The 288,358-nt window shown below is 42.7% G+C and overlaps 3 protein-coding genes and 3 long non-coding RNA genes across 26 annotated transcripts in view; 3 read left to right on the top strand and 3 right to left on the bottom strand.

Annotated features, from left to right (window-relative positions):
• The window catches only part of LOC310745362, a 409,990-nt gene extending 390,021 nt beyond the window's left edge, over positions 1 to 19,969 (top strand). For 2 of the 3 annotated variants that reach the window (XR_014540090.1, XR_014540092.1), the window contains one exon: positions 19,619 to 19,969. This is a non-coding gene — a long non-coding RNA (uncharacterized lncRNA). Of the gene's footprint in view, positions 1 to 4,104; positions 4,987 to 13,613; positions 13,676 to 19,618 lie in introns of all 3 variants that reach the window. The other variant, XR_014540091.1, reaches the window with a different exon arrangement.
• An 8,151-nt stretch (positions 19,970 to 28,120) lies between these two features.
• On the top strand, positions 28,121 to 33,366 carry LOC310745402. The gene is made up of 3 exons (XR_014540114.1): positions 28,121 to 28,184; positions 31,126 to 31,197; positions 33,053 to 33,366. It is a non-coding gene; the product is annotated as an uncharacterized lncRNA (long non-coding RNA).
• An 8,615-nt stretch (positions 33,367 to 41,981) lies between these two features.
• On the top strand, positions 41,982 to 44,105 carry LOC310749177. The gene is made up of 2 exons (XR_014541506.1): positions 41,982 to 42,056; positions 43,827 to 44,105. It is a non-coding gene; the product is annotated as an uncharacterized lncRNA (long non-coding RNA).
• Positions 44,106 to 93,029: 48,924 nt separating this feature from the next.
• GRB14 (growth factor receptor bound protein 14) lies at positions 93,030 to 143,884 on the bottom strand. Of its 4 annotated transcripts, none has more exons than XM_083577340.1 (14): positions 142,056 to 143,884; positions 135,530 to 135,662; positions 114,829 to 114,985; positions 104,879 to 105,000; positions 103,072 to 103,146; positions 101,052 to 101,189; positions 100,346 to 100,456; positions 100,020 to 100,115; positions 98,919 to 98,996; positions 97,160 to 97,276; positions 96,993 to 97,062; positions 96,803 to 96,890; positions 95,483 to 95,576; positions 93,030 to 93,469 (listed from the first exon to the last, which is right to left on the bottom strand). In XM_083577340.1, exons 1-14 carry the CDS (start codon positions 142,100 to 142,102, stop codon positions 93,323 to 93,325), a joined length of 1,473 nt encoding a protein of 490 aa, XP_083433466.1. In that variant the 5' UTR covers positions 142,103 to 143,884; the 3' UTR covers positions 93,030 to 93,322. The 4 variants fall into 4 exon arrangements, with proteins under 4 accessions (XP_083433466.1, XP_083433465.1, XP_083433467.1 ...); XM_083577339.1 differs by lacking the exon at positions 142,056 to 143,884 and adding an exon at positions 139,292 to 139,671; XM_083577341.1 differs by lacking the exons at positions 101,052 to 101,189; positions 142,056 to 143,884 and adding an exon at positions 139,292 to 139,696.
• Positions 143,885 to 151,015: 7,131 nt separating this feature from the next.
• On the bottom strand, positions 151,016 to 233,378 carry COBLL1 (cordon-bleu WH2 repeat protein like 1). 12 transcript variants are annotated; one of them, XM_083576870.1, is made up of 15 exons: positions 232,418 to 233,378; positions 178,253 to 178,438; positions 174,559 to 174,760; positions 173,661 to 173,889; positions 170,658 to 170,696; positions 169,374 to 169,471; positions 168,385 to 168,624; positions 162,655 to 162,805; positions 162,200 to 162,274; positions 160,928 to 161,086; positions 159,466 to 159,703; positions 158,442 to 158,527; positions 156,323 to 157,890; positions 155,951 to 156,130; positions 151,016 to 152,959 (listed from the first exon to the last, which is right to left on the bottom strand). In XM_083576870.1, exons 1-15 carry the CDS (start codon positions 232,462 to 232,464, stop codon positions 152,870 to 152,872), a joined length of 3,588 nt encoding a protein of 1,195 aa, XP_083432996.1. In that variant the 5' UTR covers positions 232,465 to 233,378; the 3' UTR covers positions 151,016 to 152,869. The 12 variants fall into 12 exon arrangements, with proteins under 12 accessions (XP_083432996.1, XP_083433001.1, XP_083432992.1 ...); XM_083576875.1 differs by having other exon boundaries at positions 232,900 to 233,022; XM_083576866.1 differs by lacking the exon at positions 232,418 to 233,378 and adding an exon at positions 223,621 to 223,832.
• Positions 233,379 to 261,416: 28,038 nt separating this feature from the next.
• SLC38A11 (solute carrier family 38 member 11) lies at positions 261,417 to 286,098 on the bottom strand. 5 transcript variants are annotated; one of them, XM_083577399.1, is made up of 12 exons: positions 286,069 to 286,098; positions 279,410 to 279,527; positions 278,886 to 278,960; positions 276,556 to 276,690; positions 275,625 to 275,690; positions 274,159 to 274,268; positions 273,326 to 273,405; positions 268,578 to 268,648; positions 266,047 to 266,208; positions 263,683 to 263,795; positions 262,315 to 262,446; positions 261,417 to 261,827 (listed from the first exon to the last, which is right to left on the bottom strand). In XM_083577399.1, the coding sequence occupies exons 1-12, from the start codon at positions 286,081 to 286,083 to the stop codon at positions 261,561 to 261,563; spliced, it is 1,344 nt and encodes a 447-aa protein (XP_083433525.1). In that variant the 5' UTR covers positions 286,084 to 286,098; the 3' UTR covers positions 261,417 to 261,560. The 5 variants fall into 5 exon arrangements, with proteins under 5 accessions (XP_083433525.1, XP_083433523.1, XP_083433524.1 ...); XM_083577397.1 differs by lacking the exon at positions 286,069 to 286,098 and adding an exon at positions 281,149 to 281,436; XM_083577398.1 differs by lacking the exon at positions 286,069 to 286,098 and adding an exon at positions 281,149 to 281,436 and having other exon boundaries at positions 274,159 to 274,265.
• Between the last annotated feature and the right edge of the window lie 2,260 nt (positions 286,099 to 288,358).

The following is a 288,358-nucleotide window of genomic DNA, read 5'->3' as shown; positions in this document are numbered from 1 at the left end:
CCCTTGAATGAAGGGTGTTACAGAGATGGACTGGTGCTTGATAACATTCAGCCTAAGGCTCCCACTTGGATGCCAGTGTTGGAGAATGGAAGGCAAACTTTTATAAAATGAATCAATCAGACCTGTATATTTCTGAGATCATGTATTCATCTACCCTGTCTGGTAAGAGCCCTCCAGGTAGGGGTGGACTTTGCTACTATTGGTGCCCTGAGCTGGGCCAAAAGTTGGTGCCTCCAACCCTTGTGCCGTGCGGGTCTTTGGGAAGGATGTGCGAGGCTCTGGCAGGGTCCTAGAGCCCTCCCTTCTCCTTCCCAGTGCTTCCCCCCCCCCAGAAAAAGAGATGCTGGAACTCACCATGAACACCACCCTTGTTCTTTTATAATGGCAATGGCGCCCACCTGAGAGGTCCCAGAATGGAGTTCCGATGAGTTCCGGGTGAAAAAAAAGCCCTGCTTCTTCCCAAAGTTGAGCAAGCACTAACCAGTTTTTGGAGAGAAGGAGGGAGAACTCTAAGACCCTCTCAGAGCCCTCACACCTCCTTCCTGTAGCCAGGCAAGTGCTTACCAGGTGCCCTCTCCACTCAGCACCCAGTGTGGGGAAACTGGTTACGCTGCCCTAAAACTGCCTCTGCTCCAGGGTTTCAAGAGACTTGGGGGTGAGTCTTGGTGCTACCTCCTTCTTGTGCCATACAATGTTTTATGATGGGTTGAGACATGTTGGATTGGACTGACAGGCAAACATGAAGCCCTGGGAAATGCAAACTCTCTCTTAAGAACGATGACTCTTCTCCCTGATGTAACATCAGTACTTTAATAGAAAATGGGGGTGGGAGGGACTGCCCCTTTATTATGCCATACAATTTTGCTTTAATGCTTTAGAATTAGTTTGCAGCTATTGCTATGATGAATGTGCTACCGAGATAGGCTTGATATAGTCCAAGTGGGAATAAGAACCTCAGGCACACTATATTAAACACACACTGTGGGAATTTTAAGCAACTTTGAGGGCATCCTTACACAAAGTCCACTGACATATTCAAACTGGAGATGCTTTATAAATAATTAACTTTTTAAAAATAAAAATATGAAATTATGTGCCCTTAGCTGGGACTATCTTTTAATGTGCTGAAGGTCTGATAATGTGTGGGTGTTATTTGGTTTTATTGTGATTTCATTGTCTATCTGTACTTTGTAACACGCGTCGGGTCCGTTAAGTCTGGGGGAAAATAGGCCATAAATTAATCTAGGTGAATAACTAAAACAAAACAGAATTCCTCATTTTGCCCCCAAACTTCAGCTTCCCCCCGTCACCTGCTGCCACCACCCCGATCATATCCCTGAAAGTCAGAAAAGCTTCAGAAATGCTAGTCTCAAGTTCCTCAATCTTCAGAGGAGGCCATTCATATAAATTTAGTAAAGACAGTAATGTGTGAATCTGATACCACCCTGACCCCACTCCACCTTCAAAAGCAACTCAGCAATCTTAAACAGTAAAATTCAAACAAAAAAAGACACCTCTGCGGCTGCCAAACAGATAGATAGCCTATGCCTGAACTCAATTTACAAAACAGGGACATCACTGTATGTTAGCCACTTTAATAGATTCAAGTTTATTTTCAGAATATACATCTACCATCAGCGGTCTGCAGAGTGGAAGCAGGGCTGAATAATGCTGACTGAGAAAAGTCACCAGAGAGAGGAATATAAAGGAAGCCAATTAACCCTTTCTAGATTTTTTTTAAGCCCCGCAAATTCCCTTAACATTCCTCCAAAAGGGGGGGGGGGAGAGTCTAGCTGTAACACACTACCATTTTGACCATTAAAATTATTTTGGACCCGAATATGCACTATGTATTGTGTGGCAATCGGACTATGTGTGTGTGTATATATATGCACACACAAACACACACTTAAATTCAATCCCATTACACAAGATGAAACAATGCAGGTTGCATGCGGCCGTTCGAACTACCTAACTGTTGTCAGGAAAAACGGAAAGTACCTGAGATGTCTGGCCCATGGTGGGGGTGGGGTGGGTGGGAAAGTGTTACTAGAACAGTAACAAGCTGCAAGCAATCTATGAATCTAGAAATGGCAGTAAATAGGATTGCTTTCAGTTTATGAGCTGGTAAGCCTCTTTCCGAGAGTAGCTCATGGTGACTGACAGTTAAAGCAGAGCTTGTGCTACATGCCAAGCGGCACAAGGCCATGAAGACGGATGGCACTAGAAGGAGCTGGGGGGGGCAGCAAACGCTCACCTGATGAAGCCACCTAGAGGGAAGATGAGCAAGCAGGAGATGGGGGGGGCAATTAGCTTTAGCTGAGTTTCCTACGTTGCAGGGGGTTGCATTAGAAAGATGACCATTCCAGCGCTATGATTCTATGTTTTTCTGCTTCAACAATATTTCATGATGATCCTATCCTTTTACGTGATTGTATTTTGTATAAACTATAAAAATTATAAATAAGACACGTTCTGTTTACAAACAAAACATTTTAATAGCTACCTTTCTACCAGCAGGACGGGGTGGGGCCACAAGAAGGAAACAAGGTTGGATGGGGGCCACTGTCAGAAAAAGGTTGGGAAACACTGGTGTAGACAATATGGCGCTAGGTAGATCAATTGTCTGACTCAGTATAAGGGAGTTTCCTAGGCTGAAGGAGTGTCTCCACCCCCATCATTCTGCCCCGACACGGAGATCCAGCGCCGAGGGCCTTCTGGCAGTTCCCTCATTGCGAGAAGCCAAGTTACAGGGAACCAGGCAGAGGGCCTTCTCGGTAGTGACGCCTGCCCTGTGGAACGCCCACCCACCAGATGTCAAAGAGAAAAATTACTACCAAACGTTTAGAAGACATCTGAAGGCAGCCCTGTTTAGGGAAGCTTTTAATATTTGATGTATTATTGCATTTTAATTTTTTGTTGGAAACCGCCCAGAGTGGCTGTGGAAACCCAGCCAGATGGGCGGGGTATAAATATTAGCTTTAAAGCTCTTTGGATCCAATTTTATTTTATGTTGTTTATTTTTCCCACCATTGAACATAAGGGCCCAGGGTGCGCTACAACAGTATAAAATTACAATTTTAAAATAATTTAAAACCAATTTTCAATCAGAAGAAAAGGGTAGGTATGTGTGTGCATCTTCAGCATGTGGCAAAAGCTTCGCAGGGAAGTGGCATGGGATTTCTGTTAAACTCCTTATCAGTAAGACCAGTGTCTCATATGCAACAGCATGGCCCAACCACAAACCTGGTAAGAACCTGTTAAGTGGCTCAAATGTTAAAGTGAAAAACAACTCCACATAAGGTACAAGGAAGCTTCTGATGCGTGCAGTAAAAATGGGTTGAGTAACTTGTCTTTCAGGGACTGTGGTTGGTTGAGAGATGCTGATGTGCTAGGATGGCAGAAGACATATTTTGCCTATATAGTGTGTGTCCTAATGCAAATGTTCTTGCAGACTCTTCAAACTCTGACCTGCAATGCATTACTGGATAAAGTCTGACTGGTTGGGAAATTGGTTTGAGCCTTGTACTTAAACCCCCAGGGGGAATTTCTCCCACAGAAGGTGCCAGACCCTCCTCTGTGAGGAAGGCGTTGGACAGCTTCTTCTCAGGCAGTAAAATATATTAGGTCAGCCCTGCCTACAGGCTTATGTCCACCCTAAGCAACCTTTGTAACTATCAGCCCAATACACTTTGCTGCCTCTTCTATTCCATGTCCAAGACTGGCTGGCTTGAAAGTTGAGCTTTTCTTCAACACTGAGGAGAGGAAATGTCCTCCATTGCACCTGAGGGCAGCAGGTTAACTCAGAGGGTGCAAAGCAGGGCATATGGTCACACAGCTCCATTCTGCAACAACTCACAGCGGCTCCCTGCCCTGATGTGGTCACTTCACTCTGCCCAATGGTAGAATCGGCCCAGTAATAAACTTTGGCTTAGTTATTAGCAAATAGTGATTCTATCCCCAGTATAATGAAACATGTACGTATTAAAGGATACGTGGGCCCACACAAGCCATCCCTGGCACCCACAGGGTGTCCTCTACTCAATGAAAATAGGCTTGAAATAATCATTATGCTGTAGGTAATAGATCTGTGCTCATTTGCAGGATGTGCAAGTGGTGGCCATAGCAGCTTTTCAAACGGACCCCAAAAGGTTGGCAATCCCTGGATTACACTGAGAGAAATCCATCTGATTTCAAGTGTGCTCCGCGGCAATAGCTTCTCACCTACCTTCTGGTTCCTGTTGGCCCAATGTGAGAGGCCTCTCTGATAATAGAAGCTGAAAGGATTTTTTCCTGTTCCCAGGCATCACTTGAAGGAAGATCCTGAAGAGAGCCACAGCTTGAATAGTTAGCAGAGCTTTTCATGTACTAACTGAAAATGTACTGTCTCAGTCTCGTGGCATTTGGCCAGAAAGCAGCAGGGTTCTAAATCAGCAACAATGAGAGTAAACTTCTCTTTTCAGTTTGGGCAGGGATGTCAAAATGTAAGCAGTTCTCCAGGATAAGGCAGATAATTTCAGTGGCATATGTCTCAGCTAATTCCGATCTCTCAAAATACCACTTGCATTTATGAGGCATTATCTGTAGAAATCTAACCTCTCAAGGACGTCAACCCAGGGAAACAGATGGCTTGCAACTGCATGTTTAATCCTCAAATCAAATAACAGAATCAGCACTTCAGAACGACTGCTTATATAGACACTTTTGTCAGGCAACGTGGCTTATAGCTGTCCATCTTGCGAAACGGGGCCCAAGCGAGTGTGTTGATGTGCAGCCAAAGAGCAAATTTGAAAAGCAATTGGCTTCAAAGTATGACTCATGCATTTCCTGTCAGAGCCCAGGCGAAATCATTTTGCCAAACCTCTTCAGCGTGAGCGCAGCACGCAGCTACCAGCTACCAGCTCATTGACTATTCCCCTTAATTGATTCTGAAACAATATGGAATATGCAAACACACAAAAGACTCCATGGAAAGGAAGGTGGTAAGTCCCCAGTTGATACCAGCGGGCTTTGCATTGTCATTTTTTGATAAGGGTGAGGAAACTGTGTGGCTAATGGGCATTCTGGAAATCACCAGAATTTAGTTATTATTTCTACATTTCATTTACTAAATTTATATCCCACAGTTCTTCCCAAAGGAGCCCAGAGCAGCACCATACAAGCAATATTGTAGAATAACTGAGATGCACACACATCACAAAAAAAATCAGATAGAATTACTCATGTGTAATAAAATAAACTGGACACTGAGGGCCTTCTGGCGGTTCCCTCCCTGCGAGAAGTGAGGTTACAGGGAACCAGGCAGAGGGCCTTCTTGGCAGTGGCACCCACGCTGTGGAACACCCTCCCATCAGATGTCAAGGAATTAAACAACTATATGACTTTTAGAAGACATTGGATGGCACGCCTGTATGGGGAAGTTTTTAATGTTTGATGTTTTATTGTGTTTTTAATATTCTGTTGGGAGCCACCCAGAGTGGCTGGGGAACCCAGCCAGATTGGCGAGGTATAAATAATAAAATCATTATTATTATTTGGTGTTCGAAGTTCCATAAATGGATGTGGGGGCTTTTTCCTGTTTCTCATTCACATGCAAGTAAATGTGTACTGCTAAGTAACCATGTTGCAGATAGCCTGTTAATCCATATCCTCTGACTGTTGAGGTTCATTGCAAATGGTCGATAAGATTACAAAGGTGGAGGGCAAGGTGCATGACACACAGCTCTATTCTCCAGCAGAAGGGTATGCTCAGGGAGCTCAGGAGGAAGAGCTGAAGGGCACCACCGCCTTGTAGCTTCCTCACTCTGCCTAATAGTAGGACTGGCCCTGATGCTATGGTTGGGACAAGCCTCAGGGCAGGTATGAACAGACCAGATGACCCTATGCACCAAAACTAAGACTTGACTTACCTAACCCTCAAGAGCTACTGTGGCTTCCTTGCCATACCTTCCAATTTATGCATGGTTTTCCTGTTGTCATTTCCTGAAAAGGGGCAAGTAAAGCAGAAAGAAAAGTTTCAATGTAGCTAAGAAAGAGAATCATCTTTGCAAGTGCCAGGAAAATTAAGCCGCGAAAGGAAATGCACTTAACTAGTGTGCTTATGAAACAAAGATGACACACCAAATAAAAAGTCTGAATTTGTTTGAAGAGCTTATGGGGTGTGTGTGTGTGGTGTTGTTATTTAATCCCCACTACTATTGAAATGAGCCCCTAGTCTCAAGTACTTTTCACATACCAGAGTGGTGAATTTCCACATAGCCTGCACTGATATTATGCATTTTCCTCCCAAGTGAAATGCTCTTCAATAAGTAAACATGAGTATTAGATTGTGCTGTAGCTGGAGACAATGAGAAAACCCTCCATTTCAAAATAAATCAGAAAGTAAATCATTTTTAAAAGCTTTGGATAATACTGAAGGGTTGAATCTCTCAAACCTGAGAACAGGCCCGGCGTGGTTTCCTTCTTTGCTTCTCATTTGCCTATTGTGCTTGATGGTACAAAACAAGTTATATATTGTATTACAATTGTGTTGCATATAATGTAGCAGGTACTTGAGTGCAACCTTCAAGAATTGCCCATAATTGTAAAGGCTATGTTCAGCATTTTGGTACAAAATTCCATTTGGAACACTTCGGAATGGATTTTATTTCTAGATCATTCAAACCACTCAGTGGTCCCTGCAATTGTTAATGGTCAGTGGCCAGGGGTGATAGGAGCTGTAGTCCGGCAAGGACCACAAGCTCCTCAGCCCTGCTTTATAGCATAGTAACTGCAACAGCTTGGTTGTTTTCACACTGTCCACTTTCGATTGCAAGGACCTCTCTGTGTTCCCTATGTAGCTCTGTAAGGTATCACATACACTGGTGGTGTGGCAATAATAATAACAGCAACATCAATCCAGTATTTGTCAACATAGGGCGTATACTCAGTATGAAATTACTGAATGAAACGTGTGACAAAGAGGCCATATATACAATGCAAACTGACTTAGCTGATGTGACCTTGTCTCCATTGCCCTGTTGGGTATCATGGCCCTTATGGCAAGCATAACTAGACTCCACTGGACAAAACAAAAGCAAAAAAACCACCCAGCTTGAAAATTTTTAAATTAAAGGTTTTAGCACAAAAGATAAAACTCATCCCATTTCCACCAAAATATTAACAAACCTGTGCACAGGCAAACGCAGAAGTCTAAAAGGCAGTATCTTCCGACTTCCCTAAATAAATAAATAAAACAGGTGTGTGATTTATTACCTATGCCAAGAAGTCATACATTGAATGGTTTAAAAAAGCAAACCAATTTTGCCATGTGGGGATTTATGAGTGCAAGAACATTTTATGGCATATCCAGATCAGTTTCTCATAGGGCAAATGTTTTCTTGTGGGGAAAACAAGGAGATGGATGTCTGTTTAATTCTAAGGATGCCTCCACAATACACACACACACACACACACACACACACACATACCCCAAAGGAGAAAATTCAGGGTGAGGTTATTTTTAAAGTCCTTGAGTTGCAGGATCCAAGCCAGGAGCATGGTCTCTTATTAAAACTGTTAACATTCTAAATACCTTCTCACGTTAAAAAAAGAAAGAAAGACTATTCACTTTAACCATGATGAGCTCTAGTTCCCAGATCATGCTCTGTCCCAAACTAGATGCAACACATCAGTCTTCCCTATATATTTTTTGGACAATAAGTCCCATTAGCTACTGCCCTTCAACATCCGGAGGGCACTGGGTTACAGAAGGCTGTAATACATCATGGTTGTATGTACCATTAAAATAAAATGAAAAGCAGAATCAGACACTTCCACTTTCAGGAGAGGAATGACAGGGGTGGGGATGCTTACCTATTTCCCCAGCTGCTTTTCTACTCATAGGAAGGGATGATGGGAGTTGTAGTTCAGCAATGTCTGGGGGATCAAATGTTCTCAGTCCCTGCTCTAATTTATTAAATGTTGCAGTTGCATTGAATTGGTAATATTCTAGGGGTGGTGGTTGTAACAGCATTTATAATTCAAGCCGCACAGTGTTTTATTTTATTGCATTGCTAGAAATATTGATATAATCCTTTCCCCGATTGTCTTAATATTACTTTTGCCAATAACTCACAGATTTCGGCTGCAGCCTTTTAACACTTACCTGGAAGAACGTCTCACTGAACCGGAAGGGGCTTTACTCCAAGTAGACATTAATAGGACCACACTGTTCAGGTCTGGATACTGTCCCCCGGAAGTAGCCCCTCAGCTGTAAGTAAAATAAAAAACAAAACAAATCCAAAACAGTTAAATGCACTTTGGCAGAAAATTGTTGAGTGGGTTTAACATACAGCAATAAACAATAAATAATATAGTCTCTCTCTCTGAACACTACAGAGGCACGTGCATTCTCTTCCATTGATTTTATCACTTCATCACACACAACAAATCTGAGTCAACATGAGTGGCAAGTCTCTGAGGTAAAAAACGAACAAGTCAAGGCCATGGAAGCAGATCACATGCTTAGGAATTTGTCTATTGTAACCATAATGAGGTGGCCTATTGACTCCAAGGAGACAATTCAGATATACAATGTGCCCAGTAAGGAGGTAGTGGATGTCTCTTTTTCTCCCCATCTCTCAATGCCCCCCCCCCGCCCCTGCCACATCCTCCTAGAGTAAAACATAAGTTGAAGAGGTGAGGAACATATTAGAGAGGCAGGTAAAATGATACATGCAGATACCACAGGCATCAGTGCACCCACCAGCACTTCCCATGGCACCCACAGAAAGTCCATCTCTTTTTTAAAAAGCATTTTTACAATTTATATACCCATCATTTATCTCTTGTCCTTGGGCTTCCCAATCCATCTCTCCATGGCAATTTAGATAGTCTTTTGTCGGCTGCATATTCTATTATTCCACCCATTTTTGTCTCAAATCTTCCTTTATTTAGTGTTCTCTGCTGCTCATATGTTCATTCCTACTTGTAGGTTAAATGGACTATTATACCCTCTAAGACACTTTTGTAGAATACCCACGGAAAGTCTCATTAAATATCCCCTCAAAAATCCGCAATGCAAGACAGAAAGCTTTTTCTCCCTCGTCAGTTCCTGTTTGCAGTGGCCTGGCCTATGAAACAGTGACCACGCCCGCTTAAAAATACTCAAATTTCACTGGATGCTAGGAGTAGACAGCCACCCACCCTCCTTTGTGTTTGGAACAGAGGAGACTATTTCTCTCCGTGAGAGAACACAGTCGTGGTTGATGTTATTGTCTTTTTTTCACTGGGGAGTGCTGATGGGGAACATGTTATGCCATAACATGCATGACAGCCATTTTGAGCTATGCCATGGTGTCATTGTCCATTATGCCACATCCCCATGACAACCATTTTGTGATTGGCATTATTATTATTATTATTATTACAGTCGTACCTTGGAAGTCGAATGGAATCCATTCTGGAAGTCCATTTGACTTCAAAAACATTTGAAAACCAAATTGCAGCTTCTGAATCAGAAGCCGCAGAAGCCCCATCGGCTGCACTGGCGGAGGAAGAGGAGTGCGGGGGGAGTGCGATCCCGGTAGGGTGCCATCGCGGCTGCCCCCCCCTGCCCACACTGGGCACCACGCCCCTGCAGGCAGCGTGCCCTGCCACCAGGATACGTGCCACGCCTCTGCAGGCGGCACGTCACACCCCCAGGAAGCGCGCCAACCCCGCCTACTCTCCGCCCCCCAGTTGCATGAAGCTCCGCAACTAATCGGACATTTGGGTTCCAAAAGAACATTTGCAAACCGGAACAATCATTGCCAGGTTTGTTGCATTTGGGAGCAAAATGTCTGAGTTCCAGGGCATTTGGGATCCAAGGTACGACTGTGGTGTTGGTGCTGTTGCTGCTGCTGCTGCTGTTCTACCACCCTTCATCTTTAGATCCCAGGGTGGATCACAACATAAAAATGTATAAATGTATAAAAAATTACAAAATACATAATAAACATAAGAACAAAAACAAACCAATACTCCCCCCTCCCACAACACACTTAAAAGCATATCGGATGTTAATCTGTCAAAGCAATTTATCAAAATGTAAAATGTGCCCACTTTGATACAACACCATTTCAGAGATTGTCTAGTTTGGTAGAAAAGAAATACTCATTGATGAAACTATTTGTTAAAACATTATGACAGCAATCGCTAATGTGGCGCCCTGAGATGTCATTGCACTACAGTTCCCACCAGTCAGTCCCAGCCAGCATGACCAACGGGCAAGGATGTTGGAAGTAGCAGTCCAACATTTGTCTAGCCCTGCATCACAAATACGCTTGAGGACATTTATTTACATTCCAATACATAGATTGCGTAAAATACATTATCCTTCAAGCAGCCAAACGTCTGTGCATTTTCAGATATCTAGTTTCACTGCTGACTTTATGCTCTGCTCAAGCACCACCACTAGTCCCAGTAAAATGAAACATCAGGCCAAATTTTCCTCTCAATTACACTTCTGCAACAGCATTTTAGTAGTCAAGGTTTTATTCCCACATAAATTCGATTTCATCGGCATTTGAAGAGAGCAACAGAGACAATGGCTGACTAGTTGATTTCAGATTTACATTCTCTAAATACAAGGGCATATGGTCTGACTTGGAGGGGGATATCAAGTGCTCACCAAAGCCAGACACAGTTCATGAAGAGGAGTGTAAAATAGCACATCAGTGGCTTGGTCACAGTCATTTAACATCTGCTACACTCATGTTAATTCAAGTTGGACGTCACACGAAAGGAAAAGGGGGGGATCACAAATGCAAGCTAAGGCAACTGCTCAGGAAATGATGTTGCATATGAGGCCTGTGTTTGACTGACACTGGAAACCCCACCCCCACTTTTTTAAAGGGGGGGTGTAACCTCTGTTGCATCTTCATTGGGTTGCACTGAACTTTCAACCAGGATCCCCCCCCCCCCCCAGTTTCAAAGGAGATGGTAAAGTGTCCCAAACATACACAAAAAGCTTGCATACCTTTTCGTGAAAGGTTTATATATATACAGCTGTCGTCTTCCTGGCCTCATCTGCTGTTTGGGCACCGTGTGTGTGTGTGTGTGTGTTAAAAAGGCAGCTTTCTTTCTGAAACCATCCCAGCCAATCATGGATCACAGAACAATGCAATGGCATTGTATCAACATTCAGCAATTCAGATTCCTCTGTATAATGAGATCACAAAGGCAAATCAGAGTGAGGATATTGTCTTAATTCCAAATGGCACTATGTTGTAGGACAGGCATCCCCAACCTGCGGCCCTCCAGATGTTTTGGCCTACAACTCCCATGATCCCTAGCTAACAGGACCAGTGGTCAGGGATGATGGGAATTGTAGTCTCAAAACATCTGAAGGGCCGAAGGGAAGCCTGCCCTAAAAGAGACTGAAAGCATCTCGTTGCTTAGCATAAATTGTGGCAACAGAGTCACCTGGTGGATTGGGGAGAGGACTCTGAATGACATCTCACTCCAGGATCCTCCCTCTTTTGCTGCCAGCCTCACCTTTTATAGTAGTAAGTCCATTGTTTGATATTATTCATGAGTTTCTGGATTCATCACTGATCATATTAGTGTGAACTGCTTTGAGAACCATTATACAAATGCTAGTCAAGACTCGCTTTATATCCAGTTCTAATTTAATTTTCATCAAGAAAAATCGTAACAGTTGGATATGCAAATTCTTGTATGTGCTGCCAAAGGAGGAGGGGGAGATGGTGCTGGATGTGCAACGCTGTAGAGTTTTGTGCCCAAAGCCTGCAAAGAGCACCAGGGGAAACTGACAAGGGAACACAGCAGCAACCACCCCTAACCCTCTCTCTCTATAGCTAGTGCTGAAAAATCTCTCTTCACCGTAAAAGTGAAAATGAAAAGGGATTTAAAACACCATGGCAGTTTCACCTCTAGACTGAAGGCATTTCTCCCAATGCAAACTTATCAGTTTCATCTTTCCTCCGAGTGAGGAGACCTCGCAAGGGCACAGTGCTTACCTAGGTTCCGTTCCCCTTGGAAGGAGGTCGCCAGAGGCTGACTGTCATTTTGTCATATTCAGCTGGTTTACAAATATGCAGGTTGAGCATGAGCTGGAGGCTCAGCTTCAGCATTCTAACAAACAGCCGCTGCTCCCCTATCAGATCTCCAAGGAAAACAGCTGGCAACCTAAGGATCTAACAGATGGGCGGGGACCCTCTGGACAAATGTGGCTCTGCAGGCTTCTCCGTCTGGCTCTTCAGACTCTGCCCACACGGACGGTTCCACTGGGCTGCAGCCTTCACTGGCCCTGATCTGTGCCCTGAGTGCTTTAAAGAACCATAAAATTGTAGAGTTGGAAAGGACCCAAGGGTCATCTAGCCCAACTCCTTGCAATGCAGCAATCTTTTGCCCAATGGGGGCTCGAACCCATGACCCTGAGGTTAAGAGTCTCTTGCTTTACCAGCTGAGCTATCCCTGTAGTGGAATGTGTTCCTGAAGTTCAGTAATGCTTTCCTGGATGGAGCATTGGGGTGGGGTGCAGAAACTAGCCTACTGTACAAACGTCACATTTACATTTGTTGCTCCACCCACATTTCCTTCTAGCCCCACCCACCACTAGCATGGGGCCTTCCGAATGTTGCCCAGAAGGGAACGTGGTCCTTTGGCTGGAAACATTTTCCCAAACCTTTGCTAAGAGAACACAACCTCAGCTCTCTATCTCTTTCCCTTTCTTCAACCCTGTCTGACTCAAACTGTTTATGCAGACACAATGCTTCCTTCTCCTGGCCAGAGGGCTGGCAAATCTCCTCTGACTCTCACCAACGCTCCTTGGACCATTTTATTCATGGAAAACACCTGCTGAATATTTCAGGCTATTGGACGCTCTTTTGTCAAGTCCCAGACTCTCACCCACTATTGCCCCCAGGCCAACCTACGCTCACAGAAAACCCGCTCACAGAAACCTGATAGGAAACACAAAACAACATAATTTTCTGAGTTCAAGCAAAACATTGGGCTTTGTTTAGTTCTCAGCGCAAAGATGAAACTGAGTAACTTGAGGTGGAGAAGCCCCTTCACTGTCGAGGCAATATTTGACAAGGGGGTTCAAATTTTTTGTCAGTTCCTCATCTATGGAAGGAAAAGGGCAAGCTGGGGTGGAAGAGCTTAATAACTGTGTCAGCAATGCAATGCCGGATTCACAGGAAGAAAACATAGGGACCAACAGCAACGGTACCACAGTTTGTTAATTTTTCCTGATTATAATATTCAGGGATTCCAGATAACACAACACATTCCACATTTCGTCCTATTTTCTTCTGTCAACGATTTAGGCAGAGCCGGCATCCATTCAAACCTTCACTCATTCATTCAGTTTGTTATCAATAATAATACGCTGGGAGACTTAAAACAGAAACAATAGATGCAATAAGGGTTGTTGGAAGCAGGGCTACAAGGCACTTGAAGCAGGTGAATACTTGAATACTTGAAGCTAATACTCTTTAAAGATATATGAATGCATGAGTACGTTATATACACAACCTTCATGAAGACTTGCATGACAAAGGTGTATAAAATTATGGTGTGAAGAAAGCAGAATATTTTCTCCTCTCATAATACTAAAATAGGAGTCATCAGATGAAGCTAAATGGTGGGAGATCAGAGCAGATAAAAGGCAGCACTTCTTCACATGGTGCGTAGTTAAACTGCGGAATTTGCTACCATATCATACAAAAATGCATTATGAGAAACTGCTTGAAAAGAAATGTGTACTAGGATAAATTCTCACTAAAATGCTGAAGGATTTTCATTGCTGCAGAAATTTGAAGAACTGAATTTAAGATTGTAAAAAATGCAGTAAGTTGGGGAATGGAAATGGGCAGATTTTTTTTCCCATCCCTCGCTATGGCTAAAGCCATTTTGCCATGCCCAATTACCCGTAGGGGTGAGTCAGCTCAGCTCGGAGCTAGAAGGAGCAGAGGATGCAATAACTGAGTTGTACTGGGCAGATCCATATAGAAGGGTCAATGCAGAGACAGAATCAATTTCAAACAGAGCTGTTTACACACTGTACATTGAAAATACCGGTACAGCCCCCCAGGTCTGTGTGCACACCATACATTTGTGTGCACAAAGCACATTTATAGTGCAATTTCCCCTCAAAAAATAAATAAATCCTGGAAACAGTAGTTTAAGGAGGCTGGGAACTGTCATTCTTTGAGGGGTAAACTGCAGTTCCCAAGATTCTTTGGAGGTGGGAATGTGCTCTAAGTGTGTGGTGCATGTGCAACCAAGGAAAGTCTGTCCAAATGGGAACTGGAATGAAGATACAGATAGGCAGGATGATGGGCAGGGAAATAGAGGTGCTGGAAAGCTGGGAAGGGAACAGGTAAGCAGAGCAACAGAAGACAAGCAAGCATGCAGCTGGCAGGTGGGAACAAGAAACAACCAGCGTTATAAGACACTTCCTTATCTGGTAACAACGGTCAGGTTGGGAACTTGAAAAGTATCCAGCATAAAAAATCAAATTCAGTAATCTTGTTATGATTGGTCAAATTCAGACCAAACAAAAGGAGTAAAGTATCTTTCCCTTAAGTAGCAACAAGTATTACTATAAGTTGGTCAACTCAATATACACATACACAACTTTAAAAATAATCAGATCTCATGAAAAGAAATGCATGCTCCTGGTGGACAGGGGAGCATTCAGTAGACTTTTAACTTTATTCGAGTAGACTATACAGCCTAAGCAGTTTAATAAATCTGCACACTTTCCACACACAGAGAAGTGGGATCATTTGATTTTAATATGTATTGCTAATTTGCTTCACCCTTAGCAGTAACAGCGCAATAAACAAATGAGCCCTTGGGTCTGCAAAGATGTGCTTGCAATAGTCTCCTAGATGGATGACATCGTTATTATATGGCACTGCTATGCCCCAAAAAGGTTCTTGCCCCTTTTTATATCTGTTTTATTACTGATGTGCTTTATGATCTCTGTGGCTGCTATTTTTCCTTTCCAGCCTCTCTGTGGTAGGCTTAACTGTATACAGTCTGCTTTATACCTAATTGTTGGCCTTCCTAATTCTTAAGATGTTGTGATTGCTGTAACTCATGTTTTACCTTGTATGGGTTGCTCATTTTTGCCTGTACCCAAGTTCAGCAGGTGAAACGCTGGCTCTGGGCATGGAAGGCAGCAATCTGAAAACTTAGTTACTAGTCATTTACTTAGGGCACATCACCTGTCTTACATGATGGAACTCAAGGCAGCATCCACAGAGTTCTCATGGGGCCTCCCATCTAAGCACTGGTCAAACGCAGACCTGCTTAGCTTCAGTAAGGTGGCTGTATCATTGTCTCCAGACCATGTTTTCAGACTATGCCCTGGAATTGATTTTGCAGTTTGTGAAAGCAAAGAAGGTATAGAAGGGTGTGGGGGTGGAGGACAATAGCCTGCTATTGGCCACAGCCTAGATCAGGGGTGGAAGGCAACTCCTATCATCAGCAGGGACTGATGGGATTTGGTAAAGGTAAAGGTACCCCTGCCCGTACGGGCCAGTCGTGACCGACTCTGGGGTTGCGCGCCCATCTCGCTTAAGAGGCTGGGGGCCAGCGCTGTCCGAAGACACTTCCGGGTCACGTGGCCAGCGTGACGAAGCTGCTCTGGCGAGCCTGCACCAGTGCAGCACACGGAAACGCTGTTTACCTTCCCGCTATAAAGCGGTACCTATTTATCTACTTGCACTTAGGGGTGCTTTCGAACTGCTAGGTGGGCAGGAGCTGGGACCAAACGACGGGAGCTCACCCCGCCGCGGGGATTCGAACCACCGACCATACAATCGGCAAGTCCTAGGCACTGAGGTTTTACCCACAGCGCCACCCGCGTCCCTTTTGATGGGATTTGGAGTCCAACTTATAATGGAAGCATGGACTAGAGGGATCACATGTATCAATATGCCAGGCAACACAGGGCTAGAAGGCTGGATATGGAAGACAAACAACTGGCTTGAATGGTGGTAAGACAGAGAAGCATGAGAGATGGCCTCTGGGACAGGAAAATTGGGATTGGTTTCATGTTTCCAGCAGCTCCTAGAAACTGAGAGAGGAACACTCACAAATGCAATGGAATAAATTGCATGGTGAGAATCTGGATTTTTCCATGGTATGTGGATATCTGGATCACCATTCAAGGTTATGTTTTTTGATTGCAGGCAAAGCAGCCTCTCAGTCATAGAATCATAGAATCATAGAATCATAGAGTTGGAAGAGACCACAAGGGCCATCGAGTCCAACCCCCTGCCAAGCAGGAAACACCATCAGAGCACTCCTGACATATGGTTGTCAAGCCTCTGCTTAAAGACCTCCAAAGAAGGAGACTCCACCACACTCCTTGGCAGCAAATTCCACTGTCGAACAGCTCTTACTGTCAGGAAGTTCTTCCTAATGTTTAGGTGGAATCTTCTTTCTTGTAGTTTGGATCCATTGCTCCGTGTCCGCTTCTCTGAGCAGCAGAAAACAACCTTTCTCCCTCCTCTATGTGACATCCTTTTATATATTTGAACATGGCTATCATATCACCCCTTAACCTCCTCTTCTCCAGGCTAAACATGCCCAGCTCCCTTAGCCGTTCCTCATAAGGCATCGTTTCCAGGCCTTTGACCATTTTGGTTGCCCTCCTCTGGACACGTTCCAGTTTGTCAGTGTCCTTCTTGAACTGTGGTGCCCAGAACTGGACACAGTACTCCAGGTGAGGTCTGACCAGAGCAGAATACAGTGGCACTATTACTTCCCTTGATCTAGATGCTATACTCCTATTGATGCAGCCCAGAATTGCATTGGCTTTTTTAGCTGCCGCGTTACACTGTTGGCTCATGTCAAGTTTGTGGTCAACCAAGACTCCTAGATCCTTTTCACATGTACTGCTCTCAAGCCAGGTGTCACCCATCTTGTATTTGTGCCTCTCATTTTTTTGCCCAAGTGAAATACTTTACATTTCTCCCTGTTAAAATTCATCTTGTTTGTTTTGGCCCAGTTCTCTAATCTGTCAAGGTCGTTTTGAAGTGTGATCCTGTCCTCTGGGGTGTTAGCCACCCCTCCCAGTTTGGTGTCATCTGCAAATTTGATCAGGATGCCCTTGAGTCCATCATCCAAGTCATTGATAAAGATGTTGAATAAGACTGGGCCCAAGACAGAAAGTCTTTCCAGGCCCAAGACAGAAGTCGTTCTGTAGTAATGGAGGTGTGAAGAGGACCCAGGAAGGGATGGCTCAAAGTCTGTCAGCAAAATCCCCCAGTGGCTCCTGCCTATATCTTTAGGCCCCAACAGGCTTACCTGGTGGTCTTACCTGGCAGAAGCAGTAGCAGCAGCGCTTGGTGGTTTGGAGCCACCTTTTATATTTCCCACAATGCCCCAGGGTGACACTAAGGCAGGGCACTGTAGGAAATTAAAATGGTGGCTCTAAGCTACACCATGTAAAGTGACCAGAGCAGGTATAGGAGTGGGCCTTCCCAGGATGCAGGGCCTTGGAAATTGTCCATGGGTGTCGCAGGCTGACGCCAGTCCCAGAAAACAATATGGTAGAAGTGGACTGTTTAGTCTACCCAAGGGACAGCAATAGATCGTAAAAATCCCTTGCAAGTTGCAAGTCAAAGTAGCAAGCTTAGTGTTTTTCCAATGATCATATTATCTGTCTCCTTTGAGCATTTCAGCAGCTTCCACACAGCATCCCTCATATTTTATCCCACATTTTGTGAGTCCCAAAGCTGCTATGAACAGAAGCATGCGTGATCTTTTTATATCGTTACTGAGTAGTTTATCATTTCACTGTTCCTCAATTTCAGGTTGCAATTCTCCTGTTCAATCATCCAATTACAGAACAAAAGCTCTATGAATCTGCTTACATTAACAGTTCCCCACTATGAATAATCAATATGCAATAGCTGCTACAGAATAGTTACAAACCCCACTGGTGGGGATAGGGGGGTGGGCACACAGAATAAAATTAAACAAAAATTACACACCCAAGCGATGCCATTAAATTGATCACCTATATCCTGTCTTAATAAATACTCTTTTCCCGTTAAGTGTTTTTATACTTTTTAGAGCTTTTTAATTGCGCTGTTGTTCACATCCTTGTGATTATCACAGTGCACAGGTGTTTTATAAATACAAATCATCATTAAACCTCTTATATTTTACAGCCCAATCCTTAAAAGCAGTCTGCCAATGTAAGCCCCGTTCCATTCAACCACATATGTGTGAACAGAATGCTTTGCCATTCAAGCTGTAAGTTATTTCCCCCCAAGGGCCCTCTGTGTGTTAGAAGCACAGTCTTGGTATAACTGATTTTCCAATTTTCACATTACAAAGTAATGGGAAGCAGAATGAGAGCTTTCATTTTGCTTCCCCATAAACGTGGACCTACACAGTTTCAAAATTGACTGTAAGCAGGAACTCCTGTAATTAAGCTTCCATTGCAGTTGCTCTGTTTCTTTTTCTTGCTGGTATCCTTGCCAGATCTCGGTGGGGAAAAGCCTGTAGTCAAATGATGAAGCCAACTTGCTGAAGCTAAGCTGGCCTTGGTCTGGGTCAGTGCCTGGATGGAAACTGGACATTTTTATTATTATTATTATTATTATTATTATTATTATTATTATGTGATTCCTCTGAGTGGCTTGCCCTAGCTCGGGTTGCCCTAGCTTCCGACAAAATTAAAAACAAAAAACCCTCAAACATTCAAAAACTTCCTTGAAACCTGGTCCACATTATGCATTTAAAGCACATGGCTTCCCCCCAAAGTATCCTGGGAATTGTAGCTTGGCCCTCACAGAGCTACAGTTCCCAGCACCCTTAACAAATCACAGTTCAGATGATTCTGCAGGGGGGAATCAAGGACTTTAAACACATGGCATAGATGTGAACCCCTTGGAGTTCTGTGAAGCAACAAAGTTGGAATAAAGTGTTGGTGCTGACCTTTAAAGCCCTAAATGGCCTTGGTCCAGTATACCTGAAGGAGCGTCTCCACCTCCATCGTTCTACCCGGACATTGAGGTCCAGCATTCCCTCACTGCGAGAAGCCAACTTACAGGGAAGCAGGGAAGGCGGAGGGCCTTCTCGGTAATGGCACCCGCCCTGTGGAATGCCCTCCCACCAGCTGTCAAAGAGAAAAATAACTACCAAACTTTTAGAAGACATCTGAAGGCAGCCCTGTTTAGGGAAGCTTTTAATGTTTAATACAGTGGCACCTCGGGTTACATACACTTCAGGTTACAGACGCTTCAGGTTACAGACTCCACTAACCCAGAAATAGTACCTCGGGTTAAGAACTTTGCTTCAGGATGAGAACAGAAATCGTGCTCCGGCAGCGCGGCGGCAGCAGGAGGCCCCATCAGCTAAAGTGGTGCTTCAGGTTAAGAACAGTTTCAGGTTAAGAACGGACCACCGGAACGAATTAAGTACTTAACCCGAGGTACCACTGTAGGTTATTGTATTTTAGTGTTCTGTTGGAAGCTGCCCAGAGTGGCTGGGGAAACCTAGCCAGATGGGTGGGGTATATATAATAAATTACTAACAACAACAACAACAACAACAACATGTACAATTGCATTTTAGAAATTTTTATTCTTCCTCCCTACAGGCTACACACCCGACTGTTCCTGCTCAGAGCCTCCCTTGCATGCTTTTGCTTTTTTTAAGATGAGCAAAATTCCTTATGTGGTGTTTACAAAGCAAAATGTTAACCATAGCCGTTGGGCTGTAAGTCAGAGCTGGAACTAAAACAACCTTTGCAAAGCTGATGGCCTCCAAATGTTTCAGACTACAACTCACATCAGTTCCAGGCAGCCAGATTATAAACCCACCAGCGACCAATCCAGTGAGGAGGACAAGGCTGAACCGCCCTGTGTTTTGCAGGAAGAAAAGCTATGAAATTTCACAAAAGAAATTTCATTTCTTCAAGGCTTCAATTAAATTTTCTGTGCTGGGCTGATATTATTTGTTACTATTCCCTTTTGTCTGGAGAGGGGAAAAAATATTCAACCAGTGTTTCCTACCTGTCAAAACATATAGCTCTGAAACATGCTTTTCTGACAACAAACATGGCTGAGAATCTCCAAACAGCCCAGTGTGCTTGGAGAAGATGCATGCTGAGCATCACAAATAAAAGTTGGAGAAGTGAGTGGGGAGGGAGGGGAGAGAGGGAGAGGGAGAATGAAAGGTTAGATGGAAAGACAAAAGCAGATGACACGCTGGAATTTTTTTGGAACAAATAAGAAGAATATAGTACAAATCACATAAACGTCTGATCAGAGATGGGCAAAAACAATATCTGAATAGATGTCCACAATCTAGATACGGAAGAAAAATACTCCTAATTTAGTTCAAATTTCAATATTTATCATAGACACACATTAGCGCTTACTAAGCTGCAATAAAAGGATCTTCGTCACCCAAAAGTGATCTCCAATCAAGATCAGAGGAGGGAATAGCTTGATGGTGGTGGAGATACAATTGGGCTTCCTACAGCCTAGCATAGAAACCAGAAGAGTGTCAGTCATGAGTAGGGGTGGGAAAGAAATTCAGTTCAGTTCACATTCAAATAAGGATTTACTTAATTTACACTTTCCGAACCAATATGCTGACTAAAACAGAGGCCTCCTTTCAAAATTTGCACTTCTCTGAATTTTGCAAAGCACTTCTCCAGATACATAAATTGTACAAAAATACACATACTAGGGGAAAGCGTTCATCAAAAATGTCTATAATAGGAAAAACTGCATATATTGGAAGAAATTTGCAGGAAAATATTGGTGCATTTTCATGAGGGCATTTTTTAAACAGATGTGGAAATGTGGAGAATTGGACTTGAGACTGGGGGAAAATGAGAAACTGATAGAAACCAAAATGGACAGATTCATTCACCCCTAGTTGCGAGTCCCTTCTGAAAAAAGCTGACCAGCTCCAGCTCTTATATACCTGGAATTTCTGCAAACCTCCACTTAACCTTCAGCCATTGCTCCCACTCCCTAAATTGCATGAGTTTGATGTCCCTCACTTCAGAATAATGCAGCCCTTACCTTGAGGAACTTGTAATCTATATTTAGCAGGGTGGTGGGAACCCTTTAGCTTAAAAAACCTAAAGGAGAACAAAAGCACTCCCCCCCCAAGCCCAATTTTAAAATTCATAGAATTGTAGAGTTGGAAGGGACCCTGAGGGTCATCTAGTCCAACCCCCAATGCAGGAATCTAAGCTGAAGCATCCATGACTGATGGCCACTCAACTTCTGCTTAAAAACCTTCAAGAGACCACAACCTCCCAAGTGAGTCCATTCCACTGTCAAACAGCTCTTGCTGTCAGAAAGTTCTTCCTGAAGTTTAGCCAGAATCTCCTTTCTTGTAAATTAAATCCATTGGTTTGAGTGCTACTCTCTGGAGCAGGAGAAAACAAGATTGCTCTATCCTCCATATGACCGCCCTTATGATATTTGAAGATGTCCATCATATCTCCTCTCAGTCTTTTCTTATCCAGGCTAAACATACCTCAGTACCTGTACACTGAGTTGGAATTACATTACTAAGAGCACACTAGGCACATCTAAACACACACACAGTCTTCCAGCACTTATTCCCATGAGCCTTTGCAGCCTGCTCTGCCACTTTGCAATGCAACTGAGTACTGTGAGTCGAGGACCCTCAGCTCGCTTAGGGATAAATAAGACACAAGGATGCATGTATTTTAGGTTAATGGGCTAAAGGCCACAACTTTATTGGTTACAGCATGTGAGAGGTATTGGCTTAGGCATTGGATCAAACAATCTATACATGACTCCACCCCGCTCAGTGGGGAGTCATTCGAAGGTTAACAACCAGTGGGAGGAGCTTGTTGATGCAAATACAACTGGAAGCTTCCCCTGATGTCACCAGGGGTCATGTCACGGCTCTAGCCACCAGCAGGGCATCAAACAGGATCCACGACCACCAGATTCCTTTAACGGAATACCAACAATGGGAGGGGTAGGTGATGGCGACAACCTGCCCTCCTCCCGATGACACATATTCCAATGCCTAACCGCCACTCGAGCCGAAGAGGCTTGCCACCAAATACCCTCATGGCTGCATCCAATCCCTAATGCTACTTGCAATGCAACTGAGTATTATGCGATGGGCAAATTCGTATTCTGAGCTAGACACAGTTGACTACTTCGACATGACTACTTCAATATAAATCACTTGCTTATGAAAACTGAATGCTCCTTATATCATTTCAACGTGCTGATTATTAATATCACCAAGTCTACACTTTGTAAGATTGTAAGATGTCACCTGCTGGATTCGTCCAAAGGCTCACCTAGTCATAGAATCATAGAACTGCAGAGTTGGGAGGGACCACAAGCACTATCTAGTCCAAACCCCTGCAAGTCAGGAATCTTTAGCCCAATGTGGGGCTTGAACCCATAACCCTGAGATTCAGGGTCTCATGCTCTACCACCTGAGCTATCCAACATCCTGTTCTCACAGTGGCTAACCAGATGCCTACAGCAAGCCCACAAGCCAAACCTGATCACAACAGTACTCTCCCCTGCATGTGATCCCCCTGCTGCTGGTATTCAGAAGCAAAGCTCCTCTGACAGTGGAGACACAGTATTTAGGTTCACTGGGTCTACTCTGAGTAAATGTTAGTTGAATACAACCCATTGTGTGCACACATACAAAAACACATACTGCACACATTGGGATACCAATGTCTCTTGTACCTTGAAATGAGGCTATACCAAGTTTTGGCCAGCCCTGTCTGTCTGGGAGGATGATATACTCTGGGTCTTTACACACCCATTGTCCTCCTCCTTCCTGTGCTCACCTCCTGGTGAAGCAGCCAATATACAGGCCATCTTCTCCTTGGCCATTTCCTCATTGTCTCTAAATAGAGCACAGCAACCCAGACGTGGTTCCTGAGGTCAGGAATGCCCATCACAGGACAACTGGGTCTCATCAATGAACTTACAGCAGCCCAGCTGCCTCAGTGACCCACCAAGAACAACTATTGCTAGCAGCCATGTCTTCATGTTCATGGCTGCCCCTGTGGGTGAATGTCAGATTGCTGCTTTGCCCAGATGGTTGCTGCAGGCTCAATGGGGCTTTCCTCGTGGGCAGGGACACTCCCTGAGAGAGGAAGTCTAGGAAGCTCCTCTGTTATCTATCAGTTCCAGTATTGTCTCGTATGACTGGAAGCAGCTCTCTGGAGTCTCAAGTAAATGAGATCCCTTTGCCTGAAGATGCCAGGACTGGACCTGGGATGCTTTACATGGCCCCATCTAGAAGAAGCCAGATGCAACTCCTTACTTTTACAACCTCTACACTATTTTAACTGGGAAAGCAATGAAGCAATTACGTTATTTATGGATAACAAATCATAGAAAACAAATTATCTGCAAGCTGGATGCTCACAGGGAATTTTCCTTGGCACACAAACACAAACAGATATATATGTATATATACAGAAACATTTTGAAAATGGATAATAAAATGCTTCAGTTTTTTGTTGTTGCATGCTGTCAAAAAGGTCTTAATGTGTGCTTGTTTCAAGAATTATTTTTCTCCCCTGCTCTTTGTTTGCTAAAGTAGCTTAGCAGCAGTAATAAAGAGTGGAAGTATCAGCTTCAGTGCACCAACAAAATGAGCATTCACAGAAACTATTTTCCTTCACAATATATAGAGAGCTCCTTTCCTTCTTCTTCTTTCCCTTCTCTCTGTCTCTCTCATGGTTGCTGGGCTATCTTTTTTTAGGGTATCTCTCTAATTTCATTGAGACTGCTCTGCTGAGGTATGGTACTATAGTTCAGTAGCAATAGGAAAGTTAGCCCGAAAGAGCCAGCTTGAAACTACCGCAAACTGTTTTCACTTCTTATGTTTAACATTTCATCTCAAAGGGCTCTTTGCTCTTTCTGTGAGTTACAAGGTATTACTTTGTCTCTATTGTGCTTTACTGTTCTAAGGTGCCTCATTGACGGCAGTGAAGTAGACTACAGTGTGCCAACTGGAGGCTGGCAAAAGTTTTTTAAAAATTTGGTTGAACTTAGCCTACACCCCTCAGGAGCGCTCACTGATACAGGCAGACAGTCTTTCCCTTATGCTGCCCTATTATGATTGATGTGGGGTGATAATATACATATGTCTATTTAACCAGACACAGTGTCATTAATCATGGCACCCCAGGTTGTACCTCTATATAGTTTCACCTTTGGCAATAAAAGGAATCCCAGAATGCTACATTGTTGTAGCTGGCAGGTTAAAAAATCTCACCTAACCTTTACCAGGGGGTCCCAGGGCAGGTTACAACAATTTTAAAATACGATATTGAAACAGTTAAAGACAATTACAGTCTAGAGCAGGGTTTCCCAAACTTGGGTCTCCAGCTGTTTTGGGGACTACAGTTCCCATTGTCCCTGACCACTGGTCCTGCTAGCTAGGGATGATGGGAGTTGTAGTCCAAAAACAACTGGAGACCCAAGTTTGGGAAACCCTGGTCTAGAGAATAGAGTGGGTGCTAAGATATAGGTCTCAGGTACCAAAGGGTAAAGAGGTGCAGCCTCAGCATCTGATGGAAACTACTTGATGAAGGTATAATAATAATGATAATTTTATTACTTGTACCCCGCCCATCTGACTGAGTTGCCCCAGCCACTCTGGGCGGCTTCCAGCAAAATATGAAAACACCATAAAACGTCAAACTTAAAAACTTCCGTATACAGGACTGCCTTCAGATGTCTTCTAAAAGTCATTTAGTTGTTTATCTCCTTGACATCTCGGTAGAGGGTGCTCCACAGGGCAGGCACCACTACCAAGAAGGGCCTCTCTCTGCCTGGCTCCTTGTAATCTCACTTCTCACAGTGAGGGAACCGCCAGAAGGCCCTCAGAGCTAGATCTCAGTGGAAGCATTCCTTTGGGAATATTATACACACCTCTGTGTTGGTGGGAACTCCAGAGTTTAAGGAATGCCACAGAGAATGTAACATCTACCCAGCACACATTGGAGCACGAAAAAAGTTTGTATAAAAAGGAGCCCAGGCCAGACAACATCAACAGGGGTCCTGCCACAGCGCTAGACCTCAACACCTGCCGAACCATATTGGCTACCAGTGCCAGGACATCCAGCTTTGATATGTAACCATATTTATCTCCAGTTTTTATTTTTAAAATATTTTTCTACTGTCTTTCAACTCCCCATTGTGTTTCCATGGAAGTAAAATACTCATTCTGCCCAGTCATGAGATGTCACCAAGTTGTCAAGTGACCTTTGCAGGGCAAAATAGGTCTTTTCAATTCTGTGCAGCACTTTTGAGGGCTCCTTTGAAGGTCTGACAATCACCTGACTGTCAGGTCTTCAGAAGCCACTTTCAAAGCACTGCCTGGCCTAGTGCTTTGCACAGGTTAGTGTATAGGTGCCTGCAAACCCCCTTTTACTGGCCTCACATGTGATATCATATATGACATCAGTTGGGTATGGGATGCCCAAAATTAGGGAGGCATGGTGGGCCAAATCAGGCCTGGGAGCCAGAGACCCACCACCCCAGCATAGAGTTTCTGACATAGGGGACCTGGTGTTCAAAGGAGTCCAAGCTGTGCCCATGTTGGAAGGAGACACCTGCAGTTAAAGGTGTAAAGGAGATCGCAAAGAGCTTTTCTCCAGTTATGCACCACTTGAGCAGTCGGCATGTGAAAAGGTCTTTCTGCCTTAAGCATTTCTTCCATATTGTTTTTATACCTATCTTGTCCTTTTGCACTGGTTTCAAAGCTATTTTTAGTTATTTTTAGGTGAATCGCCTTCAGACACACGTGGAAGGCGATTCTTAAATAAAATAAAGAAATAATAAAACAAGATGTTATTATTCCTATCTCTGCATACAGGACAGCTATAGCCAGGAAAGAAAGAAAGAAAGAAAGAAAGAAAGAAAGAAAGAAAGAAAGAAAGAAAGAAAGAAATCGATCATTTAAAGACCAATGAAAAATGCATACACTGGGTGATGGACAGTTATAGAAGCTATGTCAAACTAACACCAGCAAGCACAGATTTCTGAACATAATGGTATCCCAAAAAAGAAATGTCAAGGAGTCTTGGTTTTCTAAAATGATTGAGGACTCAGTGAGCTGGGAGGTAGGAACTAGACTTTTAGGGTGGTGGCACTCAAACTGCCATTGGCCATTTAATATTCAGAGTACTCAAAAGTTCCAGCTTCAGAAACATGTGAGCCTTTTCACTATAAAAAAGGCAAGGCCAGAACCAAAAGCTTCAGGGTCAGGGGGAGGTAGATTTCTGTCAACACAAAGGTATCATGCTGGTCCCCCAAAATAAGGATGTTTATATGCAGTTGTACATGAGCAACATACAAGTAATGGATTTAAGCCTGCCGGAGCACAGTCATATGCAAGAAAGTGCAGACTGATAGTATGGACATTTGGGAAATGGAATAGTCAGCTGGACAGCTTAAAAAACACACAACTATGGATGAGATTCAACTAAGCTGTTGCATGCACCAAATGAGGTCCACTCATGCAATGGGACTTTCTTCCTCACCCTGCCCTCCCATGCCCCCTAAATTTGTTCTGGCAGATTGGGAGGAGGGGAGGGGGAAGTCCCATTACACAGTGGACCTCGTATCATGCACACACACCACACTTTGTGCCACGTTAAATCCCACCCTTTGGATATACTTCCACCTTTGATTCCCCTCATCTAAGCAGGGAGGTGCCTACAGTGGTTTGTTCTACTTTCAGGGATTCTAGGTATAGAATATGAAAAACTCAAGACCGTATAAATTTTCATGATGCTAAATTGGGTCCTGTCGAGGTTTAGACTTGCAGCGGCTGGTCCCTGCTGCAAAGGGGAGGAACTCATTGGGGTGGCCAATCTCTGAAGGCTTATGGGATCCATTTGGATTGCAGAAGGTCCTTAGGAAGTTCCAGTCAGCTGGGCAGGTGGTTCTTGTTAATGCCCTGGTCACTTTGTGGAATGTAGGGATGACCCAGATGGTTGATATGGTTGCTCTCAAGCATCCTCTTCTACTGAGCCCAGTCAGCTCCTTGATATACTGGAGAGCTAAGCACCTAAGTCTGTGGAAATTTTTGCCCCAACGTTGACTGGAATCTAGTGTCTAATGCAACCAGAATAAGCTGTATTAAGCGCAGCACACATGAATAGAGAAAGAAGCAGTGGTGCCACTTGGCTCACTGGAAGAGATGATCTCTTTCAGATATAGCATGGTTCATGCAGCTGTGGCTTTCCATATGTTGCTGAACTCCATCACCCATCTGCCCCAGCTAGCACAGCCATTGGTCAAGGATGACAGGAGTTATAATCCAACAACACCTGGAGGGCCACAGGCCTCTCTGGATGGGCATTCCAGCTGTGCAGTTAGCTTATACAGTGGTACCTTGGTTTTCAAACGCCTTAGTACTCAACCAACTTGGAACCCAAACACTGCAAACCTGGATGTAAGTGTTCCAGTTTGCGAACTTTTTTTGGAAGCCGAACATGCTCCGTTTTGAGTGCCACGCTTCCGTTTTGAGATGAGGTCTGTCTGTTTTTGCTATTTATTTTGTGTTTTTGTGGCTTTTTTGTTTGTTTTTGTGACTATGTGGAACGCAGTTCATCTACTGATTGATTGATTGTGTGACTGCAGTACATTGTTTATTGCTTTCATTTTATGGCTCAATGGTCTCGTTAGATAGTAAAATTCATGTTAAATTGCTGTTTTAGGGGTTGTTCTGAAAAGTCTGGAACAGATTAATCCATTTTACATTACTTTCTATGGGAAAGCGTGCCTTGGTTTTGGAACACTTTGGTTTTGGAATGGATTTCCGGAATGGATTAAGTTTGAGAACCAAGGTACCACTGTATCTTGTGACTTGAGTGTTGTTTATTTCAGCAAGCAGAGCATGTGTCCTTAAGTTGCTTTGCCCATAAGAAACTTTCCCCTCTTCCTTCTTGTGCTTTTGCTTTGTTTTCTTTCAGACATCACATCGCCCTGGAGGAAGTGTTTTAAAAACATCCTAAGTCTCAGATCTGTCATTGGCAAACAGTAGCAGAACTACAACTGGTCAGGTTCAACAAGACATCTCTGGTAATAATAATAATAATAATAATAATAATAATAATAATAATAGCGTGGAGATGAAGAAACCATGACATGAATCTTCTGCCAAGCCTTGTGAGTCTTTATGTGTGTTTTGTAAACAGCAGTTCACCACATATCCATTCAAAGTCAAGCCACCTGCCCCCCCCATGAATCTTCTCTGATGTAAAAGAGAAGTCAAAACACATCCTCTTGGGAAGTAAAATGAATGAACCCAGGAGGAAGAATATTAAGTGGGTTGGTTTGTTTTGCATTATGGTGCTCATTCTTCTGATTCACTGTGATGTAACTTGGTTGGGAAATAATGCCAAAACCACAACATTCTTTATCTGTCTTTTTCCCCTTAGAGTGTTTGCCAAAATAGTCACACCAGTTCAACCCCAAAATGGAGGGAGCGCCTGATGTTGCCCACATTTTAACTGCATTGTCCCAGGAAAAAAAATATATCCAGTGTTGTTTCTTTTTTTAAAAAAATGTTGACCCATGGAACTTTTGGTGCACAATTAAATTACTCTTCACCTATTTTTAGCCTATAGAAAAAAATGTCCAGAATTATTATTCAATGCATATCCTTCTTCAGCTGAAATGAATTTCTGGGGTACCTTTAACATTTCAGCTTCCTTTAGCAAAAAAAAGAACACCACCATTTTAAGTAGGGTTGAAACAAACAAACAAACAAAAATCCTTCCAGTAGCACCTTAGAGACCAACTAAGTTTGTTATTGGTATGAGCTTTCGTGTGCATGCACACTTCTTCAGATAAGTAGGGTTGTAAGATTTCTGACCTGCATTCATCGCAAACAGCATTGCTTCCATTCCACTGCAGTTCGCTTACCACCAAATGCTACATTATTCATCTCCCTCATAATGTATTTTATGCATAACGATTTGTGTAACTTACCTAACTTCCTTTCATTCCAATCTAAAGGAAATGTCAATGTAAAACAAAAGTCATTAATTGTGTATCATTTGAGGACTTTAAAAAAATGTGGATGAATACTCATCCCATTCCTAACTCAAGACAAACATGGAATTGCCACAATCCTCAACCGACAACAACTGTCCAAAGAAGTGGGGGGGGGGGGAAACATATTGACAAGACTAGACTGGAACTGAGGAATAATCTACTGTAGGATAGATAGACAATAGAAAATGCCCACCACTTCTTGTTACATACAGATCTCAGTTAAAAGTGATGAAGGGACCGACCACAGCAGCAGACCCAGCATCTAGAAGGGGCTGAAATCTGATGCCACAATCAATCTGGTAGTTTTTAAGGTGCCACAAGACTCTCTGTTCTCTTCCTCATTGCAATTCTTGAATGGAGAATAATGGCACAGACCTTTGATCATCTTTACACGAACCTATCCTACCCCCAAGAGGTAGGCCAGGTCCTCTCAGGCAAGCACGCGCGCGATTGTGCAGGAGTTCATAAGGTTTCGAGGAAAAAAGAGCAGAAAGCCCATAAAACTTCTGCTGCAATTCACAGAAACTTTCAATGAGATTGGAAGCGTATTCATGTTGAAAATATTGAGTCGCTAAGCCTTCAGACTGCATTCCAAAAGTCTCCTAGAAACATTTCAATCAAGAGTGCGAGTGTGAGACAGCCAAGCCATTTGGGCAAAAAAGCACTGTGCAGAATTATGTTGGTGAATCTAGTGCCCTCCAAACGACCTCATATTAGAGCCACAGCATTAAGTCATGGAGAAACCTGTAAGTAAGATGAATATTTTTTTTTCTTAAAAAAAAGAGAGAGAGAGGAGAAAAGGAAAAACCTCCCGAGTTCCTAGTAAGAATGCTAAATTACCCCTTCTCCCAATGGAATGGTTCACTTTCATTTCCAAGTAGCAGTAAAGCCTATTGACCCCCTCAGTGTTATCCTTTTCACTGCTCATGCAGTACTTTCTTTAATCTCTCGGATCAAAGATTGGTCAATAAAAATCATCCCTGCTTTTGTGAGGAGCAAACAAACTACAGTCGGTCTTATGATAATTGTAAATCTACACTAAATTCTTTGAGAAAGAGAAAACCTTCCAAGTTAACCAGGCTGTTGGAAATTTGTCATTCTCTTCTGCTAAAAAAGCAAACTTTTCAAAGCTTGCTTGTTTAGAATGGTAGCAAATCTTTATTGCACACCCTAAACTCTTTTTCCTTTTTGTTTTGTTTTGTTATTGTTTTACAAATGTTTGCTGAACTTTCACTAGCCTTAGAATATTCAGCTACTGCATTATGCTAGTTTTGTAGCATATTGGCTATGATCTTGAGGAGTGGATGTGGGGGAATGAAATTAAGGAACAAATTCCTACCAGCAAAGGCTTCACACCAAGGTGGAAATGTTATCCGTGCTGATTTCTGGGTTTGCACTGCAACTGATTATTGGTGGAGAGATCTGTTTCTTTCCTTCTCCCTGTAACCCACCATCGGTTTCAACGGCACACATGCTAGAATTGTATATATTCTTCAGAGATAGAATATATTCCATGATTTTGTTCAGTAAAGTAGAAGTAGTAATTACACAAACATGGGTCAGTAAGAAAGGTCAAGGGGCTGGGCAATCTATTAATAATGGCACCTGCGTTCATCAAAAAGATACTATTTTAGGAAGCTGGTGACATCCTCGAGAGAGATATTGAGGTTAATAGGCCAATATAGTGAAGTGCCTGGTTGCACATGTAACAAAAATAAATCTGAAATTACTGGATTGAATATAAAAGATGAAGAAAGAAAAAAGTTTTTGGAATAAACTTTTTAAAAGATGAGAGAACTTGAAGTTATGACTGCTTGCCTGCCTGCCTGGATAATGTTTTTAAATGCAATTGTATGCAATGAGATGGGCAGGGGTGGGGGAGGGGAGAAGCATCTCAAGATGCCTGCAGCCAAAGAACTGGACAATAAAATAAAATCAGTGGGTTGGATCTAGAGATTCCCCTTTCCGTTTGCATTGGGGACCAGGATCTGATAAGGCCTCCCTGTTGAAACAAGGGGGTCATTTTCACTTGTTTGTCATTCCCCATCAGCTCCCAACACTATCTTCCATGCTATCTTGGAGGGGCCCCTAATCTCCTGAAGCAGGTTTTCATGGGACAGTGGTAAGTGGAGATTGGGGACAAACGTGGTTCAGTTTGCATTTACAGGTGAACTTTCATAATTCGCATTTTTCAAAACAGCACATGAACCAAAACCTTCAAAATTCACACTTCTCCAATTGTTTGCAATGCAGTTCTCCAGCAAAGAAATGTACAGTGGTGCCTTGGGTTACAGATGCTTCAGGTTACAGACTCCACTAACCCAGAAATAGTACCTCAGGTTAAGAACTTTGCTTCAGGATGAGAACAGAAATTGCACGGTGGCGGCAGGAGGCCCCATTAGCTAAAGTGGTACCTCAGGTTAAGAACAGTTTCAGGTTAAGAACGGACCTCCAAAACGAATTAAGTACTTAACCTGAGGTACCACTGTATACAGAAATGCATAACTGTATACAGAAATGCATACCGTAGGATAAAGTGTGCATATGCAAGTAAAAATAACATACAAAATGCATTATATCAGAGGAAATCCCTTCGCAAAAACTTATTTTCAATAGGTAACATTGCATACAAAACTGTGTATGCCAAGAGAAATTTGCACCAAAATGCAGATGAATTTTTATGAGAACTTGAAAAAGAATCACAAAAGATGAACCTCCAGCCTCAGCTAAAACTGGTTGATCATGCCAGTCTTCCTTGGACTGGAGTTCGTCTCTTTATAGCCAAATAACTTTCTATGAAACTGTAATGGATGAAGTACATTCCTGCTACTTATCTCCCTGTAACATGCGTGAACACACACACACACACACACACACACACACAGAAAATTTGCTTTCCTTTGAACACTACCAAAAATCGGTGAAATAAAGTGAAGCCTACTTTTGAATCGTGGCATATAGCATCATTTAAGTGTTGACAATCATCCATTCACCTGGGCTATTTCCACCTGACATTTCTTTGGCGACAAACAAGCTACACAACAGTAAAGCTTGTCTGAAAGTTGTCACTATCTAATTGTCAGGTTGCGTTCCCATCAAACCATGCCTGGGCTATGGGATGTCATTCCCAACTCAAGTGCTGGAAATTATGCTCTCAGTTTTATTGTTCTGAAATCAGTGGCTGGAACTGGGATCTTGAGATTGAAACAGAGAGCCTGAAATATGGTATAGCATGAAGGAGGTGTGACTCTGGACAGGGGCTGAAGCACTGGAGGCTTAAGGGAGATTGGGACACTGCCCTACCAGATTCATTCTGTCCCTAGTCAGTTCCCCTGCCCCGCCTGCTTTCATACTTGCAATCAGCCCAGGGGGTGGTGCTGGCTTAGGGTTGCCATATTTCATGAAGTGAAAATCCAGACACAAAAGTTGTTGAGCTGTTTTTAAGGAAAATCGGCAAAAACGACACTGCTGACATGGATTGCCATATGGCCAGATTTTCCCGATTTCCGCCCAGAAACTGCTTCCAACTGCAGTGTTTCGGGTATGTCCAGAAAATTCCGGACATATGGAAACCCTATCTAGCTGCTGGCTTCCTCCTCAGCCTCAGTGCCTTTGTAGACTTCAGCAGAGAGGAGGATAAGAACAAAACTAGAATCAGCTGGCTCAACTGGCATATCACTATTCCCTTCCTTATCTGAGGATAGCTCTTGGGACTAAGCACACACCATTCTATGGAGCTGACATGGATAGGTATCCAATGGCACCTGTTTTTGGTCCTCCCACTTGATCTATTCGGGCTTGGACTTACCAAGCAGGAGCAGTGGACAGTTGAGAAATTGCAGTTGGGGGCAGAATTAATGTCATAGGGGGCACAAAGAGAGCACATTGGATGGAACCCCCTAAAACTGGAGCCAACTTTACATGATGTTTCAAGTTCCTACTCCAGATTCCCTAATATCTTATTATCCCCCATCCAGGCAAGGGATCATGCCAAGTCCAACTTGAGTGCAAAGTAGCATGTCATAGAGGTCAACATTCATGCAAGAAACAACAACACAACCAATTGTTGCACCTTATGCCTTTCAGGACCAGCTGGAAACCATTGCTAAAGAAAGGTTGCAAGAGCAAACCAATAACTTGCAAGAACCTTTTGCTTATTTTTGTTCGTCAGTCCCTCCTTCCCATCTTGTTCAATAAGTAATATGAGCCTTAATGGCCTTTTCAACCTGTGCTCATGCATTGATCTCTCCTTTCCACTCAACTCACTCTGCATAAGACCTTCCCTGCTGAACAAGACAGCCAAACTTCCTTTTGTATTCAAACCTTCTCCAAAAGAGATTTCTTCTGTGGGGGAATAAAAAAAAAAATCTGCTTCTCACACAGTGACATGCCTTCTTATTGTGGCAAGAACCACGAATTCCAGTGAGCTAAAATTTTGTTACTTTCAGGATCAGGGCTGTCTTAAGCATATGCGGTGCCAGGGTGCAAAGGTCCGCCCAGCACACACACACACACCCCAGATTGCCCAGTCCCAGGCGCGCAGGAAGGCGGAGCCGGCCGGCCGGCCGGCTGCCTCAGTGTCTCACTGGCTTGGTCACCCCCGAACTCGCGACACAAAGCCACCCACAGCAGAAGAGCCCGTTGTGGCGCTCTGACCGATGGGCGGGCTCTTCCCTGGACTCTCAGCCTGGTGCCCCGGAGAGCCCGGCACCTGGGTGCCCTGCACCCCTAGCGCCTATGGGTAAGACGGCCCCGCAGGTGATAGTAGGACACATTTTGACAGGAGATCTCTTCATCTCACACTTTTATGCAATCCTCAAAAATATGTCATCCACAATCTTACTGAAGAACATTTCACCTCTATCGTCGGAATCATCAGGAAAAACCCAAACCCTTGCATAAACACATAATAGCTATAAAGTTATTTAAGAGCAGGTGTTAGAAAGGATGGGAAGCAGACATCTGGTTGGCCACTGTGAGCACAGGATGTTGGACAAGATGGGCCATTGGCCTGATCCAGCACAGCTTGTCTTGTACTTTTAACTAAAGAGACATGCTACAAAAGGAAAAAAGGAACGAGGAGAAAGGAAGCAAATGAACTTGTGTTCCAATTATTTCATACCATTACATAATGTAGTGACATCATCACCAGGTAGAATGGGAAGGAAAGAGCCCAATGGCAGGCCTTCCCAGGCAAGCCAATGGATGGAACCCCTCAGAGACAGCCATGAGAATATCATATGGAAGGATTTCATGGCCTGGACACTCCCAAACAGCCACCTTCTCTCCTTTTCACGTGCCATGGGCAAAATTAAATTGCGGGCACCTCGAGGCCAGAGGCCATGCTTCCCCATTTCTGCTAAGATGTGTCCAGCACACTTGTTGGATATAAAAATAATAACTAAGAGAAGGATGCAGCATCTGCTCCCTCCTCATAAATAAGGAACTATGATTATTTTCTATACACATTTATACTGCAAGGTTAATAGGCATTTTGCTGGCATACTTATTTTTAAAAACAGACTTTGGCTTCCAATGCCAGGTCAAGCACATCAAGACTCAAAGGTTGTGAGAATCTCTATATTATATGCACAACAGCCCAGTATTAATTTGCTGGTCGCTCAGGCTGCATATTTAAGTTTGGCTACTGAGCATCAAAGAAAGTGGAGATGCAGCAATCAGCTGTGCGTAGCCACTTGGTGAACGTTATTCAACTGCTTTAGCAGCACCACCATGCATTAATTACAGAAACAGAAAGATTAGCCCTGACATACTTCTCTGTCAGCCGGTGGTCAATAAAATGTTATCTGCCATCTTGACATAATCAAGCCATTCAGCTTTCCAGTGTGCATCAAACATACAGATTCTTGTTTTGCACACCCACCCACTCGCAACAACAGCAAAATCACTGCCCACAAGGGGTTTACTTCTCTGGCACAAGCCCCACTGAAATGAATGAAAGCTGTGCAGTGTGGTAACGATCCTTTACAAGAGTCTGCTCCCCATCCCTCAGCATCTGCCGTGTGAGGTGGCTGCCTCACTCTGCCTCAAGGGCAGGGTTGGCCCTGGCTGCAGTTGCTGAAATTCCCCCTTCTACAAAATACCCAGCGTTCAGGAGCATTGCCAGACCCTCCAAGTGTCCCTATTTTCAAGGGATAGTCCCAGATTTACAGAAGCTGTCCCAGTTTCTGATTTGATCCCAGAATGTCCCGCTTTTCCTTAGGATGTCCCTATTTTCTTTGGAGAAGTGTTGGAAGGTATGGTGAGATATCCCTATTTTCATCAGAGAAATGTTGGAGGGTGTGGAGTTATCTGACCCCTGAGCAGCCCTGTATATGGAAGTTATTTCAACATTTAATGCTTTATCATGTTTGTATATATTTTGGAAGCTACCCAGTGGGGTATGATTAGTAAAATAAATAATAATAATAATAATAATAATAATAATAATAATAATAATAATAATAATAATAGAATAAAACATCCCTATTTTCATAAGAGAGGGACGCAGGTGGTGCTGTGGGTTAAATCACAAGCCTAGGACTTGCCGATCAGAAGGTCGGCGGTTCGAATCCCCGTGACGGGGTGAGCTCCCGTTGCTCAGTCCCTGAACTGCTAGCTCCTGCCAACCTAGCAGTTCAAAAGCACATCAAAGTGCAAGTAGATAAATAGGTACCACTCCGGCGGGAAGGTAAATGGTGTTTCCGTGCGCTGCTCTGGTTCGCAAGAAGCGGCTTAGTCATGCTGTCCACATGACCCAGAAGCTGTACACAGGCTCCCTCGGCATAAAGCGAGATGAGCACCGCAGCCCCAGAGTCGGCCACGACTGGACCTAATGGTCAGGGGTCCCTTTACCTTTACCTTTATTTTCATAAGAGAAATGGAGAAATGTTGGACAGTAGGCACTGCCCTGCCCTGCCTCTGGGCACCCTATGCCTCATTGCTTTGCATATTTCTCTTGCGCATATAAACCTCTATTCTACACAAATGTCACATTCTCCAATATGCCCATGTGTGAGAGAGAGTAATATAGGACCCTGGCATATATTAGGCTTTTTTTCTGATTACACCAAAGTTAAACAAGCAGTGGCTGAGAGCCAAGAAAGAACCCTCTTGTCCGACAGATGCTTTTTCTATATAGCCGAGCACTCTTCCAACTGATAGGAACGATGGTGTCGTTGCAGAAAGAGGAGAGTTAACAAAAGGCAGGGATGCTGTCTGCTTCAACATGGGAAATAGGGCAAAATGCAAGGGCACGGGAAAAATCTAAAAGACAGTGAACTGAGTCCATTTCAAAACAGATAAAACATTAACAGAACAGCCGAACCTTTTGTGACAGATCACACACAAATGGTAAAACAGTAGGCATTTATTTTCATAGCCATCATATGTCCATGATAAAAGTCAAAATAAATCATAAATACTGGCATAAATATAGAGTATGGTATACATATAGCCATGGCTGCAATCTTGTGCCCAATTAAGTAGCTAAAATCCCAGTGGGTCAATAGGATGCCAGCCTTTTTTTAATTTGTAATGTATCCATCTATCAATTGATTACACTCACATACACATAAAGGTTGTGTATACCTGCATACAACTGTTATTCTCGAACGGCTTAAGATTTTTCACTACTGAGTTTTACAAACAGCAGCAAAACCACTTACAGCATTGTGGAGTGCTGCCTATCCATTTTAAACAAAGCATTCATATTGGAAAATAAAGTGAATACTTCAGACATGAAACAATATGCACCTTCTCTAAATTGTTTCTAATGATAGAGGGATATTAATAAAATCCATAAACCATTAGTACTGTTATGGCTGCTTTGTTCTGAATTACACACAGACCTTTTTATGTTTATTCCTCACAGAAAATGCATGAAAAAAATTGAAATCCTCTCTAATTGCACTCTCTGAAGATAGCTGGTAAAATCATTTCTAGCAGCTATAAATCAATTGCAGTATTTAAATGACCTGCCAGGTGCATCTTCTGGGTATCAGACTAATTAAGGGAATGTATTAATTGCAACTATTCATCAACACCACCAATGTTGTTAGGTAACGCTTTCAATGAATCTTTTCACCATATTATCCAGCAATAAAACTGCAGTTTGGCCAAGTGGTAGGGGGAGAGAAGGATGAATTTTAAAGAGGTAAACACATACCATACCTTGTTTCAAAAACTGTATTGGCGCTTGTCTCATATAATGCAACAGAATATGACTAAATACACCACTCCTGCATATAAAGAAGCAACAGCATAAGGTATGTAAAATATTTCGCTTGCAGCAGGAAAAAAAATCACAATAAGCTGGAAAAAAAATCACAATAAGCTGGAAAAAATAATTTAAAAACTAAAACAAAACAAGACTCTGGGTAATGGCTTTATTAATGTCCTTTATTTCCCCCTGATGATGAAGTTACGGATCAGTAATAGGATTTGGCAAGTGATTTGAGTACTTATATGTAGACTAGGGCACATGGGTGGCGCTGTGGGTTAAACCACAGAGCCTAGGACCTGCCGATCAAAAGGTTGGCGGTTCGAATCCCCGTGGCGGGGTGAGCTCCCATCGTTTGGTCCCAGCTCCTGCCTATCTAGCAGTTCGAAAGCACCCCAAAGTGCAAGGAGATAAATAGGGACCACTTTCTAGCGCGAAGGTAAACGGCATTTCCGTGTGCGGCGCTGGTGCTGGCTCGCCAGATGCAGCTTAGTCACACTGGCCACATGACCCGGAAGTGTCTTCGGACAGCGCCGGCTCCCGGCCTCTTGAGCGAGATGAGCGCGCAACCCTAGAGTCGGTTACGACTGGCCCTGATGGGCAGGGGTACCTTTATGTAGACTAGATGCAACTCAGTTCTAATCAGTGGAATCAACCACCTTTGGTTGTAATTCCCTGTAGATCTTAATTTTTTTAAGTGCCTGAACCAGCTTGTTCTGGCCCAGAAAATGCTTGCCAGACAGGATATTTCATCCAGGTGTCTCCCAAAACTTTTAACCCCCTTTTATGGAATCTAGTCTCTCCAGTTCCTTCAGCAAAAGTGCTGGGTCGTGGCATGTTCGAAGGCGGACTCTGGTGCCTTTAGAGACTGCAGAACCAAACAACACAAACACAAAAGGGTATGTTGAGTCCTTAGTCCATTTTTAAGGCATGATTGTCCCACAGTCGAAAATCACATTCAACACTCAAATTTCACCTGTAATTAAGTAACCTACTGAAATATCATTAACCAAAACTGGGATGCTCCTGTGGGAACAGTCACAGGCCTGGCTCATACCATTACTGTGGCCTAATTGGCAGCTTCCATATTAATGAGACCTGGGATATATACCTATAGCCAACAAGGAGCTATTTTCACACCCCACTCCCCCCCCCCATACCATCACAATGAGTGATGTCATCAAATTTCATAATTCCTTCATGCCAAATAGAACTCTTATTGATTCAGGTCCTAGCTTTATGTACTGTTAATGGCATGATTAACCATCATATAAAGGTTTTTAAATAAATAAATAAATACCAGGTATGGGTAGGGAGTTGTCATCAGTGCTACATGGGGAAGCAAGGTTTAAGATTTTCTCTCCAGCTACGATCTCAGTAAAAAATACTCCTCACCAATATAGCTTTTCCTAATGCTGTACGCTGTGTGGGGTTTGATTGTTTGTTCGTTATAAAGGTCACAACCATGTTGGGAAGCAGAAACTTGATGACAATCTCCCACCCCAACGCAACTGGTTTAAAAACTCAACAACGTGATTGCAAATCATGTCACTCATTTAGCATGTAGTCAGACCCTCGTAATGCGACATAATATGCACACATTACAGCCCCTCATATACGACGGAAACTATGTGGTGCAATGGGGTAAGAGCAGTGAAGCAGCAATGGGACCATCTATCTTGGACCTGGTCCTCACCAGCAGGGAGCAACTGATCAATGAAGAGGAAGTACTGGGAACCTTGGGAGGAAGTGATCGGGTCCTCTTGGGTTTCATGACACTGAGGTAAGAGGAAGCTGAGTGCAGTCGGACATGCACTATGGACTGTGGGGCTCTGAATACAGGTCAATAAAAATGGTGTGGCGGGGAGGATTTATTTATATTACAGAGTTTTAAATATATCCAATAGATGCATGAACTTTGGCTATGGTTGTAAACTTTGACTATGGGTTTCCTAGCAGTAAGTTCAACTGAAATCAGTGGATTTTACTTACCAAGTAAAAATGCATGCGATTAGGATCTATATCCACTGGATACTAATCAATGCTCATTAAAGTTTTACCTCTGTTTGTATTCCAGGCTTCCAGCTACTGCAACGTTTACAAGGCTTGCTGCGCTATATCCACTTTTTAATATTAAATTATTTTTTATATTTATAGGAAAGACCCTCTTTTCTTCAAGTATATGATTGTACACGCCTTGCACCATGGTTTGAAAATGGCTGTTAAGTGCTCACGGAATGGAACATTTAACTGTCATTTATATATTTAGTCATTGTTATTGCTATTTATTATTTCTACTGTGGGCACAGTGTTCCCAATCAAGGGTCAGGGCTCAATTGTCTAGTGGCTAGCACTAACAAATAACTGAAAAGACAGCTAGGCAAGTCCCCTGTCCCAGAGAGGTTACAGCCATAGACTCAGCAGAGTACTTATGTATTTCTAAAATGCAGACTTCAGCAAAAAAAGAAACATCTGGGAAATCTTTAAAGGGGGGAAAAAACTCTGAAGGGATTTAAACTCTAACAGGACTTTATCGCAAAGAAGTTTCCCCCTCTTGGTTTTTTTTTGGGGGGGAGTGGGCACTTTAAAAATTACAAATCTACAAGATAGGGCATACTTTTACCTGTGGAGGAGGAAAAGCAGACACTCACAGACCACCAGACATGGCTGACACACTTGCATACGCATACAATTTTGTGTTGTATGCGCTGAGAAGCCAAGGCCAATCACAGCTTCCCAGCAAAACAGAAGTGTGTGCGGTTGCTACAAGTGGCAATCGATGTGTGAATTACATATGCTCGTTCCTAAACAGAAGTGCAATCCATGTGGGAAACAAGATGTGCTTAAGGCAGCCCTTAAACATTCGTGTTCCTTAAGAAAAAAAGGCATATCCATCACTGGTCCTGCATAACCAAACAGGGTTGGTTGGTTGCTTGGTTGGTTGTTTTAAATAAGACTAGTTTTGAGAATTGTACCTGCAACAATCTGGGCATTCTAGTTTGGATCATTTTTATGTTCAACAGAAGCGATGCAACATTCCGCAAGCATTTTAAAATACCCAACTTCATGTTACAATGGTTAAAAACGAGTCTCCCGCCCACCTTTTTTTCTGTCTTAGGTGGATTGGGTTTATCTACCTCTTTGTAGTATACTGAATTGGGTATTTCTCACTTTTTTTTTTTTTTGTCTAAACTGCAGAAATAAAAGTTCACAATAAAAGTAAGATATTGCTCTCGGCTTCCCTTCTCTTTCCCTACTGCTGTATGATCTTCCTTTTGTCCTCGATCCCTCCTTTATCCTTTTCACCTTCTCTTTCTTACTCTCACACTGTCCCCTTGATCCATCAGACGCAGCCAAGCCATCTGATACGTATGCCTGAAAGTAATTTTGGACAGAATCAAAATGCCCTAGAATCCTTAGTAATCCTCCTCAGATCCCTATACTGAGCTCTGGTTAGGCCCTTATATATTCAGCGAACAGCCTTTCAGTCAACCGGTGAGGAAATTGAAAACCTTTTTACAGTAACACTGGAGAGAGATGGCAAGTCGTGAAACAAACCAGTCCGCTAGAAAGGGGGGGAGAGGGGGGGGAGGAGGGAAGGGTCTGTGCAGAATTAAAGTTATGATGGCCATAGAGCAGCAATTGGAAAGAGGGAAGCCATACTCAAGAAAGCAAGTTGTCCTATGCATGCTTCCATATTTCATAGATAATTACTTCAACTGCCTCAGAACACCTTGCATTTAAAGATTGCACTATAGTAATGGGACTTGTGTACCATATTTCTTTCAACAGCTGGCGAAGGAAGAGTGAGAAGTAAAGTGATAGAAGCAACACAGCTGGTGAAATATATAAAAAAGGAAGGGAAGCGGCAATGCTAATATGAGGCTAAAGAGGGAGCAACGTGGCTGGGCCTGTAAAGGCGCATAGAGGTTGGAAGGGCAGATTTGGGAAGATGCAGACAAGTGGGGTCAGGCAGTGGTAATGCATTGCCTACGGAGGGGTGTTACTTGCAGAAAGCTAAGGCTCCATGAGAACAGAGGCCTGAATTATCTCTGTGTGAAAAGGTCTCAGTGCAGCAGCCCATAGGGTGAGGCCATTTGCCTATCTGGGTGATGACCCTCGCTTCCAAATACAGTGGTACCTCAGGTTAAGTACTTAATTCGTTCCAGAGGTCCGTTCTTAACCTGAAACTGTTCTTAACCTGAAGCACCACTTTAACTAATGGGGCCTCCTGCTGCTGCCACGCCACCGGAGCACGATTTCTGTTCTTATCCTGAAGCAAAGTTCTTAACCGAAGCACTATTTCTGGGTTAGCGGAGTCTGTAACCTGAAGCGTATGTAACCTGAAGTGTATGTAACCCGAGGTACCACTGTAAAAAGAAGTCTGAGGCTGCAGTCCTATAGCCATGCACCTGGGAGCGGGCCCTATGGAATCCAATGGATCTTCCTTCCAAGTAGCCAGATACAGAAGAGTATGTGTAGGTCCCTGCATTTGACATTTCCCTCTAACTCTTACCTCAGACTTTCCTCCCTCTCCTCAGTCCTCTTGGGATTATATATATTACATACCATCCAACATTTCTACATCAAAAACCTGGATGGAGGTCTTCCGGAATGTACTCCCGGGGTGAGTCACATGACCTGTGCCATGATCTCGCCCCAAGCGTTTCTTATTTCTTTTTCAAGGCAAGATTACAACAAAATGGCCGCCTTGATCTCACGCAATAAAATGGGGTGTCGCTTTTTTTCTGGGACACTTGGTGGGTATTATATTGGCTTCCCCGACTCTGTCTCATTTTCCCTCTGTTTCCATTTTAATTTTTGAAGGGCTTTTAAGAGATGGCTCAACTTTTCTCCTCTTTCAGTTTTGTTTCTTCTTTTGCATATACTGCTTCAAATACATGTATCTGGTGCATATGATCAGCTCCTGGCTTAATAAGCCAGGGCATACATAAACTCAAGTCCTTTGCTCTTACTTTACTCTTTCTTTTCTGTGAGTGGGAAAGAAAGCCAGGAAGCAGCAGCTAACCATAGCTTCCTTACGTCTGAACTGGGAAATGATGGTTAATGACTTTCAAAAAAGCAAAAATAGAAACCAATGGGTCCCATAGCTTGGCTTGTTTGGAAGCCATTAACCACGGTTTCTTTGACATAATGAGAAGCTATGGTCAGCTGTGCATTCCTAACATTCTGATCACCCTGAAGCTCAATTATAACCACTATGTATCTTTGTTCTTGGACATCTTTTTATTAAAATACATGTACTGCTGTAAAGGTATTTATGCTTTTAATAACACTTAGTATTTATGCCAAGGGTGGCTAACAGTCCATGGACTGGATCCAACCCAACAAGCCACGGTAAGTGTCCCCACCAGCCAGAGATCATCCCTCTGATTAGGAGATAAAAGATCCTTCTAGCAACCCTGTAGAGAAAATCTCTAAAGAGCAGTCAGAGGGATCTTTCATCTCCAATCTGAGGGCTAAACACCACAGCACTGAGGTCAGAGATAAAAGGCAGCATTTGTTCCCACACCTTCACACCAGTAACAGAGGGATTATATCCTTGGGAAATGCATGGCGGAAGCACCTAGAACACCAAACCAGCAAACCACCAAGTTGGGAGACAGTAACAGGCTTTGGCTTGGTTATGAAGTCAAGCCAAAATTTGTGGAGCCCCATGACTAAGATAAACAGGATCAATATTGTTCATTCCACATGGAGAAGCTGAGAAATAGTGCCTTATTCAAGGCTACCTGGTGAGTTCATTGCCAAGGTGAGATTTTACCTGGATGCTTCGCACTCATTACCCCTTAAGTGCAGCAGCTGCCGTGTTGCCCTGGTTTGCTCCACAGCAGGGATGGTGAACTTGCAACCGTCCAAACTCCCACCATTCCTGAATGTTTGGCATGCTGGCTGTCGCTCTTAGGGCAGCAACATTTGGAGGGCCACAGGCTCCCCACCCCTGCCTGCAAATAAGAACGGAGGCATAAGATAAAATAAGTGAAAATGAGAATTTTGATGCTTTACACATTAAGAACTGGTTACTTTTATACCCCTGAATATCAGATATATTTCTCTAACATCTCTCTGTTTGCCTGGGTTAATATTTCACAGCTTAGGCACTCTCGTTCACTGCATTGTAGAATAGGTGAAGTGCCCAAGAACAACACATTTCCCCTGTTGCTGGAAACTCAATAAATATGATGGAAATGGGAAGGGAATTATATTCTCTCTCATTGTCTTCTTCTGCATGATTAAATCATTAATCATTCTAAACATTCTCCTCTCATGATTCATGAGACCATTCCTATAGTCTTATATATTCCTTTATGACTATATAGTCAGTCTGGTATCTCTGACCCTTTCTTTGCTTTCTCCGCCATCTGCCTTCCTCATGTTTCTTCTAATTAGGCCTCTTTCTCCATCCTTCCTCCAGGTATCATCCTACAGCTGTGAAAGTCTTTCTTTCTTTCATCCTTCATCAGATCCTACCCCATACATAAGCTTTTCCTTTCTCTCCTCTTTTAAAGGGTTTGGTCTCAGCTATATCTCAGATTCCTAAAGTTGGGTTGTTGGAGGCCATGGAGAATAGAGAGGAGGAGGAGGACGAAAAAGAGAAATATGGAATGATTAAATAAAACATCAGAGTTGTCCGAAACCAGTGTTGCTCATTTTGGACCCTGTGACCCTTCTATGCTGATGAAGATGTAGTCATTCCAACTGCATATAAATAATATTGTTTTATTTTAAGGATTCATTTATTCTAGGGATTTTGTATTTTGCCTTTCAATAAAATTCCAATGATGGCTTTATTTGTTTATTTATTAAACCACTAGGGTTAAATCAGGCAGAACAAATCTTGGCTTAACCATGAGTCCCAGCTCAGATGCTAAGACAACCTTTGGATTAGGTAAACTTGGCATGGAAGTGAAGATGACCAAGCTGGTAATCCGTAACATTACACTGAAATGCCAGAGCAAATAAAACAACTTAATGCATCTAAAAGAGGTGCTAGCATTCAAGGGGGTGGGAGGCCATCACAGAAAAGACTCCTCCATCTACTGCAAACAAAATCGTCACTATCTGTCTGACTAGATGGCTCCATGGCTGGATGACTAGAAGGTGTTGATGTGCTGTTTTATAGCTATAGCTATTTATATGTTATTATTTCTGCATGATAAGCATGAAAACTAATGCATACTAGGCTAAACCTCCTCCTCCCAGAAATTATCACTGGTGCTTAACTGATGGTGACATCTCTGTGAGCCTCAATTCAGGTGACAAATCTCTTTCCCCACACCTATCTATTTCACTTCCTCTGGAGCCTGCAGAACGAATGGTACGTGTATTATGACCACAAAGCAAGAGCCCTGCAGATAGTGACAGAGCTCAGTAAGGTTGCCAGAGACCTGAAGCCAAAAGGCGTCTTACTGAGTATGTCAGAGGAAGCAAGACAAAAGTCACCAACTGTGAGTCAAGCTAGAGGCATTGTGACAGTTCAAGACATTTAAGCACAGAACTGTCCAAACCACAGGAGTGGGAGGCCCTGATGTAAAAAACCAAACCTCCCCTTCTGCAGCTTGAAGGTGGAAGAGTTGCCAAGGCAACACGGTCAACAGATGAATCTTGAATCCTCAGGAGGCGGAAGGATTTAGACCTGGGGTGAAAACCGGTTGTCCAGGTTGGCTGGGGCTCAGGGGAGGAGTGTGGGGGGCTGCCGGGGCAATGGCCCCGCACACATTTGGGGGGGATTGCTGGCAGAGTGGTGTGAGGAGGATGAAACAGGCATTCATCTTTCCGATCAGTCCAATCAGACTGATTGGAAGGGCACACGCCTGCCCTGTTGCATCCTCCTCAAGTCGCCCTTCACACACCAGGTACCATAAAGACACACTTTGCCAATAACCTTTGGAACAAAATGTTCTAAGCCATAGATCACCCAGCCCCAATTTGGATCCTCTCACTCATATACACACTGTTGCTTTTAGACTTCTCCTTTTCTTCCTCTCCTCCTTAAAACACCTTTGTGTATCGGACATTGGAACTGCTGTGGTGTGGTGTGGTCCTAAGACTTTCCACAGAACTTCTGCTTCCTGCCTAGTTTTGACTGTATTTGCTGCTAAGTTTGACACTTCCCCTCCCGCAAGACTCCGGTACCTTTAAAAGTTGCATGATGACAGGCAGAAAATTCACAAGTACCCCATTTTCGGTTGCGGCCTTTCTGGGCTCAGAATAGTTGAAGCTGTTACCTTCACGCCTAAAGATATGAGGGGAGGGGTGTGCGGAAAGTCTACTTGCTGTAGCCCTCAAGTTTAAATAAATGGTTGCTGAAGTTGTAGATAAACCACTGAAAGGATTTGCTCTTGTAAGTTACAGCAGAGCAGCACGGGAGAAGGGGTTGTGGGGAGGATGAAAAATGGAAATTCTGTCTTAATAGGGAAAGGAGGGAAAGAGTTTGACAGCCCTGTGCTATTAGAAACTGAACCAATTCTTGTTCAGCGGCATGAATTTCAACCATAACAGCCTCGTGTTATAATTAATATGACAAAGAGCTTCCATTTTGTAAGTCCCGCAAGTTACCTCTCTAGATAAAAAATTATATTCTATTCTCTCTTTACGTTATGCAATCTCTTTACTGTAAATATTGCTGCGATAAGGAGAGGAACAAACGTCAGCACCAGCATTTTGTTCCAAAAACATCCTGCAGAAATCACACTATGCTAGTGATATTTAATTGTAACATAAAAATTAAACACCATGTACTCGAAATAAAATCAGGGTAGTATGTAAATTAAGTAAGTTTCAATTCATGTCTTCTTACTCACATCTGTTGGCAGTTTAAATAGTTTTAGTGTCATTAATTGTTATAAAAGTGCAAGATTTGCTGTATGCTTGCCACTTAGGACCAAAGGCACAAAAGTCTAATTGAACTAAGTAATTAGTAATTTGTCATTTCCTATTGTCAGCAATTACTTTCTATTGGAAATCCGCACTGAAAATTCTAATTTGAAGTGAGGTTTGCATTTTATTGCTGTCCATCCAAATTAGTTTTAAACTGACAGCTACATTTTCATTAAAAATGTAAAGATATTAAATATACCTGCAGAGACTGAAAGGGAAAGTCTGCTACACATGAGTTCAAACTATATTTTTGACACTTAATGAGGAAAGGTTGAAATCCAAAATACTTCTTGTTATTCCAATGCAAAAAAAAAAAAAAAAAAATCAGGGGGGGAAATCACATACATGAAGCAAGGCATTTTTTCTCCTTTTCAGTAGTTCCATTAAAATTCATGTGAGTAGCATTTTTTTAAAAAAATATCATCATAAATCATAAGATTTCACTTCTAGTTTTCATTTTGCTTAAGGAAACCATACTCCACAGATGCTTTTCCTGTTCCTCTGTAAGATTCTGAGTGCCAAAGAAGGATAGAACTAAGGATAAGGGGGGGGGGGAATGGGTCAGTTCAGATTTTAATCCAAACCTACCTAATTCACAATTCCTGAAAGAATATGCAAACTGAAAAGCAGTTGCCGTATGCACAATTTGCACTTGTTTGAATTTTGCATTCAGCCAAATGATGTGAACAAAAAATGCTTATTAGGAGAAAGTACGTTCAAGAATGCATACACTGCTGAAAACAACATACAATACGTGCACTGTTATATTAGGCAAAGTTGCATGCATAAATGCGTACAAAGCCAATTTTCACATAAAAACTGTATGTAGATTGTTACGTTTTGATTGTGTTTTTATCATTGATGTTCTGTAATGTGTTTTTAATGTTGTATACCACCCCGGGATCTTCTGATAAAAGGTGGTATATAAATTGAAATAATGATGATGATGATGATGATAAATAATAATAATACTGACAAATTTTCATGAAGTGAAAATTTTCATGAAGAGGCAAGTATGAAACTGAAACTGACAGATTTGTTTGACCCTAGATAGAAATATACAGTTTTGTGTGACTTGTCCCGTCAGCTTTTCCCCATGTGACGTTTGATACAAAAGTGCAAGAGTGATTTTTCTGGAGTGTGTTTTTTAGTCTCCATTTAAAAAACCACCAGTGATGGCTATTATGATACATAACTGGACTCACATGGTGGGCAACAGAATATTGTGCTGATTAGCAGGTGAGATAAATGAATTCTGCCAAATGGACATACATACCCCTTCCAGAGAGCAGGCTCCTGCATGGGGAGATATTTTCCTTGCCTGAAGCCAAATATCCAGGGCCTAGATGTTCAAAGCTAAATGGTACTATTGATTCTGGTTTACTTATAAAAGGGAAGGCATTAGTCCAAAATCTTTTTCTTTTTTTTTACCGCGGAGCTGTTATGAAATTATCTCCTTCACTCCCATTGAGCTCAAACCCTCAAACCATAAACTCCTTAAAGAAGAATATACTCTTTAAAGGGTAAATGCTTTTGAATAGTTAGGTTTCTAACCACTATATCTGCTTACTTATGTGAAACTGCTATTTCCACGTGCACTTTATAACACCTACTTCAACAGGTTTTTAGTATGTGTACATGTTTGACAGACTATAGAAGCACACAATCTCAAAAAAGAAAATCAACAAGGAAGTGAAGATCTCTCAGGGTGAGAGAGAAGAAAACTCCCAGGTGAGAGCTTGTAGGGTCCGCCATTTTCTGTGGTTGACAAGGGTTAAGAGCTACCTTTGAAAGAGGACTCTGTGTTTTCTTTTCTCCTTCTTTCTCTGTATTTGTTTTTATTTGGATTGGTTTCTTTTTATCTTATTGTATTATGAAAAAGGGTTAATAAAATCTTAGGGGGGGTGGGGAAACAAAAGCAAGGCCAAAACAATATGCTGAGTTCCTTCCTAACATGGAGCCTAATCCTGTCCACATTTACTTGGAAATAAGTCCCATGAATGGGAGTTACTTACAAGAAACCACATGTAGGATTGCAGCTTTGCTCTATGTTTTGAACTGTTCACATAAAAGTTTCTCACTTCATGAGAAACCTGAAACAATCCTGTTAATGGATCCTTCATCCAAAAGAATGATTTGATTACAATACAAGGTATCATTAAAAGCAAACAGTAAATGAGAACCAAAGTTAAATTGGTACCAGGAAGAGGGTCATTGATTGTTCTTCTGTTTTGTTTTGTTTTTGCTAAATTCAAACGTAAGAGAGCAAGCCCAGTTTTGGAAATCTGTTAATAGAAATGTAACAATTGATTTTTTTTTTTTTAAAAAGAATACTCATAGGGAAAAGACAATATCTGGGAGAACTTTCACTCTTATACAATGTTAAAGGAACATAACCTTGATCTGGGAAGGGCTGGCAAAACTGGTAGGGATAGTGCTCAATTATTAACTCACAAATCTAGAAATCTATTGGAGTTACTAAAAACTATGTAAATGCATAATTTGTGTTATTGATGTCTCAATAATTACTCACGATGGCACTGGGTCCAAATTGCGCTCTCTCTTTCTCTCTCTCTCTCTCTCTCTCTCTGTGTGTGTGTAAATTCAGGTGAAACTAGAATTAACTTCATCAATAAAGGCCATTTCTCTTTGTTGGAAACAGATTGTCTTAAACTATGTACACTGAAAGCATGTACATTTTCCACAGAAACCCATTCTGAGTGCTAACCATGATGTATATCTCAGCTCACTCTATTAAGTGGATATTAATTAACACTACTTTACAGCAGAATTCCTACGAAGTAGCACGTATTATATAGACATTAAACCCCAAAGAGCTCACCAAAGAGCTCCTTCTGATTAATGTTGTGACAAAGAAAAGTGAAGAATCGCAATGATTTATCACTAATTAGTGACAGATGTTGTCCACAGATCTTTAAACAGATGAAATGGCCTTAATATTACATCTCAAACACACACACACACACACACACACCATGTGGTACAAGCGTGGGAATCAATTATGTATCTATAAGGCGGTTTTTGTTGGATTCAAGAATCTAAATGCAAAGGGGTCAGATGGACTGCACATAAGTTGATATGACTGGTAATGCTTTATGCCACTGCAATCAGTTTTACTTATTACTGTATTAATGGGAGACTGATTATAATTAGATGCTTGATTTATGCTAAAATCTTCAAATAGATTGATGGGTTTGAAGATCTGGGAAACAAACAAACAAACCCCAAACCATGGCTTTGCTACAGTTCCAAACTCACTCACTCTCTCTCAACAATGTACATGCAAAGTGTATTTAAAAACTTCTATTCTGCCATTTATGCAATTGTGCTTAATTGCCAATAAGGCGCTGAGCAAAACAGAGAATTAAATTAAAAGTTCAATAAACACAGATCAATATTCTTGTAAATACCGAGTCTATAAAACGATCTCCTCCTTAAATGTAGTTATACTGCAGGTGCCGTGCCGTATCATCTCTGTTTGAATTTAGCTGATTGTTTTCCAGTCAAGCTAAATTCCTCTCTAATAAAAACATGCTGAAAAATCCAGGCACGATGCCAGCAAAGATTAGAAGCCGGCCCCTTATTCCTAAACTGTTGCAGTCTCCTGCCTCAGCATTAGCTCACAATCAGCTGAATAAAGAAGTCATCTTCCGTCTAACATGTAAATAAATCATCAGCTTCACTTACTTTACCACTGGCTGTTTGTCATTCAGGAAAATAATGGTTAATCAATGGTTAATCAATGAAGATGTGTAACGTATTAGTTTGCAGTCCTTCATCATCCTATTTTCTTCAATTGCCTGGGGGTTTGTGTTCAGTACTTACAGAATCGATTACAATTGGGAGTGATCATTCAGCTCATGTTGAGAGCTGTCAGCTGCGCTTTCTGTAAAGAGTTTTTACCCTTCTGTTTAATATAAGAAGGTAATATTTAGCTGCATCTGACAAGTGCTAGTAGGCATTCAGGGCATGAGTGGTGGAGGAAAAAAGATAGATACGGCAGAGAGATATATACTAAATAACTAAATGCAACACTATGCGGCACTTGGTGAAACTAAACTTTTCCTGACTCCACAATAATCATAAGCATTTCTGTGTTGTTGAAGAAAATTAAAAGAAAATAGCCGTCTGCTTATCATGCCTGCAGGGAAGGGCTGAGACAGACAAGTGACAATAACGTCTTTGTGTATAACCAAAGTGGGGGGGGGGGGAGAGACAGATAATTTGTCCATTTTCTTCTGAACAGACACCCAATTCTCCACTCTTTACATGTGGGTATGCCTGACAAGCCTTCTGCCAGAGTCAACAGAAAAGTTTAATATAAACATTTTGCAAAACAGCTTTCATGACCAGCAAAGATAGGCACAGCAACAGCTTGAAAAATCACTTTATTGTGTGAATTGCCTGCCTTTAACTTATTTTTCTTTTTAAAGGAAGTATAAGCATCCCTTGTCACCAATGTTAAGGTTGGGACAAGGCTGGCTGGGCTCCCTTAAAGGCCCCCTGCAAATATTGCAGTCAATGAATAGAGTTATTTGTGTTAATTATTGTTTTTGTCATTTTCTCTGCAAATCTGCACCACTGATAGTCATTGGGTGCGGGGATGGAGACTAATAATCATTAATGTCTTTCATTAAATATTTACAGCGCAACAGTATTGATTAAAGGGAGGTGCAGTATATAAAAATAGTGTCATCTATTAGCGTTTTAGTTCCAACACCACCCTCTTGTGGCTGAATGCCTGCAGAGATTTTTCTTTCCTCTGCGTGAAACGAAACACGCTGCTGTTATGCAGAATTTTCAAGTTCTCTTTATAGCTGCTTATTATGGAACTTTCAAAACGAAAAGGTATAATCAGAACCTAGGGTTAAACTAGAGGGGATTATGGGGGATTTTCTGCCCTATTTATTTTTAAAATGCAGGGGGAGGTGATTTTTTTTTTGAGCAAAAAGGTGCAAGATTGAACCCCTCCTGTACTCATTTATTGCCTCTCCCCTGTCCCTTGCAACACATTTCTCCTAGGTAAGCTCCTGTTTCACCTCAAGAGCTCAGCTTAAAGAATGCCTTGAGAAGGGGGCACAGACTGCAGAGAGAACTGTTGAGGGCAGTAAGGTAAAGGTAAAGGGACCCCTGACCATTAGGTCCAGTCTCGGACGACTCTCGGGTTGCAGCGCTCATCTCGCTTTACTGGCTGAGGGAGCCGGCGTACAGCTTCCAGGTCATGTGGCCAGCATGACTAAGCTTCTGGCAAACCAGAGCAGCGCATGGAAACACCATTTACCTTCCCGCCAGAGCGGTACCTATTTATCTACTTGCACTGTGTGCTTTCGAACTGCTAGGTTGCCAGGAGCAGGGACCGAGCAACGGGAGCTCACCCCGTCGCGGGGATTCAAACTGCCGACCTTCTGATCGGCAAGCCCTAGGCTCTGTGGTTTAGACCACAGTGCCACCCACGTCCCGTTGTGGGCAGTGGGAGGGCATAATTTCTCCAAATCTTGTCTTTTCCCCCTCACCCACAACTGAATGTGTCCTGGGTCAGAGCTAGTTTTAAACAAGCCATGCCTAGCTTAGCCCAAATCACCATTACATCTAGTTCAGCCCTAGCATGAGTCAAATGCAGTCATGGCCACGTGCAGGCCTGGGCAACTAGTGAATGCACATAAGCTAAATGCAGAGCACATGTGCAGAGAGCCAGCTGTCAGAGTGTTGGAGGGGGACGAGGGAGACCCAGGTTCAAATCCCGACTTAACCATGAAACCTGTGGATGGTCTTCAGCTAAACAATCACTTCCTCTCATTCTGCCTCACAGGATTAAAAGGAGGAGATGAATATATACCTCCCCGGGGGGGGGAGGAGAGAGGATATAAATACAATCAATAAAATAAATATGGAAGCTCATGGAGGGGAACGCTAAAACCTCTGGATGTCAGAGCTTCTCAGGCCTTTCAGAAATAGGTGGAGTGGGTCGCCAGGTATGAGATGGCCTGTAATACACAGTGGTGTCGACTTGCATTCTCCTCAACAAGTTCTCCAGGCTTAGGCATGTAAAACGTAAAACTTTTGCTATGATTAATATAGGTGTTTTATAAAAGCTGAGTCTTGACTTGCAAAGGTTTTCATCCAGTGTTTTAGAATTGTATAGATATATAAAATAATAAAATAAAATAAAATAACACCCTTCATCCAAGGATCACAGGGTGGTTTATAAGTATAAAAACACAAAAAAACACATAGCATAATAAGAAACGGACTCATAACCCTCCCCCCATTTCATTCAGAGATATATTTCATTGATGTGCATGTATGTAAATGAAATGGGGGGTTATTGGTTGGTTGGTTGGTTGGTTGGTTATTACATGCTTTTGTGTTTTTGTAGTGTGTGTGTGTGTGTGTGCTATATGCAGTGCTTTTTTCTAAAACAAATGTTTAGGGGTACAGTCATACCTCAGGTTACAGACGCTTCAGGTTGCATTTTTTTGGGTTGCGGACCGCCAAAACCCGGAAGTACTGGAACGGGTTACTTCCGGGTGTCGGCTGTTGCGCATGTGCAGGAGCACTAAATTGCGCTTTGTGCATGCGCAGAAGCACCAAATCGCAACCCGTGCGTGCACAGACATGCCGCTGCAGGTTGCGAACGTGCATCCCACACGGATCACGTTCGCAACCTGAGCTTCCACTGTATTCTCATTTTGACTGAAGAAAATCACCATTTTATAGTTCAAATTAGGAAAAATAAATACAATAAATGGACAAAAGTACAAAGATTCACATAATGCTTAGGGGTATGCATACCCCTGCATACCCACAGAAAAAAGCACTGACTATATGTATATACACAGTTGTCCCCAACAGCTGCAGATAGGCAGGGACATAAACACTGCTAACAGGGGTGTTTTCTGAAAGAAAAGGGGTAAAAGACTACTTAGGGATCAGAGAGTGCAAGGGAGAGGCTAAGAAATAAAACTGAAAGTGATCACATGTCATTAGATGGATTTGTACGATATGAAGAGAAACCAGAGTGATCATATGCTGTTATTCCAGTGACTTTTCTTTTTGCCCTTTAGTCAAAAATTAGTTGTTGTTTCTAACTGAAGTAGAACATAACTTAAGCAAAAAAAAAAAAAAAAAAGTTCATTGCTTCATTTGCAAGGTTTTTTGGTTTAGATGCAGACATTTCTGTTGCATCAAGAAACAGACACAGACAGACCATGGCTATATAGCAACAGACCATGGGGATGAATAAATGGTGTTGTGCAATTCAAATAGAGAAGAGAGAAGATGGGGGCAAATAAAGCAGCCACATTTCACCTTTGCAGAAAGGCGAATGAATACAGCTTTGGACAAAAAAAACCAACGAAGCACAAAGACCGCAGGAAAATGCCTGTGCTGAACTCTAGTCAGGCCACTGCAGTTTCCGCAGTGGTCAGTCCTGCAACCTTTGTTCTGTAAAGCCGCACAGACCAGAAAGCAGAATAATAGTTTAAGGATAAAAAGGCTGCAATGCCCCATTGCATGTGGTTTTAAAAATTGAGCATCACAATAACACTGAGTAAAACCATAGTGATTGTGGACCCAGCATTAAAAAAACAAAAACAAAAAAGGACTTCTTAAGGAAATTTGGCCATTGGAAATTCCAGTATGAACTTACCAAAGCAGTTCCTCTGGAGTAATATGTAGATTATAATTTAGTTATCCACCAACTCTCCTTCGTAACACTTTCTGGCTCAAATTGAGATGGGGGTATGTGTGTATGTGCTTTAAATTGCATATTTGGATGGTAAATATATTTAGAAATATGTTTTTTCAAGGAAAATACATTTTTAAATAGTTTTTAAAACACAGATTTTGTGTGTGTGTGTGTGTTTAATTACAGATAAATGCAGAAACAGAACAGAATGGACTTTTTAGCAAACATATGTGAACACAGAATAGAAATACCAGGTTTCATTAATCTGTAGTTAAAATGTGGCTGGTTGTCTAGAATAATACAAGCACATCCCATAGTCTGGAGAAGTCTTACTGTAGAAGAGGGTCACCAAAGGTCTCAATTTACATGACTCAACTCATCTGATATATTTTGGTGCCACTGAATCCAAATTTTCACTTTAATCAGCCATTGGAAGTTGGCTTTTGACAAAAATAGCCTCTGTTGCTACGAGGCATATATTTGTGAATCATTCCTGAAAGGCTCTCTGCAATAAAGATATGACATTGAAGGTTGAACATGTCAATGGACCCATATCTGCAAGTTTCCTTTTCTGCTATAGTGCCCAGTTCTCTTAGCTCTATTCAAAATCACATTTGTATCCAATATTTGCAAAAGGGAAATAAAACACATTACACATGTTGCCAATGAAATCATTATGTGATTAAAAAAATACAACAATTTAACATTTTAACATTTCACAGAAAAGTAACCAACAGCATTCTGTTTCTGATTAAAGTATTCCTGTGATCATACAGATGTAGACAAAATGGCACCAGCCACAAACACAAGAGGGAGCGATCAACTGACTCTGGGTAACCTTGAGGTTTGCAGGAATACGAAGCATCTTTTGGGGGAGGGAGAGCTTACAGGGAGAGACATTCATGTGTGAGAAAGAGAAAGAGTGTGTATGGGAAAGTGAGATGAAGAACGAGATGTGGATGTGTGGAGAGAACCATCTTGTTTTCTGGATAGTTCATTTCCTGGTTCACACTAAGATGCTATTTGTAAACAACCCAAGGGTCAAAACTGAGACTGGCATATAGAAACCCACAAATACAAGATTTTAACATAGCTGGAACTGGGCAGCCAAGTGTGTCCCCCCCCTCTCTCTCTCACACACACACAGACACCCCAAAACAGAGACAGAAGAAATCAGAACAGCCCAGTGAGAACTGAGGTGATCTATGGGAACAAAATGTAGACTGGTTGGTGTGTGTGTGTGTGTGTGTGTGGAGTGGCCAAAACTCTGAACCGAAGAACTCCACGCTGCACCCCACTTGTGACAACTCTATATGAAGCATTATGCACCAAATTGCCATGGAAAATACACAATCAACATATTGTGATCATGGTTTTCTCTGCACTGAACATCTCTACTTTATTATGCTAGCATCATGTAAAAAGTACAATGGTACCTTGGTTTGCAACCGCTTTGGATTACAACCGTTTTGAATTACAAACCTGGAAGTGCGTGTCCCTTTTTTTGGATTACAACCCATTTTTTTACAACCATTTTTGCGGGGAGGCCCCATTGGTGAAAGCATGCCTTGGGTTACAACCTGTTTTGGTTTACAACCGGACCTCCAGAAGGGATTATGGTTGTAAGCCAAGGTACCACTGTATCTATTTGGATCAAAGCTGCTGGAGTTTTAATTCTCTCCCCTCATTTGCTGCTTTCTGGTGAACCAGCCATATTTGAAATGATCTACAGCATTATTGCAAATCATCTGCAGTACAACATATGCATGATAATAAATAATATTAAACAAATGAAAGGTGATGAATGCATGAATGTTTAGACGGCTTCTGCTAGTCAAAATGTGTGCATGGTACTTTATACAAATTCATTGGTTTGGGTGAAGTTACTAAGTTTTGATGCTTTGGAATCAAAGTTTTATTGCCAAAGCCTCTAACGAGTCCACATGAATAGCAAAAGGAAAGTTATAATTCGATTTATAAAGACAACTGACAAAATAAAAGTAAAGGGAACAATGATACATGTTTATTGACACAAATGATGTTAAATATTATATTTATATCATCAGCAAAACAATGACAAATGAAAGATTCAGCAAAGGTTACGGCTTGACAAAGTAAGGTTTTTTTGAAATGTGGACCCCAATCAAATTGATAAAAGCATAAATGATGCAACACTTTCTGACACTAAAGTCTTTACTTCTGCTTATATATATATATGGAATCCTCCACTACAGTGGCCTAATGTCAGCATTTGTCCATAAACTCTTTCATAAAACAGAAATGGGAAAAATGATTTAAAGCAGCTCAATTTGTCTGTTTACCTTAATCTTTAACTATTCCCAGATGTCTTAGCTACATGATGTATGACTCCTTATAAAACAATTTTTCAAAGATATCCAAGACAGGGCTGGGGGGGGGGGGGGAGGGAATCAGACTTCTGTCCTTTTAGCCACATAACTTTACTAAACAAGTGACAAACAGCAACACTTTTTAGACTGTCAGAAAAAAAAATAACGGGTTGTTCATATTATTTTAATCACTCCTGTCTCTTTTCATAAATGTCCATATACATCTCATATTCTCTCCTTTAACCAAAGGCCAAAGAAAATTTGGCGTCACAACTTCAGCACTGACAATTGCCAGTACAGTGGTACCTCGGGTTACAGACGCTTCAGGTTACAGACTCCACTAACCCAGAAATAGTACCTCGGGTTAAGAACTTTGCTTCAGGATGAGAACAGAAATCATGCGGTGGCAGCGGGAGGCCTCATTAGCTAAAGTGGTACCTCAGGTTAAGAACAGTTTCAGGTTAAGAACGGACCTCCGGAACAAATTAAGTTCTTAACCAGAGGTACCGCTGTACAATCCTACTCCTTTTTCAGATTTTGAATATAAAGTTGCATTACACAGCCTGTACCTGCAAAATTCAGGTTTGATACAACCTCAGGTTATAATATTGAGTGCAACATGAGATGGAAGATACGGGCTTATGAATGTATTACACTGGGGAATGATCATCAATTCATGTGGATGAATGATGCCTTGAGTCCTCTCTGACGAGTATTATTATGGTGATTATCTTCTATATTACAGACTCCATGCCAAAAAAGAGAATAAACCACTGTGACTGTTGGGCTCTTTCTTTGTTCTAGAGTTTTATATGTTTAAAGGTGCTGGCTGCTGCTTGTTTTATTACTGATGGTGATGGTTGTTTATTTCATTCATGAATACCTTCCTATGGAACATCTCAAAAAGTTTTCAAAACACATAAAAAACATATACGACACTGTCAGTACACACACAGACACTGTCAGTACCTGGGACCACCCCCCACAACCCCCCCCCACAAAATCCTGAGCAAATGAACGAAGTACAACATAATTTCAATGAGAAGATTCCATTTGTTATTTAATATTTGCTTTTTTCTGCTCTTTTAAACCAGTGCACCAAAAACAAAATAGCTCTCAGTTCTAGTAATTGAAATTCACCTTCATCCATTAAAAAATGTCCCTTGCCAGTTTGCCAACCAAAGCGGGGGGGATCTCAGGCTTCGAGGCCAAATGCCCCTTTGGTGCTTCCCAGGCCAAATACCCTCTAGGAAGCCACAGAAACCCTCAGCAGCCCTTCTCCATTCCCTCCTTGGGCTCTTTTGCTTGAATGTAATGTGTTCTTGAACTGTATCATTCCTCTTGTTTCCCAGTATTTATTTATTTTTATCAACCGCGATAAGCCACTGGAAAGTAGCCTGCAGACACAGCAGACCATTTCAAAAATAAGGGGGTGGATGTAAATTCCCACTCAAGGTTTGATCACACAGTGATACATTAAAATTAAAGGCCACAATCCACCAGGCAGGACATTGAACCAAAATGGGAGCAACACAACTGCATGACAATGCTGTTGAGCTACTCTCGTTCACTCTGATGGGCTCATGCAAGGGGAGATCTTGAGGGACTTGGGCCAGACTCACAGATTCTCAAAGTCAGAGAGTAATTATGTCAATCTCCCACTTGATTTTCCCAAAGGGAAATGTGGCACTGAAATGCCGTGTTTTCTTTAAAAACCTGCCTCTCAATTAATATTCCAGGAAGACAGCTTAACACCATGGTGAAAACAAGCATTTCTCATGAATAGCATTTCCACAAAATATTGCATGAAGTGTGTGCACTGTTTTCATGTTACACATATATTGTACTGTGCTTATCCACAAGGCAACTAGAGAGAAAAGATTTGGAAATCCCTCAGAAAGAGAAGCAATTTTCATTTGGGATCCCTCACCAAAACATCACCACCACCCCCTCCTCCACCACCAATTTCTAGGACGAAAATGGCTGTTTTAAAAACTTCAAGTAAGCTTGAGAAACTGACTGTGGATCATGTATACAACACAGGGTCAATGCTGTATTGAATTTCTAGACCATTTTCAGACTACCTTCTGGCAATGGAAGCATTTTGACCACTGACACTCCCTATGGGTATATCTGACTATCCCGGTACAATGCGCCATTCTCCATTATTGAATCTACAACAAACTGCTGTAGGTTATTCATTGATTGAGTGTTTAAGTGTATTCTTTGGGAGTAAATGGAAAGTGAATTCTGTAGACAGCCACATAAAATAAAATTCTAAAAAATCAGCAGAATTCCTTGCTGGAGAGAGATGTGTATTGGGGCCAATGTGATTATTTTTGTACTTGTTTTGTTTTTCTGCATCACTTGCTACTTACAGGAATTATTATTATTATTATTATTATTATTATTATTATTATTATTATTATTATTTTGTTCATCTATTGAACAGGTGTGTGTGGGTGTGTGAGTAGTTTATTCTCACAAAAAATTAAGCTATCACCAAGATGACAACATAGGGATATAAGGTGAAAGCCTATCTCTCTCCCCACCTCCAATGTCTTTAAATCAATTATAACAGGCAGACTGTTAATCAACCAACACAGAAGCAAGAAGGTAGTCTTTAAGTATTCCTAAAAAAGGCCAGAAGAGGAGGGTTAAAAGTGAGCATTTGTTCAGATTTAAGGCAAGTGTTGTGCATGCCGTAAAGTGTCTATGCAAATCTTCAGTCACAGCGCTCGGAAAATATTCGTAAACCATTGCCTTTCCAGATGTAGCTGGAGTCCAACTCCTATCAGCATGGTCCGTAGTCACGAACAGTGGGCGTTCCAGTTCAGCAACATCTGGAAGGCCAATGGTTCCCCATCCCTGATCTAAACCAATTCAGGAGGAGGCCTTGAAGGCACATGAGGGTCCCCACCTCATTAAGGAAGTCGGGGTCTGGTCAGGGCCTGGATGAATGATCACCTGGAAAACACACGTGCCCCATTCTGGGTATCATGATGACAGAAATGTGGAATATAAATAAATTTAATAAAATGCCCATCTGTAAGAGATAGGCCCGCCCGACTTTGTTCACAACACTGTTGCACTATAGTGGTACCTCGGGTTATGAACACTTCAGGTTACAAACTCCGCTAACCTGGAAGTAGTACCTCGGGTTGAGAACTTTGCCCCAGGATGAGAACAGAAATTGCGCGCCGGCAGCAGCGGGAAGCCCCATTAGCAAAAGCATGCCTCAGATTAAGAACGGTTTCAGGCTAAGAACAGACCTCCGGAATGAATTAAGTTTATAACCCGAGGTGCCACTGTATTTTGAATGTGTGGCATATTGCCCCTGGCTGGTATTCAATTTGCTGTAACTCACCTTTAAAGGTAGTTTTAAAATAAAACAGAATGTATACATATTACTCCAGAAATTCATTTGCAAACAAAACAAAGCCCAAATATTACACAGCATACACTTACTGTCATTGGTCTTTTTAAAATACAAAACAAAACACTGATTTCTACCATGTATATGAATCATAACATTGCCGGCATTCATCTGACTATGGAGTACAGCTGCAGAGGGAAAGTCAAACCGCAGGAGAATCACAGCGCCTGCTGTGGCTGCAGAGACCAGTAACCAGTTTTTGCTGCATTAGCAGCACCAAAGTGACCTCTCTGGTGCACAAGCCTGGCCAGGGTGCATGGAGGTCCTGGGCTGCCCAGATGACAAGGACTGCCCCCCCCAACCTTGCTCATGTGGCTTTCAAAGGAAAGCAGAGCAGTATGTTTGGCACTGGCATAGTTGCAGGAGTTGCCAGATGGAGGCATACAAGTTGCCATCCAACTGTCTTAGGACTTTTCTTCTTAGCCTTTTCTTCTCCCAAATATGTCCTGCAATGCAGTGGGTATGGATTTTTCCTCAGGGTTTTCCTCCTGAAGCATTTCTCATGAATGAGTACAGATGCAAGGCAGTGGATGTTTAAGATCAGAGTTTTCCTTCTCCTGGATGAGCTACCTTCCCATCATAACATCAGCAACAGGCAAAAAGCACATTCATGTATGAAGGCATACTGATGGCATCAAAGAGTTCTCCACAAGCAATCAGTTCAGATCCTCCTGTCCTCAGTGGGCAAAGAGAGGAAGTTGCAGATGGAGAAAGAAAGAGTTTCAAAAGGAATGGGGATGGCCTAAAGAGATAGACGTTTTGGTTCCACCCCACACATTGCTGGCATGCAGTCTCCAGTAAATTATACCCAAGGGATTGAGTGACCCTCAGTAGGAAAGAAGTTTACCAATACTGATGCTCCAGTGCTCTGGTTTAGTATAATGCAGATTCCTATGACGCAACTTCCCACTGCTAGGGAGGCATCTGGTCTTCTGGAGCCTTCTTCCCACCACCACCCCTTACACAACGTGAGTCCCTGGGGGAAAGGGAAGCAGGTTGAGGATTCTGCATATGAGCAGAATCAAGGGGAGGGGCCTTCTGGACTTGAATTTTGATCCTGCTCAAAGCAGTTCAGGCAGAAATGCTTGCATAATCCAGAATCCTTGCTTCAAGCACCGCCTCTTCAGTTGCAGTTTGCCATACTGCAGAGAGCTACTGTTTGAGGAGAATCGGTTCTGTGGCCCCCTCAACCTCACAGAATTAGTTTGACTCACTCACTCTACGATAACCAAACGTTTAGCTACCTTGTGGATTTTTAGCCATTTAAGAAGTTGCATTCACGAGACCTTGCTTTCAGGATTGTTCCTAGCTTGGGTCAATTGACAGCCATCTTACATGCTGCAGCTTAACTCTTCACGTACAAAAAGGAAAAGGAAAAATCACGACAAGTACTTTCTGAACCGGGTGGCACTGCAGGAAAGATTTTCAGCCGAAAGAAATTCTGGTATTGAAATTCTGAGGGCACACCAGGGAGCCCAGCTGGAGAGTGATTGGCAGACTTGTGGGGACTGAGGTTGGAGGTGGGGAAGATTGATGCCTTGGCTTGACACACACAAAGAGGGGTGTGGGTGTGTGAGAAAATGAGTGAGTGAGAGAGAGAGAGAGAACACACACCATAGGGCATGGCAGTCCCTATAAACATGGGGAATGTCAGTTTACTGTTTTGCCTATGGTACAAAAAAAATAATGCTTCTTTCAAGTGCTGCATGCCATAGAAAAGGGTAGCATATCTAAAATGTTGCCATTCACCTTCAAAAACACTGCAGCTCCCTTTATGTTTGGAGTGGTGGCTGTTATTGAGTTTTTAATGTAGTGTTGTGGAGGGTTTTTTGGAGGTAGGTATGTGAGACCCTTCTAACCTCTGGATGCAGCAAGTGTTAAAACGTAATCCAGGCTAGCTTCCTGTGTTGAGGTGATCGCCTGGCCATTAAGAGAACAAAGGAAAGGGGCTCTGTGCGAGATTCCAAATGGGTGGGGCTAACTTAGGGATAGTTAGAAGGACAAAGCCTGAGTTTTAGAGTTGAAAGTGGGCAGTGATGTGACCTAGAAAGACAGTAGCAAGCTGGAGAAAGAGAGAGTCAGAACGACGTTTGAGAGAAATGATTGATTTCTGTTTGAATCCCAAGGCTACAGCTGTGGGAGAAACAAGGCCCTTTGGGGTGTCAACATTGTAAATCCCTCCATCGTAGGCTCAGGTTGTATATATGTGTAAATAAACCACATATCATAAAGATGCCAGAGTCTCCACTATGCCTCATTTCCAAAAGGGAACACAAACCCTGAAATTGTGGGCCGCTCAGAGATTGGGGTGATGTGCAACAGTATAGAGAAGAGCACCTAAGCTTCAAGAGACTGAACTGCGGTAACAAAGAGGGTCCTTTTTTCCCACACACACTCAAAAATCAGATTTTAGGACACTTGTGTAAACAAACACATTTTCACAGCAATCTGTCAAGCTTCCAGAAAGGCACTGCTCAGGTTCGTTGAGTAAACACACCGGCTTTAAAAACAATTTACCAAACCTGTATAGAAACCTTGGTGCAATTTATAAACCCTCCAGTCAAGTGGGCAGAGACGACTAATAGTTAACACCCAAACGTATTTAAAGAGTTCATTGGGAGTGCTGCATTAAAAGACTTAAAAAAACACACACACCACCAAACACTTCTCTAACCACAAGATTCATGCTTCATCAGAAGATTCTAGCTAGACTCTATGGAAGTTTTCCAGAAAAAGAAATCACCCACATTGTTTACCTTTTAAAAATCAGAGTACGAAACAGGAAGGCAACTGAGGGTGAAAAGGTGTACTCTCAAGTCTAAAATTCATCACCAAGCTTTATGATCTTTTAAAACCCAGGGGGAAATTATGAGATTTGCCATTTTTATTCTTGTTACCAAACCCCGCATGGGGTTTTAAAGATGAGATTTGCCATTTTACGCAGTGTTTGCCATTCACCCCCATATTAATCATAAGGACCTGTGGGTGGGGAGCATTCAAGCTTTCTAGCAGATGCCGGCATTTTGCTTCCCCCAGATGATGAGCAGCGGCGCAGGCAATTCACACCCCTGCTGTTTTCGCTGCACACCTGCACCTGCCGTGCCTGCAGCCAGTGATGGAAAGGAAAGGTGAGAGAGAGAAGCCACCTGGTCACTGCCTTCAGAGAAACCTTGATGTAACCTCCTTGGTAAGCAGTGAGTAGCAGGGAGGAGACTTGTCCACAAGTCAAAGAATAAAATTGAGATACAAGAAATGTAGGAATATCCTGAAAGGCATATTGACAGTAGGGAGCCCTTGTTCGGAAGACTCCTTTCCACATGAAGGAGGTCACAAAGTCATATGCATTGTGAATTTCTTTCCCTCCACTCTAGGGTGTGTGTGTGTGTGTTTAAGAGGAAGTCCTCCACCCTGTCACTGCTGTACTACTATAAACTTGCAGCCTGGTTCCATCCGACTCCAAGTAGCCTTGACGCTACTCATCTGTGGAAGCGAAGTGCTAACTTTTGCTCATTCCCAAATGATCTTGTGTATGTTTATGTGTGTTGCGGGGGGGAGGGGGTATCATTTTGACTTTTGCTGCAAAGTGACAAAATGACAACAGGTGATGCAGCAAACAGTCAGAGAGGGTGGGGTGGGAAAGACAAGGCTGCTACTGGTACTAATGTGCCCCACATTTCATTTTATTCTCTGTTTTAATTGTGGATGTTTGTATAACCACTAAGCAGCCTGTTTTGGTGTTATGTAGTATATAAATTCATACAGAACAATAGTTCAGAGGTGCTAAGACAGCTGCATTACAGGTGGAGCTTCTTGCTGGGTGTGTGTGTGTGTGTGTGTGTGTGTGTGTGTGTGTGTAGATCTCAAGAAACGTGTCTGCAGCTGCTGGAGATGCTCGTTCCACCATCTTTCCTATCTGTTGCCTGAGACAATTTGTCCACTGTGCCTATTGGTAGGGCCAGACCCATCTGGAGCTCTGCTCTTTTCTAGAGAAAAACTACCTTGGATATGTGCTTCATAGGAACCTAAAAGTGGGGAATAAATATGAGGATGAGGGGGGAGAGAGAGAGAGAGAGAGAGAGATCCCTGCACAGCACTAAGAAGCCTTTATCTCTGTATTTACTATCAAGTGATCCCATGATGCATTAAAAAGGTGCACTATCAATTACAGCAGCACATTCACGGGAAGATGGCAGGCTGCTTTCCACTGGGTCAGACGACTGATCCATTTAGCCTTTGAGAGGGACTCTTGCTCCCTAGTGCTGCTAGACATCAGGGTCTCTCCTTCTCTTTCTCAATGGTAGCAAATTCAGGCATTAAGAGGAATCCTCCTTTCCCAGTAGTGCATCTCCTGTACACACCCAATATACCCAACCTGTGCTGTGCTGAAAAGTGTGCAGCTGCACATAGAAATGAGCCATGGCGCCAGATCCTCTGCCTGAATTTGTCTGTTTTCTATTTGGGATTGTTAGCTTCAATGTATGGGTACGCCCTGCAGGAAGAACTGCAGGTACACGTAGTATAGCCCCACGGGTTCCATTTTATGGGGTGAGAGGAACATATATCACAAAGATATAGGACAAAAATGGGAGGAACAAAACCAGCTTGCTGTTTTATAGGGAATCTACTAAACTATTCATTTCCCATAACTTGGTTTCACAACCTTAGCTTTAAACGCACAGCCCTTCACATTTTATGGAAAACAGCATTGATCAGGAGTTATATAATAATGGCTGAATGTGCCAAGCTCAGCATATATTTATAATTATCACAGGCTTTGTCATAGGCTACACACCAGCAGCCGAGCAGTGCAAATTAACAGTAGAAATACCTTTTTTAAAAAACAAACTCTTTCAAAACCATTATGTTAACCGTATCTGTATTATCTGTGTCCGTTTTCAAAGCAAACAAATAATGATGATGAAATGCACGCATATCACGCGGCTGTTATATATTAAGGCTACTTATTCTGCATAAGGAGAATAAGTAGAGGTGGTCTGGGGAGGTGGTCAAGCTGTGAGCTTGTAGAATGGACTGTAGCACTACAGACATTCGCAATGTGAATGTTCCCCAGAGTTCTGAGAGAAAAGGGAACAGGCTGCGCTAGAGTCTTCATGCGTCATGTGTTTGCTGTTCTTTGTTTTGTTTTACTTGCAGGCAACTCTTAGTGTGGGAGATTTTTTTAAAAAATAAGCACCCCAATACCTGCAGTCTGAAGTGGAACAGCCCACACCACCACCTCTTAATTCTTAAGAGCCAATGCAGCATCTTCCAGAGGTTGTGGAGGTCAACTCAAAAGTGCATAAGAAGAGCTGCATCGCGCCAAAAGTACTCTCCCCACTTATGATTCTCAGTGAGTTTTATTCAGAAACATGCTGCTTTTTATGCTGGAGGGGCTTGCTACACAGCTACCAGGGCTTGTAGTCACACATAGTCATATCCACCACAAATTTGTCTAAACCCCTTCTGAAGCCATCCAAATCAGTGGCTATCGCTACTTCCTGAGGAAGTGAATTCCGCAGGTTAACTATGCACTACATGAAGTAGAAATTCCTTTAGTCTATACAACATTGACCAACATTCAGCTTTGTCAGAGGATCCTGAGTTCTGGTATTATGGATGAGGGAGAACTTCTCTCTGTCAACTCCCACAAACCTGCAGCCAGCACAGCAAGTCCTTGAGGATAATGGAAATTTTAAGGGTAGATCAGGGCTAAAGCTAAAGCATTGATTCCAGCAGTAAAATGTAAGTTGTTCGTTCATTTATAAAATGTATACCCCACCCTTCCTCCCAAAGAAACCCAGAGTGGCAAACCCTAGAGTGATAAAACAATACAGTCATACCTCATGTTACGTTTGCTTCATGATACGTTTATTCATCTTGCGTCCCACGGCGACCCGGAAGTACTGGAAAGGGTTACTTCAGGGTTTCACCACTCACGCATGCGCACAAGTGCTAAATCGTGCTTCGCGCATGCGCACAAGTGCCAAATCACACCGCGCACCTACTCAGATACAGTGCTTCAGGTTGCAGGCTTTTCATGTTGTGAACGGGCCTCCGGAACGGATCCCGTTCGCAACCAGAGGTACCACTGTAGAAATGAACAATTGACTCTATACTGAAACTATACAGCTGCTATTGGCCTCGGACTATATGGTCAATGGTTAGGGATGATTGAAAGTGGGAATCTAATGGATTATAGGTATCAAATTGGGGAAGGCTGACGCATAGGATTGCAGCCTGACTCCAGAAGATCTTTTTTAAAAACCCAAAACTTATTGCTGATTGAAGCTTAGGATTCCAGAACAATTTGCTTCTAATATAGAGAATTCTTCTGGCGCTGCCTGTCCTAAACCGTCAAGGCCTCCAGTTTGAGAACATGTGAAGACCCATGACAGATATATTCTGTTAAAACCAGCCATTCAAACTATACCCACTGAAGTATAACTCTGATAACTGTTAACTCTTAGTGTTTAAGATTAATGCAGGAGGAAATTGCTTTGCCCAGCCATGCCTGGTTTTATTAGGTATGGTGTCTATTTTTCGGATTAAACATAAAGCTCCCAGCTCCGACATAAAGTCACCCGTTGTCAGCAAGGGGGAAGTATGCTCAAGATGGCAGACATCTAAGACAACTTCCCCATATCCCTCTTTGAGGGTTGAGCCATGCAAAAGAAAACCTTTTCACATTTCTCAGCTTCACTTTGCTTTGTGTCCCGTGTAGGAAAAGCAGACATGTTGTGCAACAATTGTGTCTGCCATACAATTTTAATACAGTCAAACCTCAGATCCCGAACGCCTCCGTTTTGGAACGTTTCGGCTCCCGAATGTCGAAAATCTGGAACTAAATGCTCTGGTTTTCAAACAATTACTGGAAGCCAAATGTCCAATGCAGCTTCCGCTTGAGTGCAGGAAGCTCTTGCAACCAATCGGAAGCCGTGCCTCGGTTGTCAAACATTTTGGAAGCCGAACAGGCTTCTGGAACAGATTATGTTTGACAACCGAGGTTTGACTGTAATAATTATTATAATTTATTCTTCGCCCATCTGGCTGGGTTGCCCCAGCCACTCTTGAATGACTTTTCAGCATCCAATAGAGCTTCTTGTTACTCCATGAAAGAAAAGGATTTGGTGGGTGTGAAATTCAGAAAATGTTGGGATAGGGGTTGTCGGAGCCCCCGCTATGACTGAGCTACTCCTCCGATCGAGTCCTTTGAAATCGCCTCCAACGATGATTAACGACCTGAGCCTCTGATAAAGCTCCAGGCATGTTCACTCATTATGCAGAGTACCCAGCAGCAGGGAAGGACGAGAAATTTGAGCTACGTTGCTAGGTTTTATTTCTAACTACACAGACAGAAAAGAAATATACATGCTCTCTCTGTGCAAGCAGAGAGCAACCGGAACACAAAGGAACAGGAAACCAGTAACGTCACATCCGTCTCCCGTCTTCCGTGAGACTTCCAACAGCCTGGAATCTCTGGAATGCAAAACAGAGTCTTGTGACTCCAAGCACTGCACAGTGGCAAAACACAGAAACCAACAGGGGTATGAGAAAGATGGGGAAATAAGTTGCTCAAGGGACTGAACATGGATTTTCCAGGTGACTCCCATCCTTTCATTGACTAGACTCAGACCTGCTTCACTTCAAGTAATGGTGCTGTGTCATTCACCTAGACCTAGGCTATGGCATGGAACTGCGCCCTGGACCCTAGAGTAGGGGTTCTCAAATTGTGGTCTGCAGACCACCAAAGGTCCATGAGCTTCATTCAGGTGGTCCATGGCCTAGATTTGAGTTTGAAGATGGGAACTGCTACATCCATCCTATTAAATATTTTATTTTCAACTGTATTTCAGCTGCTTCTTTTATTTCTTTTATTTTGTGGTACTGCCATTCGAGGTGTATGGAATACAATATATAATAAAGTAAGGAATTAAAATACAATTATAATTGCACAGTATCTAGTACAGCACGTTACAATTACCACAGCAAGCAGAAAAACCATTAAGTGGTCCACCAAAACCATTAGCAATTTTCAAGTGGTCCTGGGGAGAGCGAGGTTGAGGTTACCACCCCACAGTCTGAGGTGAAGGAGGTGGTGGCCAGAGACAGAGCCTTCTCAGTAGTGGTACCCTATTTATGGACGTCACTCTCTAAAGGGATTCGCCCAGTGCTCACTTTGTTTTCTTTTCATTACCACGAGAAGCATTGCTCTCTTCTGCCTTGGTCAGACCACACCTGGAGAACTGTGTCCAGCTCTGGGTGCCACAGTTTAAGTAGGATATTGGAGCATGTGCAGAGGGGGATTCAAGTCACAAGAAAGGAAATTCAATCTAAACATCAGGATGAACTTTCTGACAGTAAGAGCTCTGCAACAGTGGAGCGGACTCCCTTGGTCCGGTGATGGACTCGCCTTCTTGGAGGTTTCTAAGCAGAGGCTGAATGGTCATCTGTCATGGATGCTTTAGTTGCAATTATTTTATTGTAGGGCGTTGAACTAGATAACCCTTCCAGCTCTACAATTCTATGGTTCTATGAAGTGTTTTTTTTAATTTTTTGGGCTTTCTTTGAAGCTCTAAATTCTATTCTGGGATCTGTTGCTTTATTGCTAAACTATTCATGTGTGTTTTATTTCTGTTGATTGCATCGTTATTTTATTTTGAGGGGGACCAATTGTTTGAAGCCTTCTATGTAAATGCACCCGCACAACACAACCATTTAACATGGAAATTAAGAGTATATTGAGGTATATGAACCTATGGTCAGTTTAGGTGATAATGGAACTATACTATAGAAGCTGTGCTTTAAAAGAAGAAGAAGAAGCGTTTCACTATTTGTTGAACTATTTTTAGTCAATCCAAATATTATTTCTGATCCTTTAAAAAAAATTATCCAATGCAGCAAATATACATTTGTCATTATCTTGATTTATTGGAGAGGGGGAAGAAAAGCAGGTTAATTGAACCAATTTCATTCAATATTTTCCCACCCTTAATTGTTAGAGACACAGATAGGGCTGTCGTGATCAATTATACTGTTTTCTTGAAATCCCCAAAGATGGGGCGCTTGGGGGGTGCACAGTTAAGGAGCTTCAAGGCCTAACCTTTCATGTGTGTGCTAATTGCAATCTTTTATTGGCCAGAATATTATACTTCAAGATATACCAAGGAGAGCTCTGAAACCTTTCTTCCCTTTGAAAGGTTAAAAAAAAATGTTCTAAAAACCTAGCAGGGCTAACCCATCTCTCTCTTTAAAGTCTATTTTTGGCTAATTCTTTCTCTCCTTCCCCCACCCCTTTGTCTGAGGTCAAACCAGAGAAAAAGAATGTGAAGGATGTGAACGAGAAAGTTAAGTTTACTGGCCTGGGGTGCGGTGGGGGGGGGGGGAGGGGAAGGAAACACAAACGGACAGCGGCAGACGCTAGGAAGAAATTGCAAGACCAAAGCAGTAAATTCCCCCCACCAGCAGAGGGAGCCTCTGCACTTCAAAGGATAAGCTATGCCTGTGAAGAAGCCTTTGCTGCTGTTTTTTAAAAACACAAATGCGCAAAGCTCTCCAGAAGCAGCAGACAATTAAAGCATGCTAACAGATTTGTAGGTGCTAGAAAGCAGGAGTGGAGAGACAAAAGGTTTTTTTGCTTGAACACCAAATTTTGAATCTAAGCCGTATCGCAAGTTCTTTGGGTTAGAGCGGAATCCACAAAATGGAAAAAATCAGAAAACGTCTGATTAGGGATCGCAGTGATATTCTGAGTAATATAAGCGCCGCAGAGAGAGGCTGAAAGGAACACCTCTCCCTGTGTGTTGCTATTTTGAAGGCCAGCATTCCATGCACACCAAAATAATAATAATAATAATAATAATAATAATAATAATAATAATAATAATAATAATAATAATTTTATTTATACCCCGCCCTCCCCAGCCAAGACCGGGCTCAGGGCAGTTAACAACCAATAATAAAAACAAGTTGATTGAAATTCAACTTAAAAAACAAGATTAAAATACAACATTAAAATGCAGCCTCATCACAGGAGGAGAAAGGAAAAAAGAAAGAGGGGGGGGGGAATCAAATTGACTCCATGCCAAAGGCCAGGCGGAACAACTCTGTCTTACAGGCCCTGCGGAAAGAAATCATCCTGCAGGGCCCTGGTCTCATGAGGCAGAGCGTTCCACCAGGTCGGAGCCAGTGTTGAAAATGCCCTGGCTCTGGTTGAGGCTAATCTAACTTCCTTAGGGCCCGGGACCACTAGGGTGTTGCTATTTATGAACCTTAAGGTCCTCCGTGGGGCATACCAGGAGAGGCGGTCCCGTAGGTACGAGGGTCCTAGGCCGTGAAGGGCTTTAAAGGTCAAAATCAGCACCTTAAATCTGACCCTGTACTCCACCGGGAGCCAGTGCAGCTGGAAAAGCACTGGGTGAATATGCTCCCATGGCAGAGACCCCGTGAGGAGCCTCGCTGCAGCATTCTGCACCCGCATAATCTCCAAGGGTCCCGATTTTCCAGGGACAGTCCCAGAATTACAAAAGCCATTCCGGCTTCTGGTTTGATCCCAGAATGTCCCTATTTCTCCTGCTGGTGCTGTAGCCACTGAGCTCAGGCAGGACGATGAGCCGGCACTTGTCCCAAGCAACAGCTATAGCTGCAAAGGAGAAACTTGTTGCAACTCTGTGGCCTCTTCATGGCTGCCGCTTCCGGCTTCCTTCCTTGCACAGCTCATAATATTCTGTGAACAGAGGAATAAGTTAACACAACTGCAGCCACACCAGTGTACGGTTACGCACACACAACTTTCGCTGGTGTCAGTCATGAGGCTGGGGTAATGCGAAACAGCATTCAGCGGTGGCCAACGCAAACTTTTAGCGTGGGAATCAAAAGTGTTTCTAGCCGAAACTGCAGAGGAATTTTAGGTAGGCAGAATAAAATTACTAAAGCTTGGACTTTGGCCAGGTCACTGGCATTAACATTCCTACTCCAGCAAAAAATAAAAAATCCCATTAAGACATTAATGACCACAAATGGCCAAGACCTTGATTTGCATCTCATCGGAAGGAGCTTAAGTAGGCCACACTGTTATGTATCCCTTCCCCTCTCACACACCAACCCCCACCCCCAAAATTAAGCCATCTTAATGGGGCAATTCTTCCAGTTAAACTTTGGGTTGAGAACGACTTAAGAACAAACAGAAAATGATCTATGAGCCAGTCCGAAGAGAGACACAAAAGCAGCCCCCCAGCCGAGGTCAGATTCCTCAAGCACAGGCCATCCAACTTTTGGAGAGCGCCTGAGAAATGACTAAGTTAAAACCTAATTAAAATAAACATGCAGACAATAGCTTTTGATGCCACTCAGCAAAGATCACTCCTTTCTCCTTTAAGATACACCAATTCCAGGAACCTAAACTATTTTTCATCCCCCAGATTTGGAGGGCAAGCGCACGGCATGAGCGGATGTGCCAAAAACATGTCAGTGGTGCATACGCTGATGAGAAAAGAAGGGGAAGACGGATGGTCGTGCTCCTGATAATTTATTTCTATACTCAGATCTACAAGCGGCAGGAAAGTGGAGGGAGGGAGGAAGCAGAGGTTGCCAGTCGCCTCCTTCCTCAACAGCCACAAGGATGTTTAACTGAGCATGACTCATCTTCACAGTGGCTAGTCAGCCTATAGACAATAAAAGGATCTGGCTGGCAAGGAAAGGTCAGTATAGGACATTAAGCAATGGATTTCTTTTCTTTTCTTTTAAGAAAAAAAAAAAGGATATTGCAGGGTTACAACAAAGCTACTTTGCTAGGCTGAGTCTGTGCCATAATTATGAATTCGCTCCATTATTAATATGCCGTTGTGATTTCTGCTCCATGCAAGGAATGGATAATGATATGCATTGGCGGGTGTTCCGGTGCCCCAGACCATGATGGACTAATTTCAAGAAAGAACAGAGTGCTGCAGAAGCATCAGATAGATACAGAAGCCACAGCAGAAGATTCAGATATTACCTTCATCTTAAGATATACCGCTATTTCCCCCATCTCCTACTTACTCGGAATTCTCTAGTAATTTTTAAGAGTGCTTTACGGTCTTTATTGTGTTTACCTATGAAGTGGGCTATTCCCATTTTACAGATAAGAAAGGGAGAGAGCTGGGATGAGCCTGAATCAAGTCCTAGTCCCCTAAACCCCTTTATTCCCCATCTGTCTGCTCCTCAAGCTCCTGTGCTTTGTTTGAGAAAATACAAAAACTTAGCCTCTAACTTTGTGGTAGACTTGAGATTGCCTGCACAGGGAGCCAGATTCCTTCTGACAGCAAGGCCAGAGACCCTCTTATCCCCCCTCTTATTGGAGACTATCTTCTACTATTTGTCCATACTACTCAGTATGGTCTACTCTGAGTGGCAACAACTCTCCAAGGTGAGTCTCAGACAGAGAGAGGACTTTCCCCATCGCCTGCTTCTCAAAATCCTTTTTACAAGCAATTCCAGGGCCTGAACCTGACACCTTCTGCACACAGAGTGTGTCCCTTGCCATTGAACAAGAACACTTCTTCCTTGCATCCTTTGCTATCTGAATTTAGAAAGCCTTGATGGCTCCAATATCTGGCTCCAAGATCTTCTGTACTGTTATCCTTTTACCTGTACAACATGCTTATTCCTCGGGGGGGGGGGGGACTTTTGCACCTGTGGGCTAACTGAACCAGCACTTTTAGACACCTGTGCTCCCTAGGACAAGGTGACCACTTGGCATCTGCCTCTGATTCAGAAAGGTTATCTGCATTTTGAGAGGGAAGGGTTGACTTGCCATCTCTTCCACAAGGACCGGGGTGTGTGTGTGTCCCTGTTCAGCCTCAAGATCCCTCAACACAGGTTGCTCCTCTGTGGCATTTGGCTTGGGGAGCTCCAGGTCAGCTAGACTGGTGGCTGGGAGTGGCCGCCAGGACCATAGAACACCGGTCCTGAAAGACCTACGTTGCTTCTCAGTACGTTTCTGAGCACAATTCAAAGTGTTGGAGCTGACCTTTAAAGCCCTAAATAGCCTCGGCCCAGTAGACCTGAAGGAGCGTCTCCACCCCCCATCATTCAGCCCGGACACTGAGGTCCAGCTCCAAGGGCCTTCTGGCGGTTCCCTCCCTGCGTGAAGTGAGGTTACAGGGAACCAGGTAGAGAGCCTTCTCGGTGGTGGTGCCCGCCCTGTGGAAAGCCCTCCCATCAGATGTCAAGGAAATAAACAACTATCTGACTTTTAGGAGACATCTGAAGGCAGCCCTGTTTAGGGAAGTTTTTAATGTTTGATGTTCTATTGTGCTTTTAATTCTGTTGGGAGCTGCCCAGAGTGGCTGGGGAAACCCAACCAGATGGACAGGGTATAAATAATAAATTATTATTATCTATTATCCTCTTAAGAGGATGCTTCCAGCTGAGACATGACACTACCTAACAACAACACCACTAGCACCATACTCAAGTTATATGAAGCTCTGAGCCCACAAGCAAATATATTTGCACCCAGAATTTGGGCAGTGAGAATAAATGATTTGAGATTCAAATGGGGGAATGGAACATAGCACAACTTCAGAGACATCTGCATCCAGGCCTCCCTGCTAACCAAAGTGGTGGTCAATCTATCACTCCTCTGATGATTTTTGCAACGAGCCCTGAGCCAACGGCTGCTCCCTTATCAGTATAGACTGTACAAAGTTTGGTGAAGTAGAGATTTGTGGCCAATTCACAAAGACATTTTTATCAAGCGGCAGTGGCAAACCGGGGGGGGGGGGGGATTCACATGGATCTGCAGAATTAATCAAAATGAACATTTGCTATGAATATTCATCCCTACTGTAATTAATATATAAAACAGTTTAAAGGATAGAAATGACAGCAGTTTCTACATTTCTCCGAGCCTCGTGATGAAAGTCTCATTGCCTTCCTTATTTCTCTCCCCTTAGGGCAAGGCTGCGCCAAGTCATTTCCCCATTATCTGTCTCCGAAACTACTAGTACAGGAACCTGCTGCAATCGGAGGTCCTGAATACTTTCCTAGCGATTCTGGAAGCCAATTGCCATCTTCATGCAGCAACTGTAAATGCTAGGGCTACATTGGTGTTATACTAGGCATTCCTGCAGTAAAGGTAAATGCAAATTGGAACTAAGCTAGTCTAAACTGTCAAAATGTCGATTGCAAAACCCTTGGGACAGAGACTCTCCTTTTATAAAGTGCTATCATGTTCCTTGATGTCACTGTTATGGCTCAATATTATAATCTAACTAACTCAGCTAAATGCCCCTTTCCTCTTTTAGTGGCACTAACCAAGAGGTATCCACTATCAATGATTTGCTCTCAACTCCTGGCAGATGTGACTCAGGAATGAGCTGTACAATGTATTAGTAAAGTCTGTAACTTGCTCCCCCCCCCAAATCTGGCTACAGAACTGCCCCAAATTTGCATTTCCCTTGTAAGTTGTGGCAAGGTGGGGCTTTTGCCTGTCATGAATCATTCCATAAACTGATTTTGAAGTTATGAAAGCTAAGAATTCTGGGGAAATAGAACTCCCGACTTTGCAGCGGAACTGAATATATAGAATTAGGAGTATGCTAGTACCAACTGCTTGATTTTTTTTGGGGGGGGGTAGCTATTTAAAGCAAAGGTGGGGGACCTGCAGCCCTTCCAGATGTTGTTGGACTCCCTATTGAGCCACGCTGGCTGTGGCTGATGGAAGCTGGAGCTCACCCACATCTGGAGAGCCACACGATCCCCACCCCTTTGAGTTTGATGCAACTCTGTCAATCAATTTATCCTTATCTATTTCCTACTGCCCCCACCACCACCACAATCAGTGAGCAGGTATCACCTGCACATGGCATCCCAGAAACTGAAACTTGTGTATATTTTCATTTGCAGGCTAGAAAGCTCATTCATGCCAAGAATCTGCAACATTTGCTTTGGAAGAATGGAGTTGAATTTCTACAATTTATTGTCAGGCACAGAACATCCAGAGTGAGGAGTCCACTCTTTATTGTCCAAAGTACACTTACAAGTTAGGGAAAGGCATGTCCTACATCTCTGAGCTACTCCTTGACTCTGCACCAGCCTGACGGATCTCTCTCTCCTCCTGTACCTGTTCATCATTCTCCAATCCTGCAGCTTCTCCTACTTCTGATCTCCCAGCTGTTACAGGCTCCCCCATATCACTGATCCCTTCATCCAAGTCAGTCTCCAACCCCCTTCTCATCAAGATCCAGCCCCCACTCCTCAGTGCCCAACCAGTCCCTGACATTTATTAACTATTGTCACCTCTCATCAAGATATGCAATAAATAGTAGATTTAATAGTTGATTTAATTCTTTGGCCAAGGTCATATCAAATTTTCATATGCATTTTTGGCTGTCATATTTTATTATGCAATTACTTTTCTGCCTTGTTTTAACAGGCATGTGGGAAATAAACACTATTTTCCCTCCTTAAAATGTCAACCATTTCTTACACATTTGCCTAAATGTGCATTTTATATTTGAGTTCCTTTAACTCAATGTTTTCTTTTGAAATGATTAAGATAAAAAAAAGTTGTTAACTTTGCTGCGACAAATGTGCATTCTGCAGTTGACCTTTGTAATGTTTCATTTTGGATTTTTTAAGATATTTTATTTGCCTGTTAATTACATTTCTTTGAATGTATACTTTTAAATATATTCTTCAGAGATTTTTTTTTTCCTGGATTGTTTAATGTGATGTTTTAATGTGCTGTAAGCCAAACTGAGATTTTTCCCCTTTACAAATATAAAGCAGTAAAGAAATGAAATTAATAATAATAATAATAATAATCTACATACTCAGAGATGGATCCTCTTTCTGCTCAAGGCAGGCGTAATGAACCTTTGACCCGCCAGATGTTGCTGAACTACAACTCCCATCATCCCTTGCCATTGGCCATATTTGCTAGAGCTTATTGGAGTTATTTCCTCAGAAATAAATGTCACCAGCTATCCTTATATCTCTCAGTTACTCAAAATACTACTCATGCGGATATATAATGCTAAGTCAGATAGCAGCGGAGTGAGAAGAAATGTGGAGAGGACCAAATTTAGCTCACTGCCCGATATATCAACAGGATTTGAACCCAAGGCTTTTAAGACGGAAAGGAGATATAAAAGACAGCCTCATCCCCACACCTCACAGTGTCGATCATATTTTAATACTAATTAGTCATTTGGCTGATTATTCAGTCAAAATATGCTAGACCGAAACAAATTATATTCTTAGCACATATTTCACATATTGGATCAAGTCTTGCAAGGGTTTTCTTTTATTATTTATAAGATCATATGATGCCTTCCTGCAAAGACAGAGAGAGAGGGAGGGAGGGAGAGAGTCTGGCGTGAGGAAAAAGGTAAAAGAAATGCAGAGAAATGAAACAATCAGATATTCCCTAATGATATTTTAAAATAGAAAATTTTGCCACTGCTACATACAGCATGTTCCATCTTTTGAGATTTAATGGCTCTCTTGTGGTTTAATGGAGAATTACTTTCAGTAATTGATTATTAAAATTTAAAATTGCTAACCATCTTCATTATTAGACGAGTGAACATGTTATCCTTGTAATTAAAAAAAGCTTGAGATTCGCTTTCATCCTGTTGACAGACTGGGCAGACAGGCTCAGCACTCTAGCCTGATGGTTTCGGGCTGGCTTCCCTGTTTGACAAAAATAACCAGCACGTTATTTTGCGATAAAAATGCAGAACATCCGCAGAGACCAAGCAGAAAATAATGAACAAAGATAAAATAATAAGAGAAGTGACAAAGCCTTAGAAGCTAATTAAACTGCTCAGGCCCAAATGTTGCCTACTCTCATTTGAGAAGCGAACATCCTATTTCCTTGTAATAACATATTTTGCATTGCATCAGAAACTTCCCCACTCAGGGAAGAATTGAGTGTGGAAGGAGGGCCATAGCTCAGTGGGGCAGCACCCACTCTGCATGCTGAATCTCTATCATCTCCAGATACGGGTAGGAATGTCAGTCAGTATAGTTAAAGCTATGGTTTTCCCAGTAGTGATGTATAGAAGTGAGAGCTGGACCATAAAGAAGGCTGATCGCTGAAGAATTGATGCTTTTGATTTATGGTTCTGGAGGAGACTCTTGAGAGTCCCATGGACTGCAAGAAGATCAAATCTATCCATTCTTAAGGAAATCAGCCCTGAGTGCTCACTGGAAGGACAGATCCTGAAGCTGAGGCTCCAATACTTTGGCCACCTCATGAGAAGAGAAGACTCCCTGGAAAAGACCCTGATGTTGGGAAAGATGGAGGGCACAAGGAGAAGGGGATGGCAAAGGACGAGATGGTTGGATAGTGTTCTCGAAGCTACCAGCATGAGTTTGGCCAAACTGCGGGAGGCAGTGGGAGACAGGAGTGCCTGGCGTGCTCTGGTCCATGGGGTCACGAAGAGGCAGACACGACTAAACAACAACAAATTTAATTTAATTTAATTTAATTTAATATTATTTCAGAGCACTTATCAATAGTTGTGACGTTGCCTTGAGTATTGCCACACAATGTTTCAGTGCTGACCTGCAGAAAAAATGAGCTGAAAGCGCAAAGGAAAGTTTGAGTGCTTGGAAACTAAAGTGTAAGTGGTCACAATTTATTTACTTACTTACCGTATATACTCGAGTATAAGCCAACCCGAATATAAGCCGAGGCACCTAATTTTACCACAAAAAACTGGGAATACTTATTGACTGGAGTATAAGCCTAGGGTGGGAAATGCCGACAGCGGCAAAGGCAGAGGAGGAGGAACAGCCCAAAAATGCTGCTTTTGGGCTGCTCGTGCCTCCTCCTCTGTCGACAACAGCCTCTGCCGCTTGCAAGGGCAGGCACAGGAGCCACGCTTGGCAAAGCGGCGGCGGCACAAGCAGCAGCAGCAAACAGTAAGTGGGACCCTCACTCAAGTATAAGCCAAGGGGGGCTTTTTCAGCATAAAAAATTGTGCTGAAAAAGTCGGCTTATACACGAGTATATATGGTAATTTAGATCCTGATCCTTCAACATAGATTTATGCTCCCAGGGCAGCTAAACTATATTATTATTTTGAGAAGGGAAGGAGTGGGAGAAGAGGGGAAGAAGATTGCACTGGCAGTGTTTAGCCTTAGTGCGATGCAGAATACGTTGTTGTTGTTAAGAAAGAAATGAATGAGTAAGTATAAAAGCTAAAACAGCAAATTAGGTCAACAAACTAAAACAGCAACTGATGAGTTGAATGCCTACGCTGGGAGCTTCTAAAGGTCTGGGAAAATAAAGATTTTTTGCCTGGGACGTAAATGATAAGTGTGCCTCCTCTGGGAGGGCATTCCAAAAGCAAGGAGCCACCACATAAAAGGCTCCTAGTAGGAGACTATGGAATATGTTTATTGCTGACACAATGCAGAAGAAGGTGCCTTAATTTAACATTTCCATGATTAGGGGCATTAGCAAATTTATAGGCGCCTTAGCTCTCCACTTCTATCTGAATATATATATGGTTGGATCCAGAATTTCCATAAGCGCAGTGCCACATGGGGGATGCTCCCACTGGATGTGTTTTTTGACCTTAACCCTGTTCCTCCTGCTGCTGCTGCCTCCCTTTATGCTCCCTGAAAATCCGTTCTGGAAGACTGGGAGACCGAGGGCACAATTTACAGAGCTGTTACTTGCCAAACGGGGCAGCCATTCATTCAAATCCTAATATATGTATCGCTTACTGTCAGGGTAAAACAAACATCACTGCCGATTCCTAATGCCACTCACTGTGCTCTCATATTGTCTCCAGGCTATCATTTCCTGGGGGATCCACACTTAAAATGTTACCCCATTAAATTCAGAATCTGCCAAGCTACTCTATACCCTGCCCGCCCCCAAACACCATAATTTACTGTTTTAATTAATGGAAAGTGTGTGCACAACATCTGTTAGTAAATGGCAACATGTCAAAATCAACAGCTATTACTGGACGACGATGTTTTTCTTTGTCTGCCTACGAGCAAAACTGGCTTAGCCAGATCGTGGGAGAGAACGTCCCCTACCATTTCCCTTCCCCTTATTCAACTTTAGCAAAAAGTTGGATCTTTCCACTGCTCTCTCAAGAGCCTAGTAATGTTATTTGCTCAATCTTTTTGTGTCAGCATGGATAGAAGCAATCTCACTACAATGGAAATGGCAGATTGTGAATAATTAACATCAGGCATCAAGGCATTGACATGTCATTCACTGGTAACACCATGGGACGGAATGCCAATAATACTTTCTAAATATGCCATAGAGGGAATTCCCAGATCCTTAACAGAGTATGCCTTGATACATAATGTATAAGGAAGCATCCACCTTCGCCTGCAACAACTGTGCCCAGATGAGAAAAGGTAACTGCATTAGCCGTAAAATATTGAGGATATTGGCACCAAGCATCAAACAATTTTGTACAGTTAAAAACACACACACCATAAGCAGAGTAAAGTTTTTAGGGTAAACTTCAACCTTTTGTTGAAAGTGCCATACATTGCATAAGCAAAGGGTGATGCAGTTCTTTTTTTCAGAAGTAAAAAACCAGATGCTCACATCCTACAGTGCAATAGCCAAAAAAGAAGAAGAAGAAATTGAATCATGACTCAGACCCAATAAAGGAAAGTTGCTCACAGGAAACAGGATTCCTTTCGTGAATGGATTGCTCCCTCCATTAAGATAAAATTCTCCTTGTGGAACCTCCTACTTGGTCCTGCAGTCAATCAATGGAGCTTCAGCTACTGAAACTGTGGAGCTCCCCTCTCACAGCACCATAATCCTCCTGGGGATTCAAGCGCCCTGTATCCTCCATCAGCTGTCATCAGTTCAGTAGGGGATGAAGGAAGGAGACGCCAGTTGTTTCGAAAGAAATCAAGATAAGCATTTGGGAAACTGAGTACCGCAGGTACAAACCTTTAAACAAATTCATTCTAATCTGTTGTTTCTACTTTCAAAGAAACCTTAGAATGCAACAATGTTTTAGTAAGTGACACACACTCACACATGTCTGCAAAAATGTCGGTGTTACTTCCCATCTGCTTGGTAATGTCTTTCTTTGTTTAATTGGCATAGTTTAATGTGACTCATTATGTAGTCGGTTAACAGCTCTCTGTTAAATGCAAGGTGGACATTTTCAATGCTTAACTTCAATTGCTTGCTTTTTCCCTGTTTGGGGCAGGAAATTCTGTCTAAGAACAGGAGTGCTGAGAAGAGGAGACAGACCTACGAATAATTTCCAGCCCTATGATCCGACGGCACAGCAGCAATAGTAGCAGCTGCAAAATTTCTGTTTTAGCAAGCTTCATTTGATTCGAATGATCATGGGGTTGTTGTTTTTTTGGTTGTACCACCCATTCTGTTTAGGATGGTGTAACAATAATTTAATTTGCAAAACAAAAATTAAAAGAATTTAAGTGCATGGACTACATCCCTCCCTTACTCTGTCTCACTGTTTATTGTGGTAGCCGATTAGATAGTTTAACTAAGCATTGTGTAAATAAGAGAATACTTTTGTCCATCCTGAGTCTCCCACCATTCAGATTCATTGGATGACCTCAGGATGACCTCAGAACCTCCCCAATATTGTGGGAGGGGAAAAAATATTTTCCCCGTCCACTGTCTTCATAACATGAATAACGTGATACAACTCTATCATACAGGCATCATTTTGTTTGCATGCCACCTTTCCATAGTTTAAGCCATGCTCAAGGCATCTTACAACATAAAAAAAAAACACCACACAGAATTACAAACGTAACAAAAGTCACAAATAAAACATAAAAAGTGCACAACCAAATAAAACAATTTCCACATAAATCATAGTAAGATAAAGAAACAAAAAATAAAATCAACAGCAGCAGCAGCAACCTCCCAACAAAACTCCCCCAACCTTGCCCCAACCCAAGAGTCTGTTCAGCAGCCTCATCTTTTGCAGCTGGAGTCAGTCTGGGCCTTGCATTCCCAGGCCAAGTGGGAAAAGGCCTGCAAAGGAAGGAGCAGGTCTCCCAGGACTCATAGCCAAGACAAATGCAATTACAGTCATACCTCAGGTAACAGATGCTTCAGGTTGCGTTTTTTTGGGTAACGGACCGCTGAAACCCGGAAGTACTGGAACGGGTTATTTCCGGGTTTCGGTGGTCGCGCATGCGCAGAAGTACTAAATCACATTTTGCGCATGCGCTGAATCACAACCCGTGCGTGCGCAGATGCGGGTTGCGAACGTGCATCCCGCACGGATCACGTTCACAACCCAAGCATCCACTGTACTCACAGTATCATGTTCTCCCTTATTCATTCTTTTCTAACCTAAAAGTTGTGGATGTTGTAGCTTTTCCTCATAAAGGAGTTACTCCTGATCATTTTGAATATCCCTTTCTGCACATTTTCCAATTGTGCCATATACTCTTTGAGGTGAGGCAAGCAGAACAATAATCTATTAGGCATTACGGCATCATTTTCAATTCCTTTCCTAACAATCCCCAACTGGAATTTCCCTTATTCACAGCAGCCATACATTGGATTGATGTTTTCATCCAGCTCCTCACCACAAATCCAAAATCCCTTCCTCAATCAGTCACAGAAAAGTCAAATTTCACACTGCACTATGTAACCAGCGACAGAGGAAGTATGCCATGTATAACTGATGACAATATTAGCCTTTCTCTCCAGTAACTAATATATGTAACAAGCAAAAACGATAATGAGAACAACTACATTCTAGAATGTGGTTTTTTTAAAAAAAAAATTAAAAGAATGAGAAAAGCAGTAGAGATTTGAGAGAGATGTTATTTTACATCAGAAGCTGCACCTTCCTCCAAAAATGGATTTAAAGGTGATATGCACACACAAAATTAGGAAATACCAGCCAACAATAAGGGAAACAAAACTATCCAACCAGCTAGAATATAATTGTAAATGCTTTGGCAGATAGAAAGGGTTCTAACCTGTTGCTGGGAAGAGCAGAGTGTTTGGTTGATGGGAAGGACTGGAGACGAAGGGGAAATGCCTGGGAGAAGCACACCTGAAACTGAGTTTATTTCTGCTCCTCCTACTTAGCTGGGAGCTGCTTGCACACAGGTGTGATCTGGAGAGCGAAATCAAGGGGTTTTCAGCCTTTGGTTCTGAGCCAGTGAGTGGGTCATCAGTGAGCCAAGAACACCTGCAGTTGTTGATAGCAGGCAAATATCATAACCACTCAAGCTCAGAACTTGACAATGGCTGGCCTTCACATGACCATTTCAGCTCATCAGTGGAAGTTCTCAGATCAGAAGCTTTGTGACTACAGCAGAGACAAATTGTCTTCAGAAGATGTTCTCACTCTGACAAGGTGTTTAGCCAGTTGGTATGTGATTAGTCCTGTTGGGATCTTGTCATTTAAAACTTGTTTTTCTTGGGGCATTATTGTTCCTTAAGGCACATTTGCTTGTTGTTTGAAATAGGTCATGTTACATTAACAGCACCTGTGCTTGGGCTGCCATAATTCTCTCTTAAAAGAGGACACCTGTGACTGGGCAGTAGTTGTTAGAATCATCTGGGTCCAGGAAGGATCTCACCTCCTTCAGGGTGACCAGGATCACTGCCTTTCCCAAATAGGTATCTAATCTCCTGGATCCACTGCCAATTCCCTTTGGCTTGAAGGAGAAGTCAAACTGGGGAAGGGTCAAGAATACAAGTGGTTGGACAGAACTCTCCAAGTCCACATCCTCATTGTGCTACATCTCTGCCACAAAACAGGAGCAGAGAGTGCTCTGGATTCTTCCCTCTGGAACATTTGCCAACGACAGCATCTAGGTTGCAAGGCTAGTAAACTTGGCACAACATTTCATAAATCTACTATTGTCACTAGCTACTTTCAAGTGAATTGACTCTTTATTACTGACTCCTTTTGCGGGGGCGTGTTTGAAGAACATTCCCTGAACTACAGCCATTAGCATACAGGCATCCCTAAGTGTTGATTATGAATGAATGTACATTCAAATAAGGTCATACTAGAGTGTCCCAGAGCTTGGTAAGCAAAGCAGAGAGCTAAAAACTCTCCACCTTGCATGGGTGGTAAGATCAATTTGGCATGCCTGCTTCTGGAAAAATAGAAGTGGTCACCTGGGGGCCGTACTGAGGTTGTTCAGACTCTATACTATTTTGGCTTTATGCTTAATTCTCAGACTACCTGGGTCAACTATATATTAAAATTTGAGGTTGAAAATAAAAACCCACCTACAACTTTGCTCAGAAGCACAAAGATTTGTATTGCTCAACGAAAGCCAAGAAAATTCCAAGTATGCCTTGCTAAGAGTGGCTGGGAAAACCCAGCCAGATGAGCAGGGTATAAATAATAATTATTATATAAATTATTATTATAAGGAAAATACAGTGGTATCTTGGGTTACATACGCTTCAGGTTACATACGCTTCAGGTTACAGACTCCACTAACCCAGAAATAGTACCTTGGGTTAAGAACTTTGCTTCAGAATGAGAACAGAAATCGCACGGCGGCAGTGCAGCAGCAGCAGGAGGCCCCATTAGCTAAAGTGGTGCTTCAGGTTAAGAACAGACCTCCAGAACGAATTAAGTACGTAACCAGAGGTATCACTGTATAGGAAATCTCCTTAATGATCAAAGTAACTTATGAGAGAAGAGCACTAATTAATCAGCAAAACAACCTGTTTATTGAAGTATGGGTTCTCTTTATCAGCTATTGGAACAGTAAAATCAGTGACAACATCCCCCTCCCTACAATTTATTCTATCCTATTTAACTTACCTTATTTTTTCTAAATCAATATAGCAAATTTCAAAGCTCTTACAATCTCATGAAAAAGTAGGGGGATGGGGGGTGGGATAATGAAATCCAACCTTCTAATACTGTCTTTATGCAGGATAAAGAAGGGCTGATTCTGATGTTTAAAAATAGGATGGGCTGTGGGTTTTTCGACATATTTCTAGAATATGATGTAAGAGAAGGGCACTTGCCAGTATAAGAATCTAAAAGCTAGGTGTGGGGATTCATAAATAGGGTTAACAGTAACAAAAAAAGAGAGGTTATTTTAAACAGCTCATTTGTAAAAGAAGAAAGTCGAAACCCAGCCTGGAAGTTAAAGTAGCAGCAATTAGTTTCATACCTACAGCAAAGTTCATTGAAGTTTTCCTTTCCAGTGTCTTGTAAAAAGCGAGAGAGAAAAGATGATTGGGTTTGATCCAGTTGCCAGGGAAGTCAGTGTCATAACCACCAGTGGCTTCCAAGGGAACAGGATCAGACACCTCTTCGGATTTTAGTTTTAAAGTACCTACATGGTTCCAAAAAGATCAAGGCATCTTTCAGTGTAACAAAGGGCCCTCAAAGCATAAATCATTTCATAAACGTATTTATAGGATCAGCTTAGTTGTCTGTGTCCCCCCCCCAAAAAAAAACCAATGTTTGTGTTACCTTCAGCTTCTTTAGGTTAGATCCACTATACTAGGCTTCATGCATTTTGTGCAAATAAATTTACCAACATTGCATCCTAAATTCAGAGATCAGTTGTGGCAATGATTGATGACAGGGGGCTTAAAATTAATGTCACATGAGTTACATTGACCGACAGACTCTCCGCATAGCTCTTAGACACACATCATGAACAGAAGCAACATTTAGAGATGCAATGGGATGAACTTGCCTTCTGTGTTTCTAATCCTGTATGAATATTCTCCCGAGAGCATCTCTGGTTCTAAACATGAATTTACTGTTGTCACAGTTAACTGGGAAGATATGTAGCTCCTTTACAGTATCAAGAAACATTCTACATTGTTTGAGCACTGTCACCCAAACGCACTGCCAGATTCAGGCACATAAAAATAGTCTCTTGGCTCCCTTCTAGGCTGAGCAAGAGCCCATGGTTGTGACTTTTAAGGAAGAATACTACTGCAAGCTTATGGTGCATATACGGTAAACAGATTTGGAGTGGTGCACCATTAAAAAAAACACACATCCTCCTATTATTTGTGGCTCAAATCTTTGATCCTCCCTCATAGCACAGTTCTCCAAGAATCTAAGATACAGATGTTATTCAACAATGCAGCAGTGTCTAACCTGTGTCATCCCTAACGTAGCTGAGCTACTGCTTCCATTGCCCCTGACCATTGGTCATGCTGGCTGGGACTGATGGGAATTGCAGTTCAACAGCAATTGGAACCTTACTGCTGCTTCTCCAGTATCATCCAATATTTATGTAGCAAATATCTTTTGCATGTCTGCCATTTTCTGTGTTTTCCTTTTCCTCTTAGTGGTCCAAGATTATTTAAAGTGGAAACTTATATTAGACTTCCTACAGTCTGTACATGTCATAATAAAAATATACATCACTCCTATCATCATGGAATAGATAGAATTGGAGAAAACTCAACAGGTATGGCAAATGATGTAGATTAGGGGAAATGATCTTTTTTGCTGTTTCCGTAGGCTCTAAAACTGCAGTTGTTGATGCACTGTATATCACCACTTTTTGTTATTTATAAAGTGTTGCAATGTGACAAAGTAATGCTATCCATCAGGTTTCAATCTAAGATGAATCTGGCAGAGGGAAGTGGAGTGGAGTGGATGACATTTCTGTTGTTCATTCAAGGTGGCAGCTTGGGAGATTTTGTAGGAAGAATTTTTAAACCTTGTTTATTCAATATTTAAAGTACATGGATTACTTCACTGAGCAAAATTGAAATGGGGTTCCAATTCAGATAGTTGCAATAAAGAGATAATTTCTTTGCTCTTTTTGCAGTTCCCTTATATACATCTACATGTATACATGCCTGTGTGTGCATATGAGAGAGAATAAGAATTTCATATATTTATCTCTTTTTCCTCATCTGCATTGAAGATGCAATTGTATGCATAGTGCATGACTCACAATCAGAGGCATGGAACCCAACATAACTGAGGTCTGGAGACCTATAAGCCTGGCACAGGATGGCTTCTTAAAATGCAAATGCCAGTTCTTTATATTTTAACATAGTTATGGATTTTCTATATTACTCATCCTTCTAGATAGTGTTGGTTGTCTCCACCCCTATTTTAGGGAATTCTTTTAGAAATAATGTCTTATTTTATTTTTTAAAGCCTACTTGTTTCCTGTGTCTTGTTAAGGCCAGAAAATTGCAAAATGCTGTTTTGCCATTTTTCTGTGTTATTTATACACTCTAATATATACTTCTCACCCTGCTTCTTCTTCATTAGAATTCCCAGCCAATTAACATGTCTCAATGGCCCTCTCTGCCGGCCTCAGCCAAAGGAGCACCAGCCAGACATGCCTGTTTCCAGTGTTGTTCACCTTTGAACAAGTAAAATACATTGCAATAAGTCTTATTGACTTGTATCACCACCGCACTGCTTTAGGATTGGATATTACCTAACTGGGGAATTATATACAGCCATGGAGACTTGTTCTTCTTTATTATACGTTTCTTACTGTAAAGCTACGCAGGTTGAGAGATGTATAAGAAACAAGGATCATAATTTAATACATGAGAAAATTGAAATGCCTTAGGACAACAGCATAACTAATGCCAGCTAATGTACTGCATTCAGAAACGGAATTCATTCTCTTAACTTTTTTCCACTGTTCACGAACCACATTCAAAATACATTACAAAAAGAAATGAATGTCTGTTGGAGGCCAATGCCAGTTTGAAGAGCATAGGATCTAGTAAAGATGCCAGTGGGAAAACCGGGGGGGGGGGGAGAGCAATTGTGGGGTGCTCCCACATGTGCCCCATTGATGAGATCCATCTACCCTCTTTTGGAGCAGACAGATCCTAAGTACGTAAGAAGAAGCTGATGGAGCAGGTCAATGGTCCCACATCCTGTTCTCACAGTAGCCAACCAGATGGAAGCAGGATCCAACCACGAGAGCATTCTCTCCTTCTGTGGTTTCCAGCAACCTATACACAGGCAAAATGAGCATGGGTTCGAGGACAGGTATTTGATGCACAAGTCATGCACACAATGCTGTATCTATTTACATAGGTAAAGGGTAAAGGGACCCCTGACCACTAGGTCCAGTCGCGGACGACTCTGGGGTTGCGGCACTCATCTTGCTTTATTGGCCGAGGGAGCCGGCATACAGCTTCTGGGTCATGTGGCCAGCATGACTAAGCTGCTTCTGGCGAACCAGAGCAGCGCACGGAAACGCCGTTTACCTTCCCGCCGGAGCGGTACCTATTTATCTACTTGCACTTTGACATGCTTTCGAACTACTAGGTTGGCAGGAGCAGGGACCGAGCACATATGTATATATTTGAGAGTAAGGTGCACACGAGTCAATGATTCACTCCTGAATCCTGTCAAGTAGTGCTGTGTGGAAACTCTGGGAACAAGTCCTCAAATCAGTCCGGCTGCTCGGCTACGAGTGATCGCCAAAGAAGACGACGATGACTATAATTAGAATAACTCTAGGCAATTTTACTGCATACTTTCATAGTTTTGTTGCTGATTTGGTGTCTACTCTGCCTTTTAGTATATGAGAAGACTTTTCAAACAGAGCACTTCAACTTATAAATATGTTAGGCAAAGGATTCATTTCACCATTTAATTCTGGCATAATCCCATCCCCCCCAACAGTCAAAGTACCTTAGTGAATGAGAACACTAGGCAGGTGCCTCTCCCACCCTGGTGTCAAGGCCTAGGTTTCTCAGGGGAACTGGGCAAGGACGTAGCGGATATATCTGACTAGGAGGAGACTTTTGAAACAGCCCTCCTCTTTCTGCCTCCTCAGAAGGTCCAGCAATAGAGGAGCCAGTGATACATGGGCTTCTCCAGCCTGAAGAGGCTGGGAGTGGGGATGAAAAGTGTTTAGTTGCTCATGAGCCATGAAGTAAGTGCCTGTTAGCACAGAGTGGGGCCCTCTTTGTGATCAACACCATGAGCAACGTCATGGGAGAGGTGTTTCTAGGACAAAGGTGAAACTATCAAGCTCTCTTTATTTCTTTGCATGCTGTTATATTTGCTATTGTTTTGTTTTAATGTGTTTTTGCACTGTTTGATTTTGAAACACATTTCTCTTTCTTTGTTGCAAGCACGTGTGTGTGTGTGTGTGCCTGGCAAAGTGAGATACAAATAAAATTATGAATGAATGAATGAAATGGGGGTTGGATCTGTTTGCTAAGCTACTCAATTGCTTCAGTGAGTTGGATGTCGTATTTTGATTATAAATTGGAAACTCTAATTGTCGTCCTCACTGCCATATAGCATTGCTTGTTTTATGATGGAGTTGTGGATTTGTTCATGTTATTTACTGAATTAGTTTTTTTTAAGGAGGCTGCAATTTTTGTGTTATCTTTTTCCCATATATTTTTCATGTCATTTTATTTCATTGTTCCCTGCTCTGGGATTGAAATATCCAACGAAGAACAGGTTATAAATACCCAAGAAAGAAAGAAAAAGAAAACTACCTCCACGGTACCCAACGGTCTACCTCTAAGTTGTTACAGGAAAAACATGTAACATTAGACATTCCCCAGTAACTGGCATTCAAAAGCATGCCACCTCCAATTCTAGAGGTGGCATGCAACCATCCTGACTGGCAGCCACTGAAAGCACACCAAGACATTGCAGACCTGTACCAGCATATCTGACTGCAGAAAACAGAAACACGCCTGAAATAAATGCCATAAATGCCATCATATTTTGGGCCATTGCACAGGAGCCGCAACTGGATTGCACGACATGGCAGAACCGGGCTATAAAATTACTGTGCGGATAAGCCATTGAAGGACAAACAAAATGATAGCGTAACAGCAAAGAAACCGCTACTTTGCGATCACTAGTAGACAAGCAAAGGGAAACACAAGGGGCTTCATCACTTCACATTACCATTCTGAAATAAAATAAGGAGTTAGCCTCGGTTCAAGTGAAAAATAAAGAGCGGATCCAGAACTGATGTTTATGTGACAAAAGTAGCAATAATGTATCATTTGCCCGAGAAGTAAAATTGACAGTTATTACCAAGGGTTATCTGGTAGCAAATCACATTGTTCAGGTGGCAGGAAGGGCAAGGAATAGCCTATTTGCATATCAGAAATTTTTTCCCTTTTTGCTTCCATTCTGTCCTCAGCTTGTTTTCCCCAAGGGATGCCGGTTAGCAGAGAGATTATGAAAGTATTCTGAAAGCACAGAGAGGGATTTTCCTCCCCGATGTGTTTTGTTACCTTAGTTCTCTGCTGTTGTTTTTCTCTTACTACCACCTCTGAGCTTTTCAAGATCTCCAGGAGCAATTTGATATCAGAATATTTTATATTCCATCCCTCAAGATGTTGTATATGTCAATAGACTTCAGTATGGGAAACGTCCTGCCCAGCCTGATGTTGCAAAAGTATCTGCACCTTTGCCTTCCGAGAAATCTATGTTATGACCTAAGTCGTTTTCTTGGCTAAGAGGAACCTGCTTCTCCAGGCCTGTCTTTAGCCCAGGGAGATAAGACAGCTGTTTCAGCACCTTGGATAGCTCTAAGCATGGCCCATTGCCCAACAGAAGCTGGAAGTTGACTGCTGCCTTATGAATTCCTCCACTCAAATGCTAGGTTAGACTACCTGCAGTAATAGCAAGCCCTTCTTCTCTTTGGCTCCTCACCTGGCACACTCCCTGAGTCAGAGAGGAAGAACTGTGGAGTGGAAGGTGTTTGGCTCATTATCTGAAGTACCCACCTTGGGTGAAGAATCAGGAACCTGGTGTTGTTTTCTCAGCTTGCATTGGAAAAGCCTTGGGCTCAACTGGCTCATCCTCCTCCAACTTGGCTATTGCTTGAGCCCAGGCAAAAAGGTCTACCTATCACGCTGTCCAAAGTGGCCAACCTAAATACTCCAGCAAGCAGGACACGCTGTTGCTTCCCAGCAACTGATGCCTGGTGGCTTGTCATCTCTGAACATATACATTCAATGTAATGTGTCATTGTCATCATCATCCCCCTTGTCAGGGCTGGATTAACCGTTAAGCAAAATAAGCACATACTCAGGGCATCATGGGAAGTTGGGGAGCACCACAGAAATTTTCCATTGCTGGATTTATTATGGACCATATGGTGCAGCTGAAAGAAAATGCACCTGCAATAAATGAGAAAATTACACACACACACACAAACACAAAATAATAAAAATAGTATAATAAAATAGATGATATACATTAATATTGGGAATACAACAAAATAGAATCTGGTAACTGGTAAGCTGGCACTTGGTCCACAGATGTTCATGTGTTTATATTTTGAACTGGATATATATGGGGGAACCAAAATCTTTTAAGTGCTTAGGGCCTCTAAAGTCTTAATCCGGCCCTGCCCCCTTGCCCCAATTCATGTTCTTAGTGAGCTAGTCACAAACCAAAAATCTCTATATGAATTAGTCACTGCTATTACCCATGTATCTGTTAGAATTGTTTGTCACAACATCCATCACCTTACTGATATTCCACCTCATTTGCAAATTTTGCTACCCATTCACCCCATTTGGAGAAATCCTTTGGGAGCTCTTCACCACCCATCTGGGTTTATGCCACTCTGAGTAATTTGGCGTCATCCACAAAATTAGGCTCTTAATGAGTACGTGAAATAGCACCAATCCCAATACATATCTTTGAGGGAGCCCACTTTCTATTCTCCTCCATTGTGAAAGCTGCCCGTTTGTTCCTCCTGCGATTCCTGTTGTTTAAGCTGCCTACTAATTCATAAAATTAGCTTTTAAAACTATATGCTATTTCCTATTTAACCCCAGCTAGTAGATAGTCATTGGGCTAGTAACCAAATCTGGCTGGGTTTCCCCAGCCACTCTGAGTGGCTACCAACAGAACAGCTTCCATTCATATCTGAATGTACAAGTACTGTTACATCAGCAGCATTACGAAACTCGGATGAAAAGAGCCTATTCGTGTCTTCCTGGCACTGGAACCTGAAGGCAGAGAGGCTAGTCTGTTGCTGGCACTGTGATCTATCCCAAAGTCTTTGGAATGGAAACCAATCAATCAAAATATGTAAGTGACACTCGCCTGTTAGCAGCTGTTTGCAAAGCATTCTCTCGAAAAGTTGATGGTGAAGCGAACCAAAGCGTGAAATGCAGTACAGATATTGCAAGTGCCTGAGAGAGGGCATTCCCTCCCCCATCCCATAATCTTCCCACCCTCTCTCTTCTCAAAGGGTACAGTTCTTCCGTTCCTGTTAAAAGCAATTATGGTTTAAAGGAGACATTTGGCGACACGTGACTTGACGGGATAAAGGCTAGGAAATTTGGCAGACCCCGTTGTGAACGTAAAAAGTATAGAGCTCCCCCTCCCCTCGAGATCTGATAAGAAACATTCTTATTTTCTTAGGACTAGACTTTAGTTCTACCTTATTCTGAGATGAGAAGGTGTAGCTGCCAGACAGACGAAGCATGAAACTTGTAAGACCTGTGACGGATCAGAAGAATATGGCAGCGTTACAGGATTCCTAACATGTTTTTAAAAATTGTATCACTCCAAGAACTCCCGTTAAGACTGGTATCCCCCAGAACTATTCTTCTACTCGTAAAAGCTAAGGTGGTGACAGGAAAAAAGATAGACATTTAGAGTTGTAGGTACTGTTACGTATGTAAGTGTACCTCTCTTGCCTCTCTGAAGTATGAATTTCGATGGAATGAACTGAGCCGTCTTCAAAAATTGCTAAACAGTGGAACAATTAGCACCGATCATAGGGAAAGCTTCCCAAGGGGCTCATCTGAGAACCATCATTCTTATATATATATATGTATATGTATATATATGTCATTAACTTTGGAGTCTTGAATAGGATCCCCACCTTCGTAGCATTTCACAGTCTTCCTTTTGATGTCCTGCAACCCTCTGACCCCCTGAAAACTCTCTCAGTTCTGCTTTTATAAAATCTTTCAGGCTCCCCCCCCACCACACACTTAATATATAAAAAAATTAATTATACAAATCATTAGTATTTTTTGAAAAAGGTAATAGAATGGTTCCAAGAACAAGCTTCACAGAGTATCTGCATATTTAATCATCTGCGTTAATAAATATTTAATCGTTCATTGAATTCAGGTTCTGTCTTGAAGCTTAACTTGATAACAAACCTTGCAACTGGTAGAACTAATTGGTACAGAACAAGTGAATAATTTATAGGGAGAAAAAGCGCTGGGTTTTCGGAAGGTGCGCAGAGACCAGGAAGCCACAGCTGTTTCTGGGAGCTGACAGGAAAACAATGGCGCCTTCTACAAATTCCACAGCACACTGCTGCCCTCCTGAGGCCAACATTTACCATTGGTTCATATGTCTTAAGAAAGGGCTGTAAGGCCGACTACAAAGTCAGATCCATTAAGTTTTAAATATTCATGCATTTCATTAAAGCTATCATAATTGGTCTACCGTACACATTGATTATGCACAGACCATCAAGTGTTTAACCTCTGAAAGCTTGCGTGCGTATTTAAATATATCTGTTATGTCCTGTCTTGGTGGCTTCAGAGAAATCTCCAGCGACAAGGAGTTGAGCTAGGCCAGGGAGGGGGAAGGAGAGGGAATGATAGCGCAGGGCTGAAGGAAAAGAGAGAGTGCCTCCAGATGTTTCAGAAACAAAAAAGAAGTGGGGAATATTGCATTAAGTTTCCCTGATTATAATACCAGTGCTTCTGTCCCGTTTGCTAACGTTCTTTTCACGCTGAAGTACTTGTTGTGTTATGGACCTGTGGCTTTTTGAGCAATATACAGTGGTGTCTCGGGTTAAGTACTTAATTCATTCTGGAGGTCCATTCTTAACCTGAAACTGTTCTTAACCTGAAGCACCACTTTAGCTAATGGGGCCTCCTGCTGCTGCCGTGCCGCTGGAACACGATTTCTGTTCTCATCCTGAAGCAAAGTTCTTAACCCAAGGTAATATTTCTGGGTTAGCAGGGTGTGTAACCTGAAGCGTATGTAACCTGAAGCGTATGTAACCTGAGGTACCACTGTACCAGCATGTCACACTATTATTCACACCAGCAGCAGTGGGTGACCCAACAAAGAACATCATTGGACGACGTCATTACTCCTCACCCTTTCCACAAATGTGTGCTTCTGTTCACCCATGATCTCTCCATGAAAAAAGAAAAGAACTGTGCGCCAGTCTACTGCCCCAAATTTTGTCACTTTACTCCCACCATTTTCCAAATCTGTTGAAGATTCAACTGGCAAACTTTGAAACAGAACCCAAAAATACAGTGCAAAAAATGTGCCGCATGCCGATTGGTCCCATTGCACCCCACCACCATGCTTGCGTCTTTTTTATGGTTTACAATAATTGTGTAAAAAGGATTTGCCTTAAAATGAGACACACCTTGAAAGGGATAAAGGAAACTAGTGAAAAAGACATTTATTGGCATTTGAAAAATACTCCCTAGGATTGCAGCGTTACAATTTCAGCTTCAGATTCATTTTGTGGAAGATCAACTGTTGATTAGCCAACTCTAACACGAAAGTACTGGATTTTGTTTTGCTATGGTAAATACAAATCCTTCTTTGCAAGCTGAAATTTACATTCACTGGCTTTTTGTTTACTCCCTTCATTTACAAAACTTCTTTGTCAAAAGGAACATTCAGCCTTTCTATCCTACGAGGCTTTGGTGAGGTGTTAACATTTTGGTTAAAATGCAATTCGGGCACAGTAATGTTTTAACTTGCAAGGTAAGATGCCTTTATTGAGCTGGTAGAACTCCACTAGTTGAATGAGATCAGAAAATCTGGTGTGGCCATCATCCAGCGTATAAAACAGCTTGCCTTCCTCTTCCAACTGCAAGAAGAGGAAACACCACATCAACAATAATTTCCATTGTGCTCTGCAATCCTTATTTCATTCATCCAGCCTCTGTGATGATGGTTAGGTGGATACTCATTTGCCACTAAGAACATCAAGACCAAGTGTAGATTGGGACTTTAGATTCTCCAACACCTAAAGATCAGTTCCCATCATTTTGGAGCCTCATTTGCAGGCTGTGATGTTGGATCTCCATGTTGCAAAAAGTTTGGAGGGGGCCTTGCAAAACTGAGTAACGTTTGCCCATTCGGGGGGGGGGGGGAGCAGGGGGAAGGAAGCACACCCTTGTGTTGCCAAGGCAACAAGAAGATGTGCCCATCTTTTTCTGTGATGTGCCGTAGCTTCTCAACAAACACTGGGAGCTAATCACTTAAAGGCTGCAGTTCTAAGACAAATAATAAAGAAGGGGATATATATTGCTTTGAAGGTTTTTGCCCATTGTCACTGATTTGCTTCTTCATTTTTGTGATGTTCTACTGGTTAATATTATTTGCCTTTCTCACCTTGAGGCAAGGAGGTAAGCCATAAATCCGAAAACAAAGAGATAGATTTGAATACGCTTTGCTTTAACTCTGGAAGCCCTTGCATATGCCAGGCAGAAGAATGACACAATGCGGGAAGCTTATCCAGAGATCTGATATTGCTGAAAATATATTAGGAGGGATGAGCAAAGTCTCGAAAGCCACAGGGCAGACTTCCAGCATCCGCAAAATTGGGCCTGCGTTCCTTGGATAGCTCCATTTCGCCCATCCCCATGTCCAACAGGAGCATCAGGCAAAGCAAATGAAGCACACGGGTGTCCTTAGCTTTAAAAATGTTTTCCAGTCGCCCATTCTAGCCTTTCATGGTGCAGAACTCGGCTGCTTAACTATACCTACCATATTTTTCGCCCTATAGGACGCACCGGCCCATAGGACGCACCTAGGTTTTTTTTTGGGGGGGGAATAAAGAAAAAAAATTATTTCCCCCCCCCAGCCGCGGCTTCAGCGCGCCCCGTGCTCCGGGCAGCAGGCTGCTATCCGCAGCCTAGGGAGCCCTGCGGGAACTCCCGCGGGCTCCCCAGGCTTGCTGATAGCTTCCTGAAGCCTGGAGAGCGAGAGGAGTCGGTGCGCACGGACCCCTCTCGCTCTCCAAGTTTCAGCGAAAGCCTGCATTCGCCCCATAGGACGCACACAGATTTCCCCTTCATTTTTGGAGGGGGAAAAGTGCGTCCTATAGGGCGAAAAATACAGTACTTAACCTAGAATTAAGCTCCATTGCCTTCAATGGGACTTACTTCCAAGCAGGCATTATAGCATTGCTGTGTTAATATAGTGGTAAAGACCTGCCTTTTTTGAGTGTTCATTCTGACTCACTGTGTTTTTAAAACATTCCCCTTTTGCTTACGAACGCTGCCCCATTTTCTGATAAAATATAAGGAAGTTGTGCTTGCCTTTTGACTCTCAACAGATTCTACCAAGTCCTAGGACACTCAAAACATATGGGGAGAAAAATAAAACTAGAACGACAGGCCTATAATCTGAAAGAGAGCATATATACAATACATTCATATTCTCTCTCTCTCTCTCTCTCACACACACACACATATTATTTAATAGATTTCTATCCTACCTTTTAGAGGGAAACAAATCTTACAAGGAAACTCACAATACTGCATTAATTAATTAATTAAAATGTGCAAAACACCGTAATTTAAAACTAGATAACACTCAAAATAATGTGTGTTGGTGTACATACATACGCACACTTGCATTTGGATTTAAGAAAATGCAGAGACTGTCGTGAGGAGTTCCATTAGATTTCCATTTTCATGTGTGAGAGCTTTTAATTCTCAAACCATCCCTATTTCACAGAAAACTGTAAGTAGCAGGTTTTAGCCATTAGAAACAGAATGAATTACCAAGAGGCATGCCACCGTTTTGGCAGTAGTATAAAAACCATTGAAGGAAAAATTTACTACCTGTCCACAAGCTTGCTGGCTATACTTACGGGTACAATTTGAAAGTGCTTTATTTTCAATCCATGGCTCAGTGACAGCACAAAGGTTTTGGGGTTACTCTGGCTGTCCCGTACCAAGAAAACACTAGCAGGTGAAGGAACAGAAACAAGTATCAAACAAGTATGAAAATCTGGTAGCAGTGAGTTACTGTTAAAGTTTTGTAGCTTTCCTAACAAGCATCAAAGTTTAGGCGCAGAAATAACCACTTGTTCATGGCAAATAGACATTATTTTATCTACCGTATTTTTTGCTCTATAAGACTCACTTTTTCCCTCCTAAAAAGTAAGGGGAAATGTGTGAGTGTCTTATGGAGCGAATGCAGGCTGCGCAGCTATCCCAGAAGCCAGAACAGCAAGAGGGATTGCTGCTTTCACTGCGCAGTGATTCCTCTTGCTGTTCTGGCTTCTGAGATTCAGAATATTTTTTTTCTTGTTTTCCTCCTCCAAAAACTAGGTGTGTCTTGTGGTCTGGTGTGTCTTATAGAGCGAAAAATACGGTACTTAAGTGGCAAAACTGTGACAGCAATAAATAAATGCATTCTCAACCTCTCTTAAGATCACTGTATTTCAGCACACCATCTAGTGGCCAAAGAATGAAACCCAAACCAAACATTCACCTGTTATCCAAGATTGATGTGTTATCTCAGCAACTTTGTGGTCCCAATTCCACCATTTGCCAAGCAAGATAATGGGAATGCAGAGGCAGGGCCAAACATGTCAAGAGAGGCTCAGTGGTTCTGTTAGGGTGGGTTGCTATTCTATGCTGCATCAACAGAAGTATAGTGTCCTGATAAGTACACTAAATTTAGGAAACCACAAAATACAATCATACCTTGGATCTCAAATGCCTTGGCTCCCAAACAAATCGGCTCCTGAGCAATCAAAACCCGGATGTGAGTGTTCTGGTTTTCGAACGATTTTTGGAAGCCTAACGTCTGGAACGGCTTCTGATTGGCTGCAGGAGCTTCCTGCAGCCAATCAGAAGCCACACTTTGGTTTCCAAACATTTTGGAAGTCAAACAGAGTTCCGGAACGGATTCCATTTGACTTCCAAGGTACGGCTATATCCAGAAAGGTAGTGACGTCCAAGCTGGTGCCACAAACTCTCTCACCAAATTTAGGACCACCTGTACATTCTTTCAAGGCAGCCACTAGCGTATCATCTGCCTGTTATGTCTGATTTCGTTTTATCATTGCGACCCATGGGAACAATTTGACTGCTCAAGCAGTTAACAGTTAGTCCAATTTTAATATAATAATAATAATGATGATGATGATGATGATGATGATGATGATGGTTGGAACTCTTACCCATCTACCAGTCCTTGTCGCAAAATTAGTTGGTGCGCCTCATCTCTAGAGATCTTATGGTGAAACCACGGCTGTGAACTGTGTATGGCTGAAGCGTCAGGAAGAAAGGGGAGGGAAAATTCTTATTAGGATCACTTTTGTGTATGACGATAGTGCTGCATTCCATGAGACCTTCTGGAATGGTACATACCTATATTCGATGACACATTCTGCAGAGTATTGGGACTGTTGTGAGCACCAAGTCGCAGACACCCTTTTTTCTACGTGGGAAGAAAGAAAGAAAATCGTAAATATTTCAGAAGAAAGAAAGGGGGAAAAACCAACAGAAAAAAACATTGTAATGAACTTTTTTTATACCCGCCATGCTAATCCTTCTTCCACTGCAACTGAAAGGGCTTCTGTGGGGTTTTCAATCACTCTGGATTTATGTCCTGTGAAGTCCATGGCCACTAGAGAATTCTCCGAAACACTTCTCTGCAAAAAGGAAAAGGGAAAAAAAATCCATTTAAAAACATTACTGACCGAAACATTTCACAATATCTCCTCAGTGTTCTGTTTTAGAAACAGCATTTGGCTTCTCCCTGAACCACTCTCAGAGCAATAATAATCTTTGCATCTATTGATTAGCCAGTTGGAAACTACATTAAGAATAAGGCAAAAGTGTTCTGTATATATATTGCAATAAATATGTCCTGAGGGATTATCCAGTTATCAAGATCAGAAAAAAAGATATTTCATATATATAAGAGGGTTTACACTCTGCTCTCTGCTTATTCGACACCATAACAATTCTACTCGTACATCTACAGGGAAGATTTTACGGTAGTTAATATAAAAATGGGCGAGATAACTTTCTGACAGCCGCTGCAGCAGTGGGAAGCAAAAGAAGAAATAAACGCCTATCTGAGGAGGACCACCTATTTAAATGGTATTAGGATGATGGCAAAAGTGGTAAAAAGAATTATCTACGTCCGGCAGCTAAGTGATCTTGCCCTATCTCTTGCTGGAACGTGGTGGATTCTAAGAGCTTATTCTGAGCCATGTAACTAAGTGAATAGAGAGATGGTCCACAGAGGGCACAGGTGGGCAACACATGAGCTAGATGTAGCCCTCGGTCACTCTAGGTGCCATCACTTCAGGTGGGGTACCATCAGCCAGGTAGCATCACTGATTTCTGCACAGGAAGAGTAACCTTTTGTCCACTGGGAAACATTAAACATCTCTCCCGACAGCAGAAATGCTCCCCATACAGTGGTACCTCGGTTAAGAACTTAATTCGTTCTGGAAGTCCGTTCTTAACCTGAAACTGTTCTTAACCTGAGGTATCACCTTAGCTAATGGGGCCTCCCACTGCCGCCGCCGCTGCGCAATTTCTGTTCTCATCCTGAAGCAAAGTTCTTAACCTGAGGTATTATTTCTGGGTTAGTGGAGTCTGTAACCTGACGTGTCTGTAACCTGAAGCGTCTGTAACCCGAGGTACCACTGTATAGCCAAAATCACTGCAGACAACTATCTTGGTGGCATAAGGAGCACTGTGAGGCTGGTTAAACACTGTATGTGTGTGCAAGAGGGGGGAAGGTTTGTGTGTGCGTGTTTATATGTGTGTGTGAGGGGTTTTTTTGTGTGTGAGAGAGAGACTGTACCCCCCTTTACCCACCGCTACATGTGGGCCTTGGGCCCCCGCAAAGCTTGTCTAGCTCAGAGATATAGGCACTGTCCTCCCCACCTTTTGTTGAGCTTGCATTGCACTCTATATAGAAGCAACCCAAATACTTTTTTTCCAGCAGCTGCTAAGATACAGGCACATATCAAAATGGACGAAAGCATCTCACTGAGGTTCATCCATATGATCCTGTGCATGGTTCATGTAAGGGGAGCAGGGAGCTACAGTTAGTTTTAACATCTTTGACAGAAACACTATGAATTAAAATAGTATGAACTAAATAAATCTTTGCAGGTAATGGGATGCCCTGAGATCAAATTACAGCATAATGTAATACTCTTGCAATACTATGGAAAACCTGGTGGATAACTGGGGCAGGATGGGGGCTGGGAGAAAGCAGCAGGCCAGGTTTTGTGGATCGGTATTGCTTCATATGAGCTGAGAAGTACCTACCACAGGTGTGCTCAGAGAAATGCACCCACTTCTACCTTGATAGGGGTGCATGTAATTCTGGTAAAGCTGCATCCCATACTACAAACAAAGAAGAAGGATAAGAGCTATTACAGTCTTGTGGATTTCAAGATCAACAATCAGAAAGTACTCAGTGGTGAATTGTGCCAACCACAAAGTGGGTAATTTCCATCACACTTTGCCTCTCCCCACAATCTGCCCGCCCCCTTTAAAAAAAAAAAAAGAAGCTTTGAAGTAGTTAGTAGGTAGCTACTTTTCTGTTTCCAAGATAAGGATGCTGACACTCCTTTGCAGGGAGTTTTAAAAAATATTTAAGAACAGAAAAGCTGGATTAGGCCAAACTGTCTACCTACGCCAGCATTCTCCTCCAACAGTAGCCAGCCATATAGGTTTGGTTCCTTTTCCCCCCTTCCTGGAACATTCACCATTTCCTCTGCAACCCATGGAAATTTCCCCTGGGGATTGGGGGACTGTTTAGCATGGCGTGTGATATAGTTTCTAAACTTCCCTCTTAATAGTACTGTAAAATTGACCTGTATTGGCAAGTAAGCCTGAGTGACTGCAATCCTAAAATTATTTCCTAGGGAGCAAGCCCCACTGAAGTTAGAAGGTCTTATTTTCAAGATCCTTTATTAATAATAACCATTACTAAACTTTTTATTTGTCGTGTCTGTATGCTTTAATCATTAAAGGGTAACTAAGAGTCATACAAAAAGGGGGCAGAATAACAGTTTTTCCAGCTAATAAGGTATAAGAACTGCTAAGGTTACCCTTTTTAACTTTAAGAAGAGTTTATCTTACTGTCTATTCACATGGGTTGTCGCTGTTTAGTCTGCTGTCTTAGTTTATAGGCTTGATCATTTTCTATTTTTATTGTTTATTACTACACTGTCAGCTGCCCTGGAAACATAAAATTTATGATGGCAAGTGTGGGGTATAAAAGTATGTATGTAAAAACAGAAAACACAGAGCTCAAGGAGATTGAAAATACCATTTTTACCCAGAGGCTGTAAAAGAGGAACGAGGCATTTTGTATACAGAAATAACTGGCGAAGGCAATTAATAGGAGAAGAGGACATTTACCTTAAGCAACCGAATTGCTGTCACCCAGCAGGTCCTATTTTGTTCACTTTCTGCATAAAGTTGTTTCAGGTCTCTGGCTCCTCCTGCTTTCTGAGGCTAGAAGGCCACAGCATATTGTTTTAACATTAATTCATATCTTGAAGGCAATACCTGTTGAAATAAAGGCCACTAATTCTCCCATTTCATAATCAAAATTTCATTTAAAAAAATTAATTTAATTTCAATATTATTTTTCCTGGTGCCAATTTTTAACAGAAGTAAATAAATCCTCCCCCTCCCCACAAATAAATATGTTTTATTTATTATCAAAACGGTTAGGCATTTACCTTAAAGCAGAACCCATAGCTGACTGGCACTCCAGATATCTTTTTGCCTGTCAAAGACACATATATGTCACTACTGCTGAATTCACTGAAAAGCTGCAGGTGCCTTGGCTCCTAAAAGGAAGAGCAATATAAAACTATTACGGACATCTTAAATTGTTTACACCAAAAGGTGGGGAGAGAGGCCGTTCTTTAAAGTATATAATTCCCCAAGACAGCATCTAAACGATAAAAGAAAGGTGCTTCAATGTAAGGTGCAACAACTTACTTTTCTGAAGTGAAGAAATTTCGATCAACACCCATATATTATTATCCCTTGTGAATTTATTAGTCACTTTCTTTTGCCAAAGGCAACTCAGAGCAACTTACAGTCAAAACCAGTGTAATTTCTATACTATCCTTCACCAACTAAGTACCCTACAGTTGTTTAGCTACCTATTTAAATTAGACATGCTAAAAATTCACTTTGAGAGTTAACTCTGCAAGTTATAAAAACCACTTTCATTTATTCGAATATTACCAAACAAAAACCTCTAGCCCGTTCCATGCCTGCCTGCACCATAAATGTCTTCTTCACTTTTCAGCATCATCAACAAAACTTGAGGGAGGGGGAGCTTGGCTTTTTCAAGAGGACTTAAGGAAGACAAAACTATCCCTTACTGTGGAGAGAATATGATGCATACTGAGCTCTACCATTTGCCAACCTTACCTTTGACGTCCCCTTAGTGGAAAAATACAGACCCGATCTTCGCAGCAAAAAGTACATCCTTTTCCAGGTTTTTTTCCCTTGCTCTTTAGCATGTAAATAACTGTGAATTTCAGGATATGTACTGGAACTTAAAAACATCTGAAAGGGGAAAAAATACCACTTTGAATCCCACAGGAACAGACCTTTATCCAGCTACTCCTTCCTGTGCATATTTGGGAGCTCTGGAAGAGCTTCGGACTGCGCCGACAGGCGAGGAGTGTGAGTTCTCAGAAGCCTGTGGGAATTCAGCTGCTAATCTGACTGAAACGGAACACATAATTTGGTTTCCTATATTGCTAAGCTTTTTGCTAAAGGACCTCAGAGCTTCCACACACTCTGAAAACACTTTGCACGCTGCTAATGTTACTAAGGATATGGTAAAGGTAAAGGTAAAGGGACCCCTGACCATTAGACTCTGGGGTTGTGGCGCTCATCTCGCTTTATTGGCCGAGGGAGCCGGCGTACGCCTTCCAGGTCATGTGGCCAGCATGACTAAGGTCCTGCTTGTGGACTTCTCAGAGGCTTCTTGTTGGCCACTGTGAGAATACGATGCTGGACTACCTAGGCCTCTGTTTTGATCCTGCAGAGCAGAGCAGGGCTTTTGCTATTGTTATTATTTTACTTGTTTTACTGAGCTCTACCATTTGCCAACCTTACCTTTGATATCCCCTTTGTGGAAAAACGCAGACCCGAACTTCACAGCAAAAAGTACAGTGGTATCTTGGTTCCCAAATCAGCTCCTGAACGCCGAAAACCCAGAAGTGAGTGTTGTGGGTTGTGGACGTTTTTCGGAAGCCGAATGTCCAATGTGGCTTCCACTTGAGTGCAGAAAGTTACTGCAGCCAATTGGAAGCTGTGCCTTGGTTTTTGAACAGTTTTGGAAGTCGAACATACTCCCGGAATGGATTAAGTTCGAAAACCAAGGAACCACTGTACATCTTTTTCCAGAGCCCCCTGCCCCCGTTCTTTAGCATGTAAATAACTGATGCTAACAGAAGTAATAACTTTTTTAAAAAAATATTTTCTAAGGAACCAAGTCTGTATGCATCTCATAACCTGTTTCACAACTCCTGTCTGGGAGCCCACCTGTGAGAACAATCAGATTGCCAGGCACATGGAACAGGCTATCTTATTCAAATGACTTCTAGTGGTGAAATAATGTGAAAACTCTTCAGTGGAGGCTGGTCCGTTGAGACTGAATGGGGCATTGCCCCACCAACCTCAGCCTGCCCACACCTGCCTGCCTCCTTACTTAGACCAGTCCTGAGGGTGGTACTACCCAGTGGCATAGCGTGGGTTACCAGTGCCCAGGGCTGCGTAGAGGGGAGTGGGAGGGAAATGGATGGAGTACGCATGCACGCTCAACTGTCTAATGGCATCCGTGTCATCCAAGAAGAGATTGCAGCCACAGAGATAAGGAAAGAGTCGTTCCATTGTCTGAATAGGTCACTTTCTGGTTCACATGGAGAAGCCATTTTCAACAGAGCCCAGCGATGCAAGCATGCAACTCTATTGAGGTAGCACTGGGTGTTGAAATCTTGCACGCCCTAACAGCCCTTATGCCCCCCCCACACGATGCCACCGGTGCTACATGTCAGCTCCCCGCTTCTCCTTAGTTTCAGTGTTGCCCCTTATAGCAGGAAAGAGGATGAGGAGAAAGTTTAGAATTAGTTGGCTCTGCCTGTCATGGGCTAAAATACCATTCACTGATGGTCACCCAGATTTCTGTCTTAACGTTTCTAATGAGCACCAGCCATCACTGGCTATCCTTAAACCAGAACTCCCCGTAGAACAGAATGTGAGGGTGAAGAAGGAGGTTTGTTTTATAAAGCACTTAAATTTGGGGAATAGGTAGGGACCATTCCGTTCTTAACAGTGCTGGGCCACGCCAGCCCTATTGTTCTGTCAAACAAAGGCAATGCTTGAGATTTTCAGACACACTCAGCTGAGCGGTCCCGTTTTTAAAACATCAACATCTCACCTGCAGTATTTGCGTGTGGCTCATGGCTCCATTGATCTCATTTGAGAGGGATATCAGGTGTGCAGGGAAGAAAGTCTGTTAAAGAAAAAACAAAAGTACTAGAAGGGTTCAGGAAACATTCACAGATGCACAGCACATTTAGTTAGAAGGCCTAGATTTCATTTCCTTTATACCCTGTTTATGAGCCCTCTTGTAAAATAAGAACAACAGTAGTTGCCCTTGCCTGAAAACAAGGCCTTACAGCATTTGCTTATACCCTGAAGAACCAAAGCTCAGTGGTAGATCACATGCTTTGAATGCAGAAAGACCCAGGTTCCATTCCTGGCAGGTCCAGTTAAAATGATCAAATAGAGAGAGTTGCCTGGGCTCTGAACCAGTGGTTACAACCAGAGTAGACAAAACTGGCCTACACTTTACAGTTGAGTTTCTTCAGTGACGTTTTTATCTGGATTGTTTTATTTGATATTTTAATGTGTTCTAAACTGCTATGAGATTTTAAATCTATAAAGTGCTATAGAAATGAAATGAATGATAATAGTGATAGCTAGAGAAGTAATCTGACTAAAGGCAACACCCGGTGTTCTTAATGCTTTACTCCCGATAATAAACAGAGGGTCTTCCACGGCATTCAGAACATCAAGAGGATTAGTACTTGGGTGGATTTGTTGAGCCATATGTAATCAGGGTTTTCTTCTCAAAGAGATATCTAAAGCTGCCACGTTCAGGTAGAATGTACAGGTGTCTCTCCACTTATGCTTGCAACCACGTTTATGCGTGGCGCCAGGAAATAATTTAACAAATCAATTTAAACTGGAAAAAAGGCGCGAAACGGACTGAAAAGAGTGGGGAAACAGCAGAAATGGCACAAAAAGAGCAGGAAAACAGTTAGCATTCCCAGGAACCTTTGCAACACCTTCAAGGGTTTCCAGAGGTTTAAGGGGTGTTTACAGGCTTCTTAAGAGTATGTTCCCCACAATACACAATTTCACATATATATGCAGTGAAAGACAGGAGTGCCTGGTGTGCTCTGGTCCATGGGGTCATGAAGAGTCGGACACGACTAAACGACTAACAACAACAACATGCAGTACCTGGGAACGCAGCCCCCACGTAAGTGGGGAGATGTCTGAATATGGGGGTGGGGCAACATTCATGTGGTCACCCAGGCAGTGGCGTGGGCTAGTACTAATGGGAACAGCTTTGCAGAACTATTTGCAAGGCTGCTATACTCTGTTTGAGCAGCGGCAGCGATAAGTAAGATAAAGGATCTCAACAGAGCCCAAGCGCCCTGCCACTTCTTCCACTTATTCTAATAATGCTGTGTTGCCTTGTTAGGTATTTGGCAGAAACGTGTTTCATCTGACCCTCAGAGCCTAGAATTATATCCATGTTATCAGGGTGTGGGTGTATGTGTGTATGCAATGGTGCAGTTACTGTATTTTTCGCTCTATAAGACGCACCAGACCACAAGACACACCTAGTTTTTGGAGGAGGAAAACAAGAAAAAGAATATTCTGAATCTCAGAAGCCAGAACAGCAAGAGGGATCGCTGCACAGTGAAAGCAGCAATCCCTCTTGCTGTTCTGGCTTCTGGGATAGCTGCGCAGCCTGCATTCGCTCCATAAGACGCACACACATTTCCCCTTGCTTTTTAGGAGGGAAAAAGTGAGTCTTATAGAGCAAAAAATATGGTAATTACATTTCTTGGCAATAGTCTGGTTTTAACTGGGTGCCATAACTGATGACTAGCCACCCTAAATATTAAGGATTAGTAATTGAATCAAATCAATATACAGTCATGACTTACCTCAGGGTTTTTGAAGAACTCGTATTTGGCATAATTTTTTCTAAAATAAAATCTATTGCCTTCTTCAATTCCCCATCTTGACTGGATTTCAATCATCATTTCATGGTCTTCAATTATTCTCTCTGTGTAATAAAAGAAACATAAATCCTAGCAATTCTCCTAAATTAATTCACCTCCAGTGGTAAAATGCAAGAATTTGTATAAGTCACTCAGTATAATGATACTACAGCAGCTGTTGTGAAACTTTTGAAAAGGGCTGGAAGGCAAGAAAGAAATGAATGACAAGGAAGGAAGGAAGGAAGGAAGGAAGGAAGGAAGGAAGGAAGGAAGGAAGAAGCAGGGACAAACAGGCTGGGTCCTGCCTCTGGGCTGGCATGAATATGTCCCCAAGGGTATGACAATGTGTGTAGTTTGGCTCAGTGAAAGATGTCTGACACTCTATGTATTATATTCATCTAACTATGACCAGGGCTGCCCCATTTTGTTGCCTGAGGCAGAAAACAAGATGGCAGCCCTGGTCCATTCCACATACAGATGCTGACCAGGCAGGCTGCTGAATTTTTCTTCAACACTGGCAATGGAACACAGTCCATTGGCAAGTCTGGCTCCAGCTACTACTCATTTAATGCTTTTACCCCCCCCCCTCCCACTTCCTCACTAAGTAAACCAAGCAAACCTTCCACAATGAGAAAATCTAAAAATGATATGCACCAAATCCATAGTCTTGTTAACGAGGCAAGTCACTATGCAGAACACACACATCTCCTGTCATACACTTGCTCAAATAAATTCACACTGGTAGATATCAACCTGACATAACGAAGGCCACTTTGCTGCAAAAGATACATTTAATTTTCATGGCAGCAGAGAGATTGAAAAACCACACTGAAGACTGAGCTATGTCTCAAAATATGCTTCTTTAAAGACTTTAAAGAAAGCTTTCAAACTGGTCTGACATTTAAGTGTGGTTACATGGATGTCAAAGTGACATTTATGAAAATGCCACCATTTGCAGGTTTGGAAGGTGCAGAAAGTTTTTGGGGTTGTTGTTTTTTTTAAAAAAATGTTGAATATATTCAAGAGAATATATTAACCCTTTAGTTGATTGCATTATGGATTATTTAAATGAACAGTCATCATCACCATCTTGGAATCAGAGCTGATATCTACAACATGGTTTGAGCAATTTTCCATTTCCTACAAAAACAAAAGCTACATCAAATTTACAAAATTACGACAGCATTCTTGGTCAACCAATACTTCAAAATGCTTTTCAATCAATTAACAAAACTGCCAGAATAAAGAAGAGTGCTAGAACATCAGAAAGAATTCATGGTACAGACCCCAAGCCAGGTCTATACATCTAATGGCCTATCAAGTTAAATGCAGTTGTATATGGTGGTCTACCAGGGACTCGTGAAAACTCCTGTTCTTTGCTGCCTGCAGGGAAGAAGAACAGAGAAATGTAGGCCACAATGCATAGTTAGCAGGCTGCATTCACTGTGCAGCCTCAAGTTTTGTGCAAGCCTATTCTACGCCATATGTTTCTAATGGAGTGTTTCATCGTGTTTATCACAACCGAAGCTAGTTCCATCAAATTCTGCCTCTGGAACAAAGCCCAAGAGATGCCAAACCGTACTTCTTTTAGCTCTTTGGATACCCTGCACTGTTGTTTGGCAATGGGCTCCATGGGCTCCTCTGCGCCCACCAGTCCCTTCTGTGGGGCCCACAAGAGGTTTCAGTAAACATCCCCACAATGCGTAAGAGACTTGTGCTCTTCTTGTTCAGTTCCTCTCTGATCTGGCTTGATCTCTCCTACATAGAACACGTCCCCCTACATTTCACTAGAAGCCAGGGCTAGACATCTTCTCTCCCTTCTGTTCTGAACAGAGGAAATGTAGAAAGGGCTTCTCTTTGTAAGCAAGTGTGCTGGTGGTCTTCCATCCCTACCCAACTGAGGGGAAAGTGAGGGAAAGGGATGCCTGCACCATTTTGTGGTCCTGGTTCCTTCCCTGCTGTTTTAGATGTGGCAGCCATTTTGTGTTATGACATGCCCCCATGGCAGCCATTTTGTGACTGGTGCCCACAAGCTTCCAGGAAGGCCCGCCAGAGCGCTGGGGAAAGATTTGCCCAAAAGTAAAAAACACATATACCCCTCTTGGCCACCTTGGAAGAATTGGGAAAGCTGAAAATGCACCCCCACAGAAATTCTAAAGAAATTCTGAAGTACCCTCTGAGAACGCAGAATAATGGAAGCTTCTCTCGAAGGGGAAGAAGACATTTGAGAAACTGGAGGACAGATTTCAGCACAGCACTGTCTGTAGTTATTCCCTCCATCTTCTCTCTTATACCCAACTCATATCTAATCATAGTCAGCCATGAATCAAATCCATTTATTTTTGTTTCTTGCATCAATGGCTCTGGTCAAGCATGTTTATAGTCTTGTTTTTAAAAAGCACAAGGTCTCGTGGAGTGGTGTTTTCGCCATTTGGGATTCCCGTGGGCGAGGCTTAGGGAAGATTAACGATGTAATTAGGCAGGGAGTAGTTATATTGCTTCCCAATACATAAGCCCCACACTCTTCGCACATCTGTTTGGGGAGAACCTCAATTGAGAAGAAGCTATGGTTTGGAGGGGGGAACCCGTAGCAGCAATAAAACGAGAAAGGTGGGGGTTACAAATGTGTTCATTTGGTGTGATATTTTGAATGAATGCTCCCTTGTGGTCTGGTTTGTTGAATTTATATACCACCTCCCCCAAGGACCTCAAAATGGCATACATAGTTCTTTCCTTCCACATTTTTATGCTGTGAACCTTCGGATGAAGGGCAATATACTAATCAACAACAACAACAATCCTGTACTATATTAAAGGGAGTTATGATGGCCAAACTCCTGGACCAGTATGAAACACATGGTTAACTTAAGTTTTACCATTTCAGCCTTCAACAAATTCAAAAAACTAAAAAACAACCAATGCCAGTAGAAACCACAAATTACTGAAATTCTGCGCTTGTGTCCCTTGTTAAAAGTTAGGATCTGTAAGTTATAAACAACAGCGACACCTAGTGGGCATATCTACATTCCACACATATACGCAAAACTAAGTATTAACCTCTCTCTCTCTCTCTCTCTCTCTCTCTCGCAAAGCCCTCACACAGGCAGCAGTGAAGTTGTTTAAAACACTGTCAATATGTTCCTCCTTTCCTTTCTTTATTTAATCTATTTATATGCCACCCTTTATCCAAAGATCGCAATGCGGGTTACGGCATAAAAAGGAAACGTTGCTGTACTGTGCAAATTTAACAGCTTAGATTTATAGCAGTCCTGAAACTCCCATCCACTGCCAGCCCTGCCATTAGGCAGAGTGAGGAAGCTGCCTCAGGCAGCAGATTCTGGGCGACAAGGAGCAGCGGTGGCAGGAAGGCCCTGGAGGACACAGCTGTGAGCTCTGCAGGTTCTTCCCTTGAGCCCCCTAAGTTAGCCTGTTGCCTGAGCTGCAATGGAAGAGGCTGCTGTGAAAATAAGATTCAACTGCCCATCTGATCAGCTTCCGTACATGGAACTGGAGAAGAGAAGTAGGACCAAAAGCGCCTTCCACCAGCAGAACACAAAGTTAACCTGGTGCAGAAATCCCAGGGGTTGCTATACCACCACCCTGAAGTAGCATAATGTTTCACTGACCGAACAGGTGGTGCAAGTCAGGGATGAGGAACCCCACACCCAGGGGCCAAATGCCAAAATTCCAAAACTTTCAAAGAATGTTGCCCTTAAGAATGTCCCTATACAGGGCTGCCTTCAGATATTTGTTTATGGATGAAGGTTTTCGCCTGGCGTCTAAAGGCATATAAGGCCTCTTGCATGGATAGAGGATAGAGAGGGGTAGGTGTGTAGGTGTGTAGGTGAGAGAGCGAGGGGGATAGAGAGAGAGAGCGCTGCATCTAGCCTGCTGCACAAAGGTAGCATTTGTATTCATTGTTCTGCTCACTTTTTTTAAAAAAAATAATTTTTATTAACTGGCCAATCACATCAAATTAAATCACATCACATAAATTCCAAATTACAAAGCCAAATTTTTAAATTTTGTTGGGGGAACCCATACTTCAAGATCCAAAGGGGGATTCAGATCATCTTTTTATTACTGCGTTAATGTCCAAATCAGTCCCAATCAATCCAGACAAAATTCATAATTCTATCCAGTCTTATCTTGGTGTTTCCACATCATATCTTGTTCATATAATTTCTATTTTTCCTTTACGATCTCTTCTGTTAGTCTCCTTAAGCCGATAAGCAAAATAATAATCCTGTGTGAATTTCCCGTTCCTCCACTAAGTCCAGATGGTTTCCATATATCTCCTTCGTAGATAGCATCGCTCTTTCCATCATAAATTTGGCATTTGTCGCTCTTAAGTCCCACCGAGAAGTTGATCTACGATATGTAAACAACTCTATTTCTCTCTTTCTCCTCCCAGACCCAAGAGCTCCAACAATGCCTCCCAAAATGGCAACGGCATTTTTAACTGCGTCATTCCAAAACTCTTAGCTTTCCAGCTTCATCTTGAAACATTGCTTTGGTTCGAAAGTTTATCTCCACACAGCCTTAAATCCACAGCTTAAGTCCTTAGTTTCTGACTCATTAGGAGAGGGGATTCTTGTTAAATCACGTAAGAAAAAGGAAGGCATGTTTTTCCCCCCCTCCCCCCTCAGTCATTTGTAGTACCGTATCTTGACGTATCTTCTCATATTTTATTCTTGTCTTGTTATCAGAGATCTCTTCTGTCAGCAGTCTTTACTCCCCTTTTTCCTTGAAGCATGTGCAATTTATCTCGTCCAAATTGTTTCTTTTGAAGATGCTTGCAAATAGCGGCGCGAATCAGGGACGGCGTCCAGGCGTGCCGGAATCCCACAGGAGGGCTTTGTGCCTAGTGCCCCCACCCCCACAAATTCGGGGGTGGTATAGGGCACAGCAGGCAAGGGCCGTCCCCCCCACAATCCTGGGGGGGTTAAGGAGGCCAATTACCCCCATCATAGCCTCCAAATTACCTCGTGTGGGTCGGAGAGATGTTATTGTCAGCCATCTTCCGATGCGCCACCTAGTGAGTGCTCTGCTCACTTTTGAACCAGGCCCCTGGCCACCACTGGCATGCAGGTCTTGGAAGGTTGCTGAGAAGGGAACACAAGGTTCCCCATTCCTGGTGATGGCAAATGCACTTCCACTGGCACCAGTGAAGAGACCTAGGCATCTTTCACCATCCACAGCCTGAACTGAGCCCGCTTCACAATTTCCTCTTCAATGGGTAGAAAACATGTAGGCAGTGCAGCAGGAACACTGGGTTAGTTAGCCTGATTCTCTGATTCAGCACAGCGTGTGAACAATTACATTGAAAAGTTATCGGGGGGGGGGGAATTAAAGAACTTACAAATATTCAAAACATCTGTCAAATCTGAATACTTGAAATGTTGGATTTTGAACATGCAAACTATAATAAGCTACCTGGCATGCTGAAAAATTGCCCAGAATTGCATTTGTGTTTCAGGGGCCAAGTTTCGATGCTTAGAAATTTTGGAGCTCCGGGTTAACACCCCAGAGGACAGGATCACACTTCAAAACGACCTTAACAGATTAGAGAACTGGGCCAAAACAAACAAGATGAATTTTAACAGGGAGAAATGTAAAGTATTGCACTTGGGCAAAAAAAATGAGAGGCACAAATACAAGATGGGTGACACCTGGCTTGAGAGCACTACATGTGAAAAGGATCTAGGAGTCTTGGTTGACCACAAACTTGACATGAGCCAACAGTGTGACGCGGCAGCTAAAAAAGCCAATGCAATTCTGGGCTGCATCAATAGGAGTATAGCATCTAGATCAAGGGAAGTAATAGTGCCACTGTATTCTGCTCTGGTCAGACCTCACCTGGAGTACTGTGTCCAGTTCTGGGCACCACAGTTCAAGAAGGACATTGACAAACTGGAACGTGTCCAGAGGAGGGCAACCAAAATGGTCAAAGGCCTGGAAACGATGCCTTATGAGGAACGGCTAAGGGAGCTGGGCATGTTTAGCCTGGAGAAGAGGAGGTTAAGGGGTGATATGATAGCCATGTTCAAATATATAAAAGGATGTCACATAGAGGAGGGAGAAAGGTTGTTTTCTGCTGCTCCGGAGAAGCGGACACGGAGCAATGGATCCAAACTACAAGAAAGAAGATTCCACCTAAACATTAGGAAGAACTTCCTGACAGTAAGAGCTGTTCGACAGTGGAATTTGCTGCCAAGGAGTGTGGTGGAGTCTCCTTCTTTGGAGGTCTTTAAGCAGAGGCTTGACAACCATATGTCAGGAGTGCTCTGATGGTGTTTCCTGCTTGGCAGGGGGTTGGACTCGATGGCCCTTGTGGTCTCTTCCAACTCTATGATTCTATGATTCTATGATTCTATGTTAAGAGAAACCATGTAGTAAAAGCCCTGGAAAACTTACAAGGGAACGTGTTGCCAAACAAGCATACACACAAAAAAGGGAGGGTGGAGAATAATTTAGACCAAAAATGATCAGCAACGGAAATGATTTTAGAAGGCTCGTGTTGGCCGTATTACAGCTGCACAAATTAGAGTGTTAAAAGCAGCTGGCACCACAGTGCAAAACCCCAGAAAGAGCGATGTTCTAATAATTAACATGGTGTGTAAACACTTAACACACACACTCATTACAAAAGCTGACATGTGATTATTGCAGTAAATAGAAGCACCATATTCAATTTGCGATGATTTATAGGTTCGGGCCTTTTATTCATGAACCACTGGAACAGCTGCTGGGTCTGTTCGTAAGAGAGTTTGGAGCACAGCTACCATGAATTATTTATTCCTGAACTAGTAAGTAACACAAATACGTCTTTCGCTGTCTCTTACTGAAAAGAAACATTTCACTTCTGTAATGCAGGGGTAGTCAACACAGTGCCCTTCCAGATGTTGCTGAACTACAACACCCGCTGGCCCCATCTGTCATGGATGCTTTAGCTGAGATTCCTGCATTGCAGGGGGTTGGCCTGGATGATGGTCCCTTCCAACTCTACAAATCTATACAATGGTAAGGTAAAGGTAAAGGGACCCCTGAGCATTAGGTCCAGTCGTGGCCGACTCTGGGGTTGCGGCGCTCATCTCCCTTTATTGGCCAAGGGAGCAGGCGTACAGCTTCCGGGTCATGTGGCCAGCATGATTAAGCCTCTTCTGGCGAACCAGAGCAGCATACGGAAACACCGTTTACCTTTCCGCTGGAGCGGTACCTATTTATCTACTTGCACTTTGACATGCTTTCGAACTGCTAGGTGGGCAGGAGCAGGGACCGAGCAACGGGAGCTCACCCCATCACAGGTATTAAAACCGCTGACCTTCTGATCGGCAAGTCCTAGGCTCTGTGGTTTAACCCACAGCGCCACCTGCGTTCCTCTATACAGTGGTACCTTGGTTTAAGAACAGCTTAGTTTAATGGACTATATGGAATTGGCGGAAATGACTGGCAGAATCCGAGACTTGGGAGAAGAGGTGGTGGAGGAAGACTGGAAGAAATTTAAAGACTATCTTCAGAAATATTGTAAAATTAATGAATGCTAAAATTATGTTCGGATTGGCAATAAGTGGTATTCAGCAACAAAAGTTAATAAGAATATGCAAAAATGAATTGATAAATGGATGAAAATATAGAGTTATAATATGTTATGATATAGAGTTAAGATAAATGAAAGAGGGTAAGGATTTGCTGAATTGATTATGTAAATGGGAATACAAAAAGGGGAGGTGTGAGGAGGTCAAGGAAACAAGCAAATGAGCTTAAGGATATCAAAAAATGGATTTTTTGTATTTTTCTTTTTCTTTGTTTTTCTTTTATTCTGTAAATCTCTGTTTTTTGTAAAACCCTAATAAATATCTTTAAAAAAAATAAATAAGAACAGCTTAGTTTATGAACAACTTGGATTAAGAACGCTGCAAACCCGGAAGTAGGTGTTTTGGTTTGTGAACTTTGCCTCACATGTTCCATTTGTAAATTGAGCCCCCCACTACTATGGGAAAGCACGCCTTGGTTTAAGAACGCTTTGGTTTAAGGATTAAGTTCATAAACCAAGGTCCCACTGTAATTCTATGAATAGGAGAACTTCTGTGAGAGGCCAACATTTAATGGGGTGCCCTTAAGCCTGCAGGCTTTAGGAAGGAGGCACAAGTTTCCGCCAGGGTGCTAGAGCCCTCCCAACTCCTTCCCAAAGCCCCGTAAGTGCTTGCCTGGCTCTGGGAAGGAGGAAGGACTCTAGGACCCTGGCAGAGCCCTCATGCCCCCTTCACAGAGCTGGGCAAGTGCTTACCAGACTTTGAATAGGTGCTCTCCTTGGTTGTACCTAAATCCACCTCTGTATGCACAGAACTGAGCCCTCGCCAATTTGACATCACAGCCAAAAAGGACCATGAGCCAGGCTTCTCTGCCCCCACCAGACCTCCAATGATGGGCATGGTCTTTCGTTCTACCTCTGGGGTGAATGCTATTCCCTCTCCAGGTTCCCCTTGCGCGTTTTTAAAGAATGTGCGATACGTGAAAGCGCTTAAAGCCAGCATTAGATCTGAGGCTTACTGGGCACCTAAAATCTGTACTTAGCTTACCGCTCATATGCGATTATACTAACGACAAGCTGCGGCTCCAATACGCTCAGGCAAGCATTGCTAATGTAGCACAAGCTGTAAAAGTTCCATCTTTCACGCTTATTACTTAATTCAACACAGCTTCAGAACCGCACAGCTCAAACGCTGCTGGCATAGCCTGGTTTGATCCGGGCTTTCAGAAGTTCAACAGCCGCAGTTCTGAATTCCCCACGATTGCTTTAGTGGACTTTAAATCAAATCTCAGCAGGATAATTTATGGCCCTGTAAGAGGATGCCGACAAGTCTCCTTCAGTGGAACAAAATGTAATTTAGAAGACAAGGCATTCACTATCCACACTGAAATATGCAGTAGGCTATCACTACTGTAACTGCAGCACAGCCAACAATGTCCTTGCAGCAATATTTTTGGCTTTCTGTGCAGTGGGGCTGATGTTTGTGCAATGAAGGATGCAAGTTTACAGATTTAGGAGTCTGGGGTTTTTTTATTTGAAAAAATACATCCCCCCTCCCAAAAAAAAATCTCTGGTAATACTTGGATGAGTTGTGCATTCTTATCCTACTGTGAAAGACAATGTCTCCCCCCCAAGATAGGATAGAATCGGTGCCTTTTTTCTGGGGGTACTCAAGGGTACGCAGCACGGGAACCTTTTTTTTTCCTAGAAGAAAAACACTGGTTAAAATTGTGGCACTTACTGTAACTTCATGGTGAATACTGGCACCTATTTTTCTTAAAAAAAGAAGCACCGGATAGGATGATATTTAGGCTTCTATCCAATGCAATGCTAAGCAACTGGATAGTTTGGTTAGAGCATGGTGCTGATAATGCCAAAGTTGCAGGTTTGATCCTCGTACGGGACAGCTGCATATTCCTGCATTGCAGGGGGTTGAACTAGATGATCCTCAGGGTCCCATCCAACTCTACTGTTCTATGAACTGCCCTAACAGTGCACTTGCATGGCAAGACTTTCAGCCCTCTCCCTGCACCCCCACCCCAGTATAAAAGATTTGGGGGCATGCACTCCCATTGCACAAGTGCAAATCCTTGCACTGGTAGGGCAGTTACTTAGTACTGCATTGCTTGCAAGTGTTTCTGTGTGTTTGTGACGCCCAGCGAAACATACAAAACAGTGGCTCTAGACTCCTAGATACTTTAGGCACAGGCCCGTGACCTACAAATGCAAATTTAGGTCTCTGAGCATATTAAGAGGGCAAATTGAGAAGAACAGGCAATCCGAGGCCCAGCACAAAAGAACTGGAGCTCCCCCAGCAACATCTGTAAACGACACACTTTCTGAAGCAAGCAGTACTTACCTAAACCTAAGGAAGTGAGATGTTCAAACATAGTCCAGCTGTGATCATCCACATAATGGTTCTTTAGTATGAGCAACTGGCACAGATCTCTGGCTGTTATATCACTTGGTACTTCCAAAGCCCTGCTAGAGTCATCCTCACTATATATTTTGATTACCTGTGAAAAAGGCAAAAGAAGATTAGCTGATACATACAGACATGTAAAATGTGAAAATGCTGGTTTCATTAGCAGGTGATTTTGTTTTATGCACGCAGCATGGTGAGAACCTTCCTCTGTAACAATTGCTCTGTGTGCGATATTTGACGCAATTACTTCCGGTTTAAGAACCGTCTATAGATATAACTTGGGGGGGGGGGGAATCCAACAGATACATAAATATAGGCAGGGCTATTTTTCTAGAAAAAGAGTTGCCGGAACTCACCATGAACAACTCCCTTGTTCGCTTGTAATGGCATCAGCACCCACCTGAGATGTGCCACTACCAAGAAGGCCCTCTGCCTGATTCTCTGTAACTTGGCTTCTCGCAGGGAGGGAACTGCCAGAAGGCCCTTGGTACTGGACCTCAGTGTCCGGGCAGAATGATGGGGGTGGAGACGCTCCTTCAGGTATACTGGGCCGAGGTCTTTTAGGGCTTTAAAGGTCAGCACCAACACTTTCAATTGTGCTCAGAAACGTACTGGGAGCCAATGTAGGTCTTTCAAGACTGGTGTTATGTGGTCTCAGCGGCCACTCCCAGTCACCAGTCTGGCTGCCGCATTCTGGATTAGTTGTAGTTTCTGGGTCACCTTCAAAGGTAGCCCCACGTAGAGCGCATTGCAGTAGTCAAAGCGAGAGATAACCAGAGCACGCACCACTCCGGCGAGACAGTCCGCAGGCAGATAGGGTCTCAGCCTGCATACCAGATGGAGCTGGTAAACAGCTGCCCTGGACACAGAATTGACCTGCGCCTCCATGGACAGCTGTGAGTCCAAAATGACTCCCAGGCTGCGCACCTGGTCCTTCAGGGGCACAGTTACCCCATTCAGGAACAGGGAATCCTCCACACCTGCCCGCCTCCTGTCCCCCCAAAACAGTACTTCTGCCTTGTCAGGGTTCAACCTCAATCTGTTAGCCGCCATCCATCCTCCAACCGCCTCCAGGCACTCACACAGGACCTTCACCGCCTTCACTGGTTCTGATTTGAAAGAGATTTGTTTTTATATCAGCAAAAATGCCCGTTATTACGAAAGGGTGCGTACAAGAAGAGAACACAAGAGATTGCACTCAATACATCACTTTGTGAAAGTAGAACAACTCTGATGCGGAAGGGGATTTCTCCTCCCCCTCTGTCCCCCAAATCTGTGCTGGGGGTTCCCCTGCCAACTCTTTGGAGCACATTTGAGGATGGCACAGGGCACATGCAGGGTGAGGAAGGGAAGTTGTTCTGCTCACACTTTGGTTGTCGATCGCTGCCCTTTGCTGCAAGGGCCCTCCAAAGGGATATGATGATGCATGTTTCCACCCATTGCCCTCTGATTCAGCACACTGATATGACACCATGTGGTGTAACATTTGCAAACACAGAAGTGTTGCCTCTGTTGCGGAACGCCACATCATGTGTACCTCTTTAAAACACTTCAAAGCCTAAGCATTTCCCATCCTATCTTTAAAGCAATTTTTAAAACTCATGCATCTAACAACATACACACATGCACACACGAAATGGTAGAGGAGATTCAAATGCAGGACACAATTGCAGGAAGAAAAAGCTGTCTAGACCTCAGGCATCTGTGTATCAAGTTTAGTTTGTGGGATATTACAGAAAAACTCAGAACCCACATTTACACATAATTCATCAAAGTCGCTTCAGTGCTGCGTTAAAAAAAAAAAGTCTTTACTACCAAAGGTCTGTAAGCAATTCCTTATGTGCAGTTTCTAGGCTACAATACTCTTCAATCTGCATCCACAAAAGAATCCAAATGTCCACTCAGTCAAGATTTACTGCTGGCAGAAATAACTGTTCGGTAGGCCGCCCAATATACTTCCAAGGCAAGTTAACAGTCTGAAGGTTAGATTCTGACCTTCTGGAAGCCTAATTTATTTGAGAGAAGACTAGGACAAAGACATGGAGCGCCGGTTTCCTCAATAGCAAGAAATCTGTTCCCTCTCCCCCTTTCCAAGGCAGGGAGTTCTGCCAAGGAAAGAGGATTATGAGCACTGGATGCTGCTAGCCTTGCCAATTTCCTTGGTTACTATATGAAGAATATTCAAGTATTTGGAAGAAATGAGCAGAGGGGTTGGAAGAGAAATCAAAAATCTAAGTGGGGGCGGGGGGGACGACGACAGGGAGAGGTAGAAAGCTCATCAAGCCAAGGAGAGTGGTAAGCATTGGCTCATTACCATGTTCTTGTTCAAGGGCATATAAAACATTTTCACTGATTGTGCCTTTTTCCGTGCAATTGCTCCCATACAATATAGCTGTTAGCTCAGCTTTCCTTTTAAAAAAACGAAACCTCATAAAGCTCCACGAAGGTCACTGAAAGATATCAGAAAAGAAAAAGGAAAGGAATCAAAGCACACGCTGCTGACCTTTGGATAAAAAATGTGTGCACTTCAGCAAAAGGGTGCAGTGTTCTTTCTTGTTTATTTGCACCCTGCTTAATGCCAAAACAGGCTTCTAAGTGGTTTACAAAGTATTTAAAAAGTTACAAAGTTAGTTTCCTTTCCAGCATTTATATCCTATCCTTCATCATTAAAACGACCTCACAACAATAAAAAGCACTTCAAACCAATTTTTTTAAATTAAAAAAATCTTTTTTTTTTTAACAACTGCAATTTAGTACATAAATTATTCTATCCCCACACCACTCCATGGTCCAATGCACCTAAGACAAAAGGCCTGAAATAAGACAGGGGTTTTCAGCTAGCAATGAAAGATGGCCCAGTATTGGCAACAGATTGACCTAAGAGGAAAGGGTGATCCAAAACTGGGGTGCCACTACAGAGAAGGCCTTTCCCCAAGTCCTAAACTGAAAGGCTTTTCTTGGTGATGGTATAACAAGAAGGGCCTCCATTCACAAATCAAACAACATGGTACGTCCAATATTACAAACTATCATGCAAATGTATAAGAGGTTAACTTGAGCTCAGCATAGGAATCTAAGACAAATAACTAAGGATCCTGTCTGAAATTGCTTTCAGTTTGGGCATATACACACAAATACTCAGAGCAAACCACTGCCACTAACTGTAATGAAGTAAAGGAGTGAGGTATTATAGACTTGAGAGGACGGAGGTCAGGAGTAAATCAAACCCCGACTCTACAGCAGAATGAACTGCTACATGTTATTTGCAGAAGCGTAATCCAGAACATGAGAACCAAATACCACCGTCACCCAAGAAGCATACACACATATTAAAAGGTCCGAATCCACTGCTTAAAATACTATCTTCCTAATTTTAACAGTGGTTTAGGTCTAGCAGAAGTTCACTAGGAAAGGCTGTCATCACATTCATTTCTCTTTTCAGGATTCTGCCTCTCTTTGAGGTCTTTCCAACTACAGCTTTAGTTTCAGTACAGCTCCCTGGATAACAGTACACATTGGCAGCACCCACAACCCATTTAAACAGAAAATGGTGTGTTATTCCAATTTCCAGTGACACACATTCTAGTTTTTATCTTCAAAGTTTTAAACATAGCTGATACTGGCTGGAACAGAGTTCAAAATGAGCAAGTCCCTGATCTAAACCTCACCTCTGCCCATAACCACTCTGGCTGGCAGGGCTGTCAACTTTTGAACCAAGCCCTGTGCCTTTAACTGTGATCCAATTTGCAGCAGCTGGCAAGCAATATTGATCTCCGCCTGGTGGGAAGCTTCACCTGCTGGTTTCTGTAGATCAAAGGGATGTTAAAGGCACAGGAGTAATCTACTCTATTTTTTACAGTCAGCTAGCAATTCTACTAGGAGGCCTCAGGCAAAGCACTATATTGCCTACAACATTTTGCACAGCTTACACGATATACCAACCAACCTTGCAGGATTGCTGTACGGCCTGTGGAGTTTAAAACTGAAATCCTACGCAGTACACACTTACTTGGGAGTAAAGCCCCATTAAACTCAAGAGGGCTTAAGTAAATAGTCGTAACACAGTAATAGTATTGCAAGGCTGGGGGACATGTGCCCCTTCCAGAAATGGCAGCACTGCAACTCCCACCAGCCCCAGCTAGCAGGGCTAAGAGAGAGGATAATGGGAGTTGTAGTTCGGCAAGTCTGCTCTAAGTTGTGAAAAGTGTCGGGTACATGATGCATTTGTACAATGGCACATTAGTACAACTGCAAGCCAGACACTATTTGAAAAGACATCGGTGCTAATAAATTTGTGTATCACAGTGCAATGGTGCTAGTCAGTGCTAGCTCCAAGATTCTGGGGGCCCTCAAGCACAGCAATCCCCAATGAGCTTCCCTTGCCTTCTAAGAGGTGAGCCATGGAAACAGAGAATTGTCTTAGGCTGTATCTGATCTTGCATATCCCGTAAAGGTAAAGGTAAAGGGACCCTTGACCATTAGGTCCAGTTGTGACCGACTCTGGGGTTGCGGCGCTCATCTCGCTTTACTGGCTGAGGGAGCCGGCATACAGCTTCCGTGTCATGTGGCCAGCATGACTAAGGCCGCTTCTGGCAAACCACAGCAGCGCACGGAAACGCAGTTTACCTTCCCGCCAGAGCGGTACCTATTTATCTACTTGCACTTGATGTGCTTTCGAACTGCTAGGTTGGCAGGAGCAGGAACCGAAAAACGGGAGCTCACCCCGTCGTTGGGATTCGAACCGCCGACCTTCTGATCGGCAAGTCCTAGGCTCTGTGGTTTAACCCACAGCACCACCTGCGTACTAAGTGGAAAGGGCAAGCCTGTTCAGGTGGAGGGCCTTCTGCTGGTTTGCAGGGTCTGGCAAACGTCTCACCTCATCTCACCACGCTCTGGAGCCAACCTTGTTACCATCATTCATGTTTTGAAGTTTCAGCGGAACACAGCATAGGAAGCGAAGTATCCAGACATGTCCTCGAATCGGTTAACAAGCACTTGAATCATGTTTTGGGAGCGGGGTTATTTTGTGCGACTTTTATTTGAGAGATCTCATCATGAATGAAAACTGATTCCCACGTTACAGATATTCCCCACCCCTCTTCAGCTTTTGTGAACATTCATGATTTCAAGTTCAGTAAAGGTAGAATGAAGAGTTTTTTAACTTCTGGGGCTTTTCCTTCTCCTGAAATAAACTCTTGGCCTGTAACAGGTTAATGACGGGCAGAAATTCAGCACATACCGCTTTAAAATGTTTAAAAGCCCTGCTGAATATTTTGGCTGGTTATTTCTGGTCAGCTTGGGATCTGGTCAACTTGATCCCCAAGTTGTGCAGAAATAAACCAGCCAAAACATAAAACAGGGCTTTTTAAATTTTTTATGTATCTAAAACGCCTCGAGTTTTCACTGTGAAATGAATTATAGCAGCAATATATTTCACTGGAGTGGCTACAAGAACAGAAATCACCACACTTACGAACAGGGGAGGAAAGAATCTAACACTGCTTACATAATCTTAATCAAAATACTAAAGCCCCATAATAATAATAATTTTATTATTCATATGCCACTCATCTGACTGATTGCTAACTACTTCGTAGACAAGGGATTGCCACAAGCCAGGCCTCTTTTTTAAAAAACACCACCACCACCTAATACTCTGTTGGGTCTTACACACTACTTCATTTACAGTGACCATATTATAGAATGTCAGTACATTTAAAACAACAGGAGCGGCTTTATCTACATATCAAAGCAGAAACAGCAGCAAGAAAAAGGCTCAGAGATGTGTTCGGGGTTTTTTTTAAGTTATCCATTTATTTCAGTCATTTCCATCCTGCTGCCCAAGTTCCCAGGGCAACTGATGAACTGTATAATTTTGCAAGGGAGCACACATGCTAAATCCTCAGGAAGGCTGGAGATCCCACATTTAAATTAAGAGGAAAGGCAGCAATTTATGCACAGCGTGCCTTTCACACTGGATGCAATACTTATATTCTACTTTTGGGTAACCTCTGCTTCCAAAACAGAGACATGCCTCCCCTGCCCCTCAGCCTCCGAAGTCACCTACCCGTTTTTGCAGAACTATTGGAGTAACCACAGGCAAGGTTGCCCTTCTTCCGTACAAGCTCATTTCTGTCAGTCACAGGTAATTTAGCTCTTGTCCAGACCACTTGCAAAATTAAGAAGACAAAAAATAAAAATAAAAAACCAACCCCTCTGTGGATCAGCTCCCAGTCATCCACACCTTAATGAGAGTTGGTGCATAGAGACGACTAGCAAAGCAATAAAAGGCATGCTGTTTCAGTGAATCCACTCCTTCGGAAAGCCAATTAAGGACGACTCCCAGACAGAACTAGCCAATGGTAGGCCGATCGGGATACATGGGCAGGACTCCTCCTCTGTCCTTGGAAACACATTGCGATACTTCTGCTTTTTAAGTTTAAAGACCCAGATTGAACAAGCATTTAAATCACTCAAAATCTCATCTGCCTACAGTGCCTTCGCCGATGCAGCGGGGAGTTGCATCTTACTCCTCTCCCAGATAGATTAATTGTTTCAGTTTGAAATGAAAGACACACACTCTTTACCTCCAAACTGTTATGCAACCCTTAGAAATGGCATGGATTGGAGCTGAAAATATAAGCAACGTGCATAATCCGGACCTGCTTTTTATCAGACAAGGATATGTTCCAACAACAAAGGGAGGGAGTTACATACTGTACTGCTAAACTGGTAATAGATTTGGTCCAGGAGGGTCAATTATCTTCCTGTGTCTCAGTTGCTAACTTACTTACTTACTGAGCTGGTCACAAAAATAGGCCCCAAAATTCCCCACCTCCCATTTATGGCCAAGCCAGGGTAATTTCTTTTTGTGCCAATAAGGGCAGACAGTTAAATTGAAGCAGTAGCTTTGACAATGGGATATTTCTCTGGCCTGTGCTTAAAAAGAGGAGCGTCTATTGCACACTACAGGAAAATACACAACCATATTTTTATAGCACATCCCCGAATAGCTCATAGCTCCTTCAGCACTCAGGACTAGTAATCCCTGCCAAAACTGCTGTCGTGTTTTCTTGAAATAGCTGGAATGTAGCCAATGACAGACAATAGACAAGAGGGTTAAAAAACACACCAAAAAAACAACCTCCAGGTCTCATTAGTTAGAAATTTTAAAGAATTAAGTCTTAATCAGTTACAAGGGAGGAAAGACCATGCCAATATATCCAATAACTCATTTCTTAAATACAGGCACACAAACATGCTGGAGCATGTCTAGCTAACGTTATGAAGCTTATCCTTTTTTTATCTCGGTAAGCCATTCACAGAATTAGGTTTATAAATTTTGATGGGGACCAGACAAAAGCAGTAACCTGTGATCATGATCTGGCAGTCCTTAAACCACAACACAGGAACACAGTGTTACAAAATTTGGGTGTCTCCCCCTCTCTCTGCCAAGCGACGGCAAGAGCCCACGGGGTCTTAGGCACTCACACAGGATCCGTGCTTCTTTGGAGAATTGAAGACGCATCGGAGACTGTCGTGGCTTTAAGAAATATGGTTTATTTACACCTTCAGTCTGCATGGAGGGAGTCCAGATGTGGTCATTTCATGGCAGCAGCGCAGGCAGCCTCAAGCCTGTCCAAGATGGATCTCAGCTCCTTTTCCTGTCCAAGATGGATCTCAGCTCCTTTTCCTGTCCAAGATGGATCTCAGCTCCTTTTCCTGTCCAAGATGGATCTCAGCTCTTCTTCCTCCCAGCAACCCTTGCCCCACCCCCCAGGCAGTTACCCTGGCAACCTTCCAAATCTCCAGTCTCTGTTCACACCTGGGGCAAGGGGAAAGGAGTTCTCTTGTATTGTTAATGTCCCTCAGCTGTTCTAGCTCTGCCAGGTTGCTTTGCATAAGCGAGCCCAGGAATTCCTTTGGCGCTTGCATTCTCCCTTCATATCACAAATAACCAAAATCCTAGCATTTATTAATTTCCAGGGTTTACCCTAAATCTATATCACCAGGAAGCTCCCTTTTATTGAGTCAGACCATTGGTGCATCAAGCTCAGTCTTACCTCCTCTGACCTGAAGCAACTAATCAAGGTTTCAGATAGTATCTTTTCACAGCATTACCTGGACGCACCAGGGCTTGAACTCAGGACCTCCTGCATCTCCCCACTGTGGAAGGACATCTGGATCCAGAATTGGCCTCCACAGTCACCTACGGACACACCTCTAAGACCATGGAAGATAATCTTACTCAGCTACGAGTGATCGCCAAAGCAGCAGCAGCAGCATGGATAACAGGGGCTCTACCAATGAACTATAGTCCTTCCCCATAGCCTTAATTCCCTAGTGATTTGCCTTGTGCAACAAAGAAAGGTGCAATGTGATAGAATCATTTTTTGCTCCATAATGCCAGTCAACAGAAGGCTGGGCAAATGCACAGGAAACTTTGGAGATTCAGCACTTCTCAGCTTTCTACATTATTTCCCACCGCAAGCACAGTCTCTTACATTCTCCGCAAGAGAATTTTTTATTTTAAGCATTTAAAATGTTTGTGATCTTATAATGTGAATTGCATGTCTTCTGGTAGCTGCTCAGCTAGTAATCACTCAGGGCTAGAAATACGCTTCATGGGACCCCTGACCGTTATGTCCAGTCATGGACGACTCTGGGGTTGCGGCGCTCATCTCGCTTTACTGGCTGAGGGAGCCGGTGTTTGTCTGCAGACAGCTTATGGGTCATGTGGCCAGAATCACTAAGTCGCTTCTGGCGAACCAGAGCAGTGCACGGAAACGCCGTTTTCCTTCCCACCGGAGAGGTACCTACTTATCTACTTGCACTTTGACGTGCTTTCGAACTGCTAGGTTGGCAGGAGCTGGGACCGAGTAACGGACGAACCGCCGACCTTCTGATCGGCAAGCCCTAGGCTCTGTGGTTTAGACTACAGCGCCACCCGCATCCCTTTCATGCTATATGCTAGGTAACCGATTCTAAAAAGTTATGTTCATTAGCTATCTAGGAGAATTGACATGTAATATTCAAGCAGCTAGGAGTGATACTGAGTCTTCCAATTTCACCTCTATTTAGAGGTTATTTATTTAAAAAAATAGGACACTGCAGTCACACAGGGGGTGGCAAACACCTTTAAAATATGTTCTTATTTGGCAGTATCTATAAACAGGCAAGACCTTCTTCTTTTCCTATTTCCTTCATTATACAATTCAAGCTGTGCTTTGATACCCCCTTTATAATTTTATCCGTTTCATTCACTCCTGATATTTAATTTTTCTTCTGACTTTATTATCAAAAGCCCCTTGTGTTGAACTTTTTGGTTAATGTTTGTTTTTCCCTTTGTGAACACTCTATGGCATTACATGTTGTTGGCCTCCATCTGTCTCGAGAGACAATGGAGTTCACCTCTGCAGGGGGGGGTCAAACTGCTATCTTAGCAGCACCGAAGTGACCTCCCCAGTGCACAAGCCTGTACAGTGCGTATGGAGCTCCTGGGCTCAGCCTCATCCACGTGTCAGATCAATAAACTGAAACCAGAGCTATAACAACTCTAGTCTCCAGGCTTCTGTGACATCCCATCAGCTCAACCAATGACTAATGAGAAGTCATTCACTTGTAGTTAATACACAGCACATACACTTTAGGAGTTGCTCTTTAAGATCCTGTGGGAAATCAATATACTAGCAAATCCACATACTTGTTGTGGTAGTTTGATGCTTCTGGAAGCCCCAACTAGTCCAAAATGCAGCGGCTAAGCTACTAATGGATGCAGATGGCTGACAGCATGTAACATGTCTGCACTGGCTACTCATATATTACCTGTCCAGGTTCAATGCTCTTGTGTTGATATACAGTAGCCTGAACAACTTGGGTCCAGGACACCTTCAGCACCATCTGAGTCTTAATCCCAACTGGATCACTAAGATCATGTAGACAACCACTGTTGGTTTCCTCCCCAAGTCACAAAGGCTTGTCTAGCCTCAACCAGAAGTCAGGTGTTTAGTGTCACTGGTTACACGCTGTGGAATGCTCTTCCAGCAAAGATTCAGCAGGCATCCTTGCTTCAGACTTTCAAGTGTCCCTTGAAGACATTGTTTTATGCCAATAGGACTAAGTGGTTGTTCAGACGTTTATTGAGTAGCCAGTCAGTTTAATGATTGTTCTGTACTGCTTTTAATGGGACCAAAATTTAGAAGGATAGTCAGATATAGGACCCTGGGTGCTGCTCTCTCAAAGCTTTCCCTGGTTTATTGCAACTAGGGAAGAAAATCAATGTTCCTCAAAAAGCATGCATGTTTGAGCAAATACTCTATATGCAACAGCATCTTTGATTGTGAAAGATGTGGAACTGCTTGCAGACCCAGCCAAAGTCATTAAAAAAAAAATCTGGCTTGGAGGGTCAAACATTTGCTCCTTGTCAAATTATCTTTACATCAGAAGCCATAAAGCCAAATACAGCACAGCAATTCTCAGTTTGTTGCCAAAGTAAAGAGATGCTCAGCTCCAACCTTGGCTCATATCACTACAGTCAAGCAGCAGCAAATCCATAGTAACAATATAATCACTTTCAGCATTAGACTAAATACCCATTTGCTTTATTATCTTGAGGCTTAGGCACAGAATCTGGGGCTGCTTTGTTTTGGAAATTTCCACAATACAACCTCTGCTCTGCTGCAGCTCGTGGAATGAAGTTCCCTTCCCTTGCCTTTAGTATTGGGTCATTTCAGCTATCATTGCTAACGAAACTGAATCAGAAGAAAGTCCCAGTGCTCTCTGTGGGCTCAGTCCAACTGAGCTCAGCATCTCACTGAACTGTCAGATGAATACAGCTCTGTATAATATAATACGCAACAAGCCCAGTGCTCTCGGGAAGCTGCTTCCCTAATGGCTGCCCTAGACCTCTTGTGATAGGCAGGTGGATCTGGGGTCCCACCTCCACCATAAAATTACAGCACTATTATCACAGAACCATAGAAACGTAGAGTTGGAAGGGACCCTGAGGATCATCTAGTTCAGTGTTTCCCAAACTTGTGTCTCCAGCTGTTTTTGGACTACAACTCCCATCATCCATAGCTAGCAGGAGCAGTGGTCAGGGATGATGGAAACTGTAGTCCAAAAACAGCTAGAGACACAAGCTTAGGGAACACTGATCCAGTCCAACCCCCTGAAATGCAGGAATATGCAGCTGTCCCATATGGGGATCAAACCTGCAACCTTGGCATTATCAGCACCACGCTCTGACCAACTGAGCTATCTAGGCTCATGTTAACAGACCTGGCTTCCCCTAAAGAATCCTGGGAACTGTAGTTTAAGGGTGTTGAGAGTTCTTAGGAGACCCCTATTCTCCATGTGGAGCTACAATTCCCAGATATGTCAAACTGCAGTGTCTGGGTGAACCAGTGACCCATCAGACATTGCTGGACTCAGATCAGCTCCAGACAACATAACCTAAACTCAGAAATAATGGAATTTGTAGTCCAATAATGTCTTAACAGTCACGGGTTTCCCATCATTTTGTTAAGACAACAAATCGTTTTCAAGGCTTTCCTGCTATACTGCTTTAAGCGCTTGCAAATATGAAAAGTGAGGCATGGGTTGTTGTTTTTAGGAATGTCGCTCCAATGTTTGCTAGAATTTCTATATCCTCATTATCACGGGCTTGCAGCTATTCACAGCTCTGAGCTCTCATAAACACAGCGTCTTAACAGGCTATTTGTAGCTCATGGGATCACCATACACCTTGGGCTTGCAAGATTTTTCTTTTTCTTTTTCTAAGATGGTAGCTCCAGTAGTGATGTATGGAAGTGAGAGCTGGACCATAAAGAAGGCTGATCGCCGAAGAATTGATGCTTTTGAATTATGGTGCTGGAGGAGACTCTTGAGAGTCCCATGGACTGCAAGAAGATCAAACCTATCCATTCTTAAGGAAATCAGCCCTGAGTGCTCACTGGAAGGACAGATCCTGAAGCTGAGACTCCAATATTTTGGCCACCTCATGAGAAGAGAAGACTCCCTGGAAAAGACCCTGATGTTGGGAAAGATGGAGGGCACAAGGAGAAGAGGACGACAGAGGACGAGATGGTTAGATAGTGTTCTCGAAGCTACCAGCATGAGTTTGACCAAACTGCAGGAGGCAGTGGAAGACAGGAGTGCCTGGCATGCTCTGGTCCACGGGGTCACAAAGAGTCGGACACAACTAAACGACTAAACAACAACAACAACAAAGATGGTAGCTGACTTTATATCGCCACACATTGACACCAACATATCGGTGACAAGTTCAGTTGATGGATATTGTACATATATGGCTATTTGCTTGTTAATTAAAAGAATCTCTTCTAAATTACTACATAAAATCTGGAACTTCATGTTGAAGACAACACATATGGTACCATGAGTGAAATACTTTGTGGGAAGGTACTATGGAATAGTTGAGGGTTCTGTATCCTTTATCTTTTTCGCATAAGAGAGGTGAGGAATGGAAGTGGGAGAAGTTTAAAACAACCATTTTAAAAAAAACCAGTGTCTTTATTTCAGTTACCTTCTTGCTATACTCAAAACAATGGCAGAAGTTTGAGTAAACAGGGATGGAAGAACACTGAGACAAAAATAGTGGTTTTAAATAATGGCAGAGGTTTGTGTATAGCAGGGATGGAGTAATGCTGAAGGTTTTTTAAAAAAACAAGCAAACCAGTTTTAACAAGGAGAAATAGCAGAGAACGGTACAATATAGAAGCTCACGCCACAAAGCTAATATCACAGTGGGTGCCTTAAATATGCAATACACTCCCCAAAGAAATTTGCCTGGTGCCAACAATTGCATTGGCTGCCCATTGTCTTTCAGGCCTAATTTAACAGGTTAAAATTTAAGGTGACCTGCCTGAGTTTTAAGATCTGCAGGTGAAGTTTAAGATCTACTGGTGGTCCCCATGCCTAATGAAATATGTGAGGCAGAGACTTGTTGGACAGGCTCTTTCTGAAGTGTCTCCCTTGCCTTTTGAGCCATCTCCCTTCTGAGGTGTGCCTCACTACAACATTCATGTCATTTCACTGACAGGAGAAGATGCACTCCTTGCCTAGGCCTCCAGGGAGGAGCAAGGGGCATTGGGCATTTAAATTTTTTGCTGCTGCTGATTATATTTGTAGCTGAAGTCTGTATTTTGCTCCACAGTTGTTTAATCTTATTGTTTAATTTTTTGTTTGAACTGTGAAGATTTCCACCCGGTGACATCTTTGGGAGAAGAAAAGGCTCAGGAGCAAATCCTACACAAATCCAGAGTGGAGTCCCTGAGGCGGTTGGTTGGCACCTTGAGTGCCTCCTTCCCACAACTCCTGCAGTCAAGCTGGTGCTTTCCTTTAGACCACACCAGCAAGCCCAAGAGGGAGGTCTTGTTATCTGGGCAGCCCAAGGCCTCCATACACACTGCCCAGGCTTGGTCACTTCAGTGCTGCTAACGCAGCAGTTTGACTTCACCCCTGGAGATACATTCCATTGCCTCTTGAGACAGATGGATGCCAACCAATCAAAAGGTACAAACACCCTCTCAGATCAAGGAGTAAAGAATCCAAGACCAGCCAAGTTATTTTGGCACCTGAAACATGACAACATCCTTTCATAGAATCGTAGAATTGGAAATGACTCTAAGGGTCAACATGCCCAAAATCAGTTGCCCAAAGCTACCAACTTGCTGCCGGGTAAAAGCTACCCACCCCTGCTGCTCCTTACACGGTACACCATTTTAAAAATAAAAACCAACAAGTGATTTTGTCAGCACCATACCTGCACTTCAATAAGTTCTCGGCACATTTTCTATTTTTGTTTCTCATCATCTAAACTGCTCAAGCTCACCAAATGTATTTGCAAGACTGAACAATTAAAGCAAAGCACTTTCTCCATTATACGAATGTGAAAATATTCATGCACTTCATGGTCACAGCCTATTCAGGCAACAGTGAAGAGAGGGAATCAGGTGTGAAAGGCAAACTCCCTTAACGTAAGGAGCAATCACTAGAAATCTGAAGTTCATAGGCCATTTATATTTTTAAAAATATTCACTAGAAAAGTAGCCACTTAGCTAGGTCAATGAACTCTGGGATCTTGTCATGTTTGCTTTCCAATTAAAAGAGAGAGAAAGAGAGAAATGAGAGACTATGTATGTATCAATATGAGAAACCTCCAGAGGATCTGGAAGATTTCAGAAAAATCTGTTGTGCTCTTTTTTGCAGAGACATTAGGCAGCAATGCTCTTCTATGACCATCTAAGTTTTGCAAGCCACCATCCCTTACAGTTTTATCAATTCCCATGCAAATACGAAACATAATGGCAGGCTATACAGAAGTTCCAGCCAATCTTTGTAATCAACCCAATACATGCAAGGTCCCTTGGAACTTGTCGTTACAACAGCAGCTCCATGTGATGGGCCTAACTTGTGATTCCTGCTCACCCTACTTTATGAAAACCTAAGGGGGGAAGAACCCAAGAAGAGCCCAATGGGGGACTGAGCATGCTCAGAATGCTGAGTGAGATCACATGGCTGAATGGCCGGAACCCTGAACAGGAGCATTCCACACTGCAACATTTTGTTGCAGGTCCCACCTATTCTAGCTATCCCATAGTGGTTCCCACATAAAGATGACCTGATCCAAAATCCCACATAGGAACCTGCCTTTTACAGATCCATGCCATTGATTCTTCTAGCTTAGCATTGTCTACACTGATTGGCAGCAGCTCTCGAGGGTTTCAGGCAGTCCCCCGTCCCCCCAGTCCTTTATTCTTTATACTTTATTGTCACTTGTACAACTTGTATGCAGTGAGATTACATGAGCACCCCCCACTCAGCTCTCTTAGTCTTAATTCCCCTCGTTTACTGACGCACACCCACCAAACCCGAAAGTCAGTTGCCCTGTTGTTATCTTTTCATTCAGCAGCCTAACAGCCCACGGATAGAAGCTGTTCTTTACCCTGTTGGTGCGACTAATCATGCTTCTATATCTTCTGCCTGAGGGCAGGAGATCAAGAAAGTGCCTGCCAGGGTATGAATCATCCCTGAGAATTTTCCTTGCTCTACTGAGGCAACGTTCTTCCACAATGTCATCCAGTGGATTCACGGAACAGGCCATAATATCTTGTGCTGTATTCACCACCCTCTGTAGGCACTTCCTATCAGTTGATGTCAAACCAGCATACCACACCGTGATACAGTTTGAAAGGACACTTTCTATTGTGGACCGGTATAAGGAGATCATCAAATGTTGATTGACATCGTTCTTTCGCAATACTCTGAGGAGATGGAGTCTCTGTTGGGCTTTCTTAACCGCCTGGGTTGTATTGATTTTCCAAGTAAGGTCTTCACTGAGATAAACTCCTAGGAATTTAAAGGAAGAGACTCTCTCCACACAGCCCTTCCCGATGTACAGCAGAGCTAGTCCTACCTGGAGATTAAACTTGGAAACTTCTTCATGCAACGCAGTGGAGTTGCAACCCTCTCCTACATGTCCCTGCCCCCATGTTGTTGTTTTAAATCCTTCTTGAGGCTTGCCTGCCATTATGCAAAAGAAACATGGGTAGCATTGTCAACCCAGGACTAAGATAATCATGAGACAATTCTGTTCTTCTTAAAAAAAAGGTAAAGGTAAAGGTACCCCTGCCCGTACGGGCCAGTCGTGTCCGACTCTGGGGTTGCGTGCTCATCTCGCTCTAGAGGCCGTGGGCCGGCGCCGTCCAAAGACACTTCTGGGTCACGTGGCCAACGTGACGAAGCTGCAGCTGGCGAGCCAGCACCAGCGCAGCACACGGAAACGCCGTTTACCTTCCCGCTATAAAGGGGTCCCTATTTATCTACTTGCACTTAAGAGTGCTTTCGAACTGCTAGGTGGGCAGGAGCTGGGACCGAGCAACGGGAGCTCACCCTGCCGCAGGGATTCGAACCGCCGACCATACGATCGGCAAGTCCTAGGCACTGAGGTTTTACCCACAGCGCCACCCGCATCCCTTCTGTTCTTCTTACCTCAAGTCAAATATTATACAGTGGCACCTCAGGTTACATACGCTTCAGGTTACATACGCATCAGGTTACAGACTCCGCTAACCCAGAAATAGTACCCCGGGTTAAGAACTTTGCTTCAGGATGAGAACAGAAATCGTGCTCCAGCAGTGCAGCGGCAGCAGGAGGCCCCATTAGCTACAGTGGTGCTTCAGGTTAAGAACAATTTCAGGTTAAGAACGGACCTCCGGAACGAATTAAGTACTTAACCTGAGGTACCACTGCACCTGCCATGAGTTCCAGACTTCACACTGAAGGGTTGGGGTGGGTGAGGGCAGAGAGCAACAATCTGTATCAAAAAAATGTCCTGTACCATACATTCTTTCAAAGTTCCCAGTATTTGGCTACATTCTAGCATTAGTCAGCACCGAGGTTCAGTCAACAGTTTTTCTAAAATAAACCATGGGGTTTATTTGGTCTATTGCGATGAAATTATCTACAAATTATGAACAACTAAGAGTGAGATAAACATGCAGAGAAATGTTTCCGCAGAAGAAAATGTTCCTGGCTTTAAATACCCTTGAGTTTTGTTTTGGCACTTGCAATCGTGTTCCAAGGTAGCCCACTTTGCCTTGAACTGTTTATTGTGGGGAAGTCATGGCTAGCTTATCTTTGACCAAAGCAAGATTCATCCTTCAGCTGCACATTTACCTTCTATTCCCCCCCGCCCCGCTGATTTATTTTAATTCATTGTGTCCCAAAGCAACCGACATGCCGCTGAAAATAGAGGAATGTTGAAATACAGCTGTGCAGGCCCCAATCCCCAAGCGGTGAGAGTTCCCAAGGGTCTCGGCACATTCCTTGGGCTGGGTCTCCCTGGAAGGAAGGTCATGGCTGTGGAGCCTTTGTGATAAATGGCTCACAGCATTAACACTCCCCACAGATCTTGTTCCCTCAGGGCTCCTTTCCAAGCCATAGGTTTGGATTCTGCACAAAGAGCAAGCCAGGGGTCTGTGTCTCTTCCAGCTCCCAAATACCGCACTGACCGCCAGCCCTATTGTTATTAAAGTCTCCTATGACATCATGTCCCGTCCCCCAAATCTCCATAAGTTTCTATGACTCAACATAACAAACACAGCATACTTGGCTGGCAGATCTGAGCATTTTGGCAGCTTTTTCTTTGAGGGAATATAATCCTGGAGTTATAAAATCATGGGCAAGATCCCAAAGATGATATCTAGACTTAACTACCCCCACAACTCACAACAATACCTTAAGAATCACCTTTCCCCGTTAGAACTGACCTGGACCCTGCGCTTGTCATCCGAGACCCTTCTCTATGTCCTCCATGCCGATTGTGGAATGCTCTCCCCAGAGAGGCTTGCCTGGTGCCATCACTACATGTCTTTAGGCGCCAAGCAAAAACATTACCCAGGCCTAAGGCTATTAAATATGGCAGCCGCTTCACTGCTCTATTAAGCCTTCCTGCTGCCTGCCAGAAGTTTGGACTTCGCCCACAGAGTTTTATCCAACGCGAGAATGTTCCATCAGGAAAAAGATTTCTGCTTGCTCAAGAGAATGTTCTCCCCGCTTCCCCGCTCCCTGCCAATCCTCCCTTAAGACTCTAATGTAGACTCACTAATTCCTATGTACTGCAATTCTAGGCACGCTTACTAAGAAGTTCTACTTCATTCCATGGGATTTACTTCTAAATAAATGTGCAAAGAATCGTCCTTTACCTGAGAGTAAGCTTCAGTGAAGAGACTGAGAAACAATCCACAGAAAGGCGAGATAGATGGAGATCCCTCACAAAAAGATTTCATCAACAACTGTACACTAGCCTTCGCATTTTGTATACCTTCCAACAGTATGAGATTTTGTTTTAAGAAAACTCTCCCAACTCTCACCAAGTCACACTTTACACCTTCAAGGACTCTGGAAGCATTTGGCCTGCTTTTAACTAATCCCTTCATTTTTGAGAAGTTTTTGCTTTCGCAATCAAATGTAACCAAGCTGGACTTTCTAGGCAACTTTCCACTTGTATACATTGAATTTGATCTCACAGTCATCACTGTTCCCAGTGAGTTCAACAGAACTTCTAGCTCGAATCTGATCCAGGGCACCGCTTGCGACAGGGTCCCCTCTGGCTGTTTCCACAACCCACTGTTTCAAAGCATGTGTGGTATGTTCTTTTTTGTTGTAAACAAAACTGTACTTACCAAGTCAATGAGAGGGTAGCTGAAAGCACATTCTATCTCAGCAGTGTCAGCAAGCATGTGGATGTAAACATTATATACCTGGGCTTCCAATGGTTTTTTCACAATTAACTTGAATTAACTTTATCAGTCATGGGACAAGAGGACAGGTCTTCTGTAGGCTAGTTGCTGGTTTAAGATCAGGAAACAAAGAGTAGAACCAACTTTGGGAAGCAGATCCAAGGTTTTGCATTGGGACCCGTGCATTTTAACTTGTTCTTAATTGACCTGGAAGGAGCGAGCAGTTTGCTGGTAACACCAAATAACTCAGGGCGGTAAAAGCAAAAGGAGGTTGCAAAGAGATTCAAAAGCTTCTCTCCAAAACGGGTGAATGGCCAATTAAATAGCAAATGAGGTTCAGTTTAATTAAGTATAAAGGGATGCAAATTGAGGCAATCAGAAAGGGGCTGTGGTAGCTAAGTCAGGAAAGAAGTAATTCCATGTGCAGCAGCTGCAAAAATAGCAAATTCCATGCTAAGGATTATTAGTGGAGAGACAGTAAACCAGATAGCAGATAATATTTTTGTTAAACAAACCTATGATGTAGCCACATTTGGAATCTCCTTTACAGTTCTGCTTGTCCTGTCCCCAAAAGTTGGAAAAGGCACCGAGAGGGGAAACTAAAATAACTGAGGGGCTATGATACCTTCCTTATGAGGAAAAGGTAAATCAATTTACAAAAAGGATGACAAATAAGAAAGAGCCATGCTCTTGCAATAGGGTTTCAAATACCAGTTTCCCCTAAGAATTGTTAATTTATAATAAAATCAGAACTGAGGGCTAACTTACATTGTTACCGTAACAGCAACAATTATGGCAGGCATAGGCAAACTCAGATGTTTTGGGACTACAACTCCCATCATCCCTGACCACTGGTCCTGTTAGCTAGGGGTGATGGGAGTTGTAGTCCCAAAACTTCTAGAGGGTCGAGTTTGCCTAAGCCTGAATTATGGCAATAGTTCTTCCCTGTCATGGGCCAGGAGTCAGCTTCGCCTGCTGAACAGCAGCCTGAAGGGGGAGAAGGCAGAGTGACTCCACCTGCAGCTGATCAGCCATTAAGGACACAGGGGAGGAGGTGCTGATGAGAACCAGCTGGCTTCAGCCTTCTGCAGCAGAGCTTCCACCAGCAGTCAGATGCCGGTAACAATGCCTGTAGTTCTGGCCCTGTCTTGCTGCTTCCTGCTCTCCCTTGGCTCTGTGATCATCTGGATTCCCTGGCCTCTGGGCAGGACATCGTGGTAACAGTTTCATAATATTCAGCATGGCAATATATCACAGATCACAACGTATGGGTGTGCTATGTACAAAGCCATGATGTGGGAAAAACTGGTCATTGCTTCTCTCATGATTCCTGCTGCCCCTGTTGCAACAGTTGTAACAATAGGTTAAAAGTAAGTGAAAATGGATCCGTGTTTTTTTTTTACCCCTAAGTAGTGGCAGTCGCCAAGACATCACCCTGTTCGCCTCTACATAGTTCCATCCTTATTTCAGACATCATGATATATAGGTATAGCATGATGTTGAAAACCAGACCTAATCAGTATCCTAGATGATGGTTCCCTACTTCAGATCTGCTATCATTAAATTAATAAAAGTAGCCCAGTTCACCCAAGCTTATTTCTCGCCTCCTTATTTCCCTGGGCGACCACAAAGCTTTACTGAATAAAGATATGATTAAGAAGAGTGTTGAAGGTGTCGGAATCTAACAGTCTATATTTGGGGTGGGGAACCAGCAGGCCTCTACATGTTGCTACAGACTACAACTCCCATCATCCATGGCCATTGGCTGTGCTGATGGGAGGTGGAGTCAACAACATCTGGAGAGATAACAGAGTCCCAACCCTGGCCTACGACATGGGAGATTTGTATAGGCAGAAGGAAGCAAATGAGTCTAACATCAAATTCAGTGAAACTCACCATTCAAACAGAATAGATATTATTATTACTACTACAGTGGTACCTCGGGTTACATACGCTTCAGGTTACATACGCTTCAGGTTACAGACTCCACTAACCCAGAAATAGTGCTTCAGGTTAAGAATTTTGCTTCAGGATGAGAACAGAAATCGTGCTCCAGCGGCGCGGCGGCAGCAGCAGGCCCCATTAGCTAAAGTGGTGCTTCAGGTTAAGAACAGTTTCAGGTTAAGTACGGACCTCTGGAACGAATTAAGTACTAAACCCAAGGTACCACTGTACTACTACTACACTGGAAGCTTGCGGCAGTGAACAAACAAGAAAACATTTACTGTGCTAACTGCAAAAGCAAAACATAATCATTCAATATTTTGAATGTGTTCCGTTTTATGTACTGGAGTAGTTTTCTCAACAATTTGAGGGGGGAAACATTGTTTTCTTTCGCACTTTAACTGTCAGAATTGAGTAAGGCTTACCTGTTTTATCCTGGGATTTGCCTTGGGCAACAGGCTGGCTGACAAAACAGATGTAAACGGAGAGCAGCAAAGCTCTGGGAAGGGATTTGGTATGGATGGGATTTCTAGTACATCAAGTTCTGTCTTTTTCCCCCTACGTTGAGAGATAATAATATATAGTTCATACAAAACAATTCTCTAATTCCAAGCTAAAATGCAAAAAATACAAGAAATGAAAAATGTTTGTGAAGGGAAAAATGTAAAGCTGAAAGACGCAGAGATTTCATTAGGCAGACTTTAAAGGTAGCAAGACTCTGAATCTCAAGGTCATGGGTCTGAGCCCCATGTTGCGCAAAAGATTCCTGAACTGCAGGGGGATGGACTAGATGACCCTCGTGGTCCCTTCCAAATCTACAGTTCTATGAATCTATGAATTCAATAAGCACCAGTTCTATTGTCTTTTCAGGGGCTGCTGAACACCCTTTCTCTTCCAGCAATCCTTTTAAGTCTATCTTAAGTGTATCCTAGATTGGATATAAACTTGTTTTTACATGTTTTTACTGCTGATGATTTTATGATTTTTAAATTATTAATTACTTTGAGATGTTTCATGGGAAGTTATTCATAAATGGAATGAAATTAAATAAGTAAGCAAAAAACCTAACTAGGCAGTTGCTGCTCAGTTCTGCCCGATGAAGAGTTCTGTGCACTTTCAAAGCTTGCACAGTCACTCCCAAAACCTGATCCGCTAAAATATCTCATAGATTCTGGGAAATAACTTTCTATAAAGGAAACAGTAATTGCTTCTGTGACAAGAACAGTGCTAGAATATTGGCTATCGTTGGCCACCATTTCTCATTAATGACTTAGCCAATTCAAAGTCAAAATAATGCAGGTTCAAGGGTGAGACAAAAATCTTAAGCACCATAGAACAATTTCCAGTCTTCTGGTTTGGGTAAGCTTGAAGTTACAGTCTTAATCCTTACAAGGAATTATATTGTAAAAAGTTCCAAGTGAAACCAACCATAGTTAATCGTTAACTTATGAGGATCACAAACATTCTGCTTGATCTCTTGAAGTGAGATCCACCATGTTCAATGGGGCTCATTCCAAAATATGACTGCATAAAAGGGCAACTTTAGGCTTGCATACTTACTTTGGGTAAATCCCATTTAAATTCAAATTAATATGAACACAATCCAGGGCTAGCCCTAGTATGAACCAGTATAAGAGAGCTAGTTCAGGAGGCAAATAATACAAGGGACTCCCATTGATGGTCAGCAAATTTTGGCACCATTCAAATGTTATGTTTCCCATCACAAAATGTCTTGAACTGTCCCTGGCAGGGATCAGGAGTGACATTTCAGGTAATCTCAAATGCATTGTTTAAGATCTTTTTCCATTAAAGCTTTTAGAACAATAAAAACACACAGTTGTGCTGATTACCCATTACCATCAGCACCATAAATACTGACGATTCTGCTTTAAAGTTACTCTTTAACTTTCCTGCTGCTCTTTACCTGCTAGGCATCTGGAAGATTTATGGCCCATAAGGAAAGTTTCTGCATTTATTAATTTCATAAATAAGCAGACAGTGAAAATTCAACAGAATAATTTATTCTGCCTTTTTACATGTACACAATTATAAATCCATCTGACTACTTTACTACAGTACAGCCTCAATAAATTAAAAAAACATAGAATTTATATACTGCTTGATTGCGAGAAATCCCAAATGTCAAATACACAAATGTCTCCATATACAAATAAGTCTGTATAACCCATCTAATTTAAACAGTCAAAATGAAAGTCTAAAGAGAATGCTACTGGAAAAACCTGGGTGTTTTCAGACTGCCACTTTTTCAGGGGGGGATCCAATCACATACCAATAAATTCAGGTTGCAAAGTTAAAATTAATTTGAAACTCATCTACTGTTGTGTATGTTGATGGGTTCGGTTGGTTCCTGTAGTTTTTGCCCCATTCTAGCTGCTGGGTGGAGCTTTTCCCTCAGTCTAGTTACGTTATAATAAAGCAAGGTTTTGTTTGAAGGCCTGGGGTATGTACAGTATTGTTTTCTCCCTGAACCAACACAACATGCACAACCATTCTCCCCTCACAACACACAAGTCAGACTTTTTGCAATAAGGAAATGCCTTAATGCCTTATTTTGCAATATGGGGAAAGCCCTGTAAAGTGGAATAACACAAGCTGCTCTAATCTCCCCACACACATATCAGAATGAATGCTCCATAGGTAGCAAATATCACCTGATCTCCCCAAGAAGTTCAGTGCAAACAAATCAGGTGGTCTGGAAGCAGCCGCAGTCTCATTAAGCATGACAAAAGTGAACATGAAACAATGGTGCCTCAATTCACTTTCAGAAAATTATCCTTGTCACTTGACTCCTTGTCAGAAAGTTCTTTTGTCATGGTAAACAGAACCCAGTACTCTCTATTCCCCAGGTAAGATTTAGCAATAGAGTGCCCCACCCTTACGTGTGGAAAATGTTATTAACATAAAAGAATGCCAATCACAAAACCCACTGAAATAGTAACTTTTAAAAATCCACGCAAAGTGACAGTTTGATGGGATTTTCTACCACATACCTTCAACCCAATTTTACTTCCAAAATCGAATCCAATATATAATTACACAGGCCTCCGAAACATTTCTAGCAGTTCTGTGCTGGTGTCAACCTTCCCCCAATTGTTCAAAGGCACCCAAGTTCTTTGCCTTGAGTTTCACCTAGTTCAGACAGGGCCCCCTGCTAGAGATTCTTTGGCCCACAGATGCCCAAGGGGAGATCACCTGTTCAGAAGGAAAGGCTTGCAAGCTCTTATTCTTGCTGGGGGGGGGGGATGAATAAGGAGGAGGGAGGCCCTAAAAAAAAAAGGTGAGGGGGGCTGTGGCCTTGCAGATGATGCCGGAATGACTACCAGCAGATCCAGCCAGGATGGCCAATAGCCAGAGATGAGGAGAGCTGTAGCCCAAACTGGAAGTTGTCCACCATGTTGTCCACCCCTGCTCTAAAACAAATGAACTTTCCCCCTACTTGCCAGAGAGAGACTTCTCTTGAGAATCTACCTGCTCATCTAATAACCCAGCATAAAAGGTAAAGGTAAAGGGACCCCTGACCATTAGGTCCAGTCGTGGCCGACTCTGGGGTTGCAGCGCTCATCTCGCTTTATTGGCCAAGGGAGCCGGCGTATGGCTTCCGGTTCATGTGGCCAGCATGACTAAGCCGCTTCTGGCAAACCAGAAGCGGTACCTATTTATCTACTTGCACTTTGATGTGCTTTCGAACTGCTACATTGGCAGGAACAGGGACCGAGCAACGGGAGCTCACCCCGTCGCAGGGATTCGAACTGCCAACCTTCTGATCGGCAAGTCCTAGGCTCTGTGGTTTAACCCACAGTGCCACCCACGTCCCTATAACCCAGCATAGGATCATAGAATTGTGGAGCAGGAAGGAACCCCGAGGGTCATCCAGCCCAACCCCCCTGCAATGCAGGAATCTCAACTGAAGCATCCATGACAAAATGGGCCACTCGACGCCTCCAGTGTTAACCAGCAGACATCTCGGCAATTGTCCTCTTCCCCTCTTGACATCATTAAGATACACTCCCCCTGCACATGGAGGCTTCTTCCAGTAGCTCTCCCGGGGCTCTGAGCCGCCCTCTTTGCTCCCTACCTAGGATCCCTTAACTTGAAAGGATGCCCCTCCTTTGTACTTGAACCCCTCCCCCCCCTTTCCACCAGGCACCCAAAGCGGCCAGGTTTACCTGTCTTCCCTGAGGCGAGCCGAGAGGAGGGGCGGCGCTGGCGTGAGCCAAGGCGAGAAGGCGAGCTCTCCGAGGCGGCGACCCCCGCCGCCCTTCGGGGAAAGTCCTCCGCGGCGCTCCACCGCAACCCTCCCTGCGCTGCTCCGCAAACCTGCAGCCACAGGGGTGGCCATCATCCCCCCCCCCAAACCGGTTGCTGCTGCTGCTGCTGCCGCCGCCGCCTCCTCCGTTGCAGCTCCTAAAGGCACATCAGCATCCCTCCTGGACCGGTCGGGATCCCGGGGCCGGAGGTGCCCGCTGGCGGCTGCTCGAGCGCGGGAGAGACCGGCCCCGGCAGCCCCGGCGGCAGCGCACACCTTCCCTTCCTTCGCCCGGCTCTCGGCCAAGCCCCACGTGCGGCGTTCAGCGAGAAGGGGAGGAGCCGCCCGAGAAGCCAGCGAAGAGGTGATTCCCCGCGAGGAAGTCCGGGGCGGGGCTGCGGGGGGGGGGGAAGCCAGGGATCGGGGGGCCAGAGGGGCTGCCGCGGGCCGGAGGGGCACGAGAGGCGACCTCTCCCTCCCACCCACCGCCTCTCTAATTGGCACTTGAAACCAAACCGCGGAGGCTGAGCCAGTGCACACTTACCTGGGAGTAACGCCACCGACCACAATAGGACTTACTTCTGAGTAAAGATTGCTATGAGGGTGGATGCACCCCCTCACCCCACCCCATAATTGCTCTCCTGTGCTGCCAATTACGGAGAAGTGAATCCCATTGATTCCAGTGAGGCTTACTAGTTCCTTTAATAATCTGTCCTCATCTTTTATCTTGCGCTGCACAATTTTGTACAGTTGCACAATACCGCATTGTCATTTTAATTTATTATTTTTTTTTATCCTGCAAGCTGGCCCATAATGTTTTGGGAGTTTGTTTTGCCAGAGGACAGCATGTAATGAATTACATAAATAAGGGTGCATATAATTTCGCTCATGCATACCTTCCGACATTTCTCAAAAAAATATATGCTATTCAATAATAATAATAATAATAATAATAATAATAATAATAAATTTTATTATTTATATCCCATCTATCTGATTGGGTTGCCCCAGCCACTATGGGCAGCTTCCAATATATATAAAAACACAATGAAACTATACAGGGCTGTGTCTTCAGATGTCTTCTAAAGGTTATCTCCTTGGCTCAGGGGTCGCATAATTCCATACTCTCCAACATTTCTTTGATGGAAAGAGGGACGTTCTAAGGAAAAGCAGGACATTCCTGGATCAAATCAGAAACTGGGATGGCTTCTGTAAATTTGGGTCTGTCCCTGGAAAATTGGTGGGTCTGGCTCATGTAGCCTCAGCCTCTCCATACTTACTCAGAAGTCCCAATTATGTTGAAAGGACTATCCCTGGTCAACCTGTAGGTCAGGCTTCCTCAAACTCAGCCCTCCAGGTGTTTTTGGCCTACAACTCCCATGATCCCTAGCTAGCAGGACCAGTGGTTGGATGATGGGAATTGTAGTCTCAAAACATCTGGAAGGCCGAGTTTGAGGAAGCCTGCTGTAGGTAAATGAGTAGCAAGCAGTGGCCCCGTATGAGGTCTCTGTGCCATGAATCCAGCCCAGTCAGCAGGGCTCCAATGAGCATTGCAGTGTTGAGGCCCATGAGCATCTCTGCTCTTACTGGATATGAGCAGAGCCATAAGAAGAGCACTGCTGGATCCGGCCAAAGGCTCATCTGGTCCAGCACTCTGTTCCACCAGATGCTTGTGAGAAGACCACCACAACCATCTGCTTCTGCACAGAAGTATCTCTTCCTAGATAGTGGGGGGGGGGCGTTATGGCTGGATCCAGAGAAGGGTATGCAGCAATTCATTCATGCAAGAGTCTCTCTCTCTCACACACACACCCCAAAGCTGCTTCCCTCGCAAGACACCTTTGGAGGATGTACTGTCTTGGGTGTTACCATGCAGCACAGAGCCTGTTACACAACCATGTTGTGCAATTCTCTTTCTTTAAATAAAGATTTTATCAAGACCTTTCATAAAAGGTAAAGGTAAAGGGACCCCTGACCATTAGGTCCAGTCGTGACCGACTTTGGGGTTGCGGCGCTCATCTCGCTTTACTGGCTGAGGGAGCCAGCGTACAGCTTCTGGGTCACGTGGCCAGCATGACTAAGCCACTTCTGGCGAACCAGAGCAGCACACAGAAACACCGTTTACCTTCCCGCCAGAGCGGTACCTATTTATCTACTTGCACTTTGACATGCTTTCGAACTGCTAGGTGGGCAGGAGATGAGACTGAGCAATGGGAGCTCACCCCGTCGCGGGCATTCGAACCGCCAACCTTCTGACTGGCAAGTCCTAGGCTCTGTGGTTTAACCCACAGCGCCACCCGAGTCCCTAAAGACCTTTCATAGTTTGATACAATTAAAAAACAAACTAATCTAAACACAGAGCGAGAGAAGTATGCAAAGTCCTCTCATAGGTAGATCTTAATTTGCCCCACACAGAAATAAACAAACCCTACCAGCTCTCACCAGGGAACTTCCCTTCCTTTTCCCAGCCCCCCACCCTGAGAGATCTTCCCTTCCCCTCCACTTGCAGAGGGTCCTTCCCATCACCTTCATATATATGCAAACCTCTCATTAACCAGTGTAGAGGATTAAAAAACATACAAAAAGCAGAGCAAAACAAAAGCGAGAACAAAGCAGAAAAGGAAAGATAAAAATCTTAAAGGAGTACCTTTTTTAAAAAAGGAATAAAAAATACCGGTACTTACCCACCCCCCAATATTTTATTCAAGTTGGCACCGCTGCAGCTATCCATCTGTCAGAATATTCTGAAGAACTCTTGTTGTGCAATTCTATAGTATTAGCTAGCTTGCTATTTTTCAATTTCATTCACAATTTTTATTGACAATCAACCTGGTTCAAAACATCTGCATGTTGTGCCAGAGTATGTTCTTGAACAGAAGCTATTTTTTTTTTAAAAAAGGAAGAAAGCAATTCACGATCTCAGTAAATCTGAATTACCATAGTTTGTTACTAGTTTTAAAAGAGCAAAAACAGAAAGTTTTTTTAAAAAGCAGCTTGTTAAAAAAGTTTTTTTAAGGAATAAAATGTTGGCTGATGATTATTCCAGGCATAGAATGAAAGCTTTAATGTGGCGCTATCAGTGGCATTTGTGTGATGGGGAGCAGGATGCATGTGGTTGTGAAGTTGCTAAAAACAGAACAATCAAGAGACCAAAGGATTTATCCCCAGGCTTCCCTTTTCATGCTGCATGATGTGCCCTAGATGTGATTCTGTTTATGCAACTTACTAAGTTTATACTTTACACTTTACTGGAATGCAGTTTTTCATCCAACCACTTGCCAGTTTTTAAAGGGAATCCCATATAAAACCAGCAATTACTTTAAGCCATTGCGTTTTATTGACACGTTTTCTATAGTTTTAATTTGAACACTGTCATAATTAAAGCTTCCTCATTTCATACAGTCAGACTACCTGACTCACAGCCCTTTGGATTCCCTCTTTATGAAAGGACACCCACGCATATATCAATGTTCCTATAAAACCTGGTTGGCTTTAATTAAAGTGGCTCAATGTGGAGGAAGAAGTGAATGAACCCTCATATTTTTGTACCTTCCACACATCTCACCTTCTACGCTGCGTTTTAAGTTATTATTATCATCATCAGTCAGTCAACACAGGATTTATTCTAACATGCAGCTAGGCACATTTTGTGCCGTGTCAGAAAATGTCTCGAAGGCCAAATAATTTGTGATGCGGCTGGGCATATGGGATTTAATAAGGAGCTAGGTAGTTTCTAAAAAAGAAATGGATGAGCAAAGGAACTTGTAGGTTCAAAGGATGTACAAAGGATGGGGAAAAGAAAACAGAATAAGCAATTTATCCTCTGCCCTGCTGAAAGCATCCCTGTCTGCAAGGAACTCTTTCCAAAGGCAAAGTGGTACAGTTCAGTGTTCAGCAGCCTGTGGTCCAAAAGCTGTCTCTAGAAGCTACAGTTTCCTCAGGCCTTGCATGTGGCTCCTTTCTGCTCAGTCCTTCAGTAGAACTTAGGCCTGGTAGCATAGTTAGTTTTCTCCTTTTTTAAGCAGGCCGGTTGGCAAATTACAGGACAGGCCCTTGACTCTTCTTTCAGCTCTCTGTGCTTGTGCCTCCTTGTCCTTCTTTTTCCAACTCTTCTGTTGCTTTTAAAAATTATAACAGCAGCTACAGCTTGGGCCGGTTATGCTACAGTTCCCCAGGTTCCTGGAGCTTTGTTCCTTATTCTTTTGGCCCTTCACTTATCCTAGAGAACTTCACCTTGAAGAAGACTCATTTCACATGACTAGACTTCTGGAACGTTTCTAGCAAAAACATGCCATCAACAGATCACCCTAATCTGTGAAATGCTTGGGTGATGATAGAGTCATAGAATTGTAGAGTTGGAAGGGACCCTAAGGATCATCTAGTCCAACCCCCTGCAATGCAGTCCCATGTGGGGATCGAACCTGCAGCTTTGGTGTCATCAGCACCACACTCTAGCCAACTGAGTGATGTTAAAAGATTTTACCTGGGGCCAAAGGGATGCTCATGATGGTTCTTGGCACATCTCATTGGGGAGAACATTTCACCGAGGGGGATAACAATATTAAGTAAATTGTCTTGGTTGGCTAGGATGCTTTTGAAAAGAAGTGGGCACATATAGTCTTGATCAAATCATCTGTAAATTAAAATACAGTTCAGTAGCAACTTTCCTAACTATTCTAACCATTCCTGTTAATCAAAAATCTCCATTCAGTAGTTGCTTAGGAGACATTCCAATTTCTAATCTAGCCATTTTGCTACTGCTATATAAAATAATAGCTTTTGCAGTACAAATAATCTTTCTACTTGATGGAATCTCTAGCTTACAAGCATTTCAGCAAGCAAAAGGAACATCGTGTTGTAGTTCAGAATAACCAGACAAGAAGGCTTTTTGATTATAAAATATATGAACATATGAAACGGGGGTTTGAATCTAGATCAAAATTCAAACCATCAAATTTAAAGTGGGGTTTGACTGAGGAGCAAATAACTCTGGTGGTTATGGGATCTGAGCCACAGAAACGAAGGTCACAGATGCATCCTTCCCATGGACAATAAATCCCACTATGTTCAGCAAAGCTTCCTCCCTAGCAACTGTATTTATTATTGTAGGATGAGGGATGTTCATATAACATTACAGCTGCAATCCAATACAGTATAGGCCCCAATGAACACAGTGGGACTTACATCTGGGTAAACAGGCATAACATTGCACTGTAAATTGCAGTGTAGAAAATTGCCATTCCTAACTAAGGAGGGACACAGGTGGCACTGAGGGACGCGGGTGGCACTGTAGGTTAAACCACAGAGCCTAGGACTTGACGATCAGAAGGTCGGCGGTTCGAATCCCTGCGACGGGGTGAGCTCCCGTTGCTCGGTCCCTGCTCCTGCCAACGTAGCAGTTCGAAAGCACGTCAAAGTGCTTCTCTGGTGGGAAGGTAAACGGCATTTCCGTGCGCTGCTCTGGTTCGCCAGAAGCGGCTTAGTCATGCTGGCCATATGATCTGGAAGCTGTACACCGGCTTCCTCGGCCAATAAAGCGAGATGAGCGCCACAACCCCAGAGTCAGTCACGACTGGACCTAATGGTCAGGGGTCCCTTTACCTTTAACTAAGGATATAACCCTATGCGCTATTATGTGGAAATTAGACCATTTTGACCCAGTATTACAATAAAATCCACAGTATCTCTGCAAGAGCCATCAAAATGCACAAATGTTGCAATATTTCAATCACAAGTTTCCCACATGTCCGTTTGTGGCAAAAATTAGGAGAATTTAGAAATGGAGTGTACGTGAATCCTCTATCAGTGTACCACAGATGTGTATACCATCTCTAGGACATGGCATGACTTGGCTCTACTGCAGCCCTTCTCATTGGAGGTTTTCTTTCTTGTTTTTTACAGGATGAGATGACAAAGATGACAGCATTGCCCAATAAATCTGCGCAAGAAGCAAATACTGTTTGACATTAAAAATCCTGCACTATTACAGCCCAATTTAAGAGGCAATTTTAGGAAGCCAGAACACACACAAAAGGCATTGACTCTCATAGACAACTTCTACCAAGGAAATTGCTCTGCTTGCCACTTTGTGATAAACCTGAAAGCATAATTAAGGCCAGTAAGTGCATTTTAGGGTTAATTTTGCAGCTGTTCAGACTGCCTTATTGTTACAGCAAAAGTGTTAAGCAAATCATGACATCTCATTTTAGAAAGTGCAAGGTAGTCAGGCCGCAAAGTTACAGTAAGAGTTCCTGAAAATTTTCAAAGCATTAGAGAGTTATGCTTTTGCACATCACAATAGCTGTAAATTGTACAGTGTTTTCCTCCTTCCCCGCCCCCCTTATAATATTTTTCCAGCACTGGCTGACATGGTGGGAAATCAGATGTTCCCACATTCAGCCATGCAGACAGGAAGATCTCTTGAATAATAAACGCCAAAATAAATGCAACCATTAACATGAGCCTCATCTGCTGGACATTTCAGCCTTGAAAAATCTCTGAAAACATCTCTGTCTGGAACGTAAATTGCAACGGAAGATATAAATACATAACCTTTATATCCACATGACCTCCCTGTATTTGGCAAACAGCTTTGCAGCAAACAGCTGAGATTTCTTATTTTGTGCATGTAAGTGGGACCATTTGGAAATGTGTGTCAGATTGCACTGGAGAGGACTGGTGGGTGGTGGAAGAATTAATTGCAGGCGAGTGTGTTTGCAAAGTAGAAGGTTGTTGCTAGGTTAAAAGGCTTTAAAGACTTAGGACACAAGAGCTTGACGAAAATTTGCATATGCACAGCCAGGGGTCCCTTTACCTTTACTATTTATATGCACAGGTGCAAATATACTTGCAGAGAGAAAAGCCTCTGGCTCATGCTTGCAGGCCTTACTCTGAGTAATGGGGTGCAACATGATGCTTTGAGCCAGTACACTGGATGGACGCTCTGGAATTTAAGATTGTGAGCAGCTGGGGTCTCCATTTTGCAATATGTCCAGCTGCCCTGTAAGCAAAGGATGAAGGGCCCCCATGAAAAGCATAAGAAAACCGCTAGCAGCATGAGTTGTGGATATGACAGATAGCAGCTCAGTAAGGCAGGAAGTGATAGGAAAGAGGCTCTGCCTGAGGTTCTGAAGAGTCCATGGGTAAGCAAACTAAGGCCCAGGGGCCGGATCTGGCTCAATGGCCTTTTAAAGCTGGCTCGCGAACGGTCCGGAAATCAGCGTGTTTTTACATGAGTAGAATGTGTCCTTTTATTTAAAATGCATCTCTGAGTTATTTGTGGGGCATAGGAATTTCTTCATTTTTTCTCCAAAATAAATTCCGGCCCCCCACAAGGACTGAGGGACAGTGGACCGGTCCCCTACTGAAAATGTTTGCTGACCCCTGGAGTAGACAATATTATGTTAAGGGTGAGTTGGTTGAGTGGAATTTTGCTGTTATAATGAGAAATTGGAGGGAGAGAGTAGGTTCTAATCAAAGGGCTGATTTCAAATGTACCTGCAATGCAGCAGAGGTACATTTGAGGACAGTCCAAGATTTCAACAGGGGATACCTCCCCTCCTACCTGGAGATTCACCAAACTTCTACTACAGTGGTCCCCCCAAACATTTTCCCCATGGACCATTTGAAAATTGTTGAAGGTGTTGGTAAAACAATCCCCCCCCGCATTTTGCAGCCATTGTGCTGTGTTAGATGCAGGGCGATTTTTAATTGTGTTTTAACCGCTTTTAGTTCCTGTGTTTTATTGTATTACAATTTAGAATTGCATAGAAATCAAATTAGAATACAATAACGCAATGTAAGAAAGACACAATAAAACAGAATTAAAAATCAATATGTTTCATGTAATGGACATGCCATCCCCTCTGTCTTCAACCACAAATCCAGACATGCTATGGACCACTTGAATGAGCTTACCAACCACTGGTGGTCCACAGACCACAACTTTGAAACCTTGCTCCAATATACCATAACAGTAAATATAAACAGAACAGAAAATTTGACATTTAAAAAAAACAGAGAGAAAATTACAGTCATTGCTATTAAAAGATGAAGGGGGAGTCAGCTCCTATGCTTTCCTCAAGGTTGGGATAATTCAAAAATAGCAGAAGACATTTGGGGCTTTTTCAGGAAAGTTGTGAACTCCTTTTGGCATCCTCATCAGATTTTTTATTCTCCTTCATTTAACAATGTAGACACTAAATATGCATAAGCTGTATGCAGTCCTTAATGTTTTATTGTGTTTTTAATATCCTGTTGGAAGCCACCCAGAGTGGCTGGGGAGGCCCGGCCAGATAGGCAGGGTATAAGTAATAAATAAAATAAAAATAAAACAGCAGCAGCAGCAGCAGCAACAACAACTTTTGAGAACCCTAGCTGTCAGTGGTGGCTGAGGCTACTGGACCTGATAGACTTTGCAGATCACAGGGTCATGGTCAAAAAAATATCATAGGATTTGGCCAAGTTGCTTTGGTTTTCTCCCTTTCTTCCTCTCTTGTAAAGATACTGTGCCTTGCTTTGGTTCAGAAGCGGTTCCTGCTGTCAACAGATTTTCAAAGTTGTATTAATACATCTAAGTATCTTACCTTGGTTGAGAAGGGGTCCGTTTTCAGAATTTCTAATGTGGCTTCATGCCACCATAGCTGTGTGCGCACTGTTTTTCTTAGGCTCACAAAGCCCTCTATGTGTTGTAGTTAATGCTGAGAGAGGAATGACCGTGTTCTGCACGAGGGGGATCCATAGCTCGGGTGGCTTTGAATGCAGAAAGTTCCACTTTCACTTCCTGACAACTCCAGCTAAAACAATCAGGTGACAGGAAAGACCTCTATTTACCGGAGACCCTGAAGAGCCACTCCCAGTCAGAACTGACAGTGCTGGGCTAGATGCAGTCTCAGCTGATGCAAGCCAGTTTCTTGTTCCTGAGCACCCTTGCATGATGCACCCTCCTATTGCCAGTCTCTGGGTCTCAAAATGGATGTGGGTGCAGGTCAGGTTTGAAAAGGACACAAAGCTCTGGTAGTCCTTTAAAGACTTAGGGCAGACAACCTGCTTATTGAAACATTCACCCAATTTTTTTGCAGCGAGACTGTTGGCTGCTTAGCAAGCATTCATTCTGGTCTGTGGAGAGGATAGCATTGTGTCAAAGCAAGTGTTTATCATCCCACAGTTTCCACTACATCTTCCCATTTCCCTTACTGCAAAAAGTCTGTTGTTTGAGGGCAGCAGGTTTGTAGTGCATGACTTCCCAATCAAATATAATTGTGCAACCTGAATTTGGCCATATGTGATTCAACTCCACTCCAAAAGAATGACAGCCTGGAAGCACCCTAATTTGTTAGAACAGGGGTTTTTTAAAAACACAAACCAAAAAAACCCACATTTGCCTTGGTGACCATTTCCATTTTTATAACCAGATAACCATCAGACTCACTGGCAGGTATTTATTTCCAGCTGATATTATAGAATATTGTTAGTGTTTATTTTTAGCTGCTACAGTTATTCCGCACAATTACCCCCTACCATATTTCTTTAATAGCAATTAGACAGGTTGCCTGTGATTAGAAACTGTAAACTATTGGGATGAACTTCACACTTCAAAGTGATTCTCCATCCCTTGAATCTTTTAGCATTTCATTCAACGCAAGATTGTTCTACGAAAAGAAAATCCAAATTTAGGTTCTAGGAAACACAGTTCTTCTGCCTGCTGTGCCTCTTTCCCTAATTGTGTCAAATTATAGAAGCAGAACCCTGTACTATTTTTGCATTTTAGCTGAGACAACTGAGAGAATTTTTAATGTGCTGTTCTCAGCATGTTACACATCTGCGCCTTAGCAGCAAAATTGTGTATTCAATATTTGTAAAATTCTTCTGGTATTAATTGCCTCTAAGGTCTGGGCAGCAAGCAGTCTCAGGGAATCCCACCTTTTCTCATATGAACCTGCCCTGGGCTAAGGGCAGACAACATGGTTTCTACCAGGAGCAAGACCCTTTTAAATAATAATAATAATAATAATAATAATAATAATAATAATAATGTTCCTCTTTGGTCACTTTTCAGACATATAAAAATAATTTATATGTAAAGCAAGAAGATTTTGTGCACACAGGCATGAATTGATGGAATCAGCAGCTATGTGGCTAGTCAGTCAGTAGGCATGCACCTGTTTAGTGTGGACCTTGGCAATTTCGCCTCCCAACATTGCCTGGGAAGAGCCATTGCTCAGTGACAGAACACATTTGAATGCAGCAAGTCTCGTTTTCAATTCCTTGCATGCATCTACAGGCCAGTTATAGAACCTAAGGTAGCAAAGGATGGGAAAGGCATTAAGGATAATGATTTAATTTCCTGAAATGGGAATGTTTACTTATGTTAAATTACTGCGTACCTTTAGCACGGGTGTCCTGTCCCCCCCCCCCCCCCGGACAGTAGCTCTCATGTGATTGGCTGACTGTGAATCCCATGAGAGAGGCATCCAATTTCTGTTGTGACTTTTATTCCAGTAAATGTTGTTTTTTAACCACTTTCTGTTTCGTGTGGTGAATGAAAGAGAGAGGGGAGAATGGCTGCTGTGAGAGGCTTCTCGGGCTACTACTGAGGACAGTGTTGTGCCAGTGTGATCTGTCTGAAGTGAAATAGACTTGTTCCGGCACTGACGGAAAGCCCCATGGAAACCTCCACCAGCTAAGGGACTGATAAGTGCTCTTAGGTCCTCTTGCCCTGATTCTATACCCCCTCTTCAGTGTTGGGGGATCCTTTGAAACCAGCTTCAAAAAGTCTTCTGTTGATGTGAGAGGCATCGGTATATTTAATTTCATTCTCTTTATCTTTCATCATTACCAACCTTTCCCAACTGTGATGTTTTATGTCAACATAGTACGCAGCTACAACTACACTCTTCTTTTTACTACGCAAATGAGGCGTAGTCCTTTTCCACCTCTACTCTATTCTGTCTGTGATTGTTCTTGCTGCTTCATTGAACTTGTTTCACTTTATCTTTCTCTGCTTGCAAGTAACCAAAATGGGATACTGATCTGGAAATAATGCCTTGAATAACAGTTTTTTATACTTCCATCTCGCTACTGGAAATGCCACACAAGACATCCAAAATGTTCATCTAATTTATAGCTCCATTTCATTAGTGATTCAGGCAGCAAACCTATGTTTGGTGCTGCTTACCAGGAGGTACAAGGGAAAATGGTGAGGTCAGAGGGTGCAACCATACAGGTTAAACCAATACAGCAGGCATAGGCAAACTTAGCCCTCCAGATGTTTTTGGGACTACAACTCCCATCATCCCTAGCTAACAGGACCATTGGTCAGGGATGATGGGAATTGTAGTCTCAAAACATCTGGAGGGCAGAGTTTGTCTATGCCTACGATACAGCATTGCTGCTGGTGCATTTGCATCAAATCAACCTCGTTGCCATCTACTGCCAGTAATGAGCAGTGATGTGGCCAATCAAAGGTCAGGTATGAAACAAAGTCATTCCTTTAGTTACCAACTGTGTATTGCATGTCTTCCTTCATTCTGGAAGTCCGGGGGGGGGGGGAGCGTAGGAGCTTACTTGATTTTTTTTGAGGGGGGCGGAATAACAAGAATGTTCTAAAACGATGTCGTTCAACGTAATCATTTAAGAATGAAACTAAATACAATTACTTTTATTTAACAAAACCGTAATTATTTAGAAAATATCCCAGTCTTTGCAGCATATATCTACAAATTCAGTTGCTTGATCAGAACTAGGATCACAAATAGATCTTGTCACACAAATGCAACATTAATTGGAGAGGAAAAGATGAACAGAAAAAGAAGCGCCGCTGAGCATTTTGCTGTCTTGCACATAGCTGCTCAACCTAACATGTCTACTTCAGTAGCAATTTTTAAATTTCACAACTGTAGAATTTATTAGACTCGTAAAACTACTTCGTTGACATCGTGTTGTTTAAAGTGTCATTAAAGAAGCTTTTATAATGCAGAAATCACCACCACCTCTTCTCCTACTTACAAAAAGAGGAGTTTGGGCTTTATTTTGTTTTGCATCCCCTAGCTTTAATTTTTTGAACTTAAAAGAAATATTTTAAAAGTTACCCAAACGTGAAATAAGATACTGCTTTTTTTCTGAGAACAAGAATAAATTAAACTTGGTAGCTCTGGGCCAATGGCCTTGAGAATCCCTCAAGCTGTACCTGAGCCACAGTCCTCTTTTCCTTACCCATAAATTTGTATCAATTGCCAAATAAGGTTCTGGAGTCCTCACTGCAGTTCAGAGCTGTATTACCTCTCCAGAGAGCTCTGCATGTCAGCTAACAAAATTTCCCATATGCTTCATCTGCAGATCCAAAACTGTGCGTCCCTGCCCATGCCAGCACATCCCCCTCCCTATTTTTGCTCAGCCGTCATACTTGCAGCACGCTGAGAGCATGGGGTATGCTAAAGGTAAGCACAGTAAGAAAATAAACACTGATTCCTATTCATACCTACTACCTGTTACATTTTAGACTGCGCAAATCTGCCCTCAACGATTCAGCTCATAGAGCAGGGCCTGAGAACCTGTGGCCTTCCAGATGCAACGCCTGCCATCCCTGACCATCGGTGATGCTGGCTGGGGCTGAAGGGAGCTGGAATCCAACCACATCTGGCTTCAGTTTCCCTGCCCTGTCCTAGAGGTTGCTAAAAAGTACTCTTGACATGCTGTTCAGATTCTTCTATAGAGGCCTGGGGTGCTGACCAAGTTACTGCCTTTGGAAAACAACTGTGATTTCATCAGCCTTGTTACAGCAGTTAAGGCACTTTCTAGTGTGCATGAAGACACCGTATAACAGTGCTAGTATTTATAAGAAAACTCACCTTCTATTTTATTTCTTCACTTTGGTACTGGAAAATATACAAAGACCGATAATGCTAATCCTAAAAAGACATGATCCAGCCAGAGTTAAGCACTTTTAAACCCTACTGATTTGAACACAGAACTTAAGCAATTGATGGGATTCTGAAGCAGCATGACTTTGGATGGATCTTGTCCTGCATTTTTAGCAGAAGGAAAGGAAACTTGCCCAACTGCATTTCTAGAGAGTACAGCAATAAATTTCCAAGGCAACAGGTGTCAGAACTGTGCATGTAAATTCGTGCATTTGTGAACAATATTATTAGGCAGCTAAGAGCTTCATACATTAGCATCATACAACATATTGCTAAACATCATTAATTAAGGTTAAAGTGGAAATCAACATTACCAGATCACAGCAGCAAAAGAACGAAACTTTTATGCCATGTTATGCGTTCTGAAGCAGCAGTTTCAGCTTTAAAAGGGCGAAAAAAATATTGCTATAAATTATATCTATTCTAATAACTCTTTCAGGACTTCCATGAAGTTTCTGTGCTTCACTTGACAATATATACCATCGCAACCTTGCATTTACACACAGTCCTCAGCAATATGCAATTAACCATAGTTTTATGCAGTAGTGGATAAAGTGCAAAATATTTGGTACGAAGTCCTAGTGATTGTTGTATCTTCCTTCTACGGACACTGAGGAATTGAGACTGGATCTTCCGTTAATGGCAACTGTATTTGACGGAGGCGCAACCTGAGAGAGAAAATAAGGTAGTCAGGTAGATGGAAGACCTGATGCAAAATGGAAGTCACCCACCAGTTAATTTATAATTGCAACTGTTTTGAATGCTGTCGCTGAGAGTAGAGCTGCTGAAATAAACTGGGCCTATGCATCAGTCAATTAGAGTTCCTTAGGAAGGGCGGGATAAAATGCAGCTATATGAACAGATCTACTTACACCCTCCTCTCCAGAAAGGTCTGATGCATCTTATACTAATTTAAGTGTCAAAATGCTGGGAAACTCAATTCACCACCTGGGTACATCAATAGATGTTACTCTGCCTTAGGTCCAATTGCCATATTACTAGGGATCTTCGGGGCACATCAGAAATTTAAGAGAGGTGCATGGTTGTTCCACAAAAATGCATGGCCTGCCTTTGTTGAGCTAGAGTCATAGCCACTGAAGAGCTACACCCCTGTGGCTCAGTTTCACAAAGCCTATATAATATTGGTTATGTTTGTGTGGTAAGAATTCATATGGTAACCAGCCTAGGAAAGAGACTCAGGCACTGAGCTTTCATATATACTGTACTTTTCTGTGTATAAGACTAGGTTTTCTTACTCTAAAATAATGTTTAAAATCTGGGGTCATCTTATACATGGATGCAAGTCCCCCCATTTTCTTAAATCGAAGACTCCCAAAATAGGCGTCTTATACATGGAAAAATACGGTATATATGCCTGTCAGTGTTTTTAGCCAATGAGTAAAGCCAGAGCTATGATTGTTAAGTGAGTTGTTTGGACACCAAGCAATAGGAATTTATTACTTGTTTCTCTTTTAATTCTTGCTCCAATTTGTGGTTTCATGTTCCCCACAAAGCTGATTACTTTAATGATGTCACCACACACTTGCCTCGCTCCTGTCTGCTAAAGCTCAACTGATTTTCAACATCACTAAGTAAAAGCTAGCTAGTTGAAACAGTCTGATCAAACATAGGTTTCAATATGCACTCAGCCGCATGAAAAATATATAAAACCCATGTTTCCAAACCACACGAGCGATTATTCATCTGGAGAACATTTATTTCTTGCCACATCACTAATTTTACTGTGCACTGTAGACTAGGGCTGGGTGGAAGGTTAATTTGGACCCGCTGACAGATCATTGGATGACTTGCAGTAGATTTGGCTCTGGCTAGTTAGAATTTTCTCAGATGTAAATTTTTGTCACTGTAAATGACAGCCATCCCAGTGCATGTTTCGTGGGGTGGGGCACAGGTAACTGGGCTCTGCCCCTTGAGCCACCATTTTGCACCTGGCTTTGTTCTTCACCAAGCCACTGTTTTCCAATTGGCTCAAATTGGTTCTGGAACCTCCAGGTTCTAGTTTTTTCAAAACATAGTTCCAAGCAAGCCTGAAGTTTGCAGATGCCTGCTGAAGACAATACAATGGGCCTATGCATTCATTTGATTATTAAACTGAAAGTAATGCCTTAAGATGTGTGAGCCCAAGGGAAACTAACAGGGAGAGTTCAGTCATATGATGGAAATATTCTGGAGAGAGAGAAATAGTTTCAAACCCCAACCTCATTTGACCCATTTGGTTAGCAATTACTGCAAGCTTTATTCAGCAGGAATAAAACTGCAGCACAAAAGACCACAGAGTTTGGCTCTGTACCCTAACGAGTTATTAAAGCAAGTGGAGGGGGGCAAATGCTTGGCTGAATGCAGTGGCAATTTTTGCCTTGTTTCTTGAATGCTTGGCGGATGCTGAGAGCACCTGACAGACCTTTTACCCAATTTAATAGCACAAAGCATTAGCCGAACTTTGCCATTTAAATAGGAGTTAAATGTCCTTTCACTTGTTCTTCACACACAAGTGAATGCAGTAACTTTGGGTCTGCTGACTTAAGTGTTTAATTCTTTCCCCGTGCAATACGCCTTGTTTTAAAAGTTGCAGCAACGTTTTACAGACACTGTCTGACTTCATCTTCACAAGAGGCTTAAAAATAAATTTGATACCACACTTTTCTCACCCCAGCTTCACTTCTTCATACTGTAAGATAGTGAGTTAGCACAGTCATTATCATGCTACTTTGAAAGAAAGAATAATGTTCTCAGAATATAACTGAGGGAAACTTGAAACTCCTAGAAAAAAATGAGTTATACTTGATTATGTCAATACTGTCTGCATTCTTTGGTACTTGCTCTCCTTATGATGCTTCCTGGGAAGCGATTCATAAATTCATTAATTAAACAAATGTGGGATGGCACAGGAGGTGACAAGTGAGAGAGACAAAGTGGGATTAAATTTTGCATAGCACAGGAATAACAAAAGCAGAGAAGGAAGGAGATATTTAACTATATATGCAGTTTGGGCTGGAGAGCTTTAAAAAGGCATCTCTCATGACCATATTCTAGTCATGGACAATTCATAATAGGATAATATCATTGATGGGGCACTGTCAGAATAATTAAAAAAGTTCATCTTCTTGCCACAAACCAAACAAAGCACTCTTTTTTTAAAAAAATAAGACCCCAGGATATTCAATTTCCAGCTCTATATGGATGCCTTCTTTCCCCTAACTGATGAAATACCTTTCTGAAATCTGAGACAGGAAAGCAGAGCATTAGCAAGGAATTTTCAAATTCTGAAGACAGGTAGGAGAGGCAAGGTCCTTTTGACCTTGATCTTTAAAGATTCTTCCTAACAGCTGTTTCAATGGAGGATTTGGCAGAGGGAATCAGCCCATACACTTTATGCCAAATGTATGTTTAAGGGGAAAAGCTGTATACACTCTTTCCTTTACTCAAAGCCAGCAAGAACATTTTGCAACCAGTCCTTACATCTCCCCTATTGGCACTATTCAGAAATCACACTCGTGAGATTCCTTCAACAAGATTAATGCCAGCACCGATTGCTATGGTGATTTTGAAAGTAAGCACTGTAAATCCATTGTTATTTATTTTAATGATGAGAAGAAAAAGGAAAGGGGAGAGGAGGGGGAAAAACCCAACCACCTCACCCTTCTCAATTTGGCAGCAGCTTCTCCCGAGCGGATTGCAGCCAGCAAGCTCTGGTGGATCTGTTCCGGGTCAGGGCGCTGGAGAGCCGCAGCAATCCCTCTCTGACAGACGGCAGTTGTTGGGTGGCCAGATAAAGAGGGCACCTGCCTATTTTGCTCGTTGGTTGCACAATTATTTTTCTGTTGGGAGAAGAAGAAAGAAAACCATTGCCCCGAGTGAGCTCACGCTACCTTAGACAGCAACACGCAATGCAATGCACACTTTTAGTGAACGACAGAACAGTTCTATGTCATTTTGCAAAATGCCAAGATATATGCATGTAAGAAAGCACCGTGTGGAAGTTGAGGACAAATGTTATTGTTGGGTTTTACCTTGTCTGCAAAATTCTGCTGCAGCTGTCTAGTTGGGCTCTGTAGAGGAGAATGGTTCTTTATCTCTGTGTTGGACACTGATGAGGAAAGGTCAAGGGACAATTGCTCTTTCAGTGGCCTGGGCGCACTGGGTGCACATGTTTTGCTGAACGACTGCGACCTCCTAACTGCTGAAGATACAGCAAGAGCAAAAGGTGACGGCCTGGAGCTGGAATACGGTTGCGGCAAAACGAAAGTCCTCAGGGTTTTCAGATTTAATGGAGGAGGTTGGGAGCAGGGGGAATTCGGAGGTTTGGGCATTGTTACAGGAGGAGTGGTGACTTTTGTCTTTTCCTCGCTGTGTCCGTTTTCAGTCTTTTCCTCTACTAATTGAGAAGGAACAGTAACTGTCCTAGGAAATGGAAAAGAAGTATGATCTGGCGAGGCCAACTTTTTTTCTGGCTCCATACTCTTAGCTTCGTTTTGCGTAGGGCTACTAATGGAATTGCTTCTTGCAATCGCAGACGTTACATAATGAGAAGAAGCCCTCTTTTGCATCTGTAAATAGAAGTTGCTTGGTTTTGCTGTAGGACTTAAGATCCTTGGTTTTTCTTGCACCGGTGGGGGCGGACTTTTCTTCTCCGTGCTTAGCACAAATGGAGCTGCAACATGTTGCGGACCAGGTCTGTGAGGCTCCACTTCCATTTTCTTGCCTTCGGCATTAGGGAGAGGAACTGTGGCATTATCAGCACTGTATGTTTTATGCAGCGAATCGTTCCCTAGCAACGTAACTTCATGTCTAAAAACAGGTCCTGTTGGGCTCAGGCTTTTGGAGTTATTAAGCATTTCTGTTTGCGTACCAAATTCCTGGGAATTCTCCTTGGGAGACATGTGCAAGTGGGCCGCTTCCCGATCCTCTGCCGTGTCGGACTCCCAATTCTTCACTATCTCCAGAGATTTTGGAGGCACTATTTTATAGGTAGTCATTCCAACTTTGGGTATGTAGTCTCTTGTAATCTCATTGGAAGGTTTAGGTTTAGGTTTAGAGTCTTGCCAGTGAGGTGGGTAACCTTTTGGAGGAGAACTAGCAGGGCTTTTCATGACTTTCTGTGGTAAAATGGGGCTATCCTTTTCAATTGTGTTATATTGGTTGTCGTTAGAATTTGCTCTGTCATGTGCCGATTGTTCCCTCTGTTGGTTGAACTCTGTCATAGTTCCTACGGTCTCATGTACCCTGCTGAGGAACCCTGAGGGTTGGTTCTCCTGAGCTGATTTGTGCAGGTGAGTTGAATCTTTGCGTGTGACCAGTTGGCAGCCTTGAGGACCAGTACTCTCCCTTACTTCAGTCTGACCCAAATTACCGTCGGGTGGGGTTGCCTGAATTGCAACATCCTGAGTCTTTACTGTCTCCACAATGGACTGATCCCATTTTTTATCTTGCACCCCTAGACATGCTTGAGGGCTGCATTCCTGATTTACGACTATGTCATTTTGATATGCTTGGCAGTTCAATGATTCAAGCTTGTTACTTTCTCTCACATCAATATTACTTTCTTTTGTTGGAGGAAGAAATTTTGCGTCACTGTGACCTTTATAAAAAAAAAGGAAACAAAAATTTGAAATTAGCATTAGGATCAAGTTGTTTGAATCATGAATCACTCTTTTTCATTCCAAATGGTATTAAAATGGAGCTAAACTTTCCCAGAGTACAGCTTTTTGGTACATAGCTTTTGTAGTCTTAAGTATATGTCATAGTATATGTCATATGACAGACATGAGAGGTTTTTAAAATATTAAAAAATATACATATGCTTTATATTCAGGTTTCTCTGAGCAACTGCAAGGACCCATCAATACCACTTAGGAAAAAAATTGTGGAAGACTCCTTTACATTCGCCATTCACACAATGGGCTGCATCCAATGTAACACTACATGCATATCCCTTCAGTGCAAGGATTTCTGCCTCCCCTGGCGTACCTCCAGGGGGAATTCCTATTGTGCAAGCAGAAATCTTTTGTGCTAATGGGTCACTGTAGTTGGATACCACCCGGTATATTTGAACAGACACCAACAACATTGCCAGGATTCCGCTGCAACTGAAAATACATCTTGCACAAATAACAATATAAATTTACTCACCATTGCTTGCATTTGGCTGCAATGCTCCAAGTGGCTTAGCACTGCCAAGTGTAATATTTGCAATGAATACTTGACTATGTTGAGCTCTGCAAAACATCACACCATAACAATAGACAGACTGGCATCAGTAACGTATTGAGAAAAACACTCAAATTCTATTCAGGCATTCTTCTCCTCATGTGATTACATCCTGGCCCCATCCCAAGCATTACTGCCACTGCTTCTGTACCCCCACCAGGTGTTAAGGACTCCGGACAAACCATGAGCCGAAACCAAGGTATCCCATAGTTTACGGACTGTGGGTTGGTAGGGAAAGCTAAAACCATGAGCCAGGGTTTGGATGACACAACAAGCTAAACCATGGCTTAACTCAACAAAACAAACCATGAAGGAACAAACTGGGTGCAACCTCTTTCCCTGGAGCCTACACATTTGCTTGCTTGGGCTAAGCCACGGTTTGCCATAGCATTAAATGTAAACAAGGGCACAGAATTTCCAAGTCTCAGTATAAACGTTCATGGACTTTCAGATGCATGATGTGTTATCCTAAGTTGGCAGGTACTGATGATACACATAAGTAGCAAAGAAAAAGTAGTGAGCTCAGAGGGAAATGAAACACACGCACACACACTGTTATAATTTGAATTATGTAAAATAATTTTAGAGCCCATTCACAAAGCACTACTGATGATAAACACAAACATTATGGCACTGGCAAAGTTAATTATCACATGTAGCAAGTTAAAAAACCCACTATCTTGACTGAGGCCATAAGTGAGATGGAAATGAACAAGTTCAAGTCTATCAGTTCAAGTTACGCAGTGGTGTCACACTAGAGTCTTCTTTTGGAGTTATTTTGTTTGGCGGTAGAACAAGATGGTGAACAACTTGTTTAATCATAAGTAACTCAAAGAAGTTACTTGAGAAGTGCAATCACAAACATAGGCTCAGTGATCAATTGCTCTCCTTCTAGGATATAAAGGGGGCTTACTACCATTTACAGAAAGAAGCCTGATGCACTCACTTGTCACGTGCAGTCTTATTTTCTGCTTCTTCATTTGAGTCTTGCAGAGTATCGTCACGCCCAGTGCTAGGATCTGAAGCCAACGAAGCAGGCTCGTTTTTCTGAACACCCCGTGGAATTTCAGGAGTACTGAAGGAGATGGGGGCCTCTGGCATAGTGAGAGGAGCCCCTGCACTTTCTTCATGCATTTCTTCCTTCTCGTCTATCTCCTCTAGACTATATTCAGAGCCTATGTCGGCTACGCTCCCAAGGAAAGCATAAAGAGCAATAATAAACCAAGATAAATATATCACATTACATTGTTAAAAACAAAAAAAATACCATCCCAGATGGAATATCAAAGTATGCTTACTAAGGAGTTTGGGGTGTGTGCTTGTCCCTGTGGCTCAAATAGTTTAAAATTCTGATAAATGTGAGTATAGTTCAGCAATGCAGGGTGGTAAGTTTTGCTCTCACGGAGTAAAAGTACAAGGGTGTTTTTGAGCAGAGAAAGACTGGCAACCACTTGAAAACATTCCTACCTTAATGTCTCCTCATTCAGAAGATAATGAACTCATAGGAAGGTGACTTATGCACCAGGAGTCAGTTCGTTGGCTTATCTAGCCCACTGATTCTCTACCAGTGTAGAGACTGGCCGCAACTCTTCAGGGTTCAGGCAGAACTCTTTCCCAGCCATATGTGGCGATGCTAGCGATTGTGCCTTCCGCAGGCCAAACATTACCTCTACCACTAAACTACAGTGCCTCTCAACACGTTAACAGTCCTCTTTGTATAATTACTTCATTTAATATTTCAGATTCATTTAGATTCCAGGGGTGGGGGGGGGTGCTTGCATGAATCTCTTACAGCAAAGCAACAACAAATCACGTGGCACCTTAAAGTCTAACAAAACTTATTATGGCATAGGTTTCATAGACTATGAAATCTGCCTAACAGCCTTATCATAATTTTGGGGAGAAATCAGCTTCCTCTGAACCCCCTTAATAAACCAACAAGCTGAGCATAAAGGTGATCTGCTATGTTTTAAACATGGTAGTTGGAAAGCAGGGCAATTAACATAAATCTCTGAAATTATCAGTGAGAGAAGAGTTAAATGGAATTGTACCATGGGGGCCCATTGTTGTGGCCACCTACCCATGACACTTGAAATGAAACAGAATAGAAAACCCTGGTGGAGCTGCAGTCTCTGAGAGCACCACCCACAGGTTCCTCATCTGCTGCTCTAGAACCGGCTCCTCCAACCTGTTGTCCTCCAGATGTTGTCATATTACAACTCCCGCCATCCCTGACTGCTGAGGTTGCTGGGGGAATTGGAATCCAAAACATCTGGAATGCACCAGGTTTCCTGAAGGCTGCCCCAGAAAAGATACCCAATTGCTTTCCCGACTGCATAATAACGATAACTTTTGTGCAAGTAATCTAAATAAACCACTCCTAAAGGCAAAACATGACAACCACCTACATTTAAGAGACACTTCAGATTCATCGGGATTATCAGCATTAGCCAGATTAGTTTCATCTGGGACTTGCAGCGCATTGTTTTGGTCATGATTGGTTGGCTCCAAGCTGCACGAGGCATTTGTTGTTGACACTGTGGTCCCAGTTAGATCAATTACATTGCCTAAGAAGCAGGTTAGGAGACAATACAATGAATTAGCTCGCATTAATCTGATCACTAAACACAAGAAAATATGAGGAAGGGAAAGTAAATGCAGCAGAGGTGCGGCCCTAGCAAGTTAGTTACATTAAAGGAGCTTGCATTACACTGTGTTAATAGGGCTGAAGCATTTAGTCGATTAATCAAATTGAAACAAGTTGATTGATTACAGATGTAATCAAGGTGTTTTATTAAATAATAATAAAAAAACCACACATTTCGCTTTTAATACAAAAGAAACTAGAGGAAGTCGGCATCTTGAAAGAGGCAAAACCTTCATCCCTTTCACATGGACAGCAATGCCTTTTCCAAAATCGTGCCTGCTGCAAGAGGTGAATGAATAATCTAAACACAAATAATACCCTTTTACTTCAATTTTTAATTTTTTTCATAGATTCACATTTAATTTGTTAATCGACTACTGTTTATTTAATTGCATGACAGCCCTACAGATATTAGATTGTATGCATGTTTGAACTTGAGTTGTGACTATATTTTGATCTTACTACTCAGAATTACCACCAGCATGGTGACTGGGAAATAAGCCTTCTTCCCTACTGCAGAGTGAAATGACAATATTAAATAGTTGTGTTTTAAAAAAACCCCACTCAAACTGGATGCATTGCAGACAATAGGGACTCAGTTAAGACTGGTAAAGAAAAAGCGATTTGTATGCGTTGTGTGTGCCACATACAATATTGGGCAACCAGATGACAACGTGGCGTCCCGTTTTTCTCTACATGTTTTCCCTGTTCAAATTAACAACGCTTTAAACTCAAGTTCAAACATGCAAACAGTGTGTCTACATCCAGCCCAAATGTAGCTGTAGGGGGAGCTACAAGCAAAGCTGTTCTAAGTTACGTCTGTTAATGTTTGCAAAGAAATGATCCTTCAACAAGCTGCTGAAGCAAAAACCATTATTAGCTGTTTTTCTTAACCCCCTTGGGGTCTCTTAAAAACCATATGTGTGGCAAGTGACTCTCAGCAGCAGCAATGGCGATGGGAATGGAATTCTGTGGCCATGCTAGTGGCTAGACCTATGCCTGTCTTTCACTAAATGCCACATGGAAAAATTACCTGTTGGAGACGGTGCTTCTGAGTAACTTCCTTTGATGCTGCCTTCTGCATGAATTGATTCTGCAGACTCTGATCCTGAAATGTTAATGCAGTTTAGAATACTAGAGGAAACATTTCCTATTCTAACGTACTTTAAATACAAACCTATATACATAGACATGGTCTAAAATTTATAGAGTGGGGGAAATTACCTGAATAAATTTTGTCAAAGATGAACAGGCATGAAAAATTGTCAGTTTTCTATTTCTCTTGTGGGACATTCCTTTTCTTTCCTGAACACGTTATATGATGAGTCTCCTCTGACTCTCTCTCTCTCGTGTGTTTTGTGTGTGTGTGTGTGTGTGTGTGTGTTTAACCTAGACGCCACTACTCCCCAACAGAGCAAAACCACCTCAAGATTAAGCTGTGAATTCAGAAATAATATAACCTAACCTAATTTGTGTTGTAAAGATTACCTGTCTCAATGCTGTTGTCACTTTGGCCTTGCAATTTTCTGGGAGGTGGCGTTGGGGCTTTGCGCTTTGCTCGCCTCAGAGAAGAATTGACGGAAGACGTGCCACTGAGCTGAAGAGAGCCTGTCCTCACTATTCCTATTCCCGAAAGTCCCTGGGGAATTGGGGGAGGGTAGGAAAAACAAACAAACAAACAAACATCAACGATGCAGCAAAAAGATTAGTAATTTGCAGAAGAAAAAATGTGAATGCAATGAACAATTCAGCAGCCCCATAACAGACACTTAACATTTCTCATAAGTGAATCAGAAATCCAGTTCAGACATAATGCTAAAAATTGGTGGCTGAACGATGGTTTAGCACAGCCTTCCCTAGCCAGTGGTCAGGGATTATGGGAAAAGCAGTCTAATATACCACGTGGCACTCTATTGGGAAAAGCAGCCTTATCATTATGAGAGTGAGATGTGGTGAGCCTTCAGGCAAATTTTTAATGTTTGATGTTTTATTGTGTTCTTAATATCCTGTTGGAAGCCACCCAGAGTGGCTGGGGAGGCCTGGCCAGTTGGGCAGGGTATAAGTAATAAATTATTATTATATTATTATTATTAAATTGCTCCTTTAAAAAAATATGTTCTTTTCGTGACTTTTAACTGGAGAGCTAACTTAGGAAGCAGAAAAAGAAAATGCCACAAAACCAGTAATCTCCTGTTGCAATACCAATGAGAGTTAGCAATTTCCAGTGTGATGCAGCAAGTGTCCTTATGAACCAAACATTCAGTTATCAGAGACTTAACTTCTCGCAAACAACTTCTGCATGGACAGAATTCTCCATCACCGTCCCACCATCCAAAAAATAATAAAAAAGTCCCTGCATATAGAAACTCATGTCAGTGAGAAGTGTAGTTTTTCCTTTCTCTCTGAATTCCCTCTATGTGAGATAGGTGGATGGATGGATAGATGAGCATTTAAACATGTAAACTCTCCCCCCCCCACTTTTTCCAATGTGAAGAAGAACAGTTCAGGCACGGTTACCCCCTCATTTGCTCTTTGTGAGAGCTGCGCCCATTTGTTACTTGGAAACAAGCACCAAGGCTTGCACTAAGATTCTTTGTGGCTCCGAAATTTAGAACAAACACTCAAAATGTCAGCAAACCTGAATGTTACAAAGCAACTTTTATTTATTTTTATTTTCTGCTACTGCCCAGTCTAGTAAGTTGGAGAAACTAAGAAGGGTAACCGAAGTCTTATATTTTCCATTTAAAAATAGTTAAGACTGCAATAAATGACACAGTAGAGTCAGTGTTTGTTTTTGGCTGGTTTTTTTCCCCTTGCTGTTGTCTGATATTACCGTTCTGGCATGGATAAACAGCCGCACTTTTATCAGAATTGAGCAAATTGTTCAGTTTGGACAAGGACGCTTCAGTAATCTACTATAAAGGCAATGCAGCAAAAGACGTTTTGTTCGCTTTCTCCTATCTAACAACCGATTGTTAGTGCGCTGTCAAAACTTTGTGAAAAGGCTTCATTCCAAACAAGAGGGATGTAGGCAGGGCTATTGCCAGACTTCAGGAAGCCCTCAGCAAAATCCAGTCAACGGGCTCCCCAAAAACCAATTCCCCCACCAGCCACTGGATTCCCCTGGATCCCTATAGTGCTACCATCCTCCTCTTTCCTCTTGATCACCCTTGTCTCAAGAAAGAGCCAAGGAAGAGCCAGCCACTCCGGTCTAAGTTGGCAAGGAATATGCCTCTGCCACCACAATGGTTTGTTGCAACAACTAGAAATACTTCTTTATACTAGCTTTTTTTTTTTTTTAAACTACATTCAAAAGGCCTTTCTAGCTGTCACAGCAGCATGGACATTTTCCAAATCACGATTCCTAGAATGCCTTCCTCAAAACCCACCTGAGGCAGCAGGTAGAGGAAGAAGAGGTAGCCAACTAAGGATGTGCACAACAAACCAAGAAATTACTGTGGGATCCTTTCTTTCTCAGGGCAAGCCTGCTTCCCCCATCCTCTGACAGATACACTCAGAAATGATTGTGCTGTCGATTTTGCCCCCCACCCATATTTCATCATCTGTTCTTACATGTTCCAAGACGGGCAGAACACCTCAGGCCCACTGGACGAACGTGGCCTCCCCAACCTCTCTATCTGACCCTCAGGCCTCACCCCTTCCCAGGTTACAGCCTTTCCAATCCTGCTCCTGAATTCCTCCTGTCTGCCTGGAATTTGTGTTACAACTCTTTCTTGCCTGGAGGTGTGGGTTGGCGTTTAAAAGCTTCTGGCTTGTGTGTAGCTGGAATATTGTTCAAAGGTAGAAGTTATTCAGTTACAGTGGTACCTCTGGATACATACTTAATTTGTTCCGGAGGTCCGTTCTTAACCTGAAACTATTCTTAACCTGGAGCACCACTTTAGCTAATGGGGCCTCCTGCTGCTGCCGCGCCGTCCCCGCCCAATTTCTGTTCTCATCCTGAAGCAAAGTTCTTAACCCGAGGTACAATTTCTGGGTTAGTGGAGTCTGTAACCTGAAGCGTATGTAACCTGAAGCGTATGTAACCCGAGGTACCACTGTACTTCACCAACTTTGCTTCTGGCTCTGGCCATTACAGGCATTTGCCGCCCCCCCCCCCCCGCCAGAAGGTGGTCCACAAAGGATTGTGGCTCCTAGTCCAAAAAAAAAAAAAAAAAAAAGGTTCCCCATCTGTGCCCTAAAATAACATTATTGATAGCATTATTGATAGTAAAAAGAAAAGAAAGGCTAGCAAGAAGTTTAAAAACCACAGCACAAGAAACACAAAACAGTAATTTACTGCTGCAATGAGATTTATGGGGAAACCTTTTAAGAAGAAGCAGGAGGTTATTGGCCTGGGTCCTAACTTGCACTCATGGAGTGAGAATTTCCATGCGTCTGTTGTCTAATACAGTTGTATCTAGGAAGTCGAACGTCTTGCGAGTCGAACGTTTTGGCTCCCGAACGCTGCAAACCCGGAAGTGAGTGTTCTGGTTTGTGAACGTTCTTTGGAACTCGAATGTCCGTCACAGCTTCCGATTGGCTGCAGGAGCTTCCTGCAGCTAATCGGAAACCGCGCCTTGGTTCCTGGATGTTCTGGGACTTCTGGAATGGATTCCATTCGACTTCTGAGGTACGACTGTAATTGTTTCAGGTATGCTATCTTCCAAGATGACGCCTCTCAAAATACTAAAACCAAAATTGCATGTAACACTGAAGAGAAACAAACCATGCATGTTGGTTCATGTGCAATGCTAAGCCAGCCATTCTATGGTTTGTTTCCCTGGTCTACAAAGTAGGGAGAAAAATGGAAACTGCTCTAGCATGACTAATCTCAATAGGCTTCTATGCCCTGAATTTTTACTTTTGTTGCTGTTGCTGCTATGTGTGTTTTTTTTACTTGGGCCCAAATTTGCCAGACTTCAGACATTTACACACTGAAAAGAAGAGGGGGGAAAGACCCCGTCTTCTTATTTTATATTTGGAGCACATTATATTTGGACCAGTAACTTTTCTCAGAATGAGGATCTTCTCACCAAGACGCAAAATCCCAAACCTCTGTTGAACAGCACACTCTGGTGGCTACTACTTAACAGAAAATAAATTCCTGTGTTATTCTTGATTTGAGTAAAAACAATATTAACTGAAGGGCCTTGCATCCAATTCATCTCTTGGCCTGTTCTGTTCTTCATCTTCCTTGCATGCTCATAGGCTAACGTATTAGAAACGATGGCTTTCATTCTCAATTCAAAGTCATGTCTGAAACACAAATATGCAGTGCTCCAATTTACACTGCCACATTTAGCTTTGAACTTTAATTGGAATTCACAACTGACAATCTGTGCTTTACCAAGATATTACCCACTGCATTAATTTTCCCCAAAACTGTGCTAGAATAAGTTCAGCACATATTGGGATTTATAGATAGATTTGACCTGGCAGCCTGCTTCATAACTTCATTAAAATGCATTATTACACAAGCAGGCAATTTTATTAAGATAAAAACATGAGTTTTGAACATCCATGTTCTTTCAGTAAGGAAAATTTAAATTTCCTTAAGGCTTTAACTTGTTCATCATAACACAAAGATTTGAACTGTTAAGGAAACCTTTTCTCAGTAACAGATTTAACTGCATTTTTAAAATAAAGGGCTAAGAAAGGCAATTTGGTAGTGACATAAAATGTCAAATCTTTCTCCAGTTACTGAATATGTTAATGCGAATCATAATTTCCCCATATTTAATGCAAGTTTAAAGACTATCAGTTCAGTAGAGAACGGAGGGTTCCAATTCCAATTTGTTATTAACATGTTTTAAAAGAAGCTTTTTCCCCTAAAAAGTTTTTTTAAAAAAAAAAATTAGAATGAGTGGCTGCACTTAAAAGCACTGATGCTTAAACTTGCTTCAAATTATCTCAATAGCAGGATTTAGTATTATTGAACAATGTCCGACTTCCAGCAAGAGATTAATTTTAATTTCCAAACTCAACTTTAAAAGGACCCCTTTGAAAATAACTAACTAGCTTTTTCACTTACTGTAACATGCCCCTCCCTAAACATAGTGTAGACATACATCCCACCTATTTCAATTCAACCTATTCCAAAGCATGGCTGAGTTAGATTTAATTTACACTTTCGCAGTGCAGGAACTGCTTTCCCAAGCGATCTCTTGTCATACTGGCAAAGTGCTCAGCTGGTGGGTAAAGGTAAAAGGTAAAGGACCCCTGGACGGTTAAGTCCAATCAAAGGCAACTATGGGGTGCGGCGCTTATTTCGTTTTCAGGCTGAGGGAGCTGGTGTTTGTCCACAGACAACTTTCCAGTTCATGTGGCCAGCATGACTAAACTGCTTCTGGCGCAATGGAGCACCGTGACGGAAGCCAGAGTGCACGGAAATGCCATATACGGCCTCGGTCCAGTATACCTGAAGGAGCGTCTCCACCCCCATCATTCTGCCCGGACGCTGAGGTCCAGCGCCGAGGGCCTTCTGGCGGTTCCCTCCTTGCGAGAAGCAAAGCTACAGGGAACCAGGCAGAGGGCCTTCTCGGTAGTGGCGCCCGCCCTGTGGAACGTCCTTCCAGCAGATGTCAAAGCGATAAACAACTACCTGACATTCAGAAGACATCTTAAGGCAGCCCTGTTCAGGGAAGTTTTTAACGTGTGATATTTTACTGTATTTTTGGTTTTTATGGAAGCCGCCCAGAGTGGCTGGGGAGGCCCAGCCAGATGGGCGGGGTATAAATAATAAATTATTATTATTATTATTATTATTATTATTATTATTATTATTATCATCATCATCTACCCTCTCGCTACAGCAGTACCTATTTATCTACTTGCACTGGTGTGCTTTTGAACTGCTAGGTTGGCAGGAGCTGGGACAAAGCAATGGGAGCTCACTCCGTCACAGGTATTTGAACCGCCGACCTTCTGATCGGCAAGCCCAAGAGGCTGTGGTTTAGACCACAGCGCCACCCGTGTCCCTCTTTTTACATGTAATGTGGCATGGATTGTGACCACAAAGGAAACTGGTTTCGAGGCCACGGCGATTCCAGAGACGGCCTATAAATTAGGCTCAAAATTGTGGTCTGCTACAATTTATTCAGAATGTATAAAGCAATAAATGTTCTTGCTTATCTGTTCCGTAGCTAAACAGAAGTTGCTCTGATATTATTCTCACAGCGGAAATCTAAAGGCAGGACGAGACTTTTGACAACCAACCTTATCAGTTTCATCCACACTGCTGGATTTCACCACGCATGTCATGGGTCTGCCCTGGGTTTGTGCAAGATCCTGGGGCACACTCTGGGAAGCAGGCATTGGAGGCAAGGGCGCTCGTCGCTTCTTCGGCATTTCAGAGGGAAGGGTATTTGAGTCATACTGCTTGGAGATTGTATTAGCTCTCATGCCAAAGGTTGGTCTTGGCTTATTCATTAATGGAGTTGCAGGAGCGCTGGCAGTCTTTTGAGAAGGGGAAAAGAGGTCAACAATTAAAAAATAATCTGAATAGATTTTAGCCAATGTACTTCTCTAAACCAGGGGTTCTCAACCTTCATTATAGGACTTAATTCAAATTTACCATTACCAGAACAGAAGTTATTTCTCCGAGGGAAGATCCTAGGGTTACTACAGTAATCGGAGTACAGGTACCATTTGAATGAGGGTATGTGTGTGTGTGTCTGTGGGTTGTTGCCACTCAGTCATCAGCCAACCTTGAGAATACCGTTTTCTTTATTCAGGGAGAACATCAAGCCTCCACAACTGTAACCTACAAGTATCTAAGGATGAAGCAGATCGAAGTGAGAATAGGGCCTTTAGGCTGCAATCCTAAAAACGCTTACTCAGTAGTAAATGCCATTTAAAACAATGGCACTTATTTCTGAGTAGGCATGTGTATGATTGCACTGTTCAATCATCTAAGGAAATACTTCCTGGAACAAAAAAAAACCTCATGAAATATATTGAGTGAAATACGATCAATCCACAAAAAAGAGGGCACACAGTTTCATGGCAGAAACTGAAAAAAATGTCATGGGGCAGCTAGTTTAACAACATATTTTTATTGCCAGTCCAGATAACTTCAAGAAGGCAGAAAATATGTTGGAGTCTGCTTTCTCCTAGCAACTGTCTGGATTAAGAGTGAACTGTAGAGGATCCAATTGTAGGGAATTTCTATCATACATTAATATTTGTAACTTATGTTGTCTTACCTGTTCTCGCTTCTTCTTGCTTCTCTGAAAAAAGCTGAAGAATCCTTTATTTTCTTTTTCCTTCAAAATATCTGAATTTTGCGAGTTTTGGCAAGAGTCTAAAAATAAAATACATTACTTGATGCCATCATTTACAGACTGCACTGTTTCTTTCCTTTCCTGCATCTCTCTTTCTATTACAAAATATTTCTTTCAAAAAGAACATAATTTATAGAATACCATGTTCTCTCCTTTACATGCTTCCCTTCCAGTGATCATAACTGTTGGAAAACATTTCATTATGCAAGGTAAAAGACATAAAAGCTGCAAAGCACATTTAGTCTGATTTTAGTAGTATTTTTTTCTTTTTAAAAAGAAAAGTCATTTTATCTATACCAAAAGTAAGATGTAATATACAGATCTTTCCCAAGCAATTAAAAAGACAAAAGTAATAATGCAAAACCCCACAACCCTGACTGAAAATAAAACAATTCTTATAATTGTTTTTTGTTTGCAATATTGTTTAGTTTGGAGTTCACTTTAAAAAAAAAAAAGTTGCATGTTACCTCAGGTGCCTGTGAGCAGGAAAGCAACCCATAAATATTTTAATAAAGAAGGTAATTAGTAATCTAGTTGAGGAAAATTCCTTTTCCATCCAAATATGGTAGTGGATAAGCTTTTAAGTGTTTCAAAAAGTTTGTCACATGCATCTTTAGAGGTTTTCAGATAATCTCAAGGGAATGTAATATAAATAAATTCCACCTAATTGAAACAAATGGTTCAAGAAATACTATATAATGTTAACTTGCATAAGACAAGCCATGCTGTAATTCAAAGATGGCAAACCCACAGGCGAAATCCAGCCCATTTTAATCAAACTAGACTCCTTTCCTGGCCTCCAGAAAAATTTGGGTGCCTCCTCTTCCTCTGTAGCCATTGCTAAGTGGTCTTACTGATCAGAAAATAGGGAAGAGTGCAATTTTCTGTTTCTTGAGAATGAAGACCTTTGCAATGCTGCCATTCACGACAAAAGAAATAACCCATTTTAATTCCCTTTTTAAAAAAAATAAAATAAAAGTAAACTCCTCTGGTGCTGTTCAGTGAGTATTTATGGGCTATTCTAAGTTAGGAGAACTTGCATGCCATACCAAAATCTGTGGTGTTTACTCTTCTAACGATAATTCAGACAAATCTCATTCATATTAGAAGATACTTGTTTGTCCTAATACTTGTTTGCTTGTTTAACTGGGAATGCCTGTGTTTAAGAATACTACATCATTCACTCTGAGGTAGGTACAAACTCACCCTGTAAAGATGAAAAGCTGAATTCAGCAGTCGGTGTGACTAGAGAGATGGAGAGGGGAGGAAGATGAAAACTTAATTATAGTGACAATGCTTCCCAAATAACTCCTTCATCACAGTCTCAAGCAAAGGAACCGAAGGCAAATTCTCAAAATGCAGAAGTGTGTGAAGTGATCCCTTCTATCAAATTTCACCCGGAAAGAAAGAAAACATTGTAATTTAAGCAAGGATGGCCAACTGGGCAGAGAAGGCACCTGGCTCTCTGCCCCCGGAGGCACCTCTAAATTTGGAAGTCTCTAATTTGGAAGTATTAAAAACAAATGAAATTCACCAGATCTATCCATCTAAAAATAGTGGTATCCGTTGGCATACGTCAGACCCAAATGCTTCATAGGAAATATATCATGAAACGAAGGGCTGATTAGACGTAAACTTTTTAAGAATAAAAGCTAGAATTCTAAGTACAAAAGCAAGGAACATGCAGGTGATATTAACCACCACTTCAGACGCTGGTGTACTGAATTTAATATTTGCTTTTTACTCTATAAAATGCCCCTCCTAAAAGTTTCTACCATGCACAAATCTCTTGCAGGATATAACAAAACCATGCTTTTGAGAGCTGTTTTTTGCTGTTTCCTCCTCAGCTGTAAAAGTAATTAACAATTGTTATTAGTAAAACAAACGTTCATAGTTTTAAAAAATACAGTACCATTCAGTTCTAAGTATGTCAGTATTTGGAAAATGGAATTCAGAGGGAATTTTGTCATTTTTTTTAAAATTTCAAACATGGACTCAAAACTGAGACCTGAAAATTATTTTTTAAAACTACACTGGTATTATGAAGATAGCTACACAATATTAATATAAAATGGGTTTCTAACATTTGGTTTATTAACTTGCTTTTTAAAAAAATATATTGCATTTTAAAAATTTTGAACAGCAGTATGTGACAATGGAATGAAGAGGGCAATCTATATAACTAAGATTATAAGGAACACTTTGTTTTGGAAATGGATACATCATCTCTAACTGCTAACTTGTTCATGCTGCCTGAAGGTAAATTAATGTATGCTCTTATTTCGGTGTGTATTTGGCTCCATCTAGAATTATCCAATAAACTAGTCTAGAACTCACACCATGATCAAAAGAACTTTAAAAGGACAAACTTAACAAGGTAAATTAAACGTCTCCCTTGTCCAAGGGCAGTAAACAAAATGAAAATGGGTGCTTACCCCTCAAATTAATAGCTTCCATGATGAAAGGCTTCAGTAACTTCTGTTTGAATTTTATTGAATGTTCAATAAGGGACCCAAAAATCCCTGATCTAAGCAGCCCAGAATACTTAACCGAAACAAAAACACAAAAAGTGACACACCCATATATTGAGGAGGTATGTAAGACAAGAGCAGACCTACCCAGTTTCTGTCCATGTGGCCTGTCCAGAGTGGAGGCAGGAAACCTGTTTATCTGTCAACCTATTTATCTGAACAACCCATTTATCTTAAAGTAGTTGAACAAACATAGGAACATAGGATGGTGCTTTTTACAGAGTCAGACCATGGGCCTATCTAGCTCAGTACTGTCTAGTAGCCTTGCTCAATATGGTGCCCTCCAAATATTTTGGACAATAACTTCCATAATCTCTAACCATTGGCCAGGATGACTGATGCTGATGACAGCTGTAGTCCAAAAACAGTTGGATCCCACCAAGTTGGCAAAGGCGGCCTAGTGCTTAGCTCTCCAAGGTTTCAGACAGGTTTTTCCCAACCCTACTTGGGAGATACTAGGGGTTTAACCTGGGATCTTCTGCATGCAAAATGCATGCTCTACAGTCCTCCCCTAACACCAATCCTATATGCACTCCGATACCTGAACATTCCTTTATTTATGAAAGCTGCTATGTCAGCTTCTCGCTATAAAGGGAACAATGATAATAAAGCAACCTTTAACAATTGCTACTATCCTGAAAAATCAGTTTTATGCATGCAAGTTCAGGAACCCCTAGAGAGGGTAGGAAATACAAATGTAGGATTTAGTAGGTCAACCTTTGTGCCATTTTTTTTCCTGCACGAAGACAGATGGTGCTGGGAGGGAATGGAAAGAAGAACCTGGTGCAGTGGCTAAAAAGCATCAAACTGGGAATTCGCCAGTGTGAATATTATGGCAGCTCTGAACTGAAAGTGGTTCATGGCCACTTTTTCTATGCCTCAGACTTACACCAGCAATTCAGAAATAATAATAATGGCTCACATTACAAGGTCTTTGTAATGGTTACAGAAGGAATTTATGTAAGATAATTTGCACACCCCAAAGTATTATATCAATGGTTGTCATCAAGACTCTCTAAGTGCTGAAACTGTTGGAGAGAGAACAGAAAATTTGCTATTAGTCTTGATGAGGTATGGGGAGGCAGGCACAATATTGGTGCACCCTGCTCCCCACTGCAGGACAAGTAGAAATGGAAGCTTGTCCATTGGGATGAATGGGGCATTGTCCCAACTACTTCAACCCACCCATAGCCAGCCACGACCTCCCTGCCTTTTTACAACCAATTTAGGATGTAACACTGGCTGTCAGTTTCCTCCTCCTTATTTTCAGCACAGCCCCTGTAGAAGTCAGCGAGTCTGGGGAGAAAAGTAGAATTAGTTGGCTCTGCCTGTCGCTGGCTTACTGTTCTGCTTACTGTCTCCCCGGCCTTCACACTATGAGCAGCAGTAGCAACTTTGGGTGGGCAATTCTGACTGAGAAAACAGTGCAAGGAGAAAAAAGAGAGTTGACAATCTCTTCCTCGGCCAGGTTGCTCCAACTGAGCCAATTCATCCTTGAGGCTGACATATTTTTAAATGAATAAAACAATATACCAAGTCATCGGTTTCTCACATCGATGCAGACTGAATGAATGCAGAACACGTTAGTGAGTGCATGTAGGTTGCACTGCTTCTGAAGATATTTGCAGCATTAACTTTCAGGAATAGTTTTGGTAAAAGACCAGTTTATAAATCTTACCTCTGCTGACATCCATAGCATATAATTCTCTGAGCCCAAGCTCATTTAGGGATTTGGTCAAGTCAAGAGTTTCCTGAGATTGGTAAGTCTTCAGTAACAGAGTGTGTAAAGGGTCGAAGTCACATTTGCTGCAAATGATTTGCATGATATCTTGCAGTGGTGCATGAGGATTAACTCTGACAATAGTTTTCTGTGTCTTCTTGTAGTTTACAATGACTCTCACGGTTTGCTGAAACAAGGGGAATTTTTAAAACCGATTATAGTCTTTTGCTTTCTGAAATACACACAAACCATCAAGTGCATTGAGTTCATTGCTACTAATAACTTTCGCAAAACATTTCAGTGGGGGAGGGATGCTGTAGAATTCTAATTTATACCCCATATTCTTCCATCTCTTCTCAGTGTGAAATGAAGATTTGGCTTAGGCCACCCCTATTAAGATTCAAGACTTGGAAGACGATATGAACAAGGCCTCCCCAAATTCAAATATCCCAAGGATTTGAACTCATGAACTGAATGTGGCTCATGTGGTAGTGATGTCTTGCCCCTGGTTGTCAACACTTTCTCTGCTCTTCATAGAACTCACAGGGAATGAGAGACAGAGAACTGAGAATAAGAGGAAGGACTTTTTGCACTTGCTTAAGGCAAAACCCATGCACACCCCTCCTTAAAGCAGATCACAGCAGGTAGAAGCCCATAGAATGAAAACCTATCTCCCTCCCTGAACCCAGAGCAGTCACAAGGCATGCACTACCAAAGACAAATATAGGTTAATTTCCAGTGACTTTCATATGCAATTTTATGAACAAATTCTGAATGATGCTACTGCCTCCAAAAGCTTTGGAATTTAAATGAAAAGTATTTAGGAGGTGGAAAAAGTTTCTGTAAAATATCTCACCTCTGGGATGACAGGAGTAGGCTTCTTTTTATCCATCTGTTTTGGCTTTAAAATCACTTTGTCAACTTCAAGCATCCCAATGGGTGTATTTGGTTTGAATTTGATCTGCTTTTTCTCGACTGTCATCAGGTCTATGGTATGGCTGGCAGGATTCAAACGGTATTGTGCACAAAGGTATACCAGTAAGTCCATCATTGGTTTGCTGGAATAAAATGTTAATATGACTATAAATGGTTATTATATAATTTCCCCAAAGGTCATTAAGAAAGACTTGGTTGTGGTGGAGGTCTGGCGCTTGAGGGCGCTCTTGCCTTGCTTGAACCAGAAGACAATTATGTACAGGCAGCTCCCCATTTGCACGGGGGATGCGATCCAGGTCATTGTGGGTGTCAGCCCGCCCCACCCCCTTGCAGGCCAAAAGCAGTACACACGTCAGCGGTTGCACATGCCTTCATTGTGTGCAAAATTATCATTCCCTGTACAGTATATTTCAGAAGATGTAGGCACTCTCAAGACTACCGTATTTTTTGCTCCATAAGACGCACCTATCCATGAGATGCACCTAGTTTTTAGAGGGGGAAAGCAAGAAAAAAAATATTCTGCACAGAGCATGTAAGCGACTTAAAGCAAGCAAAGTGAGAGTCGCTTACATGGCTTCTCTCTCGCTTTGCACAGCTCTCACTTTGCTTGCCCATCCCTCCTCCCACCTCGCTGTAAAGCGCGGCGACACCGGAGCAAGAAGAAGAGGAGGAGACACCGGGACAGGTGCTTTGCTTGCTTTACAGCAAGGCAGGAGGAGGGATGGGCAAGCAAAGTGAGAGCTGTGCAAAGCGGGACAGAAGCCGTGTAAGCAGCTCTCGCTTTGCTTGCTCCCGTCGGTCCCTCCTCCCAATTCGCTGTGAAGCCAGCAGAGTCAGAGGCGCTGTGCAGCTCTCGCTGAAGCCAGCAGAGCAGGAGTGATAGCTGCGCAGTGGCTCTTGCTCTGCTAGCTTCACAGCGAGCAGCAGACAGGAGCCATGGCTCTGGCTGCAGAGGCATCTCTCAGCTCGCGAGTGCAGCAGTAGCTGAGGGATCCCTCTGCCACCCAGTGCATTCGCTCCATTTCCCCTTACTTTTTAGGAGGAAAAAAGTGCGTCTTATGGAGCGAAAAATATGGTAATTTATTTCATTGGGATTCAGCAGCGTCTGTAAGGCAAAAGCCACTTTCAACACTGTCGAGAAATACTGTGGCACAGAGATATCGAACACTTTCGTAAGATTAAAACCCTGCAGAATGTCTCAGCGACTGTAAAAAAACCCGACAACATTCCTACTCAAGTTTAATCTACCACACAGTAACATTCAGCATAGAAGCTTTAAAGTTGCTCTTGGGTCAACCCTGATAATGAATAACAGAGATTATGATGAAATAATTTTTCCACCTCCTAATTGGAACAGCTTACACAACGCCTCCCTGAATTATAAAAAAGGGCCTTGTTGAACGCAAGGCTCAACAAAACATTTCACCAAAAGACTACCAAACAGCCTAAGAGCCAAGAGTAACTTTAAAAAAGAAGAAAAAATATGCCTTCCACACTGCTTCCTCCCCTGTGACTGGTTGCTGTAGTGGGAATAGCAGGTCTCTTGACTACATTTCTGAAGGTTTATGGAGTTTGTGGCGCATTTGGCCTTGCACAGCAAGACAGTTCCACACTAGCCAATTGCAATAAACAGAACCGGTCTTCCTGAAATATTTTACCCAATCACTTACCGTAAACCTTATTTTTGTACGCAAGTATACAAAAGAACAAATCGTATTATAAAATGAAACGATTCCCTCCTAAAACAGCTTCAGGAAGGGCAGGGGATGCAGAGACACAGCCCATTAAATAGTTAAGCACTGACTGGTGGTTACTTATTTAAAATGCTAGGACACATACCTAATTCCTGCTGGCTCATGAACAAGGACCACCCAGATATAACTAAAGACTAGCAAATACACATGCAGCTTTTCTTTGCTGTTTTACAGTCTAGTGAAAACAAACTAGTACTTTTACTACCGCAAACCCTGTATCAATTCTTGTAAGTCTTACCATGCTGAACTTAAATGACCTGTACAAAGGCTCCACTTAGAAGGGCTCCCAAATCACAATTCTTTTAAAAAGCTAATTTGCCAAAACACCCAAACAACATAATTTTTTTTTCTCCCAAAAAGCTATGATTCAGATTATATTTTTATTTCAACTGCCTGAGTGGAATTTCATTTCAAGTAAACATTCAATTCAATTAAGTAATTGTTTCATCAGTCTAAAATTCAACGTGAAAACATCAGTCACCAAATCCTGTATTTTGCACCAAAACTTTTTTTCTATTTCAGCATCTATTCTGCAGCAAATATAAATTTTAAACTGTTGACTGAAAGCAATGTTCCACCTGAATTGTAGCAACCTTCCAATCATGTTTGCACATATTTTCAAGGGGGTTCCAGTATTTCAAATTAGGCCACGTTTTGGAAAATTACTTACTGGGTCCTATTCCTAAGTAAAATTCTGAGGAAGAAACATAGACAGCCAAACCTAACTACAGCAGCGACATCTGCAAATCCACTGGCCAGGGATATGTGATAAATCGAATACCTGGCACCACACAGATAATTACTGAAAGATCTAATTTCCACTAAAGTTTTGGAGCAGGTAAGAAACAGCAAAAATGACTCGCACGATGCCTTCCTTTCTCCACAGACTACACAAATGAGAGAATACCCAGCCCACCTTCCAATAACTTTATTCAAGATGCTTTTCTTACGTAGCAGATGGCTTAAACAGCCATCATGTTTTACACAAATCTTCACAGGTTTTGCTGTAGATTTTAGCATCTAAAGAGTAATTTAGAGGTCCTTGAAGGGCCACACTCTAAAAAGGAAATTATCTGGGCAGATTTATAGGCAAGAAAATGTTTCTTTCACTTTTGTTGCTTATCGTTAATTATTACTGAGAACTGCCTCCATTTTTTCTGTTTTTTCAATTTTATCATTTTGGCCAATTTCCACACACTAGAAAGAAGTGTGCATAAGCCCCCAAATGCTGTTTTTTAAAGGCTCCAGGGACCTGTGCAAACTTTGCCCTAGCTCACTGGAACACACAGCTCATGGAAGCTCTTGACCAAGACTTGGGAGCAACAGAGCTGTGTATCAATCTGAGTTAAAGCTTAGGGCAAAGTTGCCTTACTCTCTCTGTAAGCCTTCTCTTTGGCCCATGTGACTGTGCCTCAACCCCACTCTCAGTCTTTCCTAGTCACGTGGAAGGAAGGTATTACATTTTCACTCAATCCAGCCAGAGAGAGTTTCCTAGAGTTTTGCCAGACAAGCTTAGCTCCCGTTTGCCTTGGCATTTCCCTGAGCTGTGCCCCACTGGATAGCTGAAGGGCTTCACTATTCCCCGAAGTCTTAAAAATCTGTCTTTGGGGACCTCTGGTTGAACTGCAATTAAGTTATCTAGGACAAAAAAACGAAAGGAACAAGGCTCATTTAAACTAAAAAACAAAACAAATGTACATCGGCGCAAGATAACAAAATCATGTGGGCACAAACAGCTTGTTGGGTTTTTGGATCACAACATAGACATTATTGGATTTCCAGGTTCAACACCCAGGATGAAATTAGTACGTGCTAAAGCACTTCTGCTGCAAAACAGCATGAATTCTTTCTTAAACGTACCTGCCATTAACAGTAGTAGACTTGATCACATCACCTGGGAGAACCACAGACAGCTCAATGTCTCTGTCGATTATGTTTTCTTTTTGCTCCATGGTGAAGTTAGTTAATTCTGAATCATCAAAAGAAGAACAGTCAGTGATCCTTGTCTCAGATGGAGGACGAGGAGCTTTTGGCTTGGCTTTCCGTCTGAAATAGAACATAAATTTAACGCAATTAGGAAAAAGCGTATCAGCAGAACAGTACTGAACACTACAAGGAAGTGGGTAAAGGCTTCAGTGCTGGAGTCCTGGATGCAAGTGAGCTGTGCAGTTCCTGAGTTGTCTGCTAAATCCGAGGGAAACTCCCTGACCAAACTGAATTACCAGTACAGTGATCAAGCAATTCAAGGATTGTTTTGCAAAGCACCCCAAGGTTTCCTGAACAACTATGCTGGAATTGTCTCTCTCTCCCCCCCCCCCCGCCATTAAGCTCTTTTCACCTCCTGGTTCACACAATTGCCTTTTCTTTGCAAAGCTGCACTTTAAGAAGTCAAGTTTATCTAAGAGTCCAGATCCTGACTTATTGTACTTGGGAATTCTCATTTGAATGCACAGGACTGTGATAAGATGGAACAGATATTGGTTCTTCAGGGTTTTGCCAGTCTGATTTTGGACATCCCTTTGCAAACTTCCCACTTTTTGGAAGCAAGGACAACTGTGATTGTGGTGGTTGAGATTATTATATATATGAGACAGATATATTTAACCTTCTCCAAAGTGCATAATCAAACAATGCAGTATTTTTAAATTTCTCTCTAGCCCTTTAATATTTGCTTTTCACAACATGTTACATGAAGATGGTAAGCTGAACATTACAGAAATATACTACAATCATATTAAAATCAGCTCTGCATCACATATTTTAAAATATACAGCACTGGACACAGACATTATAACATTTACTTAAACACACTGCCAAGTATCTTTAAAGTATGTTGCACTATAAAATCTGGTAAAGGAACACGGGCAATACACAACTTAGTTTTGCTCAGGCTATAACCCTTCCATCTTGCAGTAAGCCATGGGGATGGGAACAGGCAATGATTTGGGGGACAGGGGTGGGGGGAGGGACATGATGGTGGTAAGACACAACTTAGGGATAGTTAACACATGTATGTGCTCCATTCAGTATACAGTAATTTGATAACTTTCAGCTGAACATGTGTATTACCAGCCCCAAAACACACACACACACACACACACACACACACACACACACACACAGTATTAAACACTGGATCTGAGGCAATGCAAGATTATATTTGTGTCTGATTTGTGAAGTCTGCTGCGTTTTCATGCAACTTCACTTAGCAGAATGTTAGAGCAAACAAAAGTTAAGTAAACACCTGTGGGGGAGGGAGGGAAAATTGTTCTCAGAAAACACAACTATTAAGCAATTTAGCCTTGAAATTGAACAGCATGATGCACGTAGCAGGAATGACCAGGTAAATACATGAATGCAGCAGGAAATCATGTGTCATCTGTTTTGAAAAGTAAGACTTGGTTAAGGCTGCAATTCTGAGGCAGCTTGGAGTGGGGGGGGGGGTTCAGAAGATAATTAAACTATCTCATCCAGTGCCCCTCCAGACATGTTGAGGGTAGAGAGCACTCTTGTGTTCATCTATTCCTTTTTTTAAAAAAATTACCCTTCCCCTCTCATTATGCCCAACCCCATATTGTAACCCCAAATAACTCAATGAGAGAAAATGATGATTGTCCCAGCCCATATCTGCATAGTATGTAAAAGGTAAAGGTAAAGGACCCCTAGACGGTTAAGTCCAGTCAAAAGGAACTATGGGTTTGCGGCGCTTATCTCGCTTTTTAGGCCGAGGGAGCCAATGTTTGTCCACATACAGCTTTCTGGGTCATGTGCCCAGCATGGCTAAACAGCTATTGGAGCATGGAGAACCGTGACAAGTTCCGCAGCACACAGAAATGCCATTTACCTTCCTGCTGCAGCAATACCTATTTGTCTACTTGCACTGGTGTTCTTTTGAACTGCTAGGTTGGCTGAAGCTGGGACAGAGCAACGGGAGCTCACCCCGTCACACGGACTCAAATTGCTGACCTTCCGATCAGGCAAGCCTGAGAGGCTCGGTGGTTTAGACCACAGCACCACCCACTTAGCATGGACACCTGTGTGCACAGAGCATTCCGGTACCCTTATGGCAGCCTTACTACTTGACGCACTGGCCCCCACAGTGACAGATTCACCAAAATTGGAGTGAAAGGATGTCCTACTGGACGCCGTCCCCATCAGTAAGTACTTCCAGTAACGTGGCATAGCAAAGAACTAAACTGGGTTCCAGAAGAGATTAAGGTGATTTCCATATATAAAGCCCAGACTTCCACTCTCTCTCCTCCCTCCCTCAAACCGACTACTAGAATTTTCAAATTCATAGAAAAAAGGTGACGGAACCAGCAGGAAAACAAGTACGCTACTGCACATATTTTATAACAGAGGTGGGGATCCAGTGGACCCCCCAGATGTTGATGGGATTTCAAGGACAGTATCCAACTTGCACATCTTAATGCAAGGATTTCTAATTGAGCAACAGAATGTCCCTCCCTCTTTGCCCCCATCACCTCAAATCTGTTCCCGAAAGTTGGTGGAACCCCTAGAACAGATTTAGGGGGCACATGGGAGGGAGTGCAGGGGGAGAGGTTCCACTGCACAAATGAAACAAGTTACTCCAAGCTACTTCAGATACAATCCCAAGTACCTTCAGTCCCAGCCAGCATGGGCAATGGTCAAGGATGACCGACAGAATCTAGCAGCAATCCAGAGAGCCACGGGTTAGCCTACTCTGCTTTACAGAATGAAGATGTCAATAATATTTATCTTCCTTCTAGAACTGGGTGAGAGAAAGAGTGTGAGTAGACAACTGAAAGGAAACAAGGGAGAACAAGACTGCATGGATGTGTGGTGTTTCTTCAGTCTGTGTTGTCCACCCCCAACCTAGAGGCTAATCTGACAGTCAAGAGTTGTGCCTCGCACAGACTGCATAATTGACGCGCAACACAAAGCTCATCTTGATTCAGAAAGCTCTGAAAAGAAAACTTTCAAACCACAAACAGAATACAGTACTGAGTTATGTGAAACTTCAGTGTTTATATTTAGAAACGTAATTCTAAAAGGAGTGTGGGAAAACAAATGAATGGTGCATGGGAGAAGAAGAAAAAAAACCAACCAACTGGGCAATTCATAGCATTCTGAAGACGGTTTTTCCAAATTCAGTCCTTAGTTTATTTCTTAAATTTAAAAAATGCCAATTTATGAAAATAATGAATCATTATCACACAACTGTCAACATGGTATGTGCTCTGATCATCATCCACCTACATCTTGGCTCTGAGTCCTGGAAGACTTGCTCCCTGTCTTCAGGTCTTTTCCCACCTGGCCTGGGAGGGCAGGCCCTGACTGACTCCAGCTACAAAAGCTGAGGCTGCTGAACAGACTCTTGGGTTGGGATATTGCTAGGGGTTTTGGCTGGGAGCGTGGTTGTTCCTGTTTTTGATATTGATTTTTTTTTGTATCTTTATTTTAGATCTTATTATGATTTATATGGAAACTGTTTAATTTGGTTGTGTACTTTTAAATGCTTTATAATTTATTGTTTATGGCTACTTTTGCTGTGTTTGTAATCACAAGCCACCATGAGCATGGTTTTAACTACGGAAAGGTGGCATACAAAAGTAAAATTATGTACGTATGCTGTCAGTGAGTTTTTTGTGATCTTAACACTATACCATGAGCTCCATTAGGAAAAGGCGCATAAGAGGCCCACTGGATCAGACCAAAGGTTCATCTAGTTCATTATCTTCTTTCTCACAATGGTTAGTCATTGGCTATTTTGAAAGCATTTACTGAATATTTGGAAGGAGGGATGCCATTTCTTTGTTCTTTCTCCAGACACTATTTTTAGAAAGGCAAAAATTACAAATATTTATGTAAAGTTCCCAGAGCCTTGAGGACAGAGAAGAGCATAAAGCTAACAAAATTATAATGCATAATATTAAAGATGCACAACCACAGCCTGGAGTGCCTCATGGGAATTTCTCTCTTTAGAACTTCAATGTAAACAAAGTAAGCAGGAGAACTATAGACTTATATGTGTATGTATGTATGTATGTATGTATGTATGTATGGAGGATTTAGGAAAGATTGGGGGAGTTCTAATCCCTGAGATTAGACCTTTGCTTAAAAGAAGAGGAGGGGGTTTTTAGCCTTAAAAGGAAGTTGCAACTTTCCCCAATCTTGTAGAATGGGTGGATTCGTAGCTGTCAACTTACAGATTTGAAAATAAGGGACCAGCAGCCTCGAAAATAAGGGATCAGCAGCCAAAATAAGGGATTTTGCTTAGTTTATGCAGAAATACACCACTGATAGAGCCATGCTGCTTTGGCTGCCACTGGCTGTGTTTTGCAGGGGGTTGGACTAGATGACCTAAGGGTCTCCAACTCCAACCAAAGAAGAGTGGTAGACAAAACTGATGAACGACATCGAGATGGCAAAGCTTACAGGCAGAATTAGAAACCAGGAAGAGGACCTCTTTAATAAAGAATGGGGAAAGTTTATAATTTAGTTGAAAAGCTATTGTAAAGAATTACATACATTGGTAGGATTGACAGAAAACTTGGAGTAAAAATTTGAACTATGGATGGACAAATGATTTATAAAAATAGAGCTATGAAAGGGATGCAAAGGGGGAAATCACTACATTAAGATGCGGCACTGGTTGGAGAGTATGCTAAGCAGCACATTGGGGCTGCTGTTGTCCTGGCGCGAGGAGTTCCATCGGCCCTTCCCCGCCCGAGAGAGGGGGAGAGAGACTCTCGCCCACGCCGCCCATGAACCCGGCATGAGGCGGTTGTGGCGCCGCGGCAGCCGCTGAAGCACTGCCCTTCTGCGTCCCTCCCCATCCCCTCCTCTTTCTCCTCCCTCAGGGCGCCTCCTCAGCCGCCGCCACTGCCGCCTCCGGCTTCCCCAGGCAGCGCGGCGGAAGTCTCGCAGGAGAGGGGCTGCCCACCCACCCGCCGCCACCTGTCTCCTCACAAAGCGCCCCTGAGGGGGAAAAGGGAGAGATGGAGACGCGGTAGCTCGTGCACGCACTCTCTCGCACAGCGGAGGACCCCGAGCTGCTGCTTCCCTCCCGAGCCGGGCGAACATGAAACCCAGGAAATTTAAGGGACATCATAAATAAGGGACAGCAGCAGGACACAGCGCTGGGATAAGGGAGTTTCCCGCCAAATAAGGGATGGCTGACAGCTATGGCTGGATTGGGGTAAAGCCACAACACACTGGATGAGGGACTGGGAAGTCAGCTATTTCCCACCTCTACTGTTTCTCTCCCTCCTCTCACATTCAGCCAAGCACTGCCCTCCCATCTCTGATACAGTGTGAGGTGTTTCTGGTCACCCAATGAATTTCTGTGTGGACAGGATCTGGCAAATGCTGCACGACAAATGGATACCTGTGGTCTTGGGATAGGAAAGCAATCTCCTGCCCTTATTGATTACCGACATACAAACTCTGCAATTTCCTTGCCCCCTGCTTGCTTTCTGCCAATTCCGACCTATTCCATGCGATAAAATAAAACCTAAACTGAATACTTAAGGATTTCTAAAATAAATTTTAAAAACAGGTGTGCATGCGCAAACGCACACACATATCACTTTCTATGAAATTCGAATCTTTCGTATCAGAAGCACATTTCATAGTTCAACCATGCATTGTGTAAAGAAGTACTTCGTTTTTTCCGTCCCAAATCTTCCAAGGTTCAGCTTCATTGCATTGCTCCAGGTTCTAGTATTATGAGTAAGCAATAAAGTAAACCACAGTAAATGACTGTGTTATTCCTCCATTGTAAATGACTAACAAGTTCCATTGATTATGGGATAGTGTGTGCCCTTTTTTAATTTTTTACTTCCAGCCAAAAAAAACATTTCCCTCTAATCCTGAAGGAACCCCTGGACTCTCCAGCAAGGCCTGTAAAAGATTCCTCGTCTGAAACACTGGGAAGCCCCTGCAAATAAGTGCAGACAACAGAGAGCTAGATGGACCACTGGTCTAACTCTGTATAAAGGAGTTTCCTATGCAGCTATGCATCAAGTATTTCCCTTAAATAGCTTTTATACATTTGAAGGGAAGAGTGATTGGCCCCGTAAAGCACGATAATTAAGCTGATAATTTAACAGAATGCTGGAAAACCCTTTTTTGTACCACACTGAAACCAGAAGCCAGCTCTGCCAGTTGCTCTCTGCTTCTTTCTAAGCAATTGGCACTGACCCCTCCGTAGATCTGATAATATGACCTTTGGACAGCAGCAGTCCTGGAAACAGAAACGCTTTTCAGCTGGCTCCAAGTCCAAATGACATTTTCTTACTTCAAAATGCCAAAAAAGCATACTTTGAGCAGCAGGTTAAAGCCAAATCTGTCACAGATATTCATGCTTTCAGCCAGGGTCGTTATGGCACCTAAGGAAAGTGTGTCAGACCCTGCAATAACTTGGAAAAAAAACCCACTGTGTAAGCCTTTCTTGCCCGATTCCATAGCTGAAGTGAGCCACTAACAGTGAGGCTCCGACTGTTAGCATCTCAGCCATTTAATTAAAAGGCTCCTGCAGTTTTTAAAACACACTTGAACTTCTGCAGTGTTGCATGACTGCAGATCAATCAACATACATACTAACAGCAAACGCGTTCTCCAACTAGCTATCATTACGCAGCTAAAACAGCACCATCCACGCACAAGAGGGAGGTTATCAGCAGGTTTCTTGGAACCAAAGCCTTTGCAGAAATAGAAAAATTTTAGCAGGGTGGGGGCTTAATGGGCAGGACCCCTGAAATATAACCCAATGGGGATCCAGCAGACTTAGAAGGGAGGAATAATAGAATCACTATAGCTAATTGTTGAGCTGGAAGGGACCTTGAGGGTCATCTAGCCCAACTCCCTGCAATGCAGGAATCTCAACTAAAGCACCCATGGATGGAATGGAATATCCTCAGAAAGGTCATAGCTAGCTAGCTGGCAAGCAGGAACTCTGAACAGGAGCATTTACGTGCTGCAACATTTTCTTGCAAGCCCCACGTGTAGCCCAGCAAAGAAAAAAAGCTGCAGTCAATCCCAGGAGAGAACTAAGAAAACACTGGGTTAAATAAATCCTGCCTGTGGCAGTCCCAATCTGGACTGACACCACAGCCCAGCAGTAGCCAGGGGTGTTATATAGCTATGAGAAGGGGGTGTCCCAATCATAGCATTCTAAATTATATCTACTGGCATCAATTCTAGTTTGACCCTAAATGTACCTTTCACTAAGGAAAACAAGGAATGAAATTAGACTGCCACCAGAAAAGCAAGGAAAGGAAAAGAAACAAGCTAACAGGCAGTAGGAATTTCTTTTCTACACAAAATACTTTTAATCTTTTAAATCAGTTTGTTAGATCTTGCTTTGTTGAATCAGCAGCATTATCCAAATAAATAAGTACAGGCGGATTTATTTGGTGTAAACAGGAGTTCAGAATTACAAGCTTCTCTTTCTTGCACTTTCAAGATAAGGCAGAAATAAACATGGCAACAATAAAAAAGTCATGGTTCCATGCATAAATTTCTGTTTTATTAATATTACGGGATAATAGTGAAAAATAGTGAGTGTCGTTTGAAGGGAATTGCATGCCAGCAAACTGGGAAGCTTTGCAATTTAAACGACTGCCTGACCCCTTTGCAGTCAGCTGAATAAGCTGGAAAGATTAGGGAATCAGCTGAGGTGTAAGGCTGAAGACACAAGGGGGGTGGGGAATCAGAGACAGACCAATGTACACCCTCACAAGCAACGCATCCAGGTAGCGATACATTTGGGAATGTCTGTGCTATTTTAGCTTTTCTGCTTCCTGCATGACAGACATGCTGGCTGCTTCAGGAAACACCCCGACAAGGCAAACAGGAAGTGAGTGGCACCAGCACCAGTGTGAGAAGAACAAGTCATCTGCCTGTCATCTGCAATATTTTACTTACACTGAGTGAGACAGCACTTAGCAGAGAATGCAGGAAACCTGCCTTACAAAAGTTTATAAACGAAGACAGTTGGCGTGCACACACAGTTTCAACTGCAGGAGGGTTCGAGAGAAGAAAACCAGCAATGTTTATATTTGATGGCGTTTAAAGATTTGACACCCAGTTTATTTAGCAATATCCCTTGAAATACACCAGCAGTGTTCTACTGAAATTTAATGTGTGGTGCACAGTAGTTCTGTGCTTGCACAGAAGCTTGCAGTAGATGTAAGTTGTGCTGTGGCCTTAAAGAGACAAAAGGAACATATTCTGGGGAGGTGGGGAGATGATAAATTATTTATATAACCTGCAATGCCAGGGGCTTAGATTCAGGAAAAGTTAAGCACTTTTAAACCCCATTTATTTCAGCACATGTGTGGGTTTTTCCTGTTAAAATCAATAGTAATCCAGGGTACTCAACTTTTACTAGATCGTGCCCAAGACTTCTACCACAGCCTGAAATTTTTAGTGCACACATTTTATTTCAAGGATTTACATCCTACACTTCAATAAATCCCCAGTACAATGTAAAATACAATGAAAATGAGAATATTAAAATTACACAGTTTAGAGGAGCAGCGCAACAGCAGGACATTTAAAAGCCCATATCAGATAAAAATGTCTGGAATTTGTTTTAAAACGTTCTTGCCTGACAATGAAATATCAAAATAGGCACCAGGTGAAATTTCTGAAAGAGAGTATTCTACAGTCTAGTACCACAAGAAAGACGTTCCTTCCCCCAGGTAGTCAGACACCAAACCAACAGCTGCTAGGGTATCAATAGAAAAGGCTTCAGCTGTATATCTTAAACTTCTGAAGGCAAGTAGAACTACCACTTCCTCCCCAATGCTGATAAGTCTAGCTATGGGCATCATAATCTATGGCACGGTATCCCCTGTCATTCATTTAAACCAAAAGTTCCGAATACAAAACCATTTTGCAGATACCTTCAGATAACATTGCTTTAAAAGACACTATCTCCCTAAGCACTGCTGCAGGAAATAGTCGATTTTGCACATGTCTAAACGAAGTTACTTTATCAAAGATTTCAATCTATTTTAGAAAGCAAGCAACTGACCACTCAATTTGTACCAAATAGAATGATGGTACAGCTGCTAACATCCATTTCTAACTCAAGTCATGGGGGTGGGGTCCATTTTACAAACTACAGTGGTACCTCGGGTTAAGAACTTAATTCGTTCCGGAGGTCCGTTCTTAACCTGAAACTGTTCTTAACCTAACGCACCACTTTAGCTAATGGGGCCTCCCGCTGCTGCTGCGCTGCCGCTGCACAATTTCTGTTCTCATCCTGAAGCAAAGTTCTTAACCCGAGGTACTATTTCTGGGTTAGCGGAGTCTAACCTGAAGCGTATGTAACCTGAAGCGTATGTAACCCAAGGTACCACTGTATGTGCCACAAAATCTGACCAACCATTAAATGAACCGGAAGAGAATCCTTTGCATGCCTATGTGGGGGGTAAAACTTTATTCTGATTGTACATGTATAGGATCGGGCTGTGTGTTTCTACTTCCTTGGAAATTAAAAGGATAAGGCACAGAGACAGATAGGAGGGTAGCAAATATACTGGGTAGCAGGTGAAGAAAGAAATGCTATCCATGTAGGGTTGTCGGCCATCCCTAGAAAAATGTGATTGTCCTTTCCCCCCCTTTTTTTTGGGGGGGGAACAGTGTTCCCCTATCCTGGATGAACTTCAAATGCAATGCCCTTTTCACGTATTCAAGCTCCTCTTCTTCAAAACTGCACGGGAGACGGTGGGTTCGGTGGGAGGAGAGCCGAGAGTGAGAGCAAGAGTTATCGTGGGATGTGGGCAGAGGTTGGGGTGGGGCCAACTGCGGTTGGAAAATGTCAAGTTTTTGTTTTTGTTTTTACAAGTTTTATGCCAATCATGTTGAAAAAGCCTCCTCTAGGTGACTTTTGTAATTTTACAGAGTAGCAAAAATTGCACAAGTATAAACTATGCACCTGTTTTCATCACAAACCAAGGAGTGCGCATAATACAAATCAAACAGAGCACTCATCTCTGCAGATGTGGGAATTGAGTTCCCTTTCCTCAAGCTCCCTAAGCAGTAAAAGTTATTACATCCCACAAGCTGCCACTGTGTTAATTACTACCTAGCAAGGAAAGCACCCTTTGATCTTATCCAACACATCCCTGACAAACAGCAAACAATGCTATGACCTTGTAACAAATTACTAGAGCAGCATTACCTACCTTAGCAATAAAATAAAATAATCCATATTATATGTGCAATGTTACAATCTTTAAAAGTCTGATTCTTGAGGTGAAGATTTCAAACTTTGTTCCAAAGAAACTTACCGGTGGTTCCCCAGTTACTAATACCTGTTTATTAGATGATTAATAATGGCCAAAGGAGAGCTCATTCACCAATGCTAGTTTTTGTAAGCAACGTACTGTAGGGTACGGTCTAATTTAGCCCAGGCTGATGGTAAGACTCTCATAGGCTTTGATGCATTTACAGCAAATAATAATAATAATAATAATAATAATAATAATAATAATAATAATAATAATTTATTATTTATACCCCACCCATCTGGCTGGGTTTCCCCAGCTACAAGTGGTTCATAAATAAATAAGCCTCCTGGATTTCAAACCTGTTAATTATATGTGCTTTCTTTATGTAGCAATTGCACTGTTCTCTTTGTTTTCGTGGCGAGGTTAGTGTGTGTTTGGGGTTATTATTGTTGTATTAATTACATCATATCTACACCTAGCCGGACAGACATGTCTCTTATATGATGATAAATGATGCTTTTGTTAGGATCAGAAAAAGCAGGAGAGCAGTAACAGTCTCAGTGGCAAAATCAGAAGAGTAACCAAATGCTGAGAAGACATCTCTGCTAGTAATGAATAAGGTATTGCGTGCACACATTGTTGTATTTTGTTGTTGTTTTTTGGCAGTCCAAGCCAAAATCATGTGACTAATCACTGATTAACATATTGCCCAGCCAAAGGAATGTACAGCACAGCCAATGAAAGTACTGTGGCATGATTTTTACAGACACAGGTTTTCTCTTGGATTTACACCCATGTCTTTTCAGCTATGTGGCCATTTAGAGATGTGATTCATTGGGTTCCTTCTCACCTGAGGAAGATAACAAAGGTGATCTAGGAATCTGTGCTGCAATTTGATGGCCACAGATTTCAACCAGAACTTGATTACCTTCTTCATCTGTACCTCTCCTACCTGTTTTAACACAATAAATGGAAATCCAAGCAAGGGAAATGGGCCAGTGTGTTGGACAGAGGTAGCAGGAAAAGTGGCTTCAGGATTACCACTGGTTCCACATGTAAAGTAACCGTAAAAGAACCCTGGACAGTTAAGTCCACTATGGGGTGCAGCACTCATCTCGCCTTTCAGGCTGAGGGAGCCGGTGTTTGTCCACAGACAGCTTTTCAGGTCATGTGGTCAGCATGACTAAACTGCTACTGGTGCACGGAAGACCGTGACAAGTTCCAGAGTGCATGGAAGCACCATTTACCTTCCCACCACAGAGGTACCTATTCATCTACTTGCACTGGTATGCTTTGAAACTGCTAGGTTGGCAGAAGATGGGACAGAGCAACGCAAGCTCATCCCACCGCATGGATTCGAATTGCCAACCTTCCGATCGGCAAGCCCAAGAGGCTCAGTGGTTTAGACCAGGCTTCCTCAAACTCGGCCCTCCAGATGTTTTGAGACTACAATTCCCATCATCCCTGACCACTGGTCCTGCTAGCTAAGGATCATGGGAGTTGTAGGCCAAAAACATCTGGAGGGCCATGTTTGAGGAAGCCTGGTTTAGACCACAGTGCCACCCACGTCCCATTTGGTTTCGCATGTACCCATAAATGCCAATGCATCTGTGGTGGCTTTGCTGCTCAGTTTATACATTACAACAGCGCCAGAGTAAACACTTTTTGTGGCTTTATCCCATGGTACTGATGTAATGTTTAAGGGCCAAGGAAACAGAATCATCTGGAGGGAAAATAATAGAACAGGAAGGCCCATAATGATTTGCCTGGCCTGTGCCTTTAAAACTTTTCGGCAGGACAGTAAAGCCACGGAAAACCAGTTTCCAGACCACTGCTGTAACATATAACCGTCACATTTACAAAACTGACAGAAGACTGGCAGAGAGAACTACTTTGCTTACAGCAGTTGGTGAGATTATATATATATATATATATATATATGTGTGTGTGTGTGTGTGTGTGTGTGCGCGCCTGAAGTTGCTCCCCACTGTTTGCAAACATGCCATTTGGATTTATGTGCATGAACAGAACCTGAAATTACGCACACCACAGCAAATACCTTTTTAATGTGTTCTGAGTGATTGTGTGCAAAATGTGACTTTTAAATTTTTCTGGTGGAGGGTGGGGACATGAACAAAACGTGTCCATTTATGAAGATACATCGCTTTGGTGAAAGGAAGCAGAACGCGATGCCTAAAATACAAGAACCAAGCCTCATTTTGCAGCCATTTTATACCTCCTATATCTTCACAAAAGTCATGTGAGATAGGTTCTGCTGATACCTGATGACTGGTCCAAGTTGAGAAGTGAAAAACCATAAATTACGTAAGTGAGTTTAAAATGTGAGGCTGTACATGTTGAGGAGATGCTGCACTTAGTGCAGACACCTGATCAACAGAGCTCTCAGCAGCCCTGAACTCCTGAGCTCAAGCGATCTGCCAGCCTCAGCTTCTAAGAGGAGCTGGATTGCAGGCATAAACCACTGGTTCTTTTGGAGATATCCAAACCAAGACTCACAAGCTGCAGCTTTGAAATAAACCTTTCTTTCTTTTTTTAACTTCTCCACCCATTGCCCCTTGTCATTTGGCTAAGAGGGACAGCATTTTGGACTTTTGTCCCAGTAACCAGGAGTGGGGAGACAAAGAGACAGAGAGAGAACTCTATATGATGGCGAACTAGTGCTTGCGATAAACAAACAAAAAAAGGAGTTAAATGTAGGAATCAAGGCATGGAGTGTTGGGAGGGGTGTTTGCTTTCCTGGCTTTGTGTGTGTGTTTAATTTCACATGTCTCGCAACCACCTGCTGCTGCAATTCATCATAATTATTATATTGTTTTAAGAGTTATTCGGGATTATCTTTGGTTTGCAGATACCACTAGGAATGCAACGCAATACAGTGCCCATCTCTGTGTTGAAATTATTGCTCAACATGTTAGAAAGAATGCTAGCAACATTGCCTTTGCTCCAACAGCCCTGTCACTAGCAGGCCAGCAACTTGCAAGAAAGAGCTGGTTTGCCCAAGATGTGCACAACTGTACTTACTACGTGGTTACAAACCAGACAATGGAAGAAAGGGGAATGCTAAGCTTCTCCACCTGAAGTGATCAACTCTCCCAAACAAGACATCTACCAGTCTCCTGGCATCCTTGCCGGCCTGATACACAGAAGACAGGTTCCTTGCAGGATGGTGATTCTCTGACAGGCAACACACTCCAGAGTACAAGGCTGTCTCATGTGACTCTTGGTGACTAAAGGAGGCCAGCATCCCATGCAACTTTGGCAAATATGTGTGTTCTGGGGTGTATGTGTGTAATGTCTCCACTAAGAATGGGGGAAAGGACACCCCTTTTGGAGAAAATCTGATACACTCTCTACTTTCTACTTCTAGAAAGTAGAATCATAGAATTGGAAGGAGTCAAGAGGGTTGTCTAGTCCAACCCCCAGTAATGCAGGAATCTTTTGCCCAACGTGGGGCTGGAACCCACAACCCTGAAATTAAAGAGTCTCATGCTCCACCAACCAAGCTATCTTGTTCTCACCGAAGTGGTAAAGCTGTGTCTGGACAGCACCATTTTAGTCATGGTCTCACATGAGTAAATGCTCCTTCATATGAAAAGAAAAAGAAACCCCTTATTGCCTATAACCCTCAACAAGGCTATTAATGCAAAAATAAGTAAATATGTTGTAAAGTGCAAGCATCCTCATCCAGTACAGCCCCACCAACGGTTCTGCTACATCTTTTCCAGAAATACTTTGTGAATTGCTGGCTTATAAATGAAATATTATTGGGTGCCGAGAGGTCTAACAATCAGAGTTGGGAGGTCAAATCGTGCCTCGGGAAGCCAGCTATTAACAGGATGCCTCTGAGAACATGCTCAGTAGGAATATTCAGCACTCCTCATACATACTAAGGTCCTTTCACTTCGTTCTCACCCATGGCAGAAAAGAAAGCCTTTAGTCTTCTCAGCAACCTCGATTATTTTGTATGTAATATTAAGGGAAGGGGCACATTTTGTTGTTGCTAAAACAGCTGAGAGTCAAAAATCCCTACCCAAACTACTAAATTCCACTGGAAGATTCCAATCAACCTTCAGCTTGCCCTCATATAATAATGCATGTTGCTTAATATTAATTTTTGAAATGTAGCAGAAAGTTATTTTTACCCCACATTTGTTCTATGGACTCTCTAATACTATGATGTTAGTAATAAGGAAGGCAGAGAGAGAGAGAGAGAGAGAGAGAGAGAGAGAGAGAGAGAGAGAGAGACCGTTTTCTTGGCCATACCTTATTGCTACTATAAATTGGGTCAGATAATAGTTCTTAGCCAATATTAGCTATTGATTGTTCTGTATTGATTTCAACAGGCTCAATAATAAAGGAAGAACCACTGTAATATCTCTGAAAATAAGCAAATATTAAAATCCTAAGACTGACTTAAGAAATTCCAGTATGCTCCCTGAAAGCTTTTGCTAATGGATTTTTATTCATACATTAAAAAAACAACAACAACACATGTTAATGTAGCAAAGGTCACAAGCAAAATCAGTATTCAGGTTGAAGAAGCTCAAAAGAATGCACTTACAGCCTATTCCTATGCATTTTTCATTCAAAATCTAAGTCTCACTATACTCCGTGGGAGTTACTTATAGGGACGTATGTGCAGTGCTGCAATCTTAATGCCACAAAACTATGCAAAATTTGTGCAGTATTTTTCTGCTTTGTTACAGGCCTCAAAGGCAGAAAGCGCCAATCTATCTTCCAAACCCTTACATATTTACTCTTCTACTTGTAAGAATTTTAAAGTTTGGAAATACAGAAACTGAATTAAGCAATCAATGGTAAAAAGCACACACACACACCCATACACACTCCCGCCCTCAGACCCCTCTATACTCTTAATGTCTCTAGCTGCATGCCGCAGGTAAGCCACGTAACTAGACTTACCTCAGGTATTTTTCCAGCAGTAGGTGCCTCACCAGCAGTGTATGGCTCTGAAGTCAGCTCCAAGCATGGAATACAAAGAGCACTTTTACTCTCCTCTTAGTACATGGAAGGGGTGGGAGGGAAAACACGGTTCAAAGTCCTATTTAAACAGAACATTACAAGCCGCTTCCTAAGTTGCCGGTAGCTCTTATCCCAGTTCTTTCCCCCATGTTTACAGATACGCCTGTGGAATGACCCATGGAAATGCCTCCAAAAGGGACACAATCTCCTCCCAAATTCTGCTTTCTCTTCCTTTCTGGAGAAGAGAAAGAATGCTTCCCCAATAACAGAAAGTGTGTGTGGAAGTTGCCAGTATTTATTCCCTGCCTCTAAGGAGGCACGAATAAACCACGCCCACTTGCTTCTAAAATCCCTGTAGAAAAAGAGGAAGGCAAAAAGAGGGGGAAAGTTCCTTCAATTGGACAAGCCAGCACTTTTGAAGCAGCTGAAAGCTATGCAAGGTGTTGGAAAGCCTATCCCTATCAGAGTAGAGACTCACCTGCTTCTCTCCTGGCAAGGAAGGTGATAGATTAAATAGTGTGTGCTGCATCTGAAGACATTTAATGGCAAGCTGCTATCAAAAGGGTTGGTTTATTATCCTGCGTCTTGTTCATTTTCAATCAAAATGGAAATATCTTAGGTGATTTTGGAATCATTTCAGTGTGTTAATTTGTCGGTTTAAAGTTGTGTATATTGTTATGTGAATAGTTTATTCACACTTTGGTACACCGATATGAGAACTCTTGAAGTAAAGTTAAGCATAAATAAAAGAAACAACGTTTTAATAAGCCATCTAAAACACAAAAAGGGGGGGAGAACATATCCTCAAACGATGCAGAACATTTCACAGAAGAGGAATATGAAGTGGAGCGATTGTTTACAACTGACTGAGGTAGGCGAAGACCTCCAGGTATCCCACCTGAGGGAAGGCAAAGCCAAGCCTATGCTGTTGGAGCCGCTCCAGATCTAGGGGCTGCACGCGTCCACGCAAAGGGCGCCCCCCGTTTTAAGCGGGGAGCGGTCATTCCTATCAATTACTAATTGCTAAGTCAGCTAACATTCAAGGTGATATGCAGAAGATACACCAAAAATATAACATTATCAGTTAAAACCCACAATAAAATACATACAAAATGTAAGTCTAAGACAGATTTGATGTTCAAAATTACAATGATAGGAAGTGGGAACCCCCAATATTACTGCATCCCAACCCCAAACCGAAATATTTCTGCTCAGGACTCCGTCTACCAGGAAATTAAAGTTTTAAAATACTATTTAGGGCTTGTGGAGTAGGGGAAGTTTCAGCAGAGAAAAGGGACACCATCTCCGTTTCTGGTCCCCTAAAATGTTCCTGCATTGTACTATACAGTGGTACCTTGGGTTAAGAACTTCATTCGTTCTGGAGGTCCGTTCTTAACCTGAAACTTACTTAACCTGAGGTACCACTTTAGCTAATGGGGCCTCCTGCTGCTGCCATGTGGCCATTGTGCAATTTTTGTTCTCATCCTGAAGCAAAGTTCTTAACCTGAAGTACTATTTCTGGGTTAGCAGAGTCTGTAACCTGAAGCGTCTGTAACTCGAGGTACCACTGTACTAAATCATGACTAAACAACCTGTTCCCCTCTAAATGTTGGGCTGCAACTCTCATCATCTCTGACCACTGGCCATACTGGCTGGGGCTGATACTTGTTGAGAGTCCAGCGACTTAAGAAGAGCAGCATGTTGGACACATGGGCAATGCATGAGTTGAAAGGAGATTCCATATTGCACCTCCCATCATATCACATACACAAAACATCTCTGATGATGTGGAGCAGGATGCGCAGATCATAGCGCACCCTGTGTTTCAGGCATCGACCGTTAACCCTGAGATCGAGTCACAGAGTCCCCCGTCTCCTGTCACCGATCATCTGCACATCAAGGATAAGGAGAGTTCTAAAAACACTATTGGACTTTCAGCTCTCTAACTTGGTGCAACTCAACAGACAGAAAGGCAGGCACAAAACTGCACAAGTCCTCCAGTGACTAATGCTTCAGTCAAACATCAAGGAGTGTCATGTGTCTTGAGGCATCACCGGGTTTAGGTGTGGAATGACAGGTGGAGATGGATGAGGTGTGTGGGGGGGGAATGGAGGGTGGGGATATATCCAAGGAACAAGGAACAGAGGCAGGAGGAGACAGGTACTTTCTTCTCCCAGGGTATGGTTGCTCTGGACAGGGAAGCAGAATTCCCACCTCCACTCTTCTCTCCCAGGGAGAGAGGAGAATCAATGGAATCCAGGGAGAGCACCAACCAACTGCTGGGGGCAAAGGGATGGAGTCAGAGCTAGTCACCCGGCATTTGGTGCTGCTGTCATTGGGGAATGATCTACCCTCTGCGTGACACAGTGTGCATCTGCATGCTCAACTTTCTCACAAAGCAAAGGAGTCTCGTGAGTAAGCTTGCCTTGCCTATCAAAGCTTGGCGGGTGGGTATGCCAACCCATTGGGACAACTCCAATTCTTTTACTGCCTTGCCCCAGACTCAAACTTAGGCCACTGCTTCTAGCCTGGCTACTTAGCCTGGCTAGTCTTTCCTTTCCTGTCAAACAGCCCAAGTCTGCTGTGAATCACCGCCAGCTGCTGAGATGGCACCTTTACTGTGCCTCAATCATCCTTTTTCTTAAGTAACAAACTCTCATCATTGTGGTATGAGCAACAGCCAATATAAGCAGTAAAGGAAGAAACAACAGGCTTGTCATCTTTTTAACATGTCTTCTTGAAACAAACACAAATAATTCAACAGAAAGTTATATTCAAAGTTTCAGCAATGTAATATGTAAATTAACTGAGGAAAAAAGGAATATTGAAGTTTGGGGATGTAGTACAAAATTAGCAGCTTCAATTTATCATATTTTGTCTCCCCGCTCCCACCCCTTTTCATCAAAAGAAGGGAGAGGCTTGAAACATACAGACTTAGTAAGACCTACCCATGGGGAATGTATTGACTCTGAAACAAAGACACACGCCTGATACAAAAGTAGTCTAATTGTACAGAACTCTACACCCAAGTTATTTTAAGAATCAGTCTTTGTTAAAAAATTGTTGCAACTTGGGTGTTTCTCTGGCAAAGTCATTTTCAGATATGTTGAGATTCTTGATAAATTATGACATCAGTGTGCTTTAAAAATCATAGCATTTGAAGACTGAACATCTATATTTAGACAGGGGGGGAAACACTCAGTAAAGTTTAGCCCAGCATTCATTTATATTATTTGCTTAAATTTTTTTAGAATACAGTGGTACCTTGGTTTTCGAACGTCTCCACCGACGAACATTTCGGTTTTCCAATGCCGTAAACCCGGAAGTAAATGCTTTGGTTTTTGAATGCGCCTCGGAAGTCAAACATGAAACACAGATTCCATATTGAGTTTTACGTTTTGAGACTTCCGTATTGAGTTTTCCATTTTTGAGCGTTTTGGAACTTGAACGGTCTTCCAGAACGGATTACTTTCGAAAAGTGAGATACCACTGTATAATGAATTCATTAAAATTAAACTAATTTAACCACCAGCCGCGTTCACTATTTATTCATTATGGCTTGAATTAACATAGAACTAAAATCCCTGGACTAAAGTTGCTTCTAAATGGGGGGCTCCTAGTGCTACCCAAAACTTGTTCATCCACTGCAAGCAGAATTACAACTGACTTTTCATGCAATCAGGATTACTGTGCTTTTTGTTACAGGAATATGATAGCATAATAAGAAAAAAATGCATTATACTGCTATTGTGTTAACTGCATTTTTTAATGAAAACAAGGCATACCATACCATAATGCTAACTGCATGATCATACAATATTGTTAATTTTTGAAAATGAATTTAGAAACTTTCTGGTCACTGCTCAAACGGGAGCAACCAGAAATGATTTTTTAAAAAATATATTTTTTAAATAATAATAATAATATCACCATAGCATTATGGTGGCATAGCACTGCAGGTCTTTCATTAAAATAGCCAGCAAAGTGTTCTAGTAACCCAAAACGGGGTCATAAAATGACAAGGTTATAATGAATGTGTGCTAAGTCATTGTATGTTCACTTTTCTAATGTATCACTGACCGTGTCAAAACCCCATCCTTTTAAAATGCCAAAAGATTAGCACTAAAGGCACCTAAACCTGTAGAGATGCACTATTCTCCTGTTCTGGAAAGTGATGAGCGTTTCTGTAGCCTAAGAAAAGACAAAATAACCACAGGGAAAATACAGGACGACAATGAAGCTGGTGTTTTCTAGGTACTCCATGAAGAGAGAGTGAACAAAGAATCGCAGTTCTGAACACCTAATGTGGAAGCACTTTAAATAAGTCTGCAATCCTACACACAGACAGATGCCTAAGAGCAAGAACCACTGACTTAAAAGGAACTTATTTTTAAGTAAGCACACATGCAGTTATGCTGCCAGTTTTCCAGCTGTTCTTAATGTTCCTTTCAAAGTGTAAAAGATACATAAAGCTCAATTTGTATTACTGAAAAACTAAGAAACATCACATAGAAGCAGCCAGTAGCATTTTTAAAAGCAGTCTCAGCAAGTTAAATTAATCCAAATATAAAACGAGCAAATCAGACTTCAGCATTGGGGAATATTACAATAAATTTATTTGTAGTTCACGGCTATAATCCAGACAGGCAGTTATGAACCTCTAAATCCCACGGCTGAATCATGGACTGCAACCCACGGCTGAGATGTCTGCAATATGATATTTAAAATATCCACAACCAATAAAGAATGACTAAGATTTTGTGTTTTTAAAGCGGAGCTTCAAAGGTTGCAAAATAAATAATACAAAAACTAGCCAACACTTTGAATATAAAGTTTCTTTTGTCATGTAAACATAAACTCACCTCAGGTATGGTTACAAGATAGCATTAAGCCATAACAAAGATTAGATTAAACAGAGACACTGACAGCTATCGATACTGACTATATAAACTTCATAACCTGTGATACCAGACCTCTCCAGCTACTAGGATATACAGTATACTCACATAAATCAGTCTGCATTATCAACACTAGCTTTAAAACACTGGAATTTTAGTGTACCCAATCTTCTTAACGTAGAATGCCTCTTTTTTCCTTTGTTTTTTTACAAGTTAAATATATTTATCACAATGCACTGAATGTTCAGCTTACCCCAAACTCGACACATGTTGATTCTTCAACACCACCTCAATATAAACCCCTAAAGCATTACATATAGACGAACTGACCATCTCGCCTCATCCATTGCTCTTCAGCTAATTACATCATTAAGCCTTCCTATTTATAATCCCACTGCTGGACCAAAACAACCTAGATAACACATTTACAGATTTGGATCGTCAGTAATCCTGACATGTCTGCTTCAGCTAATTCCAGAAACTGCATTAAGCAGCCTAAATATTTTCTGGTAGTGCATACAGAATAAAACAAATCAGTGCAACCTGATGGGTTGCAATTGAAAGTTTAAAACATTGGGAACTGCTAGTAATGGAAAGATCTACTTCCTGCTATGGAAACCTCTACTTGCATGAGATTAAGTATGCATCTAAATACCTTGACATAGCATCAAAGTAGCCCATGTATCCCTGTGCTGAAGGAATCTGAGTGTTCAATCAACTGCTTCTACTGTTGGAGATTTTTCTTGGAACCAACAGGCGCTGGGTACAAAAAGAAGCACCGTGAACAAAGGTGTATTGAGCAGGCAGGAGGCACAAAATACCAAAGAGATAGCAGCCTAGGAAAGGCTTTGGGAAACAAATGCATTCAATCATCCCTTTACCTGGGCGAGTAAACTGTGGAGGGGACAGAACTTATGCATGTGGATGCAGGTGTTCCCAATTTCAATTCCGGGTACCTCTATTAAAAGAACGAACAGGAGGGGCTAGGCATTAGAAAGGTGAAATGGAATAAAGGCCTGGAATCATAAAGCAATTTCAAATATTTGCAGCATTGTTAAAAGCCACCACCTTTTGTTTCAAACTTAACTCGGAACCATCTCAGATATTTCCACCTTGGGGAGCTGTTTATTAAAAAGTTCTCCCATGAAAAAAATCTCACTCGTTAGGAGGGGGGAAATTTGCCACCTCGGAAGAGGGGTATGATTTGCAAACAGGAATACCGCCCCTAAAAGCGTTCAGCATCTCAACCAGGGTTAACGCTTGAACCAGTCCTCTGCATAGCTGGAAGCCTGTGTAGGGAGTTGGCTTGATGGACATGGAGATGGATGCTATTCCAAGCTCACAGAACAAAATACTGGAAATCAAGAGTGAGAGTAGAGGACCAAGGCGACTGCAAGCATATGAGCCTGCACAGAGAGCAAAAGGCAGGAAACGAGGGCAAGAAAAAGTCAAGGGTGGAAGGATGAAAGCCCTTAAGTGTTGGCTTTAAAGTAGACATAAAGCAGCAAACAAGCAAGGATAGCGAGAGACACGCTTAGGAGGAGGAAGACACCTTTCCAGCAAAAAGAAATATATTCTTGGCACAGGAATTTTTATTTGAGTAGGGAAAGAAGGTAGAAAGCCAATTCAACCAGAGTAATTAAGATGGTGGAGCACAACAGACTTAGCATAGAAAGGAGAGAGCAGAGAGAGCTCAGCAAGGTCGACCAAAAGGCCACCAATGGGCAACAAATCTGGAGAAAGATCACCTGCCATCTGGTGCCCCATTGGAACTGGTGGGGCAGAAGACAGGGAAGCTAGCAGCAGATGGCGCCAGAGTCACTGACAAAGCAGAACTGACTAGTTCTTGTTCTGTCCCCATCCTTCTCTACTTAGGGCAACAGTGAGACTAAGAAGGAGGAAGCTCACAGCCAGTACCAGCCCTGGGACTGGATGTAAACAAGAAGGCAGACATGTAAGGGCTGGCTGGCTGGCTGACGGTGGACCAAGGTTGAGGTGGCAGTGCCCTATTTGTCCTAATCAACCAGCCTCCATTGCCTGCTGCCTTACTCTCAAAGAGAACAGAAGATCAATGGGCAACATTCATTTTGAAACACACACCCGCATCAAGATCAAAGTGTAGTATGCATTCACACAGGAAGGGGTTGAGCCAATGCCAGTGGCTGCAGTTAGTCAACAACTGATATAAAAAGTTTTCATAATAAAACACTTGTTATCCACAAATTCAGTTATCCAAACAAAGAATTATGACCAAAGCTCACTACACAGCTGATTCCGATATCCTAACAGTCAGAGGTTGCCCACTTCCTTACTTTTGTGGTTTGCTGGTCAACAGCAGTCACTTTCAGGAAGAAACCATGGAGAGAGATTAGACAAATCAGTTTGTTTGTTTTTCAATTTCTCTTTTGCTGGTTGGCTGCAGCCATTTTAGGATGAAACCATGGTGTGACTGGAGATCAGAAATATTCCTGTAGGAAATAATGGAAATCTGCAACTTGTTATATGAATGCTCGCCTAACGAACAATTTCCTGGTAAAAGCGGGACCTGTGTGTATACTAATCCACGTTTGTTACTTCTCTAAAATTCAGCAGAAAGCTTGGAGTTTATTGAATGGGATGTCACTTGGACAATTTGGAATTGAAGGAAATCTTTAATTTATTTGAGCTCTGATTGTGTAAGGAAATTTCACTCATGCAAGTTTCCAGATCTCAGCTCAGTATGCATCGTAAGGAAGTACACAGAAGATATCATCACTAACTCTTGGTAACCAAAAAACAGCTTACCAGGAATACTCCAGGAGGGTTATTCAGCTCCCGCTAGTGTACAGTACACACGACTGTATTAGTGCCACAAAACAGAGCCAACAGCACATGCTCAAAAGGCACTCAACCCGAGGTGCTAGAATTTTTATGGAGGGGAAAAATAACATCCTTAACTATCACATGGTACACTGTGCATTTCCTATGCGGGAGAGGGGTTCTCTGTGTGATCTGACATAGTCCTTTGAAAAGGTACCAGATCCTTAGCAGAAAGAGTTGGCTCCAAGCAGGATATTGTGAAATGCAGAAGGGCAAGTGTAAAATAAACCTTTCAAAGGGGTGAAAAATGGGAAAGCACTGCAAAAGATTTGTTTCTGGACCCCCAGCATCACAGCACAGATGACCAGAAGGAAATGAAAGTGTTTAAACACAGAAAGGACATGTGGCAAGTTGGTATACAGACTCCCAAAAATCTTCCTAATTCTTCTCTTGGCTTGGCAGCTTGCCTGCCCAGCATCCATCTCCTTCGCCTGAAAAACAAAGCACCCCACAGACAGGTGCCTGGGATAGAAGGCAAGCAACCTCAGGCATCCAACTGTGGTGTTTTGTTTCCCAGTTGGAGGAGAGCAGCAGCAGTAGCTGTGCAAGTAGGAAGGGACAAGAATTGACAGGTTGGTGTTTGATTGGCTGATATTGCTAGAGACCCACATTAACAGACTGCCTGAATTCGCTGCAGTGCTCGCACAGTATTTTTCAAAATACTAACTTTACAAGTGAGGCCATACCAACTTAAAATCCCCAGAACTCACCAAAACCTCAGCAAAATTGTTTTAACAGTTGCTGCCCATTACAGGAAGAGTTAGTATAGTTGACAGCTTGGTAATCTTAGACCAAATAAAACTATACAGAAACTTAATATAGATTTGTTTAAAAAGGAAACAAATATATTCAAACCAGCATCTAGCTATGCTGCCACCTAGTGGGTTGCATTTGCATTGCTCCGGAAACTTTTCAAAGGGAGCCTTCACATAGGAAAGCATTATGGATACATTATAGCATGTTTCACTCAAGTGGAAAGTGATTCATAAGCAAATAACAATGCCTAGGCATGTATAACTGTGACCCGAGTTGTCATGTCTGACCTCTGTTGGTTCAAGGAGGATAACTCCCACCAGGAGTTTTTTTTGCCTTCTCTGACACATTGTGGTCGGAAAAGTCGCAGCTGGAGAAATATGCAACTCCAGGCACTTTCGCAGGAGCTAATCCTAAAATGGCTCTGGCCTACCTCAGGCCTTAACTTTCTTTCCTCTTTCTAAGCTGTAGGTTTATCACACATACACCAGACCCTCCAACTGCCCCTATTTTTCAGAGCCAGTCCCAGATTTATAGAAGCCGCCCCAGTTTATGATTTGATCCCTGCATTTCCTTAGGACGTCCCTATTTTCATCGGAGAAATGTTGGAGGGTAAGGAGTTAACCGACCCCCGAGCCAAGGAGATAAGTAATTATACAACCTTTAGAGGACATCTTAAGGCAGCCCTGTATAGGGAGAGAGTGTGTGTAAGCTGCCCAGAGTGACTGGGGCAACCCAGTAAGATGGCTGAGGTATTATTATTATTAAGGATGTCCCTATTTTCATTGGTGAGTTCAAGGTAGTGCACATGTTCCCCTGTCCCTATTTTATTCCCAGAACTGCTCTGTGAGGTAGGTTAAGGTAAAAGTAATTGACTTCTTCAAGATCACCCAGCAAGCTTTGTGGTTAAGCACACATTTGAACCTGGGTCTTCTCAGCGCTAGCCAGACACCACTACACCAAACTTGCTTTCAAATGGGCCACAATATGGGTAACACCATAAATATTACAGCAATAGTTCCTTTGCACTGGCTTCACAAAAAGATGCTAACACTCATTTGAAAAGGAGTCTTTTTTTAAGGCAAAAAAGAAGTAGTAGTAGTAGTAGTAGTAGTAGTAGTAGTAGTAGTAAAATAAACCTCATGGAGTTATTCCAAACCCCCACGTTATTATATACTCATAACTCTTTTAAAGAGTCACCTGAAAATGTAACAGCATTCTTTTAACTTAGGTCTGGAGGTTTTTTGTTTTGTTTTTTAGTACTCTTTGCACTTTGCCTTGCCAAAATATTTCCAAATTATAGAGGAATGCAACTGCTCCCAACACACACACACAAACCAGAGCACACTTGCTTTAGCATATTACTTAAACTGTTAAATCTTCATAAAAATGAGGTAATTGAGCTAAAATGTGTCAGGGCATCAACCAAGCTGCAAACTATTTCTAGTTTTTCCTACCCCAGGGGGGCAGTCGTTCTGAGAAGCAGAATCTACTTTGTCAAACAAAAAAATTCCAAAGCTCAGTTTTAACTGTATTGCCTTGCCAACTCACAACTAAACGTCAGTCTCTCCAGTAAAAAGGTTGTTGAAATAAAAAGCTTGGACCAAAAAAAAAACCCCAAACACACACACAAACCCCAACCCTATAAGATTACATTATGACTAAACTACACAGCCAGCTACTAATTGAGGTCTTTTGGAAAGAACATCTTAAGGAGGCAATGATCAGCTGGTAAATTAATAACAGGAGCTCCTGATCACTGGTGCCAGGATTTTAAAGGCCTGATTCAAATCTAAGTGAAGTCAAGGGGAAAACCAGCTAACTTCAGGGATGCTATATCAGATCTAATTCCATTTATAAATATGCTAAAGAAAATATTATTTTCCAGGGTAACTCAATGAAATGGGGCTGAACAATCTTACGAAATGTATTTTTAAATACTGTAAGCATAGCACAGGAAAACAAAAGAAAAACTTACAAGGACTGACCTTACAAAAAAAGAAAAAGAGCACTAAACTGAAATTCCAGGTGTATTCATGTGCCCATGTCCTCTTGCTGTGCCCTCAAGTTTTCCTGAAAATTCCTTCAACTATTATGGTGTTCTGTATTCCTATCACCACCCTAGGATAAAATTAATATGGATATGCATTCTGAGTGAGCTGAAATTAACCAGGCTTCTCAAAAGGGTTTTAGGGGTGTCCTACCAAACTCAGGTAGAGAACATAGAAGGAAATTCAAAAGGTAGGGCCACGAGGGCTCCGGCCCTGGGTCTCCTCATAAGGAAGCTGTGCCTGGAGGAAGAACTGTGAGGGGAGAGACTCCATCAGGCAAGGCCTCCTTCCACCTGCCTTGCTCCACCCTCTACTTCTCAATGTGTATTGTATTGTTTTATGTACTGTGGCTTGCCGTTGTTTAACTGATTATAGTTTAGATATTATTGTAACTGTTGAGTGGATTTCTATTTAACTTTTATATGTTGATATTATTATTTTATACTATTCTAATGATTGCTGAATGTTACTTTTTTGATGGAGGTTGCCTATTTTAAAGTTATGTTTTATTATCACATTTTTGTATTGCATTAGATAGTTACAATATGTACATTTTTTGTTTCTTCAGCTTGTAAACCGCCTTGAGTATTGTAAGATAGAAAGGCGGTATACAAATTAAAAATGATGATGATGATGATGAGGCAAACAATGTCATTTTATTTATGTATGGAATTTCTGTCAGGGTGTTCCTCCCAAGGAGTGGCAGACAGCTGCTCATAGACACTTCCAAACTGGGCAAAGATTCTGCACCGGCCCTAATATTTATTTGAGAGAATTGGAATATGGAGAGAGAGAGAGAGAGAGAGAGAGAGAGAGAGAGAGAGAATATTCCTTCGCCTGTTGAAGAAGCTAACAGATTACTGTACAGTGGTACCTCGGGTTAAGAACTTAATTCGTTCTGGAGGTCTGTTCTTAACCTGAAACTGTTCTTAACCTGAAGACCACTTTAGCTAATGGGGCCTCCTGCTGCCGCCACACGATTTCTGTTCTCATCCTGAAGCAAAGTTCTTAACCCAAGGTAATATTTCTAGGTTAGCAGAGTCTGTAACCTGAAGTGTATGTAACCTGAAGCATATGTAACCCGAGGTACCACTGTATTTGACAACTTCTCTAAAGATGATCAGTTGCACCACAGAAACTAACTTACATATGGCACCTTTACATGACTTATTGTTTTTTATTTTTCAAACGTGGCCACAACACCTGGGGCAATGCTGGTTCCCCAACTTTCCCATAGCCTCTTTCTCTAAAGACTATTAACCAAGAATTCTTCACACACATGAAATGGGGGTGAGGAGAAAAATCAGCTTTCACCTTCAGTGAACAGTTCAGAAGTGGAACTGCTGACCAGGGCTGTCCAATGTTTCTCTTTATTGCTGCTTCTTAAGAGCATACAAAGTCTTCTACATAACAGCTTCTATATTTTGCTAGGATATTAGGAAGTAAGAATACACACATCACAGAATCTCTTCACATTATACTATTCTCTGCAAAGCCACATTTTGTTTTGCGTTTAACTTAGCATCTTGTTCATGCCTACAATTATCAAATATAACATCTAGGATATTACGAAGCTGTTTTAATGAACAATGTGGTTATGTGTCCATCCGTCCCCAAAGATTAAAAAAGCTTTCCTATTATAACAGAAGACAGAACCTGAAAGACTTGTTCTCACATCCCCTGGAGACCATAAAACTAAATATCCACCGCATAGTTTTACTTGCGTCATGCCCAACTGAAATACTGGACAGTACACAAATTTTGATCTCCATCACATGCAGGCACACAAACAATCATGGGAACTTGGGAGCTTAGCTGTACATCTGCTCCCTGTTTATTGTTTCTAGAACAGAAACATCTTCCTTTTAAAATAAAATACTTTTTATTTGCACAAGATCAGATAAATACAAAAAGGACAAAAAGAAATATTTGGAATGCTATTAATGAATGACTACTTAGTACCTCTGAAATACAGTTGCCCACACACATCTACATATCTCCTAAAGAGGAAAATTAGTCTCCAGAGATATCTCTGAGTATACACCGAACCTGAAAACAATAGAATGTATTATATATTCCCAGACTGTGAGGAATATTCTCAAAACCAACCAACCAGAAAAGAGGCAAACACAGGAGTGAAGGAATAATCTTTTATGTGAATGGTTTTCAAACCAAAAGAGGAGTATTCTCCCCAGCTTCAACTACTATATGGGATTTATAAACAATTGAGTACGGTACTTGAATTTGTAATCAATAGCTGTATGGGGAGCTGGCTTCAGGCACCAGGCCCGTTGGCAGACCAACTCTGTGTTACCAAGATGGCTGCAAGCGTGACATGAAGGCTGGCAACATCAACTCTGCCATGTAGGCATCCCTTGCAGATGACCGCTGTACCAGGAGACAAGCAGTCAAGTTGTGTATCCATAGCAGTGACCCTGAGGAGGGATGGCCGCTGGGATAAGAAATGCCATTGCACATCTGTATCAGCACAACTGGATGACTTCATCTGCCCCAGCTGCAACAAAATATGTCTCTCCTGCATCGGTCTCTACAGCCACAGCAAGCGCTACAACCTTCCAACAGCTTGCCCTCTCCCCCAAGGGTGCACCCAAGAGACAGATAGATGTCAACAAGCAACAGCAATTGCACCCCTAGCAACCAACCTGTGCTCATTTGCATTGTTAAGAGGATTTGATAAATCAGCACAGTGAAAATCTTCAGAAGTAGTGTTACAAGACTAACTGTATCACACCATTATGGCAAAACTCCTTTATCATGCTCCCATTCTTCCCACTGTAAAAACAAACATGCAGACAATGCAGACAAAGGCCGTAGGTTCACATGATATTTTGGCACACCAGGCCAAGTTGTCAGTGACTTGTTGCCATTTGCCACTTTTAGAGTACCATTTGTTTCAATTAAGACCATCCCAGATGCTGGGCAATCTTGAGACATTATTTCTATTTTTGGCAGAATCACACAGCACTGACTCTTACTAAAAATAGAGCTTCCTGCATGACAATTGCATCAGATTCCTGCATGACAACTATAAGTATACCAAGCCTTTCTCTTGTTGCCCACCAATTCATGATTTTGTTCTATAACTTCCATACGTTGTTAAATGCTTCCTTAAAGGAATATTCGTCCGGGTTCTGTGTTATCCTCCTTTCAAACTGTAAGTTTGACTACTTTCCTATGAAAGAAAGCTCAGAAACTAAAAACATGCAATAGAAAGGAAGTTTTAACAGTTAAGTGTGCGTCATATTCCCTTGGCAATAATGTGGAATTTCCAGTAGGCATTAATACTCTGTGTGGGTGCATCACGTAGAATTTTTTCCTGCCTAGTTTGGAAGGGGATTCCCATGAGAAGGGGAACCCAGGACATCTTAAAGACTAAATAATGGTTGCTCCCGAAGTTATCACCACTGAACTGCTTCTGGGCATTGTGACATGGCAAACAAAACCGCAAAAAGCAACACAGATGAAAGCTCCCTCACGGTAGTTTGTCAGGTGATAAATTCTCATATTTGTTTTATTTTATATATTTATTAAATTTGTTTACCTGTAGGTTACAACAAAAAGCTACAATATAAAAAGCACAAATTGCATAACAAAAAATAATTAAAACAGTTAACAACACAAATGAACACAAACTAATAAAAAATACAATTTCCGGCCAGTCCCTAAACAATACCCCAGCCCACAAATATGAACTACAAAGTAATGTATAACATTCAAAAACAATTTTAAACAACCCCACAGTTTCACTGCAGCAAGTTTCAAACAAGCCAGCTTCTAAATCTAGGTACCAATGCTGTCTTAAAGATTCAACACAACCTCTTGTACAGACAACACAGCAAGCTGTGATGAAGCAGAAATTGAAGCTTCCAAACTTCTTTTATTTATTTACTTATTGAATTTGTATATACTGCCCTATACCCGGAGGTCTCAGGGCGGTTCACAGAACAAAACTCATCCTCTTGACTGGACTAGAAATGGACAAAGGAGAGTGAGCCCAAGATTCCCAGTGGCTCGTTCCTGCTTGTGTACATTGTGCTGAACAAATGAAAATCTCTTCTACACTGCACTAATAGGGGAATATTGTTATGTGGTGATAAGGGATGGAGCTTTCTCCATGGTGGTGCCCCACTTGCAGAATGCCCTCTCCTTACAAGCACAATAAGTGCCAACATTGTTATCATTTCAGCACCAAGTTAACATTTCTTGGTTGTATTAATTAAGTTACACTCGGGGTAGACGTACTGAAACCAGTGACTTGACTAACGAAAGTCAATGGGCCCAACTCAGAGAATGGCTTAGTCAGATACAACCAAACTTGTTTGCCCGTGAATTTTACGTGTTCGTAAGCCTGACGTTGTTTTTAGCTGCCTGTTTTTGATTAGCTGGTTCTACAGTTGTGTATCTATATTTTGTTTTATGCTGGGCCCCACCCTGGATGGTATCTGTGCTGATGGACAGCAAGTAAATCCTTCAAATAAACAACCGAAACTTAAGGCTTAACATAATATGTAAATACAGCCATTGTTTGGGATCTTGTGCAATTCCTTTTGTTTCTCACTGATTAAGTTCTCTTTCCACTTTAACCCTGAGGAATTAAAGAAATTATACACAACAGATAATGTTTCACTAAATATTTGCCCAGAGTTCCACTGATATCCTGGGGAACATCTATAATCCGAAACCAAACTCATTCAAACCCCACCCGCTATATGTAGCTACAAATACTTTTGGATATTCCCAGAACTTCTTAAACATCAAAGAAACAAGAAGTAAACAGAAAGCTTATAACTACTTACTTGTTTTGAGATAGACCATTAGTATTGTCTATTCCAAGATGGGAAACCTGTGACCCTCCAGATGTTATTACACTACAACCACCATTATCCTTGTCCATTGGCTATACTGCCTGAGGCTGATGGGAACTGGAGTTTAGTAACTTTTGGACAGCTACAAGACGCCCATCCCAGTTCTATTCAGGTTGGCCCAAGCTCTCCAGGGTCTCTTTCAGCCACGTTACCTGATCCTATTTAACAGGCATTTATCAGGAAATTACACCTGCAATCCCACACACGAAGTGCTATCCCTACTGAGCTCTATGCTCATCCCCAGCCATTTTACCAAGTTAAGAATATAGTGGCCCTTCTCATTTCCCTGGTGACATAGCCTACGGAGAGGGCTGGCAAATGTTGCAGCAAATAACAAATGGATGAGAAGGAACAGAAAAAATAGACTAAACCCAGTTGTTGTAAACTCTTGTGTTCTTTTGAAGAACACACAACACTTATTCTGTAACCAGAACTAAGATAAATTTTATGCAGAACTAATGATTGGTAAGCTGTTCAAGAGCAAGATTTGAGCCAGGAGGTGGCATTTTGTATGCAGAAAATCACGAGCATTAATTTTCTGTCACAGAAAGAAAAAAATGTAAAATCTTATTTTGAATGGCACTTTAAATGGACATATGGTTTTCTTTTATTTTTAAACACCATGGTGAAAGGCTATTCAGGCCACATTATCCAGAAGCTAAATATGTGATATGCTGCTGTTCTGCTCAGTTTGTATTCTAAAGCAGATGCTGGTTTTGAAGATGAACAGCAGATAAATGCAAACCAAATGTCTGACAAGGAGCAGCTTCAAATTATGCAAATATAGCGTGATCATAAAAGGAATAAGAATTCTTCCTAATGCCTATTTAAAGCTGACTCACACAGATGTTTCAAGTGGAAAACTCTGTCCACTGAATGTCCATGCCAAAAGGGTGTTTCCCACAGCTTATTTGCCCGTAGCACATACAGTTTTAGATTTTGAAAATTAATAGAGAAATAAATTAAATTGCCAACCACGGTTTCCAACTCCAAGGCTCTTTACCCTGATCTTTGACAACAGAGATGCATATTTTCAGGACCAAGCCTATTTTTAATCATTGAACTTTTTTGTAATTGTTAAGTTTTGAAAACTGTTTTCAATGCTGAATTTTAAATTGTTGTAACCCGCCCACAGAGTGATGGGCAGATATTAAGTTAAAATCATTATTGTTTTGCAATCACAAGATTGGCCTTGTTAACAACGTGGTTCAGTTGCACGTGGGGTTTTTTTTTTTTGTTAAAGTTATTGCATGGCCGGAGAGAACTACCCTTAAAATAAACATTTACAATAGCTTGCTTGTTTGCTTAAAAGCATTTCTAAATCACTTAGTATTTTTGAAATCTGTAAGCGATGTAAACTATGTGATCCTGCCTGCAATTTTCATGTCTGCCTCAAAAAAAATTTTTTTTAAATGTTATAGAAGTTTCCTGAAAATAATAATTGATGATGATGATGATGATGATGATGATGATGATGTGTCCAGCACAAATGCCCTAGATGTCTATAATCTGGCAGGTCTATCCACAAGGACTTTTGTACTTTGAAGATTTCATCTACTTTCATCTCTAAAGAAAGTTATAACCATTTTCAATAGCAAAGAGGGGCAAGGAGGGCAGGTGGATGAAGCAGACTCAGATGAGCCATGAGTCAAACTGGTCAGGCTACAAAGGGCTTCAGACCAAGACAGCATGTTTTTCGTAGCACCAGACTGGGACCCAAATCCAATCTTGTGGCTGGTGTACGGCCCTGGGCAGAGGTGACATGAGCAACTTTAGCAAAGGGAAGTGGTGGCCAAGGACCATCCTAGGACTTCCTTCCCTGACAGGAAGGAAATATGAACACAAGTGCGTTCTCCTAGAGTAGCTACAGTTCCTGATCAGCATCCTTTGCATCCTGCTTTCCTGATCCAGCAGGATGAAGACCCATCTCAGGCCACAACAGAAAATATGGCAATGCCCCCATCATCATCACCACTGGACAGTCTACACATGTGCAGCTATCAAACAGGGAGTCTCGAGAACCAAAACAATGGTGCTTTTCGGAAGAATGCAATGGGCTATTTCCATGTACATATATGCACACAGAAAGTGTTTGCTACACCTAGTCCTGTATTATCCATTCTAACTGTTAGCAGCACTTCAAGTTCTTAGGCAGAGAGCCTTCTCATCGCTCGCCACCTGATCCTTGACACTGAAGATGCCAAGGGTTAAATAACAAGAGCAAACTGTGCTGTTCCTAGTTGCATCACTGTGTTGGGAACATAGGAAGCTGCTTTTGTACCAGGTCGGACTGTTTGTTCATCTAGCTTAGCATTGTCTTCTCTAGGGTTTCCCAGACTTGAGTTGTTTTTGGACTACGATTCCCATCATCCCTGACCACTAGCCCTGCTAGCTAAGGATGATGGGAGTTGTAGTCCGACAACAGCTGGAGACCCAAGTTTGGGAAACCCTGGTCTACTCTAACCGGCAGAGATTCTTCCACATCACTTGCAAACCGAGCCCTTTGGTTTGCTGGATTAAACTGCATGCAAAGCATGCAAGCTACCACAGCTCCCCACAGTGCTACATCAACCACTTTGCCTAGCACAGATTGGCAAGGGAGGAAAAGTTACGGAGGAAGCCCACAGCCTTGACAGGAAAGATCACAGTTCAATGATAGACCATGTGTCTTGCATGCAGAAGGGACCAGGTAAAATCCTAGGCAACTCCAGGCAGGGCTGGGAATGTTCCCTTTCTGGAACCCTGGTGAGCTGCTGGTGGTCAGTGCAGACTCTGCTGAGCTAGATGGACCAATGGCTCAGTATAAGGCAGCTTCCTATGTCCCAGACAGATGTATCCTGCAGTCTTCTCATGGAGGACCGTGTGGAAAAAAAATAAGGAGCAGAGATTGGAGCAAATTAAAATGGAAATCATGCAGCTGCCTTCCACTCAAAACACACACACAGCACTCAAAGAATTATGGAAAGAAGCCCAAAATTCTGCCTTATTATGCAGTAAAAATGTTGGCAACTAGCCTAGAGGCTAACAAAACCTGCTGGACAGGGATTTTTTCCCCTCTCCTGGTTGGTTAGCAACCCTAATACAAAATGGACACCCCTACTTCAAACTGGAGGAGGAAGAACCTCATGTTGTGATATTCCCCCTTTTATTTAATTAAAAAAAACCTTGCAAGCAAAAAACTAGTACAGAAAATAAACAGGTAGTAGTACAAATTCCACCATCACCACACTTGACTGTGCTCTTTTCCACCTGCAAGGAGTTTTTTTTTAAAGGAACAATGAATATGTGCATACTTGTCCATCTTTTGCTGCATGTATAGATCTAGTAGAAGGACCAGACTAAACAATATGACAAAGTTCTCTTTAAAAAAAGAAAAGAATTGTAGCTGGTAGGGGAGATGATTAAATAACTAGCACTTTCTTTTATTTTTCTGAAAGTAATGGGAGTCTGTTCCCTCTGCATAAATATTCTACAGGTTGTCCTCAATATAGCAATTTCAGATTCCCTCGATTTCTCATTATTCCAATCTTAAGCTCAGTTCTCCACATTTGCACATCAGCGTTGGTTTTTTTTAAAAAAGTTCTGATGTGCAAAAATCTTCAACCCTTTACTGCATATGTCTCCCAATACATTATTATATGCAATTTCACCCAGTACACTCATTTTTCAACTCTCCCCCCGGCACACTCGTGAACACCTAATTTGGTTGCAGAATTTCATTGCAAAATCTGGAGGAGTGTGAATTGAATGTCAAACAATGGCTGTGTTTGCATATCATTTTAGGAAGGGAGAATTGGGGGGGAGGGTTTACTTTTAAATGCAAACTGAACCTAATTTCTCCCTAATCCTTAATCCTCAATATCACAGGGGTGTGTGGTTTTTTTGCTTTTTACCATTGTGATATTAATAATTGTAAATTTTTTTTCTATGTTTTCTAATAGAAAGCCTGCTGAAAACATTTTAAAAGATAATACAGCAAAGTTTTAAAATCACTCTCGGTGGGATTTTAAGTCTTAAGACAATGTATATAGCAAACTCCTATACATACATTATTAGACAAATCTTTTCATTTATAATTTTAAGAAATTACAGGAGCATGTCATCTTTAAAAGGTTGGGAAAGTAAGACACTTTGGAAAAGCTCAGCAGACCACACTTTAAAAAAAACCCCAAGGAGGAACATGTCCTCAATAAATATGGTGACTTACTATTACTCAATGCAATACAGTTGACTAAAAGGTCTAACACTTCCTTCTATAAATAGAAACACATCCTTTCATTTATACTGTAAGGGTTTATTTTTTTAAAAAAGAAACAGAACCAGCATCCTGTTTTCCTCCTGTAAATGCAGCTATGTAATTAGTATGCATGCTTTGTGCATCACTGTTTCCACAAATCCTTTCCAGTCTTCACCCTCCAACATGGCAAGTATTTTATTTTGGGGAGTGTTAGTTGCTGAGCTGCTAATTCCAGTTTTACTTACATGGAATGTACTCCCCCCCAACACACTTTCCCCCCCTTTTAATGTAATGGTATGTCCATATCTTCTAAAAATCACAAGATTTGTGGAGGTAGGGAGGCCCACACAACACCATCTAATCTGCTCCCCTTCTCCTCTGTTCTGCCATTAAACAAAACAAAACCCTCTGATTAGTTTGGACAGATTTACTGTACTCTCCCCTCTTCGCAACCATTTGCCACTTCCTCTATTATTAGGCCTGGGTAGTGAATGAGAAATCGAAGTGCACTTCCATCCACTACATATATCTCAGTAATTCATTATCCTAATTTCTTTGGGGAGGAAAGAAGACCTTGCACAAATTTTATCGCTTCATAACCTCATCTTTCAACATCAAAAAAACTAAGATCATGGCCACTGGTCCCGTCACCTCCTGGCAAATAGAAGGGGAAGAAATTGAGACAGTGAGAGATTTTACTTTCTTAGGCTCCACGATCACTGCAGATGGTGACAGCAGTCACAAAATTAAAAGACGCCTGCTTCTTGGAAGAATAGCAATGACAAACCTAGAAAGCAGCTTAAAAAGCAGAGACATCACCTTGCCGACAAAGGTTTCAGATGCTTCAGGTTACAGACTCTGCTAACCCAGAAATAGTACCTCAGGTTAAGAACTTTGCTTCAGGATGAGAACAGAAATCGTGTGGTTGTGGCACGGCGGCAGTGGAAGGCCCCATTAGCTAAAGTGGTACCTCAGGTTAAGAACAGTTTCAGGTTAAGAACAGACCTTCAGAACGAATTAAGTGCTTAACCCAAGGTACCACTGTATAGTTAAAGCTATGGTTTTCCCAGTAGTGATGTATGGAAGTGAGAGCTGGACCATAAAGAAGGCTGATCACCAAAGAATTGATGCTTTTGAATTATGGTGCTGGAGGAGACTCAATATCAAACCTATCCATTCTGAAGCAAATCAGCCCTGAGTGTTCACTGGAAGGACAGATCCTGAAGCTGAGGATCCAATACTTTGGCCATCTCATGAGAAGAGAAGATTCCCTGGAAAAGCCCCTGATCTTTCAAGGCAAAGAAAGAAAGAAAGAAAGAAAGAAAGAAAGAAAGAAAGAAAGAAGCCAAACCTAAAGTCTTGCAAGAAAGCAACACATGTGCATAGAAGGTATCAGTACTAAGGTAACAAAGGATAAGCTGAAATGAAACGAACAGGTAAAAACATTAATGGAACGAAGAAGGGGGCAGTGTGCACAATGGACAGTGCAGTTTGACAGCCTGCTCAGAATGTACATGCTTTAAGCATGTCAGCAGCTTCGCCTATCTCACACAGTTAAGAATTAGGATGAATGTAGGAACTTTACATTTATTTATGAACACTTCCCCCCCCCCACAAAGAAACTATTAAAAATAATGTTTGTCTGCATTTGTGTGCATGTAAGTAGTATTAATTTCATTACATATAAAGCAACCAATATACTATTCCGTAAAAAAATATAACGAGTTGCCATTTCACTAATAAAAGAGTTTCTTTCTTTTTTATTAAAATGCTAGGCAGTGAGAAGGACCTATGCAACTCTCTTCCAACTATTTTCTGGAAAGGAGACACGACACACATGCGTCCCAACGTCACCCTCTCTCTTGGCTCAGTCCACCAATAATTCTACTTTTAAAAAACCGTTCTCTGCTATTTCTGCATCTCGGCTACTCCCCCGCTGCAAAACGCAAAGCCAAAGAGTGTGTCATATTATACACATGGAACTGAAGTATTACGTGTGTCACTGTACAGCGATTTATGGACGCATACCATTCTTATGCTGTCCTGTTTTAAGAAACAGAAATATCCACAAAGTATTCCTCTATCCATCCACTCCAGATATGGAACAACTGCTGACAGTCCACACCAACTCAGTTTCCAAATGGCATTATGCCAGAGTTAAAAACAAACTATTGTTTCGTGTGAACAAGCAATGTGCTGGCGCATGGTCGACATGGTTTATTTAGAGAGACATCACAGGAAGCCGGACTCTAGTTTGTTTCCTGGCAACTTGCCCACAGCATGAAGAGGGGCCACTGGGAGTGAGAAACCTTTTAACAGTATGCACCAACAGGCTGTGCATTCAACATTTAACCATGGTTTGTTGTTAACTATTATTTAATGAGACATGCAAAACAGGCCATAGTTTGCTCTCAGACCACAGACTGAAACTGGGTCATGATTTTAATCTCTGTTCTGAGAGCCAGCTATGATAAGCAGTAACTGTAGTGATGCCAAAGATTTGGCAATCAGGCCAGCAGGGCATGTTAGCTTACCCAACAAAAACCACTCCTAAACTCTTAGTAACATTCCACAGTTGTCACCGATATACAGGTTCAATGAAACACAATCTTTACCTAACTGTGACAAGGGTTTTTCCCTCTAAACCAGGTTCTAGTTTAACCCACATCATCCTTGCTGTTGACAGCAGCAAAGAACAGTATGATGATTGATTACTGATACAGGATTGATTCATGTGAACAAATACGTTTTGTTGAAGCAAGTAATCCATGCCACTTTTTCCAAATACAATCCCATAAGTCAAGTCAATTTGCTTTTTTAAAAAAATCAGCTTCAGCAAACAGGTCCATTTCTAAACATGTTTTGTGGATGACCCTTCAGTAATAAGACATTTGCATTTGTATCCACGGAAATAATTTAGTAAGTCACCCAAATGAGTGGCCTGTTAATGCAAATATTTTACCTAGTGTTTTGGCTTCTTCCAAATCTCTGGGTCACGCGAGTCTGCTGCACTGTTTCCAATACACCAAACCCTAAAAGATAGGCTGCTCTAAAATACCAGTGAAAGAAACATCCATTGGCATTATCTGAGAAGCATCTGGATTTTATCTTCAATCTTTTGCAAAAAGAAAAAAAAGGAAAGAAAGAAATCAGGACATAGCTAAACAATCTAAGTGGATGCAATGTGACAACAAAATGTTGAAATAAAGCCATCTGTTTCGCATCAGAAGTTCAGATGTCTGGTTTTGAAAATGTAAAAGGGCTTTATCCAAATTAAATATTTAAAAACTCATATACATGAGTGTAAAATTTTCCAGAATGCCAACTTTTGACATACCAGAAACCAGGTTACAACAAATGGTGTTAGCTGTGTAACTAACCCCAAAAGCGCAATTAGCAAACCAGTATCTGACGTGGTGGCAGTATATTGACCCCTAAGGCTGTTTACAGAATACCAGTCAGCTACTAATTTTTCCAATGCATTTTAAATTTTTGTTTAACAACTACCGTACTTTCATTTTCACTGGCTGGAGAAGCTCACTGTTAAATCAGTATGCAGAGAAAGTCAAGTAAATTGGTAGAGCAGAATACTCTTAATCTGAGGGTCGCGGGTTCAAGCCCCACATTGGGCAAAAGATTCCTGCACTGTGGGTTGTTGGGACTTGATGACTCTTGTGGCACCTTCCAACTCTACCATTCTATGATTCTAGGAAATAATTTCAGGACTACATTAACCTTTGCTTACCCAACAGCAAGTATTTCACAAGTTTCCACATCAGTTTTCAATCACCAAATCAGAGGCAAGCAATATCTTAAACAAAAGGCCACAATAGAACTGAAGCAGCCAATCAGGTACAGTGTAAAATATTTAAATACAGTGCATACCCAAATGTACATTACTGTATTCAGTTTGTGCCCAGTGAAGTAATATCTCTGTTTCCTAAAAGCAGGATGAAAAATGCAAACTCTCAAGATGCTTTGGGGATGATCAACAATATAAGGCATCAATTTACATGTTTTAAAGATCTGGTAATCAAACTGATGGCTCATGAAGCTATTACTCTTTAGGTTCCCGATTCATCAATTAATATAAAACATTTGAAAAGTTCTTTTTGATATATGCTTTTCAATATAGTATTTTAATATATATTAATATTCGTTTTAAATATATGCTTACCCAGATTTCCATACCCCGAGTTCATTTATCATTTAGATTTGAATACCTAAATGTCTAAGTATGGACAACCTATTGATTCACCTTTGTGAATTTCAAAATTATGATGGCGACATGAACACTGAATGAATGGTTTCTTCTGATCTGAGACTTTATAAACCTGTACTAGAGAAAGAGAAGAAACCTCAATATTCTGGAGGGGAAATGCCATGGCAAATTCAGTGCATATTTGCCACTTCTTGCTCACCAGAACTAGTACTGCAATATTCTGTCATCAAAATCTCTCCTTTAATCCCATAGTTAAAATCTGATGAGAGTAAAAATGGGGGCAAGGGATGCCAGCATGTTACAGAGAACTTAACTGTGTTTGAAATTCAAGGTCTGAGTTAAGTATGTTCATTATTATAGTTATTTTGCAAGGAACTTTGCTTTTTTGTCTTTCTATCTGAAACTTGTTGATAAAAGCTAACTTTAAGAAAAAGCAATTATACACCAAACTGCAACTCAAAGTGGCATCTTTGATGAATATGCATCAGGGGACAGGACATAAATTAAAAGTATTATTGTTATTGTAGTCTTCACTCTGAAAGGACTGACTACACCAACAAAATCCCAGCTACTTACCTTCTGAAAGCAAGCAGAGTTTCTATGACTGCATCAGAGTAATGACTACTTGTATAATGAGAAGGAGGGAGGAGGGAAGCCTCTGAGCTGTCACAACAAAAGTGAACTTTCTTCTGGGAACCCAACCTGTTGGTGTTGAGTAAACTATTCAAGCCCTGCCTGTACACTACACAAAGCCTATCCTTTACCAGCCGGCAATATTGCAAAGGGTGATTCTTTCAGCTGTTCCGTGAATGCGATTCCCAAAGGTTTACACAACTATGCCATAAACAAATTTGCTCTGGGCTGAGTTTTGGCAAGCTGGAAATCCTTCCACAACCACAACCACCTCCCTCTCCTGTGCTAGTTTTGGCTGCTTTTCAGCGTAAGGAACTGTAGAATGAAGAGCTGGCTGTTTGGACGATGGAAAAGAATTAAAACCAAGGACTACACCACTATAAATAGAGAGAGAGACCAGAGTGGGTTTTTATGCCAGGTAATTTTTGGGTGTGTTCCTTTTCATCCCAGGAAAAAGAAGAGTATTTCTCAAGCTTGCAATGTTCCTGTGATTTGTAATATTTATTCACAGGCACAGTAAGGCATCCTCACTATTAAGGACTGGAAGAGCAATATCAGGAGAATGATTTTTTAATACTTGCACAACCATAAGGGAAGAGAATGCTAAGGCTTCTTAATATCCCAATAAGCACCTTGGCTTCATAGTGTTTGGCCATTCTGATAAACAGAGAGCAGAATTTAGAAACACAAGTAAACTTAGAAAGCACAGTCTTTGTGTTTCTAATTCATTCTAAGAGGCAATTTAGGGTCCTGCTTTTGTATTTACTTGCAGTCAAGGATAGTTATCAGCACCATATTTGTGGTACTGTCCAGGTCTAGGAAATAAAAACAGTATACAGTTAGGACTTTGGTTGTCTGATTTCTGTATTCTAGATATATTATCGTGGTGGCAACTCCTGCTTCTGCACCTACTGTAAGGATTACATGGTGCTCTGTGGCTCTGGGGTAGGGCCTGGCCAGGAATTACACAGCAGAGCTAGTCAGCTGCTATGTGTTTATCTGCTACTCACCTCCTTACAGATTAGCCCACAGATGCTATTTAGGTGGCTCAGGCTTGAGCCCTGGCTGTTTGTGGCTGCACAGTCATATCAGTTGCCCTGGCAAGTGCAGGTGGCTTAATTACTCCCGTCTTTGCTCATCCTACTGGTTATTTCTAATTTCGGTTATTTTAATAAAGCTGCAGAGTTTAATCTCCAAATCTCATGTCCACCTCTTTTTACAATTTTGCACATCAATCTATTTGAACTAAAGCTGGACAGACAAAAGGCACCTCAGGCTTTACTTTGGTGGCAACTATTTCCATTCCAATACCACTTGGAAATGAGAGAAACAGAAGAACTACAAGTCTGGTCCTCTGTAACACACATTTTGACTCGCCTTTTATAATGATCACCAATTCTCATGAGTAAATCAATACGTTTGATGGTGAGTTGATGTGGCCTAGATGTGGGACACCAACGTCTACAATTGTCAATGAATTCACAGCCATGATTTCAGCTGATAGGCCATACATCAGTGGTAGAGTATATGCTTTAAAAGCAAGAGGTCCAAGGTAGAATCCCTGCCATCTCCAAATAGCACTCTTGTCTCAAACCCCGGAGAGCAACTCCCAGTCACTGTAGTCAGTACAGTGGTACCTCAGGTTACAAATGCTTTGGGTTACAAATGCTTCAGGTTACAGACTCCACTAACCCGGAAGTAGTACTTCGGGTTATGAACTTTGCTTCAGGATGAGAACAGAAATCGCGCTGCGCAGCGGCAGTGGGAGGCCCCATTAGCTAAAGTGGTACCTCAGGTTAAGAACAGTTTCAGGTTAAGAACGGACCTCCAGAACGAATGAAGTTCTTAACCCAAGGTACCACTGTACTCAGTTAAACAGTCAATGGTCTAACTCAGTGGTCTCATTCACACATAAAGCTGAAATCTGAACCATAGTTTAGTGTTATGAGGACAAGTCACAGCAAGAATGAGGCTCATGCACCCTACCTGGCTCGTTCTTCTCCAAGAGGAGGTGGTTGAGAAGCTTTGGCTTCCATTTTAGAGTAGCCATGGTTTGTTCTTCATAACCACACCCAGACAAACTGAGGTTAATCACAACTGTGGTTTGTCAAAACAAGCCAATTTCAAACTGTAGTATATGAAGTTGACTAGGTTAAAAAAACAACCATCCAGTTAAGATTAACTACAGTTTGCATTTCCGACAACACACTAAACTGCAGCCAATCTGAAGTGGAAGCAGAAGATTCTCGATCTTCTCTCAGCCACACAGGGGTTGGAGCAAGGAAAGCACGTAAGTCTGCAGTTTGCTGCACCTGACATGCAGCAAACCAAGGGAGCAATGGAGCAAGGGAACAACGCAAGGGAGATTTTAAAATCACTTTCCTGAATTGGCTGAGATACTACACACTTAACTTTTATATGTTCCCTAGGCCACAAATGTTGACCCACCTAATACTTAAAAAATAAAAAGCACCCACACACCTCCTATTATTACACAACATAGCTAAGCAAAGACACAATCTGCATCATTCTGCAATATCAGATCTGTTTTGCCTGTCTACCTAAACATTAAGCATATTAAGTGGCTTTTGCAAAAGTTGGTAAACTTGCAACGCTGTGCTAAACAATAGGGAGGTACTCAGGTATTCCTCTCCCTTCTTTAATTGTCTGATTTAACTCTGATTGAAAAACAGCTGCAAACAATTTAAATTGGAAGCATGTGAAAGTCAGTGCAATGACAACAAAGAAAACAATATTCATTGTTATCTGTACAACAGGAAGAGCCTGTTGCAAGGTTCCCACCACATTTCTGGTAAGATTAGTGGCTGAACCTGAACCTATTATGGCGAACGATTCCCAAAGCTTGCTTAATCTTTTGCTTACTTACTCAATGGGCACACAAACAGGAAGTATATTTCTAATACGTTTTGTGAGGAGCATATGATTATTTTCCAAAAGGGATGCAATTTTTATGTTGGAAAGTTAGGGAAAGTATTCTGATTTTAAAAACAACCAAGTCAGAAAGGGACAGATGACACACACACACACACAAGACTATTTGCAGGGAATATTTGAAACTAAGCAATACAGCCATTTAGACTGAAACCATGGAAACTCTTGTGATCCGCTTCTACGTTCATCTTCTGATTTGTTTTTGGTCTATGTGCTAATTCAGATGTGCATGTACATGGTTTATCCTACACCACTCAGGGACTCATGTGCATGCTGAACATGTGAACTCTCTCTGTTGGGAGTAGGGGAATGTACTGGAGATGATGTGAAACTCTGACAGTTAGGGTGATCTGCACTGGTTTCTTTGGTCATTTAGGTTACCAAGCAATGGGCATGCATGCATTAACTCAGCTTCAGCTGCCTTCTTCTAGTCTTTTTAAACTTTCCCAAGTGCTTTGGACTATAATCAGCTCCAGCCAAACATGGCTAATGGTCTGGGGGTGATGGGAACTGTAGTTCAAAACACCTGGATCGAACCAGGTTCGGAGAAGCTGCCTTATTCTATAGGATGAGTTAATGTTTCATGAGAGAGAGAGAGAGAGAGAGAGAGAGAGAGAGAGACAGAGAATCAGAAATCAAAATCTCTTTGTACTTAGAAGACAAAACTCAGGACCGAAATGGCTAAGAGTTCCAGACCCTTCACTGCTCTCTTGTTACAATTCCAAGTGTTCTTAAGATGCACCACTATTAACAGAAAAAGAAAAGTCACAAAGTCTTCCTCAGAAGCACACAAACAAAACGGCACTGCATCTTAAAGCAACACTGTTTAGGTTTCTAATTTAATGGAGGCAGAATTTGGGTAAGTCATCAGGCCACATCAGAAATTCTTTCGGCCACTGGTATTTTAAGGAATGTCAGAGCCCGGCTTCTGTTAGTCTAACACAGAACAAGCATTGTTCACACTGCTCTGTGGGCTGTTCAAAGACGCCTTTTAAATAAGACTGAGCCACGTTTCCCATACTAACAAAGTAGATTACTTAACATCCAGTACATCTTGGGCTTCCAAAGATTCGCCACCACCTCCCAGGCAAATGGCAGGTCTTGTCCTACAGGCTGTTAATCGTGCAGTTTTTAAGCTTATGAATAATACTAATGGTTCTTGGGTTTTATTGCAATATGAATTAATTGGGTGTTTCTTGTACAGCCTGTTGGAAGGGACTGTTTTATTTTAGGCTTCTGAGTTGTTTTGAACTGCCCTTGTTATTGAGCAATTATGAATTGACATTTGGTGATTTGTTTTACACTTTTCTGTGGTTGGATTGTTTCATGTATTGTTTTTATCCATTACTTTTATATTTACTCACTGCCTTATTGTGATTTATATTCTACATAATGAGATACTATAGAGACTGTTTCTGATTTCTCTATACAGTGGTACCTCGGGTTAAGAACTTAATTCGTTCTGGAGGTCTGTTCTTAACCTGAAATTGTTCTTAACCTGAAGCACCACTTTAGCTAATGGGGCCTCCCGCTGCTGTCGCCACGCTGCCGCCGCACAATTTCTGTTCTCATCCTGAAGCAAAGTTCTTAACCTGAGGTAATATTTCTGGGTTAGCAACCTGAAGCGTCTGTAACCTGAAGTGTATGTAACCCGAGGTACCACTGTACTACCTCCACTGTCAAAGGTACTATGCCTCTGAATACCAGCTGCTAGAAATTACAGGAGGGGAGAGTTCTGTTGTGCTCAGGTCTTGCTTTTGGGCTTCCCAAAAGGCATCTTCTTTGGCCACTGTGAGAACACAAATGTTGGGACTGGGTTGACCACAGGCCTGATCCAGCAGGCTCTTCTGCATCTGGTATACCTGCACACTGTCTCGCCATAATGGTACATGCTCTCGTTATCTCCTGCTTGGACTACTGCGATGCGCTCTACATGGGACTGCCCTTTGAAGGTGTCTTGGAAACTACGACGGCCTCGGTCCTGTATACCTGAATGAGCGTCTCCACCCCCATCATCCAGCCCGGACACTGAAGTCCAGCGCCGAGGGCCTTCTGGCGGTTCCCTTACTGAGAGAAGTGAGGTTACAGGAAAGCAGGCAGAGGACCTTCTCGGTAGTGGCACCTGCCTTGTGGAACACCCTCCCATCAAGGCAATAAGCAACTATTTTACTTTTAAAAGACAACCCTGTTTAGGGAAATTTTTAATGTCTGACACTGTATTGTTTTTAATATTCGGTTGGAAGCCGCCCAGATTGGCTGGGGAAACCCAGCCAGATGGGCAGGGTATAAATAAATATATTATTATTATTATTATTATTATTATTATTATTATTATTATTACTACTACTACCACAACTAATCCAGAATGCAGCTGCCAGACTGGTGACTGGGAGAGGCCACCGGGACCATATAGAACACCAGTCCTAAAACTTCTACATTGGCTCCCAGTACATTTCCAAGCGCAATTCAAAGTGCTGAAGCCCTAAACAGCTTCAGCCCTGTACACCTCCATCGTTCATTCTGGAAACAGATCCAGCTCTGAGGACCTCCTGGCGGTTCCCTCACTGCAAGAAGTGAGGTTACAAGGACCAGAGTTGGATTTAAACTACTGTGGGATGCAAAAGTCCCTGTCAAAGGCCTCGCCTTCTGCCAGGTTTCAACCTCCCTCACAATGCCACAAATCTTTCCACAAATGCCAAACATGCCCCAATGTTATTCGCAAACTCTTGTCCACTGCATTTTAATTGTGTTTATGAATAAGAAAGAATAATGCAGATATTACTCAGCAATCTTTCACAAGTCTTAAGAATTTGCTGAAGAAGCGTTCTCTCACACATAGTTCTCAGTATAATTTTTGTTAAGAGTTCATGAGAGTCCTGCTGCACTCAGCCAAATCAACAAAAGAAAACAATTTTTCATCATATTCAGCAGCTGACAAACATTCAGGCTCCCTAGGGCAACACCTCCCAGATAGATGAAGATTGTTCCCTTAATCGCCGCAGAACCTTCAGATCATTCTTAAAGAAAAAACACACTATAACAGTGTTTATATATAAACAACTGGCATATAGCCACTGTTATCTATATGACATAAAACTACTTACGCACTAAATACTTTAACCCGCATTGCCTACCAGGCATGCTTACTCATGCATTAGTGTAGCAGTTGTTCCTTTTTCTTTTCAAAGCTGGCATCTTTTTTGTCATGCAAAACACAGACCTTCAAGATGCAGATTTATGCTACATGTACAGGCGGTGACCATTTTAGACGCATCCAACTGATGTGTGATTGTCAATGAACAGGTCCTTTTGGATCTGGAAGAAGGTAGGACAGGGGCAGAGCAGAACGAGGCAGGGGGGCCACGTTTATACATGCTGCACCAACGCATGTGGTGGCCGGGAACAGAACCCCCACGCAAAATGGTCGACGACTTTATCCAAAATGTTGTTTAGGCCTCAACAGGCTGCACAAAGAAAACCAACTCCTTAGTTTTCACTGGAAAGATTGTTTTGAGATGGACTGCCTCCTAGCAGTAAAGCTGCTAGCAGGGTCCATTACGGTTTCAAACTTAGAATAAGAAGAACCTTGCTGTATCAAACCAAAAGTCTGTGACTGTTTTAAGCCAGCGACTGGATGCAATGGTAGGCTGGGTAAGGGTCAAAATATTGAGACAGAAGGTATCTAAGAGCACAGTGCTGTTCAGGGGCATTGTTTTGCCTATGGGTGCAATACTAGCACACCAGATTTACATATTGCTAACTGCTTTATTGTATATTTATGCATTTAATATGCCTTCTGTAATAGTATGGTGTTCTTGCTCTTTACCGATTCCATTTCCTAACTGTTTTCACACCTAAAACAAAATCACAACACCGAATTGTCAAAATAGTTTTTCCAAGTATAAAAATGCTTAGCAGTAAGAGCTGTTTTCAAACTTAAGAATAAAAGCACCATACTATTACAGAAAGCACCCAAATGCATTTATATTTTCCTGCAGAACACACATATACACAATAACATATTCAGTAATATTCTCAAGTTTTGGACCTCTTTTCTCTCTTAAAATATACCTTCAACACATAGTCATCCATAAGCCCTATCATTTGTTTATAGACTTCTGACAGGACAGCATTCATCTTGAGCTAAATTCTACTTGCACACCCTTGTTTCTGCTCCACATGTGCACATTATCTTCCCACACATCTTTTTTTTCCACCCTGGTAGCTACATTCCCCAACCCCCAAAAGCTCCCTTGATCTGCTTCCCACAGCATCACTCTCCAGTGGTGAAAGGCTACAACATCAGCACTGAAGATATTTCAAACACGCAATGAGGATTTCTGGCAAGCTATACTAGGAACCACACCAATTCCTGGACACAGCAGGATTAAAAACACTACAGGCCTGCGTCATAGGCCTACTTGGCGCCAGCTTAGTTTCAGAACAGAGAAGAGGTACTACAACTACCAAAATCACTTTCCACCCTCCTTACCACGAGGTCATCTTAGCACCTTCCATGATAAAGCAATAAAAGAAAATTAAACACTGGGTTTTGAAACTGCCCGCTTGGAATTATGTCTACAGATATTTTCAAAGGAAACGTTCACACACTGCAGTTTACAGCCATCTTCTAAATTTCAACTGGCTGCAGTGCATAACAATTTTGCAGGAGAAAGGGAAGTGCTTAAACCTGATTCTGAGCAGCCAACTTAAAATGTATAATCGTATTCTTTCAGGTCGGACTGGTGGTTTAAAAAAAAAATTTGCACTGTGATGTTCGCTAGCCTCTCTTCAGGTAAATAAATAATGAAATTTAGGGGGTCTGAAGCACAGAAAAAGCTAGTGCATTCTTTTCGGGGATGAGCAACAAATGGCTTAAAGGCAAAAGTATTTATTATATTTTATGTATATATATATATATTATGTATATTATTTAGCTGCAGCAGAAAGGACCGGTTTACAGAATTTCACTAGATCATTCTTCCTCTCCATTCTCAATATTTGTTACACAAACTTCTCTAGTCTTTTTTATGGTTATCACTACTACATTTTTATCTTGTCCCTTCTTCAATAAATTCCAAAGTAGTATAAAAGGTTCTTGCCCTCCTTTTTTACCCACACTGCAACCCTGTATGGTAGGCTGAGAGAGAGAGAGAGAGAGTGAATCACCAAAGGGCTTCCAATGGAGTTCATGACTTACAGAATTTTTGAACCTGGGGGTCTGGGTCCAAGTCTGACACTCTAACCCAGGGTTTCCCCAAACTTCGGTCTCCAGCTGTTTCTGGACTACAATTGCCATCATCCCTGACCACTGGCCCTGCTAGCTAGGGATGATGGGAATTGTAGTCCTCCCAACAAGTTTGGGAAACCCTGCCTCACCACTATGCTACAAGGGCAGCCAACATCATACACCCCAATATCTTCTGTTTGTATATGTTTTTCAGAGCAGGGTTTCCCTAAAGAAAGATGACTAGTGTCTGCCTCACAGCTGTTCACCTCCCGTCCTCATGGGGACAGGCCAAAGCTCAAGCCATTTTAACACATTTTCCTTTGGACTGGGTTTTTGTAGCCAGGGTTAAGCCAATAGCGTTCCTGCTTAATTATCATTTATAGCCTGCCCCATCTGAAAGGCTCAGGGTGGGTAACATGAACAAAAGAACAAAACCTGAACCTTAATGAAGCAGAACGGAATTCCAGTATGGTAAAATCCGTAAGCAAGAACCATGAGATCCTCTGTCCCACCTCCCACTTCTCTTGAGAAATGCCAATCTTCCCAAGCAATTATACTGATCCTATCCCGACTTCTCTTGCAAAGCAGATCACATATTTACCTAAGTGTGCTTTTCTGTGCATTTTATTCAGCTTTGAATCAATTTGTAATTATCTATACAATATTGTTTTCATCATAAGGATACGGCTTTTTGCAAAGAACACAAACTTCAGGGGAACAAAAGCACACAGATAATAACAGATACAAAAAAATGAAAGAATCTGAGGAGCATGTCACTACTAAAAACATTAAGACCAACAACAACGATCATAATAATAAATCTTCAAACGCTAGAAGCAGCAAACAAACTAGGGAGGTAACTGTACCTTCAGATGGCAAGGGAGTCAAGGATGAGCTAAAGGAGGAAAAGGTGATTAGAACACTGACCTTAACACACTGCCCTTAAAACGGTATTATTTTTCGCTACTTAGAGAAACTAGGATGATTTAAGTACAACACATATTTGTTCCCTATGTTCTCTCCAAGAGTTGCTGCTTCAGTTAAAAAAGGCTTGTGGTAGGATGAACAAGCTGCTAGGAAACATGAAGTTACTTGGGCTATGTGGGGAGTGTACTTCTGCAACTTAATAGTAAAAAAATCAAATGCTACAGAAGTCATGTGGCTGCCTCTAAAGCAGCTTCCCCGTATCTCTTTCCTCCCCTTCTCTCCCCAGTAATATCCAAGAAACTAAACCGTGTGATAGGACTTCATCACACCATGAATTTTCCCCATCCCCAGAAACAGAAGCTAATAAAGTGGAATGGAGAAATGAGCAATGCAATGGCATCGCATCATACATTTCAGTTGCTGCTCCTGTCAGCAGTCATATGATCCCTACTGTTTCTCATCCCAGCCTCCAGATGATGTTTACAGCCGGAGCATCTGCATTTTGATGTTACAATAAAGGAATGCACATGCATATTTCATTCAAAAATCAATTGCTTTCAGCTAGCGTGGGGTTTAACTGCCACATCCATTCTAAGAACATATGAACATTAGTTCATGGAAGAGACTGCCTTCATTGTGTTGTTCATTCATTCATTCATTCATTCATAGGAAATTACTATTACAAACACTGTCCCCTTTGGGGGATTACACAATCTTTCCAGTAACCTTGTTCAGATACGGAGGCGTGGGAACTGCTGTGCTGCAATAAAATGTTTCAGTGGATCGTGTTTACCAGTTAAATTCCAACAGTTAAAAAATAATAATTATGGGAAATAAAGATTAGTGGATACCAAGCTACTACAAACCATGGCTGAACCTCACACCAGAAATACACAACATGTTACTCATTTATGACTTAGCAAGGGAACTTAGCTGAGTCACTTGATCTTGTATACGGATGGGTGTCGTCGTCCCCCCCCCACATCTACAATATTTCCTATGGTCACTATGGCAGCCCCAAACAAATGAAAACACAACACTGAGTTGAGGACCACATGGATATGAAAGTTAGCAAATATTTCCTTTTCAACACCACATTTTAGAGTATGGAAGGGGGGCAGACGGAACACATATCGTCACCGAAAGGCTGTAGGTGACCTCAACAATGGTTTTCTCATCTTGTTGAAAGCCTACCTCCCTAACAGCACATCTCAGAAAACACTAATTTAGGGGACTGAATGTACTTCACCTAAACGACATTCCTAACTCGAGGGTGCTTCAGCTCACATCATTTCCTACCTACGTAGTCCCCACAGCAGACATCCACTGGCAAGGGACAAGAGAGAGTTGCACAGTCCAGAGATGCTAGTATTCTTGTGCACCATTTCCTACGAGTTCAATAGCTGTTTGTATACTATGTCTGAACATATAAAAAAGACTACCTTATACCAAGTCCACCTTATACATGGGTCCATCTAGCTCATTAACCTGACAGGAGTTTTCCAGGGTTTCAGCCAGCAATCCTTCTCAGCCCCAACCTGGGACCTTCTTCACGCAGAGCGTATGTTCTACATTGTGTGACAGCCCTTCCCTAAAGCAAAGCTACCTTGGTTTTGCTTCTGTGCACATGGCCTTTATAAGCAAACTTCTCTGCAACGTCTCTACAACTCTCCCACGTACAGGGAAGAGAGACAATGATGTTTTCTTTGGGATTTTCTTTGGTATTGTTCCTGAAAGGGCTTTGACAATATAATCCTATTCACACTTACCTAGAAGGAAGCTTAACTGAGCAAAGTGGGACTTGCTTCTGAGGAAACCTGTATACTAGGATTGCACTCTGGCTGGCAACAGCTCTCCCCAAGTTTTAGACAGGCATCTCACGCAGCACTACTCAGAGAAGCTGGTAAATGAATTTGAGATCTTCAGCATGCAAAACAAAACCTGGAAGAGTGCTACACTGTCATATCCTAAACGGAATAACAATCTGTTTGCACTTCCCCCAAAAATGACATGTCTAAGACATTTTATGAGTAAGTGGAGTAGAAATGCACGTATGTTTTAAGTGAAATATATGAACTGGGGCATAACAAAGGTCACTTGGCTTATAGCTGACTTTTCTGTGTATTTATTCTATTAAATTTCTATCCTGGCCTTCCTCCCAAGGCAGCAAACATAAAAAATAAAACAATAAAAAACACAAACACATTAAAAATATTTCAAAACAATTTAGACTGTAGGCAGTCTAAACCATAACCCCAGAGGTATACAGTGGTACCTCGGGTTAAGAACTTAATTCGTTCTGGAGGTCCGTTCTTAACCTGAAACTGTTCTTAACCTGAGGTACCACTTTAGCTAATGGGGCCTCCTGCTGCCGCCGCACCGCCGGAGCACGATTTCTGTTCTCATCCTGAAGCAAAGTTCTTAACCCGAGGTGCTATTTCTGGGTCAGCGGAGTCTGTAACCTGAAGCGTCTATAACCCGAGGTGCCACTGTCAATTTAAGAGTCCTATGAAAAGCCAAAGGATATCCCACCATTCTGAATCAAAGTAAGGGGCACACACAAAGCAGAGGGACTTCAACCTAAATGAAGTTTGCTAGGAGGCACCAGGTGCCTTGAAACAAAAAAACACCCCATCAGCCACTTATCTGTACTATTTATATCCTAGTCTTCCCTCCATGGAGCTCAGAGCGGCCTTACATATGGTTCGCAGGTGGTCTACCAACCAGGAGCCGTTCGGGGCAGATGCCTTTTCACTTTGTTGAGCCACTTCATGTCCCTTCGGAGTGTTCATTACATCCTTTGGCCCTGATCCCAAAACCACAGCACATGCGTTTTGCATTATTGTCTTATTTTTATTTAACAGCCTTTGTTCACATTATTAAAGCAAGCAGCACTTGAGTTCTGATTTGTTCTTCTTCCGTTACAGTTTCCCTACTTGCTGTGCTTCAGCATGGACAACAGACAAGAAGCAGACCCATTCTTCTCTTTCCAACTTCTCTTTCTGGCTCGCAGACACGGCGAGTACTCTCTGCAATACTGTCAGCTAATCCAGACTACTAAGAAATATTTCTTCCACATAATTAAGCTTTTAAAATAGGCTTGGTGTCCCAACAGATTTCCTGCCTATAACCAAGACATATTAACGTACAATGATATGAAAGAACAGGTTCTGGCCTGTTGCTAAAGTAAATTCCTATCATAATCTACAGGGAAAAATGAAATCTGCACTTTTGTGCTTCCACTATACTTGCACACAAACCTGACACAAAAGACAGATTAGATTATTTTCAGAGCGGCGTACTCTGTTTCACACACCCTCATTTATACCTGCACAAAACGAACAATGAAATGCCTTGGGGAAGAGACTAGAGTGTTACTTAGCCTGGCTACATTGCTCCTGGTTTCTTTGGACAAGGCCAGGACCTAAGTTTCTCCAACAATATTTTTAGATTGTCTAGCTGCCATGTGCTGAACTACCTGTTCTTTTATTTTGTGTACACAAACGTTAAGTACAGTCAGCACACTTGTTAACTCTTCAGATGCAGCCCCTGAGGAGGAAGTGAAAAGAACTGGAGACACAGGAACAACATTCACCCTTAATTCCCCTTGGAATCATGACTGAACCTAACCATTCCAATGGACTGGAGGCAAGTTTCAACTTTTCAGTTTAGTGGCTTTTTCTTTTCAGTAACCAAAAGATAGGGAGAAGACAAAGCACACTTATGAGGTTATTCTTGCGGTGCCTTCCTTGCACTACTAGATTATGCATTTTTTATTTGTTTTAAGGTTTTCTTTATTAGAAGCACAGCTGTTCCCTCCACTAACACCCCACGTATACTTTCCCTGTTCAGAGAGATTTCCCTTCAACTCTACATCACAGTCACATACATGCTAAAGATGGTTTGCTACGTAGCCAAGGAGATTTTCAAACTCTGTGCAGATTCCTAAGCATTCCCAGGTATTGCCTTTCAAACGCTCGAGCCCAATAATTGCCTTTTATGAAGTTAAGTTGACCTGACCTCCATGGGGGTATTTACTGAATCTGAACAGGGTGCCTTGTAAGGTGTATTATTTTTTCACCAGAACACTCTGTCCACATCCCCTCCCTTTTCCCTCTCCAAGTGTTTCCACATTGTATTTCACTTCTAAGGATGGGTTTCTCCCACACATAAACTTTTAATAAATATAACAGGAAAAATCTCAGCATTTTACACCAGATTGGCTCTCCATTATATCATAGAACGCCTTTCGCAAAAAAAAAAAAAAAAAAAAAAACAACCCACACAAAAAAAACAACCTCACAAAACCAGGCTGCAATCCTGTGCACACTAATGTGGAAATGTGCACCATGGAACATTAAATGGGTATTCGGGTTTTATGCCTTTTCATTGAGTCCTGATCTGCTTATTCCAAAGTAAATGCCCCACAGCCTGCTCCCAGTCCCAAGCAAGTGTGTATACTATACACTGCTTAAGAGATACACACACATAGACAGATAGATGGATAGATAGATAACGTGAGTATGAAATACGTGCTTCTTACAGTGCAAGTCAAGCAAGCATGCTTACTCAGAAGTACTTCAGCGAGTCTTAACTGCAATCCCCAAACAGAACACCCAAAACTGTCAGGAAGAATCAGAAACTAAATCCAAAGAGGAAATGCCCTGTTCGACTAAGAGCTGTTCGACAGCCGAACGGGTTTCCCTTGGGACATGGCGGTCTCTCCTTCCTTGGAGATCGGATGACCACCTGTCGGGGATTCTTCGGCTGAGATTCTTGCATTGCAGGGGGCTGGACTAGATGACCATAGGGGGTCCCTTCCAACTCTACATTTCATGGATTCTATGATTACAGCAGCTCTACAGACCACGTTCTTCATGTGTTGAGGTCTCTGTTGAGTCAAAACCAGCACCACCCCAAACACAAACGCCCCCACCCACCCCGCTCCACCTCTATCGAAACTCTCGACCTCTTGGCCAGGGCAGAAGAAAAGGAGGCGGAGCGCGCCAGAAAGGCAACTTGTTGCAACTTAGCCAAGTTGCTCGATCAATCCGCAGAGGCTTGCAAGGGGTGGGGGTCCGAGGGGTGGTTTGCGTTGCTTCCGCGCGCCTTGAAGCAGACGGCAAAGGCTGCGGGTGCCGCTTACCCGGAAGGAGGGAGGCGAGCCGGTGCCGCGCACGTCTGGCCGTCCATTCCTCTCCGAGGCGGCTGAGGCTGCAGGCTCCAGGTGGAGGAGCTTGGAAGTCTTTTCCGGCGGCGCGCGAAGGAAAGCGCCCCCGCCGAGGCGCGCAGGCAAAGGCAGCCGCCCGCCCGTCTCACCTGTGGCGGCGGCGGAGGGGCAGAGCGCGCTCAGAGGCGGCGGCAAGGGCTGTCGCCCCCACGCCGACGGAGCGCGCCGTCCCGCCGCCCTGGGAGGCAGCAGCCCTGCATTCTTCGCCTCCTTCCCCGGCTGCGGCTGCTGCCCTCGCGCGCCCAGACGGTCCGCTCTGAACTTCCCTCTCCCTCCCTCCCTCTCTCTCCTTCCTTCCTTCCCTCCTCCTCCTCCTCCTCCTCCTGCTTCCCCTGGGGCTCAGCGGGAGCCCGGCACGGAGCGCCAGAGGGATGGGAGGCTGCCCTTTGAAACCACACCTTGGAAAACTTCGCCAGGGAGTGGGGAACTGGCAGCGAGGAGCCTTCCCGGACGCAAACGCCAGAGGGAAACAGAGCTTCCCTGTTCCTCCGCGCTGCTGCTGGCGGCGGCCGCCGTCTCCTCCTCCTCCTCCTCCCGCTTCGGGGGAGCCCTAGCTGCGGCTTCCCGCCTTGGCGCACACTGGCCTCGCCACACGCGCACGCGCGCGCCGCCGTCCCTCCGCACGTTTTCCCGGGCTCAGCCTCGGAGCTGGAACCCCCCCCCCCCCTCTTTTCACCCAGCGAACTGCCGGAGCCGGAGCAGCAGCTGTTCCCGTTAACGGGCTGCTCCAAGCTGCCGTCCCCCATTCCGGCCGCTAGGGCGGGAAAGCCAAGCGGACCGAGAGCCCCTTGCAGGTGGGGCAGTGGGAGGGACTGATCCTGCAGCGTCTCGCCCTGCGCTCCTCGTTTCGACCTCTCCTGCTCTTTTCCCGCCTCTTCTGCTTCGTGCAGCCTGATGAACCAGCGGTTCTCAAACTTTTTTTTCTCTGCGCCACACTTTGGGAATAAAGAATTGCTCGCGCCACTGCCCAATTTGTTATTGATAAGAAATACCCTGAGAAACGGAAAGAAAGAACTCTTGGCAGTGCTTGATTTAGAACGCAGAGCACAACTACTTTACAATGTGATCATGGGACGTACAGAAAGTATAAAACAATGCAGCTATAATGAATGAATCATTCCCAAAATATAATGATAATTGAGCCACTTACATATGTACCTTAAGAATGTCTAAATTATTATTATTACCCTTATTGATTATTATTATTTATTTGGCTTCCAACCATATATTAAAAACTCGATGAGAGGTGTGAGCTTGCTATTGCCAGGAAATCTCATTTATTTAGGTCCAGTTTGAGACAGACAAATTCTCATTAACACAAAGAAGCTTTTCTCTTTTCTGATCTTTCATATTTGTTGAGAAATGAAAATCCCCATTCACAACAGTATGAAGTGGAGAACGGTAGAATAGCCAATGCCCCTGAGTATCCATATTCTGCAAATAAATAATAATCATTTGATGCTATACTACACTGAAATGTTTAAATGTTTCTTTGATGGTCCTTGAATCTTCACACTTGCCATCTTTTCCTGCCACACCTTTGAGAACTACTGCTCTAGCCCATAAAAGCCCAGGCGACATTTAGTTATTATTACATTTATACAGGGTGAGTCTTTTAAAAGAGGCCCCGTGGAACATGTGTACTCTGTATCCATGGGGCCTCTTTTAAAGGACTCACTCTGTATTATGTTCCACCTTTCCTTAAAATGGGTACATTGCTTTTTCCTCCCCTTGTCTTTATCATCCTCACAACAATCCAGTGAGGAAGCTTAGGCTGAGAACTGAGAACAAGCCCAAGGTCATTCAGTGAGCTTGCTGACTGAGCAGGGATTTGAAGATGTATTGGAGTTGTGGAGAACACAGATGGGGAGACTGCTGTTGTGCTCATGTCACAAGGACTACCTGATTCCTTATGTTCCACCTTGATCACTGAGATCCTTTGATGGGGCACTTCTGTTGGTTCCCCAAGCCCCTGGGGCCATCACCAGAGACAGCTTTTTTTCCATGTGGCAGGCCAAGCCCTGTGGAACTCCCTACTGTAGCGATTCAGTAGGAACCATTCCTTCATTCAGATGCCTCTTGAAGACTTTCTTGTTTGACAGGCCTCTGCAAAATGAATTTTCTTTTTAACCCAGTCAGTATCTAACAATGTTTTTAATTACGCTTTTATGGATCTTTGTTTCTTTTGTTTTTATATGTTGCATTCTGCCTTTTTATATTGTGGGCATGCTTTTTAATGAAAGTGTGGATTACATATTTGCACCTGGCACTGACTCCGAGGGGCCAAGACAGTTTCAGATGCCCCAAATGTATTTTTTAGGAGGCCGGGCTCCCTAAATTTTCAGAGGGAGTTTGGCTCTGCCCCCTGGCTCCTTGTGACGTCAGGACATCGTGTGACATCAGGGGCCCCCAATCCTCTGGAGAAGCCAGACCCTCTGTACATTTGTAAATAAACTTCCTTCTTGAGGGCTTCTGATAGACATCTGGTTGGCCACTGTGAGAACAGGATACTGGGGAAGATGGGCCTTTTGTGAAATCCTGCAGGGCATTTCTTATGTTCAGTTGGCATCATATGATTGCTGTTTATCTGACAAATGCAGATAACCAAAACTGGCTCTGTGCTGGGCTTGTTTTTGGTCTCCTTAAAGCTGGCAAGAAGATCATAAATGTGACTGGTTGTCTACCGATTACATAACTGTCCTTTCAAGAGATCTTAACAGTACCTAATCTCACATCAAAAGCACAGCACATTACATATATGGATAAGTAAGCCTTTGTTCTCGCTACGTTTACAGTGCGTACCACATTATGCAAGTTGCATAATAAAAGGAAATGGGCAAACAATGGTTTTTATATCTTTTGTTGATTTTTCAGCCTGCTCCTTCGGTAAAACACACAAACGCACCGGAATCTACCGCTGTGCAGAATAGCTTAAAGTAACGATGGCATAAGAAAAATCTATGGGTCGTGCTTCCCCTTATGAAATGAATGTGTTTTCTCTGGAATTTTCAGATTATAAAAAGGCTGTTTTTTGTTGTTTTTTTTGGCATGGATGCTCCATTTTGCTCCTTGCTTGCTTACCAGGTATCTACATCCTGATCACATGTTGTTTCTGAAAACACCCTGCTAAGCTGTCCTAGTTCCCAGCCCAAGACAAAAACTGCTAGAGAATCGGCTGGATTTCCATTGGTGCTCTGTCGCCTGAGCTCCTAAAAAGAAAACAGTCTCTGTTAAGTCCATGTAAGGTGAACAGTCCTGGACCTGATCGGTGGCTATATTGATGAACACTGGCTTTATTGAAATCAAAAGGAGTGGAATTATAACTACCTGTGCCTGTTTGGGCTCCTCTTTCTCAGGGCAAAATAAAGACAGAGGAGGGACCAGTGGGAAATTTCCATTACTGTGAGTGAACTTGCGCTGCTCTCTAAGCTACAGTTCCCTGAAGCATGGGACACATTGGCATTATTCCTTTATCACATGTTAATGGAGCAGTGCCCATATTCCCAGCTGTGAGGAAATGCAAAAGACACATCAGCCACAGCTGCAACCAGGAGAGTACAACTGTGTCAGCTATAAGCAAGTGAAAAGTCTTTTGTGTGCTTGTTTTCCCAAGCCCCATCCACTTGCACTTTCGGACTGCAGGCACAGATCATTTCTATTAAATCAACTTTTATTCCACTAATATTCTATTAATTCAACTTCTGTAAAATGGTTTTGTGCTTTTTCATGTTGTTTGTGGGGGTGCATATGACCAATTCTTTAATGCAGGGTAGCAAGAAAAAAAATAGTGAATCCTAAACTGAGTGCCCATTCAAGTCATTTAAAATTTTATGTTCAATCGGCATAGGGCATCTGGTTTTTGTTTTGTTTTTTTAATACCTTGAGCATCACTGGGGGAAATGCTTTATAGGCTGCTGACAATGAACAGTTGAATTGTCACACCCTTTGTGCTGTGCCAGATTTCAAGTGCAGAGTGAAAGTAATTTCCCATGAAATCACTCCTGAAATCCTTTGCATTTATCTTTCTATGTGTGTGCCGTGTGCATGTGTACACATACTTGTGCCTATTAGAAAATGTTCAGTTATTTTCAGCTCTTTAGCCTGTCACTTGATTTTAGAAAATTGCTTCTTCTGATAATACATCACTTTCTTCAATCCCTGTATTGCCTCCTCCATGTTTGTTTTGATCTCAGGATTACATTGCCCACCCCAAAAAAACCAGTGAATTTCAGAGCATTTGTTGCAATCAGTTCATTTTTATGCCCCATAATAATCTGATATGTAATCCATGCTCCTGAGGAATATGTAGCCTGAAATACAGGGGCAATTTCAGCTATCCCCTGATGGCATCTCCACATACAACATTATTTTGTCATTCAGTTGCCACTTCTTGAGTAGAAGCCAAATGTGTTGCATAGTTCTTTTTGGGATTTAATTTGCTGATGAAAAGAGGTACGTATTTTAAAAATACATTTTGCAGTTTAGAGTATGATGGCAAGTGTTTTATTCCAAAATCATATTAATTTAAAGCAAATGCTTTGAAGGGAATTTCTGACATCTCTGGTGTTATAAAAGTTCATCCCATGATCTTTCCAATGGCAAAAGGTCACAGGATTTGTAGAGAACTGAGGCCCCCTCTCCTGTTCATGTTTCCAAAGGGATGGCTTGCTTCCCATAGCACTGTGCTAAGGTTCTGCTACAGGCTACTTCAGGGTTGAATATGCCACCAACTATTGAGCCATTTACTGATCAGTTTGTGCAGAAGGTGTTCTGTGTCTTCTTTGGGTAACTAACTAGCACATTCAGGAAAAGAAAGGAATTGAATTCTGTACGTCTCCGATGAAAATAGGTACGTCCCATTCCATAATGATAATTTTACTATTTATACCCCATACATCTTACTGGGTTGCCCCAGCCACTCTGGGCAGCTTCCAACATATATAAAAACATAATAAAACATTAAACATAAAAAACCTTCCTTATACAGGATTGCCTTTAGGTGGCTTGGGGGTCGGATAATTCCATACCTACCAACATTTATCTAATGAAAATAGGGACATCTTACCATACCCTCCAGCAATTCTCCATTGAAAATAGGGACATCCTAAGGAAAAGTGGGACATTCTGGGATCAAATAAGAAACCGGGACGGCTTCTCTAAATCAGGGACATCCCTGGAAAATAGGGACACTTGGAGGGTCTGAGATGTTATGGGTCTGTACTCTTCACTTTGGTTGATTTGTCCCATGTATACAAACAGGTCAGAAAGAGAACTGCCTTCTATTAAGGAGAGCCTCCAGATATTGCTGGACTACATTTCCCATCATCACTTGCTATGTTGACTGGGGCTGATGGGAGTTGGAATTGAGCATGATCTGGAGGGCCACAGGGTTACCCATTTGTGGCCTAAGCTTTGAGTGGGAGAACAGGAAGCCATGTTGAAATGTGAGGCAACAACTGTATTGAAGGATGAGCAGGAACTGTGGAGACAGCACAAACTACTCCATACATTTAGCAGAGATGGCGTGGGATTTCCTGTCTTCCCAGAGTTGCTATTACAAACAGACAGAACACTTCAGCTGGGTTCATCCCAGAAATGTGTGTGCACAATAAATCTACACAAGTCATTTGATGAAGAGCTCCCCTGTCCACAAACTTGTGTTGTCATATTGCTTTTTAAGGACTGCAGCTCTGGGGTTGTTCATGCCACTTAGCCCAAAGTAATGTGAATTTCTCATTTCCTTCCAGTCAAAAAGCCACCATTCCTAAATGATAACTGCATCCCAGATGTTGCAGAGGGGGCTTAATTTTTGGAACTGGATGTTGGGGCAGTTAAGGTGCTGCGTTGTTTAGGAACAGCAGGTGGATGTTCAGTTTCACTGAAAAAATGTTAGAGGACCAGTGTGTTGAGAGGAGAGGGATAAAATGGCAAGTTTCCTCTCAGGTTTTCAAAAATGACCTGGAAGTTGTTTTTGACAAAAGAAGTCAGGCTTCAACATAACACCAGGCATAACCTAATAGTTGTGCTATCTTCTGCAGCACTCTCAATGGTGATGTGGTCAATCATTTACCCAAAGTACTTACCCACAGCTTGTATCTTGGCCCACTTTATTGAGTTAATGTACTCACTGCCACCTTCAAATTTCACTGTGGTGAGTGGTGCAGAATGCTTAAGGTTTATCAAATTCTATCCTGTGTTAGCATAACTTGCAGGTACCAGGGACAGCTTGTTACAATTTATGCTAATCATGTATTAATCAAACCCCAGAAGAATTGCCATGTTTGTCTTTTCTAGCAAACCCAGCCATAAGTCCCACGGTCTCTTAAAGATGAATAGTTTGTGTGTGTGTGTGTGTGTGTGTGTGTGTGTGTGCATGTGTTTGCACGCATCATTTGCAACGTTGTCTTTAAAACACATTCTATGTTTTAAAATTTAGTACAATGGACTTTGGAATAGCATTGTGCAAGCTGGGTGTGGATTATAAAAGAGAAGGGTGTTTTCCTTGTTAGATTCATATTATGACTCACTCAGCTAATTAGGTGGAAAATAGAGGTGCCTTATTCTATTAATAAAGTACAGATAGACAGCATTACAATTTTGCTGTTGCAGCGCAATGATGAAACACAGGACAATGACTTGAGATCTTCTAGGATCTTCCTCTCCCAAATAGCTTTGCATTATTGTTATTATTATTTTCAGATAGTTTTTGTAGCATTCTGTTCAATCAGTGTGTTCCATCATGTTAGCCTCCAAGTATCTCTCTCAGGGAACAAGTAGGGGCAGGTACACGCCACATGAAGTATTGCTATGAGCCAATAGTTGTTTCTTCATTTTAATCATTCACCCATTTGCAATCTACCCATTTAATTAAGCCTCAAAAGTACTTTGTGGTGGTGGGATGCTCCTCCTTGTTACTTCATGTACTCTTACTCAAGGTGCACTTTGCAAAGGAAAGAGTGATGAAAGAGAATAAGCAGGAACAAGGATTCCCAAATTGCTCCCCATGGCAGCAGCTAACCTGTGTGGTGAGCTCTTCCTTTTGCTCACCTCACCTTGGAGTTATATATCTATATATTCCATTTCATCGGCGAGGCTTCTCCGTGTGACAAACCACTGCAAAACAGCTCAAAGCGTAGAGAGAACTACTTCTACGGGAAGACAGGGATAAAACCCTGTAGCACTCCACTTCCCACATTTTTCTAGGATGAGAAAGAACCCCTGGTGAGCACTCTGGGTTCGGTCCGTCAACCAGCCACAAATCCATGTAAACCGTAGCATAGGACTCAGCTATACAGCTGCAAATAAAAATTCCAGATGTGTTGTAAAGTGCAATATACAAATGTGACACTAGATGGCGAGACTGAGCTATCCAAAATTCAATTTATTTCTCAAAACGTTTTTTAAGAAAGCATTTTCACAGCGTTTTTAATAGGCATGTAGATTCCACCTTGCATTTTACAAGTTTCTCCACAAGAATGTCATTGAAAGCCTTCCTGAAACCAAGATATGCTACATCCATGACATTTCCTCGGTCTACTAAGCTTGTAACTCCATAAAAAGTAAGAAGTAAGATTAGTATGTCATGACTTGTTTTTGAGAAACCCATGCTAACTCTTAGTAAACAAAGCATCCTTTTCTAATTGCTCACAGGCACTTAGGTCCTATTCTAGGACCTTTCCTGGTATTAAAGTCAAGTTGACCAGTCGGTAATTACCTGGATCCTCCCCCGCCCCCCGCTTTGAAGAATTGGCAACTTTTGGTTGCCACCATTCCACAGGGGCCTCACCTGTTCCCCAAGATTTCTAAAAAAAAATTATAGACGGAGCCTCTGAGATTACACCTACAAGTTCCTTTAGTACCCTTGGATGCAGTTTACCCAGCCCTGGAGATCTGGATTCATTTAAAGTAGCTATGCATTCCCTTACCACCTCTTTTCCAATCCTGAGCTGCAGTTCCCTCTTTGTATTATTTATTCTATTATCAACACTGGGCACTGTTTTCCTTTTGGGAGAAGACAGAGGCAAACTAGGCTTTGAACAGTTCTGACTTCTCTCTGTCACCCATTAGCATTGCTCGGTCTTCTTCACAAAGGTGACCTACAAATTCCTTGTTCTTCCTCATCTTTGAACATAGCCTCCCCAAAACCCCTTTTTATTATTGTTTTAAACTTCTCTTGCAAGCCTGTATTCATTCTGAACATTAGCCCACCTGACCTTCTCTCTGCCTAGCTACCCCTTTACATTGTTCCTTCATGATTTCCTTCTTTTTCCATTTCTTAAACATGTCCCTTTTAAATCTCAGCTCATCTGAAAGCTCCTTATGCAGCCGCGCCAGTTTCTTTAGATGCCTTCAAATGCGCACTCCTCCATTGTCTCTTGAGATGGACGGATGCCAACAAATTTTCTTTCTTGTTGGAACTGTTTGTGATTGTGACCTTTAAGAAACTCCCGTCCATCATGTACTCCCTTCTCTTTGAGTATTTCTGACCATGGGATCTCACCTAGTAGTTCCTTATACTTTTTGAAATCAGCTTTCTTAAAAGTCCAGAGTGCATGTCCGACTGCACTCAGTTTTCCCACCATCCCTGTGCTGAGTTACACACACACACACACACACACACCCCTGTAAAAATTAATCAACCTTATTGTGCTGATCAACTTTATCACAATCTGAGTCACCCTGGTGCTGCCTTCAGTCCCTAAGAGTATAGAACTAGTGGCTTGACTACTTGCAACATGACGAAGGCACTCTAAAACGTAAAGATTTGTAAAGGTTTCAGCAGGGGGGGGTGAAGTTCCCACGATAATACAATTTTCGGCAGCATCCTAGTGGCAGGGTAGCATGTGCAGTTGCTTTAAGTAAACATGCTTAGTAATGTCTTTCTTTTTGTTATTCCTTCTTCCTAAGAAGTCAACAGTGAACAAATTGACTCAGAAACATTGGAGACGTTTATATGTTTTGCCTGTTATCTTGTTGAGACACGGTCAGGATCAGTGCAATGAATTCCATGATGATTAATGGGGCTTTTGTTAACCATTAAATTATAATTGCTACCATTGCAGATTACCTGTAGGCTTAAGTGTAAGTTGAAAAAACAGTTGCGGAGATATTAGAGAAAGGCCTTTGCTGAGGAACACGAAAAAGCTTGGGTAGTTGTAAAAAAAGTGGTGAGTGATTTGCAAATCAGGAAAGGCTATGCCCTGGAATAACCAACTACGATGATAATTGTTCCTGTAAACGTTTTGTATGTGCTTCAGAAGTGAAATAAGGATAGCAAATTGTCGCAACCACCTGTATGTCAAAGGCAGCCACGTCCTATATGACAGATGCAGTGGTACCTCGAGTTACAAACGCCTCAGGTTACAAACTCGGCTAACCTGGAAGAGTTACCTCAAGTTGAGAACTTTGCCCCAGGATGAGAACGGAAATCGCGTGCTGGCAGCGCAGCGGCAGTAAGAGGGCCCATTAGCGAAAGCACACCTCAGGTTAAGAACAATTTCAGGTTAAGAATGGACCTACAGAACGAATTAAGTTCGTAACTAGAGGTACTACTGTAATCCTTTGTGACCTCAGTTCTGTAAACAGAGCTATACTGAATTCACCATTGTGGGTAACTGCCATGAACCCAAACACAAATACTCACATAAACTCTCCTCCGTTATTTTCAAATTTGGACATAAATTGCTGATTTCAAATCAAAACGTTTGAGAAAAAACAACCAGTGGGTTCCCACTGGACTATACAATGCCCAAGTCTATTAGGCAATGATTGTTATTACACATAAGCTTTGCTCCCTTTCCCCCACTGTCATTATTCCTACTCAGATGTCACACCCTATCCCGGGAACAGCTTCTGCCGCATGTAAATTACTCCACAAAACTCACTTGTTCTGCTGAGCTATACCAAGACTAGTAATTATTATCCATCCCTAAAGTTGCTCAGGGCAGTGTACACTGTCCCTGCCTTATGCCCTTCATAACAATTATGCAAGGTAAATTAGGCTGAGAAATAGTAAGCAGTCCCAGGTTGTCCAATTAAGCTTTGTGGTGGCGTGAGGATTTGAACTCTGGTCTCCTCACTCTAACCACTGAACCACACTAGTTGGTATAGTGGAGATTAACTCCTCTGTTCTCAGATACACTATTTCAATTAATATTTCGTATTCCAGCTAATTGTGCAAAAACAATGCCTCGCACCACTAAATGACTCTGAAAGGGAAAACACGGTTGCTTCCACACCAGAACAGCTAGAGTAGAATAAAATTATCCAGCACTGTCCTCAACGTGGCTGAGAGGCCCCATTCCTCAAAAGTCTCTTCCCGTGTTATCAAAAAGTGAATTATCAAAGTGAATTGTCTAAACATGTCTACTCAGAAATAAGTCTTATCCAGTTTCAAAGAGATGTCGTCTGGATTCTCTAAAATAAGATAATGTATAGAAGACGCCAATTCCACAGGAAAAGTACTAGGGTCCTTCCAGATTATTACTGTTTTCGGAGGTCACAAACTCAGGTTGCAGAATTAAAATTTATTTGGTGCTCTTATACAACAAACCTGCTTCTCCCTCAAAAGTCAGACTTTCGGTGTTAAGGAAAGTGATGGGAGAATGCACTGCAAAATGCGCATGACATTCTCTTGACGCAATATTGTCTTACCCAGTGCTTTTTTTCTGGCGGTACTCACTGGTACGCAATACTGGCACCTTCCTCCCCCTGTCCCACATGAAGACGCTCAGCCTCATGGGGAGCCATGGCATGAGGAAAGGCCCTCTGGGGTTGGCTGCTGCTGTCACCACACCCCGGGGCTGGCTGGAGCACATGAGTCCCTCTCCACAAGGAGCGCAAGCGTACCAACACCCTTTTTTTCTAGAAAAAAGGCACTGGTCTCTCTAACCCCTCTGCAAATAAATCAGAACAAATGCTCAGTGAATAGCCAATGTTATCTAACCTCTATGCAAACTTTGTGCCATTGGATCAGGATAAATGTTCAATAAGCGTGCTGTCTGGAAGCAACCCTAGTGTGCCTGAAGAAAATCCACTACAGTGTTACCTCGGGTTAAGTACTTAATTTGTTCCGGAGGTCCGGTCTTAACCTGAAACTGCTCTTAACCTGAAGCACCACTTTAGCTAATGGGGCCTCCTGCTGCTGCCGCACCACCGGAGCACAATTTCTGTTCTCATCTTGAAGCAAAGTTCTTAACCTGAAGCAATATTTCTCGGTTAACGGAGTCTGTAACCTGAAATGTATGTAACCCGAGGTACCACTGTAAATGCTGTTGAAATGTCGTAGAATTGTAGACTTGGAAGGGACCCAAAAGTCATCTAGTCCAGCCGCCTGCAATGCAGGAACCTTTTGCCCAAAGTGGGGCTCAAAGCCATGACCCCAAGATTAAGAATCTCATGCTGTACTGCCTGAGCTATCAACTGCAATTTCTATAAATCATGCACAACCTTTTTAAAATAATAATTTAAACAAATATTACTTTTTTTTAAAAAAAAATATATGTATAATTTCCAACCTTCGTTCCTTCCCCCGAAGGCACCATTTCCGTAACAAATTGCTGGATTAGGGTGCTTCAGTCCTGTCTAGCTTGTTCGTATTTGCGAGCCTAATTCAAATGCCTATATTGTTGACAAAGTTTGCAAAAGTGAAAGAGCATTACTTATAGATCTTTTGATTTCCATTTATTCAGCAACAAGTTGTGCCAGTAAACCACAGCCCCAGGCACCCATCTTGACATCCAAATTGTCACTTGTTAGTAGCTATCCAAATTATGACATTAACAGCACAATAAAATATCCTCCTATTATGTAAAAGTGTTAAGAAGCAAGTGATTTTATCCATGTCATAAATTATTGGGGGGGGGGGGGGAACATGATAAATAAATCCTACTTTTTGCTCTGTTTATTATGGAGTAAAAAAAAAAAAAGTATTCATATGCTAATCGTACGGTTTGCTCTCTCTAGAAACAAAGTCTACATTGTTCTTGCTGCTAGTGAATTCAGTTATTTATCCTCGATTAGAAAATGTGCACTAATTCAATTTGTATTAAATTGAGATGCTGAAATATATATATATATATATACATACACATCAACAAAATAAAAAAAATGGACTCATGCATCAGGTGCTTAACCTTAGCTGTTATACAAAGATATTCAGAATTTACACTGCATCTTTTTCCTGAATTCATCACACTAAAGTTGAGAGTCAGATTCATTTGGGATTCATTGCTGCTTTGGCAACTGGTTTTGCATTCTGACCAAGGCCTGCATGGCTTGTCATTTGACAAGTGAAAAGCAGTCCATCAGCCATCTATGGCAGCCCACTAAAAAGACTGAAAAGGAGCCTCTGAGTTTTAGTGCCTGGGGGATTGTTGGCTGGTGGACTGTGTTCAACATAGGCAAAGGTAAAGGGACCCCTGACCATTAGGTCCAGTCGCGGACGACTCTGGGGTTGCCACACTCATCTCGCTTTATTGGCCGAGGGAGCCGGCGTACAGCTTCAGGGTCACGTGGCCAGCATAACTAAGTCGCTTCTGGTGAACCAGAGCAGCGCACGGAAACGCCGTTTACCTTCCCGCCGGAGCGGTACCTATTTATCTACTTGTACTTGACATACTTTTGAACTGCTAGGTGGGCAGGAGCTGGGACTGAACAACGGGAGCTCACCCCGTCACGGGGATTCAAACCGCCGACCTTCTGATCAGCAAGCCCTCGGCTCTGTGGTTTAACCCACCGCGCCACCTACGTCTCTGTGTTCAACATAGTGGGTCATAAATTAGGCCTGTTGTGATTATTAATTCAGTTCAGCACTGGTGAAAGATTCTTAACAGTGCAGCCCCATACCCTCCAACATTTCTCCAGTGAAAATAGGGACATCCTATTCCATGATAATAATAACAATAAATTTACTATTTATACTCCACCCATCTGACTGGGTTGCCCCAGCCACTCTGGGCAGCTTCCAACATATTTAAAAACGCAATACAGTGGTACCTCGGCTTAAGAACATAATTCGTTCTGGAGGTCCGTTATTAACCTGAAACTGTTCTTAACCTGAAGTACCACTTTAGCTAATAGGGCCTCCCTCGGGGGTTGGATAACTCTAACATTTCTCATATGAAAACAGGGACATCCTAAGGAAAAGCAGGATCAAATCAGAAATCAGGAAGGCTTCTGTAAATCTGGGACTGTCCCTGGAAAAGAGGGACACCTGGAGGGTCTGCCCTTCATTCCACACCCAGTGCCTTGTCTTCCTTCCTTCCTTCCTTCCTTCCTTCCTTCCTTCCTTCCTTCCTTCCTTCCTTCCCCTCCAATTGCTTTCGTTTAATGCTGTGTATGTAGATTTATAAACAGCTCTACGCCTGCACCGATCCTTCTATGTTTCAGGTGCCTGGGGCAGACAAAGCTAACTCTACCCAGGCATGGCATCAGAATACCAGACATCTCCCATAAGGCAGTAATAGATGCTATGATCATCTGTCTGAGAGGCACGTCTTAGAAATCCTGACTCACAGCCAGCGTCAAACATGGGAGAAACAGAAGATATGATGAATCAGACCAGCTACTGCTTCTTCCTAGACTTGAAGCCCCAAGCAGGAGCCAGATGCTTAAAACAGCCATATCCTAAATCACACCAAGCAGCTATAACTCCTTTCAAATGAAGTTACAGAAAACAACCCAGAGCTATTTCCATCCATCTCCCCAACTCCCTTTCTCCGAATTAACTGTTTGAAACCACTTCCATTAAGCAACGACATTAGAGATAACACAGCCACTTGTCTGTGGAGATATATGAAGACCAGAGCATCATTAAAACGGCAGTTCTACAGGATGTGGTAAAACTCCTATCTTTTCACATGGTGTTGGTGGGGAAGTTGCATTCCAAAGATAGAAAGAAAAACCCCTCAGTTATAACATGCTAGGTGAAAGGTGTTTTGCGTCCAAGGAGCTAGACCAGAGGTCAGCAAACTTACTGTGCCTCGGGCCGGTGTCTCCAGCACCGATTGCTCAGTGGGCCAGAGGGTGGGGGAGCACGTGTCCATACGCATGTGCACACACTATTTCCAGCGCACTTCCGGGTCGGAGGAGCACCGGAAATAGCTTGTGCTAGGGGTCTCCTCCAACCCGGATGTGTACCGGAAATAATTCTTGCACATGCGCAAATAACATTTGCACACAAGCTGTTTCTGGTGCTCCTCCGACCCGGAAGTGGGCAGCCGCGCAGCGCAGTGCTGGGAAGAGCGGGCAGTGGGGGTCGCCGCAGGCCAGATAAACGAGTCCCTCGGGCCTTATCTGGCCCGCGGACCTTAGTTTGGGGACCCCTGAGCTAGATTTTCATAAACGCACGCACCAGTTAGAATGGGTGGTGACTGTATGCGATTTAGGTTTTTCCCCCATACACATATATTGCATACCCTTCAAGTGCCCCAATTTTCCAGGGACAGTCCCAGAATTACAAAAGTCATCCCATCTTCTCTTTTGAAAATGGAATGTCCCATTTCCCCTGCCAGTGACGCCACTGGAGGATGAGCCAGCGCCTGTCCTGAGCGACAGTGGATGCAGCTGCAGTTGCTGCAAAGGAACATCCTATCACCTCTCCATGGCTGCCACTGCTGGCCTCCTCCCTTAGGCAGCTTGTAGTGGCTGCTGGAGGGTGGGTGAGGAGGAGGAGACTGTGGCTGCCGAGCCCCAGCCCTGTACCACCTACAGTGGTACCTCTGGGTACGTACTTAATTCATTCTGGAGGTCCGTTCTTAACCTGAAACTGTTCTTAACCTGAAGCACCACTTTAGCTAATGGGGCCTCCCACTGCTGCCGCGCCACCACCGCGCGAATTCTGTTCTCATCCTGAAGCAAAGTTCTTAACTTGAGGTACTATTTCTGGGTTAGCAGAGTCTGTAACCTGAAGCGTATGTAACCTGAAGCATATGTAACCCGAGGTACCACTGTATGCATAATATGTGCAATTTTGTACCCATTACTTGGCTGAAGAATTGCAAAATTTGGATAAATGCAAATTTCAGCAGAGGGCTGTGTTTCATTTTGCATCTTGTTTTGGGGGGAGCAAATTAGGTAAGCTCCCTTAAAAATATGAATGGGGTGAAATTTCTCCTCCCCCACCTTGGACACCCTTTCCAGGGTCTCGCTGCCTAACAGCAGCATTAAAAATGCTCTTTCTTTTTTGGAAGGGTGAATAATTAGCAGGTCCCCTGAATGATATCAAAGAGAATGATATTCAGGAATTGCGTCCAAACATTTACGACATTCAGTTTCCCAACCGAGAAGCCATCAATAACTTTTTGTGAGGCAACTGAAGGGAAGACTGTTGTTCAAGCAATTTAGCAACAGCTCTGAAAGGATAGATTCCAGAAATGTATCTGCAGTGGGGAAGCTGTGAGGCATTCTCTAGGCGGAATGCAGAAATGTGCCACTCCCATGATATGCCTGATTATTATATGCACAAGAATGTAACAGATGGTTGACTCTTACGTTTCGCCTCTTCCCCTCCCTTCCCTCTGACATGCTCAAATCCGATGTACCGGAGAACTTTGGTGAACTTTTTCAAAAGGCAGCTGGCAAGATTTACTGGCTTATTTCTACGTCATTCAGAATTATATTCTGCCTTTCCACAGTGGTGGCGAAGAACAATACTAAAACACAAACGTGCCACGCACAATGACGATAGAATTTAAAAGCAATATCAGAACTTGTAAAATCAGAGGGTGAGATTGTTACATGCTGAAGGTAGATGACTTTTTGACAGAAGACAATAATGCGCCTCCCCAGAAATTCCAGCTCTTACGGCTATCAGACAAACTGAAAGGTATTACCCTTAGGGCAGGCCCTACCATTAGACAGAGTAAAGAAGTTGCCTCAGGTAGCTGATTTAGGATGTCCTAAACGGCAGGAAATTGCTGGCTGATTTATTTATTTATTTATTATTATTATTATTATTATTATTATTATTATTATTATTATTATTATTATTGACTGCCACAGAAGGGAAGAGGAATTTGCGAGATATACTGCCTCAGGTGTCAAAATAACTTGGCCATCCGTGGGTCCAATGTGCCTTGATCTGGGAAGGGAGGGCAGCAAAATTGGGCTAGCCCTATTCCTCCTTGGTTTACAGCTCAGGCTGCATGTACTGTCAACCAGTGCTATTTTTCTAGAAAAAGAGGTGTCGGAACTCACCATGAACACCTCAGACGCCCACCTGAGAAGTTCCAGAACCGAGTTCTGGTGAGTTCCAACTGAAAAAAGAAGAAGCCAACATAAAAGCAGCAGCTTCCCCCATGGAAACACTATTTGTGAAGTTTGTGGACTGTTGCCTGAGGAGGAGAAAAACTCCCAGAGAGACACTTCTGTCAGAAAAGGTAAAGGATGTCAGAACAAGTCTCTCTCTTTAGCTTACATTCCTGTATCTATTCCTTTTGATGAATCTTGTGGGTAATTTTTATTTGAAAGGGAGGAGTAAAAATAAAAATAAAATAATCCTGACAATCAGGCCCCTTTGTATGTGTGTGTGTGGCCTACCCATTGGCGACTGACATTCTTCTATTGTGATGGTCATCCTGCACTGCGCTACATCAAGCTCTCTGATAGCAGTGTTGTAAGCACAAGGGTGAGATAAGGACAAGTTGTTTTTAAAGTCTAATGCTGTAATAGTTTTATTTTGAGCAACTGCCCTGTTTTTGAAGGGAAAAGGACTCTTGGTAGCTGCTCACAATGTGCAGAGGTCAACAGATCTCACCCATACTTGCAAAGAAAATTAGGAAACAACTGTTTTTTCCAGACATAAAAAAACACACATGCTTATTGCAAAAATAAAATAGCTGTTTGGATGGAAGGGAGCTTGAAGTGTTCATTTACTAAGGGGAACACAATGTCCAGTATCAATTTACCTTCTAGATCAGGCTTCCTCAACCTCGGCCCTCCAGATGTTTTTGGCCTACAACTCCCATGATCCCTAGCTAGCAGGACCAGTGGTCAGGGATGATGGGAATTGTAGTCTCAAAAACATCTAGAGGGCCGAGGTTGAGGAAGCCTGTTCTAGATTAAGGGGAGAGGACTGCCTTGGGAGGTTGTGGTCTCTCCTTCATTGGAGAGGTTTTTAAGTAGAGATTGGATGGGTGCTTTAGCTGAGACTCGGACTGGGTGACCTTCGGGTGATCTCTTCCAACTCTACAATTCTATGATTCCATGAGATACCGTACTTGACCGCTTAATGGTCACACAGTTTGTGCCCATTTTTCCTTTCCCAAAAAGGGGCGTGTGACTATTATGCGGTAAATTACAGGGTGGAGGTGGAGGAAGGGGTTGCAGACGGGTGGCCGAGGTGGTTCACCTGCTGCTTCCCCTTCTTGGCTGGGTACCAGAGCGAGAGCCCAAGGTGAGCAGCAGCAGCAGCAATAGGAGCAACATTAGCAGCCTCACCTTGCCTCCTCCAGCTACCTCTGCTTCTTGACTGGGTCCAAGTGAAAGCCAATGGCGCCTGTTTAAAGCAGGAGCCCCGCATCCATACCGCCTCCTTGCCTCTCGACTTTGTGCAGCCCAAGGCGGCGCAATGGGCCTGGCTTTGCCTTGCCTTCTCCAGCTACTGTACGTCCACTTGGGCTGGCAAGCCAATGAGCCCTCACTTCCTCAGGAGCCACCAGGAGCCCCCAGGCTGACCCCTAGCTCACCTCAGAATTACCTCTGCAATTATTATGTAGGGGATGCTCTGGGACCGATTTTAGGGCCCAAAAAAGGGGTGTTGTGACTATTACGTGGTGGTGACCAGTGAAATACGGTATTTGTATCTCACTTCCACAGCAAACTGGTCCCCAAAGCAGATTGCAGCTGTTTATTAGAAACAACAGAAGAGTATTGAAACAAATTTTTGGAACATTACAACGAAACTAATGCAGAAACAGGAGCAAGAAGCTTTTGACTGATAATAAATTCAAATCCTAAGAATTAGATGTGGGCGAAAGCTTGGGCGAACATCACATTTTCAGTTGTCTCGTTACTACCTGGAACTTTTGTGCCAGGTGCCAGATCTCTCTGCCCCGCTGCCATTGCAAACTTACTTTTTGTTTTCAGGAAACTTTGTTGATATTTGGGCACCACAAAGCACAGTATGGGTTGCACTCATTCACCCGCCATCTTAATTTGCCCAGAGGCACATGCTGGACAACACACCACTCTGCAGCACCCCTCCCACAAAATAAAGCTAAAAAAACATGTTTAAAAAATCTGACCCAGGACATTTGACACTTAACAGAAGCTAAACTGCTGCCACCAAGCCTGTCTAAGGCACTCTGGCTCTGGAATACATTAAACCAGGAAAAAGAAATCATCTTGGTCATTTCAACAGAACTGAGCACACAGATGCAACCCAAGGGCATAAACACAGGCTGCTGCCAGAACCACAAGAATAAGAAGTGCAGCTAATTCTCTCTGCCTTGGGACCAGAGGCGAGACATGCACCCCAACCCTGTACATGTCTATACACAACCCAAGTCAGGCTGTAACCTTACACACTTCTACCTGGAAACAAATTTCTTTGCTTACTTGGTGGTGTTTTATATACAATATTGGGTGAATTTTAAGCAGACACACACACACACACACACACACACACACACACACTCATTCATTACATTAATATTGGATTTGTTTGACGACAGTTGTGATATCTATGTGGCAATGGCCCAATGTGGTAGATGGCAGCCTTGCAAACCGAAAAGTCTGTTTTTAAGCATGGATACCAAATTGTTGGTAGCAACCCATTTGCTCTGTGTTTAAGTACAGAGTGCCACCTGGTGGTTAGTTTCTGTCCCAATAGCCAGAGCTGCTGCTAATTTCACAAGGTGATTCAAAGTTAAAAGTGTCACCACTTGGACGCTTCTACCTGTCCATCCAAGACAGTCGACATTTGCCGCTTTTACAGATTTAGCTCGATGTTTCATCAATTCAATATCAAGCTATTCCAGAAATTAAATATACAGCCCCCCAAGGCCTAATTATAACATACCAAAACCACTAACACGCTGCATCTCTGAAACATATTCCCCACTAATGTATTGCTTTCAAGTGAAATCTCAAGTAAGCATATTTTATCCAATATAATTCCTTAACAATTAGTAAGTTACTACCACAGTCAAAACCTGGTTTTCACGTCTCTCTTGTAACTGCTTCAAAAGTTATTTTACAGATTCTTTAGGTCAGTGGTTCTCAACTGGGGTGCCTTGAACAATAATCAGAGGAGCTGCAGGTGGGGGACGCCATGGGCCCCACCCATCTCCCTCCCTCCCTCCCTCCCTCTTCTGATGATTATCAATGCCCCTTCCACATGCATAGCCGCGGCTGCAGCTGCCTGCTTTGGAGTCAGGCACAGGTCAGCAACAATAAATCAACCAAAGTTAGGGAAATCCAACTCTTTATTCAAGGAAACCAACCACAGCTCTTGGCCTAGTGGTCTCAGCAACTCTTTCATGCCCCGATGAAGCAGTTGAGAGGACTGAAGGCCCACCTTCCCAGTGCCCACTAGGAATCCTTCTCTCCAGGGTCTTTCTTGTGCAGTCTCAGGCTGTGTCAGTGCCCAACCCCCACCTGCTCTGCCTTTTTCATTTATCTGCAAGTTCTAGGAGACCAGGGGACGGAGAGATCTGATTGCGGCAGGAGGGGGGCGGGTTCCCTGGATTTTCAAGAAGCCTATCTTCGCTCTTCCTCTTGGCCACCCTCCCCTTCAGACTCGAGTCTGAACTGCTCTCTGCCACAGCCTCTTCCTGCTCACTAAACCCTGTCACCACTTCTGCTGACACCTCCGCCTCCCAGTCTGCTCCACCTTCTTGTTGCCCTCTAGATGTTACCAGACTACAACTCCCATCCTCCTTGACAGTTGGTCATCATGGATGGGACTGATGGGATCTCAACTTCCAGAGGGCACTATGTTAGCTATGCCTGCCTTAATCCCTAGGTGGGCTAGAGAGGGTTAATGAGATCAAACGAAAACAGCCTACTGCGCTACTTCATTCTTCTGCTTTCCCCCCCACAATGCGATTTTCACACACCCTCTCTCACCTCTGCCTCGTCTTTTAAAAGCTGCCCAGCGTCAAAGTTTATTTGAATTCATAAGCTCCGGAATCCGCTTATCCCAGAGCTTATCCCTAGCCTCTTTGAGAAATGGGCCCACAATACAGTTTGCTGATGAAACAACATATGGCCGGTTATGCCTTGATACAACGAACGTTTCCTTGGCTGACTGGAAACTGATGTCACCTTAATCCTGTCTTGTCTAAATTAGAGTCGCATGCATGTGTGTGGGGGGTGGGGGGGTGGGAGAGAGATAAAAACTAAAACTTCAACAGCTTGTAGCACCTGAATCCAAATGATCAGATCCCCATTGGGTGGATTGTGGTTCCTCAGGACAGATGAGATCACAAGTGACGGGAAACCACTGTTAAATAATATTGTCAAGTGTCCCGTGGCATTGACCACTATGTTTTTAGTTACAATGGCCCTGGCAGAAATCTCCAATTAACTTGGAAAAGTTTGCTCCAGTATGTATTTACAGGGCCATTACATCACCCTGCCAAGGCACAATTATTATTATTTGACATCACTCTGATTGTGGTGAGTAAATTAGACAAACGCTCCGAACCTGGGAGTCTATCCAGCAGAGGCATTTTGATGATCTAACCCAGAGTTACTAAGAATGTTTGTTAAATGAAATGGTTTCAATGGGTGATAATTGAGAAAGCTGCAGACAGTGTCTTCCAGGGTGAAGACCACTGTTCGCTGCAGAAAGTTACAAAGATCTGGCAGCATATTTGCACATGTCCTTACACGCTGCAGAACCACTCGTATACTAATGAATGCAAGCTTATTTAGAAGAATTTAACAGTAATGCTAACAATAGTGCAAGTGTGATTATTACAACTGTTCTATATGACCTGTTTTTAGGATTAAAGCACTCCACATTGGGTCTCCTTATTTCAAAAAGTTGCTCCAATGTGACACATGATAGGATTTTTTCTAGTTGTTGAGAATTGACCTTGTTCGCATCTCATGAAAACCAAAGTATGGTTTGTGAATATGTTGGCTCCTGGAGAGGAGTTTGTGGCTGTTTTGCTTCTCAGTGCATAACAAGTAAGCCAAGGTTTGGCTTGGCATATTATCTGAATTCAGAATCCTGATTAGGGTATTTCCCTAACTATGAGCTGTAACCATATGGAAAGCATTGACTACAGATCATGCTGAAGGAGGAGAGAGACCTTAACCATGATCCCAGGTTTGGATGACACTCTAAACCAGTGTCTAAACTTGGGTCTCCAGCTGTTGTTGGACTACAACTCCCATCATCCCTAGCTAGCAGGCCAGTGGTCAGGGATGATGGGAATTGTAGTCCAAAAACAGCTGGCGGGCCATGTTTGGGAAACACTGCTCTAAACCAAGGCTTGGCTTAGCTGCTGTGCCCCCCTGAGCTAAAGAGCTTGAGGAGGTTGTTATTTAGTCTTTTAGCCATGTCCGACTCTTCATGACCCCATGGACCAGAGCACGCCAGGCACTCCTGTCTTCCACTGCCTCCTGCAGTTTGGTCAAACTCATGCTGGTAGCTTTGAGATCCCCTTCATGGACCACTGCCTTGCCGTGGCGAAGGGGCTTGAATAACTCAGAGAAGCTATGAACTATGCTGAGCAGGGCACCCAAGACAGACAGGTCATAGTGGAGAGTTTTGACCAAACGTGATCCACCTGGAGCAGGAACCGGCAAGCCACTCCAGTATCCCTGCCAAGAAAACTCCACGGACAAAGACAACAGGCTTGAGGAGGAGTGAAGTGTATATTTAAAGCACCTAGCTTTCCCCAAAGCATCCTAGTAACTGTAGTTTATTAAGGGTGCTGGGAATTATAGCTTTGTGAGGGGTAAGCTACAGTTCCCAAAAGCCAAAGGCTGTTTCCAAATCTCTCATACGTTTATGCAAGGGAAGGAAGCCCCTACCTCTCCTTGTCCTATTCTCCAGTTTATGCTCCAAGGTCACTCAATTTCTCATAGGAACATACACAGAACCATTGGTCTGTCTAGCTCGTTTTTGTATACACTGTTTAGCAGTGGTTCTCCAGGGTTCCAGGCAAGGAACACTCCCAGTCCTACATACAGATGTTGCAGGATGAACCTGGGAATTTCCATACATACACACAAGAACTCTCTCCCACTGAGCTACAGCCTTCCCCCAGTAACAGACGCAGTGCTTACACTACCCCAAAGTGCAGGTCTTAAGAAGACAACCTTGCTGGATCAGTCCGAGAGTAAAACACAGCATCCTGTTCCAAAACAATGGACAGACAGATGTTTCTGGGAAGCCCCTGGCAGGAAGTCCAGATAACCTTGGGAGGAGGAAGTGCATCTGTACGGGAAGTCATTAAAAGGAGCACTCCAAGATACAGAAAGGCATTGCTGGACAAAGAAGAACATGAAGAACGTTGTCTACAGGTAGTGATGCAGAAAGATCAGGAGCATCTTAAAGCAGGTCAGGATTATGACTGCACACCATTTACCAGGGTGTAGTCTGAAAGCACCATTTTGCTGACACTAAGCAGATTTGGGCTGGTGGTCAGTGCCTGGGTCAATGACCACATGGGAACCACATGTATGCTGCCTTGGGTTTCATGGCAGAGGAGAAGAGGAACATAAATTTAAGCATCCATATCTTTATGAAGACCCTTCTAGATGCTCAGCCTTTCAGCTCTGATTAAACCCCAGGACCCCTGAACTTAAGAAGGGGAAATCTGGCACCCAGGGATCTGGGGTGATCCCTGTTCCCCCACTAACCCATAGTGATATAATGCACAACAATGAAAATGTTTCTGATCTGTCATTTGCTGACTATTTCAGGTGCCCACTCCCTTGCTGAAGCCATTTCTACATTTCCCCAATCTCATCCAGCCTGTAAGCTTCAGCTCATTATGACTGAAGCCATTTGCCAGTTTGTCAGGGGAAATTATAGTTTTGAGTGAAGTGGTGTGTGATGAGCAAAAAGAAAAAGAAAAAAAAGGCCAGAAACTAGACAGTCTGCTTTTCATCCAGCACCATATAATCTGCAAACATGCCCCTTTAAATTAACTAATTAGGTCTCCCTGAAGCTGATTACAGTCAATGCAGCGTTTGAACACACCCGATACATCAGCAGCAGCAGCAGCAACAGCATCACGACTACTCTACCACCACAAAAGGAAAAGGTTTTAGTTGCAAAGTTTGTTTCAGCTTGTCCCCTCAGAGGCTAAAGGCAAATGTTACCTGCAAGTCCTTTTGGTGAAATCCTTATACCCAGTACCAGAATTCCCAAACCCAGGAGATAATATGCAAAAGACACTCCTGCACCTTTAATCAAGCAACACCTGCTGGAAATCCCTCTTTTACTGGACTATTAAAGGTGCAGGAGCCCTGTTCTCTTTCGCCACCCTAATTCTGGCTCTTTCTTCCCTCCATTCTCCTAAACGGTATTCCCAGTTTCAGCCACCCGCTCCTCTACGTTCATGTGGTTTGAAATGCAACAGGAAAGCTGGCGGCCCCCATTTTCCTTAAGATGATACCCCAGCAGTCAAAGAAAATCATTGCAAGATGTTGGTAATAAACAAGCAAAATGGAAGGCCGAGGACCATCATGCCTTTGCTAGGAGCATCCTTTCCATGACACCTGGCTAACTGATGCAGGAGATTCATCTCTGGATTGGATATGGCTTTGTTCTAGGTCACATCCACGCATGCATTTATGGGGGGGGGGGGGGAGTTGAGGAGGGTCAGTTGGGGGGGGGAGTGAGAAATGTCCTTATTTTCACCTGAGGAATGTTGGAAGGGTATGTGATACTGGCTCTGGCTTACCCCTCACAACTCCTAGGACCCATAACAAATTACAGTTCCCATGGTTATTTGGATGAGGCCATGTTCTTTAAATGTAAGGAGTGGATGAGACCCTAATCTAGCAAGGCAGTTCTTACCTTCTTAGGCTCTGAATTGCTCTTTCTGTGTACTTTCCTTGGCCTCAAATCATTCTGCAGCATTAAAATAATATTACAAATACAAAATTATCTATGTTTTTTCTCTCTCTCCCTCTCTGTAAAAAGTATTTAGTTATTATGCCTAGTTAATCCATATTAATTACATTTTTTTGGACATTTCTCACAGACTAAGTAGGTTAGTTTCAAACAGGGTTAATCCTTCAAATCTCTGCTAAGAGCTAATTAAAAAAAAAACCTTTTAGAAATGTAATATATTAATACAGCAAATAAGAGGGGGTGGGTTGGCAGACAACACCAGATATGAGTATTTTCTGGTTGTCTCTCCCAGGTTGGGTACACCTGTGTCTAAAATAGCAGCATGGGTGGAGATTCTAACATGGGAAGAAAAGGGGTTGCTTTCTTTTTTTATTCTTCACAGCTGCCCGCAAAAAAAGGACTCTGGTATGCTGAGGCAGTTCCTGCTTTTCAGCATGCCTGTGGCTGTCTTATAAATACGTACAAATGTGTACAAATAGTTCCAGTCACATGGTTTTAAAGAAAGGAACGGCAAATTGTAGAGGCACGCCCGTGGGCTTAAATGCAAAGGCTGGTGCAAAGACCCTAGTCCTCATGTCAAGACTACTGAAACTAAGCCTTTTTCACGAGGCCTCAGGCTTTTAACTATCTGTGGCCTTTTTGTATGGATGTGATGTTTTAATGTTGCTCTTTTTAAAAAATAATAATAAAATGCTGGTTTTAATGTAGGTATGATTGATTGTTTTGTGTTCAAATGTTTTTATGTTGCCCTAATGTTTTGTGAAAGGGTGTGTGTGTGTTTATGAATATCTGTGTATCCCTTTCCTCCTGGCCTCTGAGTCCTTCCAGACACCTCCATTCGCTGGAGCTTGGAAGCAGCATTTAATGTTCTATGTGAGGTTCTCTCTGGTGCTGGTAGTCTGCCAGGGAAGTGGGAAAGAGAAGAGAAGAGGGAGCTTTGGCTGACTCTTTGATGTACATCATTCTAAGGAGCCTGGGGCCTGTGCCACAACCGCTCCAATGTCTATATGTGAGTTTGTAGCCATGGTTACCGCTGCTGGGCCCTTGCAGGACTCGTCTGCTGGCTTCATGTGTACGTGCTATTCTGTCCCCTGGAGCTGAAGATTAGGTAGAGGCCTGGTGTTGAAGTTTGGGTGCATGGTTTTGTTCAGTGTGTCAGTTTTGGGGGGAGGGGGGAAATACTATTTTTTCACTCGTTCCAGTCAACAGTGGATAGATCCTATATCAGCACACACACACACCCCAATCCACATTATTAATAGTAAGGGGCTGCCAATTTAGAGGTGTAGGAAAATATACTTTAAATACATTTTGTCACTCACCTTGAGCATGCTTCAGTAAGGCCTTTGGCCACATTTCTCATATTAGGCTGCCTGAAGACCAAAAGCGCTGGGGCAGGCATGGCCAAACTTGGCCCTCCAGATGTTTTGGGACTACAACTCCCATCATCCCTAGCTAACAGGACCAGTGGTCAAGGATGATGGGAATTGTAGTCCCAAAACATCTGGAGGGCCAAGTTTGGCCATGCCTGCCTAGGGGAAATGTGGCTGGGGTCTGCATATTGGCAGTGGACTAGTCCAAACATTTACATGCCCTGCACACACAAATCAAACATGGCTATATTTCTATGGAACAGAGAAGCAGCATGTGAAATAGTGGGAAGGGTACGTATGGCTAGATTAAGAATCCAGGGTGCCGGGGGGGGGGAGGAGGTTGGGTTCCCCACATCTGCTCTGCACTAAAACGTTCCAACCATGGTGGTTGTTTTAAAAATGTGCTCTAAGTGGTTATAGTCATTTTACAAGCTTTCATATAATGGTGTGGTGCATTTTAGTGAGCCGCAACTGTAAAAGGCTGGAAGGCAAGTGATATCTACTTTACAGCCCTAAATATAACATTGTTAGGAGTGGGGCAAGGGTAGGCTGCATGTCTGAGCCCTTTCAAAGTCCTGGATCCAGTGTGGATTCCATTCCTGGAATGGCCAGGCTAGCTTCCTGCCTGGTGAGGTAATGGTCCTCTTAAGTATGGGCCATTAAGGTAATGAATGAAATGCCTCTGTGCCAGCTAGCAAATGGGTGCACCCCCCTCAGTCATTCAATTCACTGGTGGTGAGAAAGACAAAGGCCAGAGTTGGGAGTTGTGTGTGCAAGCTAGAAGGGGCCAAGAGACACATGCTATGCCCAATTTTTGTTGGGATCCAAGGCTGTGGGTATGGGAGAAGACCCTCTTGGGGTGTTAATGCTGTGAGCCCCTCCATCGTAGGCTTAGGTTGTATATAGGTGTAAAATAAACCATATATCATAAAGACACCAGCGTCTCCACTGTGCCTCATTCCGAAGGGAACCAAACCTTGGAGAAGCGCCTGGTATCTTGCCCTGCTCGGAGACTGGGGTGGCATGCAACATTATATTGGTCTTTACACTGGTCCAAAAAGCAGCAGGAGGCTTCTGATGTTTGTAGAAGCCATCTGGCCTACTAAATTAGAGCAAAACTCAGCCTCAATATTTATGTTCTGCAATGGCCTTTGTTATGTTCTTGCTTGTTTTGAAGCTATGTAATTGAGATGGCCTAGTACAGGGTTTCCCAAACTTGGGTCTACATCTGTTTTTGGACTACAATCCCCATCATCCCTGACCACTGGTCCTGCTAGCTAGGGATGATAGGTGCTGTAGTCCCAAAAAACAGCTGGAGACCCAAGTTTGGGAGACTCTGGCCTAGTACGTGTGTGGAGAACCCTTTGGGCCTACAGCTGTTGTTGAACTACAACTCCCAAGCAAGAGGCATTAACACATTCCAGCCAGGTAACAGCACTTGAGGTGGACGCAAATTGGAACTGGTTAGGGATGTCACCTGGAGAGAGAAGGCCTGGAGCCTGGGGAGAATCCTGAGGCTGGGACTAGACTTGAGGCTAAGACCAAACTACAGTGGTACCTCAGGTTACATACACTTCAGGTTACAGACTCTGCTAACCCAGAAATAGTACCTCGGGTTAAGAACTTTGCTTCAGGATGAGAACAGAAATTGTGCGGCAGCAGCAGGAGGCCCCATTAGCTAAAGTGGTGCTTCAGGTTAAGAACAGTTTCAGGTTAAGAACGGACCTCCGGAACGAATTAAGTACGTAACCAGAGGTACCACTGTATAGGGAAGCATGCCTTCTCCTTAACATATTAAATCAGATGTGACTTTTCCAAAATGCGAATAAAGAGAATGTATTTGTAATGGGAAGCGTAGTTGTTCATAACTTGGCAAAATGTTTCTTCCTGAGGGGTTGGCAATTCGTATTCCATGGACCGTCAACAGTCTCCAGCTCATTTGCCGATGGCTCTCCAAGGACAGCTCTTGCCATTTCATCTTGGCTTCTCTACTGTGTTTCCACCAGTTAAATCCTATTAAAATGCAACAGAAATGTGTTCTAAATTCCCTCAACAGATCTTTGTGGTATAAGGAAGCTGTCTTGCAGGGTTATTATTATTATTATTGAATTGCCTTGTCAGCGTGATGGAGGTAACCACATGTCATAAATGGGAAAGTGCTCCACAAACTAATCTAATTATTATTATTTTAGCAGTACAGTTCCACTAGGCAAAAGAGGAGGGAGAAGCCCCCACTCCGCCAAAACTCTTTGCTTTAGACATTCGCTAAACGCTGCCGGAGTCAGTGCCTGATTCCAATTTATGATATGGAAGCTGTTCCCATAAATGGTTAACATTTGGCTTGAGTTTGGAGGCTGATTAGAAACATTTACAGTGTTTCAGACAAAATTTCCTGTGTTTCGGTTTTCTTTGTGTTTCACTGCCAGCTTTTGCTTCTGTATTAAATGAACCTGAATATATTACTTTAGGCTATATCCTGCATTTTAGATCCCCTCCTGCCACATTTACTCCCCCCTGTCCTCTGGCATTCTGAAGAGAAAAACAAATCATAGAAGAGCTGCTACCCTCTGCATAGTTGCTTTGATATCACTTGCTTTGAAATAAATGGGGCTTACTTTGAAGTCAACATATGCTGGAGACAGGCGATAGGCTTTTGTTTTTAAGTTTTGACTCTCACATGATACAGTAGGGATACCCAACCTGGCGCCTTCCTGACATTGCTGGACTAAAACTCCCATAATTCCTGGCCACTGGCTATGCTTGCTGGGACTGATGGGAACTGCAGTCCACAACGTCTGAAAGCCTCCACATTACCATCTATGGTAATTGAGTGTTTTTTGGCGGGGCGGGGGGCTTCAGGGGGGATTGTGCTTCAAACTAAAGCTATACAAGGAGAAATGATTTCAATAAAAACAGAGCTCAGTGTCCCAAGTTTGTGAGGATAAAAAGTGAATTACAGATAAATACTTTTACTGTGCAATCCTATCTACTTCTCCTCAGAACTCCCACTGAGTCCTAAATACTGTAAGTGTATTTATGGTATTGCACTGCTATTTACTTGTTAGCCTCCTGGGCATAATACAATAATGACTTGTTTTATAACATAAAAATGAAAGGTCTCAATATCTTTTGGAGAATTTTAGTAGACTCAATTAAATTAAAGATGGGAACTCCCCAAAGCCATCTGAATATGAAGGGTTGAAAGTTCCTTTGATTTGCTAAGACATCTCCTCAATTTCCCATACTTTTCTCAATCAACCGTTAATCTGGGGTGAATTTCACACCACCATTGTGATGCTATTGGGAATATGAAGGTGCTAGTAAACAACAAAAACTGTTTCTCTCCTTCTAGTGGGAACCAGCTCTCAGTTTATGCTGTCCAATAATACAGCAGCTGGATCCAAAGAAATGGGGTATCTGCTTACATACTGCACATACTGGAGAATATATTGCATTTTTGCAATTTAGGGAGAGTTCATAACTGCAAAAACTGATAACGTTTGCAGCTCAGTGTTTAACTTTTATTATATCTTGGAGGGGGGGAAGAGTACGTTTAAAAACCTGAAACACACAATGGACTTCACAAAAATGTTTTTTAAAAAAGTTTATATTTGCACTGCTCTTGTCTGGGAGGCACTGTCTCCTAGGGTTGGCGAGTTTGCGGAGAAGACAGGACTGTTTGGTTGTAGAGTGAGGAATTTCCAAGGAAGCAGTATGGCATTTCCTGCCCATGGCTACAATCCTGGGGATGCAGGACAGTCATAACGAAGCCAACTATCATCACCAGCACCCCAATGGTAAGGATCAGGGCAGAGAGAAGGTTGTCAGAATGGGTCCATCGCTCCTCGGAGAACCTCAGGTAGCAGGCGGCAGGCAGGATGAAGACCAGTGGAGTAGCACTGAGCACCCCCTGCAAGCAGGAAGTAAAACACCAAATATGCATTTGTGGTGTGTTGCAGAGGCACGCTCCTGAAATGAATTCTATGCAGAGAGTTTAGAAGGAATGGGGTGGAAATCACAATGAGGAACCAGTGAACTTAAGGAACTTGTTCATTGATTTCAGTGGGCAAGACTTACTCTGGGCAAGACTTAGTGGTTGTCAGTTACTCAAACAAAACAAAAACAGGCATCTGCAAGACTACTCAGGATGGAGGAAGCGACTTAATAATTTTGCTTGAACAGGGGCATTAGAATGCCCCTTCATTTTTCACCAGGGGGAAAAACTTATTTCTGTAGCTTCAGACAAAAAGTTCATCATCTTGCCACAAAGAAGCACAGCACCAAATTTCTTCCTTAAGCATATCCTATTAACACAATAACAATTTGAGGAAACAGTCTACTTCATTAAGCCAAAACAGAACAAAAATTTAGTAGTTGTAAAATCCCCGTGCACTTACATTTAGCTCTAAAACTATTCCCAGGCAATCATACACTAATGATACACTTGTCGCTAAAGCAATGACGATGACTGTCAGAGCAACGTGGCAAATGGTTGTAAGGTTTCCATCGAAGAACACGTTTGCGAGGACCTGAAACAGAAGCACAGTTCTAAGTACTGTTATGATGTGGCATATTTTAATTTTCTCATCCTAGGGTTATGCACGAGCCAAAGGAATGGATTACAACTGAACATCAGACTTCAATGAAAGGCCCTTGCCCCCAAGGCACCCAGGTTCACATAATTATCTATTTTTAAAAGCGTTTCCAGAGTAACACATAGCTGCTTTTAAATTGACCAAGTAAGAAATTTTTTGTACAGCTGGAAAAATAGATTAATATTTAGATTATGGACTGTTTTTTGTTTCATTTTATTTTTTTGAAAAAATAAAAAACAAACCTAGGCAGAGGGTTAAGGATTCAGTATACATCAGAACCAAACTGAGGTCATTACTTCCAAAAAGAAAACAAACATTATCTTTGTCTGTCAATTAATCTACATTCTGAACCGCTCTGAGATCTATGGGTACGGGGTGGTATACAAATTTACTAAATCAATAATCAAATAAATCTTACATTTCCATGAGCATATGCTTATTCCAACATTCTATAAAAAGGATGCAAACATTTCAGAGAAAGTTTGTTGGATTTAGTTCCATCCTATCATATCCTACAATAAGTGATTTTGTACATAATAGTAATACATCGGAATCCTTGGTTACATATGCTATACCTTCTCCACTGAGCCAGACAGCACTTGTTGCTTCCCATTTTCAGTCACTAGTATATGTGATGCTGTTAACTTAATAATATGGCTACCATCTTTTTTGAGCAACCACCCTCTGCACACAATGCCATGAAGCAATGGAAATTCCAGGACATTACATTTTGGGAAAACTAAGATGGCGGCGAACCCTGCAGTCACCCAGAATGAATGAATGCATCACCGAAAGAAGTGGCCCCCAGCAGTTACCCAAGAAGATTGGGTGGTGTCACTGAGTCTGCTTGCATTGCAGCCATTGCTTAAACTGAGGAATATTCAGTCTGATTAGGTTTCTGTCCAATATGTCCTATTGTCTATTTCAGCCAAGGATGTCAATAAGTGGACTGAAATGAATTCTGCAAGAGGATTCATCGCATCTGATTTATTATTATAGCAATACAACATAATTGTAATTTCCATAGCAGCAGTGTAGAAAACATTAATTTGATGGAACTGTGATCTAAAACTTCATTCTTGGGCACTTATCACAGTTCACTGCATTGGGGGCTTCAGAAATTAACGGTGACTCTCTGCAATCTAAGACACAGGTGCGATTAACACTCACCTCTCTGGTAACAAAGCATTCTATTGGAAACGTTAAGATGACAGTGATTCCATAGCAAAACCTCCCAAACGTGGCAAGGTCATCATCTCGGCAATAGTTCTCAAATATGTCTCCTGAAGAAGTGGCAGACAATGAAATTAACTTTGTAATGTGAAAGAGAAAACAGAAATTGTGAATACAGAGCCAAGCATTCATGAGAACTTTTAAATTTGTTCTCAGTTAAATTCCGATAGATCCAAAGAACAAACCTAGACAGCCACAAATACTGGCTGGATTCCAAAGAGCATCTCTAGGCAGGCTCGCGCTTTCTTTCTTTCTTTCTTTCTTTCTTTCTTTCTTTCTTTCTTTCCTTATCAAATCACAATGTGTTTGGGAAATCCCCTCTGGTTCAATAGTGGTTTGCCACGAGACACAGTGAACTTCTATTTTTGAAACATATGCCTTTGGTGTATGGCCCTAGCAGCACAGACCATTTCTGCTGTGAACACTCTACAGAATTCGTTCTTAGCTGTGCATGTGAGGGGCATTGCGTATTTTCTGCTATTGTGGTTTTGTGTGTGTGTGTGTGTGTGTGAATCATTTCCAAAATGTTGCAGCCAAGCTTGTGCTCAGCATCCTTTGCACACCAAGGTTGCTTTTACTGTAGGAGTATTCCTGGCATCTGAATTGGGGTCAGGGTGCAAGGTGTTTTCAAGATGAATAAAAACGCATGGTCGAAGCAGACAGATTTCCTCTGTAGCTGTTATTCTTGTGACAAGAACAATCACTTAAGGAAGAGCAGGGCAAGGAATCTGGGCGCACACACTTCCCATGCCGCAGGATCAAAGCTGGAAGGCTTCAAATATGCAACAACCTCTGAAGCGTTTGCTATGTATAGGAGTGCTTACGGGATTGTTAACTTTGGAATGTTACCTTAGGGGTTTTCACACTCTGCGCACAGAACTATAATAGATTGTATGTGGCGGCTATAGCAAAGGGCCTGGGGTGTGGCACAAGTGAAGAACTGTAGCCATTGTCCGCATGTCCTGCTTGAAGGCTTCCCAAGAGGCACCTGCCTGGCTTTGGTGGAAAACAGGATGCTGGGCTCGTGGGCATTTGGTCTGATCCAGCAGGGCTCTTACGAATTATGTTAGCTCTATGCCCAACTCCACCTCTCCCCCATCTCATGTGCAAGTCTTCCAAGAGGCAGATTCCCCCATACAAGGTTCCCTGCAGACATGGAAATAAATAGATTGAGAAGGACTGGTTCTGTGTGATCTTCTACTCCAGGAGCAAGCATCATCCTGTAACCTTCCAGGTGTGTCCAACTCCCATCAGCCCTAGCCAGGATAGCCAATGGTCAGGGATGACTGGAGTTGTAGTCCAGCAACATCATGGGTGGCCCACAGGTTCCTCATTTCTGTTCTACTCTTCATCTGGTACAAGCTGGATTGGCTTGGCTGGTAGAGTATGAGCCTCTCAGGCTCAGGGTCGTGAGTTCAAGCCCTATGTTGGGCAAAAGATTCCTGTATTGGCATGGTGCCAAAGAACATTGTTTTACAGAATTCCTCATGCTCCTGCAGCCTGGCAATATCATGTCTCTGTTTGTTCAAGAGGTTTTTCAAGGAGAAGAGTATCATTGGGCTTCCACCTGGTTCGCTCTCACCTCATCCAAGGAGTGGAATTGGCCTTTCTGTGAGTGGAATACACCTTCCATATGCGAAGGGACAACTTCGGCACCAGTTCATAATAATTAGCATTATACTTGCTCTTTAGAGCAATATGTTGTTGTTGTTGTTTAGTCGTTTAGTTGTGTCTGAGCAATATACACTACTTCAAATTCAGGATTATCTTTGGAGAATCTTCAGTATATAAGCCTGAGGTGTGGATATATAGGAAGCCATAAGGCTGGAGTGGGGAACCTCATGCCCAGGGGTCAAATATGGCCACACCCGGTCTTCAGTCACATCCCTCAACAGCCCTACTTCAGGTCCTCCTTGAGTGCATTTGCCTGGCTAGAATGTGCCCTTGAACTCTTGGCTGCTGGGATGGAGAGAGAGGAGTGTGCGAGTCTGTGCCAAAACTGGGCTACTGTACAGAGGTAAAGCTTACATGGGTTTCTCCACCCAATTTTGCCTCTGGTCCCACCCATCCACGTGGCCCCTGGAACCTGCTCATGTGGGGATTTTGTTCTGAAAATAGGTCCCCTAGATACTTTTTTGGGGGTTTGTTTTTGAAGTAGGTTTTGCAGATGCTGAATTGTGTACCAGTAGTGAATCCTACACAGAATACCCACAGGGAATCTAGGAGAAAAGCTTGATGTGGGTGAGAACTGTCAGAAAGCCAAGGTAAACAATAACTATAACCCGGAACGGAATAACTTACCTTCTGTGTATTCTCTAAAGGTCACATACCCGCACGTAGCGAACAACAAGCTGACAAACACAGCAAACGAGACGGACACATGCGTGACACGTGCCCAGTTGCTGAGTGTGGGTTCTTTCAGGGAGCCATAAATTAAGAAACTATTGTGGTGGCAAATGAATGCTGGAAGAAGCACAACAGTATTTTTATTTTTAAAGCAATCATGTGCAATATACAGTATATATTACTGAGTCAACTAGATTTGGGACAAATGTACTGAAAAGCAGAGGAAAGGCAGGCTATTGAAAACAATGGGCTTGAGCCAAAGTAAAGCACAATGGAAGAATTGTGTACATGTGTCAGAGCTGCCCGAGATCCCAGCTCACAAAGGACCAATGCCGCTTCGTTGTTAAGTACGAAAGTCTTTATTGAAGTTCAGTTTCACTTCCACAGCCGCAGCGTTCAGCTCTACGTCTCAAACTCTAGACCGCTGAAGCTCCGTCTGAATCTCCTCCCCCCAGACACCAGTTTAAGACTCTAGCCTTGCTCCACCTCTTCCTCTGCTCTTTCCTCCTCTGGTTCCGCCTGTCCGTCGGGGTCTCGCCCTTTCTAGACTCTTCTGACGCTGAATCCCCTGAGTCTTCCCCCTCCCTCCGGCGGGCTTTAGGAGCTGGTTCCCAATCCGGGTCTCCTGCTGTCCCTCGCGCCTGTACATTTGAACTTGGCGCGCGCGCCCAGCCGGCAACTTTCCTCCTGACCGTTTCACTGCTGCTGTCACTGCTTCCCCCTTCGGGGAGGCTAGCTGCAACTGACCTCCCCTCCGTTCCCCCACTCTCCGATGGAGGCGTGGTCAGCCCTGACTCATCTCCTCTCCCCGCTGGAGGAGACGCTGGTCCTGACACATGTGACTCTTCCCCCCCACTACGCTCTGGTGGGGAAACTGGTCCTGATCCCCCGCTGCTGCTTTGGGGGTCCCCGCTGGCTCCTTGTTTCTGGTGCGTCCCCCCTGGGACCCCCCTTGCCCTGACCATCGGCGCCCCCTTCTGGGAATCTTCTGATTCGCTGGAGAAGCTCATGGAATCTCTCAGGTCACTGTCATACTCCCCTACGCTGCCCTCGGATTCTTCCCCTTCGCTCTCCATTTCCTCTCTCCCCTGTGCTCCTGCTCCCGAGCCCCTGACAACATGTTTCTTGCTCCCCCATTGAAATTGGTGGGAATTAAGGGCAAACTAGATGTTATGTGCAATGCTTGGCTGCTACTGAACACAGTAGATGTGCATGTAGGATCCTTCTCTAGTCTGCCTTGCAGAACTGTCCCATGTCCTGACGTCACAACATTCTGTGCGTCACAATTTCTACCCCACAGGATTGGCTGCTGTCAGCAGAAGGTAGGGAAAACACGTTGCGTTGCGACATCAGGACATGGGTAAGTTCCACGAGATGTCACTGGAAGTGGGAACCAAACAGCTAGCAGCAGCCATGTGTTTACCATAATGCCTACTTTTGACCCTTAAAGTGCTTGACTTTGGTTGGGTCCAATGATGGCGTTGGTTCCCCCTGCTCCACTTGTTCTACAGCAGAGGTGCTGCTGTGGCGACCTTTGGGAGCAAGAACGCCTTCCTGAACACTCTCTAAGGAATCCCCTAACTCCCAAAATCTGTACAGACGGAAATGTCTGTAGAACATGGCATTTTTCTTCCCTCAATGCTCCCACTACAGAAATGTTGCACAGTAGGGCTGGGTGATCTATTGATATATCATCCAAAACCGGTTTGAAATTCGTATCGTGGTATCAGTTTCATAATTTTTGACCTGGCAATATATTGTGAATCATGATGTATGTGTGTGTGCACACAGGCTATGCCAAAATCACAATGTGGGAAAAACCATGAAGCCAGCCAATGCTTCTACATAGCTCCATCCTTATTTCAGGCATTGTGATTTATCAGTATATTGCAATGTTTAGCTGGTGATGTATGACGAAGTTGAAAACGAGATCATCGCCCAGCCCTATTGCACAGTTAGAAGAAACAAATTTAACAAGCGCTTCATTAGGGAATCTCGTTAGAAGAGAAGCACAAAGGGAAAGAAGAAAATGGGAAGAACCTTCAAAGTTGGTCTGATCAGTAGAAGAAAGGGTGTAATCATTCAGATCCGTTTTGCCCTAACACAAAGACAAAGGACAAATCTGGTCGAGGGTTATCCTTGTACGTTACAAAATCAGACCCGGATTATTCCAGCAAAGATGGTGATCAGGTGGGTAGCTCAAAGGGATAGCAAAAGGGCAGTACTCCAGATAGTGTTGGAATATGGTTCCCATCATCCCTCGCCATCAGCTGTGTTGGCTGAGGATGATGGGAAATGGAGTCCAACAACATCTAGAAGGCCACAGGTTAACTGCCCCTGCTCGACATTTCCCACAAATCCATCAACGTTCGCAAGAAAAATAAAAACAAATCTGGAAGAGTAAGAATCTCACTAATGCAAAGGGAACCTAAGGGTGCTACATGCACTGCAGATATTAAAGAAATGCCGCCAAACATGGCACATACCAAATGACATCACCCCGATGGCTTGGGCTGCATTGGGTTTTGCAAACACCCACGGATTTTCTGTTTGGGTTCTGGAAAAGAAAGCAGCATTTGAGAGGTTGCCACTTCCACCAGGAATAACTCTTTAAAAAATAAAAAAAGCAAAAGCTGAAAGTCAGGAGTAGGGAATCTGTGGCTGAGCAACTGTTGGACTGACTCCAACTCCCATCAGCCCCAGCCAGCTTGGTCAGGGGTCACAGGGGCTTTCCCCCCAGCAACATACTAGCCACTCTTGCTCTAAACAAACTGCCAGGGCAGTCACAGAACCACAGAACTGTAGAATGGGAAGGGACCCTGAGGGTCAACTAGTCCAACACCCTGCAACACAGGAATCTCATGTCAATTGAAGCACAAACACTGAAGAGATTTTTTTACGAAACGGAAAGTAAAAAGGCTCCCCCCTTCTGCCGCCTTGCAGCCATCCAGCTGTTTTCTTGTTAACCAGAACTATAGTTAGCGATAGCAAAACTTTCACATCTCAGTCTACCTGCAGCTTTCTGGACTTGTCTGTGCTCGGTTTAACCTGCCTCGGGCCCGGGAGGAAGACAACGGGGGCACAATAGCCTATGGTCTCATACCTTCAGTGTTGCAAATCAACACTGACAAACTATGTTCTAACTAAGAGAGAAAATGACAGCGACAAAGGGTGCAGTGAGATAGGAGAGGCTCAATTGGATTTGTAGTCCTTGGCTCTCTCAGGCTGAAATCCTAAACACACTTATTTGAACCGACCACAGGCTTCCTTCTGAGTAATTCTGCGTACGATTGCTGCCTGGGAAAAGCCCTTCCATGCATCATTATATTCATTCATTCATTCATTTATTTCATTTGTGGTGTAGTGGTTAAGAGTGGTAGACTCGTAATTTGGTGAACCGGGTTTGCTTCCCCACTCCTCCACATGCAGCAGCTGTGTGACCTTGGGCTAGTCACATTTCTTTGAAGTCTCTCAGCCCCACTCACCTCACAGAGTGTTTGTTGTGGGGAAGGAAGGGAAAGGAGAATGTTAGCCGCTTTGAGACTCGTTCGGGTAGTAATAAAGCGGGATATCTCCTCCTCCTCCTCCCAAGGAGCCCAGGGTTCTCCTCCTCCCATTTTTATTGTCAGAACAACCCTGTGAGGTAGGGTTAAGAGTGATTGACCAGCTCAAGGTCACTCAGCGAGCTTCATGGCTGAGTGGGGATTTGAACCCTGGTCTCCCAGGTCCTAGTCCAACACTACCATGCCAGCTCTATACCCATACGTGACGTTACAGGCCGAAGCCTGTGCATGGGAGAAGCAATTCAAGTTCCAAAGCAAACAGCATCACAGTCAAAGCTGTGCAATGCAAACAAATTTTTGCATAGCATGCCATCTGTGCATTTCTGAACTTAAACCACTTTGAATTTGGAAGTAGTCCAGATGCAGCTCGAGAAGAGGGAGCTGGCACTGACTTTTCAAAATCTGACTGGGCCAAAAGATTCCTCCCCTCATGTAATACTGCTCCATGCCAGCAGGGGGCAGGGGGTTAGAGAATGCCACCTTTCCATTATCCCCCTACTTCCCAAAATATACAGCGTCTTCAAATATAATTTTGCAAGTGAAGTCGTACCTCGGTTCCCGAACGCCTTGGGAGTCAAATGTTCCGGGTCCCAAACGATCGAAAACCAGAAGTTGAGTGTTCTGGTGTTCGAACGTCCGACGGGGCTTCCGCAGTTTCCGATTGGCTGCAGGAGCTTCCTGTAGCCAATCAGAAGCCGTGCTTTGGAAATCAAATGTTTCAGAAGTCAAACGGACTTCCGGAACGGATTCTGTTCAACTTCCGAGGTACACAGTTGCCTTCAAACAGGAGTGCATTAAATTGAGATAAAAACATTGCCAGAGGGCAGAACGCCCACCTTCAATAGTCAGGGGCTTCAGTCCTCATCTCTCTTGACAGGGGAGGCTGCTGCCACCTGCTGTCTCGGCCGCTGCACTTTCAGTGAACTGCAAAGCAGCAGCAGGACACAGCTGCCAGGCCAGAGGACAGCGCCCAGCTGTCCGGCTTTATCTCTGCCGCAGACAAATTAGCTTTTCCAAGCACCATTTACCTTGGAAGATGCAACTTCAGGTTTTTTACTCTTGCCAGTTCTATGAAGCTCCCCCTACTCCAGAAAGAGTTTCTTTTGACATCCAATACTCTTCTCAAGTATCAATCAGAACCTGCAGAGCTCCTTAGCCACCACCTTTTCTTTTATAAATAACCCACCATTTATTAATTAGCAGTTATGCTGCAGATTATTCCAGCTTTGGAAATAAATGCTAGTGCCATTTATGGCCCTCTTTACTGCCTCAAAGCAACACAATGGCAAGGTATTGAAATGTGTTTCTTTGCTTATTTGTGGAGTGTGTGTGTGTGTGTGTGTGTGTGTGTGCGTGTGTGTGTGTAATTTGCAATATTCCCACCCATATACGTTTCCAGGCCAGACAGGATGCATTCTGCTTTGTTCCCGACAATGTTCCTAAGGCAATCCTTATACATGTGTACATTTCCATTGTCTTTCAAGAGGAAATAGAAGCAAAGTGCTGAAATATCGCCAGAATTAAGCGTCCGTATAACTGCTTTTCTGAAGCAGGAATTAAGGCTGACTACCTTATTAACTATCACACAAAGACACTCTCCTAGGCAGCTGTTATGTCCATGAGAAAAATAACTCAAAAGTTATTAGGACCTAATAAAAATATTACAAAGGGTCAGCTTTTCAAAGGTGTTTGGAATCCTTTCTCTCCTTCCATGTTTTACGGAGAAGCATCCAGTTGTAATAAGAGTTCTGGAAATTTTGAAAGTTCAACCCCTCCATTTTAATATGCCCTAATAAAGGTCTTAACTCTTCTGTGACTAATTGATGTGAAAGAAAAGCACCTTAAGTATATTAAAAATGCCGTTCTTTCAAGTAACCACAGGGACCCAGACATAAGACATTTGCCCCTCACCCCCTTTGCTGGTCATGGCTGGTGTGAGAAAAGAAATTCTTCTGTCAGGAAACTACAGAACACTGAAAAGAGTTTAAATATAATGGAAACAAAAGCAGGGCATTTCCTCCTACACCCCCCAATTTCAAAAATAACACATACAATTTTAACTTTTTCCATTACGTGATGTAATGGCAATTTTGAAATTTTAAATTTCGGAAAGACCATCGGTCAGTGGAAGACTATCTGCTTTGCCTGCAAAAAGCTCCAGGTTAAATCCCTGGTATCTTCAGGTAGGCTTGGGAGAGACCCATAGAGACATAGAATCATAGAGAGGCAGGGTAGACAATACTGAGCTGATTTGCTATTAGACTGTTTCCTAAGTGGAAAAAGTTTATCATGGCTGCTCCCATATCCATATTCCCAACAAGAGCCCAAAAATGCAAGCAACTGTTTGGATCTATTATTTTACACACACACACACACACACACACACACACACAGGCTAATGCCCAGTTTATTAGGCTCAGTATGACTGCAGTTCTAGTTTCCTGGGATTAAGCTTCAGTGAACTCAGAAGGATTGTGAGGTTCAAGTTGCAAACTATACTGAGCTTTGACCTTCAGCCCTCTGAAACACAACTTTCAGCTTTTAGTTAAGAATATGAATAGTCTTATAGGGTTACTATTTAAACGGCATGGCTATTTCCCTCATCCCTTAGCTTCACTAATCAGTCACAAACTTGGAAGCCTCCTTATATCCCTATAACAATAATAATAATAATTGTATTATTTGTACCCTGCCCATCTGACTGGGTTGCCCCAGCCACTCAGGGCAGCTTCCAGCACATATAAAAACATAATAAAACACTAAACAATAAAAACTTCCCTAAACAGGGCTGCCTTCAGATGTCTTCTAAAAGTCAGGTAGTTGTTTATTTCCTTGACATCTGGTGGGAGGGCGTTCCACGGGGTGGGCGCCGCTACTGAGAAGGCCCTCTGCCTGGTTCCCTGTACCCTCACTTCTCGCAGTGACGGAACCAGCAGAAGGCCCTTGGAGCTAGATAAAAGTGCCAAAGAAGGTCAGTTTGTCAATTATCCTGGTGTGCTAGCTCTGAAAAAGAAAAATGTACTTGAGCTGCTTTACTGGTTTCAGTTCAGGCATCATGGGAAACTGATTAAGGAGCCAAGAAGTCACCCTCTTAAGTCTGTAGCAAAAGTGGAGGTGGGGGCACTCAAGCTCATTTCTTTGTCATAGTGTCAGCACCACCTGAACTCACTGCTCATTTACCACCAACAAACCATTGCTTGATGGAGCAGCTGCATTACATCTGAATAGGGTCTTTGTCTCATTGTCAAGCGATATTTTCTGGAGAGCACCAATGAAATATCCTATGACTAGGCAGCATTATTTTCCCTGTCATTTTCTCTTTCTGTATTGTTTCAGTGGGTTTGGATTTTCCCCCAGCCATTTTTATTGTGAACACCAATCAAGATGGCAGCTGTGTGGGCCGAAAAAATCAGAAAAGGCCCTTTCCATCACTACCGTGATTCACCAAATCACCAAGCGTAATTCAAAGTGATGTTGCCGTGCTGCAACTTTCCTGCAATTTGGGTTTACTGCCACAAGAGGCCTTCTTTTGTATCTTAAAACAAAACATGCAAACTCAGCTCTCCCTCAAGCTGGATCCAGCTCTCTTACAAAGCACCAACTGCCTCTAACCGTGACCTTTATTTCTCCCAGAGAGATTATGGAGAACGAGAAATGACAAGATTACTTACACCTGTGCACTAAATGTGATTGCCCTTATAATCCCAAACACCAGGATGAGGACAGTTAAAATCAGAGAAACCAACGATACCTGTGAATAACAATAAAAGCATTAGCCGATTATGCCCATTAGTGGTCAAACATTTTAGAATTTCCAAAAGCATAATCTCGTTTGTCAAAGAAGAGAGAACGGACATTTCCATGGGTGACAGGCCAGTATAATTAAAAGACCTGCCATTCAAAATGTATATACAAAAGAGGGGGAAAGGCAGAACAGAAAGTATTTGGATTCCAGTCTTCCATCCATATTAGGACCAGCTTAGCTTCAATAAGGTGGCTGCATGATTTGCCTTTAAGCCATGTTCATCTACCTATGGCTATCACATTTATCACATAGAGGATACCTTCCATGCTGCAATGTCATACCATGTGACACATTTTGATAACCCTCAAAACACATGATGCAGGCATAGGCAAACTCAGCCCTCCAGCTGTTTTGGGACTACAACTCCCATCATCCCTAGCTATCAGGACCAGTTGTCAGGGATTATGGGAGTTGTAGTCCCGAAACATCTGGAGGACCGAGTTTGCCTATGCCTGACATAATGTGTCTGTTCAATCTTTTTCTGCTCCTGTGTGTTAAAACTCTTACCCCAGTTATCAACCAAGGTCAACCTCCCCAACTTGGTTCCTCAGATGCTTTTGACTACAATTCCCATTGTCCCTGGCAATTGACCATGCTGGTCAGGTCTGACGTGGCCCAAAACACCTCAGAGAGCACTAGGTTGAAGAAGTTTGATCTGACGCTAATGGATAAGTTAATTTCTATACAGTAATGATTTACCTTCCCCAATTTTGATATATTTCGAAAGAGGGAAAGAGGAAGGGTGAAGATGATGGTGACACAGAGAATGATGACATGGCGACCAATGAGCAAATTGTCTTGATTGACTGCTTAAAAAAAGAGAGAGAAAAATGTTAAGATGCATATTTCTGTAAGAAATGGATGTTAGGTTGCTCATTAAATGTGAAACATACATGATTTTTTAATGTGTTGAATGTCTAAAAATCTGTTCATGAAATGAGGACAGGTAGGAGGGGAACAAAAAATGTGCGATTTTTGGAATATTTATATAGCACCAACAGTATTTAGGACAAAGCACCTCAAAATACTTGCCAACAACATTTATGCTAAGGAGTTATATTACAAAAACTCAGTCTGTAATCCCGTGTCATTGGAGTATACCTCATTGAACTCAGTGAGGATTACTTTTAAGAAAACATTATAGGATTACACCAATACATAATGTACAGAATGCTTCAGCATTTCCCCAATTATTAATATTAATATAAAAAGGGAGGTATTATAAAGCACAAAGTTTACAAGCACAAGTCTTTTTTCAAAAAAACTTAAGCCAATAAACTTATAGCAATTATTTATACCCAGTATAATGAATGGTGTACTCCATATTAAATAATGCAAATAAATGTATGCATGTTTGCTTCATAGAAATGATCTCTACTGCCATGCTTTTATTGCTAACTGAATGTTAAAATTTAGATTTTGTGCAAATAACAGTGTGGTTGCAGGCGCCATATGTGGTGGATGACAAGCAACAGACTGCAGTCATATATGATTGGAGAAAGTGATTGCAGACTATGAAGAACACCATAAATGCTAGGCATATCTACCCAGAGGGAAGTCCTATTTAATTCAATGCTCCCAAAGTATGTGTAGGACTGCAGCCTTAGTTATGCAGGACTCCAAAGCTCCACCCCAATACAGTGGATCCTGCTGGAGACAACATATCCCTGCATTCATAAGGGCTAGAAACATGCCTTTTGAAAATGAAACCTGAAATTCTCAGAATGGGTCAGGTTATATATCAGATACAGTGGTACCTCGGTTTAAGAACAGTCCTGTTTATGAACGATTCGGTATACAAACTGCGCAAAACCGGAAATAGTATCGCGGTTTGCGAACTTTACCTCGGTCTAAGAACAGAATCCGAATGGTGGAAGGGCACTGTTGGCGGGAGGCCTCATTAGGGAAAGTGCGCCTTGGTTTAAGAAAGGTTTCGGTTTAAGAATGGACTTCCGGAATGGATTAAGTTCATAAACCGAGGTACCACTGTACCAAAATCTGAACCCCCAAAATATACCAAGAAAATAAAAAAGTATGCATAACTTATGGTGAGTGTTACAGCCCTTTACAATATTCAATTCGTGGGCAAATATTTTGATCAACTTTCCTAACAAGTTAAGTAAAAACGTTTATTAATCAGGAAGAACAAAAACTGATCGACTCACCTCCAGGAATTCTTTGGAAAACTTTAGTCAAAGTGTCTCCTGTTATAATGTTGTAACTAATCATGGCTTTAAAAGAAGAAGCTACTTCGTTAATAACGCTTTGAAAAGATAAAACGAAACCTAAGCATACACTATACGGAACAAAACTGTGTCAGTGAAAAACTATGCCTTCTCCGAACATGAAATGTATTTTATGTTCAATACTTTTAGGCGAATTTAACCACTAAACTTGATGGGGCTCATTTCAAAACAGGAAGCCTGCCTGCCTTCTTCCTTAAAACCAGCCTTTTCCTTACTCCTCCTCCTCCTTCTCACTGATGCCCTTGCACAGCTCAGCAAAGGAGGATGGGAGCAACACTAGAATGTGTTGGCTCTGGCTGCCATTGGCTCTGGTCCCCTCTACCGTCACCTGCCCTATCAGACCCAAAGCGCACTTGCCCCCACTGTGTCTGTATGAGAGGCTTCTAGGGCCACACAAGGAGGCCTCACCACTTGACCCCAAGTCTGGTAACCCCGCAACTCCTCTCATGCGAATTATCAGTGCATGGGGGTGCTGTTAAGAGCCCTTCTTTCGCCATCCAGGGTTCCAGCCAAACAAAGGGGAAGATTAAAAGCTAAGCCTGGACCAATTTAATTTATGTATTTCATTTACACCCCACTTTTTCCTCCAAGGAACTCAAGGTGGTGTACATGGTTTTCTCCTTCCTCATTTAATCCCTACAACAACCCTGTGAGGTAGGTTAGGCTAAGAGACAGTGACTTGACCTAAAGTCACTGAGTGAGAGCTTCATGGCCAAGTGGGGATTTGAACCCTGTTTTCCCAGGTCCTAGTCCAACACCCTAACCACTACACGACATGGGCTTCTGGGCTTCTTCTTTTATAGGCTGCAAAAAGGCATTGTTCTTTAATGCATCTGCAAGGTGACCTTACCAATGAAAGGGTATAAGAACTGGAGAGCTGAGAGAATTAGGTACCCTACAAAACCAAATGCTTTATTGACCAGAGCCTGGTAGCTGTTGGTTCCAGACAGGTTCCCTCCTTTAATCAACAGGATAATAGAATAATCTGTTGAGGAGAACAAGAAGCATTCTATTAAAAACAATCTCTTTGGGATCAATTTCTCATGCATTATTCTCTTGATTTTTTTATTTTTTATTTTTAAATCAGACTGAAAGAAGTCACCATGGAGAATACCTGGGAACACAGAATAACAGGGGAAAGGAGACCTGACACAAAACCTGCGGGATACCAAAGAAAAATGTCTTGGTAACACAACTACATCTCCAGTGTCCATTAGGGGAGGCATTGCTAGAGATCTCTTCTGCAATTATTTCCAGAGAGCTGACCTATTTATTTTGTAGGTCAGGCAAGGAGAGCTGCCTTTGATCCCTGTTACTGCCAGGCCAGTGGATCATTCTTTCAATCCACATGTGCCCTCGCAGGCTGCATTGGGTGGTGTCAATTAGCATTCCATATCCATCTCCAGAGTCACAGGCTCCTTCCAGTGCTGTTAACTAGCAGCCCAGTTCGTGCCCATGTAAGAAGCAGGATATAGGAGCAAATGGGCTGCCCTGAGGTCTGCTAGCATGGCTAGGGTACAAGCTTTAGTACAAATTATTTTTAAAACGATTCTCTCCCACCCCATTTCATCCTCACAGCAGCTCTGTGAGGTTGGTGAGGCTGAGAGACATTTAATGGCCCCCGATCGCTCAGTGAGTAGGGATTTGAACATGGGTCTCCCTGACTCTAATTTGCCACTGCACCTAGATAGAGTCACATATAGTTTTAAACTTTGTTCACAAGGATTAATAAGGGAATATAATAAGTCAGCAAAGCACACGGAACTGATGTGTAATAGACTGGCATTTTCTGTTATAATGGGTAGAATAGAGATTTTTTTCCACAAATGCAAGATTAGTTGCACACTATGAATTGCAGTGTGTCCTTAACTGATTCTCTACAAAAGAGATTCCATGGTTTAACTGCTCTCTACAAACCAGAACTGCAAACCACAGGTTGATCCTATTTGCAATCCTAGTTCACAGGGGAAACTATGCTTTAGAGCGGGGTTTCCCAAACTTGGGTCTCCAGCTGCTTTTGAACTACAGTTCCCATCATCCCTGACCACTGGTCCTGCTAGCTATGGATGTTGGGAGTTGTAGCCCCAAAACAGCTAGAGGCCCCCAGTTTGGGAAACCCTGGTTTAGTGTCCTCTGCACTAGGCTATGTGAAAGGTGGATGGGAATGCTTGCAATCATCTCTTGTTCCTGTTCCAGCAAGCCATTGTTCCATTCACTAGGAAGATCCTCTCTGAGCCCTGCCTTCTTTCATGGTATCCTAATATCGCATAGGAAAGGACATCCAGTGCAGAACAGTGCTCTACTTTTTAAAATCACCTCAGAAGATCAAGCGCTTTTCCTGTACACTTGAGTAAAAGTAAAGGACCCCTGGATGGTTAAGTCTAGTCAAAGGTAACTATGGGGTTGCGGTGCTTATCTCGCTTTCAGGCCAAGGGAGCCAGCGTTTGTCCACAGACAGCTTTCCGGGTCATGTGGCCAGCATGACTAAACCACTTCTGGCACAATGGAACACCGTGAAAGAAACCAGAGCAGCGCACGGAAACGCCATTTACCTTCCTGCCACAGCAGTACCTATTTATCTACTTGCACTGGTGTGCTTTCAAACTGCTAGGTTGGCAGGAGCTGGGACAGAGTAATGGAAGCTCACTCCGTTGCAGGGATTTGAACTGCTGACCTTCTGATCGGCAAGCCCATGAGGCTCAGTGGTTTAGACTACCAGCGCCACCTGCGTCCCAGTGTGACACTTGAGTAACACTGCATGGAGAGACAGTGGGGCTCTATAGGCAAGCCCTGCCCTACTGTTGTGTCCCCTGACTGCCCCACCCATATGCTGTCAACACATTGGGGAAGATATGAAGGGCAGAAAGCTACCTAATGCATACAGTCTGTTCCTGTGAGCTGAAAGCTGGATTCAGCAGAAATGGAGCCCATAGGGCTAGCCCACATGCACCCAAAATTTCCCCTTCAGACCTTTCCCCAATGTGTGGACGGTGAGGGGGGGGGGCAGAGCATGTTGGGGACACCACAGAGGGGCTCTCTCTCCAAGCAGAGTCGCTTGCGTGGAGAGAATGCCTAATTTAGGACTTCTAGTATCAATGAAGACATTTTGCACATTCTGCCCATCTTAATTCCTGAACCTCTCTCTCTACTGAATGACAACGGCCACTTTTAAGGCAATACCTGTGATATAAGCAACGGCCAACAACAACAGTATTCCCAATGGAAATCCAGCTTGCTTCAGAGAATAGGGCAGGCCTGTGAAAACAATGCAAACAAACAAATTAGATTGGAGGTTCTCTCCCCGCTCCCCATGTTCTTGCCACTTGTTGATCCTTCCAGATCCTCTCCCATCTTCCCAGGGGCTACTTAAGACCTGAGGAAGCCCAAGCCACAGGAAGCTCATGCCATCGGCTCCTGAATCTGGAGGGAAGTGGCTGCGAGTTCCTATCCGTATACCAACATATTTGTAAGGTCCCAGGAAGCTGTAGTATGGCTTACTGTGTCATGTAAAGCAAGCCATTGACAAAGTCAAATTTTAAATATATAAACAGCCCATTAGGATCCCTGATCTTGATCAACATTAATCTGCACTACTGCAGATTACAACCCCCCAAAATATGATTGATAGTAAGTCCAACAAAATAATAAACTGGAGTGAAATTTATAGTAATTAACTGGAATGAATAATAAACTGATGCATTTACCTATCATACCAGATCCTATGATAGAGTTGATGACATTAAAAGCAGCTGATGAGAGGTTGCTAGTTCCTCCTTTGTTTCTCGGTTTACAAACCAGGGTTGTTGTTTCATCCATTTCCTCCTATTTCAATAAAGTAGCATTGATGTCACTCTAAAATATATTCACTTAAAAAACAACACCACCACAATTTTCTTTTATCATTTAACAAAACTAAAAATACAAGAATTTAGTTTTGGAAGGGCTTCCCTTCCTCCCTAAAACAATCACATACCAAGTGACATGGAAAATCTTGGCAGTCATAGAATCATAGAGTTGGAAGGGACCTTGAGGATAATCTCATCCAACCATCTGCAGTGCAGCAATATGCATTGCGGGTGGCGCTGTGGTCTAAACCACTGAGCCTCTTGGGCTTGCTGATCGGAAGGTAGGAGGTTCGAATCCCCACGGCGGGGTGGGCTCCCGTTGCTCTGTCCCAGCTTCTGCCAACCTAGCAGTTCAAAAGCATGCCAGTGGAAGTAGATAAATAGGTACCACTGCGGCGGGATGGTAAATGGCGTTTCCATGCGCTCTGGCACTTGTCATGGTCCTCCATGTGCCAGTAGCGGTTTAGTCATGCTGGCCACATGACCCAGAACACTTTCTGTGGACAAATGACAGCTCCCTCGGCCTGAATGCAAGATGAGCGCTGCAACCCCATAGTCGCCTTTGACTGGACTTAACTGTCCAGGGGTCCTTTACCTTGCAGCTGTCCCATACAGGGATTGAACCTGCAACCTTGATGTTATCAGCACCAAGCTCTAACCAACTTAGCTATCCAGGCGGACATTTTGTATGCATCAGAATAAGGACTAGATTTTGAAAGTATATTGGTTTTTAAGTGTTTTTGAAAATTTGGGCACAAATGTAAGTTTCCTGCCCTTTACCCTAAGATCCTAGGGCAGGTACTTTTAAACCTTTAAGTGCTTTAACGATTCAGTCCTAAACACACTTACTAGCCCCATCAGATGGTAGTTCGACTAATGTCTTCTGAGTAAACTCGCACAGGATTGTGCTGTAAGTCCAATGTGCTTCGCAGGGTGGTATATCTGAACAGCAAAGGGTGTTCTTTTAAATCTAAGGTGAGGAGGGCACCCACCACCTGATCGTCAGTTATCAGAAGCATTTTGTTATCACAATACCCCTTCTCCCCATGCAGGCCATATCTGTGTAACATTATATAAATATACATTGTGTTTTATCTTAGTTACGGGGGGAGGATGGCCACTGTCACACACTGACAGTTTCTAGGAGCCACAGGTGAGAGCTGAGTGCAGGGTGGGGACCAAAGGTGGGCAAACTACCCCAGACATGTCCTACCCCTCCCCTATCACCCCAGGAAAGGACTTTGACTAGGTGGCTAAACCAGGTGAAGGTAGCCAATGGGTCTCAAACCCTCGAGGAGTTACAGACTTTTTTGGCATGCAAAGACAGGCTCCGGTGGATTGAGCGGACAAGTTATGGCCAGCTCAGATGGTTAGAGCGCGGCGCTGATCATGCCAATGTCACGGGTTTGATTCCCATGCTATTCTTGCATGGCAGGGGGTTGAATAAACTCTTCCAACTCTTTATGATTCTGTGAAATAAGCGAGGTTGTGTTTCTTAAAGAGAAAGGAGGAGTTTGCTTTCCTACCCTAGGGACCAGTTGAAAGGCGAGGAGAAATTAAGAAAACTTCCTAGGATCCCAAGAAGACGCGCGGCTTACCGGGTGGGCAGGGCTGGTGGCTGGCGACGGGGGGCGCTGGGCGAGCTCTTCCATGGCGGCTCGCTCGCCCTGTCCGGCTTCCCGCGGAGGCCCCTCTCCGGATCCCGCCTGCAGCTCTCATGAACGGAGCGAGGCGGCGGGACAGGGGCTGCTGGGGACGCCGAGGGAGAAGAGCGCGCCGCTCCCGGGCTCCGGATCGGGACGCGGCAGCACGTGCGCGCCTGGGAATGGCCAGGCCTCCCGTGGGCGGAGGGAGCAGCGTGATCTCCGCTCCCAGGAGCGCCAGTTGGAAGGGAGCCCGAAAAGTGGGGGGCGGGGGGCATGGGGAGTGTCGGAAGGCCAGCGGAGTTTTCTGGTCGGGCTCGGCAGTCCGCCCATTTTACATCAGAATTGTTGAATTGGAAAGGGACTCCCAGGATATTCATGGGCGTAGCTGGGATTGGTGGTGGTGGTGGGGGCGCAGGGGCGGCAGCTGCCCTTCTAAATCAAGCAAATAAATACAAATATTTAAACTAACCAATTGCATCGCAGGTAACTCTGTCCTGTCCCCCCCCCCAAAAAAAAATTAAGCCTGCCGCCCCCCCCCCTAAATGCTGGCTATGCCCACGGAGAGTAGAGTTCATACAGCCATCATGGCTAGCGGCCATTCGTAGCCTAATCGCCGCCAAGAAATTATCCAAATTAAGAGCCTTGGGTCCCTTTACCTTTTTATCTTGGTGGCTATGGCCGCATTTGAGGAAGCGCTTCCCGTATTTTAGCTATGCACTTCGCGAAGAAGAAAGTCTTGTGTCTTCCTTGCAACAAAACAGGACCAGAACGGAATGGTTCGAACAAAACTGAGGTCAAAACTGAGAAGTAAAGACAAATCGGCCACCTGTCCAGTCTTTCGCTGGTAGGAGATGCTATCATTGGGAATGCTTGATAGGTAGCTGCCAAGCCTGATGATGAAACATTGGATCCTGGATCTGCAAAAAACTGAACAAAACTGAAAAAGCCTTAACTTGTTCCCACAGCAACTCCCCTCTCCATAGGGTAGTTGGTGGTGGTTCTTTTTCTTTCCTTCTTATGTTATTTTTTTTAAAGTGATTGTTTCATCTCTCTTTTTTTGGTTACAAATATGTATACGTACCTATCTTTTTATGGGAGATTAAATAAATAAGATTTCAAAACAAAACAAAACTGGATTAAAAAGCCAGGTGTGAAAAAAGGAGTACACACAAAGTCCTGGTTATTTTTTTTTTTAATAAATTTTTTATTGGTTTTTCCACACATAATACAAAACAATACAACACAATACATGGACATACAAACATATAAACACGTATACTTTCTTAACCTTTCTTTTCTTGAACCTTCTTTCAGCGACTTCCCCATACCTCCCCTTTCTGCATCCCTGTTATCAATCTTTTCAGCATCCCCTAATTTCAATATAACACTTTCTTTAGATCTTATTTCTCATATCCAATTGTTAATCGCTGCAATTCTATTTTGCATTACCCAAAACATTTTAGCATTCATTAATTTTACAACAGTTCTTAAGATAGATTTTAAATTTCTTCCAATCTTCTTCCACCGTCTCTTTCCCTTGGTCTCGGATTCTGCCGGTCATCTCCGCCAGTCCCATGTAGTCTATTACCTTGGTCTGCCATTCTTCCAGTGTGGGTAGTTCTTGTGTCTTCCAATACTTTGCTAACAGTACTCTTGCTGCTGTTGTAGCGTACATAAAAAACGTCCTATCTTTCCTTGACACCAATTGGCCTACCATGCCCAGGAGAAAGGCTTCTGGTTTCTTCACGAACGTGCATTTAAGCACCTTTTTCATTTCATTATAAATCATTTCCCAGAATACCTTAATCCTTGGGCACGTCCACCAAAGGTGGTAGAAAGTACCTTCAGTTTCCTTACATTTCCAGCATTTATTACTGGGCATATGATAAATTTTTGCAAGCTTGACTGGGGTCATGTACCACCTATAAATCATTTTCATGATGTTCTCTCTCAAGGCATTACATGCCGTGAACTTTATGCCGGTGGTCCATAACTGTTCCCAGTCAGCGAACATAATGTTGTGACCAATGTCTTGTGCCCATTTAATCATAGCTGATTTAACCGTCTCGTCTTGTGTATTCCATTTCAACAGCAAGCTATACATTCTTGACAAATTCTTAGTATTGGGTTCCAATAGCTCTGTTTCTAGTTTTGACTTCTCCACCTGGAAGCCAATTTTCCTGTCCTGTTTGAAAACTTCATTTATCTGATAATAATGAAGCCAGTCTCTTACCTTTGACTTCAATTTCTCATAGCTCTGCAGTTTTACTTTTCCCTCCTCCTGTTCTACAATTTCCCAGTACTTTGGCCATTTGGATTCCATATTAAGTTTTTTCACTTCCTTAGCTTCCATTGGTGACAGCCACCTAGGGGTTTTGTTTTCCAACAAATCTTTATATCGAATCCAAACATTGTACAATGCTTTCCTAGCCATGTGATTCTTAAAGAGTCCTGGTTATTTTTGAATGCTCCTAGACTACCTATATAGGCATGAAGAACCGGTAACAGCAACCAGAGATTTACTTCACGGTGAATGGTGACTGGCCTTGTTTTTCATATGAATAGTCGATATCACCAGTCAGCTGCTCTGATATTTTGACGGGCATATGATATCCTTCCCAGCCTCTGGTTTCTGACAGTTATCAATAGATTTGTGAAGTTGAAGTTCACAACACCATCCTGTTTACTATCTGAAATAGAAAATGCAGTGAAATTCTGAAGCCGAGGCTGCCTCTTTTGTACACGTGGCACATGATCGTTTTATACTTCCCAAAGTACTGTACCATTTGGTTTTGGCATGGCAGTTTTCATCAGATACCAGGTAACCCTCAGGAACCTTTTAACAAGTGACCGGATTTCCACCCAATACTTACCTGACATTTTTAGTGAGTCACCAAATGCAGGAAAAATCATGGAAAGAACCTCCATGAGCTTAGCAAACAAATGTGTTTTGTTATTCTTACAAAAGGACTGTTTCCTTTGCCTTCTTAACAAAGAGGCGTGTGCAAACAAGGTAAAGCAGAGTTTAGAGGCAATTCCTTAAAAACAATTTAATTGTTTCTGGTTCACTGAGTCTGTCCATGTATTTCATCAACTCTTCTCTCTTCACTCTCATTGTGTTTGTTTGTTCTTGTTTTTATCTCTCTGATCACCTACAATGTTATTTTGGGGACTTTGAAATAAGTATAAAATATATTCATGCTACTCTCTCTAAACACGGGTGGCGCTGTGGATTAAACCACAGAGCCTAGGACTTGCCGATTGGAAGGTCGGCAGTTCAAATCCCCATGACGGGGTGAGCTCCCGTTCCTCGGTCCCTGCTCCTGCCAACCTAGCAGTTCGAAAGCACGTCAAAGTGCAAGTAGATAAATAGGTACCGCTCTGGCAGGAAGGTAAACGGTGTTTCCGTGCGCTGCTCTGGTTCGCCAGAAGCGGCTTAGTCGTGCTGGCCACATGATCCGGAAGCTGTACATTGGCTCCCTCGGCCAATAAAGCGAGATGAGCGCCGCAACCCCAGAGTCAGCCATGACTGGACCTAATGGTCAGGGGTCCCTTTACCTTTACTGTCTCTAAAATATACATTGTTACTGTCTGTAATTGTTTGATTGGGCCATAGATTCGTAGACCTCATGAGGGAGGGGATTGTTGGCATTAAGTATGGTAAAGCCATATTGACTCAACCCCCATCACTTTTCCAGCTTGTATTTGTGGAAGCTCCCTGCACTTCTCAAACCCTTGTTTCCAATAGTTGTAAAAAAACATGGACAAGTTGAGGAGGTGGCCTATTTCAAAAGGTCAATTTATTACTTAATGTGTACAAAAATCTCCTCTGCTGGGGAGAGGGCACAGGCTAGACAGCCATTTTTCTAGCCCATCTCAGTCTGTGCCCTCTACTCGATAAAGGAGATGATGGGGACTCCCTGAATGCTTGGCTGCATTGAATTCTGAAGCCTAGGGAAAAGGCCTCTTGACCAGATAGGGAATACCCCAATTGCCTTGCTAAATATGGGCTGTCCATATATCCCAGGAACCTAATAATCAGACACCCCCGATCAGTTCCACTCAAAGCTGCACGCTCAGAAGTATTCTGTACTGTGTGTGACCAGTCAGCTGACGGGCTCAGAACCTTAAGGAAAACCTTCCACTTGGCAGCAGCTTATGCCTCTCCCCCCTCCCTCCTTCACTGCAACTGCATAGATTTCCCACTGTTATTATACATGGCTGGCTTATGATAGACCGCAGAGGTCAAAATGGGATCACTTCACATGAAATTGGTGGCTTTGAAGCAGTGCAAAACAATAATAATTTTTTAAAACTCCAAAGGCTTTTGTGAACCATCCCCCCCAAGGTGTGATGGATCTTGTTGCTGCAACTGAAGAACAGCATTCCGTCTTGTCATAAAGATTTTAATTTCAAATTTGAGATCTGTGCGGTTCGCAATGGTCCACAGTACTGCAATTATTTGATGCTTTGTGTGTGGGGAGGGGGCACCGAGTCAAGCATGGGTGGGCTGTTCACATGAAGCTCATACCAAAGAACAAAATGAAATCACTGACTGCCTGACTGCCTGCCTGACTGACTGACTGAAAATGAAATCTAGCAGTTCTCCTTCAGGTTAAAAGAAGGCTAACCCTTTAAAGTTATTTTGATCTCTTTGTATGCTGATCTCTTTTTAGTAGAAAGATGAAGAAAAAGAAGAAACTAAATAGTTGAAAAGTGTAGTAGTAATAATAATAATAATACCAACAATGAATGCCTTCTGGTAATTTGATAAAGCTGGTTTATGACACCATTCAGGTGGGTCCTGTCAGAATATAACTTTTTGTATACTTTTTACTTTGGATGGTTCCATTTCCCCAGTATAATTCTTACCATGGATCTTTGCATCCAGTGCTATTTTTCTAGGAAAAGTGGTGCCAGAACTCACCATGAACACCTCCCTTGTTCTCTTATAATGGCAATGACGCCCACCTGAGAGGGGCTGGAACTGAGTTCCAGAGAGTTCCGTCTGAAAAAAAGCCCTGTCTGCGCCCAATAAAAAATGACTTATGACTTATGAGGGTGAATGGGATAGTTTTGGGGAACACTTTAAAAAAATACAATACTAAACCCAATCTGCAAGTGGAGTAATTGTATAAACAACAGTTAAACACAACGAAGAATTACAACAGGAATGAGCAAACTTTTTCAGCAGGGGGCCGGTCCACCGTCCCTCAGACCTTGTGGTGGGGTGGACTATATTTTTTTTTGGGGGGGGGATGAACGAATTCCTATGCCCCACAAATAACCCAGAGATTCATTTTAAATAAAAGCACACATTCTACTCATGTAAAAAACACGCTGATTCCTGGACCTTCCGCGGGCTGGATTGAGAAGGCAATTGGGCTGCATCCGGCCCCTGGGCCTTAGGTTGCCTACCCCGGAATTACAATGAGAAAACTAGGGAGGGGTTATATACTGATATGCAGCATAAGCTAGGTTTGTTAAGAATGCCATGGAAGGTAAAGGTTGGGAAGTAGTCACAAAATCTTTGTATGATGGTAAATTGTGTGTAAATAGAAAAAATGGGAAATGCACATGAGAAGACTTACAAATTTAATTCACAATGTTCTGAAAAGCCTGACAACATCAGGGGCTTCAGGTACATTCTCTGGGATTACATGTCCACCCAGACAATGGCAACTTCTTAGGTTTTGGTTCCCGGTACAGGACAGAGAACATTTGCCAGGGCTTGATAGGATGAGGCCCAGTGAATAGACCATTGAGTCCCTATCCCAGACTGCCTTCTATGTGCTCTCAGTGGGTGTAGCCATGCAAACCGTAACTAGGCGAATTTGACAAGATGGACCCTTGTCAAAACACAAATTAATTTAAAACCCCACTTTGTGACTCAGTTCTCTCTTGAATTCTCCCACATGTTGACTATGATCACAGAATGCTTCCTTATATAAGCTCGGGTTTTGTCTGTCTAGGCCAGTATTGTCTACTCTGACTGGCCAGTGGCTGTCCAAGGTCTCAGGTAGAGGCCTGTCTAATCAAACACTACTTGAGATCCTCATAGCTGGAGATTTGGGGGGTTGGACCCGGTATCTGCTGCCTGTAAGGTGTGTGGGAAAGAACACAAACTTCTGAAACGACATTTTTTAAGCATTATGTATTTAAAATAAAATTTTAAAATCTGAAAAACGGCTTCCAAAGCTGCAAGGGCCTCTGGGTCACAAACCCAGCATAGGAAAATTCCACTTCTTCAGGTAGAAAACTGTGGCAGCCTTTGCATCAGACAGTCACCCTCTGTGAAATGCCACAGGCTCCGAAAGATCCCTCTGTTTTGTTTCTAAGCTACCACTTGCTGCATTAGTCATTTCTGCCAGCTGCCCACAATATCGATATTTTTATTTCTTGTTATGTATTCTCCCCCCACCCCACGTTGTCTCCATTTCTAAGGCTTGGGAGAGAAACACAGTCCTGCAACCCACACAGCCATCCTAAATATTGTGCTTTTCTGATTATATCCTTTCTATTTTATAATGTTTTGCCTGCAAATCTGTTGTTATTTTGAGCTTCCAGATTTGGGGGGTGGGGTGGAGAGGGAAGATGGTTTGTTGTGGCTGAAGCACGAGAAAGCTTCAGAAATTCAGAAATGTAATTCACGTAACAAATCCAATTTGTACAGGACACAGCTTATTTAAATGAGCAGAACCCTCATTTAAGGGGAAGAGAGAACGTTTTGATCCACTTGTACTCGGGAGCAGCTAGACTGTGTGTCCTAAAGACAAAATTATCTGGCCAAGTTGTCCTGGAGTGTTGTCACAGGCGAAAGAACACCCAAGTCACATTGTGGTTTGTGCCTCCCAGTCTCCTGGAAACCATTTCCCAACCTGTCTCTTGCACCGCAGTCTGCAAGCAATCCACTTCTATTCATTTCGAGTAATAACTCCAGAGTTAAGCTGCACAACAGGGGTGGAATCCCAGACCCTCCAAATGTTTCAGTGGCATCTGAAAGGCTCACCCAACCACTGTTGGGGAGGGAGTTTGCTTTCCTTTGCACAGAGCCACTGGCAACCTCATCCCAAGCAACTTCAGTTATGTTTGGATATCTCTGAGTCAAGTTTAGACTTATTAAGGAAGCAGGGATTTCCAAACTGCCATGTGATGATGACAT

Source organism: Podarcis filfolensis (assembly GCF_964270895.1).
Source record: "Podarcis filfolensis genome assembly, chromosome: 1".
Taxonomy (NCBI): domain Eukaryota; kingdom Metazoa; phylum Chordata; class Lepidosauria; order Squamata; family Lacertidae; genus Podarcis; species Podarcis filfolensis.
Note: the sequence above shows the minus strand (reverse complement) of the source record. Positions and strands in the feature narration are given on the sequence as shown.

Coding starts and splice junctions, on each gene's coding strand:
- GRB14 (XM_083577339.1), bottom strand. CDS start 139,467: ATGATGGCCACCCCTGTGGCTGCAGGTTTGCGGAGCAGCGCAGGGAGG. Junction 98,997..100,019: donor CAGCAATTCGGTTGCTTAAG/GTAAATGTCCTC, acceptor CTTTGTTTGTAG/TATGGGATGCAGCTTTACCA. Junction 95,577..96,802: donor CGACAAGGACTGGTAGATGG/GTAAGAGTTCCA, acceptor TTCACCTGCTAG/TGTTTTCTTGGTACGGGACA.
- COBLL1 (XM_083576866.1), bottom strand. CDS start 223,817: ATGTTTGGCATTTGTGGAAAGATTTGTGGCATTGTGAGGGAGGTTGAA. Junction 173,890..174,558: donor CTACTCCTGTCATCCCAGAG/GTGAGATATTTT, acceptor CCCTTGTTTCAG/CAAACCGTGAGAGTCATTGT. Junction 161,087..162,199: donor AGAAGCACCGTCTCCAACAG/GTAATTTTTCCA, acceptor CCTGCTTCTTAG/GCAATGTAATTGATCTAACT.
- SLC38A11 (XM_083577397.1), bottom strand. CDS start 281,202: ATGGAAGAGCTCGCCCAGCGCCCCCCGTCGCCAGCCACCAGCCCTGCC. Junction 278,961..279,409: donor CATAGGATCTGGTATGATAG/GTAAATGCATCA, acceptor TTGTTTTCACAG/GCCTGCCCTATTCTCTGAAG. Junction 275,691..276,555: donor GTTCTTATACCCTTTCATTG/GTAAGGTCACCT, acceptor CTTCTTTTAAAG/CCATGATTAGTTACAACATT.